The 285,932-nt window shown below is 48.5% G+C and overlaps 4 protein-coding genes and 2 long non-coding RNA genes across 6 annotated transcripts; 4 read left to right on the forward strand and 2 right to left on the reverse strand.

Moving 5' to 3' along the window:
• Positions 1-4,227: 4,227 nt before the first annotated feature.
• On the reverse strand, positions 4,228-13,912 carry CRYBB1 (crystallin beta B1). The gene is made up of 6 exons (XM_081175345.1): positions 13,717-13,912; positions 12,597-12,750; positions 10,585-10,703; positions 7,247-7,379; positions 6,932-7,074; positions 4,228-4,604 (listed from the first exon to the last, which is right to left on the reverse strand). The coding sequence occupies exons 1-6, from the start codon at positions 13,785-13,787 to the stop codon at positions 4,421-4,423; spliced, it is 804 nt and encodes a 267-aa protein (XP_081031471.1). The 5' UTR covers positions 13,788-13,912; the 3' UTR covers positions 4,228-4,420.
• A 529-nt stretch (positions 13,913-14,441) lies between these two features.
• CRYBA4 (crystallin beta A4) lies at positions 14,442-20,925 on the forward strand. The gene is made up of 6 exons (XM_081175348.1): positions 14,442-15,036; positions 15,905-15,959; positions 16,806-16,924; positions 17,597-17,738; positions 19,103-19,245; positions 20,240-20,925. Exons 1-6 carry the CDS (start codon positions 14,969-14,971, stop codon positions 20,385-20,387), a joined length of 675 nt encoding a protein of 224 aa, XP_081031474.1. The 5' UTR covers positions 14,442-14,968; the 3' UTR covers positions 20,388-20,925.
• A 4,335-nt stretch (positions 20,926-25,260) lies between these two features.
• LOC308576205 lies at positions 25,261-28,040 on the forward strand. The gene is made up of 3 exons (XR_014003141.1): positions 25,261-25,899; positions 26,662-26,838; positions 27,509-28,040. It is a non-coding gene; the product is annotated as an uncharacterized lncRNA (long non-coding RNA).
• Positions 26,935-175,460, reverse strand: LOC308576209. Its single transcript, XR_014003149.1, has 2 exons — positions 175,189-175,460; positions 26,935-27,251 (listed from the first exon to the last, which is right to left on the reverse strand). It is a non-coding gene; the product is annotated as an uncharacterized lncRNA (long non-coding RNA).
• Positions 32,345-59,013, forward strand: PITPNB (phosphatidylinositol transfer protein beta). Its single transcript, XM_081175350.1, is given in 13 exon segments — positions 32,345-32,407; positions 32,409-32,434; positions 33,909-33,939; positions 35,453-35,598; positions 36,019-36,110; positions 37,846-37,853; positions 38,875-38,949; positions 39,849-39,932; positions 52,426-52,503; positions 53,947-54,057; positions 54,293-54,415; positions 56,236-56,321; positions 57,442-59,013. Coding segments are annotated over 12 exon segments (870 nt in total). The 5' UTR covers positions 32,345-32,359; the 3' UTR covers positions 56,284-56,321; positions 57,442-59,013.
• Positions 119,412-159,050, forward strand: MN1 (MN1 proto-oncogene, transcriptional regulator). Its single transcript, XM_081175329.1, has 2 exons — positions 119,412-123,033; positions 158,700-159,050. Exons 1-2 carry the CDS (start codon positions 119,697-119,699, stop codon positions 158,882-158,884), a joined length of 3,522 nt encoding a protein of 1,173 aa, XP_081031455.1. The 5' UTR covers positions 119,412-119,696; the 3' UTR covers positions 158,885-159,050.
• Positions 175,461-285,932: the final 110,472 nt, after the last annotated feature.

The raw sequence follows: 285,932 nt of genomic DNA on the forward strand, positions 1-285,932 counted from the left end.
TTGAACTTGGAGGCCTTGATTCTGTGTGTGAGAGAGAAAAGAGACTCACTGGGTTGTTCACTGAGACACAAGTTTGTGGATTAAGGGCCCAAAAACACTTCTGCTAGTCTTGGAAAGCAGCTGCACGAGTGGTTTTTAGCTTGCCTGGTGCTTCCTAGGCACGAATCAGAGCAGTTTCCCCCTTGCCCCATGCCTTTCTCAGCGGAAACCTACTCTTTAGCTCTGAACTGGAACAAATAGCAATCTGCAGAAAACCAATATTGCTGTTTGCTTCACTTGAGCTTTAAAAAGCAGGTTTTCACAGGGAAAGCTCTGGAGCAAGAGAAAAAGAGGGAGCAGGGTGCTTGGAAACAGAGCTTTAAGACACAGACTTGTGGCTGGAAAGAGCAGAGCAAAAAGTCAGTGTAGATGAGCCCTGAGTTGTAGCATCACAATCTGACCTGAAGGGTAAATACGTACGTAAGTAAGTAAGTAAGTAAGTAAGTAAGTAAATAAATAAATGGTTTGCATCTCAGGCTGATCACCAAGGACTTTAAATGATCAGGTACTGTACTCTCTTTTCCTTGAAGGAGGGTGAAAGGCCGTTGACCTCAATGCTGGACAAAGAAGAAAAGTGGTCTTCAGAGGGGCCCCCCAAGGCAACTGGTATTCAGGGTCTGACTGCCTCCTGTACTGCGAAGAGTGCACAGCCTTGTGGCGATTGCCATTCACCAGCGTCTATTCCATGGATTGGTCTATTTCTCTTGTGAACCCATTTACGCTGGTGGGCATCACCACAGCTTGCCTGAACCTGACCCTATCTTTGCAGGGGGTGAAGATGAGGGGAGGTTTCAGGTAATCCCTGCCCTGCATAACCGACCACATGATGCGGTGTGCACACAGCACTCAAATGGCAATGCCCATCAAGGGGGGGCCTCAAATATTTTATTATGGGGGCCAAAGACCCCTCAGCCCCCAGGAGTTGACTCCATTGGGCAGTTGACAGCCCTATCAGTTATGGTCCCCGGGCTTTTCAAGAGGCCCCTGCAATGAACAAGAGCCAGAGGAGAGCAGGCGCTGGCAACACCCACAGATGCAAGAACTCTTGAGAGTGCTTAAAAGTCAAAAAGGCCTCATTCCAGGTAAAGAAACAGCTTGAAAAAGCAGAAGAAGAACAACAACAACGAAGAAATATTTCTCCACATCTATGTGGAACATCTGCAAAGAATAACTGAGGGCATACTACTAATCTTTCAAGCTCCTAGAGATGGAGGCTTTTTCACCCCAAAACATGCCAGAGCCTGTTCTCCTTGTCTTCTTCCCAGTCTCCTGGGTGAGGTTTGCCAGGGTTTCACTGGTTTCACTCTGTTTTCCACTTTTTCCTGTGCTCCCTCTTGCTTTCCTTTGCACACAAACAAAGGGACAGGGATAAAGCAAACAAGTTGTAGGCATCTTTCCACTCTGTGCTTTTCTGTATTGAGAAATTGCATGGGAAGAAGAAGAAGAAGAAGAAGAAGAAGAAGAAGAAGAAGAAGAAGAAATAATAAATAAACTTCCTTTTAGCTCCTGAGCCAAATTCAAGCTTTGTTTGTGGACATTTAAATCCCTAAACAACTGGAGACCCAGATCTCTGCCATGGCTCAGCCGCGGAATCATCATCAGAGGCTCATCCCTCTGAGGGCGTAGAGCCAGCACCTTGCGAGGAACCCAAGGAGGAGCCACTTTGCACCCAGGGTGAATTGGGAGGTGAGAGTGATCTGGCTGTGACATCTGTCACCCCATAGATTGCCAGGGTTGATTGGGCTGGGCTGGTTGGCTAGGCGGGTGTCCCCTCCCTCCCTGCTCCATGTGCATCCCTCCTGAAACTGTGTGTTGTTCGATGGAAGAGGACAACCATTCCAGACAGAAGGAGAGTCTTTAGTCAAGGCCAGTGGCGTAGCGTGGGTTGTCAGCACCCGGGGCAATGCAAGTAATTTGCGCCCCCTAACCCGTGGATTTGCGCCCCCTAACCTGTGGATTTGCGCCCCCTAACCCTAACCCCCAGATGTTGCGCCCGGTGCGGCCGGCCCCCCCTGCACCCCCCACGCTACGCCACTGGTCAAGGCTTTACGATCACTGCACTCCCCTGCTAAAAGTTCCCAGGGTTTCTGACACTGAGGTTGGGCAGGCAGCACCTTAAACACCTGATGCAAACCTGGCCCACATAGAGAAATGCTTGACTCCTCAAGCAAGGACTCCTCAGGAATCAAGGTCTTCTTGGGCTCCAGCTCAGGCACCTGCAGTTCTGGCCTGGAAAAGCTGCTTAGCCTAGCGGTTACTTCGACTTTACATTTGCAGAATCACTAATTGCTTAACAGCAGTTCGATACTCTGCGGGCGCTGTCTGGCTTTTTTTTAAAAAAGGGGGGAAGGAGAGAAAAAAAGAAAAGCTGCTGGAACAAGGTCTCTGTTGCAGCTCTGCACTCTGCATGCCTTGGCCATGCCTGACCAGGGACTCCTCTAATCCTGCCTCTCACCTGGCCCTTTGCTTGGACTCCAGTGCCTGCAGGTGAGAGCAGGGCAATGCCCAGCAGACCACCTCCCCTGGTGTAGAGACCCCACCAGATATTCCAAAGAGACCCGGGAGACTTAGCTGGGCCTTCCACAATTGTCACGAAAGCAGGCCTTCTCCAAGACAGCACACACACACACCCCACTGGGATGCCCTCCTCCCTCTGGCCATTCACAAGGAGGAGACAGACACGGCTCTTAAGAACTTATGTGCTCCTAGATTACCGACACTTTGATTTTTAATTTTAATTCTGTAGACTCCCCACGTCACAACAGTTTCATTTGTGATATACAGTTGTGTTTTTATCTTCTTGTAACTCATTTGTTAGGTATTGGTTATTGAATTTGTTTGCAATTTTAATTGCTATTGTATTTTTATTGCAAGCCACACACGCACACAAAGTAAGTGCACAGATAAAGTTATGGTATTTCTCAATCAAAAAAACCTACCTGTCTCCACGCACCCCAATAAACACCCACCCACAGGAATCTCATGGAACCAGTGGTGGACCTACATGGTGGAGGCCCTGAAGCTTGAACTGTCATGGGAGCCCCTTCACAACCAGCAATGGTCTGGGTAACCCCTGTCATCATCTTCATCTGTTCTACGACAGACCAGCCCTTTTTAATACGGTATATATTGTCATGAACACATCTGCCCCAAGTAGAGAGGCACAGCTTGAGTTAGGAAGCAGCCAGCAACAGGAAAGCTTGCCTTCCTCTCAGACACCTGGGAGCAGTCGGCTGTCTACTCCCCCTGACACTGAAAGGAATGCAGATAAGAGGCTAGCAGAGGGCGGGATGGAGAGAAGCCAACTCGCTGAAGAAGCACAGGCAGGCTTAGAAAGGCGGGGGACCATTTCCTCACCGGAAGAGGAGGCAATTAATCCTATGAGCCCAAGGAGTAGACATATGGGAAAGGTATTTGGCAGGAAACAAACCCAGAAACGTAAGAGCCATAGGTTCAGGATATTCTGTAGAAGCAGGAAGAACTCCTCAGAAGGGTCAACTGAATTGTAGGGTACGGAAGCTCCGATAGAGCATCTGAGGCTGTTTGTTTGTTTTGCAATAAATATTCAAGCTAATTATGACTTGTGTGCTGTGTTACCAAGACGGCAACCTGGGCTCCTGACATCACACACACACACACACAAACACGCGCTACTACTGCATTACAGATTTTGATTAAAATGGTATGGTATATAAATTAATTAATTAAATAATATGGGGGTGAAAATCAGGGAAATGTTATATATAGTGGTACCTCTGGTTACGTACTTAATTTGTTCCGGAGGTCCGTTCTTAACCTGAAACTGTTCTTAACCTGAAGCACCACTTTAGCTAATGGGGCCTCCTGCTGCTGCCGTGCTGCCACCGCGTGATTTCTGTTCTGAAGCAAAGTTCTTAACCCGAGGTACTATTTCTGGGTTAGCGGAGTCTGTAACCTGAAGCGTATATAACCTGAAGCATGTGTAACTTGAGGTACCATTGTACATGCGTGATGCACTTTTTAAAGCAATTTTTAAAGCAAAGTGAACTCCAGTCTTTTGGGTCCCCTCCAGGATGGGTGCTCTGAAGCTAAAGCTTCATTCGTTTCATAGAAGATTCGCCCCCGTGGGGAACCATCACAATCCCAGAGCTAAATCCCAATGGGACATGGTAGAAAAACACACACACAATTTTTAATCCTCTTCTTGACTATATTTTAGTTTGGATAACTACACAAATTTTGTCCACCAAAGTGCAATGTACAAGTGGAAGGTTCAGTGAACACAAAAGGGGAGCGCTGCTCTTGCTTGTAGCAGGTCCCTCGGGGGGGGGGGGGAGGCAGCGTCTTCTCCTCCACCTGCTCCACCAAACTTCTCAGGTTCTCTGCCGGCTGCCCGAGGGGCTCACTCAGTTTGAGGGGCTCCTGGCTGGAAGGAAGCAGCCTTGGGGGCCCACAGCATGTCACGGATGCGCCGGATGGACTGGATCTGCGGCTGGGAGGCGGCCCACTCATTCCAGTGTGCAAAGTCTCCTCTCTCAAAGAGATACTGGTAACCCCGATAGCCAGGGTACTGGTAGCCCACCCAGCTGTGGGGGGAACAAAGAGAAGGCTGGCATCAGTAAACACAGGGAGGAGAAGGTGCCGAGCTATCTCTCGCCCAGGGCTCAGCTGCCCAAAGCCAAAGCCACAGGGCAGCCAAGGTAGGGCGGCCTGGCTTTCATAAAAGCCAGTGGTTAAAAAATCATCCCAAAGCAACACGGATCATAGGGATCCAGTGCAGTTATGGGAGGCTGCAGTCTTCAGGAAGAACTTTCTGAGGGTAAGAACTGTCCGACTGCAGAACAGAGAGCTTTGGAAGGCTGTGGACTCTCCTTCCTTGGGAGTTTTTAATCAGAGGTTGGAGGGTCGTCTGCCATGGATGCTTTAGATGAGATTCCTGCCTTGCAGGGGGTTGGACTAGAGGACCCTTGGGGTCCCTTCCAACTCTACCATTCTATGATTCTGTGATTCAGACTTTTCAAAACAGAGAACCACCTTCAGCCCAAACATGCATTTGGGAGGATCCACTTAGTTTTGTGCTGCCTATTTGTGTGGTGGTGGGGATGCTAGTGCTGCTGTTTCACCCACAAGGAAAGCCCTGCAAGAGAATCAGGCCAAAAGGCAACATCCTGCTTCCTGCAACTGCCAGCCAGATGCCCCTGGGAAGCCCAGAAGCCAAAGCTCTCCCCTGCTTGTACCCAGGAACTCATATTCAGAAATAAACTACCTCTGCACATGGAGGCTCCATCTCACCATCATGATGACTAAGACTAACTGACATAAGGACTCCCCCTTCTCTTTTCCCAAGTCCCCATTATATAGCTACTTCAGCTATTGACAATCCCTCTTATCTTGCAGTTCCAAAAATTAATGTTGCGTGGGAAGGATTTCCATGGTCTCGCCCAAATCTCCTGCCCATCAATTTCACTGGATGATCCCAAAGTCCTAGCATGATGAGAGAGGGAGGAAACATCCCACTTTGTGGGAGCAACAGAGGCAGATTCCTCTCCTTAGGGAAATACGCCACCCAAAGCTCATTTGAACACCAGTAATGTAGGATAGGGATGCGGGTGGCGCTGTGGGTAAAACCTCAGCGCCTAGGACTTGCCGATCGCATGGTCGGCAGTTCGAATCCCCTCGGCAGGGTGAGCTCCTGTCGTTCGGTCCCAGCTTCTGCCCACCTAGCAGTTCGAAAGCACTCTTAAGTGCAAGTAGATAAATAGGTACCGCTTTATAGCGGGAAGATAAATGGCGTTTCCGTGTGCTGCGCTGGTGCCGGCTCGCCAGAGCAGCTTCGTCACGCTGGCCACGTGACCCGGAAGTGTCTCCGGACAGCGCTGGCCCCCGGCCTCTTAAATGAGATTGGCGCACAACCCTAGAGTTGGACACGACTGGCCCGTACGGGCAGGGGTACCTTTACCTTTTTACCTTTACCTTTACCTATGTAGGATAACCAGCTTCATATAACAAACATGCTTATCCTAATTAATGCATGAAGGGGTTAATGCCATAGAGTAAGCTGTCTTGCCAGGCTTAGCTAGGTCACTCCCCCTCACCTTGGGGAAAAGGTAATCAAGCCTATTGTTCACCCTCAGTCTACCTGAGACGCTCAGCATGTAAAGAGATCTGAGCGGCTTGCTCCAAGCTCAGACCTCATGGCTCTTACAAACCACTCTTCAATTTCTATACCGATAATTATTTAGGAACTTCACCACTGTAACTAAACCAAGTTTTACTGCCTCTGCAACTTTTCCTGAATGCTATATGGAAAAGCACATAAATCTGACCATTGGAGAGTTGGTAAGTAAACTGTTTTTACTTACAAACTGTTTTAAACTTACCAAGCATGTGGTCTTTTTCTATGTTGGGGTAAGAGGGGGCTATTTGGGAACTCGCAAGGTATTTTTTAAAGGTCGAACAGCCTATATTTGCACTGCATATATTGTGATTTTAAATCTCTGCTGGGTTCTCTCACCAAAGAGTACTTGCCCCAATCCTGGATCTTGGCACCCAGGAAATTCTTTTTATATCTGTTTTTTCCTTGCCACTAAGAAGTGGAGTGCTTAGCATTCGGAACTCACCATTCCCTGACAGGATCTGCGGTTCATGCCAGGGGCTGCAGCCCAAACCCTTTCTTCTCCAGGAGGAATATACGAAGCTACCTTAGACCAAGTCAGAGCATTGGTCCATTGAGCTCAGTATGGCCTACACTGACTGGCAGAGGCCCCCCACAGAGGAAGTCTCTGCCAGCCCTGCCTGGAGATGCTGCCAGGAATTGAACCTGGGGTCTTCTGCACGAGATACGGAGCTTTCCCAAAGAGAAATGGCACCCATTGATTCAGAGGGAAGCGGTCAGATCCAGGCTCTGACTTACATTCCACTGGGCACCTTCACGCTGCCCAGACGCCCACAGAAACCGTGGGCCCAGAGGGTTGGCACGTCGTCTTCCTGGATCTCCATCTTGTTTCCCCTGAAGTTGGCACTTTCAAAGAGGAGGATCTTCTGCTCTTGGGCCTCCTGCTGCGAGAGAGAGGGGGGGCATCAACTGCTCCTCTTCCTCACCCCCACCGGTTCCCAGGCCACAGCAAGAGGTGGCAGAATGAGATTGCGAGGGAGGAAGAGGTCTGGGAGGGAGTGGGGGCCCTCAGCAGATGCCCAAAGGCACTACCCTGGCTAGGCCTGGACTCACCATTCTCACGGGGCGCAGGGAGCGGAAGCAGTCGCTGCGGCAGCTGCTGGACCAGGTGTCCCATCGCGGGTACTCGCCCTTCTCGAGGATGAACATTTCGCCACGCAGGTTGCACTGCTCAAAGGCCACCCAGCTGAGGGCAGCGTGCAAAGGAAGGTGTGTCCAGAGGACGGGGGACATTGGCAGCCACAAGACAGAAAGATGGAGGGTGACTGGATGCAGCAGAGCCCCTGTGACTTGGCAGTCAGCATTTCAAGACAGCAAGGTCCTGGGCGGGGGGGGGGGCGGCCCTCCTCCCCTCCCACCTGTAGAACCCAGCTGGAGGGGCAACTAAATCTTCCTTCAGCACTCCAGAGGGCAAGGGCTCTGCTTGGGAGGCAGAGGGCAGCACTGTCTTCCAAGGCTTTAGATCACCCCCCCCCCCCGATTTGTGACCTGATGGCGAAGATTATCAACTTTGGGTGGGCCTAGCCCCCTCAGATATTTTATGGGGGGGCAAAGACCCCTTGGCCCCTGGGAGTTGATTCCTGTGGGGGAGAGTACTGCTGCTATTGCCCTTGTGTCCTGCTTGTGGGTTTCCCAGAAGAGGGTTCTGGCTGGGTACTGTAAGAGCAAGATGGTGGGCTAGATCCCCTCCCCCGGCCTCATCCAGCTAGAGGGCTCTTCTTAGGTGCTTGAGTTGAGATCCCTGCATTGCAGGGGGTTGGACTAGATGACTCTTGGGGTCCCTTCCAACTGCATTTCTATGATTAGATGCTGATGGGGACCACAAGTGGGTGGTGGGACAACTTTGTGGCATGTGCCACACCAGCAGGAATACCACCGTCTGTCCCTCCTATTAGCGGATTTAACTTCCAATTCAGTTGACCCTCTCCAGATTTAAAGGTCCATTTCTTCTGCTCTTGAGTCCATCTTCCTGATGTTACATTTGCTGTGACTCATCTTAGCTTTGCTGGGATTCCTTAAGCATTACCGGCAAAAGTAATAATAATTTGTAATAATAATACAGTAGTACCTCGGGTTAAGTACTTAATTCGTTCTGGAGGTCTGTACTTAACCTGAAACTGTTCTTAACCTGAAGCACCACTTTAGCTAATGGGGCCTCCTGCTGCTGCCGCGCCACCGGAGCACGATTTCTGTTCTCATCCTGAAGCAAAGTTCTTAACCTGAAGCACTATTTCTGGGTTAGCGGAGTGTGTAACCTGAAGCGTCTGTAACCTGAAGCGTATGTAACCCGAGGTACCACTGTAATTTATTACTTATACCCCACCCATCTGGGCAGGCCTCCCCAGCCACTCTGGACGACTAGTAAACAGTTGAAAGTCAAGGCTGCTGGCTGAAAGCAAAGCATTTTTGCAAATCAGCTCAGCTCCAAACGTGACTAGATTTACTGCAAGCAGAACTACTTGTCAGGTCATAGCTCCCATTCCTTGAACTGTGATATGCCTAAGGAAGCAGAGTAGCCTAGATTAGAATGAGAATGTGTTCTTATAGTTACAGGTAGGTAGCCGTGTTGGTCTGCCGTAGTCGTAACAAAATTTAAAAATTCCTTCCAGTAGCACCTTAGAGACCAACTAAGTTTGTTATTGGTATGAGCTTTTGTGTATCTGAAGAAGTGTGCATGCACACAAAAGCTCATACCAATAACAAACTTAGTTGGTCTCTAAGGTGCTACTGGAAGGAATTTTTTTAAATTTTGTTTCATATATTATGTTAGAAGCTTCCCAGTGTGGCTGGGGCAACCCAGTCAGATGGTCAGGGTATAAGATAATAATAATAATAATAATAATAATAATAATAATAATAATAATAACAACAACAACAACAACAACAACAACAACAAAAAAACAACAACAACAACAACAACAACAACAACAACAACAACAACAACAACAATAATAATAATAATAATAATAATGCCTTTAAAGCATGGCGAAGTGGAGCATCCTCACTCCCACCAGAGGAAGCGATGGCCAGCAACTCTGATGTCTTGGAAAGAGTACTGGAGAGATGGATGGAGGAGAGAGCTGTCAAGGGCTTCTGGGCCCCAGGGCTCGGTCTGTTGGAGGCAGTAACACTTCTGAATATCACCACTCACTGGAAACTGTTGGAAGGAGCCTGGTCTTGCACTTGGGCTCTGCTTGTGGGCTTCCCATAATAAGCATCTGGCTTGCTACTATGAAAACAGGATGTTGGACCAGATGGGCCATGGGCCTGATCCAGCAGGCTCTTCTTCTGGGCTTATGTTTGGAGCTATAAAATGGCTGTAAAAGGGGATTTAGTGCTTGCTTTGGGGGCATCAATTTTTGCTTGCTTTAACCAACGGCATTCATTTTGTTCTCCCTTTCACTCCCACCTGTATATTAGCATGCCTCCAAGGCTTCATCCAATTTTGCATGATTACTGTGTATTTAGATGCATAATTCCCAATTGCATTCAAGTGAGTTTACTTCGAGGTTAGTGTGCACAATGGACCCTCTCACCATGAGCTCTTCTCTGCCGCTTCCTCACAAAAAAAGCCTAGGTTGCTGCAATCTGGCACCCACTTACCTGGGAGTAAGCCCTATACTGTAAACCACAAAGAGACTTACTTTTGAGCAAACATGTCTACTGAGTAGTAGAATCTGCAGGAAATAGCTTACATGGAGTACTTTATCTCAAGCTGAGATTTCAAGGAGACCCTAACAAGAAAGGGAAGGGGGGTGTATCCAAAGAGCTCATTTGTCAACGCCAACTCTGATTTCATTCATTGTTTAGCCTGGAGAAGAGGAGGTTAAGGGGTGATATGATAGCCATGTTCAAATATATAAAAGGATGTCATATAGAGGAGGGAGAAAGGTTGTTTTCTGCTGCTCCAGAGAAGCGGACACAGAGCAATGGATCCAAACTACAAGAAAGAAGATCCCACCTAAACATTAGGAAGAACTTCCTGACAGTAAGAGCTGTTCGACAGTGGAATTTGCTGCCAAGGAGTGTGGTGGAGTCTCCTTCTTTGGAGGTCTTTAAGCAGAGGCTTGACAACCATATGTCAGGAGTGCTCTGATGTGTTTCCTGCTTGGCAGGGGGTTGGACTCGATGGCCCTTGTGGTCTCTTCCAACTCTATGATTCTATGATTCTAGAAACACGAAAACATAGCAGCCTGCCTGGCTCATCTCACATAAAATAGGGGAGAGGTCTTATGTTGCTTCCTTGTTTTCTTTCTAGGAGGGTAGAGATTTACTTTTTTAAAAAGAAGGAAGAAAGCGAATCACCTGGGACTCCTATTGGCTATGAAGCCTAGCACATCCCATCTCCAGCACCTGCCTCTCGATAACCCTGTTTGGCTGAGATCACTTACGGTCCAGAGGTTGCTAGGACACTGCGCACCCGGTCAAATCCATGGTCCCCCAGGTTCAGGCATGCACTGGTGAACTCCATCTGCTTGCCCTGAAAGTTCTCCTGGTCAAACACAATGATCTGAAAGAAGCAATATGAAATGTCTCCTGGGGGCGTTGGGGGAGAAGCACAAGCAGCAGTTATTAGAGGATTTGTTTCTTTATTTGCTATGGACATTTATAGTCTCTCATTCCCTGAAAGGTCCCAGGGCAGGCAGCACATATAGATTAAAGTCCCAGTTTGGCAATGTAACACCAGAACAAAATGCATCAACAGCACAGATGCGATTACAAGAAGATCCAGCCAGAATAGGTCATTTTGCTGCCCCAAATCAAAATATGAACCCTGAGAAGTCTGTGCCACGTCAGACGGGGCCAGCTGCCAGAGGGCTACTTACTGCTCCATTGACACCTTAAGGAATGAGCGCTCAGGGAGGGTGGCTTGAATGTCCAGGGATGCAGCAGAGGTGAGCTCTGGAGCCACATGTACCAGATTCAAATCCTTCAGCAGGGATTAAGGAACAGCATAAATCCAATTTTCATACTTTGTAGCTCACAAACTCCCTGCTGGGTTAATACAAGAACACATGCGTGTTTGCACACATGCATGCACACCCAAACACATATATCCCTGGTGTGCTTGGGGAGGAAATGGCCATGTAGTGAACTTTCTCTGCCACCCTCTGTTCTTCCTGTGTTTCCGCCACCCAGCTGCCTTATCTTCTTTTATTCCTGTCAGTTGCCAGAGCGCCCTTTCAATTTCCCATTTAATTCAGATTCTGGTAAGATGTTTCAGGGCGCCGTGTCCAGGGTTGGTGCCTTTGCCTTACAGAGGAAAGACTAGTATGGTGAAGCTATTTTGTAAGGTTTCTATACAGAAAAAGCAAGCAGAGCATACGGGGAGGTGAATGCCAACCCCTCTGATAAGACAGCAGACCCTGGAGAAAGATGCAGCTCTTTATGATTTTTTGCTTTTCTTTACATCCCACTTTTTCTCCACAGACCTCAAGATAACTTGCATTCCCCCCATATACACCTTGATCCTCACAAGAACCTAGTGGGCCAGGCTAGGCTGAGAGCCAAACCCCCTCCTGGCAGGCATTGGGTAGGGGGAAGACGTTCTGGGCACAGAAGCAGAGCCTTAGCAGTGGGTTGATTCTGCCCTGGTTTGTTCTGTGATGCCAGCCCACTATTTCTGTCTGAGGGGGGATAAAAGATGACAAGAGCGAGGCGAAGCCAACCAGAATCTTTGTGGTACAAGAAGTTACAGTATTTCAGCAGGAATTGTGGGCTAGGCACTGACTGAAAGTGAAGCAGTGTGACCAGCCCAAATCTTGTGAGGGTGCAAACAGTATTGGAAATGGGATTGCCCATGGCTCCCCCTGAGCATTGTGAATACAAATCACCCTGCATGCCCCATAGGAAGGATATCTAGAGGGGTCCCCAGGGGTGGAACCTGGGTCCCCCGTGGCCTCCCCAGTCCAAGGGGGGCATGTCATGGGCTCTTTCCCACGGCTGCCTGCTGTTTCTTTCAGGAGGTCAGGGGTGTTTGTCTGGGTGGAGAGAGTGAGCAGTCCTGCATAGGGAAGCTTTTTAAGGTTTCATGTTTCACTATGTTTTGATATATGCTGGAAGCTGCCCGGAGTGGCTGGGGCAGCCCAGTCGGATGGGAGGGAGTACAAATCAATGGTTGTTGTTGTTATCACTTTCCTGAAGCTCTGGTGGCCATTCCATTGCAGCAGAGAGAAAGAGCTGCAAGTGTCTCCTCACCATTCTTTCCAGTTCTGGTCTACCAGCCACTGATCTAACCAAAGGATAGGGACTGGGCTTCCAACAGGGCTCTCTTCCCTTCCCCTCCCAAGACAGGCCCAGACTGGATGCAGCACCGAAGGGACAGCCATGCGCTCTAAGGGATCAGGGCCTCCTCCCCATGTCCTGCCTCTCTGCTCAGAACTGGCACCTTCTCCCAACTCACCCGGAAAGATTCTGAAGAGGACTCTTCACCCTGACTGCTGGAATCGGGGGATGAGTTGGTGGATGGAGTGGGACTGTCTTTTTCCTTCCTGTCCATGTCATGGCTGGGAGGGGTGGTTCTTGTGTTTTCGGACATGGCCGTGTCTGGGTAAGACCTGAAATTGTAACACTTGTTCAGTTAGAAAGCACCTTTTCTGGTGCCTACCCTACATATCTGGAGCAGTCTCATGCCACCTCCTGCCCTTTCCTGCTGACTCCCTCTGGTTTCTCAAAAGAAAAGCACTTTTTGCATACTTTTCCACACAACTAATCATAAGCTGCAAATTAAAATACAACTGCTATCGTCCTGGGACACACTTCCTTACTGCAGGAGCATTCTGGTGAAATATGCTGTTACTTCTCCTTCCAATGTCTAACTTGTGGGACAGAGTTTGTCGCTTCCCAAAATTCATCTTGCCCTTTTGGTACTATTCTGTTTTCCACCCCTGCCTTTTGCTGCCAGTTCCTTTCTGCCCTTTCTTCAGGGCAGTGTGTGCTTTTCATCAATGCTCAGAGGAAAGAACCCAGGAAGGGCCTGCTGGATCAGGGCAATGGGGGACCACCTCACGCAGCCTCCTGTTCTCGCAGTGGCCAACCAGAGGCGTCATTGGGAAACCCACAAGCAATGGAGTCCCAGAGCCCTCTGCCCTCCTGTGGTTTCTAGCAACTGGCATTCTGAAGCACAGCTGTCTGCAGCTGGGGACACAGCCATGATGGGTGCAGCCATTGATAGCCTTCCCCGCCTCCATGAATCTGCCCGGCACTCTTTCAAAGCCATCGAGGTTGGTGGCCATCACTGCCTCCTGCGGGAAGAACGACTTTCTGCTCCCTGTCCTGATAACATTTCTTTGATCTGGTCCATCTTCCTGCTGCTCAGATCCTGAGCCATCTTTCCCGCTGCTTGAGGGACTGACGAGAAGGTTTCCATGGTGAAGGAAGTGAGCAAGAAAAGGGCTCTCCCCGGGAAATGAAGGCAGATCTCATGCCTTGATGGGGTGGGACACACACACACACACACACACACACACACACACACGGTAGCCAGAAGCCCCCAGATGTCTCCAGGATGCAGGGCACCTTACCTCCACCTCTTACCTGGGTTGCTGGTGCTTTGTGGTGGAGTGATTGGGCTGGTGTCGTGACTCCCCTGCATTTTATACACTCTCGTTTTATGCCCTAGCCAGGGCAAAGCCCAGGAGGACACAATGGAGATGCTTGGTCATCGGAGTCCTCCTCAAAGGCCACAGTCATCACATCTTGCAATGAGGGCACTCAGCTGGAAAACCACCAGATATCCACCCCAGCCCTGCCCTCTGCTCCACAATACCCGCCACCCCCACCCCGCCGCCACCACCAGACTGGTCCTCCCTCCCAAGCAGAGCAGTTGCTGATGAAGCAGCTTCCATTGTGGAGCTTGTGAAAAGGCCTTCCTGGGCTGAGGAATATTTTGCAACTCAGTCTGTATGTCAGGCTATAAATAGCATCCCAAGCAGGACACGCAGCCCCAAGACCACCTACCCAACCTCCAGGCCTCCTGGACCAGCCAAGAGAGCCACGCAGTGAGGGAGACCCAGGTTCAAACCTTCATTGGCACCCTGGGTGGTTCTGAGCAGATCCCCATCCCAGTCTCCCCTTTGTCCCACTCCACAGGGTGTTGTGGCTTGTCAGTGCCATGAGGCCACAGAAGAAAATTGGAAGAGTCCTGCTGGATCAGGCCAAAGGCCCATCTAGTCCACAATGCGCTCCTGCCTACGGTCAGTCAGACACCCACAAGGCGGGGGCTGATGGCAACTGGCATTGGAAAAGGTGCCCTGCCGCTAACAGTGGAGGCAGGACAAGCCATCGTGGCTGGTAGCCATTGATAGCCATTTCCTCCATGAATTTGTCTTGCCTCCTTCATAAGAGCTGGTGGCCGTTGCTACTTCCTGTGGGAAGGAGACCCAAAGTTTAACCAGGCGCTACTCCGTCTTGTACCTTCCAACATTCAGCTTCACCAGACCGCCCTGCTGGCTTCTAGCATGATATAGGTGGCTTTCTCTCTATCCTCTTCCTCCACCTCGCACACCATTTCGTAGGCATTCTGCTTATGCTCTGAGGCACTCCTCATCCCCTTGTTTCTGGGCCAAGCTTAGCATCAGGGAAATAGTAGTTCTGCACACAGGGGCTGCTCTGAACCCCACCATGTGCCCAGTGACTTTTTCCCTGTCTCCAGTTCCTGCGCTGAGAGGAAGAGAGGGAGAGTGACTGTGAGGGGTCGGGCTCTGGATGAGGCCAGCTTGATCCTCTGGGAGACAGACTTTTGTTCCGGCCTGTGCTGAGTCAGGGCATTTGGGGATGCACAGCGGATATAAAAATCCCTCTGGAGAAGAGCTGATGGGGAGAGTCTGGCTGGAGCTCACCAGGTAAGTGCCGTTGGAAGTCCCATGGGGAGGCATGCCCCAGGCAGGCATGGCTCCGTTCGCTTCAACCCTAGAACAGGTTCAGGCAGACTTGGGTACAATCCTGGAACTAGCAACCCCAGGCAATGGGTGTAAACTATTGACTCAAGGAAGGATTGGATGTCATTTTCCGAGGGCAACGTGCCCTGATAGGTGTCTTAGTGGCAAGAAAGGGGAACCATACTCTGCACATGCTCTGTGGCAAACTCATCCGTAAGTGCTGTGTAGTGGTGAAAGAATCTGTCAATGTCGGTTCTCTCAGTTCCTCATTTTTTCCAACCTTAAATTTGGTTCTTCACATTTCTATAACAATTTGAAGGTTGTCCTTTTTTAAATCTTTATGTGTATTCTTAAGCAATTTAGTGCAAATTTCTTCTGCTAAAGATATTTATGTGAACAATTTTGACCAACGTACACATTTTGCAAGTAGTTTGCTCTAATAGAATACAACTGTGTATGCTATTTTCACAAATACATCCATTTTTAATGCACATTTCACCCTAATATTTGAATGTTTGAAAACTTTGGTTGGTTGGAAAACTTCATTGCAAAAATTCATATATGTGCAATTTCAAAGGGTAGGTCTGTGTTTGGTTCTCATCTTGTTAAGGAAAGTGTAAATGTGATGAAATGTGGTTTAAATGCGTCCTGAATTGAGTGTCTTCCCTGCCCTAGTCCTGGCTGAAGGCAGGTCCTTTGAGTAATCACTACTCTTGCCCTTTCCACATGTTTCGGCTGAGTGGTGTGGCCTGGAAAAGAGGTTTCCAGTGCTAACCTTAGCTCCCCAAGACGTCCTGGAACACCTTTGGCCCTGCGCTTTTCTCCCCCACAGGGAAGCAGAGTCTACCATGAGTCATCACAGCGGAAAAGTCTCTGGACTTTGGAAGGTATGGAGCAATGAGCCATGTGTATAGCAGGGTTGTAGAGGAGTCCCAGGGAACAAACTTTTTTGCAAGGGGGGGGCGGTATCAAGAAACCGTGAAGGCAGAGAACAGAAATTTGGGGCAGGTTGCTTGAAACCAATTAACAGAAGCAAATCATGTTATTTATCTTACACTTCCGATCTGCCAGGTGCTTCACTGCATTCATTGTGCTCTCCCCCCAAGTACCCTGTCAGTTAGGTTTGCAGCCGTCCCATTTTGCAGATGGAGAGCTGGGGCTTAGAGTGAGTGAATTCTTCAAGGCTAAACAAGGAGTCCAGGACAGGGAAGGACTTGAGCTCAGATGTTTCTGCACTAAGGAGGGATCATATGGTGTAGTGATTTGGGAGCACTTGGCTCAGGCCTGTGTTCAAATCCCCTCAAAATCTCCCTTCCCCTCCCTCCTACTTCACTGGCTCTTCTGGGGATAAGATGAGGTCATTTGCATTCATGTGCTTCCTCGTGTTTGCTCACGCAGGCAGCTGCTTCTCCCCAGAGGTGCTGCTTGTGGGGTTGAATGCGGACGCATGCCTTCATATACAACTGTGGCGGGCATTGAGTGTGTGGCTTCTTCCACTCACCCCTGCACTCTGGAAAAGGGGGTCAGGGTCACTTCTGGCTGCTCCTGACCCTTCTCTCGACCAAGCCTTCAACCCTCCAGTGAGGAATGAGAGACCCTCACCCACCAGTGCCCCTTCAATCCTGCCAGTCTGAGGGCAGATCTCTGAGCAGCAACAGCAGGTTCTCTGGTGGGCTTTCCTCCCTGCTCCCCCCTCCCCAGGACCCTGAGCCCCCACCCTCGTCTCTTCTCAGATTGTGGCCTGGGACGAGCCCGCCTTCCAGGGCCGGAAGCATGAGTTCACCTCTGAGTGCTACGACATCACATTGTGTGGCTTCGACAATGTCTGCTCAGCCCACGTTGAGAGCGGCACGTGAGTTGGCTCCCTACTGCTTCCCAGAACTCTTGCCCACTTTCTTGCTTTTCCTGGGACCCCTTCACCCCACTGCCCCTGCCTCGTCCTCACCTTCGCTCTGGTGGTGAATGCCTCGCTCACGTCATGAGTGGACCTTGCTGAGCTTCAGAGCCTGATTCCTTTCCTCAGAGTTCCTAGCAGGTAAACCCCTAGACCTGCTCAGATGGGGAGTGTTGTGCAGTGGTTAGTGCTGAGCTGGGACGTTGGGAGACCAGGGTTCAAGTCTCTGCTCAGCCACAAGGCTCCGCTGGGTGACCATGGGTCCATCACAGTATCTCGGCCTAACCTACCTCACAGGGTTGTTGTGAGGATGGTGTGGGGAGCGCTTTGGAGGAAAGAAGGAGGGATATAAATGTAGTGAATCAATAAAATAGCTCCAGCTGCCTTGGAGAGTGAATGTGCACAGGACTATGCTGTGTGCAGCGGGGAGAGAGTGCGCCTGGCCTGTCTTGTGCATTCACGCCAATGTCTGCACACAAACATTCCGGCACCACGCAGGGCACAGCCGGATGATGCTTTTCTAGCCTGCTGGGGCCGAGCTTTGTTTGCAGAATGTTCCTTCCCCCCTCATCCCCCAAGCTAAGCCTGCACCTTCCTGGCTACAGAGGCCCACCTCCTTTCTCCCCACAGGTGGGTCGGCTTTGAGCACCCCGGTTTCCAGGGGCAGCAGTTTGTGCTGGAGCAAGGCGACTACCCCTGCTGGGAAGCCTGGAGCGGAAGCAACGCCTACCATGCCCACCGGCTGAGCTCCTTCCGGCCCGTCTCCTGTGCGGTGAGCAACTGGGGTGGGCCAGCAGGAGGCTGCCTGGAGGGAGTTGTAGCCCAGGCTGCCTGAGGGTGGCAGGGTGCCGGCCTTGCATGCAGACGGTCCCAGGCTCAGTCCCTGGCAGCATCTCTAGGGAGGGCCAGCGAAAGACCCTGCCTGAAACCTGCAGAGCCTCTGCCTGCCTGCGCATGCAATACTGAGCAGGCGGACCAAGGTTTAGACTCCAAATTATGTTCCTCGGTGAGAGTAGGGTTGCTCTGCTGAGGAATCATAGAAATGTAGAGTTGGAAGGGGCCCCAAGGGCCATCTAGTCCAACCCCCTAGAAAGCAGGAATCTCAGCTAAAGCCTCCATGACAGGTGGCTATACATCCTTTGCTTAGAAACCGCAAAGAAAGGAGAGTCCACCACCTTCCCAGGGAGACTGTTCCACTGTCAACCAGCTCTTACAGTCAAACAGTTATTCCTGGTGTTTAGTCAGAATCTCCTTTCTTGGAACCTGAAGCCAGGGGTCCAAGTCCTCCCCTCTGACTTGCTAAGCTCAGCTTTTTTATTTTGCTAACAAACTTAAGATGAGCCAGGCAGAATCAGACTCAGGTGGGTCCATCTAGCTGAGCATCCTACATCCCGCAGTGGCTGAGCCAAGGAGCCTACCCAGCAGCCCTGAAGGTAGCATCCTCCTCATCTTGTTTAGTCCCAGCAGCTGTTACTCAGAGACAGACTGCTTCTAAACCTGGGGGTTAAGAATGTTGCTTCTCCATGAATTTCCCTCATTCCCTTTGAAAGCCTTCTGGGCCAGCAGGCATCACCAGGTCTCAGGCAGGAGCTAATGGTTGAAGTAAATCACTGAGAAGTCCCTCCTGTGGTCTGCCCTGGGTCTACTGCCAAAGAACTTCATAGCTTTGTGCCAGCAAGCCCACTGGAACCCCGCTGTCAGCCATACTGCCTTAGAGGTCACAGGGAAAGTCAAAACCGACCAACCAAGCCCTGCACTACTGACATCTGGAGAGGCAGGGGGCAGCTCAGCCAAGCCTCTCATCCCTCCAGGAGAAGCGTCAGTAGGAGGAAGCAGCCAGCATCTCCTTGACACAGGAACGCAGCCCTTGGGGTGTCAGTGGGCTGCCGGGCTTTCGTCATTCCTGACTAAGGGCCACACTGGCCTGGCGGGAATTGTTCACATCCAGCATCTGAAGGACTGTAGGTTGCTCACCTGCGCCGTAACAGATTTGGCTCCTTGGCTGTAGAGGTCCAAGAGCTGCAGGACAGACATGGTGGCTGGTATCATTATTGATATTGATATTGTTGTTATTTGCATTTATTAACAATGAGGAGTCCAGGCCAGTGCCTAAGATGATGTTTTTGCCCTGCACAGAATCACCGGGAGAGCAAGATGACCATATTTGAGCAGGAAAATTTTATGGGACGCAAAGGGGAGCTGAGTGATGACTACCCATCTCTCAAGGCGATGGGCTGGGGCAGCAATGAGGTGGGGTCCCTCCGTGCGAGTTCTGGAGCGTAAGTACTTTTTTTGGGCCCTGCCAAGTACTCCTCTTCCATTTGTTTCTCGGGGCTGGAACTGAGGGTCACATTTCTCAGGGCGAGTTTCAAAGGAGAGCTGATGTCAGGGAACTGACATCGGAGCAGAGTGGAGAGGCTAGGCTCCCAGATTCTGCAGGAGAGGAAACGAGTAAGGGAAGAGAGAGGACGTCCTCTGGGGAAAGAAGTCCAGGTGACACCAGGAAGAAGGGAGAGGTAGAGAGCACTTCGGAGGGGAGGCTCCGAGACTCTTCCAGTGAAGTCAGTGAGGAGGGTGGAGGACCACCGCTTGGCACGCCCACTCTGCGCAGAAGGCTTCCGCGCAGAGAGGCGAGGCGAAGGTTGTCCGTTAAGGAATTCTTATGCTGGAGGAAATTTAGGAGACACCCACTGACGGATTCTGCCAGCGATTGAGCAGCAGCGCATAAGGGCTGCTCAGCCGGGGAAAGACACAACCACCCCAAGCAGTTGGGAACGGCTGGAGGTTTACACACAAGCAACCCCAATTCCCATGATAGCTGAGCTAGCATATTGCAACGTTTTCATGTCCCTGGACTTGTCTTTGGTAGAGAAAGGGCTTCCTCCTCCTTTCTGCAAGGGATTGATTGATAGCAATAGGATGGAGCCAATACGACTTTGCACAACAAGGCCTGGTGGCCTGGCCTGTGACATTACCTTCTGGTGTTTCTGTGGGCCCTCTGGTCTGAAGAATGTAGCTCCCTGAACCCAGCAGAGCGGAGGCCTTGCCATTCTTAGGGGCCTCTGCTCCCTAAGAATAAACAGCAGCAGGGAATTCTATGTGGATGAGGATGGTGTGTGGCCTTGCAAAATCAGAGTTTTCTCGCAGCCTCCAAACACCCCCTGCCCTCTGAGCACTTTGAGGGAGTCCTAAGCCCCTGGCTGCCCTGCTCTGTGCTGGCTTGATCTCCCCACATCTCAGCTGATTTCTCCCCCCTCCTTTCTGTCTCCTCAGATGGGTATGCTTCCAGTTCCCTGGGTACCGGGGCTTCCAGTACGTCGTGGAGAGCGATTGCCATGGGGGCGAATACAAGCATGTCCGGGAACTGGGATCTCATGCTCAGACCTCCCAGGTGCAATCCATTCGCCGAGTGCAGCATTGAGCAAGCCCCATGCAGCGTCTGCCACCTGCCTGGCCCCTGGGTGGGTCTGCCAAGCCGAGGGTTACTTCATCCTGTGCTCCCCTTGCCATGCGCTGGCACAGTGGAATAATTAACTGCCAGGCCACAGCAAGGATTTCCTCCGATGGTGTGTTGTCAAGTGCATTTGTTTAAACTCTTCTGAATATATGGCTGTCACAGGCAGAGAGAAAAAGCCAAGGATCTCTACCCATCTAATGTTGTAACCCAAGGCATCTGGAAGGCTCTCAGAAGGCATTGCCTACTCCCACCTCCCCCCAAACCCATGAACACCACAACTCTCAGGAGGCTGCAGTCTCCCTTTCATGCCAGTGGTGTGGCATCTTCTCCCTCCCTTCCCACCCCTATTCCATCACCAGGCCAAGGAAAGTTTCACATATAAGCCAGAGAGATGCCAGCCAGCAATGGCTCTGAAGCAATTATAGGGCTGCTCCCTCAACTCAGACAACTGTCAAATATTCGCAAAGGGGTGGTAGAAGCATTGTGCTGATAAGAGTTTCACTCTTTGGGGTGGCGTGGGGGGTAGGAAAGGGGTGTGTGGGAGAGAAATTTTGCACAGTGAAATTGCTTGGTTTGTGCATGAACTTCACTGCTTTAAGGTCGGATTCCACTGCAGTAATCAAGAGACATTTCCTTACAAGGGAGATTGGGGTGGGAGTTGGAGATGATCCCTGGGGAATGGCTGAGGGAACTCCATCAGGAAATGAGTGTTGGCTGAAACTGCTAATAAAGTCACCATATTAACGACTGTCTCAATACATTGACCTCAGACTTATTGCTGCCACAAGCATGGATGGATCGGAATGGGGTGCTTGTACAAGAGAAGGGGGGGTCCTGAGCGTGAGGCCTGAATGTGTTCAGAGGCAGTCTACCTGTGAAGAACAGCATGGGCATACTATACACCATACCTGCTTGGGAGGGGACACAGCAGGAAATAGGATCTCCCATTGTCTTGATCCAGCTGCGGGACTTTTTTTATTATAACATTTTTATTAAATTTTCAAGAAAAACAAAAAACACACAATAACAAATACAACAACAACCAAAATATATACAAAACAATATCAAATCGATAAAATGGGATTCTCCGAATCCCGTGACTCCCTTCTCCCCCCCACCCACTGCATATCATTTCTACTCCAAATTATTATTATTTACCTCAGATTTTCTGTACTATTTCTAAAATTACAAGTGTTTTTAAAATCCTGCCAATGTATTAACCTGTTTACAATACTTTTGCAAAAGCATAATAAACATTTCCCATTCTTTTTAAAATTTGTCATCTTGATTTCTGAGCTTTCCAGTTAGTTTCTAGTCCAGTAACTTGGTTTGCCAATCTTCTTTGGTTGGGACTGATTCCTCTTTCCATCTTTGGGCTAACAGTATCCGGGCAGCCGTCGTAGCATACAGAAACTTTTTTTTTCTGGTCTTTTGGAATCTCTGCTCCTACAATACCTAATAAAAAGACTTCTGTTTTTTTTTAACAAAGGTTACTCTAAACATTTATTTCATTTCATTATAAATCATTTCCCAAAAGTTTTTAACCTTCCTACATTCCCACCACATATATAACGTACCCTCTGTTTCTTTACATTAACAACACTTATTAGATCTTTTTGCTAATTTAACCGGGGTTAGATACCACCGATACATAATTTTCATATAATTCTCTTTCAGCAGAGTACATGCAGTAAATTTCATATCTGTCTTCCAAAGCCTTTCCCAATCCGCCATTAATATATTATGTCCCACATCTTTCGCCCATTTTATCATAACACATTTGACCTGTTCCTCTTTGGTGTCCAACTCCTAAGAGCAGATTGTAGATTTTTGACAGCACTTTTGTACTACCTTCTACTATTTCTCTTTGAAGTCGACACTTCATAACTAAATTCTTTCTTTTTATCATTTTAAAGTGTTTCATTTAATTTAAAATATTGTAACCTTCTGTTACTTTTTCTCTAACATCTTCAAAACCTTTTAATTTTAATTGGTTGTCCTCATATTCACTTTTTTCATAGATATTACTTCTAATGGGGAAAGCCACCATGGCGTTTTCTGTTCTAATAGATCTTTGTATTTCTCCCAGACTTAAAGAATCAAGTTTATTATTATATGATTATAAAAACTTTTGTGGCCTTATGATACCATAGATACGCATGACAACCAAATCTATTATCATGACCTTCCAAATCTAAGAAATCAGCATTTGTTAAATTTATCCAACCCAGGATCCAGCAAATGCAAGATGCTTCATAATATAATCTTAAATCCAGTAGAGAGAAACCTCCTCTATCTTTAACATCTATTAATAATTTGTGTTTAATTCTTGGTTTTCCCTCTCTCCAGATAACTCTTGATATGTCTTTTTGCCATTCTTTGAAGCAGCTCACACTGCTTACCACCAGGATTGATTGAAACAAAAACAATGTTTTTGGCAATATGTTCCTCTTTATCACTGAAATTCTACAAACTCAGCTGTGGAACTCTTCTTAGGATTCCCATTGGGAAGGCCTTTTGTGTCCACTGATATAAACAAAACAAAACAACAAAACAAAACAAAACAACAAACAATCCAAATCCCACCTCTCCTCCTCTTTCATAGCCCCACCTCTATGCCTATCCTTCTCCTCCACTAAGATCTCCTCCTTATGACCTATACTGATCAACGGCAGTTGGTGCCTTTTAAGCCAGCAGCAAGAGATTTCACAAAGGCTGCTGGGGAGTTCTGTTGCCACCCATCTTGAGTCTGGGCCCCTCCAGCCACTCCTGAGTTGAGGTGCTTCTTCAGACCTTGGAGGCACCTGATCTTCCACCTGCCAGCTTGCAGAGTGTGGGCAGCCAAGTCAGAAAACAGGTCCATTTAACTTAGTGTTGCCGACACTGGCCGGCAACAATGGCTCTCCAGGGTTTCAGGGAAGAGTCTCTCCTTGTTCTACCTGGAGCTGCTGCTGGGGACCAACCTTAGGAACTTTGCTTTCTTCCCAGGTGGCAAACGCTTCCATCTGCTAGCCTTTGTGGGCTGTCGAGCTTCCCAATGATATAGCTGCTGGTCCCCTCTGATAAGGGCGAGGCCAACATGCCCACCCCCATCCCATAACCACACCGGCCGATTTCCAGCTGGACTGTGACTATACTTGGCCATGATGAGGCCAGAGGGGGCTGAAGACTTGGAGTCTGCTGCCGACAGCTCCCTGCACAGTGCAAGTTGCTAGTCACCCTGACCTCTGGTGGGAGTGGATTCCACGCTTCATTGATGCCGTGTGTGAAGAAGTCCTTCTTCTTGCCTGTCCTGAATTGTCCAAGATTCTGCTCCATTGGATGACTCCTTGGGGTTCTAGCATTACAAGTAAGTGGAGAAAGGTTTTTCTCTGCTCACATTCTCCACTCTGTGCATCATTTTACATCACTGTCATGCCCACAATTTACTTTTTCTAAACTAAAAGGGCCAAATGTTGTAACCTTGCCATACAAGGGATCTGCTCTAGTTCCTCGAGCATATCAGCTACCCTTTTCTGAACCTTTTCCAGCTCTACAATACATTTTTGAGGGTAACACACCCATGTGCTATTATACATTTTAAAGCACTGTCCCTCCAGTAAGCCTGACATTTGGTTTCTTTTTAAATCATCAAGCTTTATGCCCTCAAGTGCACATGTGTGGTCCAGTGCTGGAGGGCTTTGATGTTCCAAGGTTCTCTGTCATCCTTTTCTCTTTGGGGGTGTTGGGTAAGGTTTAAAGGGAGGGCGGATGGATGGAGAGCTCTTACCAACAGTGTGCTGCTCACTTCTAGCTTGGCTCAACGCTTGTGATGCAGACATCAGCTACAGGCACAGAAACTATGATGGCGACTTCAGAACTATGGTTTCTGCCCATACATACAAATTTGATTGATTGCTTGATTAGTCCAGCTCATGGGATTAATCAGCTTAGGATTCTTTCATCATGCAATTGCCTTACTTCTAGCTTTCCACAAGTGATTTGGGGGACAGAAGTTGTGGGAGGCAAAAGAGTTGCAGGGTGGGGAGAGAATGGTGGAAGAATCTCTACAGATGCAAAAGGCCAGTCATGTAGGGGAAGGACCAGTTGAGGTTAAAAGCCAAGCTGTGAGCCAGGAAGCTCCCAGTTCCAATCTTGCAATGGTCTTCCTTCCTTGGAAGTTTTTAAGCAGAGGTTGGGCGGCCATCTGTCACAGATGCTTTAGCTGAGATTCCTGCATTGCAGGTGACTGGATGACTCTTGTGGTCCCTTCCAGCTCTACAATTCTCTGATTCTATGCTGTTTCCCCAACAATCCCACAAACATTTCAGGACAATTCCTCCTCTTCATCACTGCTGCAATGCAACCTGCCACCTTGGCATTCTGTTGGTTTCACAGTCTGTTTACTCACCCCTGATAAATTTGTCTTCAGCACTCATGGGGGGGGGGGAGTGAGGGGGTGTGTATCTTCCCTGGGCTGAATGACATGATTTTGACCCAACCCATTAATTAATAGCTCATTAGGAGCCCAAATTTGTGATAGATCAGCAGTGGACTTGGCACACTGGCTTAATTTAATGATTTCTTGCATTACTTTGCTAATCATCTTTAGTCTGATTCAATTCATCTCAATGTGACTATGCTAATTTCTAATTAGGGCTGAAATGCCAATGCTGCATATGAACTGCAGGCAACTGTCTTAAGGCAACGGCCGAGGATCCTCTTTTGCCGGCCAAGTTCCTCTCTGATAAGGTGCATTTGCGTGCTGATGGTGCAAGCAGCTCCCTCTGGCCGCTTCCTTCCTTTCGCTCCTTGCTTGCCGCTTGTCTTGGGGGGGTGGAATGTGCAAATGGGTCTCAGCTGCTGAGCTTCTCAGGGAAGGCAGGAAACTTTGCGAGAAAAGTACTCCTGCTAATTCAAAACATTTATGTTAGCCGATATAAATTTATTTAGTGCCATAAATTACATAATTGAATTTTTATTTCCTTCATATATTTGAGTGAAATAACTAATATTTTGAGTCGGCTTGGCCTGCAGATGTCTTTCACAGGAACATATTTCCTGTAATATTATGCCTGTATAAAGCTGACATTTAAACGGTTTAATAAATGAGCAGTTGTTTGACTTGTTTCAGATTCAATACATTCTGGAATATTAATAAAATATATTTCATAAGGCAGCTCAATAGACCATCGCCATACAAAGACCATGATTTATTAGTGATACCTTTGCTATTAGGGAGGGACAGATACTCAAAATGTCATTAAGGTTAAAATAATAATCAATCACACTAATTAGACCCTATTTTTCATATGCAAATATAATTAAGCATACACTTCCCAATAACTTTAAAGAGAATTATTGGAGCGGCGGAAAGGGTGCTAGAGAGAGGGAAGGAGAGAGGGGTCCCCTTTTGCACTAATGGAGCAACCGTTTCCCCACTTGAACATGCAAACAAAACCACTTTGTGTTTTCCCCATAACTCAAAAAAATTCAGGCAGTGTCAGGGGTTCAGGAGCAGAGGCGAGGGCAAGGGAGGAAACAGAGAGCGAGGGGGAGGAGACAGAGGAAAAGATGAGTGATGACGACGACCCGAGATCTCCGAGTCTTTCCAGTGAATCAGAAGATTCACAGAAAGGAGCGCCAGTGGCCAGAACAAGGGGGGAACCTAGGGGGACACCCCAGGAAGAAGGGTCCAGAGGGGGCTCAGAGGGGAGCAGTTGGAAATCAGGACCAGCGTCACCAACAGAGAGCAGGGGAGAAGAAGGGCGCCAGGTATCAAGCGCTGGCAGCTCGCAACAGGAGGGAGGGCACGAGTCAGGAGTGGCCACACCTCCATCGGGGAGCGAAGAAACGGTCAGGCGGAAAGTGGAAGGTTGGGCGCGCGCGCCAAGTTCAAATGCACAGGAAGATGGCGCAGTAAGCAGCCCGGAAAGGGAGCCAGGTCCTAAGGCCCGGCGCAAGGAGACAGGAGGGTCCGGGGGGTCCGCGTCAGAAGAATCCCGGAAGGAAGAGACCACGGGGGGCAGAGGGACCCAGAGAAGAACAGTCAGGCGGAAAAGGTGGAGTAAGACTAGGTTAGTAAGCTGGTGCACAGGGGGCGGAGACTCAGACGGAGCTTCGCCGGTCTAACCCTTAAGACGTAGAGCTGCACGCAGCAGCTTGAGAATGGAAACTGTAACTCAATAAAGACTTTTATAAAGTGAACGCTGGCTAGCGTGATCCTCTGTGAGCTAGGATCTGGAAGCAGCTCTGACAGGCAGCATCAGGGAATAACGAGGCCTTCAGGGGGAAGCTGCTTTGGGGAAGCAGAGGTAAATTCTGAAGTGCAGGAGCCACAATGAGGGACCCCCACAGCAGCCACAGAACCATGGAGAATGCAAAAATTCAGCCAGCTGCTCCGATCATGTGTATAACACCCACACACCCTATTATGGTAAAATCTGGGTGCGGGGCTACTCTGCCACCCAGCTCGTCGGACTAAGTCCGCGGGTCCCTGTGGAAGAAAATGAGCTCAGCCGGAGACGGAGCAAACTGCAGAAGATCCAAGTTTATTGCGCAACAGGTTCAAGATGAGATTGAACAGCGAGAAAGGGGTGACATGAACTTTTGAAACTTCCCTCCATGTCCCAGAATACAGTGCAAAATACATCCCAGTTACATCATGAATACATTAAGAAGAGGTTGGGTTACACAGATTACATCATGAATACATTAAGAGGTTAGGTCACACAGGATTAACATATGGAGGAGGGAGGGGGGAATATGCAGAGCTGGAGATATGTGCAGATAAGCACATCCTGAGTACCTGATGAGAAGACAATGGTCCATGTATGCATGGTCTGCCACCTGGCATTGCCCGGAGGAAAGGCTTGGCAGAGTGATTTGACAGGATTGGGTCTTGACACCTTGCTTGAGGGATTATGGAGGACAGGGGAGGTGTCATGGAGTCCTAGAGAAATTGAGCAAATTGGCACGTTGATTTTCTATGGATTTTATAGATTTTAGTCCCTTTTGACATTGACAATTGGAAATAAATGGATATATTGTAGCGAAGAAGGAGGTGAAGAAGACATGCCCCCCCTTCCGTATCACACCCTAAACAGCAGCAACGCCATAACATCCCAAGATCACAACCCTACACATTGTTTCCGGGGAGGAAGCTCAACAGACCTCGGATACATTGACTTCTGACTGCTAAAGTGCAGCTTGTAAAGCACATTGAGCTTTAGCAAAAGATCTTCAGCTAGCTGAAATGTAACCTTTAGCTTTTAATTAGAAGTGCAAACAACCCAGCGAACATGTGTTAATCATTAAAACTGCAAGCATGAAGTAGGAATCCCTTCAAAGAAAAGAGGGGTCCAGCCTCTATCTGATTGTCTTCCTCATCCTCCTTCCATGCTAATCAGTCATAAACAATAGTAAAGCTTAAAAGCCTCATCAGGATCCTGATTCACAGAGCCAGGAGGGTCTGCGAGGAAGCATGGCACTCCAGCAGATGACACTATTACCCCCGCGCTGAAAAATATCGCAGACCTGCTCTCCTGCTCTGCACAACAACATGACAGAGGTGGCTAAAAATCAACAGGGAGAGATAGAGGACCGCAGAGGAGGAAGCTGCAAGTGATTTATTTGCCCTAACAAATAAACCAATCCACGTTACTGTTCTTCAGGGGCAAAATGGTTTATTTGCCAGTTATTTAAAAAAATGCTGTTTTAATGGAGGTCCTGCCTCTGAGGACTGCTAAAGGCAGGAGAGCAACTCTCTGCCACTGTTGTGAGCTTGGGTAGTTGGAATGTAGGACAACTGATGAGAGCCCTCCTTGTATTGTTTTGAAATACATTCATATGTTAGCAACATAACTACCCTTCTACCTCTTCTGTGCTGTCCAAAACTGTCTCACTGCCACATGCGCCAGAGCAGCCTGTGCTACTTTGGACCGTGTCCCTATTTGAATTCCCCTGCGAGGAAGGAGTGGTCCTCATAGTCAACAAAAGAGTGGCAAAAGCTGTACTGGGATGCAATCTTAAAAATGATAGAATGATCTCGATACGAATCCAAGGCAGACCTTTTAACATCACAGTAATCCAAGTTTATGCACCAACTACTGGTGCTGAAGAAAATGAAATTGACCAATTATATGAAGACTTACAACACCTTATAGAAATGACACCAAAGAAGGATGTTCTTCTTATTATAGGGGATTGGAATGCTAAAGTAGGGAATCAAGAGATAAAAGGAACAACTGGCAAGTTTGGAGTTCAAAACGAAGCAGGGCAAAGGCTAATTGAGTTCTGCCAAGAGAACAAGCTGGTCATCACAAACACTCTTTTCCAACAACGCAAGAGGCGACTCTACACATGGACATCACCAGATGGACAGCATCAAAATCAGATTGATTATATTCTCTGCAGCCAAAAATGGAGAAGCTCTATACAGCCAGCAAAAACAAGACTTGGAGATGACTGTGGCTCAGATCATCAGCTTCTTACAGCAAAATTCAAGCTTAAACTGAAGAAAGTAGGAAAAATCACTGTGCCGGTAAGATACAATCTAAATCAAATCCCTTATGAATACACAGTGGAAGTGAGGAACAGGTTTAAGGATTTAGATTTGCTGGACAGAGTGCCTGAAGAACTATGGATGGAGGCTCGCAACATTATACAGGAGGCAGCAACTAAAACCATCCCAATGAAAAGGAAATGCAAGAAGGCAAAGTGGCTGTCCATCGAGGCCTTACAAATAGCAGGGGAGAGAAGGCAAGCAAAATGCGAGGGAGATAGTGAAAGATACAGGAAATTGAATGCAGATTTCCAAAAAATAGCAAGGAGAGACAAGAAGGCCTTCTTAAACGAGCAATGCAAAGAAAGAGAGGAAAACAATAGAATGGGAAGAACCAGAGATCTGTTCAAGAAATTTGGAAATATGAAAGGAACATTTCGTACAAAGATTACCATAATAAAGGACAAAAGTGGTAAGGACCTAACAGAAGCAGAAGACATCAAGAAGAGGTGGCAAGAATACAAAGAGGAATTATACCAGAAAGATATGGATGGCTCATACACCCCAGGTAGTGTGGTTGCTGACCTTGAGCCCGACATCCTGGAGAGTGAAATCAAATGGGCCTTAGAAAGCACTGCTAATAACAAGGCCAGTGGAAGTGATGGTATTCCAGCTGAACTATTTAAAATTTTAAAAGATGATGCTGTTAAGGTGCTACACTCAATATGCCAGCAAGTTTGGAAAACTCAGCAGTGGCCAGAGGATTGGAGAAGATCAGTCTACATCCCAATCCCAAAGGGCAGTTCCAAATAATGCACCAACTACCGCACAATTGCACTCATTTCACACACTAGCAAGGTTATGCTTATAATTCTACAAGGCAGGCTTAAGAAGTATGTGGACCAAGAACTCCCAGAAGTGCAAGCTGGATTTCGAAGGGGCAGAGGAACCAGAAACCAAATTGCAAACATACGCTGGAATATGGAGAAAGCTACAGAGTTCCAGAAAGACGTCTACTTCTGTTTCATTGTCTATGCAAAAGCCTTTGACTGCGTCGAACACAGCAAACTATGACAAGTTCTTAAAGAAATGGGAGTGCCTGATCACCTCATCTGTCTCCTGAGAAATCTCTATGTGGGACAAGAAGCTACAGTTAGATCTGGATATGGAACAACTGATTGATTCAAAATTGGGAAAGGACAAGGCTGTATATTGTCTCCCTGCTTATTTAACTTATATGCAGAATTCATCATGCAAAAGGCTGGGCTGGATGAATCCCTAGCCGGAATTAAAATTGCCGACGGCGGAAGAAGAGTGGAAGAAGTTCAAAATTTACCTTAAGGACTACTATAAACTGCATGAATGTTAGAATGTCGAGGTTTTGAGAAAGAAAGGGTTACAGCGATATAAGATTAGAATGAAGGAAAGATTAAGAGGACAGAGGTTTGACAGAACTATTTAGAAGTTGCTGAAAAACTTTGGACATTGGGATGCAGAAAGGGGAGGTATGGGGGAGTCCGAGAAACAAGGTTTATGAAAAAAAGGATACGAAACTATACATGTTTGTATGTCTTTTTATATGTTTGTATTGTTTTAAAAAACGTTTTGTAAAACCAATAAAAATCTTTTTTTTTAAAAAAAATAAAATTGCCGAAAGAAATATCAACAACCTCAGATATGCTGATGACACAATCATGATGGCAGAAAGTGAGGAGGAGTTAAAGAAGCTCTTAATGAGGGTGAAAGAGGAGAGCGCAAAATATGGTCTGAAGCTCAACATCAAAAAAATGAAGATCATGGCCACTGGGCCCATCACCTACTGGCAAATAGAAGGGGAAGAAATGGAGGCAGTGAGAGATTTTACTTTCTTGGGCTCCATGATCACGGCAGATGGTGCCAGCAGCCACAAAATTAAAAGACGCCTGCTTCTGGGGAGAAAAGCAATGACAAACCTAGCCAGCATCTTAAAACGCAGAGACATCACCTTGCCAACAAAGGTCCGTATAGTAAAAGCTATGGTTTTCCCAGTAGTGATGTATGGAAGTGAGAGCTGGACCATAAAGAAGGCTGATCGCCAAAGAATTGATGCTTTTGAATTATGGTGCTGGAGGAGACTCTTGAGAGTCCCATGGACTGCAAGAAGATCAAACCTCTCTATTCTTCAGGAAATCAGCCCTGAGTGCTCACTGGAAGGGCAGATTGTGAAGCTGAGGCTCCAATACTTTGGCCACCTCATGAGAAAAGAAGGCTCCCTGGAAAAGACCCTGATGTTGGGAAAGATGAAGGGCGCAAGGAGAAGGGGACGACAGAGGACGAGATGGTTGGATAGTGTCTTCGAAGCTATGAACATGAGTCTGACCAAACTGCGGGAGGCAGTGGAAGACAGGAGTGCCTGGCGTGCTCTGGTCCAGGGGGTCACGAAGAGTTGGACACGACTAAACAGCAACAAGCGAGGAAGGAGGACTCTGCATTTCTCAGTCCTACTCCCACAGATCAGTATTCTGCGGGTAATCAGAGAGCCCTGTTTAGTTATGCTATAAAAATGTGGGGTTGTTCTTTGGACCTATATATTCTCCGTGGGTGTATATATTCCATATATTCTCCGTGAGTGGCCTATATATTCCCAGTGTGTCTCGCTTGTTTGTGGGGCGATGCTCAGCGCCCTTTGGCTTGGCAAAGGTTTTTATGAAGCGTCTCTGAAGGGACTCGCGGCATAGAAGCAAAGAACGGTAGAGCTGGAGGGGAGCCCAAGGATCTCTAGTCCAACCTCCTGCAGTGCAGGAATAGGCAGCCGTCCCAGGCGGGGAGTCGACCGACACCCGGCGTGTTCTCAGCTTTAGCCAGCGGAGGTGTCCAGGCAGGAGGCCAAGGCAGCAAAGACTCGGAAGCGCCAAAACTGCTTCGTGTAAATCACAGAAACCATTACGACTACTACTAATTATTATTATTATCATTATTATTATGATTTCCATCCGCGGTCCCGTTCTCCGCCCACCGCCGGAGGGCTCTGCCCGGTGGGAGGAAGCGAGGGCGGCCCGGGCCTCCAGCCGCCTCCTCCCAGGCGCCCCGTCAGGGCTGGCCCGGACGCGCCAGAAGCGGGCTCCGCAGACGGGCCCGGAAGCCGCTCCCTTGGGCGGCCGGATGTCCGCCTCGGCTTGCTGCGAGTCACTTCCGGCCCCGCTCCGCTCCCCGCCCGGCCTCCGGGCGCCGGGTGGCGCTGGTTGGCTAGAACCGGGGCGCCCTTGTCATTGGCTGGAGACTACGGCCTTCCGCTCGCGCGCTCCGCCAATGAGCGAATGCGTCGGGACGCTGTGGGGCGGGCGGACACTCCCGGCCGTCGTGCCTTCCCAAGTCCCGCTCCTATTGGTGGGTCAGCTCGGCAAGGTCACGACGGCGATTGGCTGCTCTCTTCGTTCGGGGCGGGGAGCAGCTCCCGGAAGGTGCGCGGTGCGCTATGGGCAGGAGGCGCCGGTCGCGCCTGCGCGTTGGCCTCCTGTCTGCGGGGGAAGATGGTGCTCATCAAGGAATTGTGAGTGGCCGGAGCGGGGAGGGGGAGGGGAGGGGTCCTTCCTCCGGCCTCGCACCCCCCAGCGCCCCCCCGCCCGACGAGGCCCCGAGGCGCTCAGGGGAGCCAGGCGGAGGGAGGCGGCGGCGGCCGGCCCTGGGGCGCCTCCTGCGCTTCTCGGTGGCTTCTGCGCGGTTGGGGGGGGGGGAGCGCTTGTCTCGAAGTCCAGGCCGGGCCGGCTTGTATTTTGCTAGCTGGCCGGGTTTCGTATGGGCTTCTCCGTGAGAGAGAAACTCGGTCGAGCAGAAGGGGAAGTCGCCTCCACTCCTGGCGGGGACGGGTTGATGCCAGTTCCCCTAAGAAAAGCAACAGCTTCAATTCCAGACAATGGCAGATGGTATTTAACTAGAAGAAACGCGAACTTTCTGTCTGGAGGCAGGAATATTATTTTCCTATCCATGTGGAGCTTTGCTCACTCATAAGGAATTGGGGAGGGCGTTTAAGACCCATTTTGAAACGTATGTTGAGTGGGATACATAAAGTTAAGCAGAATTTAGATCCTTCTGAGTCTTGCTGGACACATTATCCTGTAGAATGAGCTGCTTTGGGTTGTTCCTATTTTATTTCAGGAAATACGGGATCCAGTGAGCATCTTGTGCTATTGACTGGGCAGCACTTGCGTTATAGAATTCCTGTAATGTACCTGAATGTTTTGTATTGGAGCCAAACTTCATTACAGGGTTGCAGTCACAAACACTTTTTTGGAAAGGTTTATCCACAGGGATGATAGTTGATTCCAAACCCCAGTGGTGAAATGTGAAGTTATCATCTAGGTTTAATCAGTGATACTGAAGAAATGAGCCCTTAGGCATGCTTCACTAAGTTCATTGATGCAATCCAGTGTCTGGATCTGTGCAGGAGAGAGCTTTGCGTCCTGCTGAACCTATTACTTTAGCTAGGAGTTGTCTTTTTTAGTCTCTGCTGTTCAATGTTGCGTGGGGGAAGGGGGAAAGAGGTGGAGGGGGAATGGGGACAAACGCCGGCTCCCTCGGCCAGCAAAGCGAGATGAGCGCTGCAACCCCAGAGTCCGCGACTGGACCTAACAGTCATGGGTCCCTTTACCTTTAATTAACTATATTAATAGTATATATTAAATATATTGAACACTTCAATTTACAGTATGAAAATTTAATTCAGTATATGGCCCACAGGTTCTGTGTCAAAGTCCTCTTGCAGCCTGCTTGGTATGAAAAGTTGGATAGCCCTTTTCTAGAACAAAAAACACTGCAAAGCTTATTAGCCAATTCTTGTTTGTTTTCAGGGCAGGATTTGAGCTTTCTTGTAGTTGAGTGAAACTGTTCCACCCCTTGCACCAAGAAACTGTTTTATCTGCAAACATAAATCCTTAGCCAGCCTTGTACTGTTGTGGACTCTTCCTCTTGCCAGCCCTCTTTCGAAGTTGTCTTACATGCATGGTGTCTTCTCTTTTGTCTTTCAGCCGCGTGGTCCTGCCCTGCTCTGTCCAAGAGGTACGTGTGTCCCTGCCCCGTTCCCCTGGTGATCAAATTTTCAAGTTAGAAGCTGCCTGCTGCTTTTCCTGGCAATGGTTGCCCCATCCTTCCGAAAATGGATCGGCTGTCACCGCCCAGAGAAGTGTCACCAATCCTTTGCTGCTCACAAGGGCCTGGCAGCTGCTTCCTTGTTATTTGGGATTATGTGACTCTGGTTACTGGTGAAGATATGAGTTTCCAGCCAGCTCTCGACTCCCCTTCAGCCCAGGAAGATGAGGGTGTGAAAAGGGGCTGGGGTTCCTCCTGGCCCTGTGCTTGGATGGGCAAGGCAGTTCGGCAGACAAACATTTATCTGCCTTTGAAGACGGTTCAGCTGCCTGGATGTTTGTGTTCAGAGGACGTGAAACTGGTTCTGTGTCAGATACTTTGGCTACCTGCTTTCTTCTGTGATAAATTGACCCTTAAAGCTGCAAGCCAGGAGTTCCAGTCCTGCAACCTGTGGGCCAGATTTAGCCAACCATATCATAGGAAGTGGCTGGCAAATGCCAGCTTTATACTCAGAGTAGAAATAGTCCTCTGTCTGCTTGTTAACAGTGAAATGCAGTATTGCTAGCCACCTCATCTCTTAAGTGGGTGTGTGGAGAAAGGCTTCTTTTTAATTTGCACAGAATGATTTACAAAACAAAAGGCAGTGTTTCCAGACATACCCAAGTGCTGGATTGGGGTGGGCTAGAAATTCTCGGTGGGGTTGGGAGTGGGTGCTTTGCTCCTGCATGACTGGTGAGTTTATATATTTGTGTGTGTATATGCATTTATATTGGCTGTGTCTGCCACTGGGGTGTGGCCCTTTAAAAAATGACTGGCTGTCAGTGCCACCCTTGGGCCCCCATTCCTCCCTGAATGCCTTGGGGCCAGAGTGCTTAAGGCTCACCTGCCCAGGTGCCAAGCACCATCACAGAGGCTCTGCTACTAGGTCAGTTACCATTGGTGGATACAAAAGACAGAGTCCTTTTCAGTGGAGGCTACAGATCTGTGCATGTTCCTCCCTCCCAGAAGGAGGTCTGTCTCTGACTTCTTCCCAGACTGCTTCTAAGTGGGCTTTAAGCATGATATTTTAACCTGCCTTTACCTGAAGCTTTAAACTAACATGTTCATTGATCTTTATTGGGAATTGTTTTGCTTTTTTAAAAATTAGACATGTTGTAAAATGTTCTTAAGAACGAGTGTAAGCCATCTTGGGAAACAGTTTTCTCTTGCACCTTAGCAGAGATCTCTTGGTGAATGGCAGTCCTGTATGTGGGGTGCCAGGAGAACCTCTGGCCGCATTGGAGCATGGGGTTTTATTGGCCAAAGAACAGAGCATTGTGGGGACAACAGCAAGGGGAACTCTTGTGGGGTTTCCCTTATGCTGGGCTTTCCCAGCCGTTCCATAAATATCACAGTTATGTGTGGTGGGCTGCTGAAAGATACGAGGCACTTTACAAAAAAAGAATCTTAACATTCCTTTCTCCTCCTCCCCCCCCCCCCTTAGTATCAAGTTGGACAACTTTATTCTGTGGCTGAAGCCAGTAAAAATGAAACTGGTGGTGGTGAAGGGATCCAAGTCTTAACCAACGAGCCTTATGAGAAGGATGGCGAAAAAGGACAGTATACACACAAGATTTACCACCTGAAGAGGTAAGAGAAGGGGTGCTTGCAGAGAGGTGTGCCTGAAAGAGTGGGGTGACTCAGCCTTAATCCCTGATAGGCAGCCTGGGGGCTACAGGAGCTTCCCTTTCTGAGTGCCCCCCTCAGCTTTCACTCTTGAGGGCACGACAGATATCAGCAGCTGGGGTGGGCTGGAGAGACATCCTCCTTCGGACTTGATGACCTTTCCTTGTCCACCATACCTCCCTCCCTCCGACCTTGTTGGCAATGCGACACTCTTGGAAAGAGGCAGAGCTGAGCCCCTGACTTTAGTACAACTGTATTTGCCATTGCTGAGGCTTTGTATGCCATAGAATGTGTTTGTGTAAGGGATGCCTCTTGGAGCAGGTGCCTGGACCATACTTCACTTGGCAAGGCTCACATCTGACATCCCACTTTGGTTTGTTGCAGCAAAGTTCCTGGGTTTGTGCGGATGTTTGCTCCAGAAGGTTCGTTGGTATTCCATGAAAAGGCCTGGAATGCCTATCCTTACTGCAGGACGAGTGAGTCTCCTTTCCCCATTCTTTGGCTATGTGGTTTCAAAGGTATTCAAGCAAAACACCACTGTGGGGCCGGGCCGGACAGGAAAATAATCTGCCACTTCAGTCCCCCACCTCCACCCTCTGACTTCCAGGGATTTTGACTGGGCTTGTCACTAATGCCAGGTCCTCATAAGGGGAAGCACCAAAGGCCTGAACCCTTCATAGAACTGCAAGGATATGGGCGATCTCAAACTCTTCAGAGTTGTCTGCAACTGGGATTGCTTTCATTGGAGTTGTGGCTCAGTTCTGACCAGTCTGAAGTTATAAAGAGCTGCTTTCTCAGGTGGGGGGCGGGGGGCGGGTTGCTTGTGACCGTGGCTCATGCAGTGTGTGCCTTAGCCTGGACCTGATGCTGCAGGAGCCACATGTGTCTGTGAGAGAGCGCACCAAGCACCAATCAAACAAGGGGTTCTTAAGCTGTGATGTCCAGAGGGGCTTTTTTGCAGTTTGCAGTGCTTTGTTTTATTTGTTTTTAGCTCATATCTTTTCATGATGCCTGCTTTGATGCTGTTTGTATTTTAGTATTTCACAAGTAACCTTGAATACGGTTTTTTAGAGTGGCCAACCTGCCTTTTCACAATGCAGCCACCAGAATTGAACACAGTATTCTAAGTTCACCATACGTTTGGATAACAGCATTATGATGTGGTGGTGGTTGTTTTTTAAGTTAAATCACTCTCATTTATTAAGTTAAAAAGCACCAACATTTCATTGAGGCCTAAGCTCTTCCTCCATCACAAACTCAAATCTGGCTGCAATTTTTGAAAAGGATCTTGACTTCTAAAAAAGGATTCAGCATTTAGGGAATTCCAAGATGCAGGATAGAGACACGTTCAGAGCAGGCTAACAACCTCAAGGGATCCCTCTCTGACGTTTGGGAGATCTCTCCTCTCCAAGGGTTCTGTTCTTGCAAGCCTAAGAGGGGGAATGAGCAGCAGGGCTGGCTGCCCCAGCGATGGGAGAGAGGGTGCACGTGGGGATGGACTGGGGGTGTCAAGGGCCATGGCAATCCAGCTGAGGATGAGGAGGCAACCACCATAAGGTGCTGCCTTGGTCAGGACCAGGTCCCCTGTCACTGTGTAGTAATACAGGGCGCTGGAGAACATGCCCAGGGATAGGGGGCTGCCAGCCACCAAGGGATAGCGGCTGTGGGGCACAGCCAGGAGACCAGGCTGTGGAGGAAGTGATATTTGTTGGCTGTCTCATAGAGCTCTTTTAAGTAGACATCCTGGTCACTCTGAGGGAAACCATGAGCCCTGTAGGTGGCTGCCCTGACTGCTGCAGTCCCACTCAGTGCTCCAAGCCATCGGGGAAAAACCCCAGCGCCTGCAACCATTCTTATCCCCAAGTGAAAATGTATCCACAGCATTATGATGTTGACGTTATTTTAGATCTCTATCACATCAAGTTTTATTTATTTAGGTTGTATACTGCCCTATACCCGTAGAGCGCAGGGTGGTTCACAACATAAAATTGCAATACAAAAAAAAATACATAATAAAAACAAAGACAACCTAATAACCCCCATAGTACTTTCTAGCCCTCAGGTACAGAAGCTGTTCTTAGGCAAAAGTTACTTATATTTGTTGTGAGACCAGCAATTTCACCCTTGAGTTCTGTAAATAAGAATGTTGAGATACATTCATACCTGTTTGTCTCCCTTTTCTTTTTCTTTCCATGTCTTGGTGGGCTTCAGTTGTAACGGTGAGTACTATGTTTCTCTTGGCTTGTGAATAGGCTGAACTGTTGGCGCCTTGGAAGCTTTTTAGCTCTTCTTGGTTGAATGTAGGCACCTGGGTCCTCAGTGTGAGGTCCCTCTATGAGGGGTTCAATCTTTCAGGTGCAGTCCTGCTTCTATGATAGTACTCAACAGTAGAGTACCACCCCTCCCCATGACAGCCATTTTGTGCTGGTGCCCATAATGCTTTTATCAAGGTATAAGTACAGGCACCTCATTTTAAAAAAAAACAACAACAACAACACAGCACTCTTACCTTTCTCTGAAAATGGTTTCCCTCCTTCACAGCCTTCAATCAGCAACACATGCCACATTCAGCTCTGTGAGAGCTAAACTGGGGGTGGTGGGTCAGACAAAAGTTTTAGTCTGTGGTGTGTTTAACACTTCCCCACTTGCCATTACAATACAGCTAAAATAATAAAGTGGGGTGACGTTCTGGAGCTTGCCTGTTTGGGCATTGCTGCAATGTCCCCTCCCCAACATGGATGTGGTAGCTGTGGCCAGGATCCTACAAGGATGGGCTGGAGGGGAGTCTTGTCTAGTTCATGTGGGTTGCTTAGTGGAGGGTAAGTCTGTAAGGCAGGGTGCAGAGACTGCTGCTTGGGGCGGGGGGGGGGGGAGTCATTCATGATGGAGTTCCGTGTTTATTTTGTGTAGGTATTGCCCAATAGTTAGGCAGCTTACAGTAACAATAATATAAAATGATAAACAATAAAATAAAAAGCAGGGAATTTAATTAGGCCAACCTCAAAACAAAACACTCCATTGGTGGTCTGCCTACAAATGTTTGCCTGCCCTGTTATGCAGGAGGGTTAGGGAGGGTGGAGAAAGGTGCTTGCCTTTGAGTTGGGGGTGGGAATCAGGTTTGCCTCCCCCCATCCCTGATTGCCTCTCTAAAGACCAGATGGATATATTGCAAAAGACTGGAAGAAGATTTACAAATGAACCACATTAGTTACTGCCTTATTTATCTTTTATCCTTGATAGAATGAATATATGAAAGACGACTTCTTCATCAAAATTGAGACTTGGCATAAATCAGATTTGGGAACATCTAACAATGTAAGTTGGAGAGCCACATTTTGCCACCACCTTGTTTCGGCAAGGCCTTTACTGCTGCTGCTTCTTTGCCAGACAGCAGACTCCAGAGCTTGACAGCCACTAAGCAACGCTAGGGGTGGGGGGCACGGGGGTTCATACCAAAGCAAATGTTTCTCCCCTACCCTGAGTGCTCAGACTGTACTTCAGCCTCTGGCTCCATCCAACTCTGGTACAGTGGTACCTCGGGTTAAATACTTAATTCGTTCCAGAGGTCCGTACTTAACCTGAAACTGTTCTTAACCTGAAGCACCACTTTAGCTAATGGGGCCTCCTGCTGCCGCCGCGCCACCGGAGCACGATTTCTGTTCTCATCCTGAAGCAAAGTTCTTAACCTGAACCACTATTTCTGGGTTAGCGGAGTCTGTAACCTGAAGCGTATGTAACCTGAGGCCCCACTGTATTTTAAACATGTATGTATACTGACGTTTAGCAATTAGTTCAAGGTAGTTAAGAAATTTCTAAAACAAGCACATCAACAATAAATACATGCAAAAAACCCAGCAGATAAATGCTCATTCAGTTTAAAATACTAAAGTTAATTTTTAAAATGTTTTTAAATGCTCAGGTGAAAGAAAGTTACATTAAATGTGAAACTAACTCTCTTTAAAATGAGACATGCATGTTCCTCTCAAAATGGTCTCACGCCCTCCTTTTGCCTTGTTGTGTTTGCAGCCGGTGGTCCATATTGGGTGGGTGAGCTGCAGCCTGACAGTGGCCCCAGTCAGAGGGAAATGGATTCACATTGACTCTACCCTCAAGGCCACATTGTAGGATCTCTTCCTCCTTTGAGCCAGGAGGGCATTATTGGGGAAACTCTTAGTTGCTGCCCAGGTTAACCCCATTTCCTCTCCTCCCTGCAGGTGCACGACTTAGATCCAAATACGTGGAAGAACGTGGAAGTTGTCCACATTGACATTGCTGACAGGAGCCAAGTCGAGCCTGGAGTAAGTGGTCTCATGCAGCTGCGGATCACACAACTCAGGGTGCTGCAGACACTTCTGGTGGGGTTAATCACATGGGCCTGTGGAAGGCCTTTTTTTCCTGGATCAGTGCCTTAATTGAAACTTTTTGCTGTTTTTGTGCTAGTCCACCTGCCCTGCTTGGCATCTGCTGTATCTGAAGGGCAGAAGCACCTCTAGCCTTGTTTCTGCCCCTTCCTCCCCCAGGCCTCACAGAGACCAGCAGTGGGGTGGGGGTGGAGATTCTCCAGCATTTTCCCTCCACGTCCTTGCACTGTGTTGGGGGGGAGGAATGCATTCAGGTGCCTTCCTAGCTTGCAAATGTGCCTCTCCCCCCCCCCCATGCCCATTGTAATATGGGCTGAGGGAAGGGGAAGGAGTGTTCCTTTCTGAGTGCCAAGGACAATGTCACCACAGCAGACGAATCATAGAATCATAGAGTTGGAAGTGACCACAAGGGCCATCGAGTCCAACCCCCTGCCAAGCAGGAAACACCATCAGAGCACTCCTGACATATGGTTGTCAAGCCTCTGCTTAAAGACCTCCAAAGAAGGAGACTCCACCACACTCCTTGGCAGCAAATTCCACTGTCGAACAGCTCTTACATTGTTTCCAGGCCTTTGACCATTTTGGTTGCCCTCCTCTGGACACGTTCCAGTTTGTCAGTGTCCTTCTTGAACTGTGGTGCCCAGAACTGGACACAGTACTCCAGGTGAGGTCTGACCAGAGCAGAATACAGTGGCACTATTACTTCCCTTGATCTAGATGCTATACACCTATTGATGCAGCCCAGAATTGCATTGGCTTTTTTAGCTGCCGCGTCACACTGTTGGCTCATGTCAAGTTTGTGGTCAACCAAGACTCCTAGATCCTTTTCACATGTACTGCTCTCAAGCCAGGTGTCCCCCATCTTGTATTTGTGCCTCTCATTTTTTTGCCCAAGTGCAATACTTTACATTTCTCCCTGTTAAAGTTCATCTTGTTTGTTTTGGCCCAGTTCTCTAATCTGTCAAGGTCGTTTTGAAGTGTGATCCTGTCCTCTGGGGTGTTAGCCACCCCTCCCAGTTTGGTGTCATCTGCAAATTTGATCAGGATGCCCTTGAGTCCATCATCCAAGTCGTTGATAAAGATGTTGAATAAGACCGGGCCCAAGACAGAACCCTGTGGCACCCCACTAGTCACTAGTCACGAAGAAGAGAGGCCATTAAAGGCGAGGTAAATGGAGGCAGAAGCAGCCAGGGTTTTTTTTTTGGGGGGGGGGCTGCTGGGACACCCACAGCACCAAAGGTGGGAACACGTCTGCAGAACAGATTTTTTTAAAAAAATTAATTGTTGAAATGTTGGAAGTGCACAAGAGCTCTCCGGCGAGGGGATCCAGGCTGCAGGTTAGCTGCTTCAGCTGTAGAGTGAGTGAATGATCCATGTGCAGAACAACGTAGTACAGTTGTACCTTGGTTTTTGAACAGCTTAGTTCACAAACCACTTGGAATTCAAACACCGCAAACCTGGAAGTAGGTGTTCCAGTTTGCAAACTTTGCCTTGGAAGCTGAATGTCCAGCGCGGCTTCCAATTGGCTGCAGGACGTTCCTGCACCCAATCGGAAGCCGCACTTTGGTTTCCGAACATTTCGGAAGTCAAACGGACTTCAGGAATGCATTCTTTTTGAAAACCAAGGTTCAACTGTACTGTAATCCTGAACAGCTCTCCCCACTCTCCTCCTCCTCACTCTGTGTTGCATTTAACACAGTTAACTCCTTTCTGAACGCTCCAAATGATTTATAGGAACCGCTCGCAAAAGTGATGAATGATGACAGCCCCCATTTTCCCTCTGCAATTTGTCCCTACTTGGTAGTTGGAGGACTCGTGCATCCCAGTTGTGCTGTCCTAGCTCTACTTCAAGGTCTGGAAGCGTTTGACCTTGGAAGGGCTTGCAGTTCCTGCACAGAATTGGGCCATCACACCCCACTGCTCAGACCTCCCTTTGCTGGGCTTCTCTCTCCTCTTTTCATCAGGCTTAACCTTTGAAGCGACTTTTTTGTTCCTTTTGTTTCAGCACGGTCCGTGGAATGTTTTGCAACACTTGTCATATTTTGCCTTTCAAGTTCCTATGTTGGTTTGGAAAGGGGATCTCTCAGCAGTAAAGGCCCTTCCTGTTGCTTCCCCCCATCCCCAGCCCCGGAGTGTTTTTGTAGTAGAAAGAGCTCTTTGCTATCCTCTCGGAATCAGGCCGCAGCCTGGCTATTCTTGGTGCTGCAGACTTGGCTGAAAAATGAGCAGATAACCCTGTGAGGGGAGCACAGGAATTTTTTTTGCTCTCCAGCTGCTCATGTGCTGCTCATGTTATGCTTAGCATTCGGCCTTCGACTTGAGTGAACCTTGGCCAAACCATCTTTGCAAGGCGGTGCCTTTTGTTCCAAGGCTCTAATCAATGAGCAGCTGGCCCCAAGCTCTGTGTGCTCTTGAAGGTCCTAATGAAACTCAGATGCCAGCTCTTTGCCTCTCCAAATGTATACAAATGGTTCATTTGACATCTGCTGCTTTCTTAAGGTATAAATGGAAAGCTGGCCCCTTCTAATCATCTCCAGAGGTTTGTCTAAGCAGTTTTACGTGATTTGTATACAAAAGTCACTTCCCAAGAGAGGAGGAATCTTTTAAAGTGTAAGCAGAAGGAGACACACAATTAACTACAGAAAGGCCTCTGCTTTTGGGAGTGATTTGGAAGAAAATGAGCAGAGTGAAAACCCAGAAATTGAAATCAGCTTCTTGCCTTTCCTCTGTGCCCAGGGGCTGGGGGTTCTCTTGCTTGCCCCCTCTTCTGCCCAGGCCCAGGCCAGCTTCCCGGCACCATCTCCTTGGCTTTCTGTCTGGCAAGGGACCTGGGCCACAAGTTCAGGCCCATCCATGATGGTTCAGTCTCTTCCATCACCTCCCTGTCAGTTGTCTTGGCTTCCCTCGCCATCCTAGGGCTGCCATCCTGATTGGATGGAGGAGGACCTCCGAGGAAGCTCTGCCCTCAGGGCACTGTCATCTTAGCTAGCCTTTTTATCGGGACCACCCCTTTGGGTCTTCATTCAGCAAGCCAGCCACCCCACAGTGGTGTTTGCGTCTTGCATGTGAACCATGAGCTACTGCTGCAACTTCCAGGGTGTGGGGGTTGAAATGCACAAAGTGGGGAGCGTCTTCCAACAGTTTCCTTCCCTTGGCAACAGGCTTGTGGAGAGGAAGAAGGAGCAGCAGCAGCAGCAGCAGCAGCACCCCCAGACACCAGAGCACGAACCACTGCCTGCCTTTCCTGAACTCCCTCCTGGGCAGTTGGCTAAAGGGCTAGCAAGGATCACCTTGATCCCTGCAGGGGTCCTTCCTTGGTGGTCTCTACAGCTCCTGGGAACCCCCTTGGCAGGACGGTCAAGAGCCCTGGCTGTTGTTCCACCTCCACGTGCTGCCCCTGCTGTCTTCCCCACGCAGACACACGCTGTGACAGGATCCTCCATCTGCCTCCCTCCACGCTGACTTGCATATTGAGTGAATCTTTTGAATGTGCTTCCTCTTGTTTTAACATTCCTGCTAATTTAGTTTTAATACATGAAATTAGGTTAAGAGAAGTGAGGAGCTGCAATCTTGCTGGAGGCGCCTGCTGTGGTTTGACATAAAGCCACGGCTGACTCTGGTTCCAGCACTTTTTAATGCTGTTCTTGAAAGGGCTCATTAGCATATATATATATATATATATATATATATATATATATATATATATATATAATGCAGCGGTTGTTGTGGAAAGTGTTTCTGAGTGAATTGACAGTCTCTCTAACAATATGGAGAGCAGGATTTTTCACATTAAATGAAAACACATTGGAGAGAACAAGCCATTCCCATAACCTTGAAATATCACTGGGGCTCACCAGAGTTGCTCAGTATGCTTTTGGTTGTAAAAATGTTTTGCCAGCAGTTGGGAATCACCATCCTAGAGAAAAGGTGAATCCAACTGTGACAGCCTTCCAAAGGATCTGTAAAACTGCAGTAAGTCAAGCCCACTCCCCTTTCTAGGGAGCAGAAGCAAAGGGCAGTCGATTGACTCACGTTCCTGCCTGTCACGCCACAAAGGGGTTAGTGTCCCCATTCTGCCCACCTGCCTACACACCAACACCCCCACAAAGCTGCCTGTGGGTGTGGTTTCCCCTTTCTTCCTTGCTCCCCTTCTCCTTGTGCCCTCAATCTTTCCCAACATCGGGGTCTTTTCCAGGGAGTCTTCTCTTCTCATGAGGTGGCCAAAGTATTGGAGCCTCAGCTTCACGATCTGTCCTTCCAGTGAGCACTCAGGGCTGATTTCCTTAAGAATGGAGAGGTTTGATCTTCTTGCAGTCCGTGGGACTCTCAAGAGTCTCCTCCAGCACCATAATTCAAAAGCATCAATTTTTCGGCGATCAGCCTTCTTTATGGTCCAGCTCTCACTTCCATACATCACTACTGGGAAAACCATGGCTTTAACTATACGGACCTTTGTTGGCAAGGTGATGTCTCTGCTTTTTAAGATACTGTCTAAGTTTGTCATCGCCTTTCTCCCAAGGAGCAGGCGTCTTTTAATTTCGTGACTGCTGGCACCATCTGCCGTGATCATGGAGCCCAAGAAAGTAAAATCTCTCACTACCTCCATTTCTTCCCCTTCTATTTGCCAGGAGGTGATGGGACCAGTGGCCATGATCTTCGTTTTTTTGATGTTGAGCTTCAAACCATATTTTGTGCTCTCCTCTTTCACCCTCAATAAAAGGTTCTTTAATTCCTCCTCACTTTCTGCCATCATGATTGTGTCATCAGCATATCTGAGGTTGTTGATATTTCTTCCGGCAATCTTAATTCCAGCTTGGGATTCATCCAGCCCAGCCATTCACATGATGAATTCTGCATATACGTTAAATAAGCAGGGAGACAATATACAGCCTTGCTGTACTCCTTTCCCAATTTTGAACCAGTCAGTTGTTCCATATCCAGTTCTAACTGTAGCTTCTTGTCCCACATAGAGATTTCTCAGGAGACAGATGAGGTGATCAGGCACTCCCATTTCTTTAAGAACTTCCCATAGTTTCATAGAATCATAGAGTTGGAAGAGACCACAAGGGCCATCGAGTCCAACCCCCTGCCAAGCAGGAAACACCATCAGAGTTTGCTGTGGTCGACACAGCCAAAGGCTTTTGCATAGTCAATGAAGCAGAAGTAGATGTCTTTCTGGAACTCTCTAGCTTTCTCCATAATCCAGCGCATGTTTGCAATTTGGTCTCTGGTTCCTCTGCCCCTTCAAAATCCAGCTTGCACTTCTGGGAGTTCTCGGTCCACATACTGCTTGAGCCTGCCTTGTAGAATTTTAAGCGTAACCTTTCTAGCGTGTGAAATGAGTGCAATTGTGCGGTAGTTGGTGCATTCTTTGGCATTGCCCTTCTTTGGGATTGGGATGTAGACTGATCTTCTCCAATCCTCTGGCCACTGCTGAGTTTTCCAAACTTGCTGGCATATTGAGTGTAGCACCTTAACAGCATCATCATTTAAAATTTTAAATAGTTCAGCTGGAATACCATTACTTCCACTGGCTTTATTATTAGCAGTGCTTTCTAAGGCCCATTTGACTTCACTCTCCAGGATGTCGGGCTCAAGGTCAGCAACCACACTACCTGGGGTGTACGAACCATCCATTTTTTTCCCCTGGTATAATTCCTCTTTGTATTCTTGCCACCTCTTCTTGATGTCTTCTGCTTCTGTTAGGTCCTTTCCACTTTTGTCTTTTATTATGGTAATCTTTGTACGAAATGTTCCTTTCATATTTCCAATTTTCTTGAACAGATCTCTGGTTTTTCCCTTTCTATTGTTTTCCTCTATTTCTTTGCATTGCTCGTTTAAGAAGGTCTTCTTGTCTCTCCTTGCTATTTTTTGGAAATCTGCATTCAATTTCCTGTATCTTTCACTATCTCCCTCGCACTTTGCTTGCCTTCTCTCTCCCGCTATTTGTAAGGCCTCATTGGACAGCCACTTTGCTTTCTTGCATTTCCTTTTCGTTGGGATGGTTTTAGTTGCTGCCTCCTGTATAATGTTACGAGCCTCCATCCATAGTTCTTCAGGCACTCTGTCCACCAAATCTAAATTCTTAAACCTGTTCCTCACTTCTACTGTGTATTCATAAGGGATTTGACTTAGATTGTATTTTACTGGCCCAGTGGTTTTTCCTACTTTCTTCAGTTTAAGCTTGAATTTTGCTGTAAGGGACTTCCGGGTTGGCGCAATCAGCTAATGGCGGATTCCCTCCGAGCTCCGGAGGGAATCGGCTTGGTGGAAGAGGGATCCTGCCGCGGCGATGACGCGGGGACCCTCAGAAACCACAGGCGCGGATGCCTGTGGACCTGGTGACTCGGTGGGCACCATTTGCGCCCCCTCCTACTTGCAAAGAAGCCTCTTTAAAGGCTTTGGAGCGGGTGGCGGAGAGCGGCGTGGTGCTGTGAGTAGACCGCTTCTTCCACGGAGTGAAGCCGCAAGCCATGGCTGGAGAGCGCTGACTTCTTTCCTTGATCTTTTGGACTACAAAAAGTAACAACCCGTGAGTAATACGGAAATTGGAATTAAAAATCTTTTTTAATTGAATTCGGTACGACCGGGGGAGGTGCCAAAAGGAAGTCCGCCTCCCCCCCCCCTTTGCAGACAATTTAAAGCAAGAATCAGATAACTAAGGTTGAGAGACTGTTTTCCTCTCTTTGAGATAAAAATCTTTAATTTCACGACTTGTATATACAATTTATTACTGGAGGATTAGAACTGAACGACAGAGTTGAAGTGTAAACCCCCCCCCCCGGAACCGGGAGCGATCCGCGAGAGAGCCTGCAGAAGATATTTACAGAGTTTGACAGCTGTCAAATGAGCTGTCAAAGTCAGGAAATTCTATTTGTTGCTACTTTGGCCGGTTATTTTTGTTACATTGGACTGTGAGCTTTTGCAAAAGGAGAGAAAATAAGAACAAAATAACCTGATTGTTGGAGAAAGAATACTTAGTAACCAGAATCTCTCTAGAGGGGGTTCTGAGATATTACAATGGCTACAGATGGAAAATTACAGGCAGAACTGGATAGGGTGTTTGATTTCCTGGATAAGCTGCAAGAGCAGAGTGATGTTATGGCGGCAAATCTTATAACCTTGAATCTTAAAGTAAACAATTCTGTTGAAAAGGACTTGACGCAAGAAAAATCTGCAGCTGGAAAGGAAAATACATGTGCTGTTTTGGAAGAATGCGAAGGAGGAGCTGAAACGCCACAAGTGGAAAAGAACAACCAGAGGCCTGTTGAATTGGAATGTAAGGAAAGCAAGGTTTGGATGAAGAAAATTTGGTTTGAAATGGAGAATGAGGACTGGGGATTTTTCCCTATAGGGAGTCCGGAAGATCTATGGATTACAAATTTGATCAAGGTGAAAACTGGAATGTTTGGGACATTTGGGACACTTGGACTTAGAAAGAATAAGAAGCAGGACCTGGACTCTTTCTTCGAATATGGTGGGCTGGTTGGAAAAAATATAGACCCTAGTGGGTCAAAGATGCTCCGAGACCTGATGTTCAACACAAAGGACTGTCAACAAAACCGGCTGAAAGGGACTGAGAGAGTTTTAAGAGCCTTGGACGTGGTAGATCCAGGCTGAGAGCTGATAGACTAATGGACAATTTTTGGGGATCGAAACCGGGGGAGGGGGGGAAAGCTGTGGAATCCAAAGGGGTATAATTATATGTTTTACTTGATAGGTTGTCTTGTAATTATTTTAATAATTGGGAACCTCGTGAAAGGGAATTTGGGTTGACCTTAGAAAAAGGGCTAAGATGAATTAAGTAAAATATTAATAAGGGATAATTGGGGTACAAAGAACTTGCTGAGCTAAATTTTGAAATTGGGATGCAAGAAGGGGAGGTGGGGGAAGTCCGGGACAGTGTTTAAGAAAAATAAGGTTTCAAAAATTATATGTGTTATTTGTATGTCTATGTTTTTGTGTTTGTCTAAAAAAAATTGAGAAAATCCTAATAAAAATTTTATTTAAAAAAAAATGAATTTTGCTGTAAGAAGCTGATGATCTGAGCCACATTCAGCTCCAGGTCTTGTTTTTGCTTCTCCATCTTTGGCTGCAGAGAATATAATCAATCTGATTTCGATGCTGCCCATCTGGTGATGTCCATGTGTAGAGTCTTCTCTTGTGTTGTTGGAAAAGAGTGTTTGTGATGACCAGCTTGTTCTCTTGGCAGAACTCTCTTAGCCTTTGCCCTGCTTCGTTTTGAACTCCAAGGCCAAACTTGCCAGTTGTTCCTTTTATCTCTTGACTCCCTGCTTTAACATTCCAATTCCCTATAATGAGCAGAACATCCTCCTTTGGTGTCATTTCTATAAGGTGTTGTAAGTCTTCATAGAATTGGCCAATTTCAGTTTCTTCAGCATCAGTGGTTGGTGCATAAACTTGGATTACTGTGATGTTAAAAGGTCTGCCTTGGATTCATATTGAGATCATTCTATCATTTTTGAGATTGCATCCCAGTACAGCTTTTGTCACTCTTTTGTTGACTACGAAGGCCACTCCATTTCTTTTATGGGATTCTTGCCCACAGTAGTAGATATGATGGTCATCCAAGCTGAATTCACCCATTCCTGTCCATTTTAGTTCACTGATGCCCAGGATGTCAATATTTATTCTTGCCATCTCATTTTTGACCACATCCAACTTACCAAGGTTCATGGTTCTTACATTCCAGGTTCCTATGCAATATTTTTATTTACAGCATTGGACTTTCCTTTCGCTTCCAGGCATATCCGCAACTGAGCGTCCTTTCGGCTTTGGCCCAGCCGCTTCATCAGCTCTGAATCTACTTGTACTTGTCCTCTGCTCTTCCTCAGTAGCATGTTGGACGCCTTCTGACCTGAGGGGCTCATCTTCCAGCGTCATAACTTTTTGGTGCCTGTTGCCTTTGTCCATGGAGTTTTCTTGGCAGGGATACTGGAGTGGCTTGCCGGTTCCTGCTCAAGGTGGATCATGTTTGGTCAAAACTCTCCACTATGACCTGTCCATCTTGGGTGGCCCTGCACGGCATAGCTCATAGCTTCTCTGAGTTATTCAAGCCCCTTCGCCACGACAAGGCAGTGATCCATGAAGGGGACAACAACAGTTAAAGGCCTTTTTTGCCACAAAAATGGCCTTCAAAATAGCTGCAATACAAATCAGAATTGTAGAGTTGGAGGGGTCCCCAACGGTCATCTAGTCCAACCCCCTGCAATGCAGGAATCTCAACTAAAGCATCCATGACAGACGACCCTCCAACCTTTGATTAAAAACTTCCAAGGAATGAGAGTCCACCACCTCTTGTGGACGTCCGTTCCATTGTCAAAGAGATCTTAGTTTCAGAAAGTTTTTCCTGATGTTTAGTGAGAATCTCCTTTCTTGTACCTTGAAGGCATTGGTTCGAGTCCTCCCCTCTAGAGCAGGAGAAAACAAGCTTGCTCCCCCTTCCATGTGACAGCCCTTGACATATTTGAAGATGACTATCATGTTTCCTCAGTTTCCTCTTTACCAGGCTAAATATACCAAATTCCCTCAAGTGTTCCTCATAAAACTTGGTTTCCAGACCCTTGATCATCTTGGTCACCCTCCTCTGCACACCTTCCGGCTTTTTAAATTGTGGTGCCCAGAACTGGACACAATCCTCCAGGTATGGTCTGACTAAGGTAGAATAGAGTCAAACTATTAGTTTTCTTCATTTGGACACTATACTTCTGCTGATACACCAAAGAATGACATTAGTTTTTTCCACTGTTGCATCACACTGTTGGCTCATGTTAATCTTGTGGTCCACCAAAACCCCTAGATTCTTTCCACATATACTATTGACAATCCAGGTGTTCCCCATCTTATATTTGTGCAGATAGTTCTTCCCGCCTCAGTGTAAAACCTTACATTTGTTTCTACTGGAATTAATTTTGTTAGTTTGGGCCCAGTTCTCCAATCTGTTAAAGTCATATTGAATCCAGATTCTGCTTTCTGTGACATTAGCTAACCCTCCCAACTTAGTGTCATCTGCACATTTGATGTGCATTCCCTGAATTCCTTTCTCCAAGTTGTTGAACAACAAAGGGCCCAGAATTGAACCCTGTGTCACCCCACCTGTCCCTTTTTTCCAGGATGATGAGGAACCATTAGTGAACACTCCTTAGGTTTGGTCAGCCAACCAGATACAAATTGAGGTATCATGGGGGACTTGTCAGAAGCTTTACTAAAATCAAGATGCATTAGGTCCTCAGCATTCCCCTGATCCACCAAGCTTCTAACTCATCAAAAGAAGAAATGAGATTCGCCTGGCATGATTTGTTCTTGAGAAACCCATGCTGGGTCTTAGTAATCACAGGGCTCACAGATCAACTGTTGAATTATCGGTTCTAGAACCTTTCCTGGTATCTGCATCAAGCTGACTGGTTGGTACTTACCTGTGTCTTCCTCCACCACCACCCCCTTTTGAAGATGGGGACAACATTTACTCGTTTCCAGTCTACAGGGACCTCACCTGTTCTCCAAGAATTCTAAATAATTATAGACAGAAGCTCTGAGATTACATCTGCAAGCTCTTTTAGTACCTGTGGGTGCGCCTCATCAGGCCCTGGAGATTTGAGTTCATTTAAAGAAGCCTAGTGTTTCCTTAGCACCTCTTTTCCTATCTTGGGCTGCAGCTCCCTCCTGGCATTGTTTACTCTGTTATCTCCAGGCATAGGTGCCAACTCCTAGGGGCCATTGGAAGTGGCTTAAGTGCTGCTCTGCTGCCCAGGAGGGAGGCCTGCCCACAAGATGGTGCTCTCGTTGCCGGGCAAAGGAGGAGGAATCTGAAGCAACCAGCCATTGAAGATTTGCCTGGGCTGCACTGGTTTGATAATGAGATGAAGAGTCTGTAGTTGGTGGCAAGGAGAAGGCAACTGCTCAGCCACATCTCTCTCCCATTCCCCAATAGCCTCCGAGTTGGCTCTGCTGGTCAGTTGCTTCTCTGTAACTCAGAATTAGAGCTGAGGTGATGTTTGCTCTGTGCTGTAGTTGTTGGATGCAGAAGGAAAAAATACATACCAAGAGTGATTTTGGCAATTGCACAGGAATCCCTTGGCTTCAACTGACTTATGGCCAAGGTCCCAACTTGCACCTGGCCAGAGCCTGGCGTGTGCACCTAGAGCTGGGAGCAAATGCCGAGGGATGGCAGCAGAACTCCCATCTTCCAAAACTGCTAATGGAGCATTTTGCTTTCTCTGGTATCCATGGGATTGATTCTTGCATACCTGTTCATCATCCTGATGGGGGCAGGGCGGTGGGGGGTCCCAGAGGCTGGACAGTCTTCCATTCTGTTGGTCATATGTCTGGACACGGATTTTTAAAGCCTGCTCACCCACTGGCATAAACAAGTCCAAAATGCTCTCCCTCAACAACAGATGTGACCATCTGTGATTCTGCAGTGTCGGGGGTGGGGGGACAAGACTTTTTTTGGAATGTGTTCACTTGCTGCCATTCTTGCTATCCTTCAGGCATCAAGTGAAGTCCAAACTTTTAAATGGACTTAGGATTCCTTAATGAGGCTTCCTAAATAAATAAATAACACCTGTGTGTAGAGATATTGATGGAAGACGCATTGGGAAGTCAGCTTAAGGGCGAGTCTTCTGGAAAAGTGGCCAGTATTGTGTTAAATTCCCCTTTTTAGGGGAATTAGCTGCTGCTAAATCAGGGGTCAGCAACCTTTTTCAGCTGTGGACTGAAATGTAGCTAAAGCAGGCCTCTGGAATTGGCCCATTCTGGGGTGGCATCACAGTTATACCGGGAAGGTGTTGATTCCCAGCAGTGTGCGAGGCTTTCTTCTTCTCTTCCCCTTGCAAGTTCAACACAATTTCCCCAGCTGTATTTTTTTATTGGTAGGCAGAGCTAATGTTCTAACGAGATTTCACACCTTGGCTGGTAAAGTGGCCAATTAGATGTTGGGGTTGCATGCTTAACCCTACGCCCCAACCAAGTGGGCTCAGTTTTGAAATCATCTTCATGATGTTGTCCAGGGGTCAGCAAACTTTTTCAGCAAGTGGCCGATCCGCTGTCCCTCAGACCTTGTGGGGGGCTGGACTATTTTTTTTTGGGGGGGGGAGAATGAATTCCTATGCCCCACAAATAACCCAGAGATGCATTTTAAGTAAAAGGACACATTCTACTCATGTAAAAACACCCTGCTTCCCCGGACCCGTCTGCGGGCTGGATTTAGAAGGCAGTTGGGCCACATCTGGTCCCCGGACCTTAGGTTGCCCACCCCTGTACTAAATGAACAGAACACAGCTATACTCTCCTTTATTCTACAGCTTCTGTGACTCCTACTTGATTGTTTTTTGGCAATGAAAAATGCTGCCTGAGTGCCCCCCCCCAAAAAAACCCATCCTAATTCCTCATTGGGCTTTTGATTTCACAGGACTACAAAGCTGATGAGGACCCAGCCTTGTTCCAGTCAGTCAAGACCAAGAGAGGCCCTTTGGGACCTAACTGGAAGGTAATACTATTTGACTTTTCTGTCCTAATCAACAGAAAAAGTCAACACGGAATAGCTCTTGAGCAGGGATTGCCAACCCAGCACCCACAAGCGCTGTGGTCCTTTGGTGCCCCCAGAATGAACCATAATTCGTAAATTCCCAGCTTTTGTTCTAAAAAAGTTTCTAGCCTTTTTTAGAACCAGATATATGAAATAAAACATATAGACTATTACTGTTTTGGGGGGTTGAGAATCTAGCCTGCTGTACCTTTTCAGTGTTTTGCTTTGTGCCCCTCCCTCTGAGTCACCCCCTTTGGCCACGAGAGGGAGAGAGGGAGAGGTGTGCATCTGTTTGGTGTGTTTGTGAGAGAAGGACAAGAGCAAGTGTCTGGGTAGTTTGGGGGGGGAGTGGGGGGAGGTATGTCTGAATAGGTGGACTGTGAGAGTGAGGCACAGGTGTACAGGTGAAGCATATGCCCTTGAGTGAGAGGCATGTTTGCCTGTGGTCTGTGTCTGGGCGAGGGAGGGAGGGAGGGAGGGAGGGTTTTTCTCCTGGCTGTGGCTTGAGGCCTGAATTGGGGGGTGGTAGGCATAGATCTCTTAAAGCTCCCTTCTCCTGTGAATGGGTGAGAGTCAAGGCAAAACTGGCATGTTAGTTTTCTATCATGGTGCCGGATTTTTGAAGCATTCAGCATCCTAATTAATCCTAACTGCTTCCTATTAATCTGCAACCACAGCAGGTAAACATGCTGGTTGCCTTTAAACTATTTAAACCTTTAATCTTCTTTGCATGTGGAATGTCTGAAGTTTGATGCCCAGGGGCATCTCAAGGCGGGCGGGGGAGAGACTCCCTCCTCGGAAACCCTGGAGAACCATGGCTGCCGTTCCGTGGAGGCAATACTGAGCTAGAAGGGTCTGACTTGGCACAAGGCAGCTTCCTGTGTTCCTATGAGAACAGGGGTACTGTGAATATTAAATCTCTTTTGAGCCTTCTTTTGATATGAAATGGCACACCTGCTCTTGAACTGAATGTAGCATTGATAAAATATCGCTTCATTTATTCTGGCTCTTTGCTGCCCTCGCCTCTTCCGGGGCACCAGCATTTCTTGCTGTGTGGTAGGATATTGCCCAGCCTCCCTATCAGCCCTTTTCTCTGAGGAGGGTGACTGGCCTGTGTGTGAAAATGTACACCAGCTAGAACTGCATTGCACAGCCATGTTGGAAGGAAGACTGCCCACTGGGCCAGAGGCCTCCTGGGTGCATCTTAATCAGCCATCGAAAAGCACTGACAGTGAGGGCCCAAGCAGCCTTGGAGAGGAAGTCCTGTTCCATAGAATTGTGGCTTGATTTTTTAGTAGGGATGACTTCAAGGTAAGACACTTCAATTCAGTTCCCAGAGTCTGCCTGATGCTTGTCAAACAGAAACGCCCCACTCACCTTCTTCTTTTGCTTCTCTGCAAACAGAAGGAGTTGTCTGCTGATGGAGACTGTCCGAAAATGTGTGCTTACAAGCTGGTGACAATCAAGTTTAAGTGGTGGGGACTGCAGAACAAAATAGAGAACTTTATTCAGAAGGTGAGAAGCTGGGAATGTTTGTCAGAGCTTGGAGGAGACAAGCTTCTCGCGTGTTGATTTGAATTGCTTGGTTTGACTTTGGAAGAATTGCCTTCTTGGGGGTAGATCTGCTTCTGGACTGTTCCCTTAGTCCTGTGAGAGAGGCAGCTATGAAGGCTGCAGGAGAAATAGAACAGCAGTTGCTTAGTGGACCTGAGGGACTGTGGCCTCAGCCTGCTTTTTTTTCTCTCTAAAGCAAGAAAAAAGGATATTTACCAACTTCCATCGCCAGCTCTTCTGCTGGATTGACCGGTGGATTGACCTCACAATGGAGGACATCCGGCGGATGGAGGATGAAACGCAGAGAGAGCTGGAAGCGGTAAGAGTGCTCTTGCAGAGGTTTCTGACTTGGCGCAGCTGCCATGTTCTGCTGCATTCAGGCCTTCTGGGAAATGCAGGACTGCACTTTGTTGGAGCATTACTGTGGTGGGAGAGACTGCTCAGCCCTCTGGAGGCTCACTCTTGAAGCAAAAAAGACAAGAGTGGCAAACAGAGCTTGTAGGCAGGCTGCTCACTTGAGCCAGCCCCCCCTTTTAAAAGGGCAAACCACAGATTGATGGGCTAGCTGCCTCTTTGACCAGGACATCCTGGCCAGTCTGCAGGGCTTTCCTTTCCCCTGTATGAAGTTTGGCTATTAAAACTTCCCTTGGCTTTTTGCTGGATATGTGTGCTTGTTCTGTACGCTTCTGAATTACTGCTACTAACGCTACAAGGGACATCTCCCCATAGAGCAGAGTGGCTGAGAAACCTGAGGAAAGAGTCAGAGCAGGAAGGAAGATCCCCAAGAGAGCAAGGGGCTACTTGTTTCATGCCCCCTGGTGTCTGCCACATTCTTCTTCTGCTGCTCATTTGTTCAATCCTCCAGCGAACAAGGATTTTACAGTACATGTACATCATGGAGACTGTCCTGTGTTTCCTTTCTGTCCTTCCCTGTCATGTTGTTGCTGCCTGTCTCCTCTTGTGTGTTGCTTTGTGGGGCTCCCTCCATGGAGGTAAATGCAGGTTGCTCTTGGGCTCTGCACCGGGACCTCCAGCAGCCCATCCAGCCCTTGCTGCGGTGCTCCTTGAAGCTGCTGCCCTCTTCACAAGCATCTCTGTGTCTCTGGGCAGCCCAGTTGCACAGATGCTTCCTCATGTGATCAGAGGCACGGGGTGCTGAGGGGTGCCAAGACTGCCTATCCTGGAGGGAGGGGGAATGGGCTTTACGGACCTCTTGCCCCCTCAGGACCCGGTTTCTTGCCTTGAGCTCTTCTGGCCTTCCTCCTTCCTTGAAGGTCTCTGGCTGCCTGGCTCATCTCTTCTTCAGCCAGCTTTTCTGTTTCTTCTTGACATCTTGTTGTGTGTGCTCCTTCTCTGATTCATCTCACCTCCTGAATAATAATAATAATAATAATAATAATAATAATAATAATAATAATAATATCTTTATTGTCATTGCCCCCTCTCGGGGACAACGAAATTACTTGGCTGCCCCATCCACCAAGGTAGGGCACTCCACACAAAATCAAATCAACTATAAAAACACTAATTAAAACAATAATTTGTGCAGCACTCACTCCTTAGCCGAATAGATAACATGTCCTGCCGACTATAAACAAGTCTATTTTGGCAGGACAAAAAAGCCAAATTCTGAGTTGAGGAGCAACCAGCCGCTGCATCTACACGCGCCGCCATCTTATCTCTGATGATGTTGTATATTTTCTTCTTCATCCCACCTTCTTTCTGTCCGTTGTGACTAACATCTTGCATCTGGTGGTGGTTTGCCCTTCATAGGAGGCCCCAGCAGGGGAGAGATGCTGCAGGACAGGTGTTTTCAACTGTTTTAGACCCAGGGACCACTTTTAACCCTAACATACATTTGGGGATTCATTTCTTAACCTTTTAATATATATTTGCTTGGTGGTAGTTCCTCCTCTTCTTTTTCCATTTCTCCTCCCCTGGGCAACTCGGAGTTTGCCGTTTGCTTGAACTGTGTGCTGTTGGTTGCAAATGGGGCGCTCTTCCTTCCTCTCACTGCTTCAGGGCACAAGGCTATTTGATACTGGCTACCAGAGGCTTTTCTCTGACCAGTGTACTCCTTTCCAACTAAATCCTCCTCTGTCAACTGCCTAGTGGCTGAGAGTTTTATTTTGCATCTAGATGCGTGAGAAGGGTTCCGTCCGAGGGACGTTGGCTGCCGATGTCTAGAGGGATCTTCTGTAGGGTCAGAGGCCAAATGAAGCTGCGTAAGTGACTTGGGTGCTGAGGATCGCAGGCCCCTCATGCCCCTCAGGACATTTCCTGCCAAGGGGAGTTACTGTATCACTCAAACGATGCCTCAGTGCTCCTCTAGCCTCCTTCCCCACCTTTCCCAGCTCAGGCGCTGGCACCTCAATGCAGGCATTTCATTTGTTATTTACTTTACTTAAAAGAGTTATAGCCCGCCTTTCATGATGATGAGGTACAGCATAATATAAATGATAAAGAACTGATCGGTAAAACAAAAAAATAATTCTTTAAGATGCCAGCAAACAAAAGGTGATGAAAACAGTTGCAGAAAAGAAGAAGCTAAAAACCTAAAAATCCTTGGTAAGGAGGCGCATTTTCACTTGGGGATCTGGTGTGCCCGTCAGGGGAGGGCATTTTGCCAGCCAACATGGCGACACACTCCAGGGCAAAGGCATCTCCTCAGAGCGACACACTCTGGGTCCTTGCTTCACCCCAACAGTGAGTGGCTTTTCTTGTGAACGTGGCAGTTGTGGTTTTATATCAGAATGTTAAAAAACAAACAACCCCCACCCTCACCCCAGTAGCAGAACCTCATACTTTCCTGCCACACCCTAGATATACCCTAGACAGAGCTATCTGGGTCACTCAGGACTTTGCTCTGAAGTAGGAGAGGCACTAAAAACTTGGTGGTTAAACTGGAAAAGAAGTAACAGGCTGCAGGCCTTTCTTCATTTTGCAAGGTGTATCCGAGCCATAGTCACACTCTAGGCTGTTTCTCTCAAGTTAGCATGTTTGGGCTCCCGAGGAATTCCAGGAAGGCCAGATCTTCCTACTGAATGAACTACAGCCTCTTGAGCCCCAAAGTTTGGCCTTCATACCTAAATGCACAACATCAGGATCTCTTATTCTGAGTGGGACACCCAGCAAATCGCTGAATGCTGCTTCAATTGTAAACTGACATTCACATCAGCTTCACAACATTCCTTTATCTTGGTGGTTTAGCTGTACGATGTAAAGATGGCTTCCCTGGAAAAATGTTCAAGAGCATTTGTCTGTCTGTCTGTCTGTCTATCTGTCTATCAGTGAAAACTGGTCACTGACTGACGGACTCTTCCCCCCCCCTCTCCCCCCATACAGTTGCGTAACCAAGGTGAAGTGAGAGGGACAAGTGCTGCCAATGACGAATGAAGACCGATCTGTGCTCAAGTCGCATACATGGCGTGTTGATACAACTGTGTGTGTGTGCATGTGGGTGCATGATTTTTGCATGTGCAATCATGCATGCACACGCTCTCTCTCACACACACACACATATGGTGTGCATTTGTACAGAGAGACCGCTGCAGTTTCTCCAAGGTACTGAATCTCTTCCAAAAAAGACAGAAGCTGCTTTCATTATGTATACCCAAAGCAAATAAAGCCACCTAGTGTCATTTAAGAGAGGAAGAGATTGTTGAATTATGCTAATTGGTATGTTTCAAGACTGTTGATGCTGGACCAATTCTTTCCCTCTTGTTTTATGCCTGTCTTGAGTGTCTCTTCCTGCTAGGACATGCCTTGTCTTTTATGCTTGGGTTTGGATCAGAAGTTAATTCCCCATTTTGTGTTTCCTTCATGATTTTGTAATAGGAACTCTGAATGTATTTATAGCTATTTATTTCTAGATTGTCACTATCTTGGAATCAAATCAGAACTGTTTATTGGCAGTAAGGATCATTTTCCCATCTATTGAGTGAAACATACAAACACAACTTTTATCTGTCTGCTGCAAAAGGATCTGTCTTATTGGAGTTTTCTACATTGGAAAATCAAGTGTTTCTTCATTATAATTGGCAAAATAAGAAAATGCTTATAAGTCATAAGCATCAGGAGTAAAGGCATTACTGAAACCTTGTCAGTTCTGTCCTTAAGCATAAATTACCATAAAAGCAAAGCGCCCCAAAAGAGCCAAAGTGGCTGCTTTCTGGAAAGGTTGCCTTTTCCAACAGTTTCGTTCGGAAGCTATGCAGAAGTTCAGGAGTTTTGCACCAAGCACATGATCACATAAAGCTGGCACTCCATAGAAATTTCTTAAAGCTGTTTTCAGTTGAGGAAGGTGAATTGTATCTTGGATATAACTATCACAGTGCTTAGTAGCTCAGCAGCAAATATTCCAGGACCCCAAGCAAGCTTAGAGTTTGGGTTTGGCTTTCTGTTTCGAGAGCTAATGGACTTTTGTTTGTTTGGTCGAAAGGCGCTGAGGTCTGATGAGCTCACCCTCTTTTTGAATGAGGCAAGCATGCCACTGGCTTGTGCGGGGGGCGGGGGGGGGGAGGCACTTAAAGTGCAATAGAAGCTTGCTGCATTTTCATCTGGAGCCTGACCTTTCCAGGATTATGGTGCTTCTTCATCACCCCACCAGATGATTAGCTTTGTAAATATATAAATACTGTTTTTAAGAGACTTCCTCCTCTAGGCTTGTTGCTCATAAAATAATCCAAGGGCTGGCTTTTCCCATGCAAGAGTCTGCTCCCACCAATACAAAGGAGAGCCCCAATACCTGCCCCAAACAGCAAGTTACACAATGCATCAGTTGTGTGGGTTTGGTTGGGGGGGGAGCGGTTCATAATAAACGAAGAGGGGGAACTTTGTAGCGAATGTAAAACTTAGTTTACTTCTGCAGTTTCTAAACTGTATTAAGAAAATTTAAATAAATTTGCTCAGAAAATACTCCTTGTCTGTTGTGTTTGGCTCTGGTGAAGAAGGGCAGAATTAGAAGCAGTGGAGGGCGTAGAACTGGTTCAGAGGGAGGGGCAGGCAGAGCCTTCAGTCTGGAAGGTCGCTTTGCCTGAAGCCTCACAGAATGGCCATTTTATCAGCCAAAGAGCAGCCGATAGTCCTTTAGGAATTGCCCTCATCTGATGCTCAAAGAAGGCAATATCCACACAGGCTAAGAAAAAGCAACGGTTTGGTTAGAGTCCCTCCCACCCCACCCCAATTATGCCACCAAGGCCCTGGGACAGGCAAAACTGAGTATGCAGCTGCTCGATTATAGGAAGATATTCCTGTGATCATGAAATTTGGCCATCTTAACTTTGCTATCCATTAGTGTTTATGGCCAGGGCTGGGGGGTTATGTCACTTTATCATATATGAATACATTTTTTGACCTCTTTCTGAGATTTGGTTCCCCTCTCCCTTCTTCTCTGATTCTTTTCATCCTCTATTGTAGTGAGTGTGGCTCAGTAGTCAGTCTGCGTTGCCTCTTATTTGGGATCAAAAGAGACAGAGGCCACTTAGCAGGTGAAGGGAGTAGGAAAGAGACTGTGCACCAAAGAAGGCAAAGATTGCAAGCCTGCAAGACTTTATTGTATGTGAGCTGCTCTGGGAGCTTTTTGCCTGAATAATAGGTACAAATGCTCTAAATAAATTAATAATGGTGGTGATGAAATAATAGAAGAAGCTGCCTTGGCATGAGCACCAGATCCACAATGGCATCCTGATCTTAGTTGGTTGTGCATCCTTTGATAGAGTCCCTTCAGGAAAGGGCTTGTGTGCCATTTTGAGCCGGATTCCCTGTCATATGGGGGATCCATGAAGGTGCCATTTTGGTGCTCAGTTCTAGAGAACGCCCTGCCAGGCAGCGCATCCCAGTGGATCTGCAGCCTCTCTGGTGATTGAGCTCAAGCAGCCCAGTCGTCCCAAAGGCATCCTGGCTGCCTGCTGGGCCGAGGGTGAGGAAAGCAATGCTTGCCGTCTCGAGCAATGCAGCTTTGTCCTTTTTAATATGTCCAAGTGACAAAGTTGAAAGGTGGGCCTGGGGCGCTAATGAGTTTGAAGTTATGATCTGCCTATTAAGTGTTAGCCTTCACCATCATGTTCATTGTCCCCACAAAGTGAGAGTGTAGGAAGTGCTCTGCAGTGTCTCCTTCCTGGGCCTGGAGGTGATTTAACACTCTTATTTATTGATTCTCTTGATTAAACTCTAATTTTATCTCCTATAAGTGTGGAAGATTTACATGAAGTATGTTCCATGAAGCCTGTGGCACATTAGAATAATTGAGTTCATTCTCTCTAGAGTCCTCATCTGCACTTGGAATGCATTATTTTTATTTTATGTATCCTACTTAGTTTTTTCAGGCTTTGGTTTGCTAGGCCACGATTATTTCTAAAGTATCTTGTGTTCCAGATATCATTCATCCGTATTGCTTTCTGCTTAACAACAACAACAAAAATCCACTCCAGAACAGACATCACCCCACCCCTAAAGAAGAGTCAAGCAATAGAGGAACTTCAAATTACTGCAACCTATTAACTGCAAATTCTAAAGATACTAAATTCTGTCAGCTGCGACTTGAACCAGGACAAAGGACAAGTGTTAAATGGCTTACCAATGCCAATATATTTGTCAAAATAAAAAAATTCCTTCCAGTAGCACCTTAAAGACCAACTAAGGTGCTACTGGAAGGATTTTTTTTATTTTGACTATGGCAGACCAACACGGCTACCTATCTGTAACTGGAACCAATATATTTGTGTTATTGCCAGCTCTGTTGCCAACTGCCACTGTTAATAGCATGTTTGTCACTGTCCATGCCAGTTGGTTGGGGATCACCATCTGATGAAGGCTATGGACCTTCTTCCTAGAAAAGGACATACACGCACACACAAAGATTTGCATACAACTGATTTTATCACACTGGAAAAATAAATGTTTGTGCCAAATTAATGGACCCTTGGTTAAGAACCCTTGCTCACTACATTTCATTTCCCTTTGACCTTAGTATTTATAATTCTATCTGCATCCCAAAAACAACTTATGTGTACTCACATATACCAGCAACTCACAGCAACACTTTATGCATTTGGTGACATAGGCTAGTGTCCATAAAAGCTTATGCTATAATAAATGTGTTAATACTTAAGGTGTCATCAGATGCTAAGTTGCTTCAGACACATGAGTGGCCTTTTCAGTAAGATGCCCAGAGACCAAGAACTGATAATTGCCTAGCTATTCTCATACTTGATTTAAGTGGCTGGATTTCAAGTTCTCGTGTGAAGGAAAAAAAATCACCTTTCTGTACAACATTCAGAATCATACAAGCCTCCACTATGCCCCCTCTTTCTTAGATGTTGATTTGGGGTTGTGTCTAATGTTATTTACTCAGTGTAAACAAACTTAATGGGCACGATCAACACCATGGGTTAAAGCATTTTTATTTTCCTGATGATCCCTAACATGGAATTGGCCATTCACCTGGTATATAGAGAGTGGCTTGGGCTGAGGGGCCCCACTGTCTTTGGGCTCTCAGCATTCTGCTGAATCTCCACAGCCTTGGCCGCTTCTCGGGACGTGCCTAACTCCAGATCATTTTTATATTAAATAACACCAGTTGCGTTACAGCTGTGTGGAACTCCACTGCTAACATCCCTTGACTGTAAGGACCATATGTTGCTAATCCTCGCCGCCTTCTTCCTAATTACCAATACATCAGAGGACTTTGCATTGGCTCCAGGTTTTGGGGGGCCTCTGGGCCCCCTTGCTTCAGGTCTAGCCAACAGAACCTCAGCAGATGCCTGGCTGTGCAAAGGACTGTGTCAGAAGATTTTTAGAATTAAAATGATGCCTGCAGTCTTGCCCCCACGCTCAGGGGTTGGCAAGGGTGGCACAAGTTTTCAGGAGGCCCTAAGTGCCCTCACAGCCCAGCGAAAGGATTACCAGGTAACAATGAGTAGCCTTCAGTCTGCAGCAGTGACCGTGAATGGCCAGGATTGAGCAGCTGAACTTGCCATGGTCTGCCCCATTTTAATTTCCTCATGATGCTGTTCCACTGGGCCTGGTATTCTTAAAGCACCAGACGCCTCTCAGTTTTTCTATAGGGGACTCAGATGGCCAGGCATCAACAATAGTGGGCTCTGCTGGGACCCTAGCAATTACACAAGGATGCTGGTGCCATACAATGAGGCAGGATTTTCCTTTGTAGAGAGAATACTGATTTGGTGTGTGTGTATGATTCTTCTGTAGCTTTCAATAATTTAATCCCTCAGTGTGTCCTTGTTTCACATGACACTCCATGCTTTCCAAAGACACCAGACTACTGGATGACACAAGCCCACCTGGGCACAGGAGCAAAGCACTCTTTATAGAACCATAGAATCGTAGATTTGCAAGGAACCACTAGTCCAACCCCCTGCAAAGCAGGAATCCTTTGCCCAGTGTGGGACTCAAACCCACCACCCTGAGAGTAAGCATCTCAGGCTTTCCCGACGGAGCTAGATAACCAACACCTCACAACCAGTTAAGAATTCATTGCATGATGTCATCCATCTATCAAGCAGGCTAAGGGTTAGCGGCTATCTCAGACATAGGAAGCTGCCTGGTCATTGGTCCAAGCAGCTCAGGATTGTGGGCAATGTGAATGTCTTTCCCAGCCCTATCTAGAGGTGTTGTCAGGGCAGGACCCTACTGCTGAACTATGCAAGGTAAGTAATAGTTAAAGTGTGGAAGGGGACGTGGGTTTTGGGGGCATCTCTCTTTGCTCCTGTCACCTTCCCAGAGTCATTCCTTGGATGGTCTTTCCTCTATCTGTGTGAGAGTCGTGTGTATTTGAGTCCAATGACCAGTAGGTGGTGGTGAAGGATGTGAGAATAGGCCTGACTTCCTCTGATGGTTGTTTTTTTTACCACTGTGCAAGATCACCACTCCTTGTAGGACGGAGGGGCAAGGAAGACTGCAGCTGCTGCTTTTACACAAACTACTCAAGCCAGCTACACATATTGAAGGACTTTAACCAAAAGCAGCTGTTCATGGAGTGAAAATGCAGATTGCATGTTTATAAAATGGAAAGCAATTAGATTGTATATAATATCCTAGGACTCTGTTTGCAGAGAGTTGGATGCATGTAGTGCACAGGGAATTGTGATTGCTTCCTCTCCTCACCCCCTTCCTGTACTGAATGATCAGGATTTAAAAGAGACAGGCGGCAATCTCAGAACTATATGCATGGAAGCAGCTGTTTTTGAAAGCTACATTGTCTGTGTTGGCTGTTTGAATCCTTAGTTGTGGTTATATTGAATGTCTGGGAGTCCCCAGTGCCTGGAAGAGCTACCAAGCTTGGGGTGTGTTTTTGTGTGTGTTGGGGGAAGAGCAGTTTCCCCCAAGGGATCCCAGTGACATTGTCCAATTCCCTGCACTACTGGAGTTAACATTTTCTGGATGGCCTCCTGGTTGTTCCCCAGCCTCCTTCCTTTCACATTCTGCTCTAGGAACACTCCCCTCAGCTCAAGAGAATTCAGAAGCTGTGGGTGACCAGTTGGAAGAAAGTTAATCAGTTTCTGAGAGCTCTCTCCTGGCTTTTGCCATTGACACATCATGTGTGCTGAGGGGGCTATGTACTTCTGGCTAACTCTGTCTTGCCCCTCATCAGAGCACACCCAAGAACAAAAGTAAGGAGGGTGATTAGCTCTGCACAGGGAATAATCACCACCTAAAATGTTTGCAAAGCACAATCAAGAGGACTGAGTGAAATGGACTTCCGGGTTAGCGCCAACGGCAAATGGCGGATTCTCTCCGAGCTCCGGAGAGAATCGGCTCCGTGGGAGACAGGTCCCGTCGCAACGGCGACGCGGGGACCCTTAAAAACCACAGGCGCTGAAGCCTGTGGATGTGGTGGCTCAGTGGGCACCACTTGCGCCCCCCAACCCGCGAAGAAGCCTTTTTAAAGGCTTTGGAGTGGGGGAAGGTGAGCGGCGCGGTGCTGGAGCAGATCGCTACTTCTACGGAGCGAAGCCGCAAGCCATAGCCGGAGAGCGCTGACTTTTTTCCTTGAATTTGGGACTGCAAAAACAAAAACCCGTGAGTAATAAGAAATCCGGATCTAAAACTCTTTTCAATTTCTTGAAATTCGGTACGATCGGGGGAGGTGTCAAAAGGAAGTCCGCCCCCCCATACATGTAGACAATTTGAAGCAAGAATTTAAACAACTAAGGTCGAAAGGACTTTTTGTTTCCTTGTGAAATTAACATTATTAATCCCACGATTTTGAATGAATTAAGAACAACCCTTCTTTTTTAAAGAAAAAGAAGAGAAACGGACTGGTAATCCCCCCCCTGAAACCCGGGAGGGACCCGTGAAAGAGCCGGCTCTGGAGACACAAGAAACTTGACAGCTGTCAAAAGAGCTGTCAAATAAGGAAAAGTTGCTTATTGATATTTGTGCTGGTTATTTGTATCAAATTTGGCTCTGGGTTACTGGAAATAAAGAAGAAACAAAACTAAACAAAGTAATTGGACTGTTGGAGGAAAATACAAAGTAACTAAATCCCTCTAGAGGGGAAGTAAAGACATTACAATGGCAGCAGATGGAAAAATACACAAAGAGCTCGAGAGAATGTTTCTTCTCGTGGGAAATTTACAAGATCAACAAAGAGGTTTTGCAACAGATGTTATGACCTTGAGTCTTAAAGCAGATAAACTTGCTGACCATACAAAGGAACTGATTCAAAATACTTGGGCAGTCGAACAAGAAGATAATGTTGTTGTTTTAGAGGAGGAAGAAGGAGGTGTTGGAAAATCGACGGAGAAAGAGAATAACCAGAAGCCTTTAAAAATATACTATAAGGGAAATAAGTATTGGATGACAGGAACCTGGTTGGCAATTGAGAAGGAGGATCGCAGAGACTTTTTTATGGGAAGTTTGGAGGACCTTGGGATTATAAAATTGTACAAGGTGAATGATGGAGCCTTTGGACTTCTTTTTTTTTATAAAATTTTTATTGGTTTTACAAAGTTTTAAACAACGAACAAACACTTAAAAGAACAAACATACATGTATAGTTTCATCACCTATTTTCATAAACCTCTTTTCTCGGACTTCCCCATACCCCCCCTTTCTGCATCCCAGTGTCCATAATTTTATAGCAACTCCCTATTGTTACTCTCCATCTCTGTCATCGTAGTCCTCTCTATATTCTGACCTTGTATCACTGTATCCCTTTATTTCTGAAAAACCAGAACACTTTAACATTCATTAAGTTTATAGTAGTCCTTAAGATAGCTTTTAAATTTTCTCCATTCTTCTTCCACCGTCTCTATTCGTTGATCGCGGATTCTGCCTGTCATCTCGGCCAATGTCATATAGTCCATCACTTTCATCTGCCATTCTTCCAGAGTGGGTAGATCTTGTGTCTTCCAATACTTCGCGATAAGTATTCTTGCTGCTGTTGTAGCGTACATAAAGAAAGTTCTATCCCTCTTTGACACCAATTGGCCGACAATGCCCAGGAGAAAGGCCTCTGGTTTTTTAGGAAAGGTACATTTAAGTACCTTTTTCATTTCATTATAGATCATTTCCCAGAAAGCCTTAATCTTCGGGCATGTCCACCAAAGGTGGTAGAAGGTACCTTCAGTCTCTTTACATTTCCAACATTTGTTATCGGGCAAATGATAAATTTTTGCCAGCTTGACTGGGGTCATGTACCACCTGTATACCATTTTCATAATATTTTCCTTTAAGGCATTACATGCCGTAAATTTAATACCGGTGTTCCATAACCATTCCCAGTCAGCTGACATAATGTTATGACCAACATCCTGTGCCCACTTAATCATAGCTGATTTGACTGTTTCATCCTGTGTATTCCATTTCAGCAACAAGTTATACATTCTAGATAAATTCTTAGTACTGGGTTCTAACAATTCAGTTTCTAGTTTTGATTTTTCCATCTGGAAGCCAATTTTCCTATCCTGTTTGAAAAATTCCATTATTTGATGATATTGAAACCAATTTTGTACCTTATGTTTCAATTTCTCATGACTTTGTAATTTGAACTTATCTCCATCCTGTTCCAAAATTTCCCAATACTTCGGCCATCCGACCTCCATATTGAGTTTCTTCACTGCCTTGGCCTCCACTGGTGACACCCATCTAGGGGTTTTGTTTTCCAACAGATCTTTATATCTTATCCAAACATTAAACAATGCTTTTCTAACAATATGATTTTTAAAGGCACTATTGATTTTGTCATACCATAGATATGCATGCCAACCAAAAGCATTGTTGAAGCCTTCCAGATCTAAGATGTCTGTGTTTTCGAGGAGCATCCATTCTTTCAGCCAGCAAAATGCTGCTGCCTCATAGTACAATTTCAAGTCCGGCAGGGCAAAACCCCCTCTTTCTTTAGCATCTGTCAATATTTTAAATTTGATTCTGGGCTTTTTGCCCTGCCAGACAAATTTCGAAATGTCTTTCTGCCACCTCTTGAAACATTCCATCTTATCCAGAATCTGCAAGGTCTGGAACAAAAATAACATTCTAGGCAATACATTCATTTTAATCACTGCAATTCGGCCTAACATTGACAATTTCAAATTTGACCATATTTCTAGATCTTTTTTAATCTCTGACCAACATTTTTCATAGTTATCCTTGTACAAATTCACATTTTTGGATGTCAAATAAACCCCTAGGTATTTAACCTTCTTGACCACCATCAACCCTGTCTCCTCTTGGAATTCCTCTTTTTCCATATCTGTTAAGTTTTTTCCTAGAACTTTGGTTTTTTGTTTATTCAACTTAAATCCAGCCACCTGGCCAAACAGTTGGATTATTTCTAAGACCCTTTTCGTACTAGTGTTTGGCTCTTGCAAAGTCAATACTAGGTCATCTGCAAATGCTCTTAACTTATACTGTTTAGCTCCGACCTGCACTCCCTTAACCTGCTGGTCATTTCTAATCATGTTCAGCAACACCTCCAGAACTGAAATGAAGAGTAATGGGGAAATTGGGCACCCCTGTCGTGTTCCTTTTTCTATCTTAAGTTCCTCAGTTATTACATTATTTACAATCAACTTAGCTTTTTGTTCAGAGTATATTGCCGCCATACCATTCTCAAAACCTTGGCCTACCCCCATCCCATGAAGATTCTTTATCATAAAACTCCAAGAAATATTGTCAAAGGCTTTCTCCGCGTCCACAAAAATCAATACTGCTTTAGTGTTTATATTCACCTCTAGCTTTTCCAAAATATCTATTATATTCCTTACATTGTCTGCTAGGTGTCTTTTTGGGAGAAAGCCTGCTTGGTCCTTGTGAATCTTCTCCATCAGCACTTTTTTAAATCTTTTTGCCAGAATGTCTGCAAAAATTTTGTAATCCACATTAAGTAGTGATATTGGGCGGTAGTTCTTCAATTGGGTCTTTTCAGTCTCTGTCTTTGGTATGAGTGAAATATATGCTTCTTTCCACGATTCAGGTGCCTTTTTTCCCTCAAGGATCTCATTGCAAACTTCTTTTAGTGGTTGAATCAACCATTCCTTCAGCGATTTGTAGTATCTGGAAGTCAGTCCATCTGGTCCTGGAGATTTGCCCAGTTGCATATTCTGAATGGCAGCCTCTATCTCTTGTTCTGTTATTCTCTGGTTCAGATCCATCTTACTTTGATGAGAGATTTTTTGTAATCCATATTTATCAAGGAATTTATCTATATCTTCTTCATTTCGCGGGCCTTGAGTATAAAGTTTTTTGAAATAACTCAAAAAGCAATTTCTGATTTCATTGGGTTTAGATATATTTTTCCCATCCACTTCTAGGCTTGTAACTGTATTTAATTTCTGCCTTTTCTTCAGTTGCCATGCCAGAAGTTTGCCACATTTATTTGCTGATTCGAATGTCTTTTGTTTCATTCGCTTTATCTTCCATTCAATCTCTTGGTTCATCAATTCCATATATTGTGTTTGATATAACTTAATCTCTCTTAAAATCTCCTGGGACTTTGGTTTTGTTCTTAATTTTTTCTCTCCTTCCTTTATCTTTTCCAAAATCTTTTCTTTTTTCTCATTTTGTTTTTTCCTCTTTATTGAGTTTTGTTGAATCAAGAAACCTCTCATCACCGCTTTACTTGCGTCCCAGATCACTCTTTTCTCCACATCGGCCCTCAAATTTATTTCAAAATAGTCTTTTAAAGTTTTTTGGGCCTTCATAAGGATCTCATTATCTCGAAAGAGGGTGTCATTCATTCTCCATCTAAATTGACCAGTTGTTGTAAGTTTCATCTCCATCTTCACGGCGTTATGGTCGGAGCAAGTTTTTGGGCAGATTTCCACCTTCTTAATCAATGGAGCCATACCACTAGTAATCCAAATTTGGTCGATTCTGGTCCAGGTCATCATTGCTTGGGAGAAAAAGGTTCCCTCTCTCTCCAGAGGGTTCCTTGTTCTCCATATGTCTATCAAGTCCATGTTTTCCGTCATTTCAAAAAAGGTCCTAGGAAGTCTCCCTTCCTTAGTAACTGTTAGTCTTTGTGCCTTGTCCATGTTAGTGGAGACCACACCATTCATGTCTCCCATGATTATCATATTATAATCCAAATAGTCCGTCAGGGTTTCATGAAGTCTCTTAAAGAAGTCAGATTTGCCTTCATTTGGTGCATAGATTCCAACAACTAAAAGTTTTTCTCCTTGTACTTGTATCTCTACTGCCAGATATCTCCCTTGTTCATCTTTAAACATCATTTTTGGAGTCCATTTCTCTTTCACATATATCACAACTCCTCTTTTTTTTACTTTATCTGATGAGATAAATTCTTGTCCTAGTCTTTTATTTGTAAGTAATCTCCTGTGAGCTCTGGTTATGTGGGTTTCTTGTAGACATATCAAATCCAGTTGTTCTCTGTTCAAAATGTGAAATACTTGTCTTCTCCTCAAGGGCCCATTGAGCCCATTACAATTCCAGCTAAGGAATTGCAGCGCCATCTTGTTATTTTTCTGAGACTCCTCCAACAGCTCCAAGTTGTTGCTCTTCTTCTGATGGTGGTGGTTTTTGTCCAAGCGAAAGATTCAAAATATCTAATACTCTCCTTTGTTCTGCAATTGGGTTTACAGTCCCCTTCTGCAGGTCCTCCTGGTATCTTCCCAAAAATTTGTCTTTGTCTTGAATTGTCTTTATTTTGACCTTCTTTCCGTTGTAATCAAAAGACAGCCCTTGTGGGAATTCCCACCTGAAGCGGATGGAGTTTTTCTTTAACAGAAGAGCTAAGTCCTTATAGAAGTTTCTTAAATCCAAAATATATTTTGGGATGTCTTTGAAGATCTGTACGGCTGAGTTTCCAATTTGCAAGGCCTTTTCAAAATGTAGTCCTAATATTTTGTCTCTTTCCTCCTTAGATCTAAATGTAATCAGGCAGTCTCTCGGGGTCTTTCTGTCCTGCTTTTTACCCAGTCTAAAAGCTGTTGTAATTTTAAATTCGTCTTCCTCCAGATCCCAGCAGTCAACAAACTCCCGTGTCAGGTATTCCACAAGGTTGTCTCTTTCATTCTCTGGGATCAGTCTTAATTTCAAATTTCTCTCTTTTCTCTGTAATTCCCACAAGGCCAGAGTTGCGTCATGCTCATAAACCTTCTTAGCAATCGGCTCTAAATTCTCTTGTGTCTCTCCAGCAATAGCTTTCGCTTCTTCGGCAATTTTACGCGTGGTAGAGTTTTCCTCTACCAATTTATTTATAGATTCTGTATTCTGGTTTAGTCTTACTGATATTTCTGTTAATTTTTGTGTATTTTCTGAAGTCTGTTTTGTCAGAGACTCCAGAGATTGGTTTATTTTAAGCAGGGCTTCTGTCACAGCTTCCATAGAAACAGCTGTCCCTTTTTCTTGTCCTGCTGTTCCTGCAAATCCGGCAGTTACGCCTGAGATTGAGCCTCTTTTCTTTGTCTGTTGCTGCTGCAGCTGTTGTTGTTGTTGTTGCTTGGTCTTGGCTCTTGTGACTATCTCTTCTTGTGAGCCACTCATGTCAAGGTCGTTTCCCACGGGAGCTGTTCCCCGTTGGAAAATTCCACTGTCTTAGGCCGTGCCAACCTTTACCTTACCCTCTAGGGGGAGCAAATCAAAATGGCCAAAATTGAGATGTCCAAATACAGAGACAAAGGAGAATATCCAAAGATGTAGAGAAATTGACACAGTTAAAACAAATATAACTGGGAGCTTATAGCTACAGATTGCCACTGTGGACTTCTTGGGACTTTTGGACTTAAAAGGAATATGAAATATCACCTGGGCTCTGCTTTCGAGTTTCGAGGTTTGGCTGGAAGAAATGCAGATCCTACTGAGATAGAGAGTCTCCGAGACATGAAGTTCAAGATAAAGGACTGTCAACAAAACCGGCTGAGAGGGTCCGAGAGAGAATTAAGAGCCTCGGATGTGAGGGATCCGGGCTGAGAACTGATAGGACAATGGACATTCTTTGGGGACCAAACCGGGAATGGGGGGAGGAAAGCTGGGATGGTAAAGGGGGTATAATTAGAATTTAATGTCTTTGTTATTTAGTTTTTTTTGGGGGGGAAGCTGGGAAATTGTGGGAAGGGATCTAAGATCGACCTTAGAAAAGGATGTATTGATGGGTGTTGAAATTAATCATATAGGTTAAACACATAAGGTTAAAAACTAAGTATATATATTTCTGAAAGTTAAGTATATAAGTTAATTTAATAAGAACTTGCTGAACTAAATATTGGAATTGGGATACAGGAATGGGAGGGGGGGAAGTCTACAGAAAGGGTTAAGAAGTTAAGGATTTGAAATTATACATGTTGGTGTTTGTGTTTGTTTGTCTTTGTTATGTATTGTATGTCTTTAAATTGTGTAAAACTCAATAAAAATTTATTAAAAAAATAAAATAAAAAAAAGAGGACTGAGTGAAATGGGGAGAAGAGGGCAAAGGGAAGGCTGCCTGCTCCTAGAGTTCTTAGTGATGAAGGAGAGTGGATAAGGAAGGACTTCCTCCCTCAGAGAGCTTCTGCATCTGGATTGTGCAGTTTTGTGCCCATTCCTAGCGATCCGTTAAGGCTTCAGTGCAAAGAAAGAGCTGCTCATGTTAAAGGACTTTTGTGTGTACTTCAACAGAGAAGCCTGGAGGCCAACTGAGCAAGTGGAGAATCTTTTTCTGAGCTGGTCAAGAATTTCCAGGGGAACGTGGACTCCATTTATACTACATGGAGAGAGTCTGTGAATGGAGCATATTCCGAACCACTTCACTAAGAGGAACTTTGGTATCCACTCTAACAACTACCCCCCATTCCACTTCAGCAATATTAACCCCTCGCCTTCCCCAATCACGACTTGGGCTTCACAGGCAGAGGTGACACATCAAAGGAGATGGTCAGAGAAGGTGGGCACAGGCTTCTTGTGTGACTGGTCAACAAAACATCCCATCCATTAATTGAGAGAGAGAGGCAAAAACTCCACACTTACGGATAGGAGAGGCTGTGCCATTTACAGCATATACCAGGTAACTTTGAAAGGGTTGTCAGGTGGGGGGGGGGGTCCATGTTCTCCACTGACCAACCTCAGTATTATCTATTAGGTCAGGGAAAGGAAGCATGTGGTGCCTATAGATTGTTGGACTGCAGTTCCCATCATCCCTGGCTGTCGCCCACACTGACTGGAGCTGGTGGGATCCAATGGCATCTGAAAGCCCACAGGGTCCCCATCCCTTCATTTGAGGACACCTTGGTTGCTCCTCGGATAGATTTTTTGTTGGCACTAGAAGCCAAAGCTGGCCAGGATTCTCATTTGTGCAAGTGGGGTGGAGTCTCCTTCTTTGGAGGTCTTTAAGCAGAGGCTTGACAACCATATGTCAGGAGTGCTCTGATGGTGTTTCCTGCTTGGCAGGGGGTTGGACTCGATGGCCCTTGTGGTCTATTCCAACTCTATGATTTTATGATTCTATAAAATCACCCTTTTGCTTTCTTTTCTGTATTCTGTATTAAAAGGCAAGTCGTCTGAATAAAGAAGTTTTAATCTCACAAGAACTGAAATGCTTGTATAAAAAAGTCTTCCTGAGCCAGGAAGTCCGTGGCTCTAACTGAGCCTTCTCAGGGTGCCCTTAGGGAAGCCTCCTGGCCTGCATTACACGGTTGCTGCAAGGATCACTGGGATGGTGCATTTGAACACTCAAGTGAAAACTAAAGATGATAGCAAGGCTGCAACACTGAACCAATTAGATTGCTTGAGGGAAAGGTGCTTCTGACTAATTGGGTGGAACATTTTTAAAAGAGCCTTCTTACTTATAAAACACATAGATGGCATTCTTCCCACCTGGGGGGCTGAAGTGGGGGGGGGGTTAGTGCTACAGAAAAGGTGGCTGTTGTGCTCAGGTCCTGCGAGTGAGCTTCCTCCCATGGGGCATCTGTGAAAACAGGATGATGGACAAGATGAGCCCCTTTGGCCTCATCCAGCTGCTGCAAGGCGCTCCTGCTACAAGAGGGAATCCCTTATCCAGGATGGTGTCTCCTGGGACATTGCCTGAGAACAAGGTATGTTGCTGTTTCCCCTTCAAACCTGTATTTAATGAAATAATTGGTTCAACAATGTGATCATATATGTGTACTGAGAAGTAATCCCATTGAATTCACTGAATTCCCAAAATCAGTCAGTTTAGGATAGCCTTAACTTTTTAGGATTACAGTGTTTATTTTTAATTAGATGACAGCTGTAATAAAAATATGCAAAATATGTTCTAGAAATGCTAAGTATTAACAGAGGAATCGCCTCAACCCTTGCACTCCAGCTCAGTCATTGAGATCATCTGCAGGAGCATTGCTGGTCATTCCCTGAGCTGGCAAGGCTGAGCTGGAAAAGAAACCGAGGGAGAGAGAGCCCATCGCAACACCCCCTCCCCCTTGGGGGGATTAAATGGGGGGGGGGCTGGGGGAAGATGGAGCCCTAAAGGCAGGAGTCAGTTCACCAGAGCAGGCCAAGGCCAAGGCCTGGAGAGGGATCTAAGAGAAGGGGTGCAGGGAGAGGGTCTGCTCAGCCCCTCCTTTGGCTGTCCTTTGCAGCACCCTGAATCTTGCAGGGGGTGGTGGGAGGGGGAGTTCTGCCAGAATGATGCTGTGCAAGGGGGAGAAGGGCTCCATCCTGGCTGAGGGGGGAGGGGCTCCTCCAAATCTGTCTCATTTCCCCTTGTTGTTATGGTGTATATTACAAAATGAAGGAAGTGTTGCGCCATCTTCCCCCAGCCTTACAGGCCCTCTGTGAAAGCATATTTGTGGAACTTTTGTTTCTCAAGGCTTCTCAGGTCAATGTGTCAAAAGAAGTCCTCTCACTCATTGGGTTTCTATTTTCTTCTGCATAAGTTTTCAGGGCCAGCCCTGCAGTTAGGCAGAGGGAGGCAGCTGCCTTAGGCAGCTCATTTTGAGTGTTATGAAAGGGCAGCAGATTGTTAACGATTTGATCTGTTCCTTCATGCATTTTTACTGCTAGGAAGGGAGAGAAGCACTTGTGAGTTCCCCCCACCCCTCCAAAATACTACGGCTGGGCTTGGATACTCTGCATCTTGATCTGACACCATTTGTTGCTCTGCCAACACTCGGCCAAGTGTCATGTGCCTACGCTGGTGATGCTCCAGCCCTCTTTTATGGGAAGAAGCAAGCCCTTTCCCTCAGCAGCTTTCCTACAAAGGTAAATGGGCCAATTCTCTCACTAGGTGAGCTAAATTATGGAAACCCCCTGTGAATATGTGTAGAATCATTCTTTTAGTGTGGCAGCACTATCATTCCGTGCCTATTGTCACCTGGTAGGTGCCTTTGGTGTGTTCTCTTTAGGGACTTCTTGAAACATTTTGTTTAGACAAGCCTATCCAGACACAAAAATGCTGATGTATTTTAATTTCTTTTTAGTTTACTGCTAATTTTAATGGTTTTTTATTCCTTGCTTTTAACTATTTTTACTGATAATTTTCATATTTCTTAAAAAAAACACTTAAATGTTTTGTTACTATCTAGCGCTAAAATGTTGTTAAATAAATAAATGAGATGTTTTAACTTCTTCCACCATTGATATCAGCTGCTGAGCCCCAAAATTCTGCACAATGCATTTAAAAATGGGCCAACCATTTTATGTTTGAGATCTGTACAATTGTTAATTATATGGAGACTGCAAACAGTCTGAAATAATTTTCTCTGTGTGTGTCAGAAACACTAGAATTTAGAACCTCTCAATGAATTTAATTTGTTCAAATCAAAATGAAATACTTTTTTCATGCAGTACAGAAGTAGCCTGTGGAATTCATTGCTACAAGATGTTAAGATGGCCATTGATACAGAAGAATTAAAAAATACATTAAACTGTGCACCCATTCACCTTTATTAGGGCTGCTCCTCATTACAGTTTCATGCATGCTGTTTTATAGTGTGTGAGAAACAATCCTCTGGCTTTTAAGCATGATGGCTACAAATAGTATTTCATTCTCTGTGTAGAGGGAGAAGTCCTGTAACTACCAAAATCTGGGGGCAGCCACCACAAGTCCCTGCTTATGAGTTTCCTAGAAACGTCTTGCTGGTGACTGTTGGAATGAACAACAGTGCTGGATTACATGGACAATAGGTGGGCACTCAGATTGTCAATTTACACAGGCCCTTTTTGAAGCTCCATGCTCAGTGACAAAAACTAATTCTATTTGCCACAGGAATACGCTAATCAATCCCCCCCGCCCCCCCCCCCCATTTTAGACAGGAGGAAGCACAAATCAAATTTTGGAGTGGAACCTTTGCTTCTCAAAGGCTATATATGCAGCTCTGACTTGCATTTTACTGAAATGGCTTCTTTATAGCAAGCAAAGGTAAGATACATTTTTGCTGGATGAAGTAATTTAAAAGAGTCTGTCTTGCTGCTGACTGACTGAGCTCAAGTTTCTCCCACGTACGTGCTTGTTTTGTGCAGTTTACATGTCAGTATTTCTAGTTAGATTCTCAGTGGTAATGAGCCCACAAAGTTGATTGCTGCAGGGGAGAGAGTATCATTCTCAATAGCTTTGCTGAATAATTATGGACTAAGCTAAACTCTTGCATTTCCTTGCTAATTGTGTGTGGTTGGTGATGTTTTATGTATGGTGCATTCATTTTGTTTTAAAGGACATGTATTTTGCTGTGCAGCAACTTTTCTCAGCAAGTTGAATTGGCCTTCGTTTGTACAGTGCCTGTATAACATCCAATCATGTGGCTCAGCCTTGGCATGTTTGAAACAGCAGCCGGACCTCACATGTCAGAAGTCCCCCACCCTTCCCGGTTCCACATGGATACGGCAGCAATAACTCTGTTGTATTCTTTTTTGCACTATAAAATTGAGTTTGAGAATTTTCAGTTTGGATGCCACTGAATGGTCCTGGCACTGGTGGTCTCAAAGTGAGGTGCAAGTCTCATGAATTCCAGTGGAATTTATTTCCAAACCTGGCACTGTGATCTGAAACATTCTTGTTTGAGCAGTTGCTATTTCCAGTGACAGGATAATATTGAATAGTATTTCTGGATCTGTGAATAGCAAGTTTGGGTTAGGCTTGGCAAGTAACATGGATTTATTGTACGGCCTTGAACAAATCTATATAAGAGCAGCCTGTATGGAATGAGGTCAGATCCAGCACCCTGTTTCTAACGGTAGGTTACCAGAGGTTTTTAGGAAGGCCACAAGCATAGCATGAAAACAATGGCTCTCTCTAGCAATTGGTATTCATAGGTATACTACCGCTGAACATGGAAGCTTGTTTAGTTATCATGGCCCACAGCAGTTGATGTTACGTATCTACTAACATACCTGTTACATTGCCTCCCAGCTGCAACCCTTTACTGCAACCTGGGAGTAAGTAAATTGCACATACTAAACCTAACTTCCAAGTAAATGTATGGGATTGCACTATAAGCATCTTTAATATCCATTTGAGCTATTGATCATCATCACATCTTGTTGCAACCAGTTCCATAAAATAGTTATGTGATTTGTTTAGAAGCTCATTGTTTTGTCTGCCCTTAGTCTACTGGCATTTGGTTTCATTAGAAGACCTTGAGTTTTGCTGTTTTCCAAGAGGAAAGGAGGCAGGGGACCCATAGATCTACTTAAAAAGATACTTTCAATTTCCTAATCCTCTGTGGTGCCTTTTTCATTCATTGCACTACACAGGGAGCTGACATTGTCACTGAGCCACCCACACAAGCTCAATATTCCTTTTTAACTAGGCCTTTGGTTGACCTGATTAACATCCCATACCCTTTTAAAATGTGGCTCTTTTTGGGGGGGGATATTACTGGGTTATTGCTTTTATTTTTATTTTATATACTGTGATCCTTTTCATAGAATCATAGAATCATAGAGTTGGAAGAGACCACAAGGGCCATCGAGTCCAACCCCCTGCCAAGCAGGAAACACCATCAGAGCACTCCTGACATATGGTTGTCAAGCCTCTGCTTAAAGACCTCCAAAGTAGGAGACTCCACCACACTCCTTGGCAGCAAATTCCACTGTCGAACAGCTCTTACTGTCAGGAAGTTCTTCCTAATGTTTAGGTGGAATCTTCTTTCTTGTAGTTTGGATCCATTGCTCCGTGTCCGCTTCTCTGGAGCAGCAGAAAACAACCTTTCTCCCTCCTCTATGTGACATCCTTTTATATATTTGAACATGGCTATCATATCACACCTTAACCTCCTCTTCTCCAGGCTAAACATGCCCAGCTCCCTTAGCCGTTCCTCATAAGGCATGGTTTCCAGGCCTTTGACCATTTTGGTTGCCCTCCTCTGGACACGTTCCAGTTTGTCAGTGTCCTTCTTGAGCTGTGGTGCCCAGAACTGGACACAGTACTCCAGATGAGGTCTGACCAGAGCAGAATACAGTGGCACTATTACTTCCCTTGATCTAGATGCTATACTCCTATTGATGCGGCCCAGAATTGCATTGGCTTTTTTAGCTGCCGTGTCACACTGTTGGCTCATGTCAAGTTTGTGGTCAACCAAGACTCCTAGATCCTTTTCACATGTACTGCTCTCAAGCCAGGTGTCACCCATCTTGTATTTGTGCCTCTCATTTTTTTTGCCCAAGTGCAATACTTTACATTTCTCCCTGTTAAAATTCATCTTGTTTGTTTTTGCCCAGTTCTCTAATCTGTCAAGGTCGTTTTGAAGTGTGATCCTGTCCTCTGGGGTGTTAGCCACCCCTCCCAGTTTGGTGTCATCTGCAAATTTGATCAGGATGCCCTTTAGTCCATCATCGAAGTCGTTGATAAAGATGTTGAATAAGACCGGGCCCAAGACAGAACCCTGTGGCACCCCACTAGTCACTCTTCTCCAGGATGAAGAGGAACCATTGATGAGCACCCTTTGGGTTCGGTCAGTCAGCCAGTTACAAATCCACTGAGTGGTGGTGTTATGTAGTGTAGTTTTCACCCTGGGCCAACAGGGGGATACTGTATATAGTTTTCACTCAGGTCTGTAGATAGTTTTCACTCAGGTCCGCGGCAGTTAGTTTAGGCGGGAACTCTGGGCTGTTGTGGTTACAATGTTGACAGCCGGCTGCCTATAAATACAGGCCGGCTGAGCTGTTCGCAGTCAGTTCTATTCCAGCTTGTCTTAATAAAGAGCTACTTGAAGAAATCGCTGTGCCGGCTGCTATGTCAACCCACTACTTAACACTGGCAACGAAGTGGGACGAGGATGGGATGGATGGACATCAGAGCACAGCCAGATGCGGCCAGCCTCTGAACTGAGCTGAATCACAGAGCGAAATCACTGAGCGAAATCACTGAGCGAAATCACTGGGCAGAACCAATTCAGAGCTGACTGTTCTGGCTAGAGCACTGTGTTCCATCCATCGCCCTTCACGCCGGCATTGGAATCATGGCTTCACTTGTGCCTCTACCGCCGTTTGCGCCAGCCTTTGAGTCATGGGACTCCTACCTCGCTCGGTTCGACTGCTACCTCCAAGCCAACGAGCTGACAGCAGTATCATTGGATCGGAAGCGGGGCCTATTCCTCAGCCTCTGTGGGCCTGAGGTGTTTGAGACGGCCCGAGCATTGGTTGCGCCTGAAGCAGTCCAGGCAACACCATGGGACACGATCCAAGAGAAGCTCCGCAACCACTACGCACCAAAGCCGTCCAAGATTGCTGCCCGCCATGCGTTCTACCACCGGAACCAGGCAGAGGGGGAGTCAATCAACAACTACGCCACCGCCCTGCGACAGGCTGCAATGCACTGTGAGTTCCGAGACTTAGACGATGCCCTGATGGATCGAATCGTCTGCGGGGTCCGGGACATCCATCTGCAACGGCGTCTCCTAGCCAAGCCAGACCTCACGCTACAGAAAGCCATTGAGGAGGCTGTGGCCTCAGAAGCTGCTGAACGCTCCGCCCAGGAGATCCGCAAGTCCAGCAGCCCGCGTCTTGCTAGGGGGCCAGTTCCGGTGCATCATGAAGAGGCCAGCAGTGATGAGGCATCCTCCAGTGAAGACGATGACGTGCACCAGACAAAGCGGGAGCGCAGGAAGCTCCAACAGAAGTCCAAGGGCCAACCGGAATGTGCTGGCTGCGGAGGCGACCATTCCTGTGCCAAGTGTCGATTCAGAGACGCCATCTGTAGGAGGTGTTCCAGAAGGGGCCACATCGCTAAGGTCTGCCGATCGGCTCCGTCTGACACCCCCCCTTCATCGACTTGCAAGTTCAAGTCTTCACTCCAGTCTGCCAAGGAAAGTTGTTTCGCTCTCACCAACTGCCGCTGCCCGTCTGGAACCACGATTGGCCAAACCGACTCGTCTACGCGACGCAAGCTGAACGTCACGGTGCTCATTGAAGGAGCTCCATGTGACATGGAGATCGACACCGGGTCTGCCCTGTCCGTCGTGTCATGGAGCACCATCAAAAGACGTACCCAGAGTATCCAAAAGGCAACTCGACTCTCACCGCGTACACCTGAGAGACTACCAGGGAAACGACATTCCCGTGGTAGGTGTTGGCCGGTTCCGGATCGCCTTCAAGGATTTTTCGGGTCTGCTCCGGTTGGTGGTGGTTGAAGGTCAGCGGCCAAGCCTCCTAGGGCTAGACTGGTTTGATGCCCTCGGCCTGGAAGTCACCGGCATCAACTGCATCTCTAACGCAGAGACTGAGGGTCTGGTCAAAGACTTTGCCGAGGTTTTTGACGGCACCTTGGGACAATATACTGGTACGCCCATCTCCTTTAGCCTTGATCCACAAGTCGCCCCCATCAAGCTTAAGCCACGCCGGGTTCCCTTTGCTCTCAAGGCTAAGGTGGACGAACAACTGGACAAACTGATCGCCCAAGGAGTTTTGGAGCCCGTTGACCACGCAAAGTGGGAAACCCCCATCGTCACGCCTGTCAAGCCAGATGGGTCGGTGAGAATCTGCGCTGACTACAAGTGCACAATCAACAAGGCACTTCAGCAGCACGCTTATCCGGTTCCTGTTGTCCAACACCTGCTGCATTCCCTAGGTGAGGGTAAGGTCTTCGCTAAGCTGGACCTTGCCCAAGCCTATCAACAACTGCCAGTCGATGATGCCACTGCTGAAGCCCAGACGATCGTCACCCACCGGGGGGCATTCCGTTGCCGCCGGTTGCAGTTCGGGGTGAGTGTGGCTCCTGGCATCTTCCAAAGCCTTATGGAGCGTCTCCTGCAAGGGCTTCCGGGCGTGGTACCATATTTTGATGACGTCTTGGTGTCTGCAGACTCACACCAGCAGCTGTTCGAGCGCCTCCGTGCCGTGCTGACCAGGTTCCAGGAGGCCGGGCTCAAGGTAAAGAGGGAGAAGTGCCTGATTGCCGTTCCACAGGTAGAGTTCCTGGGCTATCTTATCGATGCCTCCGGCCTTCATCCAACCACATCCAAGATCCGCGCTATCCAGCAGGCCCCCACCCCAAAGGACAAATCGGAGTTGCAGGCATTCCTGGGGCTGCTGAACTTTTATAACATGTTCCTGCCCCACAAAGCCACAGTGGCTGAGCCTCTTCACCGACTCCTTAGCACTAAGACGCCTTGGGCCTGGGGTCATCGAGAGACGGCGGCCTTCAACGCGGTCAAGGCTCTCCTTTCTTCAGACAGTGTGCTGGTACAGTACAGTGAATCCAGACCGCTGGTCCTTGCCTGCGACGCCTCACCTTTTGGCATCGGTGCTGTCCTTAGTCACCGTTTTCCAGATGGAAGAGAAGCACCGCTCGCCTACTTTTCCAGGACACTATCTCCGGCGGAACGGAATTACAGCCAGCTCGACAAGGAGGCATTGGCACTTGTGGCTGGAGTGAAGAGGTTCCATGAATACCTCTACGGCAGGACTTTTGACCTCATCACTGACCACAAGCCACTCCTGGGCCTCCTCGCCGGTGATCGTCCAACTCCACCGGTCCTCTCACCACGCATGCTGCGATGGACTGTTTTCCTGGCTGCCTACCACTACCGGCTCATCCATCGCCCGGGGAAATCGATGGGCCATGCCGACGCCCTCAGCCGTTGCCCTCTTCCAGCATTTGTGGAAGACCCGGTGTCAGGGAACTGCCATCGGAGCATCAGGTGGTGGAGGGGCTCAGGGAGGAAGAAAGAGACTCAACAGCTGAAGCAGGAACCAGCAGGGGGAGGAGTGGATCTCTGAGGGAATGCGAGCAGGAGGGAGGGCTCAGAGACGCTTCCAGCGAGAACAGTGGGGAGGTATCTGAGTCTCCCATAGGGAGACCCACACCTCGCCGGAAACTGTCACGCCGTGAGTCCAGGAGACGCGTTTCCGTTAAGGAGCTTCTTTGCTGGAAGCGCTTCCGCAGACAGCCACTGTCAGACTCTACGAGTGACTGAGAGCAGACATGTTTGAGGAGCTCTGTCACACACAGAGGTTTGTGGAGCCGCACAAACTCTGAGGGAGCACGATTTTACGCACAAGCAGCTAATCATCCCATTACAGCAGTCTGACAGTCTCTGTACGCTGCCTGTGCAGGAGAAAGCATCATGAGCGACCCAGCCGGAACTGGAGGAGCAGGGGTTGGAGCTGGTCCAAGCTTGGAAGAAAGATACCGAGCGTTGGAAGTCCAACTTGCGCTGCAGACGGCGAGGCTTGAGGAGAGAAGGGCTCAGGATGCAGACCAGAAGGGGAGAGCCACTCAATTCCCCAGAAAGGTACCAGGATTGGTGCAGAAGTTTGGGGGGGACCCCAAGGATTACCATGCCTTTAGGACAGAGATGCAATATGCCATTAATGTGCAGTTTGATGAGTTCCCTGATGAGGAATCGCGAGTTGCTTTCGTAATTGGGCATCTTGAGAAAGGGGCGCGGGACTGGGTTCGACCCCTAATGGCAACGCACAATGACGTCCTAAAGGACACGATGAAGTTCTTTCGTGCAATGGATATCATGTTTTCCAGCGATATTGAGGAAGGGGTGGTGCGCAGACAGCTAATGGCTTGCAAGCAGGGAAGCCGATCTGTCCGTGAGTACTGGACTGAGTTTACCATGCTGGTTCACAGATTGGGTTGGGATTTATCGGCGGCACCCATTCAGATGCTATTTGAAGAAGGTCTTTCTTCGGCTGTGAAAGACGAGCTGTCCCGGAGCCCCAGGGCGGTGTCTATGGATCAGCTGACCAAATCTGCGCTGACCATAGGAGCGCGTCAGGAGGCAAGAGCCTTGGAAAGGCGGGAAGGGAGAGGGGAACGTTGGAAGGAGTTCCGCATTCCAGACATTCCTGAGCCAGCTTTCCCGCCGGCAGAGCCGATGGAAATCGGAACAGCGCGCGCGCGCGCATTTTCAAAACCCAGTGAGGGGGCTAAGAAGGAGGGAAAGGGCGCCCGGAAATGCTATCTCTGCCAACAGCCAGGCCACTTTGCCAGAGTCTGCCCCCAGAGGAAGGAATGGCAAGGGATGGTGGGAGCTGTTGAGGGAGGAGAGCAGGGAGAAACAGAGCAGGTAAAAGCCAACGCCTGGTTGCCACAGTCGGGGCACTGCAGCCAGGCCAAAGAGCAGTGAAAGTGCCCGTGCCAGACGATCCTCAACCTGCTCTAGTGATTGAAGTGTTGCTAGAGCTGCAAAATGGACACCCCCTAAAAATAAAGGCGCTGTTGGACTCAGGCAGCTCCTGCAATTTTATGAGCAAGGAGTTTGCTGCTGAACACCAGATACAGACGATCCCTTTAAGCAACCCCCTGCAGGTGACCACGATCGATGGCAGGGAGTTGTTGGGAGGAGGAGTCAGCTTGCAGACCGTCCCAATGATAATGAGGGTGGCAAGGCACACAGAACTGATAGCGTTTAATGTGGCCACCTTGGGAGGCGCTCCCATTATTTTGGGAATGAGCTGGCTAGCGCTACATGATCCGCTGGTGGGCTGGCATCAAAGAGTGGTTTCCTTTGGTTCAGCACATTGCTTAGAACACTGCAAAGGGGAAAAGGGTTCAGCAGGGGCCCACGCCACCCTAGCAGGGACGGAAGTAATGGAGAAGGTGAAGGTACCACCACAGTATGCAGATCTCAGCGACGTGTTCAGCGAGAAGGAAGCTGACCAACTACCCCCGCATAGGCCCTTTGATTGCCAGATCAATTTACTCCCTGGAGCACAGCTTCCTGTAGGCAAGTTGTATGCCATGTCAGACAGAGAAATGCAGGAGTTGCGAGAGTTCATTGACAAGAACCTGAAGAGAGGCTTCATCAGAGAGTCCAAAGCAGCGGGGGGTAGCCCAGTGTTTTTTGTGGATAAAAAGCACACGGACAAGCCGAGACTTGTATGTGATTTCAGGCGGTTAAATGCAGTGACAGAACCAGTGGCTTTCCCTATGCCCAGGATTGATGATATTTTGACCAGGGTGCGGAAGGGAAAGATTTTTACAAAGCTGGATCTAAGGGGGGCGTACAACTTGATACGTATAAGGAAAGGGGATGAATGGAAAACCACCATGTTTACCCCTTTGGGGGCATTTGAATATCTCGTTATGCCTTTTGGATTACAAGCAGGCTCAGCGTGCTTTCAATCTTTTATGAACCACGTACTGGGTCCTTTGCTCTACAAGAATTGCGTGGCCTTCCTAGATGATGTATTGGTGTATTCGGAGAATGAGGAGCAACATGTGAGAGACGTCAGAGAAGTGTTGAGCAGGCTGCAAGCCAACAGGCTGTGGGTGAAACTGGAGAAGTGTCAGTTTCATACCAAGGAGGTGGAATTCCTGGGGTACCGCCTGTCAGACAAGGGATTGGCCATGGATCCCGGCAAGGTGCAGGCAGTGCTGGAATGGAAAACACCCAAAACCAAGAAGGATGTGCAGAGGTTCCTAGGGTTTGGAAACTTTTATCGTAAGTTCATCCGAAACTTCGCCCACCTGACGGCGCCCATTACGGACTGTCTCAGCAGTAAAAAGAAGTTTGTATGGACGGCGGAGGCGGAGCGAGCGTTTGAGGAACTGAAAAGGGCCTTCGCCTCAGAAGAACAACTTCTGCATGTGGATTTACAAAGGAAGCTGAGGGTCGAAACAGACGCATCTGACAGAGCCATAGGGGCGGTGCTTCTTCTGCAGCCGGGGAAGGAGGAGTCAGAGTGGCGACCGTGTGCCTTCTTTTCGCGAAAGCTGAACAAATCCGAGAGGAACTACACGGTGTACGACCGGGAACTTCTTGCTATTCATGAGGCTTTCCGGAAATGGAGGCACCTGCTAATTGGTGCACAACATAAGGTGCAAGTGTGCACGGACCATAAGAATCTAGAGTATTGGAGAACTGCGCGAGTGCTCAACCAACGGCAGTTGAGATGGGCCCAGGAGTTCTCCAAGTTTAACTTTGAGATTTGTTACGTGCCAGGCCCAGAGAACGTTAGGGCGGACGCTCTCTCACGCAAACCTGAATATTTGGAGGGGGAGGGAGCACCCGAAGAGACCCATGTCATTCCAGAGGACCGCTGGGTGTGTGGGGCGGCATTGGTGGGGCAAAGGGAATTGGTAGAGGGAACGGTGCATGATGAATACGCCCAGGACAAACTCAGGGGTCTCAGGAGGGAGGGAGACAAACCCGGGGGTTTTGAGGAGAGAAACGGGGCATTGTACTACAAGGGAGCGTTATATATACCCGAAGGGGAATTGAGGGAGAAGGTACTCAAGCAACTGCACGATAGCCCCACAGCAGGGCATTTTGGGCAACACAAAACCATGTGGCTGGTTACCAGGGAATTTTGGTGGCCCAAGGTCAGGGAAGATGTGCGGGAGTATGTGAGAGGGTGTGACCAATGCCAACGAGCCAAGGGGGAGAGGCGGGCACCGGCAGGTTTATTAGAACCACTACCCACACCTGAAAGACCATGGGAAGCAGTGGCAATAGATTTCATGACTGATCTGCCAAGGTCTAGAGGGAAAACAGCCATCATGGTTGTGGTAGACCTGTTAACTAAAATGGCCCACTTTATAGCCTGCTCACATGCGGTCACAGCAGAAGAAACAGCTAAATTGTTTGTAGAAAATGTGTTTAGGTTGCATGGCGCCCCCTTGAGGGTGGTTTCAGACCGAGGGAAACAATTTACTTCCAGGTTCTGGAGGAAGCTCATGAGCTTACTGCATGTAGAGGTTAATTTCTCAACGGCCCGTCATCCAGAAACCAACGGGCAGGCGGAAAGAGCTAATGGTGTTCTCCAGCAATATTTGAGGTGTTATGTGAATGACAGAGAGAATGATTGGGTGGAGAAGCTGGCGTTGGCAGAATTTGCCTACAACAATGCAGAGAACGTGTCCACGGGAATGAGCCCCTTTTTGGCTAATCACGGGTGCCATCCCAGAGCCTTCCCAGGGGGGGAAGGGGAGAACTGGAGCGTTCCAGCTGCAGAACAGTTCGTTGAAGAAATGGAAGCGATCCATCGCCAGCTCCAACTCAACTTAAACAGGGCTAAGGAGGAATATAAGAGGCAGGCAGACAAAAACAGAAGGGAAGGTGAAAGCATTAGGGTGGGGGACCAGGTGTGGCTGTCAACCCAAGGGTTGCCATTCAAAGGGGGTTGTAAGAAGTTAAGACCCAAAAGGCTGGGCCCATTTGAAGTCATGCAGCAGGTCAACCCAGTGGCTTTCAGACTCCGGTTACCGAACCACATGAAGCTGCACCCAGTTTTCCACAGGTCGTTGCTGTCACCGTATAAAGGGGACAGAGAAGGGAGGGTCACTAGGGGGCCAGCAATGGAGGAGAAGGAACACAGCTACCATGTAGCGGAGATCCTCGATTCCAGGTGGAAGGGAGATCAAGTAGAGTATTTGGTAATGTGGGAAGGGGAACCGGAGTCGGAAAACACCTGGGTTAGGGCAGAGGATGTCAATGACGAAGTTTTAATAGAAACTTTTCATCAGAGGTTCCCACGTAAACCTCAGCCTGTAGCGAGGTTCCGGAGGGAATACTTTGCCACCACCGACGAAGAAGAGGAGTTGGAGGGGTTCACAGATTCCGAAGAGGAGGAGGATTCAGCGAGCCAGGACGGCGATCGATGGAGGGAATTGTTTGAGACGTCTGAAGATGAAGAAGATTCTTTTCGGGGTTTTAACCCTTCACCTCCCAGAGGAGAGGAAATGGGAGGGGTGAGGGGGGCCCTGGAGGGGAGGTGGATGTCAGGGAACTGCCATCGGAGCATCAGGTGGTGGAGGGGCTCAGGGAGGAAGAAAGAGACTCAACAGCTGAAGCAGGAACCAGCAGGGGGAGGAGTGGATCTCTGAGGGAATGCGAGCAGGAGGGAGGGCTCAGAGACGCTTCCAGCGAGAACAGTGGGGAGGTATCTGAGTCTCCCATAGGGAGACCCACACCTCGCCGGAAACTGTCACGCCGTGAGTCCAGGAGACGCGTTTCCGTTAAGGAGCTTCTTTGCTGGAAGCGCTTCCGCAGACAGCCACTGTCAGACTCTACGAGTGACTGAGAGCAGACATGTTTGAGGAGCTCTGTCACACACAGAGGTTTGTGGAGCCGCACAAACTCTGAGGGAGCACGATTTTACGCACAAGCAGCTAATCATCCCATTACACCCGGCTCCAGCTTCATCGCTCCTTCTGATTGAGGATCTTCCGGCAGCGCCTGTATCGGCTGCCACTGTGGCCTCCGCGTCTGCCCAGGATCGCACCATCAGCCGGGTGCTCAACTGGGTGTGGAGGGGGTGGCCACAAGGGCCTTTTGCATCGGAGTTCCAGCCCTTCGCAACCAGACAACATGAACTCTCAGCTCATCGCGGCTGTCTGCTGTGGGGAGACCGCGTCGTGATTCCCCAGGGACTCCGTCAGCGCGTCCTGGAGGCTCTGCACGTTGGCCACCCGGGAATTGTCAAAAGGAAGGCGTTGGCTCGATGTTACGTCTGGTGGCCTAATATGGACGATGCCATCACTGCCTGGGTGTCCGCCTGTCAAGCGTGCCAAGAGTCGAGGCCTGCACCACCGGCAGCTAAGGGACACCTGGGAGACGCCAAAGACACCCTGGTCGAGGGTGCACATCGATCTGGCTGGCCCCTTTCACGGCCGGACCTTTATGGTAGTGGTGGACGCCTATTCCAAATGGCTGGAGGTCGCCCTGATGCCCTCCACCACTACCGAAGCTGTCATCCGGGTGCTGCGAGGCCTGTTTGCAACGCATGGGTGTCCTGATGTCCTTGTCTCTGACAACGGACCGCAGTTCACGTCAGGCACGTTTGAGCGGTATCTTTTGGGACTGGGCATCCGCCATGCCCTAACGGCACCCTTTCATCCATCCAGCAACGGGCAAGCGGAAAGAATGGTGCGCTCGACAAAAGAGGCACTGGCGCGCCTGGACCGGGGAGACTGGCATGAGCGGGTCGCCGAATACTTGTTCGTGCAACACATCACTCCTCATGCGGCCACAGGGAGGAGTCCTGCTGAACTGCTTATGGGCCGCCGCCTCAGGTCACCGCTCGACCGGCTACACCCAGACTTTGCCGTGGCTGAACCCCCAGGCTGTGCCAACGCGCCACGGTCATTTGTCCCAGGAAACCAGGTCTTTGCCCGGAACTATGTGGGGGACATCCCTTGGGTGCCAGCCACAGTAGTGGGAGTCACTGGACCTCGCTCGTACCAGGTGGCACTCGAAGACGGACGTTTGTGGCGACGGCACATAGACCAGCTTAGGCGCAGGGTTGGCGACTTGGACACTACCGAGGTGCCCCCAACTGCGCTTGCGGCTTCAGAAGAGACACGTACAGATGGCGAGGCCCCACCTACACCTCCCTCGCAAACTGCCAGCGTGGAGCCGAACCAAGCCGTCTCAGAACAGACTCAGACCACTCCATTTGCGGAGGCTCCACCCACAGCAGCGGATCCAGGGGAGTTGGTTCCAACGCCACCTAGGGTCGCACCACAGCCTCAGCGAGAACTGTGTGGCCCTCCGGACTTGGCTACCAGTCCCCGGCGGTCTGGCAGAGTTTCCAAGCGCCCAACTCATTTAAAGGACTACGTTGTTGGACAGGTATCACTGTTGGTCTAAGTATGGGAATGTAACCGTTATGCTTTTGTGCCTAATTGAACCATTACGCGTAGTGCTGTATATAAGGAAACCATTACGATTGTACCTAACGCCTTATCTCGGTGGGGAGGGGTGTTATGTAGTGTAGTTTTCACCCTGGGCCAACAGGGGGATACTGTATATAGTTTTCACTCAGGTCTGTAGATAGTTTTCACTCAGGTCCGCGGCAGTTAGTTTAGGCGGGAACTCTGGGCTGTTGTGGTTACAATGTTGACAGCCGGCTGCCTATAAATACAGGCCGGCTGAGCTGTTCGCAGTCAGTTCTATTCCAGCTTGTCTTAATAAAGAGCTACTTGAAGAAATCGCTGTGCCGGCTGCTATGTCAACCCACTACTTAACAGGTAGCATAGTCAAGACCACATTTTACCAGCTTCTTTACAAGAATATCATGGGGCACCTTGTCAAATGCCTTGCTGAAATCAAGGTAGGCTACATCCACTGCGTTCCCTTCATCTACCAGGCTTGTAATTCTGTCAAAAAACGAGATCAGGTTAGTCTGACATGACTTATTTTTCAGAAATCCATGCTGACTATTGGTGATCACAGCATTCCTTTCTAGGTGCTCACAGACTGTTTGCTTAATGATCTGCTCCAGAATCTTCCCTGGTATTGATGTCAGACTGACTGGGCGGTAATTATTTGGGTCTGCTCTTTCCCCCTTTTTGAAAATAGGGACAACATTTGCCCTCCTCTAGTCTGCCGGGACTTCGCCTGTTCTCCAGGAATTCTCAAAGATGACTGCCAGTGGTTCTGAGATCACATCTGCCTGTTTTAATACTCTTGGATGCAGTTCGTCTGGCCCTGGAGACTTGAATACATCTAAACTAGCCAAGTATTCTTGTACTATCTCCTTAGTTATTCTGGGCTGTGTTTCCTTTGCTGAATCATTTGCTCCAAATTCTTCAGGTCGGGCATTGTTTTCTTTATCGGAGAAGACTGAGGCAAAGAAGGCATTGAGGAGTTCAGCCCTTTCTGTGTCCCCTGTTTGCATTTCACCATCTTCTCCTCTGAGTGACCCCACTGTTTCTTTGTTCTTCCTTTTGCTACGAACATACCCATAAAAGCCTTTTTTGTTGCTTTTAACCTCTCTAGCAAGCCTGAGTTCATTCTGTGCTTTAGCTTTTCTGACTTTGTGTCTACACGTGCTGGCTATTTGTTTGAATTCCTCTTTGGTGGTTTTCCCCCTTTTTCATTTTTTGTACACATTCTTTTTAAATCTTAACTCAGTTAAAAGTTCTTTAGATAGCCACCCTGGCTTCTTTAGGCACCTTCCATGTTTCCGTCTCATTGGTATTGCCTGACATTGTGCTTTTACTATCTCCCTCTTAACAAACTCCAAGCCATCATGAACTCCCTTTCCTTTTAGTATTGCTGTCCATGGGATCTCACCCAGCACTTCCCTAAGTTTTATGAAGTCGGCTTTCTTAAAGTCAAGAAATTGAGTCCTAGTATGCTTGGCTGCTCCTTTCCGCTGTATAGTAAACTTCAGAAGAGCATGATCACTCGCGCCTAATGATCCTTCCACTTCTACCCCACTAACCAGGTCATCAACATTGGTTAGGACCAGATCTAAAATGGCTGTTCCTCTTGTTGCTTCTCCCACTTTCTGGACAATGAAGTTGTCTGCAAGGCCAGTGAGGAATCTGTTTGACCTTATGCTCTTGGCTGAGTTTGACATCCAACAAATATCCGGGTAATTGAAGTCCCCCATTACTACTATCTCCCTTCCTTTTGCATGCTTGGCCATCTGTTCCAGGAAGGCATCATCTATGTCCTCCGTTTGGCTTGGGGATCTATAGTAAACTCCCACAATGAGGTCTCTGTTATTCTTCTCTCCCTTAATTTTGACCCAAATGCTCTCACTTTGGCTTTGAGGTTCTAAATCTTGGATCTCTTCACAGTTATACACATCCCTGACATATAACGCCACTCCTCCTCCTTTCTTGTCTGGTCTGTTTCTCTGAAATAGATTGTATCCCCCCATTATTACATTCCAATCGTGGGACTTATCCCACCAGGTTTCAGTGATGCCTATTATGTCATATTTAGTTTGCTGTACCAAGAGCTCAAGCTCATCTTGTTTATTTCCCATGCTTTGCGCATTAGTGTACAGACATTGAAGTCCATTAATCATTCCCCCGTGTCTCTTATTTAAGGATTTTTTCCTCCCACCACTAGGTCTGCGTGCTGTTTGCTCCATTTGGGCTATGACATTTGGATGATCATCTTCATCAATTGATAAACTCCTACCTTCAGGAGCACTGTCTCCCTCCCCCACATTAGTCAGTTTAAAGCCCACCTGATGAGGTTTCTGAGATTTCTGGCAAAAACATTTCTCCCAACCGTTGTGAGGTGCAGCCCATCGCTTGCCAGAAGTCCATCTTCAAGAAACTGCAGTCCGTGATCTAAGAATCCAAACCGTTCCTGTTTACACCATTTGCGAAGCCAGCTGTTCATCTCCACTATTTCTCTCTCTCTCCCTGGGCCACGTCGTGAAACTGGGAGAACAGATGAGATGACAATTTGTGCATTTAGTTGCTTCAATTTCCTGCCGAGAGCCTCGTAGTCTCTTTTGATCTTCTGGAGGCTATTGCTTGCAGTGTCATTGGTTCAAACATGAACCAAGAGGAAGGGGTATTTGTCAGTGGGTTTTATGATTCCTTGCAGTCGTTCAGTTACATCTTGTATCTTAGCCCCGGGGAGACAGCACACTTCCCGAGACATCTTGTCAGGCCCACAGATCACTGCTTCTGTTCCCCTCAGTAGGGAATCCCCTATCACCACTACACGCCTCCTCTTAGGTTTGGTCGGGGTTCTTCCGTGAGCTGTCCGTTCCAAGGTCGCCTGCACATTCCCTGAGGACTGACTTTGCTGCTCGTCTTCATATACCTGATCAACTGTAATGCGGGAGAGATCCTCAAATGGAGTCTGCTCGTCGTCTTCCATGCTAGGGGAGAGGACCTCAAAGCGATTGTGTATTTCTAAACAATCAGAGCGAACCCTGGGCCTCCTACTTCTTTGAGTCACGTTTCTCCATATATCTGGCTCCTGTGTTGGTGAACTGGCCTCCTTCTCAGGGGAGTCCCCTGTCTCCTCCTTGTGTGATGGCCTGGGATTCCGAGTCTGAGAGCGATCCGGAGGAATCCCAGCCGGCACAGGAGTCCCCGCCTCCAGGGCCGGTTGAACTGGGGCAAGGCCTAGATGCTGAGGAAACTCAAGAGCAGGCACCAGGTGAAGCCATTCTGGCCCCAGAGGTGCTGGAAGACTCAGTGGCCACAGGTGAGCCTCCTCCAGGGCCCAGTAACCCTTCGGCCTCTCCTGATCTGCAGAGGCTTAGGGCAGAGAGGCGAAGGGAACTGGTTGCCCCCAGGAGGAGTGCTCGCCTTAAGGCCAGAGTAGGCGGGGCTCCTGGGGGTCGGGACCGCCCCTGACCTTAGAAGAGGATAAAAGCCCACTCATCCCGGCCCCAGGTTGCGGGAGCAACGTCGTTGTTGGCTTCGGACCTTCCTGTGATCCTGATCCCTGCTCGGCCTCCTGTTCCTGACTATCCAGTACTCCTGTTCCCTGCTCGGCCTCCTGTTCCCGACCATCCGGTGTTCCTGTTACCTGCTCAGCCTTCTGTTCCAGCGTTCCTGTTCCCCGCCCGTCTCTCTGCATCGGACCTCGCCCCGCTTCGTGTGGACTCTGCTACACTCACGGTACCTTACCCCGGGACCAGCACAGTTTGCTCCCGCCACACCCGCACTCCCCCTTCGTAGGGGTGCGTTCGGGAAGAGCCAGAGGCCATGGAGGACCAGGCGGCTGCACTAGTGACTTTGGCCCAGGAGAACCAGGCCTTGACCCACACCATGCAGCAGCTCAGTGACGCGGTCGTGGCACTTCAGCAACGCTTAGAAGCCCTACCGGCTCCTGGGGCCGACGCCCCGGCTCCTGGCAAGTACCCGGTGGCTTTGCCTGAGAAATTTGATGGAGCCCCGGCCAGCTTTCCTATGTTCCTGGCCCAGGCCAAGTTATATATCCAGGGGCGAGCCCGGAACTTTCCTGACGACCGCACCAAGGTGCACTTTTTGATTAGTTTGTTAAAGGACCAGGCGGCCAAGTGGGCGTTGCCGCTACTCAGGCAAGACTCCCCCTTGCTAGCAGACTATACGGGATTTTGCAATCGTTTGGAGGCCGCGTTCGGCAACCCCCAGAAAGGGAGTCAAGCCAACCGGGCGATTCGGCGTTTGAAACAGGGCAAGTCCACGGTGGCCGCATATACCACGGAGTTTCGGCTGTTGGCACAGGACTTGACCTGGAATGATTCGGCACTGCGGGACCAGTATCTCGAAGGGCTTTCGGACGAGGTACTGGACCAGTTGGCCACAATGGAACGCCCCACCACGCTAGACACTCTCATTCAACGGAGTCTACAAATAGACGACCGGTTGGAGGATCGTCGTCAGGCTCGGGACCGCCGGCACCTCCAGTTCTTGGCCCCAGTGTCGACCAGCAGCCCCACGGGCCCAGCTAAGTCATTGGAGGAACCTATGCAGCTTGGGGCAGTGCGGCCACGCCTCTCCCCCGCAGAGAAGTCGCGGCGTCGGGAGGGGAATCTTTGTCTCTATTGTGGCGGAAGCGGACACTATGCAAGGTCCTGTCCTGAGAAACGCCAGCCGCAGGGAAACCACCAAACCCCAGTAGCTGATGGCCCTGGCTACCGGGGGTCCCAAACAGCACAGAATGGGGCCGCACCAATTGAATTACAACACCTTATGGTTCCGGTACATCTATACCCTCCAGGAGGGCCATGGATTCTTACCCATGCGCTGGTGGATTCGGGCGCAACCCGCTCTTATATGGACGCTGCTTTTGCTGCCCAGCATCGGGTGCCACTGCGGAACAAGCCAGAACCGGTGCAGGTGGAGGCAATCGACGGACGGCCCCTGCGTTCGGGTGCCGTCACTCAGGAGACCCAGCCCCTGGTCCTGTGCCTCCAGCAGCACCGTGAGATGCGAACTCTGGATATTGCCTCCATGCCCCGGTTCCCCCTGGTGCTTGGGATGGACTGGCTGGAGGCTCACAATGTGCGGATTGACTGGGTCAAACGGACTGTACACTTCCCAGACCCCATTCTCCGGCTGAGACTGAGATGCTAGCGGCTGCGCCCACTGAGGAGGTTGCTGCAACGCTCCCCGCTGAATACCGGGACTATCACGACGTGTTTGAGGAACGGGGGGCAGACCAGCTGCCACCGCATCGGTCCTTTGACTGTGGCATAGACCTCCAGCCCGGAGCGCCTCTACCGGTGAGTCGCTTATACTCGTTAACCGAGCCAGAGCGCGAGGCTTTACAGGACTTCTTGCGCAAGAACCTGGAGCGTGGGTTCATTAGGCCTTCTACCTCGCCCACTGCTGCGCCAGTGCTCTTTGTTAAAAAGAAATGTGGGGAGCTCCGCCTTTGCCATGATTACCGGGCCCTGAACAAAATCACCATCCCGGACCGGTACCCTTTGCCCCTTATTTCGGAGTTACTGGAGCGGGTGCAAGGGGCGCAGGTGTTCACCAAGCTAGACCTCCGGGGTGCCTACAATTTGATTCGGATCCGCGCCGGGGATGAGTGGAAGACCGCATTTGGGACCCGGTACGGTCAGTTCGAATACCTGGTTATGCCCTTTGGTTTGTGCAACGCGCCTGCTGTGTTCCAACGGTACATCAACCACGTGTTCCAGGACTTGCTAGACAAGTATGTGGTGGTGTACTTGGATGACATTCTGGTTTACTCCCGTGACCCGGCGTGCCACGAAGGCCATGTCCGGACCGTGCTGCAGCGCTTGCGCGAGCATCGTCTGTATGCAAAGCTCAGCAAGTGCGAGTTTCATCAGCGGTCAGTGGACTTCCTGGGTCACCGACTCTCACCAGGTGGGGTGCAGATGGATCCTGGGAAGGTGGCAGCGGTTCGAGAATGGGCGGCACCTCGGAACCGCAAGGACCTACAGCGTTTCCTGGGGTTCGCCAACTATTACCGAACCTTCATTGCGGACTATGCTTACCGCACCACCCCGTTGACCCGACTACTGTGCCCCAAGACGCCGTTTTCCTGGGACAAGGAGGCGGAGGAGGCGTTTCAAGGGTTGAAGGCCTGTTTCCAGAGAGCGCCAATCTTGCAACATCCGGATCCTTCTCGACCCTTTGTGGTAGAGACTGACGCCTCCAGTACGGCTCTCGGTGCCGTCTTGTCTCAGCAGCACGGACCGGAAGCGCCACTTTTACCCTGCGCCTTTTATTCCCGCCAGCTCCTCCCAGCGGAGCGTAACTATACTGTGTGGGAGCGGGAACTACTGGCCATCAAGGTAGCCTTTGAGGTCTGGCGCCACCATCTTGAGGGGGCACGACATCCGGTGGAGGTGAGAACCGACCACCGGAACCTGGAGTACCTCCAGACCACCCGCAAGCTGAACCAGAGACAGATCCGGTGGGCGTTGTTCTTTTCCCGGTTCCAGTTTCGGATCCGCTACATCCCTAGCTCTCAGAATCAGAAGGCGGATGCTCTGTCCCGGAAACCTGAAGACAACGCAGACACGGTACAGCAAGCAGAACCCACCACGATTCTACCTTCGGCTGCATTCCTGGCCACCCAGGAGGCGCAGCCACTGCAGGTTCGGGTGCGGGAACAGCAGCGGGTCGACGCTTGGGCCCAGGATCGTCTCCGGGAGCTGGCTGAAGGGTCCAGTCCACAATATCCGGGGCTGGTCCTGCATCAGGGCCTGCTGCTGCACCACGGTCGTCTGTACGTCCCGCCAGGGCCACTACGGCTGGAGGTTCTCCGGATGGCCCATGATGCCCCAGCAGCGGGGCACTTTGGACGGTATCGGACCACCCATTTGGTCAGTCGGGAGTTTTGGTGGCCCCGCCTGAAGGCTGACGTGGCTCGTTACGTTGCTGGTTGTGATGTCTGCCGTCGCGCCAAGGGTCCTACCGGGCGACCCCCCCGGCCTACTTCAGCCATTGCCAGTTCCACCGCGCCCTTGGCACACGGTTTCGTTGGACTTTATAGTGGAATTACCCTCGTCTCGTGGCTGTACCTGCCTTCTGGTTTTCTCTGACCATTTCACCAAGATGGTACACTGCGCTCCCTGTCCATCTGTACCCACAGCCAAGGAAACTGCGCAGCTGTACCTTCAGCATGTCTTCCGCCTGCATGGACTACCTGAGCGCGTGGTGTCCGACCGGGGCGTTCAGTTCACATCCCGGTTCTGGCGAGCATTACACCAGACCCTCGGGACAGAGGTCTGTCTCTCGTCAGCCTACCACCCACAGACCGATGGCCAGACGGAACGGGCGAACGCGGTGCTAGAGCAGTACCTCCGGTGTTACTGCAGCTACCAGCAGGATGACTGGGTCGACCACCTGGCATTGGCGGAGTTCGCCTATAACAACGCGGTGAATGCGTCCACCCAGCAGACCCCGTTCCAGGCCAGCTATGGTTATCATCCACGGCTGTTTCCAGAGGTGCTGCCGGCATCCGCGGTCCCGGCAGTGACGGAGTGGCTTCAAGAGCTCCAGTCCCAGCAACAGCTTTTGGTGGAGCAACTGCACCAGGCCAAGGAAGCGTACAAAGCCCAGGCCGACCGCCACCGCCAGGTGGGGCCAGAACTTCGCGTCGGTGATCTGGTTTGGCTCTCCACTCGCCATCTCCACCCTTCTCGACCTTCGCGGAAGCTGGACGCCCGGTTCACCGGCCCGTTCCCTATCGTGAACCAGGTCTCGCCTGTGGCATTCCGTCTCCGGTTGCCAGCACACCTGAAGGTTCACCCGGTATTCCACAGGTCCCTTCTGAGTCCGGTGGCCCCACCCGACGAGTTCCACCCAAACCGTCCCCGACCGCAGCCAGTTTTGGTGCAGGGAGAGCCTGAGTACGAGGTGGAACGCATTCTGGACTCCCGATACCGCAGGGGAAGGCTGCAGTATCTCATTGACTGGAAGGGATATGGGCCAGAGGACCGTTCCTGGGAACCAGCGGCCAACGTCCACGCGCCTGCCTGCATCCGAGAGTTTCATGCGGCGTACCCCAGCAAGCCGGGTCCGGACCCTCAAGTGAGGGGGGGGGCCTGGGAGGGGGGATGGTGTGATGGCCTGGGATTCCGAGTCTGAGAGCGATCCGGAGGAATCCCAGCCGGCACAGGAGTCCCCGCCTCCAGGGCCGGCTGAACTGGGGCAAGGCCTAGATGCTGAGGAAACTCAAGAGCAGGCACCAGGTGAAGCCATTCTGGCCCCAGAGGTGCTGGAAGACTCAGTGGCCACAGGTGAGCCTCCTCCAGGGCCCAGTAACCCTTCGGCCTCTCCTGATCTGCAGAGGCTTAGGGCAGAGAGGCGAAGGGAACTGGTTGCCCCCAGGAGGAGTGCTCGCCTTAAGGCCAGAGTAGGCGGGGCTCCTGGGGGTCGGGACCGCCCCTGACCTTAGAAGAGGATAAAAGCCCACTCATCCCGGCCCCAGGTTGCGGGAGCAACGTCGTTGTTGGCTTCGGACCTTCCTGTGATCCTGATCCCTGCTCGGCCTCCTGTTCCTGACTAACCGGTACTCCTGTTCCCTGCTCGGCTTCCTGTTCCTGACTATCCAGTACTCCTGTTCCCTGCTCGGCCTCCTGTTCCCGACCATCCGGTGTTCCTGTTACCTGCTCAGCCTTCTGTTCCAGCGTTCCTGTTCCCCGCCCGTCTCTCTGCATCGGACCTCGCCCCGCTTCGTGTGGACTCTGCTACACTCACGGTACCTTACCCCGGGACCAGCACAGTTTGCTCCCGCCACACCCGCACTCCCCCTTCGTAGGGGTGCGTTCGGGAAGAGCCAGAGGCCATGGAGGACCAGGCGGCTGCACTAGTGACTTTGGCCCAGGAGAACCAGGCCTTGACCCACACCATGCAGCAGCTCAGTGACGCGGTCGTGGCACTTCAGCAACGCTTAGAAGCCCTACCGGCTCCTGGGGCCGACGCCCCGGCTCCTGGCAAGTACCCGGTGGCTTTGCCTGAGAAATTTGATGGAGCCCCGGCCAGCTTTCCTATGTTCCTGGCCCAGGCCAAGTTATATATCCAGGGGCGAGCCCGGAACTTTCCTGACGACCGCACCAAGGTGCACTTTTTGATTAGTTTGTTAAAGGACCAGGCGGCCAAGTGGGCGTTGCCGCTACTCAGGCAAGACTCCCCCTTGCTAGCAGACTATACGGGATTTTGCAATCGTTTGGAGGCCGCGTTCGGCAACCCCCAGAAAGGGAGTCAAGCCAACCGGGCGATTCGGCGTTTGAAACAGGGCAAGTCCACGGTGGCCGCATATACCACGGAGTTTCGGCTGTTGGCACAGGACTTGACCTGGAATGATTCGGCACTGCGGGACCAGTATCTCGAAGGGCTTTCGGACGAGGTACTGGACCAGTTGGCCACAATGGAACGCCCCACCACGCTAGACACTCTCATTCAACGGAGTCTACAAATAGACGACCGGTTGGAGGATCGTCGTCAGGCTCGGGACCGCCGGCACCTCCAGTTCTTGGCCCCAGTGTCGACCAGCAGCCCCACGGGCCCAGCTAAGTCATTGGAGGAACCTATGCAGCTTGGGGCAGTGCGGCCACGCCTCTCCCCCGCAGAGAAGTCGCGGCGTCGGGAGGGGAATCTTTGTCTCTATTGTGGCGGAAGCGGACACTATGCAAGGTCCTGTCCTGAGAAACGCCAGCCGCAGGGAAACCACCAAACCCCAGTAGCTGATGGCCCTGGCTACCGGGGGTCCCAAACAGCACAGAATGGGGCCGCACCAATTGAATTACAACACCTTATGGTTCCGGTACATCTATACCCTCCAGGAGGGCCATGGATTCTTACCCATGCGCTGGTGGATTCGGGCGCAACCCGCTCTTATATGGACGCTGCTTTTGCTGCCCAGCATCGGGTGCCACTGCGGAACAAGCCAGAACCGGTGCAGGTGGAGGCAATCGACGGACGGCCCCTGCGTTCGGGTGCCGTCACTCAGGAGACCCAGCCCCTGGTCCTGTGCCTCCAGCAGCACCGTGAGATGCGAACTCTGGATATTGCCTCCATGCCCCGGTTCCCCCTGGTGCTTGGGATGGACTGGCTGGAGGCTCACAATGTGCGGATTGACTGGGTCAAACGGACTGTACACTTCCCAGACCCCATTCTCCGGCTGAGACTGAGATGCTAGCGGCTGCGCCCACTGAGGAGGTTGCTGCAACGCTCCCCGCTGAATACCGGGACTATCACGACGTGTTTGAGGAACGGGGGGCAGACCAGCTGCCACCGCATCGGTCCTTTGACTGTGGCATAGACCTCCAGCCCAGAGCGCCTCTACCGGTGAGTCGCTTATACTCGTTAACCGAGCCAGAGCGCGAGGCTTTACAGGACTTCTTGCGCAAGAACCTGGAGCGTGGGTTCATTAGGCCTTCTACCTCGCCCACTGCTGCGCCAGTGCTCTTTGTTAAAAAGAAATGTGGGGAGCTCCGCCTTTGCCATGATTACCGGGCCCTGAACAAAATCACCATCCCGGACCGGTACCCTTTGCCCCTTATTTCGGAGTTACTGGAGCGGGTGCAAGGGGCGCAGGTGTTCACCAAGCTAGACCTCCGGGGTGCCTACAATTTGATTCGGATCCGCGCCGGGGATGAGTGGAAGACTGCATTTGGGACCCGGTACGGTCAGTTCGAATACCTGGTTATGCCCTTTGGTTTGTGCAACGCGCCTGCTGTGTTCCAACGGTACATCAACCACGTGTTCCAGGACTTGCTAGACAAGTATGTGGTGGTGTACTTGGATGACATTCTGGTTTACTCCCGTGACCCGGCGTGCCACGAAGGCCATGTCCGGACCGTGCTGCAGCGCTTGCGCGAGCATCGTCTGTATGCAAAGCTCAGCAAGTGCGAGTTTCATCAGCGGTCAGTGGACTTCCTGGGTCACCGACTCTCACCAGGTGGGGTGCAGATGGATCCTGGGAAGGTGGCAGCGGTTCGAGAATGGGCGGCACCTCGGAACCGCAAGGACCTACAGCGTTTCCTGGGGTTCGCCAACTATTACCGAACCTTCATTGCGGACTATGCTTACCGCACCACCCCGTTGACCCGACTACTGCGCCCCAAGACGCCGTTTTCCTGGGACAAGGAGGCGGAGGAGGCGTTTCAAGGGTTGAAGGCCTGTTTCCAGAGAGCGCCAATCTTGCAACATCCGGATCCTTCTCGACCCTTTGTGGTAGAGACTGACGCCTCCAGTACGGCTCTCGGTGCCGTCTTGTCTCAGCAGCACGGACCGGAAGCGCCACTTTTACCCTGCGCCTTTTATTCCCGCCAGCTCCTCCCAGCGGAGCGTAACTATACTGTGTGGGAGCGGGAACTACTGGCCATCAAGGTAGCCTTTGAGGTCTGGCGCCACCATCTTGAGGGGGCACGACATCCGGTGGAGGTGAGAACCGACCACCGGAACCTGGAGTACCTCCAGACCACCCGCAAGCTGAACCAGAGACAGATCCGGTGGGCGTTGTTCTTTTCCCGGTTCCAGTTTCGGATCCGCTACATCCCTAGCTCTCAGAATCAGAAGGCGGATGCTCTGTCCCGGAAACCTGAAGACAACGCAGACACGGTACAGCAAGCAGAACCCACCACGATTCTACCTTCGGCTGCATTCCTGGCCACCCAGGAGGCGCAGCCACTGCAGGTTCGGGTGCGGGAACAGCAGCGGGTCGACGCTTGGGCCCAGGATCGTCTCCGGGAGCTGGCTGAAGGGTCCAGTCCACAATATCCGGGGCTGGTCCTGCATCAGGGCCTGCTGCTGCACCACGGTCGTCTGTACGTCCCGCCAGGGCCACTACGGCTGGAGGTTCTCCGGATGGCCCATGATGCCCCAGCAGCGGGGCACTTTGGACGGTATCGGACCACCCATTTGGTCAGTCGGGAGTTTTGGTGGCCCCGCCTGAAGGCTGACGTGGCTCGTTACGTTGCTGGTTGTGATGTCTGCCGTCGCGCCAAGGGTCCTACCGGGCGACCCCCCGGCCTACTTCAGCCATTGCCAGTTCCACCGCGCCCTTGGCACACGGTTTCGTTGGACTTTATAGTGGAATTACCCTCGTCTCGTGGCTGTACCTGCCTTCTGGTTTTCTCTGACCATTTCACCAAGATGGTACACTGCGCTCCCTGTCCATCTGTACCCACAGCCAAGGAAACTGCGCAGCTGTACCTTCAGCATGTCTTCCGCCTGCATGGACTACCTGAGCGCGTGGTGTCCGACCGGGGCGTTCAGTTCACATCCCGGTTCTGGCGAGCATTACACCAGACCCTCGGGACAGAGGTCTGTCTCTCGTCAGCCTACCACCCACAGACCGATGGCCAGACGGAACGGGCGAACGCGGTGCTAGAGCAGTACCTCCGGTGTTACTGCAGCTACCAGCAGGATGACTGGGTCGACCACCTGGCATTGGCAGAGTTCGCCTATAACAACGCGGTGAATGCGTCCACCCAGCAGACCCCGTTCCAGGCCAGCTATGGTTATCATCCACGGCTGTTTCCAGAGGTGCTGCCGGCATCCGCGGTCCCGGCAGTGACGGAGTGGCTTCAAGAGCTCCAGTCCCAGCAACAGCTTTTGGTGGAGCAACTGCACCAGGCCAAGGAAGCGTACAAAGCCCAGGCCGACCGCCACCGCCAGGTGGGGCCAGAACTTCGCGTCGGTGATCTGGTTTGGCTCTCCACTCGCCATCTCCACCCTTCTCGACCTTCGCGGAAGCTGGACGCCCGGTTCACCGGCCCGTTCCCTATCGTGAACCAGGTCTCGCCTGTGGCATTCCGTCTCCGGTTGCCAGCACACCTGAAGGTTCACCCGGTATTCCACAGGTCCCTTCTGAGTCCGGTGGCCCCACCCGACGAGTTCCACCCAAACCGTCCCCGACCGCAGCCAGTTTTGGTGCAGGGAGAGCCTGAGTACGAGGTGGAACGCATTCTGGACTCCCGATACCGCAGGGGAAGGCTGCAGTATCTCATTGACTGGAAGGGATATGGGCCAGAGGACCGTTCCTGGGAACCAGCGGCCAACGTCCACGCGCCTGCCTGCATCCGAGAGTTTCATGCGGCGTACCCCAGCAAGCCGGGTCCGGACCCTCAAGTGAGGGGGGGGCCTGGGAGGGGGGATGGTGTGATGGCCTGGGATTCCGAGTCTGAGAGCGATCCGGAGGAATCCCAGCCGGCACAGGAGTCCCCGCCTCCAGGGCCGGCTGAACTGGGGCAAGGCCTAGATGCTGAGGAAACTCAAGAGCAGGCACCAGGTGAAGCCATTCTGGCCCCAGAGGTGCTGGAAGACTCAGTGGCCACAGGTGAGCCTCCTCCAGGGCCCAGTAACCCTTCGGCCTCTCCTGATCTGCAGAGGCTTAGGGCAGAGAGGCGAAGGGAACTGGTTGCCCCCAGGAGGAGTGCTCGCCTTAAGGCCAGAGTAGGCGGGGCTCCTGGGGGTCGGGACCGCCCCTGACCTTAGAAGAGGATAAAAGCCCACTCATCCCGGCCCCAGGTTGCGGGAGCAACGTCGTTGTTGGCTTCGGACCTTCCTGTGATCCTGATCCCTGCTCGGCCTCCTGTTCCTGACTAACCGGTACTCCTGTTCCCTGCTCGGCTTCCTGTTCCTGACTATCCAGTACTCCTGTTCCCTGCTCGGCCTCCTGTTCCCGACCATCCGGTGTTCCTGTTACCTGCTCAGCCTTCTGTTCCAGCGTTCCTGTTCCCCGCCCGTCTCTCTGCATCGGACCTCGCCCCGCTTCGTGTGGACTCTGCTACACTCACGGTACCTTACCCCGGGACCAGCACACCTTGGTGGAGACGGTGTGCTCTGTTGCTTCCAAGAAGAGCTCCAGCTCTCTAATTCTTTGGAGTGTAGCTACACGTTCCTCCAGTTGCTGGACTTTGTCTTTTAAGAGGGCAATCAACATGCAATTGCTGCAGGTAAAGCTGCCTGCAACCTTTGGCAAGATGGCAAACATTGCGCAGGAACCGCAGGCGACTGCAGCTGTTCCCTCCCCCTCCATCTTGAGAACGTGTCGTTGGGGGTGGCTACAGTGGTCCTGCATCATAAAAAGCGTTAAGACAGGACAAATAACTCCCCCCACAAAAAAACCTAGGTCTCCCCCAACAGCGTTTGAGACTAGCTCCCCTAAATCTAAAAGATGGATCAAACTGCGCGCTCCGCTAGGAGCGTGCCATAGCCCTGCAAGCTCTGATAAGCTCCTCCCACAGCTAATCACCTGCCTCAACAGAAACCCTGCCCCCTCTGACCTTTGCACAGGGAGAACAGCTAATCTCCATCCAACGACTTGGATGATGGACTCAAGGGCATCCTGATCAAATTTGCAGATGACACCAAACTGGGAGGGGTGGCTAACACCCCAGAGGACAGGATCACACTTCAAAACGACCTTGACAAATTAGAGAACTGGGCAAAAACAAACAAGATGAATTTTAACAGGGAGAAATGTAAAGTAAATGTAAAGTATTGCACTTGGGCAAAAAAAATGAGAGGCACAAATACAAGATGGGGGACACCTGGCTTGAGAGCAGTACATGTGAAAAGGATCTAGGAGTCTTGGTTGACCACAAACTTGACATGAGCCAACAGTGTGACGCGGCAGCTAAAAAAGCCAATGCAATTCTGGGCTGCATCAATAGGAGTATAGCATCTAGATCAAGGGAAGTAATAGTGCCACTGTATTCTGCTCTGGTCAGACCTCACCTGGAGTACTGTGTCCAGTTCTGGGCACCACAGTTTAAGAAGGACACTGACAAACTGGAATGTGTCCAGAGGAGGGCAACCAAAATGGTCAAAGGCCTGGAAACGATGCCTTATGAGGAACGGCTAAGGGAGCTGGGCATGTTTAGCCTGGAGAAGAGGAGGTTAAGGGGTGATATGATAGCCATGTTCAAATATATAAAAGGATGTCACATAGAGGAGGGAGAAAGGTTGTTTTCTGCTGCTCCAGAGAAGCGGACACGGAGCAATGGATCCAAACTACAAGAAAGAAGATTCCACCTAAACATTAGGAAGAACTTCCTGACAGTTAGAGCTGTTCGACAGTGGAATTTGCTGCCAAGGAGTGTGGTGGAGTCTCCTACTTTGGAGGTTTTTAAGCAGAGGCTTGACAACCATATGTCAGGAGTGCTCTGATGGTGTTTCCTGCTTGGCAGGGGGTTGGACTCGATGGCCCTTGTGGTCTATTCCAACTCTATGATTCTATGATTCTATGATTCTATGATTCTATGATTTTATAATCAGCCACAAAGAAACACACACACACAAGAAAACCCCTTTTGCTCCTTCTTCAACTGCTGCCCTGCTTTTATGTGAACCGCCCTGAGACCTCTGGGTATACAGTGGTTCCTTGGGTGACATACACTTCAGGTTACATATGCTTCAGGTTACAGACTCTGCTAACCCAGAAATATTACCTTCGGTTAAGAACTTTGCTTCAGGATGAGAACAGAAATCGTGCGGTGGCGGCACGGCAGCAGTGGGAGGCCCCTTAGCTAAAGTGGTGCTTCAGGTTAAGAACAGTTTCAGGTTAAGAACAGACCTCCAGAACAAATTAAGTTCTTAACCAGAGGTACCACTGTATATAAATAAAACAAAACAAAAAACAAAACAAAACCAAACTAAAGTTATCTTCTTCCTGATTAGTCTTCTCACTACCAGTTCATGCCTCATCAGTATATATGTGAAGTTGGGTGGGGGGAGGTTGAATAATTTTACACTAACTGAAAATCTAATTGGTTATTTTCTTGCCCATTCATCCAGTTTGAAGACAGCTGTGGGAAGCACTTATTAGCTTGCTTGGATTTTCAGAGTCCTGTAGTTGCTAGCTCTCAGATTTCATTGCATATCTGGAAAACAGGAATAACAATTATTGACTTCACTGGGCTCTTCTGGCAGACAGCACAGAACAATTGCAGAGATGTTGTACTGGTGTAGCACTTGGGAAATGTTATCCTAAGTACTTTTGTGCTAGTAACAGTTCTTCTGAGTTTTGCAGACTTCATACCACCATCCTAAACATAATTACTTAAAAAGAAGTGAGTCTTCTAGACAACATTGGTCTCTGATACCAATGCCCGTAGAAGGAACAAGACAGGGCACTTTTTAATGGTCCCCTGCATAACAATCCTACAAATAGAAAAATAGCACAAGGAGAGAGTGCTTAAGCTACTCCTTCCATGTTTGTGATCTCGTCTTAAACTAGGGAGACACATGTCATAGCTGTGTATTTCTGGGTTCACATGCTGGTCCTTAATTAATTAACAGACTCTTAACTGTTACAGGGTCTAATCATTACAAACCACAAGCCTTTTAAAGTGTCCACGTTGCACTTAAATTGTTTTCAAACCCATCAACTTCAGCAGCTCCAAGCCAGTTTAAGTGGCTTGTGGGAAGCAGCCAATTTTTCCATGTATAGGACTGTTTGGTCCTGTGATGCAATTAATTGCACCCTTCCAGGATGCAATTTTGTGATGTTGCAGGTGCTGAAAGGGAGAGAGATAGCAAATTATCTCAGCTTTTGTTTTTCAAATTGCTGCTTTCTTCCATGTATAACCTCACACTTCTTGAAGTCTCTCAGCCCCACTCACCTCACAGAGTGTTTGTTGTGGGGGAGGAAGGGAAAAGGAGATTGTTAGCCGCTTTGAGACTCCTGTAGGGGAGTGAAAAGCGGGATATCAAATCCAAACTCTTCTTCTTCTTCTCTTCTTGATGCACTGGAGCACTGAGCTGCAAACAGCAAAATTAAACAATTTAAAGGACTCCACACAGAGATGTAAACAAATTCAGAATGGTGGAAACTGCCAAGAACTGCACATCTGGGAAGAGTAGGGGGCTGCAGTAGATCATGGAGAGCTTCAACAGCAGTTTGGCATATGGTGTAAGAGGGGCATTTACTTAAAAAGGACAAAGTTCCTTCTGGTTACATGCTCTTACTAAAGGAGCTCTCTGGATCATGGCCAGAATGATTCTACTTCATGATGGAGTTCAGCTGGCATAAGCACGTGAAAAGAGAATTATAAATGGTGGGTTCAGGCTGTCTAGTTATTTTTCCCCTTAGGGACCTTGATATTTAACCACTTTTAAAATTTTAAGGGGGCAGGGGGAGAAATATTTAGAATAATATTTTTCAGGTTTCTAAATTTTACCTTTAATAAAAAGATACTTGCACATGCATTTCTTGCATACTGCTTACTCCAGCTCCAGTGTGCTCCCACCACTGTTGTTTAAAGCTTGAATACACATGACGTTAGCCACAATCCATCTGCATCCTGTAGTTTCTTGAGAAACACTGCTGTTTGCTGCGTTTTCCCTGAAACCATTTCCCATCTGATTTGAAGACTTAAGACTCAGTTAAGCTGAGGTGCCTACATCTGCGGCAGCCGCTGTATATGTGCAGATGATGGCTCCGTGGAATAGGAGTTCTGGGGGCTGGGGAAAAAACAAGCCAGGCAATGTGCATTGGGTGAAGACATCTCCACCCCTCTTTAGCACGCACAGCAATGTGAAACTGTGACTTGAAATGCAGCAGGGGAAAACGAGCCTGCTGTCTTTCAAGCTGCTAATGTCTACATAGCCCCACACCAGTCCATTCCTACCCCGGAATGCCTCTTTGTCATAGGTTGGTCAGATCACTTCCTGGTGCAACTGGACTTCTCCGTGACCCTTCCCCTCTGCAGGGAGGTGGGACCAATTCGGATGGTTCACCCCCACCACTTAATGGATCCAAATGGTTTCCAGAGAGTGGTAGGGGATTCTTTATCCCATGTTGATGGCCTTTCAGCTGATTCCCTGGTGGCCCGCTGGAATGCGGAGCTAACCAGGGCTATCGACTGTCTGGCTCCGAAGCGCCCTCTCCGATTGCATGGAGCCCAGACAGCCCCATAGTTTTCTTCGGAGCTGAGGGTGAGGAAACAATCGCTGAAACAGCTAGAGCGTCAGTGGCAGAAAACTCTTTCTGAATCGGACGGGACACGGGTTAGAGCTCAACGTCAAACCTACCAAGTGGCGATAGCGACGGTGAAGAAGACTTTTCTTCACTGCCTCTATTGCATCTGCAGAAAATAGTAGCAGGAGACTCTTTCAGGTGGTTCGCAATTTAACAGAACCACCTTTACCACTGGGGCCTTGTAAAGACCCCAAGATCTCCTGCAACGAATTTGCAAAGTTTTTTGCAGATAAAGTCGCTCATATTCGGAAGGAGCTAGACACCACCGTGGGAGCATTGCCGGGGCGGGATAGTGCTAGAGCCCTGTCTAGTCAAATTGCGTGGGATCAGTTCCAATCTGTTACCTCCAAGGATGTGGACAGGCTGCTTTGGACGCATGAAACCAACCACCTGTCTCCTTGATCCTTGCCCATCCTGGCTAATAAAAGCAAGCTGGGAAGGGATGGGCGATGGGCTCTGCAGGGTGGTGAATGCTTCCCTCTGTGAGGGAACATTCCCAGATCTGCTGAAAGAGGCGGTCATTAAACCGCTTCTTAAAAAAACATTTTTAGACCCGGCCAGTATGGCCAACTATCGCCCAGTCTCAAATCTTCCATTCTTGGGCAAGGTGATTGAGCGAGTGGTTGCTGAACAACTCCAGGCATGCCTGGAGGATGCAGACCATTTGGATCACTTCCAATTGGGATTCAGGCCTCATCATGGGACTGAAACTGCCTTGGTTGCGCTGGCTGATGATCTCTGGCAGGCTAGGGACAAAGGTGAGAGCTGTTTCCTAGTTTTGCTGAATCTGTCAGTGGTGTTTGATGCAATCGACCATAACATCCTTCTGGACCATCTAGAGTGGCTGGGAGCTGGGGGCACTGTTATACAGTGGTTCATCTCCTTCCTCCTGGGCCGTGTTCAGAATGTGGTGGTGGGGGATGAGTGTTCAGACCCGTGGGCCCTCACTTGTGGGGTGTCTCAGGGTTCCATCCTCTCCCCCATGCTTTTTAACATCTACATGAAGCTGCTGGGAGAGATCATCGGGGGGGGGGTTGGGCTGGGTGTACACTGGGCTTAGTGTATTTTTGGTTTCTATGGAAGCCGCCCAGAGTGGCTGGGGAAACCCAGCCAGATGGGCGGGGTACAAATAATAAATTATTATTATTATTATTATTATTATTATTATTATTATTATTATTATTATTATTATTATTATTATTAGTGACCTGGGGGCTTAAATTACAACTTGCAAGAGCCCAGTTTAACACATGTACCCTTTTCCTGAGTTCGCCTTCTACCTGACTGAGCCTAGTTAGTCTTCCATGTTATTTGAGACTCAAAAGGAAAACACAGCTGCAAACCAATTGGTGATCACAGTTGCATGATGGAAACTCACAAATGGAAGCACACCTTTCCCCTCAAAGCACTGGTTTTCAACCAGTGTGCTGTGGCACCTGGGGTGACTGTGATAGGAATTTTATAGTCTTAGATATATAGTAATGTTCATAACTGCACATACATAGATCAGCACAGGAAAGCCAACCTGGAACCATTTTGATTCCTAAACTGACCAAATCCTTTCTCTGCAAGGTTAAAAATGGAAAAGCCTCCCCATTGTCTCTTCCTTCACAAATCCTGTCTTAATCTGTGTTTGAATAAGGTGTGAGCCTGTGACCTGGCCCAGGAAATAAGTATTTTACCACTACAAAAGAATGGCCAGGCTCCCCAGACAATCCAATCAAGTAACCTGCTAGACAGGAGATAAACAAGGACAAGAGAAAAACAACATTTAAATTTCTGTGATGTAGGTGGGATGTATCTGAGGGGTGGTCTTAGGTTACACCCCTTCTGTGATGTATGCATAATGTTTCTGGGGGTGGTCTTGATCTAGAGAATGGGAATTTCAAAAGTCTTTATAAGGCCTTGCATGCCATTGTTCTGGGTCCTCTTCCTCTCCTGCGTGTGAGGGGAGCACCCTGTTGCAACAGATCAATAAAGATCAAGCTTACTAGCTGCTTTGCTTCTCAATATTCTCTGGTTGGCCTCTGTTATTTTCTCCTACCAATAGGGTGAAGGGAGAGGGAAGGGTTGCTTTTTATATATTTTGTACCTTTGCTTTCTATATTTTGTACCTTTGCTTTCTATATTTTGTACCTTTGCTTTCTATATTTTGTACCTTGTACCTAAGAAGGATCTTCATATGTACCTAAGAAGGATCTTCATAAGTTAATTTCTGAGCTAGAAATAACTTCACTTGCAAAAAGGCCCCCGAAGGAATGTAAGATAAGACAGAGGCTGTAAGACCTGCAGAATAGCCTCGCTTTCTTACCTTAGGAATGCAAGATAAAAAAAGACACATACGGAGGAGACGGGAGGAAGGGATGCAAGACGCCTGTATAGGGAACAATAGGAGAGCTGTTTAGAGGGCTATAGAAGGCTAAAAATAAGTTGAAAACTTTCCAGTTGATTGGGAAAGTTTCTGGAGGGCGTGGGAAGGAGGGAGAGAGCCCACTTAAGGTATAAGAAAGTCTGCAGAGGGGTATTTTCTGGGCAGTCAGTCTTCCAGAAATTATTCTGCTGGCTGTCTCCTGTGCACAGAGAATAAAACTGCTTTCCTCCAAAGAAGGATCTTTCCTGGTGTTTTCTTTTACTCTCTCTCTGGATCTGAGGACGCGGGCCAACGATTCCCTGGCATGGACTAGGCTCAGCCTACATGGGAACCTATGTAAGGACTCTATATGGGCTGTTACGGAAGGGGGGGGGCATGTCTTCTTCACTACAATATATTTGCTCAATTTCTCTAGGACTCCATCACCCCTCCCCTGTCCTCCATAATCTCTCAAGTAATCCAGTCACAATCACTCTGCCAAACCCTTCCTCCAGGCGATGCCAGGTGACAGACTATGCAAACATGGACCATTGCCTTCTCAGGATGTGCTTATCTGCGCATATCTCCAGCTCTCTGCATATTCACCCCTCCCTCCTCCATATGTTAATCTGTGTAACCCAACCTCTTCTTAATGTATTCATGATGTAACTGGGATGTATTTTGCACTGTATTCTGGGATATGGAGGGAAATTTCAAAAGTTCATGTCACCCCTTTCTCTGGGTTCAATCTCGCCTTGAACCTGTTGCGCAATAAACTTGGACCTTCTGCCGTTTGCTCCTGTGTCTGGCTGAGCTCATTTTCTTCCGCAGGGACCCACGGACTTAGTCTGATGAGCTGGGTGGCAGAGTAACCCCGCACCCAGATTTTAGCCGTAACAGTTGGCTGCCCAACGTGGGGCTTGCGGTTCTCCCGAGCTGCTGACTGGGGGCCCCGAAATCTTCAGCCGGCTCCAGGCCATTTTGCCTGGGAAGATCCTTTTGGACCCCCAGCCATCTTCTGGGCGGTAATCGAAAGCCCTAGGAGTTCAGCCGGGGAGCAAAAGAGGGATCCAGCCGGCTTATTCATCGATCCCGGGATCATCATAGAAGACGCGTGAGTATAAGGAAAAAGGAAAATCCAGTGCACTGGTGGGAAGGGGGTGGAAGTCTCCTGGCAACTGAATTCTCTGCCCTCCTCTCTATCGCTCCTTCTTGCCTTTCTCTTGGTCCGGTTAGTGAGAGAGACCGTGGACCGCTGCTCAACCCGAAAGGGGGGTTCTGAGCTCTATCCCTTTTCCTTAAAATCTCCAGCCAGCCGCACCAATTGGGAGCCCGAAAGTAAGACGGAGAGACCCGACTTGAAAGATAGCCGACTCTCTGCAACGGGCATCCCAGTTGAAAGCAAGGGGTTGGAGCTCTCTTTCCGAACTTCCCGAGCGTCCTTGCTAGGGGGCAGGAAGTGGTCTTGCTTTCTATCCTAATCCCAGCCGCACCGGTCGAGCTACATACCACGTGTACTGTAAGCTCGCTTCCGAAAGCAAGGGGGATTTTCGACCCGAAATTCTATCCAGGGACCACCCGATCTGGCACCGCATGGCGCGGGCGTCCAGTAGGGCCCCTTTTCCTGAGATGTGACGATAGGTAGGAGGTTGCCAGGAGGGATAGCCCATGAGGAATTGGGCAGGACCGGCAGAGTGGAAAGAGACCCCAGGTTATAGGAAATAAGGAAATAAGGAAATAAGGAAATAGGAAATAGGAAAGGGAACGCAAGGAACCGGATAGCTAGAGCTCTCTAAAACCCACTAAGGAAGTTGCCAGGCAACTAGAAGCCCCTTCTCCTCTTTACTATACGTCCCTGTACTAAGCATACCAAACCCCTAGACATACCAATCCTAATCAGCCCCTCTCTTTCCCCCTTCTCTATCCCAGACACCCCCCCAAAATAGGAAAAAGCAAAAAAAAAAAAGCAACAACAGCAACGCATGCATCTATAAAGGGGTACCCAGTCAACCAAGCGTTGTGAGCCCTACCAGTTTGATTAACTGGTGGTGTGTTTGAAGAGGCAAGGAGGCTCATAAAACCATATGGGACCTTCCTACTAATTTCACTTAATGAAGCCAAAGGTAGTGGCCCAACTCCTTGCAATAACCAACTAAAGGATGAGAATATATATGTTTACATGTTTACATGTTGTCTGTTATGTGTGTTGTCTGTTAATACATATATGAGAATATGTATGTTTACATGTTGTCTGTTATGTGTGTTGTCTGTTCCTTCTGTCTCTGGCAGACTGCCTTTCTTAAGTGTGCATAGTTTAAACTGCAAGCTTGCTTCAAAATTTAAATCTAAGGAAGCCATGCTGGATCTTAGCAGTCCTAAATAAGAGAAGATGAGAATGAAGTGTGCAAATGTTTACCCCACCTCTTGCTTTGCCCCAACTTTTGAGATCGTGAGTCTACAGTCTTATTTTGGAAGGTGCTTTTAACCTAATGTTTCTGCTGCAAAAGCCTAGTTGAGCACAACTGCTCTCTCAAGCTAAAATGCAGTGTATGCATTTCATTAAGCGTATGCCTATAAAAGTATGGTGTTCATTCTAAGAAAAATATTTGAGTCCAGTTTTAACTTTGATTTGGTTGGACAGAAGAGTTATTGTAAGGCTCCTGATATCAGTCTCTATAAGACTTCATGGCCTCTTTTATTAGAAAATGCCCCCCCTCCCCCTTGTTTCACTCTGCCTCTTTCAGTTGTTTTCTCCCTTCTTACTTCTGTGCCAGGTAAATTTACTCCCGAGTAAGCTTCCTTTAAAGGAAACTGCAAAGAGGGGAGGGGGCAACACTTGTGTATTCCCTTTAAAAAATCAAATCTAGGGCTGCTTTAACTGTGCTTTATAAGAGATCCTCTCCCTATCTTACGAAAACTGTTCACTTCTTCCTTAAATATCATTTCAAACTCACTCAAACTATCTCAAGATCTGCAAAAAGGTTTCTGTGTAAAGTTATGTACTTTTATTTTCCTCTTCCTTAGTACATGATATGAGCATAGATGTTTACTTTCCCAGCTGTAAATCTGTACTTAAATGTGTATGCCTCTCTAGTAGTACAAATCTTGCTATGAACCCTGTATTTTAGGGTTGGACTAGATGACCCCAGGGTCCCTTTCAACTCTCCCAATTTGTGGCTGTGAGGTGATGTGTTGTAATTCAGCCCAGATTTGCTCTTTGTTTTTTAAAGGTATGAGGTGAAGCCATGATGTTCGAAGCAGAACTGGTGATATCAGGCATTTAAGTGATTACAGTGTTTATCTTTTTGTCTATTATTTACAAAAATCAGACTTAAAAGTCTACTCAAAGTTTAAGCACATAGAAATTCATATAATCAAGTAGAATTAGCCTTGACCAATGACTGGCCATTTTTACTCATAAATAAGAGAGCGGTTGATTGTTCCGCGAATGACCAGATAAAATGACCAATAATGATAGCCCTTTCCTGTACATAAAGGAAGGTGAATACTGTACTTGAATTACTGAGTTTCTCTTTTTTGTGTTTTAAAATCTAACTCTACTTTTAAAATCTACCCCTTACCTTTCCCTTCCTTATTCAAATTGAGCCAAAAGATGCAACATTTTCAATGGTATAAAAGGTTTCTGAGACATGAACTCTGCACATGCACAGAGGCTAGATCAGCTTAAAAGAGAGAGAGAGAGAGAGAAGGTTTGGAGAGCAGTGTGCTGCAGGGAGAAACCTTTCCAAATTTCCTTATGTAAAACGTGGAACCATTGAGGGAAATCATCCTTAATGTGTTTTGCTCCAAGGGCTACTTAAGACAAGAGTTAAGTACTGGACATGCCAAATCTTTTTCACAGGTAAATTTCAAAGCACTCCCACTGTGAGTTCCTCTCTTGAGTAGTTTCTCCCCCTCCCATTGGGATTTAAATTTTATAACAGTTTTTTTGTGTGTATATGCCTATACATTGCCTATACATTTAGGAACAGCATTTCCTGACAGACCTCTCACAAGAAATAATTTTCCTTTTTAACAGAGTGTCCTTTCTTTTCTCCCACAGCACAAATGATAATGAGGGGATGCAAACAGTGATTTAAATACTCTATAAAAAGTAATTGCATTTGTATTTCTTTTCTTCCTTCTTCCCTTAAAGCCAAACAGCAACTTTCTTTCTGTTCTGTGAAACAAGTCTGAATCCCCGCTGTATTAGTGACCTCTATCTCTTTGTGCCTTTGACATTTTTTTAAGTTACAAATAATCTGTTTTCATTTATTTAATCAGTTTCTCCATGATGTCTATGAAGTTAATCGAAGCACAACCAAACATTGTTTGTGGAATGGTACTTGTTTACCTTTGGCCTGAGCATTTCTTACTAATTCTGTCATTTTGGCTAGTGCAAGGTACCTGCACAACTTTAAATTGCCATTCATTTTTATTGGTATTAACTCATTTCCCAGTATTCCGCTATTAACATTACAGCTGATGTCACATCAAGAAACACCTTTATTTTCATTTGGGATGTTAGAATGCCAAAACAGATTACTTCAGGTTACTTATTAATTGTGTGTCTTAGCATTTATTTATTTTTGGTTCCTCATAGCTCATTTTGTGTGTTTGTGTTTTACTTTGGGGGACATGTTCATCACATGTTGAAAGTCAGTCTCATGAAGTTCTTTTATTGGATAGCACATGGTGAATTTTAAGTTTTCCCCATTGTTTTTCCATATTTTTTTTTCAGTCCAGTAGTAATATGTGTGGTTTTGATAATATCTTTGTACTATTTAATAATAGTTATTTTCTGAATCTGATGTCTTTGTGTCAAGTCCATTTTCATCTAACTGGTAATCTAATTTTTTGCTTTCTTTTTATTTTTAACCTTTGTATTTTTTACAGTTCTCTTTCTATACATGTGGAGTAATTTTTTATTTTATAATATGAAAAGAACAACAACAACAAAAATTAAGTGAAGGAAAGCAAACAAACTTAGCAGATAATAACAGTAATTATATGGAAATGTGATAATGAATAAAATGTTTAATCCACTAAGATTGTTATTATTTGCAGCTTCCCATGGAAACTGGAGGACATCCTTTTTGCCTTTTGCCCCTTTCTTGTGTAACTGTGTTTTTAAGTCGCCCCAAAACCCTGCCCCTTACAGGATATCACTTCTACAGATGTGCAATGATGAAAAGCAGCAACAACCCCTCAACTCAGTCAACCCATCACAAGACCAGCAACAACAGAGTTTTCAAAGTGCCCACAGCTATCTCTTTCAAAGGATATAGACTGCCGGGGGGGGGGGAGTGGACCTGACAAAGGGGGGAGGAGTTGAATTGCAAGGACATTTTCCCACTTTTGAACCTCAAGCCTCTGCTCCAGGATTCAAAAGATACATACGTAAAAGATCACAATTGTGTCAAGATATGCAACAGATATTTAATTATTTTGTTTTGTATTATGTGTTATTATGTAAGAATGTTGAAATGTGTCTGACAGTGTGATTTCCACAATGGGGGGCAATTTATTGTGTGTAACTGTTTTTATGTTTAATGTCTTATTGCTTACACACCAATGGAGAATTCTCATGCATTTTATACTTTCTAATAGCTCACACTATTGTGTAGTCCAATGTTTAGATCAATTTATAACCACATTGTTCCACCTGGCACTCTGCCAACTTTCCCTATCCATTTTAATATGTGTTAAACCTCGTTTTGCCAATGACAAACTTCTGGATCCATAAAACACCAGGTACATGAAGGTGGATATGCTTTGGTTTAGGAGGAATGATCCCTTATAGAGTTAAATTGACTTATTTGGACAAAGTGCCCTTTTTAAGAATGGTTTTCTTTTAACAGATTGGTTTGAAAAGTTGAGAACCATGGGCACATAAATTCAAATTGGACCCAGTTTGAATTGGGCAAGTGTATCCAGGCTGCAATTAGCTTTTTGGTCCTTAAAGTGCAAGTGAGCAACTTCCCAGGACTACAAGACCAGAGCCTGTAATAATAATAAGAAATCCCATGGCTTTTGGCCAAGGCAAAGACATTTCTCTCAGGACGTGTCCGAAACCTGTGCCAGCTGTGGTGGGTGCCAGGCTACATGATAAATATGAAAGCCCTAAGTGGATTCACCAGGGATTGCCACTACTGCGACACCATGCCGATGTGAGACCACAGAAGAGCTGCCTTGACACCTGAGAACACACAAATGGCGGGGGGGGGGGAGCAAACTGCACTTTGCAGTCATTAGTGGACCTTCCTGCCTAAATGTAAAGCATAGATCACTATTGAGAAAATATTTCTTCCAAGGTGCTAGAATACCACAAGTAACTGAGCAACAAAATATTAATTTACGTGATATCCTATGCCTAACTATGTGCACTGTTACACCATTATATTTCTGTGCAAATATCCTTAAAGCAGCATGATATCTAAGTCCCTTTCAGGTTTGCATAAAGCCACACATCCCATTCACCGAGATTTAGGGTGCGGAGAAAAGATTTGCAAGTTCTTACAGAACTTTAATGCAAATCTATCTCCGAATGGGGGACTGTTACGGAAGGGGGGGGCATGTCTTCTTCACTACAATATATTTGCTCAATTTCTCTAGGACTCCATCACCCCTCCCCTGTCCTCCATAATCTCTCAAGTAATCCAGTCACAATCACTCTGCCAAACCCTTCCTCCAGGCGATGCCAGGTGACAGACTATGCAAACATGGACCATTGCCTTCTCAGGATGTGCTTATCTGCGCATATCTCCAGCTCTCTGCATATTCACCCCTCCCTCCTCCATATGTTAATCTGTGTAACCCAACCTCTTCTTAATGTATTCATGATGTAACTGGGATGTATTTTGCACTGTATTCTGGGATATGGAGGGAAATTTCAAAAGTTCATGTCACCCCTTTCTCTGGGTTCAATCTCGCCTTGAACCTGTTGCGCAATAAACTTGGACCTTCTGCCGTTTGCTCCTGTGTCCGGCTGAGCTCATTTTCTTCCGCAGGGACCCACGGACTTAGTCTGATGAGCTGGGTGGCAGAGTAACCCCGCACCCAGATTTTAGCCGTAACAGGGCTCTTGGATACCCCATAAGGGAAAAGGGCATATTTTTATTTACAACAGTGACCGTTCCTCAAAATGTTCAGGAGAGCCCTGGGGGGGCATCCTTTCATTAACTTGCGGCCCATATCTTCCTGCATTCTCTCTCTCTCTCTCTGAGGAACATTCAAGGGAGCTGGCAGCTATAACTTGCAGCTCATTATCTTCCCGAAATAAAATACTGGGAAGAAAAGTGGGAAAACCCTTTTGCACAACTGCTTACTGTATCTTCTTAAAATCTTTTCTCCCCCTCCCACAAACAAAAATCCTCCCCAGCTTCAGTAACTAACAGTTCCTCAGTTTTACACAGAGGGCTTGAGAAATGCAAGAAAATAGTAAACTAGCTTGAGGGTGTGTGTGTTCTCTATAAGGAGGGATTTAAAAACAAGCCTGAATGTTTCTCTTCTACCCCCAACACCCCTCCCCCTGCAGGCAGCCCCCTCCTCCTTAATGGTCACCCAGCTTTGTGGAGACAGGGAGAATGTTGTAAGGAAGGACCACGTCTGCCTGTGTGTCTTGTGCTGTGTCTTGCGCTTTCCTTCCCCACAGTAACAAAATATGTCTGCTTCTGATCTTCATCTTGTTTTGCTCGCTCCACCCCCCACCCATGTGCACACTAATTTTGGGAAAGGCAGGCTGGGGCTGCCATGTGGAGTGTGTCAGCTCAGCCCTGTAAAGCAGTGGTGTTGCTTGGGATCCCATCAACACATGCACTTCCACTTATACACGCGTCAAAAAGGGTGGAATGGGGTGGGGTGGGGGCAGTAGAGGGAAATTCCTGTAACGGAACCCCAGGGTAAGTGGCTCCCACAGGGGAGCCGCAGAAAGAAGGAGGTTGGTCAAGGGAGCCATGGACTCAGAAAGGCTGAAAACCTCTGCCTCAGAAATTGTAGGTACTGTAGCTTACTCCTCACAGTTACAGTTCCCTACAAATGACAGTGTGCAGAACTCTTTTTTTGGCGGTGTGTGTGTCTGTGTGCTTTTTAGGGTAGTGTGTGTCCACAGCCTGAGTGAGGAAAGCTTTGGAGCACATTTTATGTAGGGAAAACGAAAAGGGATTGTGCTGCTTTAGCTTGCATGAAAAAAGTGCTAGGAGACAGCACAGAGGAAAGAGAGAGGACCACTGAGAGGAGGAGGACACAGAGAAGAAGCAGGTACACATTTCAGCCAAGGTGTTTCCTGCATGTTTCTTTGGGAGCTGTCTGGTATACAAATGTGTCCATACCGCATTGTTCCGCCAACAGGCTTGGTGACTAGTATGGAGTGCAAGACAGCTGCGCAGTCTCTGGAGGTGACTACCTCTTATCACCTCTTAAAACTTTACACAGATCTTTATTTGAATGCTTCTTGGTCATTTCCCTTCCTCCCTGCAATCAATTGAACTCATCTGGTAGGGCAGTGAACAAATGTTAATCTCACCTTTCTATAAAATCCAAGTGTCTTCTGAAATGTTTTTTGGGGGGTGGGGGGCTGAGGTTACAAATGGCTGTCTTCACATTTACAGCAGCCACCTCTGGAATCAGTGCTAGATGTTAAAGGTGTGGTAGCGGAAGAGGAAACTGTATTCCTGTATGTGAGGAACGGCATCCTGGAGAGTCTCCTCCTGGGCTAGAGCTGGGTGCCCAATTCACTTTGGTATGTAACCGGTCTCCTGATACAGTGCTGCTGGCTTCTGCTTCACGGGCGGCCCACTGGGAGGCTGGGTGAACAGACTGGAACTGCCTTGGTCGCGCTGGTCGATGATCTCCAGCGAGCTAGGGACAAAGGTGAGAGCTGTTTCCTAGTTCTGCTGGATCTCTCAGCGGCCTTTGATACAATCGACCATAACGTCCTTCTGGACCGTCTAGAGGGGCTGGGAGCTGGGGGCACTGTTATACAGTGGTTTCGCTCCTTCCTCCTGGGCCGTGTTCAGAAAGTGGTGGTGGGGGATGAGTGTTCAGACCCCTGGGCCCTCACTTGTGGGGTGCCTCAGGGTTCCGTCCTCTCCCCCATGCTTTTTAACATCTACATGAAGCCGCTGGGAGAGATCATCAGGGGGTTTGGGCTGGGTGTCCATCAATATGCGGATGATACCCAGCTCTACCTCTCTTTCAAATCAGAACTAGTGAAGGGGGTGAAGGTCCTGTGTGAGTGTCTGGAGGCAGTTGGAGGATAGATAGCAGCTAACGGACTGAAGTTGAATCCTGACAAGACAGAAGTACTGATTTGAGGGACAGGGGGTGGGCGGGGGATTCCCTGGTCCTGAATGAGGGTAACTGTGCCCCTGAAGGACCAGGTGCGCAGCCTGGGAGTCATTTTGGACTCACAGCTGTCCATGGAGGTATCCAATGCAGCTGTCTACCAACTCCACCTGGTACGCAGGCTGAGACCCTACCTGTCCGCAGACTGTCTCGCCAGAGTGGTGCATGCTCTAGTTATCTCCCGCTTGGACTACTGCAATGCGCTCTACGTGGGGCTACCTTTGAAGGTGACTCGGAAACTGCAGTTAATCCAGAATGCGGCAGCTAGACTGGTGACTGGGGGCGGCCGCCGAGACCATATAACACCGGTCTTGAAAGACCTACATTGGCTCCCAGTACGTTTCCGAGCACAATTCAAAGTGCTGGTGTTGACCTTTAAAGCCCTAAACGGCCTCGGCCCAGTATACCTGAAGGAGCGTCTCCACCCCCATCGTTCTGCCCGGACGCCGAGGTCCAGCGCTGAGGGCCTTCTGGCAGTTCCCTCATTGTGAGAAGCAAAGCTACAGGGAACCACGCAGAGGGCCTTCTCGGTAGTGGCGCCTGCCCTGTGGAACACCCTCCCATCAGATGTCAAAGCGATAAATAACTACCTGACATTCAGAAGACATCTTAAGGCAGCCCTGTTCAGGGAAGTTTTTAATCTGTGATATTTTAGTTTATTTTTGGTTTCTATGGAAGCCGCCCAGAGTGGCTGGGGAAACCCAGCCAGATGGGCGGGGTACAAATAATAAATTGTTGTTGTGGTTGTGGTTGTGGTTGTTGTTGTTGTTGTTATCCCCAAGCCCCAGTCAAGGGGAAAGAGATACTACTCAGAATGATATTTGAAATGGAGAGACGGCACAGTCTTTTGAGAAGCAATGACTTCCAAGAATGGTTTGACCAAACAAAACAAAAAGAAGAGGCAAATAAAGAGTCAATCAGTTCCTTTTGGAAAACCGTTATAAGGACATGCAATGAAATTCAACCAAGGGGAAGCGAGGAAGTCACTTAACAATGTGAACAAGTGTAATTTTCAATAAGGCTATTATTTATGTTTGTTTGTCTTATGTGTTTGTTTGTTTGTTTATAATGTTGTGAAAACATTATAACATTGGCACTGACTTGGCTTCCAAGGTACGGCTTTGGAAAGAGAGCGTGTGCAGAGCGCCTAACTTACACGCGCCGGCGCACGTACAGAGGGCGGAGAAAGCCTCGGCGGGGTTCGCCAGAGCGCCCTCGGGCGGGCGAGAGGAGGCGGCGCGCCGCCGGCTCGAGAGGGGAGCGGAGCCAGGCAGGGTGGGCTCGGACCCGGAGCCCGGCGGGGGCGACCGGCGAGCTGCTGCAGGAGCCCCTCCCGTTGCTGCCGCTCTCTCCAGCGCCCGTCACTTGCTAAGTAATCATTTCCCTGTCCAATTCCATTCCTTTTCTAGTTCTGAAATCTCGAAGCCATCAGCAAGGAGGATAGTTCACATGAAAACTAATTACACAAAATCAATATTTAATCACAGCCCAGCATCCTGATCCTGCAGAAAAATCCTTTAAAAACTCTCCTGCCATATACAAAGACTTCTTCGGGGCCGCTTCTTTATAGATCTCCTGGGGGAGGCGGGGGGAGCGCCTGCGGTGCACTGGAAGGGCGGGGAGGCGCCCCCTTCTTCCCGGGGGCCCCGAAGCAGCAGGCCGCGCGCTGGTCTCTGCTGGGGGGGGGGGGCGCGCGTAAGCAAGTTGCTTGCTCGGGGCTCCGGCGCGGGAGAGAAATCTGTGCTGGGCGGGTGGAGTCCAGCCCCCGCGGAGGTCAGCGGGCGAGGCGCGCTCGCACCCAGGCGACGGGGATAAATATTTCAGAAAGAGCCGCGCGGCTATTAAATGACACCCGATTGATTCGGGGCTGCCGCCCCTTCGCCCCCCGCCGGCCCACTAATTGCTCTCTTAAGGAGGCGCCGCTGGGGCGCAGCCCGGCCGCCAAGCCCGCCGGCAGCAGGCGCTGGAGATACTCGGCGGCGGCGGCGGCTCCCTTTGGCGGGGGGGGCGACGCCGTGCGAGCGCGCGGCCGGAGAGCCACCTTAAGGGGGAGCCCCGCCCCGCCGGGCGCTCATTGGCGCAGCCCGGATGGCTGGACGCGGCTGCTGAAATGCAAAACTTGTTGCTGTTTCTTGGGCGCGGGCGGAGAGCGAGCGAGCGAGCGAGCGCAAAAGAGGCAGGCGGGCGGGCGCCTGGCAGCGGCAAGGCGACGAGGACGACGAGCCCGCCCGGCTCAGCCTCCGCGGGCCATGAGGCGGAGCGCGCCTCCCGGCCAGCCCAGTCCGTGAGCTCCGGCGCCGGGCAGCAACTTTCCCGCAAGATGTGAGCCGGGCGCGCGGGGCGTCCTCCCTCCTCGCGCGCGTCGCTGCAGCAGCAGCAGCACCGGCTCCGGCTGGCTGGCCGGCCGCCCGTCATGGCCCCCCAGTGACGGACCGACCCGGCCGGCCAGGGACCGAGGCAGCAGCGGCGGGATGTTCGGGCTGGAGCAGTTCGAGCCGCAGGGCAGCGGGCGGAGCGGCGAGCGCGGTGGGGGCTTCGGGCCGGGCATGGGCTCGCACTTCAAGCCGCCCCCCTTCCACGGCGGGACCCCCGGAGGCGAGACGGGGACCCTGGGCGCCCTGAGCGAGCCCGCCTCGGCCATGCTGGCCATGAACTTGAACTTGCCCGGGGAGGCGTACGGTTTCCACGCCTCCCGCGGGGGCCACGCGGACCTGCAGCAGACCCAGCCGGTGCACGGCTTCTTCGGCGGCCAGCAGCCTTCGCACGGCGCCCACCAGCCGCCGCCGCCGTCGCACTTCGGAAGCGGCGGCTTCGGGGCCGAGCCCAGCGCCTCCTGCCTTCACGGGGGCCGGCTCCTCAGCTACCCAGGCGGCCAGCAAAGCTTCGCTGCCGACGGCTACGAGCAGCATCTGGCGGAGGGCCAGGCAGGCGCGGACGGCTTCGGGCAGCAGAGGGCAGGGCCCCTCCAGGACTTCCAGCCGCCTCAGCAGCACCACAACCCCGGCGTGCCGGCGCCCTGCCTGCCGCTGGATCAGTCGCCCAACCGCGCGGCCTCCTTCCACGGCCTGCCAGGAGCCGCCACCTCGGAGCCGCACGGCCTCGACTCGCAGAGGCGCCTCCCCAGCCAAGCAGCGGCCGCCGTGGAGTCCCTGGAGTACAGTTACCCGAGCGGCGAGAGTCATTTCGACCTGCCCGTCTTCTCGCCGTCGGAGGCCGACGGGCAGCTGCCCCACTACGGGGCCAGCAGGCAGCAAGTGCCGCCCGGCGGAGGGAACTTCCCCGGGCCCTCCTCGGCCTTGCCCCGAGGGCCCGGCGGCCTCGGCAAGGTGCACCCCCAGCAGCAGCAGCAGCAGCACGGCGGCGGCGTGTTTTTCGAGAGATTTGGGGGCGCTCGCAAGATGTCGGTGGGCCTGGAGCCGAGCCTGGGCGCAGGCAGGCACCCTTTAATGCAGCAGCCCCCGCCGCCGGGGGCCCTGCTGGCCAGACAGAACTCGTGCCCGCCGGCGCTGCCCCGGCAGCAGCCGTGCCCCGAGGGCAACGCGGCCAACCCCGGCCTTCAGGACGGCGGCCCCCTCCTGCAAGGCCAGCACGCGCAGTTCGAGTACCCCATCCACCGGCTGGAGAACAGGAGCCTGCAGCATCCTTACGGGCCGGGCGAGCCGGTCTTCAGCGTTCACCACCACCCGCCGGCTCAGCAGCCTCCCAGCCAGCGGCTGCAACACTTCGACGCCCCCCCCTACATGAACGCGGCCAAGCGGCCCCGCTTCGACTCCTGGAGCGGCGGCGGCGGCAGCGGCGCGGGCATGCATAGCGCCAGCCTGGACAGCCACCTCTCGCCCTCGGCCGCCTACCCGGGTCTGCCGGGAGACTTCACGCCGCCCGGGCCCGAGAGCTTCCCGCCGCCGGGCGCCGACCACCAGGCGGCTCTCCAGCAGCAGCAGCAGCGCCAGAACGCCGCCCTGATGATCAAGCAGATGGCGGCCTCTCGCAGCCAGCAGCAGCAGCAGCAGCGCCTCCGCCAGCCCAGCCTGCAGCAGCTGAGCCACCACCACGCGGGCCACCACCACCACCACGCGGGCCACCACCACGGCGAGCCCGCCTTCGAGGCGCAGGAGGGCGCCTGGTTCCCGGCGCCGCATCCTCCCTCGGCGGCGCCGGGCGCAGGGGACTTGCTCTTCCGGCCAGGCGTGGGCGGCATGCCGGGCTTGCAGGAGCCGCCGCCGCCGCTGCGGATTCCGTCGGGGGGCGAAGGACACGTGCCCTCGCCGGGCAGCCTGCACGGCCAGTTCGGCCTGAGCCCGCCCTCGGAGCGCAGCAGGCCGGGCCCGCCGGACTTCGCGGCCCAGCAGGGCTTCCCCTTCGGCGCCTCCAGCCGCCAGGCCACCCCGCACAGCGCCTCGCCCGCCTCCTACGGGCCCCCGACGGACTTCCAGCCCTCTGGGCCGCCGCCGCCGCCGCCCCGGCCGCCGCAGTCCAGCAGCAAGCTGGGCGCGCTGTCTCTCGGCTCCTTCTCGAAAGGAAGCGTGGCGGGCGGGGTGGCGGGGCCTCCCGGCGGCGGCGGCGGCGGGGCCCCGGGCCCCAAGGAGAGCAGCGGCCTCTTCGGGCAGAGCTGCCTGGCGGCCCTCTCGACGGCGTGCCAGAACATGATCGCCAGCCTGGGCGCGCCCAACCTCAACGTCACCTTCGGCAAGAAGGGCGCTCCGGCCGCGGGGAGCGGAGGCGTCGGGGCGGGGAGCGAAGGCCCCAAGCGGAGCAAGCTCGGCCCGGCCGAGCCTCCCGAGCCGGGCAGCGGCGGACCTCAGCCGCCCGCGCCGGCCCCGCCGGCCCCGGGCGAGAGCGGCCTGTCCCCCAATTACTCGCCCGGCCCGGGCCCCGACGCCAAGGCAGGAGGCGGGCGCGGTCGGGGGCGCAGGAAACGGGACAGCGGGCACGTCAGCCCGGCCGCCGGAGGGGGCGGCGGCAGCAGCTTCTTTGACAAGTACGGCCCCACGGCCGGGGTGGAAGGCGGGAGTCCCGGGCAGGGGGCAGAAAGAGGGGGCGGCACTCCGCATCTCCACGAGCCCCACAAGGCGCTGAGTTCGCCCCCGTCGGCTTGGGCCAAGGGAGGCGGCGGCGGCGGCGACCTCCTCCTGCCTCCGCCGCCTCTTTCCGAGCAGCCCGAGCTGCTGCCTTCCCTGGAGAAGGCGGACTCCTGCTCGCCCCGCGGCGCAGGCGACTTCCCCGACGAGGCCGGCAACGAGGACGAGGTGTCGTCGAGTTCCGACAACCAGCTGGCCAAGGGCTGCCCGGCGGGGCGCAGCCCGGTGCAGCCCCGTCCGGGGGACCACGCACTACTGAACGGACAGAAGGCCTCCCTGGCCCAGCTCAGCCTCCACGGCGGCGCAGGCAGCAACTCTACCTCCAGCCCCGACAGCTACGGCGGCGGCCCCCCCGCCGGCGCCCCGGTGCAGGACGAGATCCACCCGCTGGAGATCCTGCAGGCGCAGATCCAGCTGCAGCGGCAGCAGTTCAGCATCTCCGAGGACCAGCCGCTGGGCCTCAAGAGCGCCAAGAAGCCCCCCGACGGCCCCGCCGGAGCCGCAGGCGGCGGCAGCCAGAGCGGCGACAGCGCCGAGCTGAGCAGCTGCTGCGCCGCCGTCGAGAGCGGCAAGGGCGCCATGAGCACCATCGACCTGGACTCGCTGATGGCCGAGCACTCGGCCGCCTGGTACCTGCCCAGCGACAAGGCCCTCCTGGAGGGGCAGGACGACGACGACAAGGCCCTGGCGCCCTGGGAGAAGGCCAAGCCGCCCAACCCCAGCAAAGAAGGTACGGGGCGCGCGGAGGTGGGGGGGGGGGCTTCTGGGGCGCCCCTACCAGGCAGATGCTGTGCAGAAAGGGGGCGGCAGGAACCCCCTTGCAAGGCTAGGCCAGCACAACCCGAAGGCAGGAGGGAAGTGGACTCCAGCCCCTTGGCGGCCGTGGCCTTCCTGGGTCCCGGGCAGGTGGAGGAGGAAGCAGGCTGCGGGAGGATCAGCCGCAAAAACCTGCGCCAACTAATGTCGGCCCCGTTCCCTCCGAGCCCCCCCCCCCCCGCATGCCCTTCTTTGTGCTTGAGAAATGGGGGAGGAGCGGCAGAAGGCCGAGCTAGTATTTTTGTGTCTCTGCCGCACTGCCTGTGTGATGTGCAGGGTAAGTTTCCAACAATGGGATGTATGTTCTTGCCAGGATAGCTGCTTTAGGAAAAGCCAGCTTCTTGGAGGCTCATGTGTGAATGATCCCTTTGAGGTGTCCCACATGTGCCCTTTGCTGTGCTGGGGTTTTGCTCCCTCCGCCCCTGCAGAATTATCAAAAGGTACTCATGGCGACCTCACGTAGAGCAGGCTCTTCCAGCATATTTTCCTGACTCTTTCAAATAAGCGCAGTGCCTTGCATACACAAATGCACTTCAGTAGCATTTAAGTAAGAGAGGAAGGGAACTGTGTGCCTGGTTAAATTTCTTCATTCATCTTAGGAATCTCTGGATTTCTTCTTGTTCCTAAGGTGCATTTGATTTATTCCAATTCAGGTGTTGCGTTGAAGTAATTAAATATAGTAATAAATAAAAAGGTTAGAGGAGCAGACATTGCTTAGTTTTTCATTTTTAGGTCAGACTTAAAATGTGTTGAGGGCTAAAGCTAGGCAGTTGCAGTGCTCTTCTTCATTTGGTGGAACTCTCGGTTAGTGAGTGGAAAGGCAGGGCAGCAGGACCTGGTGAACGTGGCCAGGCACTTCTTCATTCGCTCATTGGTATGTGGAATTCAGTAGATGGGTAGGATCCCTGTGAAACATGATAAGGAGCTGACTACTGGGGAATACTAGCCATCGGTCTTCCTTTTTGTGGTTGTTTTTCCAGCATCTGCTCAGACAAAGTTTTTGTTTTGCTTTGTTTTGAGCCTTGTGTTTTTAGGGTATGTGGAAAGGTTTCTAGGAGGCTGTTTGAGAAACTCCCCGCTCCGCTGGCTTTCATGTCTTTGGCTTTGTCGAATCTGAATGCTGCCTTTGCTGTTTGTGTCTTTGTTCCCTGGCAATGCCAGTGGCAGGGAGCTTCTTTTTCTGAGGCAGAGAGTGCTTAGCATGCGCGGCAGATGCCGGGAAGCCCATCAGCATTCTTCAGGCTTCATCCAGGCAAGGACATAAATTGGTTTGTTTGGGGGGCTGCCTTTTCCATTTTTAAATGGAGTTTCACACAGCATCCTTCCTGGCTCCTTCTTTTATTGTTTCTTGTACACAACATCTAGATCTGACTGGATCAATAGCTAGTTAGCACAAATCACAGCTCCCGTCACCTCTACCTTGCCAGACGCACACCTAAGTGCAGACATGCACACACTTGTTCCCTATAAGTACAATCGGATTGGAAAGGAGAGAAATAACTTGACCATCTTAATTTGTTTCTAAGAAACACACAGGTGAAAAACTTCTGAGCTCTGCTTTGCTTCATATCAGTGATGTTTTGAGGTCACACATTGGCCACAATCCAGCAAAAGATTTAGGCGGGTTTAAGCCTGATATTTGCATGATTTTCATTTCCAATGATTCCTGCCATTGTTATGCGATTTATAACAACTTTAAAGGCAGCAGCCCTTATTGTTCATACCATGCTAAAAAAAGGCACTGTCACTTAATCTGCCAGCTTTCTGAGCAGAAAGCTACCATTGTATTACTGGGTCTAAAGTTAAACGTAAGATACTGACCTAACTTTGCCAATGGTATGAGTAGAAAAACGTAGCCAATTTCTGAAAATTTGTCCTTAAGAAGGCTAACAGAGGTATGTAGAGAATTACAGTAGGTGTTCTTGCCAAAGGTTACCAAATATTTCAGGATTTATGCATCTGAACAAATGAACCATCTACAGGAGGAATAGGGGCACTCTTTACATCTTTTTTTTAAAAAAATCTGCCAAATATAATATATTTATTTTGGTCCAAAGACCCACAAAAACATTTTCAAAAGCAAAATAAAACAGAAAATCAGAAAAAGGATTCCGAGGCGGTCACTCTGCTTTATCCAGAGCATGTAGGTTTCTATTTCTTATTACTTCCGAGAGGACAAATATATATTAGAAGTCAACCAGGACCTTTAAAACAGAGCCTATTCACACTTTGCTGCTGCATCATTTTTTAAAAAAATGATACATAAAATGAAACAAAGCTAAACATTTATTTTGAAGTGTTCATGCAGTGCAGTGCTGCTATTCTGTGAGTTTGTGAGTGAAGAATAATGGGATTGGAAGCTACTGGACTTTGGAAGTTCGGCTGTGCCTTGTTCCTGAGGATTTCTTGGAAACACTTGGTCATTAAGAACTTCAGACATAAGCATCTTCCTTTTTTCCAAGCTTAGCTGCAGTTTAACATCGACTGCAGTGTAAGAATTCATCCCCACCCCCCCTCTCTCTCTGTGCCTGTCATCTATCCCATAGCTATTCTAATTATAGCAGTTAACAATCTGTGAAGACCTTTTCTTACTGGAGAAATGCGCTGTTGAAATCAACTACCATATCTCATTTTTGTTTATTTTATTTGTATAGATGTGTTTTTAGGTTTCTATTGGTTTTGTTATAACTGGCTTTAATGTTTATGCTCTTTATGTAAGTAGTTTTGGGTCAGTTTTGTGAGAAAAGTGCTTAGTAAATATAAATAATGTTATATATCTGAAGGCAGCCCTGTTCAGGGAAGTTTTTAATATTTAATGCTGTACTGTTTTTAACACTTGATTGGGAGCCGCCCAGAGTGGCTGGGGAAACTCAGCCTCATGGGCGGGGTATAAATAAATTATTATTATTATTATTATTATTATTATTATTATTATTATTATTATTATAGTTTAAAATTAGTTTGTGTAGATATAACACATGGATCTATATTTATGAATAACCTTGTTGAATTTGTGTATGTCAGAAATTTAATACAGATCTGATACAGGTTTAAAACTCTAGGAAGCCAAAATAAGCAAAACCCACACCTTTTTTTTAAAGACTGGACTAGAATCTTCCATAGTGACTCCTAGCAGCAAAGGATGACATTTCAGTAGCAAACATCTGATAGGGCCATTTACAGTTAAAACAAACTTGGAAAGGCAGTATCAGTTTATCTATCTGTCCTTTGCTCTGGAACAGTTCCACAAAACTCAATGGGAGTGTTTCTGAGATGAATGGAGTGAGGAGGTATTCTGGGTTACAGTCTCAGGGCTGTTTCCCATGTGGCAGCAGGGAGAATTCTGTATATTTTGCTCCTACTACTCACATTTAGAAAGTATCGTAGAGCTTTCTCTGCGGCTTTCACCGCATGGCGGTGTACACATTTTATTTCTAAGTGGAATTTATCTTTGAGTATAAAAATACCAGTATGGAGTGATGCTAGATTCTGTCTAGAAATAAGCTCCCCTGCATTCGGATCCTAGACACCTTCCTGAGAAGGAAGTTTCCTCTTATTTACTTTATTGCCAACTTAAATCAAGGTGACATTTTCCTTGTTTGGGTATATAGAGTCACGTTTGTTGCACACGCTATTTCTTTCATGAATAAGCAAGAAAAGTGCTACAAAGCCCATTCTTTCTGTTCAATTTCTTCTGTCCTCGATTTCTTCATTATAACTTCTTAAGTTCCATCTCAGTTGGACACACACCCCTGACGCCGTCCCATAGGAACAGGCAACCTTAAACAACTTAGGTGGCTGTCAGGCAAAATGTAAATAGATGTGGTTACGCTCTGCAGCCCTTGCATTTTTATTCACAGGCCTTTGCGGTGCATTTAGCTCCTGTTTGTTGGTCTGGAAGCATGTCATACCTCTCATAAACCTGTCCTTGTAACTAGCCAGCACATGGAGCAGACAGAACTCTGAACGGGACAAGCTGCTTAGCATGAAACGTTCATTTGTGCCCTGAATGATGGGCTGGATGAGTCTGTTGGGCCAAAGCTGTGGCCTCTTTCATCTCCTAGTGTAGTCTTGGGTAGTCTTTATTTTTAAAGTTTCTGATCTGCATGACGGAATAGCTTCGCTTGTTGAGACTTGTTTATAACTTGCAGAAAATTCCAAGCACCCTCAAAAAACAGTACCGTATTTAGGTTGAAATTGATTTACGACGTAAGAGCTATTATAAACAGGTAACCTGACTAAATACTGCCATTGTCATAAAACTGTGAATCCCAATTATTTGGTTTCAAAGCAGTATTTAAACTTATGTGAGGTATTTTAATAGTATTGACAATGTAGCTTCCATCACCAAGTTGTTACATGATACAGTCCATTGATATGAAATATGCATCATTAATAAATGATCCGGTTTAGTAGTGTGATTTATGATAAAAACTCGCCTGTGGAAAGAGATTAAGATAGTCATGTAGTTCGAGTTTCACATTTAACAAGCTTTAAAAAAAAATATTTGTGTATTTTTTTTTAAAAAAATGAAATAAACCAAACTTCTTTTACGTGATTTGATTTAATTCATTTGTTAGCCAGCATCATACTTTTGTCTCTCAACAGTGAAGTATTTCACAGGCATTTGATGGGGAAAATACTTCTGGTCAGTCTTTTCATTTGTCTTTCCTGTCTTCTGTTTTCTGCATTTCTGGACGCTTCTCAGGAGAAAATGTGCATAGTTTTATAAAACAGCTGGTGCTGAAGAATTGGGGCTGTAAGTATAGAACGGTTAAAACCTTTCTCCATGTTTATCTGTGAGAATAACTGGAGGTAGCTTACATCTGCTGACTGACATAAGCACAAATACCTTTGCATTGAGTTTAGCCCCCCCCCCCCATTTTTTTAAAAAACCTTAAATCTCAGTTTGTGGCACATTTGTGGTGCTACATGTAAACTGGAATTTTAATTTGCACGGCAAATTGGAGCGAGCAGGAGAATTTCCCCCGTGTTCTCAACATGCTGTGTGAAAGTATGTTCTGTTGCCTTGAATTGTTGGGCGTTAAATTTGAGTAGCATATTCCAGATTAACACAGGGAATGTGTTGCATAGTGAAATCAGGTTTAGGAGAAATGGTTTATGTTTAGAATTGAGTTTTTCTGAAATGTAAATACTAGGTGTCATTTAAATGTACTGATTTACTATTTACTTATACAGTACGATTTTGTAAGAATCTTACAATAAAAATGGTTTGCATGAACTGCAGAGGAGGAGGAGGATAATGAGGATGTGGGTAACGTTTTAATACAACCCAATGACACTTCTCCCGTACGTACAGAAGTATTCGTAGACATATAAATTTACACACTAATAATAATACAATTATTTCTACCCCACCTACCCAGCTGGGTCTCCCCAGCCACTCTGGGCTGCTTCCAACAGGTTAAAAATATATTAAAGGTACAAATACTGAGCAACCACTATCTTACTGGAGTGCAGCCTGTGTTTCCACATAACCCAAATCATTGGACATTTAGAATATCTTATGTGGGAAACTTGGCTTTCTTGCACCCTTTGTAGTGCTCCTCCTGTAGCTCATCTTAAAGCAGGAAAGCACTATTTGCCTAACGGTGTAAATGTGTGTTGACTATGACAATCTATAGTTTATTTTGGTGAGCAGGAGCAAGCCTTCCACTAGCCTTCTCTAGTTATTTTTGCACATTACAGGAATCTTTGGAAGAGTGTTAACTTAAAAAAAAATCCTGCTTAAAATTGGAAGGTGGGCAAAAGCTTCTTCAGTGATATTCTAAGAATATTTTTCTTTGATTAGCAATACATTTGGAACCTGACTTGCTTACCTGCTATTTATAGTCTGTATTTTAAAATTAAGTAGTAATTGGGGCACAGGCAGTTTAGAAATGTGATGTAATTATACTGCCTAATAAAGTTCTAGGCATTGGTCTATTGTTGTATTACGACCTCTAGTTTTCATTAAAAATGGGTGGACAACCTCAGTTGTTTTTAGTGGTGTAAAGCATGTGGGAGAAAAGGCCGTTGCAATATCCAGTTTGCGCATGAATGGGACAACTGGGATGAGGTGCTCCCTTCCGCTGGTCCCTCTCTCCCCCTCCGGCCCTTTCTGCTCCAATGTGGCAGTCACATTTCTTTCAGCACAACATTTCAAGATTAAGTGGCAGAGATCGTCAGATTCCTCTTAAATCTTGGGCTGTGTGAATTTTACTAGCTGGAGGGATAATCCATTAATTTTAACTAGCTGATTTTCTTAATGCTTCAAAGGGAGCAACTTAGATGATACTGCACTGCAAAAATTATTAGCCAAAAGCCTCTAATTGTTAGCTCCTTGGCTTTCAAATGATGGAAGTGATGTTTAGTTTTTATGCGGAACTGAGTCGCCTGGACCTCCTCAGTGGAATTTACTATGTGGAGGCGCCAGTTGGATGTTACAAGGGATTGTGTAAGTTAATGCTCAGAGTTTGATGCTGAGAAGGATTTGTTCCCTACATTTTCTTTTTAGAGCTTTTGGGTCTGTGTGGGTTCTAGAGGTCCTGTGTGGCTGGTGGGTGTGTATCTTGTGTTGATTTGGGAGCCTTTTAAACCTGTTTGTAGCCGGCAATAATTGCACCTAAGATAAATTTGCAATGTGGGTTCTCTCAGCTTTGTTTAGGGACTAATCTGTAGATTTATTGGTTTTTAATAAATAAATTATAACAACTTCCATTAGGTATTGGACTAACCTGAGATATTAAGTGCTGAAGACTTTTGCACAAAGAAGACTTTGTCTGAATAATTTATTTTTATGTGGGACCATTGTTTGTCTCAAAAAGCTGAGAACACTTCTTAAATAGCATCAAATGTTGCCGACATTGAGACCCTAATATTTTAACTGGTTGAGTATAGTTCCAATAGGTTGAAGATGTAGTGGTTAGAGTAATTATTGCTCAAGGAGAGCTCATACGCTGTTTTAGCTTGGTGTTTGTTTTTTTAATGTAAATAGCTTCTTTGTGCCTTGGACACATTAAGTTTTGCAAGAGTAGAAATTTTAAGGGTATCTTCCCACTAGAAATCCATTTAAAAACATAGCTTAAAAACACAGTAATCAGATTTATTTGGTATTGTGGCTTTTTTTAAATTAAAAAAATAAAATCCAGTTCAGCACAGAAAATTGCTCCTGCTCTGAGTGTCACAACGCTTTCCCCTCTCAAAGTGTAACAGTTCATTTGAGGTTATATGCAAAAGCAGCAAACCTCAAGGCTCTGGATCACTGCAGAGGATCTCACCAGAAGATCACTTTCATTCAGAACGTAGCTCTTCTGCGTTGCGCTCCTTGTGCTGGATTTGTGGCCCTTGTGTGGGATTCTCGGTAGCCCTTGAGCCCCAGTGCACAACATCAGAGCTCCAGACCTCACAGGGCCCAACTAGATGTGACATGATGGGATGTTTATTAAGTGATTTCCTGACCTCTTTTTCTTTGGCAGATGCAGTCACGTTGACCCCAATTTGGATTGGGGTCCACAGCAAGGGGCTTTTAAATCCTTTCCTTGCCTCAGTTTTCAAATTCCACCCCTTCCTAGAGTTGCTAGTAGCAGTGGAGGGGGATATATGCAGGCACAGATCTCTTGGCACCTGTTTCTTCTACTTGCCTCGGCTCAATTGCCTGAAAAGAGAGCTGTTGGGAAACTGATGCAAAATCTGGTTTTTCTTTTAAAAGAATGGGGATTTGATAATTGAAATGCTTTCTTGCACTCCAGTCAATGGCAAAGCATCTTTAGAAATTTCAGGCCAATTTTAGGTAAATTTTAATTGCTGAAGAAAAATGGCTTGGAGTAAAACGTCAACCAGCTACCTTTCTAAAAAATAATAATAATAAAAATCTTGTAACTGCTTCATCTAAGGCTAAGCAAACAAAAAATGGAGATATACCTTCGATTTGGGAGAATTTGTTGTCATTTAATGTTTAAATAAAAGATGGGGGTGGTGTCAGCCCCTTTGCTAATGTGAATATATTGAAAGGAACATGAACTATTAACACATGTAGAGGAGAACTAAATTACGTTTTGGAGTGCCTGAGGCTCTGGCGATTCTCCCCTCTCCATTTTTCCCAGTGTGTTCTATGATATGACCCCCCCCCCCCCCCGCCCCAATGCAATTTACATTTTCACACTGGAATGAAGAGGAGAACAGATAATCTCCTTCATCGCACAGAATCCGGAGCATGCGGTGGGCGGGTGGGGGGCAGAATGGCTACCTAGAGCCTCTTGACATGTTAGTCTTTAACATTTCTTTGTGACTTTAAAGATGACCCACAGCTCAGTTAAAGCAGCCTCCTTTTTTAATTTATTCTCTGGCACTTTTGACCTCCAGGGTTATATCGCAAGGCAGAGGACTGGGCTGTAAGCTGTTTAGGTCCCATAACAGTGATATCTGTGTTGAATTTTATGGACAAGGTGGCTCAAGAGAGATTGTTTTAGCCCAAGTCAGTCCCTCAGCCGCCCCGTGTATTTTCCCAGTGATCAGTCAGTCTTTTAACACCAACTAGTTGTTCTGCAGCTGATGTTGGCATTGTGAGGTGAACTGCAAATCAGAGAGAGATGCAATTATGCCCCAACAGGAAAGAGAGAGACTGTTGGGCACCAGAGCAATCTGCATACTTTTGGTATTGATGTTCACACCATGCAGTGCTTCAGACTGAAGCACTGCCCTGCCTCTACTTTGACAGTTGCAGATTGATCATGCCACCATGAAAGGCAGTTGAGTAAGTTTTCATGGGGTGACATTTCCCTCTTGGAGGTGCCATCCCATTTTTCTCCCTCTGTGTAAAAGAGAAAAGTGTACTAGACCAGCAATCTGAACCTAAGCAAGGGAGCGGGGAACAGAATCAGCTAGGCAATGTTTTGAACTCAGAATTCTGGTTGCAAAAATGGATCCAAAATGGACTCTTTCACTTTCTGGAGTAGCTGAAATGCAAAGTTCAAATTCCCAATATCTCCTTCAGACAGGTTCTCACTCCTTTATTTCTGAAACTAGCAATTCTTTGTTTGCTTGATCACAGCTAACGCACAGTTGTACGTATTGGTGATACGGTATGCTGGAAGTGTAAATAATGCAGAAGTGTAACAGCGGGTATCTAAACTGGGCAGTTCCAATTTACATTAACTGGTTCTTAGTGAAGATTTCTGTATGTGTGCTTGGGGAAGGCAGGGAGTTAGGCTATTTCCATCCAACTAAGACAAATATATAAGCCAGAGAATGGCTTTGAAAACGCTGGGAGCTCCATGACTCTCACTTCATGAAAGCAGCAGAGGGAATCTAATTACTGCTAGTCGCCAACTCTTGAATGCTGGCCTCATGTTTGATCAGTGAAAGAAAACCCAATCCATTACCCGCACTTCCCCATAGATGTGCTCCGTCTGACTGTTCTTTCAGATTCCAGCCACAGCCACTGAACCAGTGCTGCTTATGTCATAACTTTTCCAAACGGTGGAATTTCAGGAAATATGAGACATTCTGATATTCCATGCATGGGGTGGTGTGCCAGCAAGAATGGTAACTCATTCAACCCAAGTTTGATCATAGCTGTTCTGAAAAGGTGATGCTTGAAAACTCAAATATATGCCACTGTGCTCCTTCATTCTTTTCTTCCAGCCTGCCTTCAGTTCTGGCGGTGGGGGCAATATTTAATTCATTTCAGCTGTTTGCAGAATGAACAGCGTCGGGCCAGATTATGAGATGATGGCAGTTGGCATTTCTAAAGTTTGGAAATGAAGCTTTCTTGACCCACCCACCTTCACGCATATGCACTTTAGGGTTGCAACCGATATATCTAGATGAATTGTCTGAAGGATGCTTCTTTGCTTTTCTATCTCTATTTATTTATTTTATCTATCTATCTATCATCTATCTATCTATCTATCTATCTATCTATCTATCTATCTATCTATCTATCATCTCTATCTATCTATCTATCTATCTATCTATCATCTATCTATCTATCTATCATCTATCTATCTATCTATTTCTGGGTATTTCTAGCCCTTTACTAACTGGTCCTAAGGCAGAAATAAAACAATAAAGCAAGAACAAATGAATAAACAATAACTTTGTGCACATCATAATTAAAATATCCTTATTTGGATATAATCTGGAGCGGCAGCCTTCTTCAGGAAGAGTCTCTTGGTTGAAGGTTGTCTGTACACACGTAAATATATCTGAGTTTTGCCAAGTCTAAATTTATCCTGACCTGTCGTCCTTTGATTGTTTCTTTGAAATCCATTTGTGTAAATGACTCAAATTTTTTGGTTGCAAATTGGCAGAACTCGGAAGAGAGTGGCCGGCGAGGGTGGGGAGTGTCACTTGAGGTTGGTTTGGATGGATCCTGCAGTTTAATTTTTATGTTTGCCTGTGCGGAAGGGTTTGGCGGCTGAAGGGCCTTAAACTTCAAAGGGCTTCCAAGTGGAAGTTGCTGCTTTGTCTCACCCTGGGATTGTACACAATAGCCCAGCTAGGGAACGGCAAATAGAAGATGGCTGCCTGTCTGATGCAGCAGTGGTGCGAGACTGGTACTTGCGGTTACAGAGCTTATTACCATGCTTTAGTTACAGGTTTCCTCCACCACCACCAGGACTCTTCTATGGTGGCACCTGGTTGGGGTGGGCTCCTAACCAGCGCTGTTTTTCTAGAAGGAGATGCTGGAACTCACCAAGAACGCCTCCCTTGTTCTCTCATAACGGCAGTGGCGCCTGCCTGAGAGGTGGCGGAACTGAGTTTTGGTGAGTTCCAGCTGAAAAAAAGTCCTGTTCCTCACCATTTCTTAGTGTGCCTGGGGACTGTGCTGGTGTCTTTCTCGTGCCAGGGTTAGGGGAATGCATATCTGTTCACCGGGGCTTTTAACTTTGTATTTACAGTGCTGTTGTTTTCTTAGTGGGGCTTTTGCGCTCTGTGTTCTGCTGTTGTGTTCTCTATTTCTGAATCTGATTTATTTGGTTTTAATGTTTTACAAGGCTCCAGAGACATTTTTATGGAGCTGTGAGGTGTGCATTTAGGAAATGAGAGAGAGAGAGCGAGAGAGAGAGAGAGAGAGAGAGCGAGAGAGAGAGAATTTGAAAGACGGTTGAATTTAAAAATCTGGACAATATCATTATTGATTTTAAATGATATGGAAAAGGCTGTAGTCCTTAATTCAGCTCTGGGATGATAGTGTTATTTCAGAAAGATTAATTGCCACAGTTAGGTAAAGGTAAAGGGACCCCTGACCATTAGGTCCAGTTGTGGCCGACTCTGGTGTTGCGGCACTCACCTTGCTTTATTGGCCGAGGGAGCCGGCGTACGGCTTCCGGGTCATGTGGCCAGCATGACTAAGCCGCTTCTGGCGAACCAGAGGAGCGCACGGAAACGCCGTTTACCTTCCTGCCGGAGCAGTACCTATTTATCTACTTGCACTTTAACGTGCTTTCGAACTGCTAGGTGGGCAGGAGCAGGGACAGAGCTATGACGGCTCACCCCGTTGCAGGGATTCGAACCGTCGACCTTCTAATCGGCAAGCCCTAGGCTCTGTGGTTTAACCCACAGTTCTGGGATGATAGTGTTATTTCAGAAATATTAATTGCTACAGTTACTTTCAGCTAAATACGACATGTGGAATACCCAAACTGTGATTATGATGGGTCATGGGGAGGAGAGCATTATTCATTTATTTAAAATCTTTAATACTCTGCCCTTCAGTTTGACAACTTGCACAGCAATTTGCAGCTGGCATTTAAAAGCAAATACCCCCCCCCCCCCCCCGCAAAACACACATTTGATTTAAAAAATAAATAAAATGCAGTGAATACAGTGAAAGAGCAGAACACCGGAGCAAAAGCAGCAAGGACAATCCCATACAAATAATAGAAGTGTTGGATAATTAAACTAAAAACCAAAGTCTTCAGCAGGAGGGCCTAATATACTGCAGCACCTGCCAGTCCCCCTGCTCAGAGCCTTCCACCAAGGAGGTCTCCTCAGCCTGGAAAAGGACCTTTCTCTGTCTGCTACCCACCTAACCTCTGATGGTGGAGGCGCCCAGGCCAAGCCCTCAGAAGGTAGCATTCCTGTTCGGGCATTTTTGCATGGGAGCCTGTAGTCCTGCTTCTCCAAGGGAAGGAAGAAGGAAAAAAGAGCCTTGTTGCCATTCTTATTATTGCGGGCTTGTTTTTTGTTGGTATGGTGAAATGAGAAATGAGAAGGCCTCACAGGAGGACTGTGGTGAGGGAGAGGAAAGCTGCAAAGACTCCCTGCTTCTCCCCAGTGTCTCTTGAACTACATATCTTCCAAATTTCAGACTGGCTCCTGAAATGCTATGGCCCTGATTACATGGGTGTGTTTTTAAATCTTTGTAAGGGAGCTTAGTCTCAGGAGTCCGTTATTTCCAAGAGTGGGAGGTAGAAACAGGGGAGAAATTTGAACCACTTCACATTTCAAGGTGCTTCTATGTAATTTGCACTTTCCCAAACAAGACACAAACAGAAACATTAGCCACCCTTCAAAATTCCACACTTCTTCAAATTTTGTGGTGCAGTACTCCAAGTGATGTGTACAAAAATGCATATGCTAGGGTAAAGTGGGCATAAAATGCCTATATTAGTGAAAATAACATACAAAAATGAATTAGAAAAAAATTGCACTATATGCTGATGAGTTTGACTCAACCCAACAGGGACTCCTTGTGACATTTGCCCAACCACCCATAGTCAATGCAGCTTTTCAGATTGCAAGATTCCCCTCTTATGTGGGGAAAGGCCGGAGCCAGCTGCAGATCCACTCACCAGCATCTTTGAAAAGGACCAGGAGGCCTCTTAGCCTGAGACCCTGCAGAGCTGCTGCCAGTCAGAATCTATAGGGTGCTGCAATAGAATGGACTCTGGTCCATTTCAGTATAAGACCGTTTTGTAGGTGTTCAAAGAGCTGCATTTTCCCTGCAGCAGTTATATTGCAGTTTTGAACCCTGGAAATCTTTATATCCTCCAGACAGAAGCGTTTCCTGAATCTTGGAAATGCATATTTGGAACCTGAGTAGCAAATGTATGATCACTGTCTATAAACAGATTGTTGTGGAAAGCCTTTCTTTTGTGTGAGGTGGTTATGGGCAAACACTGTGTTATGTGCAGTAGTATGAGCCTTTGTTTCTGTGGGCTTGCTATTTCTTATTTTGTAAGTGACTGCGGGGAGTGGGGGAGTGCATGGCTATTGGCTTTCCTGCCATTTACTTGTTCCTAAACAGTCTTTGGGGGAAAGTTCTTTTGCAAAGTTCAAAATGCCCATTTTCCTACTTCCTTAATGTGAGTCGTGGCTGAAATGCAACATATAGTTGGCCTTTGATTTGTCCTCATCTCCCTTTGCACCAGCTTCCAATGCTTTGCTTATATACACTTTATGTGATGCTTCTGCTGAAATAGATGTCATGGGCTATTTTCCCAAATATTTAACACTGTTTCTGCTGTCAGGCGTGGTCCACAAACCACCTGTTACAGCCTTTTTTTTTAGAAGTATAAATAGGGGGAACGTAACTCTTGCTTCCTGGCTCTAGGAACTAATTTCACATTCTTCCTAAATAAATATGCTTTCATGCTGGCCTCGGTCCAGTATACCTGAAGGAGCGTCTCCACCCCCATCATTCTGCCCGGACGCTGAGGTCCAGCGCCGAGGGCCTTCTGGTGGTTCCCTCATTGCGAGAAGCAAAGCTACAGGGAACCAGGCAGAGGGCCTTCTCGGTAGTGGCGCCTGCCCTGTGGAACACCCTCCCAGCAGATGTCAAAGCGATAAACAACTACCTGACATTCAGGAGACATCTTAAGGCAGCCCTGTTCAGGGAAGTTTTTAACGTGTGATATTTTATTGTATTTTTGGTTTTTATGGAAGCCGCCCAGAGTGGCTGGGGAGGCCCAGCCAGATGGGCGGGGTATAAATAATAAATTATTATTATTATTATTATTATTATTATTATTATTATTATTATTATTATTAGTTGTATTATTGCTATCTCTAGTCACATTTGGAGAGCAGGCAGGTCTGAAGTGGGATGCAGTCACTTGTGTGAGAATTAGTAGAAAAGGTTATCAGTGAGTTGACTGTTTTATGTTCTCTCCTAACCTGCTCAGCAAAATGTGGGGAATAGCCCAACATCTGGTTAATCTAGAGCAGTGTTTCCCAACCTTTTTTGGGCAAAGGCACACTTGTTTGATGAAAAAAATCTCGAGGCACACCACCATTACAGCCCCGTGACGTCAGCGCGCAGCGTCACGCCGGGAGGGACGCACGAAAGTGTAAGTTTCAATTTTTTTCCCTCCCCCTTGCCGGGGAACCTCCAAGCTTTGGGGGTGGGGGGGGAGGAGGCAGCAAAGCGAGGGACTGAGGGACTCCTCCAACGACAAGGGTTGGGGAAGAAGAGAAAGGGCTATTCCGCTCCAGTCACGGGAGGGGAATATGTACTGGCCCAACTGGTGTGCGGTCTTCGGAAAGCGGGGTGCGGGAAGGAAGCCTAGGCTCGGGGTCCACCGACCTCGGCGGAGAAAGGCAACAACCGGAGCCGATGACGAGCCGGCGTGTGCGTGCAGCGGCTGGCCTCGAGCTCGGGAAGCTGCGCGTGGCGATGTTGACGCGGGGCGCGCGAGAGCTTGGGGGCGGGGGGGGGCGGGAGAGAGAGAGAAAGAGTTGGCAGCACCAGGCGCTGTTACTTATTGCGCTGCGGACGCTGCCAGCAACTGCGGTGGTTGTGCGGCGGCCGCCGCCGCAGAACGTCCTCGTCAGTCAGCTGAGCTGCCTGGCGGCGTAGGGAGCCGAGGGGCGGGGCTTCCTTTCTGAAGGAGCTGAGGGTGGGGGTCCTCCGGTGCCTTCGGCGAAACGGCGCCGGCCCAGAGCGCTTCTAGGAGGCTGCCTTTGTGCGCGGCGTAAAGCCCTCTTTCCCTCCCTCCAGCCCCGTGTCACATGTGGAAAAGGGGGCTGGATCCAGTGACGCAACTCGGAAAACTGTTAGGGAAGCCAGAGCAGGAAAGTGAGTGGGAGGCGGCGGCGCCGCTTTAGCCTACGTTTCCTTTTTGAAAGAGAAACTTAAGAAACTTACATGGTGTGTAAGTATGCAAGGACAGTCCAGTATTGGATGCTGAGAACCGGCTCGCGCCAGCCCTGCGCTACGACCCTTCTGTTAATCTCGCAGCAGGTTGCACGCGGGATCGTGGAGTGGTTTGGATCCCCCAAACTCAGAATCCGGAGTTGCAAAACGCCACACCGGTTGCAGGAATGAAAGTCGCTTCGGTAGCGTTGTGCCCTCCCGCACCAGGGCAGAGTTTGCGCCCACAGAAAACGGCGCATTTTTAACGTCTTAACAAATAAATCTCACTCGAAATTAAAAGACTCAAATTAGAAAGATACATCTGCTTCGGGGATGGTTGCGCCTGATGCTCAGTAACAGGCAGGGTAAAATCCTGGGATTTCTCCATTGCTTTCTATGGGCTGTGCGCGCGAGGGCGTTTTTATAGGTTCCTGGGCACCGTCCATTTCCTCCTCGTGTCATTCTACCACATTTCCTATCTCTACTAACGGGCCCGGCAGATGGTAAGAAGATACCCTGCATTCCCACCTTGCCGCCTCTCTTGACTGACAGGAGCGCCGGGCGAATGGCCTCTCCGTTCCCCGCCCACTTCCCTCTGATCGACAGGAGCTCTCAGCCAACTCCCGTCGCCGTTTCCTGGGACAAGAAATGGGTGCCGGTGGAGTTGAGGCGGGGGGGGGGGGAGAGAGAGAAAGAGAGATTAATCCTACCCCCGAGCCCCGCCTCTTGCCCGTGTGAGTGACAAGCCGACGAGTCAATGATTGCCCCTCACAGCTGAAAGGACCCGGCTCACCTATTGGCTGTGGCTGTGGGCGGGCTCGCAGCCGGAGCGGCTCCTCCCCTTTATGGTGGTTCTTTAACAGCAGGTAGGGAGGGAGGTGGTTTTCGGTGCCCTGGAGCGAGTGGGGGAGGGGGAGGCGAGTTCGTCCACCCTCCGGCGGCGGGAAGGGAGGCCGCCTGAGGTGATTCCTGCCTCGGGGAATGGCGGCGGCGAGGGGCGGCGCTAGGGCTGGGGGTGAAGGGGGCTCCTTGGCCTTAGCGGGCTCCTTCCCTGCCTAGGGCAGTGTTTCCCAACCTTTTCTGGACTCGCCCGCCTCCCTCCAGGCAACATCTCGCGGCACACTAGTGTGCCGCGGAACACCGGTTGGGAAACACTGATCTAGAGTACTGTACTTGAGCATCCCACCTCTTGGGGGATTCACAGCAAATCTCTTATACCAACCAAGTTAAAGCTATAGCTGAATACAAGAGATTTTGTAAGTACATGATGAAGATGACACTTTATTGATTGCACAGTATAGATAAATTGGCCCAGATTCACAGCTCTTTGCTTGAGTTGATATATTGTTGTTTTTAAACATACATATGAGAGTGCCATAAACACCAGGCCCCTTTTGCTGGGAGCATGTCTGTATAACATTGAATTTAAAATTCACTTTTGAATTTGCCATTGCTGAATGAATAAATTAATCTATGCCTGGAGCTTTTTACTCTACAAATCCTGCCAAATATCATAAGGAGACTCTTCTACTGCTGGGTCCTTTTGCCAAGAGGCTTATCTGACCCTGGAGAAGTGCTTTTGTTGTGTCATGTTCCTCAGGCTGAAAAGATTTGTTTTGTCTCAAGGCTTTTAGTGCAGAATATGGACACAGTATTTCTGCAAGGAGGCTCAGCCCTAAAAATCTGCTTAGCAGGTGAGCATTGGCTGGTGGATGCTGGTGGTAGCTGGTTTATGTAGAATTTTTACACGGAGTGCTTTATGTTGCCTGTTCCTGTGCTTAACTACAAGACATCCATTCAAAAGACTGAATGTTCCAGGTGCAGAGGCCGAGAGTGCTTGACTCACTTGAGATAGGTCAGGCAGCCAGTAGGTGGCTGAGGTTTGAAAACATCAGGTCCATGTCCCAAGTTCTTCTCCCCTAAATCCCCCTGGTGTTTGGTTATGGCTCACTCTCACCAGTGAGTCTGGGTGTGGGTATTTTCGGACACCTCAGCATAGTGCACCAGTGTTGTTGACTCTAGTGTCATGCCATCTTGGGTTATTAGCTGGCTTTTGTAGAGATGAATATAGATTCTTCTGTTCCGTAGCTTTCCTGTAAGATTGGAAGGAACAGTTCTCTGCTTTGTGTAATGGCCCTTCTTCTACTGACGTCCGTGTTTGTAAGATAAAGAAACCTTTTTGGCTTACAGTAAGCAAATGCAAAGGACTCAAACAAGCACCTCCTGGCACAAAAAAAATATCAAATTTTGACTTTAATGTGTCTGTGAACAAAAATCAGATCAGTTCCCTGCAACATAAGTATGTGCATAGTGGGGTTGAGGGCTACTTCATTAAGCTTTAAATTATTTCAATGGACAACAGTTTATCCGTAAAGTCCCCGATTTTGCTTGGTTTAGAGAACAAAAGATGTTGCCCTGACGACAGAGGAGCCATTTACAAAAATAATTGACAAAAGTTGGCCAAACAGTAGATGAGCAGCTGAACCTGGGAAGTAGGGATATAATTTAATTAATTAATACTTTCCCCAGTGTCTTCTGTTTGCTTTTATGCCCAGTGGCAAATGCTTTTTGACATAGACTAACTCAGAAACTAGCCCTTTTCCAGCTACAGAGCTTGTCAGAGTGGAGGAACATTCTTAAGTCTTGTCTTGTAGCCAGTGAAATGTATTTTTGTTCCACACCCAATAAGGACTTGTTTTTATTAATTGAAAACTGCAGATCAGGTAATCTTAAAAATAAAAATAAAATTTACATATGAAAGTATTAATAATGAAAGCAGGAATTTTGGTTCTGCAGTTTTGCTTATTTTATTTGTGATTTTAATGATTTATAATGAATATCTTCATCGCATAACTGAATATGCTTCATTTATTTATTGCATATCCACATAATTTGCATACCTAGCCAACTCAGTTTTTAACCTTCCTGTTTTCTGGATAGAGTTCATACTGTTGACGTCTTACACAAGGCATCCCAGTAATAAGGTGCAAAAATAAAATAAAATAATCTTTCTTGCAACTTATATAATATAGACTGACGTACACACTGTGGCTGGGATCCAAAAGAGCAACTTTAGGCATGCCTATTGATGGATGTGCATGCCTGAAGAGGGAGGTTTCCACCGGCAATGGTACGTCCAGCCACAAACCGTTCTCAAAACTCTCGTGGCATTAATAATTTTATATAAACTGTTCTCTGAAGTCTGGCTGGAAAGTGGAATATGAACACCTTATCAATAAATATTGCCTATTTCTCACCAGTCACCAGTTCTCTTCCCAGGTTGCGCTGAGGGTACCTTTTTTCTAAGAATCCTCCTTCCTGTTACAGTAGTTCCAGATCCTACGGCACCTTATGCACCTTATATTGTTGAAGTCTAGCTTCTTTCTTTTAGCTTTCTTAGTTTAGATACGTCCTTGATTTCATTGTGCGATGGCATAGTAACAAACAAGGGCTTCCAAGGATTCGAGCTGACTGGTGAGAAATAGGCAATATTTATTGATAAGGTGTTCATATTCCACTTTCCAGCCAGACCTCAGAGAACAGTTTATATAAAATTATTAAAACAATAAGCATCAGAGTACAAAGCAATAAAACAGAGAAGACGAGCAACTCTTTGTCATTGGAGTAGCTCCCCTCTGTGGCACGATGTTCTTTAGAAGCTGCTCTGGTGGCAGCTGCAGGAAGAGGGGGGGTCAGTGCTGGGCACTGGGTGGTGGCACCTCACAAACAGTTTCTATTCTATTCCATTCCCCACACATCCTTCTGCTCTACATTGATCTGGAATAGGTACCACTCCCTCAATCTGTATTTGCACAAATTGAATTTTCATTCCACCCATGCATATGCATTGAAAGAACCATTAAAATCCAGGGACAACTTCTCCTCTTTTTCAGCCGTTGATATTGTGAATTGTGGCAGGATAGTTAAGAAGTAGCCGGCCCACTAGTGCTGGATGCAGGTGTAGTTGATGTTGGCACAAAAGGTTCCTCACAGACACTGATTTGTTCAGTGTTGTGTCTCTTCTCTCAGGCCCCTCCTTTTGGATTGGCTTCTTACAATTTGCTTCTGACTGAAGCTGTAGACACACCATAATTTTAAAATGGATAAAAAGCACACCGCTCCCAGAGAATCCTGGAAACTGTAGTTTCCTCTCACAGATCTTCACTTCCCAGCATCCTTAATAAACTACTGTTCCTGGGATTCTTTGAGGAAAGCCAAGTGCATTAGATGTGTTTTATTTAAATGTATCTTGTGTATGCAGCCAGCAGCAGCTCAACTCATTTGCTGCTACGCAATTTGTGCCGCTCCACAGCCCAGTTTCATCTCTGTGTTGCTTAGCTAATAGAGGAGCAGGGGCCACAGTTCAGGTGCCTGGGACATTCAGTGGCACACACCTGTTTCTGCCCCGTTAGGCTCTCAAAAGAGGATGTTCTTGTGACACAGCAACCTCCTGGTCTTTTTAAGGCCTTTGTGAAAAGTCTAAGGACGTGTTTAGTGACGGCCTCCAAACCTTTGAGCCCCCTCTGCTTGCTTCTTCCTGGTATATCACATTGACCCACGTGCATCTGTCTTCGTCTAGCTATTTTTGGCAGGCTCCTCTGCATAGAGGGCAAGGAGTGAGCTGCTGGGAAGGGATGAAGCGTTCAGGCCACACACCTGTTTGTGACTTGGTTGATCTGTCTTAAATGTCCTCTGGCCGTGGGAAGGAAGACAGGCCCGAGCTTTGCTTTAGAGCCACAGAGAATGGGTCCTTGGGAAAGCGGCAGGAGCACCGTGGATGGAGAGACTGCTGGGTAACGTATGCAAGATAGTAAAAGTAAATAAGGGGGGGTCTATCCCTAGCCCTGACCAAACTGCGAGAGGCAGTGGAAGACAGGAGTGCCTGGCGTGCTCTGGTCCATGGGGTCACGAAGAGTCGGACACGACTAAACAACAATCCCTAGCCCTTAAGACCATGGGTCCAGTCCAGGGCTTCAGCCAGCCTGGAACAGGAACCTTGGAGCCGTGTTTGGGGCATTTCTGTTTCAAAATAGCAAAATGTGACTGAGGAAGGATAATGCCAGTTCTGCATATTTTTCTGAGGGGACTGCGTCTTAATGTTGCTGTGTAGATTTACGTCATTAAATCAGAAAATAATTTGAGCGTTTGGTATCTCTTTGTAAATTTGTCTGTCGCCTATAGAGACATTTCTGAGCAGATCTTTTCCCACTGATAATTGTGCAGAGGAAGATGTGGTTGGCCTTCCAAGAGTGTGGAAATTTGGGCCTCCAGTTACAGGTTTTGCGGTTAACAGATAGACCTCGCCCAGCTGCAGCAGCCAGACCCTGATGATATTGCTTTTGCATCTGAGCTGTTGGGAAATGGAGCCCTGGCTGTGCCTGCCTCCTCCTGTCTGCCCAGCCTGTTTGCGTGGCCTTGGGCAGCTTGTGTGTGCCAATGAGAGACGAGTGGAAATGTCAGGGGTCAAGCTGCAGACAGGCAGGTCAGCTTCAGCCACAGCCTTGCATAGTGCAGAAACAGGGAGTTCTCTCTGGGGAAGATTAACTCTTTCCAGCACTGCTGCTTACTAAAGAACGGCAAGCTGCTGAGCACGAGTGAAGGACAGGCTTCGCCTTGCGCTGCACTCTCTTGGTTTGCACAGTAACTGGGATCAAAGTTTTGCTGCATCTCCACATTGGACTTGAAAGACCCCAGGGTGTGACCATCTAGGGAGCCTTGTAGCTTTGGGCTTATGCACCTTTCCTATGCACTTTAAAGCTCAGTCGGAGCAAACAGCATTCTGTGGAAAACCGAAATGGACGTTTGCTCTAACTGAGCGCTAAGAGCAGGTTTTCATGGGGAAAGCTCCAGAGTGAAAAAAGCCCACCACTTGGACATGGAGCTTTAAAGCACGGACCTGTGCCTGGAAAGAGCAGAGCAAAAGTGTAAGTGTGGACAAGCCCTTAGTGGATCCCGAGACACAGGAGCTGATGTTGCACCTTTGTCCCAGGGGTGTTAGCAGATGCTGGGATAAATCTCCATTGACCCTCTTTGTACAGCCCATTTAGAGGAATTTATTTGGAGGCCTGGATGCAAGTCCTGCCTTTGCTATGTCCTTGCAAAGTTGCCTCCTTCCAGTTTTTCTAAGAGTTGTCACAGCAGTTGCAATAAAGATTCTAAAGCATGTTGCAAATGCTAATGGCAAATAATCTATAGGAGTCCTTTGGCCCTCACGTTGAATGCACTTTTGGAGGAGAGGAGAAAAGTGGGGACAGCTCTCTCTCTTCATATGGTTTTTTACCTTGCTGTTTGGGGGATCTTAAAGCATGCTATGAGACCATGTATCTTTCACAAGATGGGCAAAGCCTCACTTGAACCATCCTGACTGACTTAGGGATTTTAAAGATGCTTTCTGTAGGAAATGCACAATGGTCTTGTGTAACTGGAAACACAAATACCTTACTCAGAAAATAATAATACTTTGGCTGAATCCGTATTGCCTGTTTCTTTTTAAAGCCCTCATGCAGCAGCAGTCCCTTGTGCTGCAGTTGCATTTGAAAGGTGCATGAGTGTCATGGGCATCTACTGGATAGTACCCCTGATACCTCTGTCCACCTACCCAGAAAATGCTGGTAAATAATACATTTTGTAATAAAATGAAGCCTTTTATAAATCAACTGTATTTAGAAGCTGCACCACTGGAAGTGGGGAGTGTTCCTTTTCCTTCGCCCTCTTCATCCCACCCCCCTTGATCCCTGTTCCAGGTTCTTAGGGTATGATTGGGGCATGGAGGGTAGTCTCACAGGCTGATACCTTGCAACTCTAAACCTCTTCTTAGCAAAGATTCCCTGCCTGGATGGCGCCAGCCAGAGTGGAGGGCTGATTCTTACGTGTTGCTTGAGGAAATTGACGTTTCCTACATAGTTGTAGTTTTTCTTGTTCATTTGTTTCAATCTAGGCATCTCTTCCCATAAACGTCTCAAAGCGACTAAACAAAAAATTGGAAGTAGAGTACAAAATACAGCGTTAAAATCTGACATGCTGTTTGTCCTCTGATGGGCTTCACTTCCGAGGGCTGATCCGCAATGAATGCGAGTCCTGAGCCTCGAAAGCATGGAGTCCGAGAGGTTTCCCACTTGTCTCATGCTTTCTAGGCACAGGTCTGAGCAGTTTTGCCTTTGCCCTGCCACTTTCCCCAGGAAAACCTGCTCTTCAGTGATAAACTGGAACAAACAGCAATCTGCAGAAAACCTCATTGCTATTTGCTCAGATTCAGGGCTAAACTGCAGGTTTTTCCAGGGGAAAATGACGAGACAGACAGTGTGGATGAGCCCTGATATCATACAGACAGTTGAGAAGGTTTTCAAAATCATAAAACAAATCCCTCTAAACCCCCATAAACTCAGTCACCAAACAAATGCCCCCCCAATACCTTCAACTGCTTCAGAAGGGTGAGGGGGAGAGTCTCCATCAGGCAAGGCCTCCTTCCACCTGCCTTGCCTTACCCTCTAGTCTCTGCTTCTCAATTTGTATTGTATCATTTTATGCACTGTGGCTTGCCGTTGTTTTATTGATTATATTTTAGAAATTATTTATTGTAACTGTGGAGTGGATTTCTGTTTAACTTTTATATGTTATTATTATTTAATACTTTTCTAATGATTGTTGAATGTTACTTTTTTGATGTAGGTTGCCTTTTTTAAAGTTTTATTATCACATTTTTGTATTGCATTAGATTGTCATAAGTTGTACGTTTTTTGTTTCTTCAGCTTGTAAACCGCCTTGAGTATTGTAAGATAGGAAGGCGGTATACAAATTAAAAGATGATGATGATGAAAATGAACACTCCTATGTCTGGGAGAAAGGTCTTTTGCTTGGTGCCAAAAAGATGTCTGTGTGGGCACCACTTCATCAGGATTCCTACAGAAGGCATTTCATAGGTGGAGGACAATGCCTGTCCTCTTGTAGCCAGCCTCTGAATTACTACCAAAATGAAGGGCTTCTGAAAATGACAATTTAGTCAACTTAGTCACTTTACACAGAGGATGACCTCAGATGTTCCACAAGATGTTGGTCCTTAGCTATACAAATCAGAAGTTTGAGTTGGACCCACAAATGAATTGGCAGCTGATTCAATTGAACTAGAATCAGATGTTATGTACTCCAATCATGTGGCCTGTTAGGAATCTTGTCACTGAATTCTGCACCAGCTGCAGTCCCTGAATAGTCTTCAGAGGCAGCCCCTCATACAACGCATTGTTGTAATCCATCCTAAAGGTTGCCAAGGCACAGGCAACGGAGGTCACTTGTTCAGAGTGCTTCCTAATGGCTGCCATTACCTGGCTTTCTCCCCATGTATTCAGTTTTCTGGACTTTCATTTTCCCTCCAAGGTCCATGATATTCTGCTTCTCAGTGTGAGAGGCTGTCAGGAGCAGTCGGTGATATACTTGAGTAGTGTACCCTATTCACTATTTAGGTAAGGGGAAGCATTGGAAAGAGTAAATAGGACAGAAACATGACAGGGAAAATGTTGCCCTATGGCAGTGCACTTCAGAGGCTCTGGCTTTGTTTTGGAATGCGGTGGTTATGGTTAAAATATTTTTAAATTGGCGGAATACAATTTCAAACTGATATAAGTTGGTGAGATATGAAACCATCTTTAATTAGGAGGAGATACTGATAGCAAAGGAGTAGGGTGGCTCCAACATCCTCACACTTCCCAGGTTGCACCGCATAGCCTCTTGTTAAGTTGGCATGTGCTAATCTCACTGGCTAAGTACACTGGGAGCCCTTGGAGGAGTCTGTGTCCATTCTGCTCTTCTTGAGCATGTGGCTGTCTCTTTGCTTTAGGCAAGCCAGGTTGGCAAGCTTCACTCTCTGTTTAGGAAAGGAGTCCCATGTGAGGAGCCTTTTCATGTTTGAATTGAAAGCTGCCTTTGAACTCCACGTTACTCTGCAGGGAATTGTCTCTTTCACCTAAAAGGCACCACGGCAGAGCTTTCTGTGAGAAAACGTCTTTGGGGTGTTGTGGTGACCAGACGTTAGCCACACCCTGCTTGTCATGCAACATCCAGCCTCTTCTTTTGCAGTACACGAATCTGTGGCTAGGGCAATGTCCCACCTGCAAGATGATGTTCTTAAAAGTTGCTGAAGGTTTTCAATGACTAGCTCTCCAGTGGCTGGGATGGGGGGATGTTGGGGCAGCAAAAAGTCAAGCATGAGAATGGAGGTTGCTGCTGTCCATCCTCTTTGATGGGCTTCCCTTCTTATGGCTCACACACACTTCTGCCTGTCCCCTGCCTAGAAAGTACAGGGCCATGTGTGCTTTTTGTTTGGCCTGCCACTTTCCCTGGGAAAACCCGCTGTTTACTGCTAAATCTGAACAAACCTCAATCTGCAGAAAAATCAATGGGCGTTTGTTCCGATTCAGCAGTAAACAGCAGGTTCCCCTGAGGGAAAGTGGCGGAAGAAGCAGAAATGTGGACAAGACTTCAATGTCAAGATGATGGCAGCTTATTTCAGGTGGGCTGGATAAATATCCAGCCCACACTCCCAGAAACAGGCGTAAATGCTGTCCCAAACCAGTAGATACAAAGTTGAGAATTGGAGGTTGTTTAGGTAACCAGTGCTGAATAGTTTTTGGTTTAGACAAAATACTTGCAGGCCTCCTTTCAATTTCTGCTATGGGGTGTGAGAGTAGCTGATTGGCCAGAATGTGAGGAAACGGGTGTGGTCTGGGTGGTGCACTCTGGGTGGTGGCTGCTTCTGAAATGCTGAACGTGGCCACAGAGCCTGAAAGACAAATGTTGCCCCATCACAATAGAGGCTCCAGGCACCTTTCCATGGCGCTGATTCATGAGCCTTGGGTTGCTGGTGTGTATGCTCTGACCAAGAAACCGTGGGGGGGGGGGGAGGTCCTGAGCCAGATTGCGAGGGAGGCTGGGTGGTTGTGTTCATCTTTTGCCCTCTTGGTCATCCTATTCAGAACTGCTTTCGCTGCACCTTCTATTTGCACTGGGTAGAAAGCTTCTCTGGGGGGACATTTCTGATGGGAGCAAAGGACTAAAACTCCCTTCCTGCATGGCCACGGCCCCAAGACAGCTACCACATACAATGTGACGAATCATCACACAGCTTTTCCTTTAGCTTTGCCTGTTGAGCACGAAAGAACTGTTGCCTCCTTTTGTGTGTGCAGATGTTGGCCTTTGCCTGGAGGGACAGCCTGTGCTTTTCCACTGCTGCCTGAAGGTGGATGTGCGAGAGCCAGTAAAGAGCTCCTTCCTCTGTGCCCTTCTCTGCCTTGTAAGCCTGTGGGAAGTATCGGGCTTTCTTCTTTTTCCTTTTGGCTGGTAAATGGAAGAGCAGCAGCTGTGCTTTTTTGGCCCTGGGTGCCTGTATGTGTGATGGGGAGGAGGTCAGCCACTGCTGGTTTGGGTGCAAATGCAGCCTGTCTTCATGGCACCCTCCCTTTCTTAAGTGTCACAGGCTCTTCCTTTCCAGACCTTGTCAGTCCTCCTCGGTGGAGTCAGTGAGGTTGCCTCCCAGCTTTGCTCCTTCCTTTGCCTCCTCCATGCAGAGTCTCCAGCAGCAGTGCCAGCAGGAGAAATTCGCTGTTCGCCCTCCCACCGCTGTTAGGCCAGCCTTCCACTCTGGGTGGAAATACAAACCAAAACGACTTAGTAGGAACATACTCCCAAGGTGTCTTCGTTTCCAGCAGGTCCCTGCTATCTGCTGGTATCTGGTTTTCTCGGCAAAAGCCAAGGGTCAGCAGCTCCTTTCCAGCTTTTGGAGCCTGAGAAGCAAAACAAACATCCTTGCAACATGGCCTGATACATGCTCTCTTTAGAATCTCAGGCAGCACCTCCATTAATCATCCTGTCGGTGAAGGAAGAGCCTTTGAAGATTAGAGGACACTTGCCAGGGCTGACAAGAGCTGCTGCAGGAAGGGCCAGGCACAGAGGAGGCGGCATTAAGGATAAATGGGCTCCTTCCCAATGCAAGTGTGTGCATTCATGTGGAGGGGGGGGTCCCACCCAGGTGTCCCACCCAGGTGTCCCACCCAGGTGTCCCACCCAGGTTTCCCTCCCTCTCCCGTCTCCATAGTGAGTGATGATGACTGCTAATACCTCAATGACTGGAGCAGGGGAGAATGTCCCACTATGCATCACCACAGCGTCTGCTAAAGAGCCTTTTGCTTTCTCTAGAAAAAGTGGTTTTTGCAGAGTGAGTGGCATGGCTATAAAAATGCTTCTTCCTGGCCTTTGGAGTGCAGCCAGTTCCTAGGCAAGCCAAGTGTCTCATGGCGTGATGCTGCTGTTTCAGATGTGTCTCTCGTTGTGGGCTTAAGACATGCTGAGCATACGGGAGGATCAGAAACCCAGATTTGAAGCATGCACTTACTTAGGAGGAGCTGTGTGTGCCTCCTTGAGCACTGGCCAGAGGTGCAGCAAAAGCATCTCCATCCGGCAGCGGGAGCCTGAACAACTGGAGGGGGAAATGACCATGCAAAATGGTTTTGAATGGCTACAAGTCACGCTGACTGTATGCCACCTCCAAGAGTCATGGTCTGCCTCTGTGATGGACTACATGGAATTGGCGGAAATGACTGGCAGAATCCGAGACCAGGGAGAAGAGTCGGTGGAAGAAGATTGGAGGAAATTTAAAGACTATTTACAGAAATATTGCAAAATTAAGGAATGTTAGAATGATGTTGGATTGAAGTTAAGTGGTTTCTAGCTGTAATGGTTTAAAAGAATATGGAAAAATTGGATTTTTAATAGGTAAAAATTTAATGTTATAATATATTAAGATTAAAGATCAGGATAATAAGGAGGGAAAGGAATTGCTGAACTAATAAATTGAACTGGAATACAAAATAGGGAGGTATGAGGAGGTCCAGGAAACAAGTAAATGAAAGATAAGTGATGTAAAGATGGAATTATTTTTAACTGTTTTTCCCCCCCTACTTTTTCTTTTTTCTTTTTCATTATGTAATATTGTGAAAACTTTAATAAATATTTATAAAACAAACAAACAAGAGTCATGGTCTGCCTCTGATGACCAGTCGCTGAGGAACATGCGGGGTGGGGGTGGGGGTGGGCTGTTGCACTGCTGTCCTGCTTGTGGGCTTCTCAGAGGCCTCTGGGGTGGCTGCTGTAGGAGCAGAAGGCTGGGCTCCTGGGGCCGTGAGTCCATTCCTTCAGGGAGGGAGCGAGGAGAGCCTCTTGGAAGGAGCTTGTGGGAAGGAATGTAGTTTCTGCTGCTGTTGTAAATGGAGAGGAGTGTAAGCTTCTGCTTCCAGTTTTAAAAATGGTGTGGTCATTTCAGAAAGTGCTGTGTGGGACAGTGGTGGGTGCGCATGGCGCATCTCCTTTGCCTGGCGTTGACCGTGACCCCTTTGCGGATGAGCCTATCTGTTCAGTTGCAAGAGCAGATTGCTCCGTTGGTGTGAAAGGCAGCGTGTAGCTTGTGTCGGTGTTCTGTCCTCTGAGTATTCTGTGGTGTGCACAGATGCACAGTTAGGTGTCCAAACCAATATGTCAAACTGTCACGGGGGAGACTTAGTGAAAAAGATCTTGTCCTAAGGCAGTAATTTTAATAGCGAGATGCAGCAGCAGCAGCAGCAGCCCTGGAAGCCACTCCCACTGGGGAGCGCTTGGCCTTGTGCACCAAAGCGCATGACGGGGGGAGGAGGAGGAGGGAGTCTCCCAGAAGATGGGGCTTGAGCCTTCAGCCTTAACCTTAATCAAGGAGCTTCACGGTTGGCTGGCCACAGAGGGCCGAGTGCCATCGGCCAGCCCCACGCTGGGCTGGGAGGATGCAACTCTGGCTCAGCCGACGACTGCCTGTAGCTGCAGGGCTTTGTCAGAGCCTTCTGAGAGGTGCAAGGGATGAGCCTTGAAGCAGGTCTCTTTCTCCTGCGAGAGCAAGTTGACAGCGCTGGATGGCCAGACCTTGACCAGGCTCACAGTTGCTCCTTGGTTGTGTGTGTGTGCATGCGCCTGTGCTTCTGCCGCCTCCCCCCCCCCCATCGCTTCGGAAGAAAGAGACGGCTTCTGGCCTTCCTGCCATGTCTCCTGTTGCCTTCATTAAGCTGCCGGTAGGCTCATAATTCAACATTCCTTGCAGGTGGTGATGTGTGAGGTGCCTTCTTTGCTGGCAGGTGATATTTCTGAGGACTCGTGGCCTTGTGTGCTGCTTCTTCCTGCTCCTTGCAGAAGCGGAAGGATGCGTGTGCCCGAGGCTCCTTCTGAGGGCAGGTGCTCTGAAGAGAGAGGCAAGGCCTGGCTCTCTCCTGCACCCTGTCCAGTTTCCCTCCTGGTAGCGGCAGCACTGCCTCTTGACTGCTGCCACAAAGAGTGCTAAAGCAGAGCCCCCGTCCCCCTCCCCACTGAGCATCCTGGCCCAGGGTGTGCCTGGACTCTTTGTCCCCACGTCCCCACCCTGAGAAGAAAGGGTTTGTGGGCTTGTCTTTGGCCTCACGTTCTCCTTTGCAGCCCCGTGGCCCCTGCATTTCCTTGGCTCCTTGCTTCCCCGCCCCCTGCCTCATTGTTCCGCTTCCTTTGGTCTCCCTGATCCTCAGCCAGCGTTCTGGCCCCTCCCTGGAGCTCCCCCTTGCTCCCCCTCTGTGGCTGCCTTCTGGCTTCCTGGAACGTCTTCTCACCTCCCTTTCAGCCTCCTCTGCTGATGCTGCTTGTCTTCACCTGCCTAAGCCTCTGTGAGAGTTTTCTCCAGCCCAGCTGACCTTTCATTCTCTTACAGAAGCTGGCTGTTGGCAGTCTCATGTTTTTAGAAATCTTCACTGAGCATGTCAAAATATCCCTAAGAACGTAGGAAGAATCCTGTTTGGATCAGGCCAAAGGGGGCCCATGTATTCCAATGTCCTGCTTCCCACTCAGCCCCCCGATGTCTCTTGGGGGGGGACCCCTGCCCCGCCTACAAGCAGGATATGAGTGCAGTAGGCATCTCCCAGGTTCAGTCCCCAGCAGCTAATATTCAGGGCCTGTGGGAAGGTAATACGCAGCCATCGTGACTGGTCGTCTTTGCCTCTGATATACCTTGTGTGGTATCACAGCTGCTCAGCTCCTTGCTGCTACAGGCATTCCTGCCACAGAACCTTCAGTGCACTAAGAGAGGTGGCAGGGAAAGGAGAGCGCAGCCACAGAGCTGCTTGCTGTGGTGGAGAAGAAGGCAGAGAGGATACTGAGAAGGCCGACAGATGGACCTCCTTCCCCTTTGCCATTGATGTGGCCAGACTTTCATGAGGCCACATTTGTGGTGGGATCTTTGGCTTGAGCGGCACAGTCAGCGTGGATCCTGTCACTATAGTCTGCCAGCACTGATGGAGGGAGTTTTGTGTTTATGTGGGACCAAAAGCTCCATGGGAGGATCAGATGGGAGGTTTGCACAATCCCCAGTGAGATCAGGGCATAAGGTTTTTTAATAGCAAAACTTGCTGCCGCCGCCGTTTTCAGCCATCTGGTTAGTGAGTCTGAATAGGCACCCCTAGTTTATGGATTTCTCTATCAAGGAGGGGAGAGGCCTAGATTTGGTGGAGTGCAGCCATGATAAAATGGGCTCAGGACATTGGGTACAACATTATGTTCGAAGACTGGGAGAGGTTATGGACCACCGGTATGAAATTTACGGCATGTAATGCCTTGAAAGAAAATATTATGAAAATGATATATAGGTGGTACATGACCCCAGTCAAGCTGGCCAAGATATATCACTTGTCTGATAATAAATGTTGGAAATGTAAGGAGGCTGAAGGGACATTAGAATCATAGAATCATAGAATCATAGAGTTGGAAGAGACCACAAGGGCCATCGAGTCCAACCCCCTGCCAAGCAGGAAACACCATCAGAGCACTCCTGACATATGGTTGTCAAGCCTCTGCTTAAAGACCTCCAAAGTAGGAGACTCCACCACACTCCTTGGCAGCAAATTCCACTGTCGAACAGCTCTTACTGTCAGGAAGTTCTTCCTAATGTTTAGGTGGAATCTTCTTTCTTGTAGTTTGGATCCATTGCTCCGTGTCCGCTTCTCTGGAGCAGCAGAAAACAACCTTTCTCCCTCCTCTATGTGACATCCTTTTATATATTTGAACATGGCTATCATATCACCCCTTAACCTCCTCTTCTCCAGGCTAAACATGCCCAGCTCCCTTAGCCGTTCCTCATTCTTTCACCTTTGGTGGACTTGTCCAAAAGTGAAGGCCTTCTGGGAAATGATTTACAATGAGTTAAAAAAGTTGTTTAAGTACACCTTCCCTAAGAAACCTTCCCTAAGAATGCACGGTGAGGGAGATGTGGGGAAGTCCGGTAGAAGACTGAAAAAAAGTTTTGAAATGATTTATCTTTCTTTCTTTTCTTTTCTTGATGTTCTTATGTCTTTGTATATCTGACTGTGTATCTTTATCTGGAAAAAATGCAATAAAAATGTTATAAAAAAAAAGATTTGGTGGAGTGGTGGGATGGAAATATTACAGTGGTGCCTCGCAAGACGAAATTAATTCGTTCCGCAAATCTCTTCGTCTTGCGGTTTTTTCGTCTTGCGATGCATGGTTTCCCATAGGAATGCATTGAAAATCAATTAATGCGTTCCTAGGGAAACCGCCTTCAGACCAGGTCCAGGGACAGTCTGTCCCCGGACCTCTTCTGAAGGCTGGGGGGGGGGGACAAGGGCTTTTCTTCCCACCCCCAGCATTTTAAAAAACCCCGGGACAGCGGAGGACTTCTCCGCTGTCCGGGCGATCTTAAAATGCTGGCGGGCGGCATTTTAAAATCGCCCCGGACAGCGGAGGACTTCTCCGCTGTCCGGGGCGATTTAAAAGCCCCTGGGAAGGCAGGCAGGGGGGACAAAGACTTTTGCCCCCCGCCAGCCTTCAGAAGAGGTCCTGGACCTTTCTCCTGGCCTTTCTCCTGGGGCATTGTCGGCCAAAGAGGTCCTGGCCTTTCTCCTGGGCATTGTCGGCCAAAAGGTGTTAAAGAAGGACAGAACGTTTTTTATGTATGCAACTACAGCAGCAAGAATTCTTATTGCAAAATATTGGAAGACTCAAGATTTACCCACACTGGAAGAGTGGCAAACGCAATTGATGGATTACATGGAATTGGCTGAGATGACTGCCAGGATCCGATATTTGGGAGAAGAAGCAATGGAGGAGGACTGGAAAAAATTTAAGGACTATCTGCAAAAATTCTATTAAGTTATATGAATCATAAGAATTCGCATGATTTGGAAAGGTTAGCTCTTGCAATGAGAGTGGATGATATATGAAACTAAGCAATATTAATGAAAGGTCTAATGTTTAAATGTTTAAAATAACATTATATTGGTTTTTGGAGTAAATTAATTAAGTAATTTAAACTTAAAAAGCAATTAGCTGAAAGTACAAAAGAAACGCATGAAACAAGGTTATAATTTGCTGATACTTTTATTGTTAAGAATGCACGGTGAGGGAGATGTGGGGAAGTCCGGTAGAAGACTGAAAAAAAGTTTTGAAATGATTTATCTTTCTTTCTTTTCTTTTCTTGATGTTCTTATGTCTTTGTATATCTGACTGTGTATCTTTATCTGGAAAAAATGCAATAAAAATGTTATAAAAAAAAAAGATTTGGTGGAGTGGTGGGATGGAAATATTACAGTGGTGCCTCGCAAGACGAAATTAATTCGTTCCGCAAATCTCTTCGTCTTGCGGTTTTTTCGTCTTGCGATGCATGGTTTCCCATAGGAATGCATTGAAAATCAATTAATGCGTTCCTAGGGAAACCGCCTTCAGACCAGGTCCGGGGACAGTCTGTCCCCGGACCTCTTCTGAAGGCTGGGGGGGGGGGGACAAGGGCTTTTCTTCCCACCCCCAGCATTTTAAAAAACCCCGGGACAGCGGAGGACTTCTCCGCTGTCCGGGCGATCTTAAAATGCTGGCGGGCGGCATTTTAAAATCGCCCCGGACAGCGGAGGACTTCTCCGCTGTCCGGGGCGATTTAAAAGCCCCTGGGAAGGCAGGCAGGGGGGACAAAGACTTTTGCCCCCCGCCAGCCTTCAGAAGAGGTCCTGGACCTCTTCTGAAGGCGGGCGGGGGGGCGAAAGTCTTTGCTCCCCCCCCGCCTGCCTTCAAAAGGTGTCCCCGCGGCGGCGGGAGGTGTCCCCTGCCCCCCGCCCAGCTTCGGAGCACCGGGAGAAGCGATCTCCTCGCAGCCCCTTGCTGCAAAAGACGTCCGGGGGAAGCGGGGAAGAAGCGCTTCGCTTCCCGCTGCCCCCGGACCTCTTTTGAAGCAAGGGGCTGCGGGGAGATCGCTATCTCCCCCCAGCCCCTTGCTTCAAAAGAGAAGACCCGCTGTCCCCGGGGCAAGCTTCGTTTTGCGAAGCAAGCCCATAGGGAAATTCGTCTTGCGAGGCAACTCGAAAATGAAAAAAACCTTTCGTTTTGCGAGTTTTTCGTCTCGCGAGGCGTTCGTCTTGCGGGGTACCACTGTAAAAGAAAATAGTAAATAATAGCTGCCAGTGTTGAGCAGACTCCAAGGCTTAACCTCCCTATCTCCCGTTCTCTGGGAAACCCTCATACAAATATCCACCAAGCCAATTCACTTAAAACCCAAGACAGGATTGTGCCGTCAAATTTGGCACAGTCTGATGTTCTTGTGATCTCCTGAGCTCCAATTAGGACCATGAAGGAAAGGAAGAATGGACTAGATCAGTTGGGGCCCACGTGTGTTCTTGGCTGTACAACTTGTGCTGATTTGAACTCATCTCTCACTCATGAGACTCGGGCAGGGTGGTATGGTATTTTAAAAGGTACAATATATAATAATGAAAAATGACCTGTTTTTATTTAACTTTGTCACCAAGACAGAAGTGTCTGCTTAGAAAACTCTTGCATTGTGCTCTGGCTAATCTCTTCAAGGCTGTAGGGAGCTCTGGAACTGCAAAGCGGCCTTCAAGGGGGGCTTTCCTGCTTTTTAAATCTGATGACAGTGTGAACTGCTGTGTGTGTGTGTGTGTGTGTGTGTGTGTGTGTGTGTGCAAAAGAGTCTGCATTTCTAGGCCTGGGTCCAGGCTTTCCAGGTCTGGGTCCAGGAACTTTTATTTTTGCCTTAGTGCTTTCCCTGCAAAAGCCCACTCTTTAGTGGTGAAAACAATTCCACGGAAAACCTGAATTGATGTTTGCTCTGATTCAGCAATAAATATTGGGTTTTCCTGGGGAAACCAGTGGGGCAAAAAAAAAAAAGTGGACAAAGAAGGTGTGTGGATGCGCCCTTAGTTTTGATAAAGGGAGGCAGTTCCTAAGCTCCACAGGAACCAGGTTTGTTATTTTAGAGGCTGGATTCTGGGGGAAAACAGCAATAGAAAAAATAGCTTCTTGGGAACCTCAACTTTTCCTTTCCAAGTTTCTATCCCTTATGGCTAAAAATGTATGCTTGAAATTGTGTGCACAGTCCTTGGGGGAATTCTAGAAGCCAGAAGCCCAAACTTGATGTTACCTATAATGTGCAACTGTCACCATTCACATCCGTTCGCCATCTCCCCTGGGAATGTCTAGTTGAAGCTGACATGCAGTGTGATGCCATTGTGTTCAGCTTTTCCCTGCCCTTGCACCACTTAATTGGCTACTGCTGCCTATGTATTTGGATGGGGGGGGGGTGCTGAATGCTGAACTCTGCGACCTCATGTCATGAGTCTGATTCAGCTGTTGGAAGTTCCCAGGAGAGGTAGGGGAGAAATGCAGAGTGGCCATCTGCACCAGGGAACGTCCCATTTGGCCCAAGGTGGCAGCTGCATAAGATTTCCAGTAGTTTGGGGATAGAGGCAAAGACACACACACACACACACACACACACCCCGCCGCCGCAAGAGAATAAAGCAAGAATAAATTATGTAGAGAGAAAACAAAATAAGTTATGCAAAGTAAGAGAAATTTACTCTTTCCTTGGCACAGAGTTTGGTTTTTCTGGGTGTGGCAGTTGCCATTGTTTGTGTGGTGAGTGTTCAGCCTGTGGCTTAGCGTGACATTCATTATTTGGAACCCCAAGAGACTTTGGATTTCCCATCTTGAGGGGAGAATAGAGGCAGGGCAGGACCTGCAGTTGCTTTCAAAGGCAACCTGAGATGCAGGCAGCTTCTTTCTGGTGACCATGTGCTCCAGGTAGGGATAAGGGAGAAATCTGATTGGTTTGCATTTAAAGTTTGATCTGTGGAACTGCTACTGTTACAGATGCAACATAATGCTCATTCTGCACTTGCAATAAATCAATCTTTTACTGTGGCAGCACCTACACCTTAGAACTCCCTGCCTGCTGAAAGGCATGTGTCTTTGCTGCATTCTTTCAGACCCTGCTTAAAACCTTTTTGTTTAGTCAAGCCTATCCAGACATGTAGTTAAATGCATTTTGTCTTTCTTTACCTATTGCAGATTTTAAACGCTTTCATATATGCTTGTTTAAAACTTCTCTTTTTACTGAGAATTTTAATATTTTATTTATATTATAATAAACTGCTTAAAGGGGTTTTCCCTGCACAATCAAGCGGCATATAAATTATGTTGTTAAAATAAAGGTGAACCTACCAAACTCACATGAAACAGCCATCCTTTTACATCCATACTTCTCCAAATTTTGCAATGCAGTTCTCTGGTCAAGTAATGTGAACAAAAATGAGTAATGCTAGCCTGCATAGGAATGCATGTATTAGTGAAAATGGCTTTGCAGAAATGTACATATGGTAAAATTCCATACAAACATTAGCAGAAATCCACTGATGAATTTTCATGAGGACTTTTTTTAAAAAAGCAAACTAATGAGAAAATATGGAGAAATGGACAAATTAGAAAGTGAAATTGGCAGATTTGCCCATCCCTCATTTCCAGTACCGTCTGAGTTTGGTCTTCAGGGCAGGGGTGGTGGTGGATTAGGCTGGGTGGGGAGCGGATGGGCACCCGTGTTTCTGCTTCTCTCTCACCCAGAAAGTGCTGTAATTCATCACTGCTAGCATAGCCTTTTGCATAATAATGCCAGGTTGTGAAATGTTTGCTTTTTACTTTGATACCTTCAGGGTTTGCTGCCTTGAGATATGGGTATTATTGTCAAGTGTGTAACTTCCTTTAATAAAGAGATTAAAGATACAGTGCAAGTGATTCAGATTTCTTTAGTTTTAGGGACAAAAGGCTAAGCAGAACCTTGCTGCATAAATGCAGCTTCTGATTTATTTGATTTCTATAAATTTCTATAGCACTGTACCAAATGATGCACAGCTTGGGGCAACAGAACAACTCCTGTGGACCCTTTGGCTCCCTCCCTCCCACTCCTGCCACACTCCCCTTCCACCCTTCCTTCCTGACAGATGTCATTGATTCCCCTCCTCCTCCTCTTCCCACATTCCTTTCCCTTCTTCTTCCAAGAATATCCCAACTGCTTGAGGCTGCCATCAGAAGCCTGAGAACATTGTGCATTGAGTTATTTCTGTTGTTGCTGCTGCTGCTGCTGAGCTGACCATAACCTCTCTGTCTACCCTCTGCAGCCCACGACCTCCCCTCAAGCAAGTCCTCGGCCGCGGCACAGAGTGGCAGCCATTTGCAGTGCCTTTCTGTCCACTGCACGGACGACATGGGCGAAGCCAAGGGCCGGACTGCGGTGCCAACGTGGAGATCCCTGCACTCGGACATCTCTAACAGATTTGGGACTTTTGTGGCTGCCCTGACTTGAAGAAGAAGTGGGGGGGGGAGGATCTTTTCTTTTCTTTTCTTTCTTTTTTTGTTTAAAGGGCCACTCCTGCGAGTCGGACTCTTTTTCTAGGTTGGTACCTGCTTAGCGGCATAGAGACTGGAAAGGGTTAATTTAAAATAAAGCTCACCTTGTTTTTTTAAAAAAACATCTCTCACCATGGTATGTTCCTACTGCTAACCCATCTGTAAGATGCGTCTGCCTGAAAGATGGGTGCCCACCCACAGGAGGACTGATCTCTGCTGCCTGGCTAGCTGAGGCCTTCCTTGTCTCTCGGTATGTTGTGATGAGGCAAGATGGTTTTACTTTGTACACATTCCCCCGCCATGCTTTGTTCTGTCCTGATTAAAATGCTCCTCAAAGTGAAATTGCCACCCTAAAGCCACCGAATGGATGATGAGCTTTTGTGCATCTCCTGCAAGCCAAACCTCTAATGCTCAGTCCAGGATTCAGCCTGGGCTGTTTCTTTCCAGAGAGCGAAACTAGGAGGAGAGGGGGAAGGGGGGGGGGATGCAAGCTGCTCTCCCCCCCCCCCATTCCTGCTGCCTGTCTGCTTTTCTGTCGCAGAGTCTCATCCCCATTCTTCTTGGAGCAGCCAGAGGGCCAGGCAGAGCCACTTGCCCACGCAGGGGACAGAGCCGTGTGTCTCCGTGGCAGCTTCCCTCCAAGGGCACCGATTCTCACCCAAGGCCTGTGAGCTTTTCCTTCTTCCTCGCTCCTGATGCTGCCGGCCACCTTGGGAGTGGGACAGAGTTTGTCTCGGCTGAGCTCAGTGTTGTTCCTGGTTGTGTGACAAGTGTATGCTTCCTTACAGGCTTGCATTGCTAAAGCAATTGAAACAGGGATTTATTAAATTTCATTTAAAAAACCTATTATCCTGTGGAACTGGGCTGAGGCAGCTGAGGGCAGGAGTGGCTGCTGAATCCTTTGGGCTCTTCTAGGGCAGGGCTAAGCTGTGACCCTGTGGCAGAGCCGAAAAGCTGGGCAGGCCCCACTCTCTACCGTGCTGCTGGAAAGTGCTAGTTTCATTGGTGGTTTCCCCCCCCCCCATGTCTCTGTCCAATGAAACTAGCATTTGCTGGAATCCACTGGCCAACCAACCATTGGCTGGAGTCTAATGGAGCCCCCGGTTTTTCGAGGAGTGTTTCAGAGGAGCGCATCCTGTGCCATTAACCCAGGGAACCCTAAAAAGAGATGTCACGCAAGTTGTGTCCCTCCCATCACTTTTAAGTAGCATTGGCACTACTGAGTGGCTTTTTCCAGTCCCTCTGCCTCTAGGGTTTGAGCAAGGCCAGCGCAAGACATTTTGCCCCCTGAGGCAAAGGGGCTTTTGAAAGAAGCAGGTGGTCTGAGGTTCTGCAGAACCTCCCGGCTGACCATGCCTTGCTCTGGTGAAGAATCCTGGGGAACCTAGGTAATTTGGCAGACTGGGGCATTTGGGACCAGGGGATCCAAATATTTTCTGTGCCTCTGCCATTTTCCAGTGTCCAAAAATAGCTCTTAAATTTTAAGAGTAGCACAAGCGCTCTCTGGGGCCACCTCACTAGAATATGTCACTGCAGAAGGACCTTGCTCAGAGCAAGTCCTGGGTGGTCCAGTGCCACCAGCAAGACCTGTGGGAGCACTGATGGTCCATCTGCTCCTGGGGCACTAGATGGTGGGCATGTGCAGGGCAGACTGGCATAGGGTGTGCACATTTGCCACCCCTCCCAGTCCACTGCCTGAGGCAACAGTTGCTGGGTGGTTAACAAATGGACTGGCCTTATTTGGGCAAGTGTGTGTGAGAGAGAATTTGGAAAGGCCCTTAGAAAATGCCAAAAATGTGTTGGTAAGGCCACATAAGATTTAGAAAGCTGCTTGAGTGATGTGGGTGTCTGCCACAGTCTGCAGTTCCTTTTGTGATCCAGTTCCTGCTGCTTCCGTCTGTGCACTTCAAGGGCTCTCCTGTCTGCCTGTGCCTCCCACCCTCCTTTCTCTCTCATGCCCACATGAGACCCCTTCTCCCCTCCCATGGCGCTAATACCGCATGGGCCAGAAGAGGCATGATTCGCAGGCTGAACACATTTTGGATTCAGAAGGGTGAGTTCCATAGCCAGCTTTAGAGCAGGGTGCCTGTCGTTTTAGCTACTTGAAGCTGTATGGGCAAGTGGTCACTGGCTGGCATTGCCTTGATTCTCTGAAGGGAGGATCACAGCAAAGGGAAACCCTAAGGTGTCAAGGATTTGTTGGTCTTCAGATCAGCCGTCCCCAGAAAGAGCCTGTTAGCTTCCACCTGTATGGGCCATTGCTTTTCAGGCACAGGCTGTTGCTGCAGCTTGATCTCCTCCCAAGCCCTTGGCGGCCCCCCAACCATAATACTGCAAAGCCGTGTAAATGGTGAGGTAATGGGAATGGAAAGTTGTGGAGTGGGAAGGCACCTCCTCTGCCTGCTTTTGGGCAGGGTGTATTGCAGCTAGGAAGCAGCAGTCCCCAGCAAGTCTATGTTCTTTGCTGTTGGCCTTTCCTGGGATGAAGGAAAGGCCCTTTTGGGCTCTGGGCAAGGCAGTTCTTTCAACCTTTGCCTCACTGACTGCATTTTCCTAACTTTCTGTTCTTCTTCTGGTTAGTTTCCTTTAATTGGAGGAGGCTGCCTCCTCTTTCTTAAACCCAAGAAATTCAAATGAAGGCATTTTAAATGTCTACTCAGATTTGTGTGAAATTATTTTCATGTAGCTAAAGCTAGATTTTACATTTTCTTCTTTTCTCCCTGCAAGATTTGCAACTCCAGGCCAGCCGGAGAGTCTTTGGTCCCTTCCACATGACCTGTTCACTGAGCATTCGTTCTGACTTGTGTCCAGGATGGGTAATGGACATGGTGTCATCCAGCAATCATCCCATGCTCTCCTGTGTCTTTGGCCATCATGCTCCTTCTCCTGAAAAGTCTGGTTTTAAGGGCAGTGGGAATTTGGTTTGTGACTGAATCCCCCTCCCCCTCTGTTGCAGGAGGCAGATCAAAACACTGCCTTACAGGAATGAACTTGTCCCTCCTTGCTGCAGGCACATTGAAGAGAAGGAAGCAAGGCCTGCTGGGCAGGAGATCTGCTACTCAGAAGGGCTTGGGTTTCCACCCTCTGGGCGATGGGCCTGGGGAGCAGAGCTGGAGGAGCCGCCCCCTTGAGACCATGCAGATGAGCTGCTGCCTGGAGTCCCAGTCTAGGAGCACTGTTGGCCTGGGGACATTCCCATCAAACCACAAAAGATTATTTTAAACAACATTAATTTGTTTTCTTTTTAAAATTATGCTTTCTTGAACAATCAACACAACTGAAATTTTAAGTGTTTAAAGAATACAAAAATTATTAAAGAATAAGAAATTAATAATGATAACAAAACAGGAACTTTAAAAACCATCCAGTATATTAAACTCTCATTCAGACAATTTGGTGGGGGGGGGGGAGAAAGTTTCCAAATTGAAATCTTTTTCATTGCCAGAAAGTACTTTTGCAGCTAAGTAAATGGATCTCAGCAAACACCTGCTGACAGCTTCCTGTTTGGTACCCACCCCATGCAAGTTGGAAATCACAAGAAACTGGCTGTAGACCCTCGTATTGGGGAGAGATGGCTGGTAGGTTGCTTGCCCTAATTGGCACTTGGGCAGGGAGGATAGTCTGCTTTCATGGCAGCCAGAAAATCCTCTCCAAAGCTGGATGCTCCACCGACCAGCCTGGCTGTTCCTTCTGAAAAGCAGGGCTTCTGTCAGAACTGTAATCAGGTTAATTTGCTCTGACATTGGTCTGAGTCTCTGCACACGCAGAACCCTCTTTCCTTGAATTCTTAGATTTCGCCTCACTTCAATAGGAAGTCCGGAACTGTTCAGCAGAATTCTTTCTCTTACGATGAAAACTGACCTACAATAAACCAGAAACATTGGACAACTCATTTCTGCAGAGAGATTCTAAGATGAAATTTCAGGGGACTCCCACTTTGCTGCTTTGTCTGTGTTCACCACCCCTAAAACAACTGCAGCTTTAAAAACGGTTTTTAAAGACAAAATGATGCTATTACTTTGTATTGAATCTAATTCCTTAAAAAGAAATCCCTTCCCCAATCCCTGACAAATCCTTACTGCATAGCAAATTCAGCCTGACAAACATTATTGCACATGTAAGATATGAATGTGGAGGGCAATCTGTAATCTACCCTTTCCCCTCCCTCCTCTCGCCCCCCTCCCCTTTCTGGAATTTTTGTTTAAATTCATTTCTCAATGCTTGGTTGGAAGACTGTGACAAAAGCTCATGAAAAGTGAGTGTTATTTTTTCTTTTTTAAAATATGTAAAGTGCAGTCTTCTGTATTCATGCATATTGTATATATCTGTATATGTTTTACTGAGCAACTAAATAACAATAAATATGATGTTAATGGTGACTATTGGATATTTTTGCCTTAAATTGTGTATATCTTCTCCTCCTCCGATGTTTTGGAGTGCTGCAGGGAGCGTGTTTCTTTGTCCTCTTCTCTGCTTGTTGGCTAGCTTTGCCAAAAGAGAGGGGCAAGGGCAACATGCACTCGCTTATCTAGAAGGGCTGGGTGGGTCTGGCCAAAGCTCATCTCTGCCTCTTGTGGCCCACAAGGGGGGTGGGGCCCTCCTCCCTCCCAGCTGTAACATGTCAACACCCTTTCATAATGTGCTTGTTTGAGACCAAATGTTTCCAGCTTCTCCTCTCTAAATGGGGCACCCCCCTCTCTTTTTCACTGCCACCCACATCTGTGCCAATCAAGGAATGCCATTTTGATGATTTTAACCTTTTCTTTCTGCAGATCTCCAAGAGTTATAGCGATGCCATTGCTGTTAGCATAGCAGGCGGGCCAAATAAAGTAAAATCTGCAGGGCAGGTGTTTGCAGATACTGGGATCCATTGAGATCAAAGTGGTGAGGCAGAGTGGGAGCAGGAAAGTAGAGATAAGACGTGTCTCCGATAGTTTATCTTGCAGCAGCACCTGCATCGTCCTAGATCAGACTAAAGGCGTGTCCAGCCCCCACTTCCCTACAGTGGCCAAGCACATGCTGTCAGCAAACCTACAGACAAGACATGAGCACTATCGCCCCCTTGGGCCTGATCCAGCAAGCCTGTCTTCCGTTCTGGAAGTAGCGCACAGCAGTCACAACTGTAGCCTTGGAGAGGCTTATTGCCCATGAAGTTGTCTAATTGCCCTTTGAAAAGCCAGCTTAAGTTGGTAGCCACCATTACAAAGCAAGCAGGTTCCATCATACTTCCTCTCAGTCTTGAATATCCCTCCCCATACTTTCATGGGATGACCTCAGCTTCTAGTATTGGGATGAAGAAACCCAAAATGTCTCCATGCACCTTCTCCACACTATGCATTGCTTTATGGACCTCTATCATGTGCCCCCTTCGTTGCCTTTGAGGAAAGAAACAAAAAACTAAAAAATGTTGTTGCTTTTGCTGCTGTCTTGGACCAGGAGGATCTCCAAAATGCCTGATTCAGTTGGACAGGCCCCTCTCTGGAGGAGAGGAGGACAAAAGAGGCCCTTTTGTCTGGGCTATTCGGCCTCTTTAGCCTTTATTAGAAGACCTAGAACCTCTTTAGTATAGTGTGTTTGATAAAGGGTGGAACTCCTTTTAATATGCAGTAACTAGCAAAATGCAGACATTGTGTAAATTTGGGGGCTAAGGGCTAAAACTTTTGTTTTCCTCCTGAAAAACCTGTGGGATTTCCGCGGATTGACATTTGTGCCAATTTAGCACTAGAGAGCAGGTTTTCCATGGACAGCGGCACGGCAAAGGGGAAACTGCTCAGATAGGTGCTTTCAAGCAATGGGACAAGCAGAAGTGTGGCTGAGCCCTGAGTCTGTCTACAATTTCCCTCACATCCCTCCAAGTCCCAACCAGTTTTGGAAGCAATCCAGGCAGGCATGTCAGTGGGATGGAGCGGGCCCAGCGGCTTGATAGGCCTGCAGGTCATGATCTGCACGGATCAGCGGAGGAGAAGGCCCTCTGTCTCTGTGTGAACACCTGCCAGCGAGTGAGCCAGCTGGTGTGAGGGGGCCTGGATTGAAACATTTTAAAAAGAAATGCCCCATGGAAATCTCCCCCTAATAGTTGTGAAGAGCAGGTTTGCTCTGTGCCTGTTTGGTCCCCTGTTTCACGTGCTGCTAACTCAGGATGGGCATCTAGTCTCCTTCCTCCCAGGGGCATAGGTAAAGGGACCCCTGACCATTAGGTTCAGTCGTGGCCGACTCTGGGGTTGCGGCGCTCATCTTGCTTTATTGGCCGAGGGAGCCGGCGTACAGCTTCCGGGTCATGTGGCCAGCATGCCTAAGCATGGCAAACCAGAGCAGCGCACGGAAACGCCGTTTACCTTCCCGCCGGAGCGGTACCTATTTATCTACTTGCACTTTGACGTGCTTTCGAACTGCTAGGTTGGCAGGAGCAGGGACTGAGCAACAGGAGCTCACCCCGTCGTGGGGTTTTGAACCGCTGACCTTCTGATCGGCAAGTCCTAGGCTCTGTGGCTTAACCCACAGCGCCACCAGGATTTATTTTAGGGGGCAGGCTTTGTGTTGGAGGGGGCAGAACTGAGTTATCTACAATGCAATTGGATAGTTAAGTGTTTTTATTTATTTAGGGGGGCAGCTGCCCCACCCCCCTGCTACACCCACGCCTCCTCCCTACCAACTATCTCTTCTTTGAGTGGGACTGCCTTCCTTCTGCAGAGCGGGGGTCGGGGCAGGCAGCTGGCCTTCACACCACCATTGGTCTATTGGGCGGCTGGTGCCTCCATGTTGTTTATGCACAGTCAGGTACATATTGGTGTGTGTCTAATGTGGGTCTCCTGAGGGTCCGTTAAAGGCCCTGATGTAATTGTGCCTCCTGTTTGCTGATGGGATGATAATTTCACTGCCTGCCTTTTTGCAAACAACCCCGGTTTCCCAGTGCACGACCCCTGCCACGGAATCCTACCTTCTGAACAAAAAGTCCCCTATTCCCAGAGAGGCTGTGCTTTGGTGAGGAGCCTGTGGGGATTTAATAGGCTGAGGTTAACTGACACAGAATCTTCTGCTCTGAGGTTGGGGGGGGGGCAGCTGCTCTCCATGCCCTTTTATCCTCTGCAAAATGCACCCCCACCCCACCCCCACTTTTCCCATTATAATGCTGGGATTCTTCTAGCCTGCAAGAAAACTTTGCTGTGTAAATTTGCTCTTTGTGAAGAGCTCTTTGTTTAACCGCATTGTGAGAATTTTTTGGGGGACAGAGAGGAGCTCTAGCCCCTGCCCCCCCCCTGAATAAAATCCAGCACATTACCACATTCTTCAATAAGTGCAAGGCTGCAGGGAGTTGGACGGCCCTACCCTGCAGCCCTCCTCCTTCTTGGTGGGGCTTTTTTCATTAACCCCCTGCTGCCTAACCCAAACACACAGCAATGTTTTGTTAGCCCCCAGGACACGCAGAGGCCTTTTGTGGCTGGAGGAGGCAGCAGCTACAAAATGCGACCCTGCGTTTTTGAACAAACTGCTTTTGGTGGGCCTGATGAGAATACAAGAGAGGGGCAAAGACTAGAACTGAGGGGCTCACCAAAGCCAAGTCACAGCTTCTGAATCGCAGCAAAGGGAGGCCCAGGGGTGCAACTTAGGGAGCAAAATGGCTTTCTGCAGAGGTGAACCCAGTGGTCCCATAGGTGGTTGGACCTTGCATTTTTACACTGCTGTACACGCCAGAGAGCGGGCAGGGATGCATTTGCTTAATGTGCACTCCCTGATTCCTCATTCTGTGCCTGAAACCTCCCCCTCACAATGCTTATTCTGTGAAGGTGTCATTTGCACATGCGCTTTTCCCTCCTCAAATGTCCCCAGCGCAGCTTCACCGCAGGATGGAAGCTGCTTTGAGGGAAAACTCATCAAATAGCAGTATTTCTCAAGGATGTACACAATTTGTGTGGATGGGGCTACCTTTATGCATACACCGAGTTTGGCGTGGTGGAGCCGCAGTACAGTGGTACCTCGGGTTACGTACTCAATTCGTTCCGGAGATCCGTTCTTAACCTGAAACTGTTCTTAACCTGAAGCACCACTTTAGCTAATGGGGCCTCCCACTGCCGGCATGCGATTTCTGTTCTCATCCTGAAGCAAAGTTCTTAACCCGAGGTACTATTTCTGGGTTAACGGAGTCTGTAACCTGAAGTGTACGTAACCCGAGGTGCCACTGTAAATGTTTGTGTATACACAGCCTACAAGTATCCATTGGCAGCTGAGGGCTGACTGGGTGAAGACCTGCAGAAGATGGGCAAATTCCCCCTCGGACCATGGCTTGGTCAAGGCAAAATGCCCTTCTCCCTGGTTCAGTCTGCTTTAGGACAAGAAGGATAAAAGGCCCAAGCAGCTTTGCTTCTCATAGGAGGGGGGCACCCTGGGAAGCTGTCAACCAATGAGGAGCCTTATAGCATCACCTGCCTTTCAAGTGCTCACATGTGCACATGTGCTCACAAGGTGCCTTTTTGAGGCAGTGGAAGTGGGAGATCCCTCATCCGCCTTATGGATGAAAGCTTGCCTGTTCCCCATTAGGAGGAGAGGCTGGCTCTCTTTCAGGGACTTAAGAGGAGAGCATTGGGTGGAGTTGTCAGGTGGGCCGAGGGTCCTCTTCCTATGAGCAATGCATGGCTTCTTTACTTGAGCCACCTGCTCCCTGCCATAAGGGGCTCCAGGCACCAGAATATCCTGGCCTGTGGAGGGTGCATGCCTGGGGTGCACCATTGAGGAAACAGGGTTGCCTGTGCTTGGGGTATGTGCAGAGCACCAGGCGAAGGAATGTTCCCTAAATTGAGGTCCCCATGGAAGACGCATCTGCTCCATCAGATGTGCTCTTGCTTCTTAAGGGGGAGGAAGAGGTATGTGAGGCAAGGCTTCTTCCAGGATAGGTGGGGAGCTTGACCACTCTGTGTCCTCCTGTATGAAGCCCCCTTTTTGCATCTATAGGAGAAGCAAGCAGTGGCCCTTCAGGGTTCCTGATCCCACAGTAGCCCTTTTGCTCTGGCCCAGCTTGGTGCGGAGTCAACTGGGCTCAGCCGCAAGGCTAAACTGGGAACAAGGAACCCTTCTACGGGGGGGGGGGGCAGAGAGGCCCTTCCTGGGAGGTGAGGTGGACAGTTTGACCTCTCTCATGTATCCTGGTTCCTTGTGAGGTTCACCTTCAGGACTTGAAATATGCAAATATGGGATTCGTTTGAAGTGGAAAGCTACCTGGCCATTTTCATCAGAGAAGGGGGATCTAAGAGAGGAGTTTAGAAACTCCGTTGTGCTGTGATCCCTGTTCACTTGGTCTGAGACCCCATTTGTAGGTCTCTGGTGTCCTGTCTGCTTCTCGAGAATGGCTTACCTCCAGACTGCAAAACTTGGAATGTGACGCATAAAAGAAAGACAGTGAGTAGTTAAGCTATGGAACTCACCTCCACAAGCGGCAGCAGTGATGGCCCCCAACTTGGATAGCTTTTGAAGAGGATTAGGCAAATTCATGGAGGAGAGGGCTTTTGAAAGCTACTAGCCGCAATGGCTATTCTCTGCCTCCATGGTCAGAGGCAGTGATGCTTCTGAAGACCAGTTCCTGGGAACCTCATGTGCTGGGATCCTGCTTGTGGGCATCTGGTTGGCCACTGGGAGAACAGGATGCTGGACTAGAGGGGCCGTTGACTGATGAAGTGTGAGGGGCTGGTGCTTAGCATTTACCACCCTCCCTCTATCTGTGGTCCTTTTTCCAAGGAGCAAAATGGGTGGCTTGTTTTTTGAGCCAGGGATTGCTGGTCTACTCCAGAGAAATGATTTCAGTACAGCACCTGCTGCATCTTAGATGATTTAGGTGAGGGTAGGGGTGGGATATGTTGTCCATCTATCCCAAAGATCTTCAGTTGTGTCCAGAATAGCAAAGGAAGATGATACTCCAGTGCCCCCCCTCCTCCAGCCTCTTTGACCTTCTAGTATCAAAAAATCATGACAATAATTGGCCTATTGACTTTAGTGTTATTTATTTTGTCATAAAGAATTCTAGGTCACTTTTCATTTTAAAAAGCAGGGGAGCTCCCAAAATGGTTTACTACAATAAAATGATATCATAGTAATAAGAAACCATAAAACAATAAAAAGCTATCATTACAGTACTGTACTGGAATCAAAAGCTGGAATTACTGGTCAGGGGCACAGGCCCTTGTAACAACTTTCCTCAGGGTCATCTCTACTGGAAATAGCCTACCCCCACTGTGATGCTCAGCCCCACCCAACTCTGCCTCCTGACAGCTCTTGCAGCAGGTGTTGCAGATCAAGGTAAGGACCAGTGGGAGGCAAGGTGGACAGCCATTTCTGAGATCCTCATGCCTGCTCTCCTGGTGGGCCCAAGTCCCTGTGCTGGCATCCTTAAGTAATGTCCATGGCCAAACTGTGGTGGCTGTTCCCTGATATACATGGCTGATCTCCAAGCAGGCGGGTGGACAGACATGCCCCCCCATCCCAAGCCCCCTCTCAGCTGCTTGGGCTGCCTCATTGAAGCTGGGCCTGGAAGCAACCCAACAGTGCCAGGTACCTGTTGTACTGATAACCCAGGCATTTTTGTCTTTTCAGTAGTTAAGGAGCTTCCCTTGCTCAGTGACATTGGGCTCCAAACCTGGCCAAAGGTCTTCTCTAAGGTCACACACTCCTAGCCCAGAATGCCTGTGTGAAGACCCTCAGGGGCTGATTCCATGTGCAATAGTGAGCTGGCGAAAGCACCCAGCACTTGGAAGCCACTTTTGCATTTCACATGCCCCAGGCAGTGCAGGGTCACACCCACCCTGCTGCTTCCCACCAGACCCCGTGCAAGGCAGTCCTTCCCCTGAACTTGCAAATACAAATGTTTCCTGGCCACACAGAGCCTCTTGCTGTTAGGCTCCCGCACTCCTTAGCCCTCCTGGAAGGAGCAAGAGAGCAGGGCTGGGGAAGTGGGCTACATCAGCAGCAGCAGCAGCAGCTGCTGGGCAGACAGGGCTCCACCCACCATGGCATCACCAGGAATTGGCCCCTCAGTCTTCCAGGGCATGAGCCCCAGCAACAGGGGAGAGGAAGGGCCGTTGTAGCTCAGCAGGAGAGCCACTGGGCTTTGCAGGCCCAGACAGCATCTCCAAGCAGACCTGGAAAAGGCTTCTGCCCCAGAAAGTCCTGGCTGCCCATCTGTGTGGACAAAGTGAACCTCGCTTGATGGGCCAAAGGTCTGGCTTGGGAGAAGGCAGCTCCTACGTTCTTACAGAGATCTGAAGAAGTGTGCATGCACACGAAAGCTCATACCAATAACTAACTTAGTTGGCCTCTAAAGTGCTACTGGAAGGAATTTTTACATTTTTTTTCTTACAGAGAATGTCATCTTGGAGAGCCGCATGATCTCCCTCCCTGGCTGGGCACTTTCCACTCATTCCAGTGGGGTGTATTATTACTAGAGCAGTCGAGTACAACATTTTCGTGTTGCCTAGAACGGACACAGAGGGGAATGTGGCTCCAGACAGGGAGGACTTCCTGTCCTACCTGCTCTGGAGCTTCCTCCCCCTGCGTGTGACCAGGTAGATGGACATGACCCTAGCTGACCACATCAAGGGCTGGCCACGCAACCATCTCTCTCTTGGTCTCTTGCTCTCCTGGCTCTTAGCCAGCGCATGCCTCAACCTTCGCATAGGATGGAGCCACAGGCAGAAAGTCTGAGATGTAGCCCAGGCTTCTTTTCACTGTAGCCACAAGGTAGAGGCTGCCTTCAGAGTTACTGCTGTGAACTGAATGTGAGTAAAACTTGATTCTTTCTTTTAAAGAAGACTGTGTTGTGTTATTATTATTTTAAGAGGGAAATAAAGGGGAAACTTACCAGGAACAAGCCAGATGGGATTGCTTAATTAAAGGATTCTAACAAATCATCATGGGGTCATGAAGAGTTGGACACAACTAAACAACACAACGAATCATCAACTTGCTTCCAGTAAGTTGCAAAGGGAATGTGCTCTGCTGTTTACTCACTAGCGTGAGTGAGGAGGGATAATATCGAAACAATATATCCTCTCCTACCTTCCTTAACATTCCCACAATTCCTGGGCTTAAGCACACACTGAGGTATTTATAGAGGCTTCAAGCTCAGCTCTTTCAGTGAAACAGTTGGACAAGATCCAGTGCCAAAGTCACCATATTAATAAGTCCCCTGAGCAGATGGCTCCTAATTGGGAAGACTTGGGAGAAGGACCCTGGAAGGTATTTTGGGCTCCAGCCTGGCTTGGCCTCTCTGCCCCTCTGGAACAGGAGGAGATGAGGCAGGTGGATCCAAAGGCAACTTGCCCCAACCCTGGATCACCTTCCGTTTCCCAAGCTTTGTTGGGTGGCTTCCATGGGTCACGTTACAAGAGAAGAGCCCTGGCAGGTCAGCACGAAGAAGAAGCTGCAACTGGCAGGACAGGAGTGTGGCTCTCTCGGCTTGTGGGTCCAGGGGTGGGGGTGGGAGGGAGGGAGGGCATGTTGCCTCCTCTGAACCTCACAGCTCACCACGTGATGTGACTCACCACCCTGTGGTGACGAGCTCATGGAAGCATCCTTTCCTGGCTCCTTCAGTGACGGAGACATATATATATGTAAAGAGAGGGACTAAGGTGCTGAACCGCAACCAAAGTTTATGAGGCAGACATGCAAGAATGGCTTAAAGTTAAGGAAAATGTATTTATTACAACACTTTTCATGAGCAAGTTATCATTTTGTCAAACTTTATTAGGGAAAGTAATTAATGGGCTGTAAAAGGTGCCAGTGCGTAGCCAGGGAAAGAGCAAGCCCCGTGCAAATTGACACTTGCAAGATTTATGGCCCCCTGTCCCCCATTTATTAATATGGAGAATGCGCATGAAGTTGGCTATAGCCAAGAGGTGGCCTCAGGAAGAGCCACTTGCAGTGCCTTCATGCGAGGGATGCCCCAAAGCCTCCTCCTCTTCCTCCTTGGGGCCTCTCTGCACACACTCTCTGGCCCAGAGTCCTTCCTCAGGCAGGCCAAAGCGCCAAAATCGACACTGTGTTGCTCCCTGCACTGTCCTGTCCCTGCCTCGCAACCAGTGGGTCTGTTGCTGTTGTGATAGCAAACATGGCCATGTGAGCATCACTGCAGAGAACATGAGCAATGTTGTGCATTGCTCAAACATGCCACACTTTGCCCTTCTGGCAATCTTTCGAAACGTTTGGGGTCCTGAGCTCCCTCCTTCACCACCACCATGCATGGAAGGAAGTGGGCCCACCTCATCAAGGGGTTTGAAACAGTTTCTGAAATACATTTTGGCACTTTTCTGGAAGCGGCATGTTTCCCTGCTGCACAGGTAGCTGGACTTAAAAAGAAATGCACAGTGAAGATGAGATGCAAGAGTGAAGCCACTCCCAAATGCTCCTGCTTGCCTTTTGTGTCACCTGTGCAGACCAGGCAGAGACTGAGCACTGAAAGGGGCCACCATATAAACAGCTCCTGGGCAAAGGTAAAGGACCCATGGACGGTTAAGTCCAGTGAAAGGCGACAATGGGGTGTGGCGCTCATATCGCTTTTCAGGCTGAGGGAGCCGGCGTTTGTCCACAGACAGCTTTCTGGGTCGTGGCCAGCAGGACTAAACTGCTTCTGGCGCAATGGAACACCATGACAGAAACCAGAGCGCACAGAAACACTGTTTACCTTCCCGCCGCAGTGGTATCTATTTAATAATAATAATAATAATAATAATAATAACAATAATAATAATAAAATTTATTTATATCCCGCCCTCCCCAGCCGAAGCCGGGCTCAGGGCGGCTTGCGCTGGTGTACTTTCAAACTGCTAGTTTGGCAGGAGCTGAGACACAGCAACAGGAGCTCACCCCATTGCAAGGATTTGAGTCACCAACCTTCCAATCGGCAAGCCTGAGGCTCGGTGGTTTTAGAGCACCCCTTTAGTCTCTCATGAGGACTGATGGGACAAGAAGCTGAATCTGCTTCTGCAACACTGACTGGGCTGCATTTGGAAAATCCTCTCCCAGGCATCCAGCAAAGGATCCTCGGCATTAGCCATTGCTGGATTCCTGGTGAATCACAGAGCACAAAAGCAAGCCCTGCAGCCTGGCTTCTTTATTCTTCAATTATGTAACAGAATGCATATACCATTTGGTTGCAGCAAAACATAAGCACTTTACAAGAAATGTTAAAATGATGAATGAAAAAGGTTTCAAACAATAATTAAAAACATTTTAAAAACAATTAAATCAGCAATAAACTAAAAAGAGATTAAAACGCACCAGCATCTATGTGTCCAAATGTCACAAGCCAGCACTGAAAAGAAAACAGTGACGTCAAGAGGCAGGGAGTTCCAAAGTATAAGTGCTGCCACACCAAAAGATCAGTTTTTTAACGGGTGGAATGGAGATCACGTGGCGCTTGTAACAGTACCAGTTCTGCAGATGAAAGTGGTACCGCAATACTGCAAACAAACTGGTCCCAAACTGGTCCCTCCAAGCAACACCATGAACTTAGCCTGGTGGGAAGCAGCACGGGGCTCTGGAAAAAGGCATCATAAACGGGCAGCATCTCGCTTTGCTGTGGTGAGTGCAAAATGCTGCAGTTCAAGTGCAAGGGAAGCCCCACAGAGAGGGCATTGCAACAATTCAAGTTTGGTTTGGGGAGGAGAGGGGAGTGGGGCCACATGAATGGCTGATGAAATTATAGGCTCGGGGCCAGAGGCTGGCTAGACACAACCAGTGCTACAGAATGACAGAGAGGAAGAAGGCAAGAACTCCTTGCTTCTCATCTGGCACCACCATGACACAAGAGGCCATCCCTTGCCTCTGGTGTGTTGACTGGGATGGTGCAAAACCTTCGCCTCCCTGTCCAGCTGTCTGGCCGTGTCTCTCCCCGGTGTTGGTGCTGCCTTGTGGGGCTTGATTGCCCAGGCTGACAGGAAGGCTTCTGCCTCCACCGCTGGTGGATGAGAGGCTGAGCTCTCTGGGTTAAATGAAGAGGGGTCCTCTCCTCCTGCTCCTGTTCCTCTTCTCCCACAGCTGCTAGCAGGACTTGGTTTGCTGTGCTGATAGGATTTTTCAAATGGTGCTTCTGCAAAATAGGAAAATAAAAAAATAAATCAATGCACTGCTGTTTGTGCCTGGAATGGCAGTTGAATAGGGAGGAAGCAGGAGCAGCTCTGGGGCTGGTGGGGGAGATGGACCATTGATTTTGCTGTCCTCCAGGGATTGGCCTGAACTCCTCTGGAGTGATGAGTGGCAGGGATATGGGGAGATCTTTCCCTGACAGGCCCCAAGAGGGAAAAGCCCATTTCAGGGAATTGCTTGAAGATGTTCCATTGTCTTCCCACTTCTGACTTGCAGGTGGTGGGCATTTGGTCAGCCAGCCAGGCCACCATGCAGCCAGTGTTCTCTCCAGACTCCCAAGTGGCCAAGGAAGCCTCCTCCTCCTTCTGCTCCTCCTCTCCCATTCCATAAGAGCTCTGTGAACCATCTTGTGATCTTTGGTATACAAATTTAATAATAATAATAATAATAATAATAATAATAATAATAATAATAATAATAATAATAATAATACAGTGGTACCTCGGGTTAAGAACTTACTGTAATTCGTTCTGGAGGTCCGTTCTTAACCTGAAACTGTTCTTAACCTGAGGTACCACTTTAGCTGATGGGGCCTCCTGCTGCCACTGTGCTGCCGGAGCACGATTTCTGTTCTCATCCTGAAGCAAAGTTCTTAACCCGAGGGGCTATTTCAGGGTTAGCGGAGTCTGTAACCTGAAGCATATGTAACCTGAAGCGCCTGTAACCCGAGGTACCACTGTAGTAGTTGTAGTAGTAGTAATAATAATAATAATGATGATGATGATGATGTTACGGTAAAATCTGGGTGCGAGGCTGCTCTGCTACCCAGCTCGTCGGACTAAGTCCGCGGGTCCCTGCGGAGGAAAATGAGCTCAGCCGGAGACAGGAGCAAGATGCAGAAGATCCAAGTTTATTGCGCAACAGGTTCAAGACGAGAAAGGGGTGACATGAACTTTTAAAACTTCCCTCCATGTCCCAGGATACTGTGCAAAATACATCACGGTTATATCATGAATACATTAAGAAGAGGTTGGGTTACATAGGTTACATCATGAATACATTAATAAGAGGTTGGGTTACACAGGATTAACAGATGGAGGAGGGAGGGGGGAATATGCAGAGCTGGAGATATGCGCAGATAAGCACATCCTGAGTGATGAGAGGACAATAGTCCAGGTATGCAAAGTCTGTCACCTGGCACTGCCCGGAGGAAGGGCTCGGCAGAGTGATTTGACGGGATTAGGGTCTTCCTGTGTGTACGTGACACCTCGCTTGAGGGATTATGGAGGACAGAGGAGGTGTCATGGAGTCCTAGAGAAATGGAGTAAATTGGCACCGAAAGCAAGAAAATCGGTGCTTGTGTAACAGTGTGGGGGCTGAGGGGTCCATGTAGGGCCGGGTGCCCTTTAGGTCTTTGCCTCGGACCCCCTGGTGACCGGCGGAAGGGGTGAAGAAGACATGCCCCCCCTTCCGTATCATAATAATATGTAAGCAATGGCAATTTGGCTTCCCATGAGAATCATCCCCAAATGTCTGCACATGCCCAGTCAGGATGGTGAGCTGAACATGGGCTTGGGGACTTCCCAAAGGCTGAGGATGGAGGGGCCAGAGAGAAGGTCACCCTTGCAAGAGGGGCACACCATTGACACAGGAAGTCACTGCCTTTCTTTCCTTCTTCTTGGCCATTTCAGCTACTTGCTTGATGGTGAAAGGGGTGTTGCCTCGTGCAGACTCCTCCCTCTCAGCTGCATGAAACAAAAATTGCCAGAGTCACCTGCCAGGAATTCTCCTTCTCTGTCTCACTACCAGTACCCCTACCCCCCAAGCAGGAAGGTTGGCTGCTTCTCCCAAGCATTTTGGCCATTGAATGCATGGCCATAAGCCCCATGGTCAGCCAGCTACTCTTCCTGTGTGATTGACAGCATTGCCGAGGAAGGGCAGGATGTGGCCGGCCTCTCCCCTGGCAGAGGCTTGTTCCCTAGTAAGCCCATTGCTGGGCAGGCATTGCCAGAGGAGAAGCTAAGCATGTGTTGGCTGAACTGGTTGCCTTGGCAAGTGCTGGGTCAGCTGCCAGATTGCAGAAGCTGCCATCAGCTGAACCCAACCGGCCGGCTGAGTTGCCTGCAGGCCGACTGGCAAGAGGCATCTTGGCCAGGTCCTGGAGGCCACTTGGGCTCAGCATCCCCAGGACATGACCGCTGTCGCCTGGCTTCTTCAAACCAAAGGCCCAGCAGCTCCAGTGTTCTCTTTCTATCCTCTCAACCTAGGGACACTTGCCTTGGAAGGTGGAGGCTCCAGTCAAGGCTTATCTTCACTGGTGGCCCCAAGCAGTTCCTCATGCAGAGGAGAGATCATATTTTCCCTCTGAATTTCCTTCTCTCCATTCATATGCTTATAAATTTCTATCTTGCTTCCATCAGTTTACTTGAAGAATTTCCTTGCCCCCCGCCCCGCCATACGCCCCCTCAACTGCTTCAATCTATGGGGCTTGCACTCTTGCAAGAACCTCCTGACCTTTGTTCCATGGCTGGGGGGAGGAGGAGCTTTGTTCTCTCCAGACCAGGCACCCTGCAGGGCTGGCACGCTTTGAGGTACCCATTAAAAATGTGTTTGTTTTGGGAAGCCCCCCTATCGGCACAGAAACAAGATATGTTTTGCTGTTTTCAATTTTTACTGACTTTTTGTGTATAGTGATAAATTGTTTTAAATCGTTCTGTGTGCACAGCTTAGGGATTCCTTGATTAAACAGTCTATGAATTCTTACCCGTCAATGGATCACAAATGTTCTCCTTCCCTCACTTATTGTGCCTTTTCTCCTCGTGGTGATGACCTCTGCCTCTTTCCATTGCCCGCAATTTCTCTGCTGGGTCCTTAGACTTATCTGGAATGGGGGTGGCGGATGGGGTGTACCCCAGTTTGCATTTCCACATTGAACATCCCCTGAAGTTATTTTGTTCCTGGTGGGGGCTTCTGTGAGTCTCTTTGATCTCCCCAGTGATGAATGGGTGTCATGTACAAAGACAGCCGCCACACTGCTCACCCCCAACACCAAATGCTTCACGGATACAGTCAACAGTTCTGGTCCCAATTAAGGTATTTTGGTAGAGCTCCTTGCTCATACAGTTTCCCCCCAATGTTGCATCTCTTGGCTCTTTAGAGGGGCCTTATCCCACAACTAGCAGGGCAGGGGCTTCCACTCCAGGAAGGCTCTTCTGAGTTGAGCAGCCCCCCCTGAAATCCTACTCAGAGGACCTGGTCCAGCCATTCCTTATTTCCCCCTTGCCTTCAGACAGCTCAAAGCTTCTGCTTTGCTGACTCTAATCCTAGCTGACAGATCTGGGGTTCACAGATCGCCATGTTTGCCTCGGGCCCAATTTAGGCTGGAGATCAGAAATGATCAGGAGCATCCGCACTCCACAGTGCCCTGAAAGGACATCTGCACAGACACCAGCAAAAGTCCTGGCTAGCTGGGGAGGCTCCTCAGCATATTTCTCCAGGGGGCTTTGCTTAGCTGCGAGTGGCCTGGCTGGCGAGGAGCGAAAGAGCTCCACCCCAGGTGGAAAGGGTTCCATCCAAGAGGAGGAGGGGCTGGGCATCTGGCAGCCCACCCGAGAAACTTGAGGTGTTCATGTGCAGCAGAGCCGCAGAGGTGCTGAGCACGTTATTGGGCTGGGTTTTGCCCAGGACATGAATCAGAAAGGCAAGGGTGTCACCCCAGGGGGTTCCCCACACTTCCCCCTGCTCTATGGAGGCGCAGTCTGCACTTGAGTCCTCAGACAGAGAGCTGTGCCAGGAATAAGCAGGGCAAAAGGTAAGTGTTGCTAATCCCATGCAGTTAGCACAAAGGCAGCCCAGCCTGCCTGCTTCCTGGTGGGTGTGGGATTTGCAGCGTGGGGCAATGACATGACTACCGTGTGGAGGCAACTCTGTCCTACCTAATCCCACGTCCCTGGAGGGCTCAACCCTCTCTTGCCCTGAGGGGGCATATCGAAAAGGGCTCCAGCAGTGGTGGACCTTCCAGTGCTCTACACGACACCAAAATTTGGTGCCCCCCTCCTGCTTCTCGTGCTCCATTCAAAGTCACTGTTGCGGCGCCCCTGAGGCTCAGTGTGACCCAAACAGTCCTGCTCCCCTACATCTGCATCTGGTTCCAGCCCCCATGCTCACAGCTTGACTGTGGTGAAATGGGACCAAGCATTGGTCTGAGTCTCTCCAGGAGCCTTCCAAGCTCCAGGAAGGGTGAGCAGTTTGGCTCTGTGTCCAAAAGAGTTGGAGGCAGTGAGAAGCCACCAGCAGCAGCCATGCTGAAGTCACTGCCATCAGCAGCCTGGCTGACTGAGTTTCTCTCCTGGCAGCATTGCCTCATCAGCCATCAGGCAGAGGGAAGGAAGCTTCCATCCCACTTGCTGTGGGGCAGGGGCAGCCACAGCCACAGCCTGCTCTGTGGACTCATTGCAGTGACCAAATGATACCCTAAGTGATGATGATGATGATGATGATAATAATAATAAAGTATTATTTATTTATTTATACATTTACACACACACACACACACACACACACACACACACACACACACACACATACCCCACCCATCTGTCTGGGTTTCTCCAGCCACTCTGGGCGGCTTCCAACAAAATATTAAAATACAATAGTCTGTCAAAAATTAAAAGCTTCCCTAAAGAGGGCTGCCTTCAGAGGCAGCCTCTCTGCTTGGAGCCCCTCCATTGGGGAGGCACACAAAGGCCCTGTACTGTGGCCTCGTAATGGACACTTTTTGGGTGGCTGAGCTCACTCAGCGCTGGCTGTGAGAGAGGCTGGCACTCTGCGGCAGCTGCTCAAGGCATGTCTTCATGAGGCTCGGCCAGCCTTCATGGTGGCAGGCATCTTGCTGGGGCTCTGGGTTCTCTCTGTGCCCCTGCTGCCACCCAGCAGGACCCAGACTAGGGAAGCCACCTGGAGGGGCATCGTGCCACCAGGAAAGGCTGGGGAGGGCAAGGTCGGGTTTTGGAGAGAGCTGCAGGGAGCACCTCAAAGGTGAGCAGGTAGGTGGGCAGGCGCAGCCATCGGAGAGCTCTCTGCAGCTTGGGTGGCACTAGAGTGGCATGGGCAGGCAGAGAAAGGTGGGCATTGCCAGCAGAGCCATACAGTCCTCACCCATAAGGCGAGATGGGGCAATGCACCTCAGGGTGGCAGGTCCGAGGCAGCTGGGAGGAGCGGCGGATGCAGCCCCCCAGGAGCGCTCTGCTCCTCGCCTCTTGCTCTTCTTGGCTGCCGCCTCCTTCTCCTTTTAACTCCTGCGGGTGGTCATCCCACTGCCCCTCCTTGCTGCTTCCCGCACAGATCTTCAAAGGAGCCCAACTCTCCCGCTTCCTGCTAGAGGCAGAGCTCCTTCCTTCGCAGCGAGAGGCAGCAGAGTGAGGGGTCCACCTGGGAAAGCCCTTTTCCTTGGCCTGCTTGGCCCAGAGGGCGGGAGACTTCCGCAGCAGCCCTTCAACAGCTCCAAGGTACTCAATGCAAGGCTCAGTCTTGACTGATGACCTCTTCCTCTCCAGCGTCCTAAAAATGCCCCGCAAACTCTTTCTTCCCACCCCGCCCTCCCTGCCTCCCCACCTGGCACGGAAGAACCACTTTGCAAGGATCCATGAAGTGGAGGCTTCTCGCAAAAGAGCACAAGTCCAGCTCCAGGGAGCAAACTGAAGAGAGCCGGTGGGCCACTTTCACCGGGGTGACTCTGGCCAGCTTGCAGGTGGTGATGGGTGGAGAGCCCTCTCGCCTGTCTCACAGGGAGTGCAGGGGTGGGCAGAAGTCCCCCCGCTTGAAATCCTGCATCTGAAATGGAAAGACGCCCCCCTCCTGCCACCACAGCAGCACCTCTCTCCGCCTCCTGCCTCCTGTGTCACTCCGGGGTTCCCTCTTGTTCTCCCTCCCTCCGAGATGCCTGGAAGGTGCCGCAGGGAAGCAGCTGGCTGCTCCAGAGGGAGGACGGAGGTGCTGAGCATGACATGCTGAGCCTCCTGTTCAGACATGCACGGCAGCCGCCCGGCTTAACAGTATGTTTATTCCAGGTGGGGCCACTCCCTGCCCGGTTATGTAAGTTGCCAACAGCCTGGCTGCAAAGCGCCTGCGAGAGCGGAGCACCTTGGTGGCAGGACAGCTCCAGCCCAGCCCACCTCTGCCTTCTTCTCCTTCGACTGGAGGTGCCAAAGCCGCCACCTCCTGCTTCCCTCCCCAACCCTGCAGAGCACAACCTCGTTGCAGAAGGGGCCCTTCCTGGCGGTGGGCGGGGATGCATCTTGCGTGGGGTGGCACCTCCCGGGCACCTGCCATGCCTTGGAGGACGCAGCAGAGCTGGGTGGCTGGGCAGCTGCAGAGGACCCAAAGGAATGCATGTGGGTGATCCCTGCCCACCTGTCCACGGGCCTTGGGAAGGGCACTGAATGCTCAGCTTCCCTGCTGATTCCGTTCAGGTTGTGGCCTGAGGGCTGGGATGGGAGCAGGCCTGAGCTCTTCTCGCCCCCGCCCTGTAGGAAATGACTCAACAGTGACGGCAGCCAGGGCCTGGCACATTCCCCCGCCTGACTTCTGATCCTGGGACTGCCTTGCCTTTCCTGCCTGGGCTTATCAGAGGCCCCAGCCTGGGGGGTGCCATGGCACCCACCACAGCCTCTGCCCTCCTGGGTAGGGGCAGCAGAGCTGGCCAAGAGCGGCCTCTGTGCCACTGGAGGAGGCTGGCTGTAGCAGGCAGGGAACCATTGTGGAAACCCCTCATGCCCATGCCCAACGCCAGAGCCCCTCAGCCCCTTTCTTAGCCACGTTCTCTTGCAAAGGGCTGGCAAGGGCCAAACATATCTTTCTGCTTATTTGCTCTAAGCTGGTGTGTGATAGTGACCATGAACTGCTGGTGGGGTTGGAAGGAGGCTACTGGCTGCCTGAGAAATCCTACTGGGTTCAGAGGAAGAGGCTGCCTCCCTCTTAGTGAACAGGAGGGCTCTGTCAGGCCACCCAGCACCTTGCCTCGTGGGGGTACGTGTGGGGACACGTCTTTGTAGCAAATGGCTTCCTCCCCACCTGCAAGATGGCAAAGGTGCAGGTCAGATTCCCAAGTGCTGCTGCTTCTGCCCTTTGTGAAAATGCATCTAGCAGAGGAAGATTGTCAAGACTCATTTGCTTCTGCAGTATCTCTGCTGGATGATCCTCTTGTTAAAAGTGACAGGGAGGGAGCAGGACGGTCAGCCTTTGGCCAGGAATAAGGACACTGCCTTTCTTGATGTTGGTGAACAGAAGGCCTTGGGTGGGGGGGGTGGAAGAGGCACCACAGCCAGTTTTTCTGGAGTATCATCAGATCCTCCCTGCCCACCAGTGCCCTTTACAGGCTACAGAGACACAGCTCTTGTGCAGCTCCTCTCCTAAAGCCAGGAATGCCCCAGCCTGTCTCTGAAACATTTCTAGCTCCTGGCAGGTTCACTCCCTGGACCTGGCAGGAATCCTCTTCCCTTTGAAAAACGGTGAGGGAGGGAGGACACAGCATCAGGGAGAATGTGGGAAGGGCCCCAGCTCCTTGGTAGGGCACATCCTTTGAATGCAGAAGATCCCAGGTTCTGTCTGCAGGTTGGGCTGAGAAAGACTGCTTGCTTGAAACCCTAGAAAGCTGCTGATAGACAATACAAAGCTAGATGGATGGTTGTTCTGACTTGGTATAAGACAGCTCCCTTGCTATGTTCCTTGCTATTAGAGGGGCATAGAATTTAGCAGGGTGTGGAGAAATTAGGAGTTTCTCTCCCTCTCGCTCCCCCCCCCCAGGTCATTGCAGATTGTTATCTTTAAACTGGACTTGACTCAGAGAGTCCTTCAGATGGAGGACTGAACTCTCTAAAACCAGCCACTTAGCCGCTGTACTTCCTTCCCCTTTGGGAATTCCAAGGATCCAGACAATCTTTCTTCTGGGTTCATTTACTGCCTTTCTCACCTCAGCCCTGTTAATCCCAGGACCAGGAATTCAATTAGGTTGGCACAACTCTTATGGGCCACCAGCCCCCCTCTCCTGCTGGTGCCAGAAGGAGGGGGCTTGGTAGGGCCGCATCCTGCCAATGGACAGTATTGTCTTTCCAAGCATGCAGGATTATCATTTTTCAAGGGCAGGTATTGCCACACATTTCACACGAACACCCTTCCCTGTGCAGCTCCTGTCGATGGGGGTTGCAAAGCAGGGAGTAATAAATTGGCCTTTGAGCCAAGCAAAGGCATCTCCCTTCTTCCTGGATGGATCAGGTGCATCCCAGAGTGCCCCCCCGAAAACGGCATCCAGGCCAACAACTCAAGCAGCAGCGTGGAAGGCAGTGCCAGGAGCACCAGAGCGGAGTCTGACTCTGCCATCCGTCATCTGCTCAGCCCCAAAAGAGGGAGTCGGGATGAGATGTGGCAACTTCTTCCTCCCTGTCGCCACCATTAATCGACATGCCAAGAAGCAGACTTTGCAGAGGGCCTGGGCATCCCAGAGAGGCCTTGCCTCTAATTCCAGATGGCAGGACCAGACCCCCCCAGGTAGCATTTAGCAGACACCCTGCACCGTCTTGCAGCCTGCAGGTGGAAGCAGCCAGCCAGGCTCTTTATGCAGGCGGGTATCAGGGCCATATTGTGGGACTGCATCATTGGCCAGCCTCGGGAGACAAGGCAGAGCTGGAGTGGGAGGGGGCAGCAGTGGCAGGGCAGGGGGGGCAACTGTTGGAATGAGGGAAGGGGTCAGCTAAGGTTCTGCATTTTGCTGAGATGAGTTGGGCTCTTGCCGTGTTATGCAAAAAGAGATCCAGCTGGTGGTCTGACTACACTCCTGAGCTCTGAAGACATGGGGCACCATCTGCCATCCTTTCTGCCTCTGTGCATCTGGCCAGGCAGGTGTGGCCACTTCCGGGGTGGGGGACGGGGGAGGGGGAAAGATACAGGCCTTGTGTGCGCCAGAGAGCGGGTGACAGCTGCATGCAGGGGCAGAGGGCAGCTTTTATCTGCCCCTCTGTAGAAAAAAAGCAGGATAGGAGTCATGGCTGACCAGAGATCCTTGGGTGATCTGCCAGCCAAAGACAAAACCTGCAGAAAAAGAAAGAATTATGCAGAGGCAGCAGCAGAAGAACACCTGGATTAAACTGGAAGGCAAAGGCTGAAAGTAAGGACTTCTCCACACTTACCTTTCGTTGCTCTTCCCAGGCACGGTCTGTGCTTTGATGAGCCATGTCCAAGCACCTCCCCCCTTTTTGGTCAAGAGCCCCAGGCTCTCTTTAAAGCTCAATCAAGATAAACATCAGTCTGTGGAAATCCGAACTGATGTTTGCTCCGATTCAGGTTTAAAGAGAGGGTTTTTGTGGGGAAAGAAGAAGAAGGGAAACACAAGAACGCTCAGACACAGACCATTAAAACACGGACCTCTGCCTGGAAAGGTTAAGTATGGATAAGCCCTAAGTGAGGAGCATTAGGAGCTGCCCAGATCATGAGAGGAATAATAGAATTATAGAGTTGGAAGGGACCTCCAAGCACACCTGGACGATGTGGACCACTTGGATCCCTTCATCATGGGACTTCATCATGGGACTGAAACTGCCTTGGTCGTGCTGGTTGATGATCTCCGGTGGGCTAGGGACAAAGGTGAGAGCTGTTTCCTAGTTCTGCTGGATATCTCAGCGGCCTTTGATGCTATTGACCATAACATCCTTCTGGACCGTCTAGAGGGGCTGGGAGCTGGGGGCACTGTTATACAGTGGTTCCACTCCTTCCTCCTTCAGAAAGTGGTGGTGGGGGATGAGTGTTCAGATTCCTGGGCCCTCACTTGTGGGGTCCTCTCCCCCATGCATTTTAACATCTACATGAAGCCGCTGGGAGAGATCATCAGGGGGTTTGGGCTGGGTGTCCATCAATATGCGGATGATACCCAGCTCTACCTCTCTTTCAAATCAGAACTAGTGAAGGCGGTGAAGGTCCTGTGTGAGTGTCTGGAGGCAGTTGGAGGATGGATGGCGGCTAACAGACTGAAGTTGAATCCTGACAAGACAGAAGTACTGATTTGAGGGACAGGGGGCGGGCGGGGGCGGGGGATTCCCTGGTCCTGAATGGGGTAACTGTGCCCCTGAAGGACCAGGTGTGCAACCTGGGAGTCATTTTGGACTCAAAGCTGTCCATGGATGTACAGGTTAATTCTGTGTCCAGGGTGGTTGTCTACCAGCTCCACCTGGTATGCAGGCTAAGACCCTACCTGTCCACAGACTGTCTCGCCAGAGTGGTGCATGCTCTAGTTATCTCCCGCTTGGACTACTGCAATGCGTTCTCTGTAGGGCTACCTTTGAAGGTGATCCGGAAACTGCAATTAATCCAGAATGCGCCAAGCTAGACTGGTGACTGGCGGTGGCCGCCGGGACCACATAACACCTGTCTTGAAAGATCTACATTGGTTCCCAGTACATTTCCGAGCACAATTCAAAGTGTTGGTGCTGACCTTTAAAGCCCTAAACGGCCTTGGTCCTGTATACCTGAAGGAGCGTCTCCACCCCCATCATTCAGCCCGGACACTGAGATCCAGTGCCGAGGACCTTCTGGCGGTTCCCTAATTGCCAGAAGTGAGGTTACAGGGAACCAGGCAGAGGGCCTTTTTGGTAGTGGCGCCCGCCCTGTGGAACTCACTCCCATCAGATGTCAAGGAAATAAGCAGCTATCCTATTTTTAAAAGACATCTGAAGGCAGCCCTGTTGAGGGAAGTTTTTAATATTTAATGCTGTATTGTTTTTAACACTTGATTGGGAGCCACTCAGAGTGGCTGGGGAAACTCAGCCAGATGGGTGGGGTATAAATAAAAAAATAATATTATTATTATTACCTCAAGGATCATCTAGTCCAACCCTTTGCGATACAGGAATCTCAGCTAAAGCATCCATCACTGAGCTCTGGTTAGAAAAGCCAGACAATGGCTTTCCACCTCTGTTCCACATGCCTCTCTCTGACACTTGCTAGGAATCATGTCTGAGGGCCTGTCCACACTTTCATTGCTCTGTGCGTCATCTCTGGGTTCACACTTGCACTTTTTGCTTTGCATTTTGCCCCAGTCCCTTCATCCTGCTCCTCCTCTGCCCACTCTTCAGTTGGACTTATTGTCTGATTGTATCTGCTGACAACTACACTCAGCTTGCTAGTCTGGGCTGAGCATGTGCAGCCAAATTGTGTCTGTGTGTGCCACCATTTTTAATTCCATAAGGAAGTATTTAATATTGGGAGAAGTTCCATAATTTTGCAAGCCCACACTTTGCAGATTTGTGATTATGCAGATTACCCTCTATAACACACACCCAACCATAACACGCACGTAGCTTTTAGAGGAGGAAAATCCGGAGGCATGTCACCCGTAGGCATTCCCTCCATAACACGCACAGACATTTCCCCTTACTTTCTAGGAGGAAAAAAGTGAGTGTTATGGTGCAAAAAATACGGTATATAAAAATTGTATTACGGTCCCAGACCAGTTTTACATACCATACTAAATGAGCATAAAACACAATAGAATTAAATTTGGATTAATAATCAAATATAACAAAAAACAATATGAATATGGCAGCAATTGGAAATGTGGTTTATGCAGATTTGCGATTGAATCTCATCATCAGAATGGGAAAATGAGTGAAAAGTATTTTTTTTAAAAAAGTGGGGGTGGGGAGAAGCAAAACACAACCATTCAACCTCCAGAATTTAATTCCCATCCAAGACACAGCAGAGTTTGTGTGTGTGTGTGTGTGTGTGTGTGTGTGTGTATGAGAGAGAGAGAGAGAGAGAGAGAGAGAGAGAGAGAGAGAGAGAGAGAAGAACTGGGTTAACTGGGTTCTTTGGGAAATGGAAGGAAATCCCCATAGCCCACCTGGGGAGCCCCAGAAGCTTGTTCAGCAACAGGAAACTCAGATGAGACACTAGTCCAGGGGTCAGCCAACTTTTTCAGCAGGGGGCTGGTCCACTGTCCCTCAGACCTTGTGGGGGGGGGGGCAGGACTATATTTTGAAAAAAATAATACAGTGGTACCTTGGGTTACATACGCTAACCCTGAAATAGTACCTCAGGTTAAGAACTTTGCTTCAGGATGAGAACAGAAATCGTGCTTTGGCGGCGCAGCGGCAGCGGGAGGCCCCATTAGCTAAAGTGGTGCTTCAGGTTAAGAACTGTTTCAGGTTAAGAACTGACCTCCAGAATGAATTAAGTATGTAACCTGAGGTACCACTGTAATGAATTCTTATGCCCCACAAATAACCCAGTGATGCATTTTAAATAAAAGCACACATTCTACTCATGTAAAAACACTCTGATTCCCGGACCGTCCGTGGGTCAGATTTAGAAGGTGATTGGGCCTGATCCGGCCCCCAGGCCTTAGTTTGCACTAGTCTTTGGCAGGAGGCGTGGAAAGACAGAGGGGAGGTGGGAGGGATCGCCCATGTCTGCAAATGCATTGAAAATCCAAAGATAATTGCAGGATTATTCCAAAAGTGGTACATGAAGCAGAGCAAATCTGCCATTGGATTTTCCTTGCACCAAGCAGGCCTGGATTTTTGCCTTTTTTCATCTTATTTTTTAATATGCCAAACAAAACAAGTTTTCTTGGATTTGCTGGAAACCATTCCAGCAAATCCAGTAAGAAAACTTTAGGAGAAAATGCCGGAAACTATGAGAAGCTTCCAGAACCAAGTTACAGTGGTACCTCGCAAGACGAAAAGAATCCGTTCTGTGATTCTCTTCGTCTAGTGGTTTTTTTCGTCTTGCGAAGCAATCCCATTGAAGGATTAGCGGATTAGCGCTATTAGAGGCTTTTAGAGGCTTTTAGCGGCTTATCTGCTGATCGGATCAGCTGATAAGCGGCTTAGCGGCTTAGAAAAAGGGGGGGGGAAGGAAAAAAAAACCCAGCAGGAACTCGCAAGACATTGTCGTCTTGCGAAGCAAGCCCATAGGAGATTTGTTTTGTGAAGCACCTCCAAAACGGAAAACTCTTTCGTCTAGCGAGTTTTCTGTCTTGCGAGGCATTCGTCTTGCGGGGCACCACTGTACCTGCAATGTGACTGTCAGTTCGAGGAAGCCACTCCTCTCTCTCGATGGGGTTGCCAGCTGCGTCGTGAGGATGCACCACAACATCGTCCAAGTGACCTCAGCGAGTATTTCCATTTCAAATATTCTGATAATTTCTACTTTTAGTTAAGTATTTTTATTTATATGCCCATGCTCCTGACCACTTCATCTCATGCGACTGGATGGTGGTGGCATGGAGGGAGAGTGGCTCCTTGTCCTGGTGGCTGTGCTCCACCTTCCCTGCCAAAGACCTTCATGCCTCTGAATAATGCCAGTTGCAGGGATCCCAAGTGAGGAGGGTGTTGCTGTTGCCCCCCTGCCTGTGGGCTTCCCTTGTGGGTCTCTGGTTGGCCACTGGGGTGGGACGGGGTGGGCTCTTGACCTAATTCAGGGAAGAGGGGCAGCATTAGGTTCTGATGAGATATTTAGCAGGAGCAGGAAAGAGAAAGAGAAATGTCAGCCATCTGATGTGGTGACATGAGGGGTCTGACTCATCTTTCCAAGGCACAGGGAATAATGTATAGACAGGAGGCTCCTCCCATGACCGAATCATTGAGCATCCATCCAGGCTTCAACCGAGGAGAAGACGGTGCCATACATTTGATGCACATTGTTTCTCTCTCCCCCCCCCCCAATTCACAGAGCTACAGTTCCCAACACTCTTAACAAACTACAGGTCCCAGGATTCTTTGATGGTAATAATGTATGGTGCAGATATGACCAAAGTTTATCCCACACTTTTTAGTGAATTTTTGTGTCACTTTCCTAACCTGAAAAGGTTTGGCATTTTTAAAAAGTGGACTTCTTGTGACGGAGGTTGCCTCCAGACTCTCCATCTTTTGTTGGTGGGATTCAACCACTTATCAGAAATTCAGTTTTGCACAATTATAATAGATTAAAGCACTCAGTTGCAACAAATTAACTTTTCAAAAATGGACTTTTTGCGGTTAGGAAAGTAACGGGAAATGCACTAAAAAGTGTGGGGTAAATGATTGATTGAGGGAAAGAGGGAGAGCCTCCACAGAAGCAAGTCAGGATGAAAGCCCAGGGAAGAGGTTTCCTGGAGAAGCCAAGACAAAGGGCCACTATAATCCCCCATAGCTGTGCAAACCTGAATTCCCAGGATGCAGTTGAATCTCTCCTGAAAAGCACTCTGCTATTGAGGTGACCCAGCACTGTCATTCCTCAGTGATTTACCTTGAGTTTTCATGACTCAAAATAACCTTTGGAAACAGTTTGCGTTTACTGGAGGCGACGAGGCTGCTGTTAGATATCCCCCCCCCCCCCGCAGAATATGCAGCCACGCTCCTTCCTGTAGCTCTTTTGAAACGTTCATGACTGGGGAAATGAGATGCCTGCATCTCTCCAGTCTCCCCCGCTACCATGAGGGGAGCAGGCGTAACACCCTTTGCATGACGTGCAGCTCAGACTACAGGTATACATTGTCCTGTGGGGGGAAGTGAGCTAAAGGAGGTCAGATTTGCTGAGAAGGAGAAGAGCTGTAGCTCGCAGTGGATGTAGACTGCAGAAATTAGATCTTGAATGGGGTTCAGTTTGCTTTTCTTTTTCTGTTTTTTAAACTTTTTTAAATTCAAAATTAAAACAAGACATATTATCCAGAAACATATCATCCTTATTCCCCCCATTTTTCCTCCCTCCCCCCACCCTCCCACACAACCCCCCCCCCGCTTCCCTCAGTTCCAGTCTTTGATTTCTCTGAGAATGCTGTTTTCTGCATGTTACACAGTTGTATAGATCCTCAAACTATTTAGCTGATTATTATCAATAAAAGGTTTGTGAATGTTTATTCAAAGCCAGCCAAGGAGTCCAGTTCACTTTGTTGCGTCTTCAGATACTTTGTAAAGGGTTCCCATTCATTTTTAAAGTCACAGTTATCCTTGTCCCGTAGCTTATATGTCAATTTTGCCAGTTCTGCATAGTCCATCATTTTTTCTTGCCATGATTCTTTAGTTGGAGTTTCTTTAGTCTTCCATCCTTGTGCTATTAGGACCCTCGCGGTCGTTGTCGCATACATAAAGATGTTTTTCAGCTTTTTTGGCAGATTTTCCCCTACAATCCCTAACAAAAATGCTTCAGGTTTTTAAACAAATGTTAAATGGAACATTTTCTTCAATTCATTATATATCATTTCCCAATTTTTTAAAATTACATTACAATCCCACCACATATGATAAAATGTCTCTTCCTTTTCCTTACACTTCCAACATATATTTGAACTAGTTTTGTACATTTTCCCTAACTGCACTGGTGTACATCATCTTCATGTAATTCTCCTTCAGTAGGGAACAATCTGTAAATTTTAAATCAGTTTTCCATAATTTTCCCCAATCTTCCATCACAATGTTATGACCTACATCTTGTGCCCATTTAATACTAACTGATTTTATCTCTTCATCTTTTGTCTCCCATTCTAATAATATGCTGCCTTCAGTAATTTCACTTTCCCTTCAATCACTTCCGTTTGAAACCTAGATCTTGTGTAACTGAATTCTTTCTTGGTGTCTTCTTCATGTGTTTCATAAAGTTGTCAATAATGCAACCAACTCTGAAAGTGGCCTTTGATCTCATCGTAATCTCTTAATTTCCATTTTCCATCACGGTCCTTTAATAAATCAACATATGTGAGCCATTTTCCTTTCTTTCCAAGTGGTTTGAGCAGTAATGCTTCATGTGGTGAAAGCCACCACAGGGTCTTCTGTTCCAATAAGTCTTCGTATCTCTCCCATACTCTCATTAGTGATTTCCTAATTACTGTATATGCTTGTAGAAACTTCTATGAACCTTCCCTTTCCCGTACCATAAGCTTGCGTGCCAGCCGAATCTGTTGTCATGTCCTTCTAGTTCTAATGCCTCTTGCTTGTCCAATCTCATCCAGTCCCTGATCCATACCAAACAAGCAAATTCATAATACAATTTAAGGTCTGGGAGGGCAAACCTGCCTCTGTCTTTTACGTCTGTAAGTACCATATTTTGAAATCTCTTTCTGCCATTTTTTAAAACATTCATCTTTCAGGATGACTGGCATTGCTTGAAAAAGAAATAGCATTTTTGGCAACACATTCATTTTAATCGCCGATATTTTTCCTGACAATGAGAGATTCATTGTACTTCATATTTCTAAATTTCTTTTTACCTCAAGCCAAATTTTTTCATAGTTATTTTTAAATAGGTTTATATTTCTTGATGTTAACCAAATCCCTAAATATTTAACCTTTTTATGGACTTCAGTCTCAATGTTTTGTTCTAACTCAGTTCTTTCTTCTTCCTTCATGTTTTTAACTAATAATTTAGTTTTATTCCTATTTAGCTTAAATCCTGCCACTTCCCCAAATTTCTGATTTTTTTTATTACTTTAGGGAGTGAGGTTTTAGGTTCTTCCACTGTTATCACTAAGTCATCTGCATACGCTTTTAACTTAGAATCATAGAATCATAGAATCATAGAATCATAGAGTTGGAAGAGACCACAAGGGCCATCGAGTCCAACCCCCTGCCAAGCAGGAAACACCATCAGAGCACTCCTGACATATGGTTGTCAAGCCTCTGCTTAAAGACCTCCAAAGAAGGAGACTCCACCACACTCCTTTTGAATTCACTTGAATTCACTTTTCCCAGTTTTTACACTTGTGATCTCTTTATTTGCTCTTATGTTTTTGGCAAGTACTTCCAAGACCAGGATAAACAATAATGGTGATAGTGGGCATCCTTGTCTCGTTCCTTTTTGGAACTTACAATCATCCGTTATCACCTGATTTATAATTAGTTTGGCTTTTTGTTCTGAATAGATTGCTGCTATTCCTTTTAAAAACTTAGAACTACTTCTGATTTGTTCTAACAGCTTTATCATGAACTTCCAAGAATGGGGATCATTTTTCAAGGCCAGAGGAGATAAACTGGATGCCTGCATGGAGAGGTGCTTGAAGCAGGTTTGGTCTGGACTAAGCAAAAGAAGTGCAGCTCCTATTTAGGGGCTCCCGTTTCAGAATGGCCCCCCTGGCACCACAAGGAAAGGGCTGCAGGTATCAGGAAAACACTGTCCGGAGCCCACGGGAAGCAGCTTATTTACCTGGGACTGCATGTTGGGATCTGCAGTCCTTGCCCCATGGTCCCTCCCCAGAAAGGATGTTCTGAGACATAATCCCACCAGGCCAAGGGTGGGGGGCAGATTACACTTGGTGAAGCACAGTCCTTGGGAAGCAAGGCAGCAAACTACAATCTTCCAGCCCCCTCAGTGCAGACTTGTGGGTCACTCTTAGTACTGAGAAAGAGTTACTCTGCTTGTGCTCAGAGGCACACTTTCCTTATTCTTTATGTCACATGTTCCAGTCCTTGGCACTGGAACCAGTTTCCAGCACTGAGGCCTGGTGAGTTCTGGCTCCAGTGACAGGTTTGTTCTTTGGACAGGACTCTTTCTGCCCACTTTGATTGCTGCTGCTGCTGCTGCTGCCTGGTGACTTGGCTAAAGGAGCCACTTGCCCTATGGCCCTCATGCGCCCCCTGCCTAGTGATTGTGCACCTTGCCATGTACCCGGGAGCAGCAGCAGCCGCTGCAGATCAGCTTGACCTTGGGGCCCCCTAGACTTTGCCCTCAGCTTTCTTCCGCTCTGACCTTTCCCAGCCTGAAATAGTACTCACCCATGCCAACCATTTCTAAGCCTCCTGTGACTTCTGTAGGGGTTTGTGTGGACTCATGTAGCCCCCAAGCCCCACCAGCCTTGGTGAGGAGGGCAGCCCATGGTGGGGGGGGGGCTGCTGCCCGCACGTGTCTGCTGCAGCCTCCTTGGAAACGTGTCCAAGAGAGGGAGTAGAAATTCTCATTTTTGTAGTGCTCCCCTCCATTAATTTTCCAGTTGTAGTACATTACTCATGGATAATTAAGAGTGAGCTATTAATACAACGCTTAATATTCAAGTGCAGCCAAGAGGAGAGGCCAATAAGTCAAGCAGTCGCATCCTACAAGACATTTGGGCTCTCTGATGAGATTTCTCCCCCCGGTTTTGGCTACTGGAGCATAGTGTGCCTCTTCCATTTACGGGTGGCCCTGAGAACTTCATTTATTGATAGAATACAAATAGGTCATTAAATCAGGGGAAGGGAATGGGAATTGCCAGCCATCGAGGGAGCCGGCACCATTCATAATTGTAGCTATCTAGTGGGAGAGAATTATTTGAGATTCTGCCAGGGCGAGTCTCTTAAAATTAATGAGTCCAAAGTCCATCTTGGAATGAAATGCAGGCTGAGGAGGACCAAGCGGCAAGCAAGAAGAAGCAAGACTTTGGATCAGGCTGCAGGACTGGGAGGGAGGCCAGGAGGCTGCCTCGCTCTCTCGCTTGGCTGCCTGGCTGCTCCTTCAGACGGGGGCTGGTGGAGACGCAGGTTGGTGCGCTTGGGCTGTCTCTGTGGCTCACATTTCCATCTGGCTGGACACTTTGTGGCTGGGAGTCCTCACGCCCCTTGCTGGCTCTTGCCTCCCCCTGAGTAAATTCCAGCAATGTCAGATTCCCAAGAGGTGGCTACCTGGCAGCGAAGGAGGGACTCATCCAGCCCAAGATACAGGAGAGAGAGGTCCGCCTCCACCACAACATGGGAGGCTTGCAGCCTCTGCTGTGAGGAGCCCAGATTCCCAGGGCTGTGCCTGGTATGCGCTGGGCAGGAGACCTCCAGCGAGGAGGGGGAGGGGGAGGAAACTGGCTCACTGTGTTCCCCATCTCAGACAGCCACCTCAGCAGCCAGCATCCTGGCCGAGCTGTGCTAGTATGAGGGCACCATAGGCATCATTGCTGAAGATGCATCTTTCTAGGAGCTGCATTGGCAAGGGTTAGTGTGTCCTCCGTGGGGCAACTGGCCATCTCTGCCCAAACTGTGCTCCACTCCTTCTGCCCCAGACCAGAGGCTGGCTGGGTTCTCCTTTGCATGTGCAAGAGCAGCGGCCGGCCTTTCTGCTTGTGTCCTGTGGGGAAGGCTGGTGGTTTCGCTTGTGGCCAGCCTGCTTTGCAGAGAGATGCCTCCAGAGAAGCGGAAAGACAATGGAACGGTCTCCCTTGGGAGGCTGTGGACTCTCCTTCCTTGGAGGTTTTTAAGCAGAGGTTGGATGGCCCTCTGTCATGGATGCTTTAGCTGAGTTTCCTGCATTGCAGGGAGTTGGACTAGATGACCCTTGGGGTCCCTTCCAAGTATAAAATTCCATGATTCTATTTTTCCTCTACTCACAATTGCTAAGCCGGCAGTTTTCCACCAAGGCAGACCTCAGCATGGAAAGGATTCCCCACTCAGGGTCACAACTGGGTAGGATTCTTGGTAATAAGAACCATAGAACACGCTGAACACTGAAGAGAGAAAAGATGGGGGGGGGGCACACAAAGGGTGGCCTATTAATAGCTCTCTTCCTCCACCTGGTCTGCCTCCACGCCCCTTGTTGCTGGGGAGGGACATTTTCTCCCTTCCAGGTGAGCTGAAGGCAGGTGGCAGGGGCGGCCAGCCAGCTCCCTCACAAGGGCACCAAGGAGTAGGGAGCCATGCGAAGACTCTCCTCTTGCCCAGTCTCTCTTCTTGTCCTCCCTTGAACCAAAGCTTGCTTTCCTCCCCCTCCTCCTCCCCCTCCTCCTCCTCCTTGCCAAAGTACCGTATTTTTTGCTCTATAAGATGCACCAGACCATAAGACGCACCTAGTTTATGGAGGAGGAAAACAAGAAAAAAAATTAGTCTGACTCCCAGAAGCAAGAACAGCAAGAGAGATCTGGCTTCTGGGATAGCCTCTTGCTGTTCTGGCTTGTGGGATAGCCGGGCAAAGCCTCTTCAGGGCAGAGGGATGAAGGCTCCCCCAAGAGCAGCCCTCCCTTTAAAGAGCGCGCGGAGCTTTTCCCCAAGGAGGGAGAAGGGCAGCACACACGCTCCGCGCGCTCTTTAAAGGGAGTGCTGAGCAGAGCCTCCTGCCTGCATTCGCTCCATAAGACGCACACACATTTCCCCTTACTTTTTAGGAGGGGAAAAAAAAGTGCGTCTTATAGAGCGAAAAACACGATGCCACTTTTTTAAGCAAATGGAAATATTCTCTGCCTTATTGTGAATCTCAGTCAAATCTCTGCTTTTCATCTCGGTCCTGGAGGTTTTGCTAAACATGATTAGAAGGGACCATTTGATTCAAGGTATTCAGGTCGGAGTTAAACAATACAAACTTAAAGCTTTTGCAGATGATCTTGTTATGACATTACAGGAGCCGATATCCAGCACTAAGAGGGCCCTAGAAGTAATCCAGGATTTTGGTCAAGTGGCAGGCTTTAAATTGAACAAATTGAAAACTAAGGTTTTGGAGAAAAAATTGACGCCGATAGAGAAAGAGAGGTTTCAGAAAGAGACAGACTTAACATTAGTAAAGAAGGTAAAATACCTGGGGGTGAATATGACATCTAAGAAGGTGAACCTATTTAAAGACAACTATGAGAAATGCTGGTCAGAGGTGAAAAAAGATCTAGAAATTTGGACGAATTTGAATCTTTCCTTGCTGGGTCGAATTGCTGTTATTAAGATGCATGTATTGCCGAGAATGTTATTTTTATTTCAATCATTGCAAATTATTGATAAGATGGACTGTTTCAAGAAGTGGCAAAGAGATATATCTAGATTTGTCTGGCAGGGCAAAAAGCCCAGAATAAAATTTAAGATTCTTACCGATGCTAAAGACAGAGGGGGGTTTGCCCTGCCAGACCTTAAGCTTTATTATGAGTCAGCAGCTTTTTGCTGGCTGAAGGAATGGCTACTTCTTGAGAATACAGATGTTTTGGATCTTGAAGGGTATGATAACATATTTGGGTGGCATGCATATCTATGGTATAGCAAGGTAAAAGCACATAAGGCATTTAAAAACCATATTGTCAGGAAAGTATTGTTTAATGTCTGGACAAGGTACAAAGATTTTCTGGAGAGTAAAACCCCAAGGTGGCTATCACCTATGGAAGCGAAAGCTTTGAAAAAACTCAACATGGAGGCTAAATGGCCAAAATATTGGGAAATTTTAGAACAGGAAGGTGACAAACTGAAATTGCAGAGTTATGACAAACTTAAAGAGAAGGTGCGAGACTGGTTACATTATTTTCAAATAAGAGAGGTTTATAACTTGGATAAAAAAATTGGTTTCCAGGTGGAAAAATCAAAGTTAGGAACAGAATTGTTAGAACCCAATGCTAAGATACTTTCAAGAATGTATAATCTGCTGTTGAAATGGAATACTGAGGAAGAAACAGTAAAATCTGCAATGATAAAATGGGCACAAGATATAGGATATAATATTATGTTTGCTGACTGGGAGAAGTTGTGGACCACCGGGATTAAATTTACGGCATGTAATGCCCTAAGAGAGAATATTATGAAAATGATGTACAGGTGGTACATGACTCCAGTCAAGCTTGCAAAAATATATCACTTGCCCGATAACAAATGTTGGAAATGTAAAGAAATCGAAGGTACATTTTTTCACCTTTGGTGGACGTGCCCAAGGATTAAGGCTTTCTGGGAAATGATATATAATGAACTGAAAAAGGTATTTAAATATACTTTCCCAAAGAAACCAGAGGCCTTTCTCCTGGCCATAGTTGGCCAATTGGTGTTAAAGAAGGATAGAACTTTTTTTATGTATGCTACAGCAGCAGCAAGAATTCTCATAGCAAAGCATTGGAAGACACAAGATCTACCCACCTTGGAAGAATGGCAGATGCAACTAATAGACTATATGGAAATGGCGGAAATGACTGGCAGAATCCGAGACCAGGGAGAAGAGTTGGTGGAAGAAGATTGGAGGAAATTTAAAACTTATTTACAGAAATATTGTAAAATTTTTTGAATGCTGATGACATTGAAATGAATTGAGGGGGTTCTAGCAACAAGGTAAAATGTAAGATGGGATTGATAATAGATAAACTAATAGGACATGAATTTGCGGAACCAATTTTTAAAAAGGGATACAAAAAAGGGAGACGTGAGGAAGTCAGGAAAATAAGTTAACTAAAGATGAGAAATTAAGAAAGAGGGAGTTTTTGGTTTCTTTTATGTGTGTTTTTTCTTCTTCTTTTTTGTGTTTAATGTTTGTATTTTTGTATTTTGTAATTTTGTATTTTTCTGAACTTTTCTATTGATAAAACCTAATAAAATATTATATTAAAAAACCCCACAAATCTCTGGACAGTCACAAGCCTGACTAGCATATTGATGAATTTGCAATAAAGTGTTTGCACACACGCACATCTGCATGGGGTGTGTCTCCAGTTAGAAATCCAGGCTGGTCTCCCCCACCTGGCATTTCTTTCTTGTTCAACATCTGGCTATTTCCACACAAGCAACATGGAGCATTGGGAGACAAAGGTTTTCCAGGGCATGCGCTGCGTGCCTAAGGACTGCCTCTGCCCAGCCAGAGTCCTCCTAGTCCCGTGAGTGATTGACGACTAAGGTCATCCTCCTTCCAGAGCCGCCACTCACGTTGGGAGAAAAAAAGGCAAGTCAAACCCAGCCAGCCCCAGCCCAGCATCTGCCCCAACTGAAGCTGAGGGCTGGTCAGCTGTCCACAGATCACAGCAGGGGGCTTCCAGTCACCTGTCATCAACACATGATGGATGGATTGGAGTGGACACTTCCCCCTTGCCCCCTGTGGCCGACTGCAGCCTCAAGGCTCCTGGTGGTGGGCTAGATCTCTCCTTTGAACTGAAACGCCTTTGTTGTTGGCAAAGGCAGCAGAAGAGGAAGGGGGATTCTCACATCAGGTACCAAAGGCAGCGGCAGGGTCTCCTGGGACCTGTTTTCATGGGATGGCAGAGGAGGCGGTGGCAGCCAGGACCCCTCAAACCTGGAGTCATCAGTGCCACAGAGGGGGGTTTGCAAAGGCCATGCGTGTGGCTGCAGCAGTGGCAGTGGGGGCCTCTTTGGTGATGGAAGGAGTTTCTGGCAGATGCTCCTGTGCTAAACCAGGTTTAGATGTTCCAAGGCCCCAAAGCAAAGGACAAAGCCACCCTGTGGGCCTCAGGCTCCGAGGTTGGGGATGAGGAGAAAGCAGGATTGGGGTGGGGGTCGGGGCGGAGCAAGGCCCTCTCTAAATATAGGCCCCAGTAGGAAGAAACCTGCCTCTCGCCCCCCCCCCAGTCTAACGCCTCCATATTCCCTCCGCCTGGCAACAGGCTGGCCCTCAAAATACCCTTGCAAATCCCAGCCATAAAAATTCCCCGTAGTAGAGCATGCCAGAGGAGCAGCAGGCTAAATTGAGAGGCATGAGCTCAGAGCCCTCTTCTGAAAAGGCACCATAAAGGGGGCAGAAATGTGCTGGGGGGGGGGGGAGGACCTCTGTATGGGACCAAAGTTGTTTATTTATAGAAATACTTATATATTGCTATATCATAAAAATATATCATAGCCATGAGCAGTTTACAGTGATATAAAAACATGAAACCAGACAACAAAATCCATAGACCTCTGTGGAATGAAGTCTTCTTAATTGCCCGCATAGGCCTGGTGGAATAAAGTTGTCTTCAGCAGGTATTTAAAAGTTGGCACAGAAGGCACCACAAGCTTTTGCCTTTGGCCGTTGCCTGAGGTTGTTTACCCTCGCAACAAATGAGCCCCATCTCTGAGGCTCCATGCAGCGGGAGGGGGGGGTGGCAGCAGACCCTCCCGCAAAGGCAGCGCCACCAGATGCGGGCACACCCATCCATGCCAGGCTCTCTCCGCCCTGTTCCCGTTTCTCCACAGCATCTTCTGCAGCGTGCAGGACCCATCTGCTCCTTCTGAGGCAGACTAGCCTACAAGACGTCCCTGCTTCCTGTTGCCTTCTGCGCATGCTTTGAACATCTCTCTCACACATGCAGACACGCTCATGGATTCACCCTTTCCTTTGTAAGTGGAAGGCAGGTCCACCCTCAAAGGGCCGGGCAACATGGGGCACATTGTCAGCTTCTAGGCCAGGAGAGAGCCTCGCTGGCAGGTGGGGAGGAGGGGGGCTGGAGAAGGAAGGCACCCGGCCTTGCCCTCCCTTGCCCTCAAAGCCCAGCCTCCCACCGACAAGCGGGCTGCTGCATCAGCAAGCCCCCCCTGCACCTGCCCCTCTTCCCCACAAAGCCCCCTTTGTCCAGGTAACCTGACACCCTGAGAGATGGGATAGAGGCAGGGGGGTCCCCAGCAGAGGAGCTCAGGCAGGGAATTTGGCTCTTGGGCATAACAAAGGCCGGGAAGGGGGAGGGGGCTGCCAGGCCTTTGCTGTCTGGCCCATTGAAATGCACGCAGACCCCTTCCTCCCACGCAGAACCCCCTCCCCCTCCTGCCATTGTGGCATCTCCAGGCATGCTCACAAGCACCTTCCTTCCCTTCCTGGGAGGGGGGAGGGAAGCGGAGGTCTCTGATATAGTCACAGAGCCCAAGGGGTAGCCATGGCAACCTGTGGGGGGGGGGGAGGGAGAGAAGCAGCACCCCCCACAAGGCGCATTGTGCAGAACAAGGCTATGGAGAGACCAGAACAATGTGGGCCTTGTGGGGTTGCAAAGGCAGGGAGTGGGGCAGGGGCGCAAGGGGGTGGGAACGGGAGCAGCCCCACTCACACAGGTTGCAGCTCAGGGGTCCCCATTCCAAGAGTCTCTCAGAGAGAGCTGAATGAGCAGTGCTGGCCAAGGTCTGGAGTGGGACCTTCTGCACTCAAAGCAGGTGCTCAGTCACAGCGCATTGTGATTCTCCCTTCCCAAAAGCGACACATCAGCAGAAGGCTGAGCCCGCCTCTCCCCAAATGGTGTGCCTGAGCCCCTTGCCAGGAGTTCCCCAGCATATAGACTGCAGAAGCCCTTAAACATGCCAACCTAAGGAGGAAATCAGGAAGGAGCTGAGGCAAACTGGAGGCTGGGGGTGCCACTGATGCCAGCCCCGTGTCCCCTTGCCCTCCTGGGATGCAGCTGCTGGAATCGTTCTGGGTGCCCGCTTGGACTTGGGCTTCACCTCCATGCAGCACTCAGGCGGGAGCAGCTGCTGACTCTGCTACAAGTCTCTCTTCTTCTTCTTCTTCTTCTTCTTCTTCTTCTTCTTCTTCTTCTTCTTCTTCTTCTTCTATCCATTGTAGCCAAGTAAGATTGTCTTCCATGAACACGGTCTTAAGAGTGAGTCTGTAAGTGACTGTGGAGGCAAATTCTGGATCCACAGGTCCTTCCACGGTGGGGACATTGCTTTCTGGGCAGGAGTTGATCACGGTGAGGATTTGCCAAGCATGCCTTCCACTTAGCACATTTCTCCCTTGGTTCCTAAGTTCGAGTGTCTTCAAAGTCCATGACACCTTTGGTAAAGGCTGTTCTCCAGCTGGAGTGCTCCCAGTTTATACTACATTTTTTTAGATTTGTCTTGAGACAGTCTTTAAACCTTTTTTGTTGACCACTGGCATTACACTTTCCATTTTTAAGTTCAGAATAGAGTAGTTGCTTTGGAAGACGTTAATCAGGCATCCGCACAACATGACCAGTCCAACGAAGTTGATGTTGAAGAATCATTGCTTCTTTGCTTCTTCCAGTACACTGATATTAGTTTGCCTGTCTTCCCAAGTGATGTGTAAAATTATTCGGAGATACTGTTGATGGAATCTTTCGAGGAGTTGGAGATGGCGTTTATAAGTGGTCCATGTTTCACAAGCATATCCTGCCTTTGTTCTTGGACCAGGGAAGGCGCTTCTCTTCCACCAAGGCCAGGTGGGGAAGGGGACCCCAGCAGACCCCAAACCACCAGAAAAGCCTCTGCACAGCCATCACAACAGATTCAGCCTTGGGATAAAATGGCAGGAATGCCACTTGCCTGCCACCCCCACTAGCCATATGCCTCCCCCCACCCAACAGCCTGTCTCTCTCCCTGCCTGAGGCTTAGTTGGCATCTGCTCCCCCGGGGAGGGGGTTCAATGCCTTGCCCCAGGCTGATCCTTGGGGTGTGGGGGGGGGGAAGGATCAACTGGAGGAGAGTACCTTTGAGGATGGGCAAGGGATGCATCCTCCCCCCCAGCTCTCTCACAGCTTCAGTTGGGGGGTGTTCTGGGCCAGAGGCTGCAATGGCAGCTCTTTCCATCATGAGCAGCCTTGCCTGACAGACCAAAGCAAAGCAAAGGGATTCATTCACCTTGGAAATGCACCAGGCTGGGAGGGTCTTGTGATGCACCAATGCCGCAGGGATTCAGGTCAAGCTGGAGCAGCCCCCCAGCCCCCATGCCACGCAGAGCAAATATTATCTGTCCTGGAGCTGGTGGGGCAAAGGGTGGCCACAGCTTGGCTGGGCCAGGCCTGCCCTGCCTTTCCACTCCCCCCAGCTGCTCCCAGGCGGTGACAGGCTCTTGCTAAGTGAGGTAATAGGCAATTGATTTTGTTCCGTTTTGCAGTGGGCAGTAATAAATCACACGCCCTGTCAGAGGGTGTTTCGCACATTCAGAGAGAGTGTGCCAGCAATTAACCAGCAGAGAGCTCAGAGAGGGAGAGGCGGCCTTGGATGCAGGAGACCAAGGCTTGGCTGCGGCTTGTGGCAGGCCATTCCCATGGGCCTTGAAGGAGCCAGAGGGCGCTGACAGGGCACAGGAAGCAGTGCCGGTTTCCTTGAAAGAGAGGGGGCCACGAGAAGCGAGGCTGGCAGCGTGCCCCTGTCCTCCTCACACACAGCTGGGCCTGCTTTGAGCCCTTGGCCATCCCCGGGGGGGGGGGGGAGCAAGGGCCACCACTGCCTTTGGCTCACAGTGTGTGGGCGGAGCAGACTGTTTGCCAGCTTCTGCTCTGGAGCTTCTGTGACTCTTATGGGGATTGTGCGGTTGAGATTCCTGAATTGCAGGGGGTTGGATTAGATGACCTCTGGGCATCGCTTCCAACTCTACAATTCGATGGTTCTCTGATGGCCCACTCAGTTGCATTTCCGGGCGCAGCCCTGCCTACCCTCCCTGCTTGGGCTTCTCAGTAGCTTGGCATGGCATGCTGTGTCAACGGAGCCCTGCGGCTGGATCAGGCCAAAGTGGGGCCATCCCGGTCAGCATCGTCTTCTGATAGGGACCACGCAGATGTCCAAGGAAAGCCTGGAAGCTGGACCTGAGCACAGCAACAGCATGCTCCTCGCTTGGCATCCCCAGCAAGGGGCCTTCAGAAGCACAGCTGCCTCCCACGGTGAAGGCAGTGAATGGCAGAGCATGACCATTTATGCTTTATGAATTTGTCCAATCCTCTCTTTCGCCATCCCTGCTTCCTGTGGGAGGGAGTTCCACAGTTTAACTGCATGACCAGGTACTTTCTTTTGTCTGCTCTGAATCTTTCACTGTACAGCTTCATTGAATGCCCCATGTTGAGTATTATGAAAGTGGAAGGAAAGCTTTTCTCTCTCTTCTTTCATCTGACCTCTGACTCCCCTTGTCTTCAAACAAAGAAGCCTCGTGTTGTCACCTCATGCAGGAGTTTCTTCAGCCCCTGGATCCTTCCGGTCTATCTTTTCTGAACCTTTTCTAGCACCACAATATCCCCTTTGAGGTGAGGCAACCGGAACCATGCACGACATTCCAAGAGTTGTCACTCTGTGGCTTTTATTTGGGGCAGAGTCTCTGTGGATGCTCAGCTTTGGCGTTACTGAAAGAGCAGCTTTATGGAGATGGTTAAAAGTGCCCCCATTCCTAGAGAGCACCTGGAACATGTGATGCAAAAATACAGAAAAGGGTGCTCTTGAACATGTGCAGAGTGCACTCCCCTCACCCCACTGAATGTAGTCCCCATGCATTAGGCAACCCTGCCCCTCCCTCTATGGGACTTGGGCTCTGGCTGCTCCCCCTCCTCTAGGCAAGGGGTTCCCCTCACAGACAGCAGTCAGCATCAGGGGCAGAGTATGGGAGAGCGCCAACGCCTCTGAGCCGGCTCTTCTGTCGCGTGTTAGGCAGGAAGAGGCTTGCATCGCCCCACCTGGCAGCACCTTCCTTCCCCCCACCTCATCTGCCAATGTGGGTCCTCTAGACAACTCTCCTGTGCCTTTGCTCTGAGAAGAGAGTCACCCGCCTGAACTAGCAGCTAAGCGGGGTCCTTGTGGCACAGGCCCCCATCCTGGCTATGACAGGCGCGTCACTTTGAGTTAAATCAGCCCAGCAGCGGCCTGAGAGCGCTTCCACTCCCTGCGGTCACAAGATTTTCTGTGCTCCAGAGATGACATGTTCAACCCCCAAGTGCCCTTCGGAAGTGAAGATGGGAGAAATTGGTGGAACATCTTGACTCCTTGGGAATGGCTGTAGAGTGGGTTGGGGGAGAACACCACCCTTGTGTAATTCAGAAAGCAAAGCAGGATCGATAGGGATGGCAGCCATTCAAGGGAGATTGGCAGCAAAGTTCTGCTTTCAACTCTCAGGCTCATCACGATTAATAATAATAATAATAATAATAATAATAATAATACTGCATTTTACACATATCTAGTGTTGCTCAGGAGCTCAGGAGCTGAAGCAGAGACGCCATAACTTCATGGAAGAGTGAAGGGCTGCAAGCCGGGGCCAGGGCAGCCCCCAGGAAGAAATGCTTTTGCAGGCCCCTGCAGGCCCATGACCCTCCTTAGAACACAGCAGTCTTGGGAGAGAGCCAGAGAAGCCCCCATGCCCTTCCTTCTCCCTTCTGCACTGCACTGGGCAGCCCCAGGTTGTCTCCTGTTGCCATCGCTGCCCCTCCAGAACCTTCAGCTCACAGTCTTTGGGGGAAAGTATTCTGCCACAGTGCGCCTGGGGTAACCATTTGCTAAGCCTGTAACATTGTGGTTACAGGCAGGTAGCCATGTTGGTCTGCCATAGTTGAAACAAAATAAAATAAAAAATAAAAAGGTGCTACTGGAAGGATTTTTTTATTATTTTGTAACATTGTTCTGAGAGATGAATGCAGTTTTACCACACTTCTACATCTGATCATAAATCTTGCACAGCAGGAAGATGGATGGGAATTTCCTCTCAACTTGGCAGGACTTTATGGGCAATTGACTTGACAGGTATCCATCCACATGTGCCAAGTAGTTGCATTGGAGAGCTTGCTGCATAGTTAACTGAACACCATCAAATGCATTCAAGTGCATGGAATCAGCACTTTCTGTTCATGGCCAGCAGAGGGAGTTATTGCTTCAGGAAAGCCAACAGCACCTTAGTTTGGGCTCTTCAAATGGATCTGACTGGCCTGGTTCACACAACCTAGTAAGCTGCCTTTCCTGGTAATCCATGAGCTGCTGCTAAGGCTTGCTGATGTCTACAGCTGTTGCTTAGCAGAGAGAACTCCTCACCACCAGCCTGGGTTCTCCAGACCTTGGCTTAGCTCAGGGCAGCTCAGGAGGAAAGACCGGGAAGGAGCAAGGCATTTGGGGGCTCTTGGGAGACCACCTTCTGTACAGTCCCAGTGAGACATTGCTTAGCTTCTGGTCATGCCAGCTGGGGCAGCGTGTGTGCAAAAGGCTCCGTCCTCTCCTGATTCTGGGAGTGACCCTAGGGCAGGGGGGCTCCTCACCTCTCTAGAGACCCCTCTGACATCCTCCCCACCACCACCGGCAGGTCCACAGGCAACCACAGGGCTCCCTTTCTGCTGTATTTCAATTCCTGGGTGTCTGCTGCATCCTGCCAGCTGCTGGCAGCAGGCAGGAGCTGTGTGCCTAGTCTCTAAAGGAGACTGTTTGGAAGGGGATATTGCAAGTTAAGTCACCTTGATCTTGCCTTTGATTTCCTGGGCTGCTACAGCATTGCTCTGTGTTCTCCAGCTGTGCTACTTAAGTGTAATTATTACTTGGAGAGATCTCAAAGCTCCTATTGGGAGTCAGGGTTAATAATTAATTACCACTTTCTTTTAACTAACCAGACAGTGGGTTTTCTTCCGAAAGATGATAATAAATCTGTTTATATTAGTGGCTTTGACGTCCCATTGACATTCCCTGCTGCAGCAAATAGTGTGACCATGTCCTGCAGCTTAGGTGGGGAGCTGCCCCCCCCCATTTCATTGGGACTTTGCAAGCCCCAGGACAACATCGCCTGCAGAGACCTGATTCCTTTACCTTATGATGCCCAGGGCTGCACCTGGGTTGGGGGGGGGGTTGGATGAAAGTAGGTGCTCCACTCTTGAGCTGTGGGTCTTGAGTCAATGCTGCCATGCCCACCTCTGCCCCTGTGTGTGTCTGTAACAGAAGACCCTCCTCCAGCACAGGCTGCTTAACAGAAACACCACCCAAAGGTCCCTCAAACTGGACAGGGAGCGGATGGGTTCTAGTCTTCACCCCACTCTGCATTCTTGCTCCATGAATCCTCTGCTCCTGTTGACTAAAGGGAGAAGCAGCCCATGGACTTAGGGAACGGCACCTGCTGACCTTGCCCCCGAGAACCCAGGGAACCAGGCCAGGCCCTCCTGGCAGAGCCCCACCCAAGTGCCCTTCCTTGGTCACACCAGATTGTGACAGAAGGCTGAGGGAACTGGATAGAAGGTTGAGAAAGAGGAAGGGAAACAGGTTTGTGGGCAGTGGAGGGGGGTCAGACTGCATGATTCCCCGAGTCCCTTTGAGTTCTTGAAGTTCTATACCCAGTGTGGGTTAGAATCTAATAGAGGAGGTTGCTGAACTGGTCACACAAGTTTCTTGGGAAGACAATGAGCTTAGCTGGCCACTGAAGTGTCCTCATCCGCATCTCAAAAGAATGATCTAGGTTGCAAGATGGGACCTCAACTCATGGGCTGGCCTTTCCTCCACCCCCCTCACCTAAATGCTAGAGAGCCAGATAGATGCTTGCTCTTTTGCTGGATCCAAAGCAAGATCTGTTGGGTGTTGATGCTGTGAGCCCCTCCATCTTATGCTCAGGTTATATTTGTGTGTAAATAAAACCACATATCCAAAAGACAGCAGAGTCTCTGTTGACCTTCATTTCAAGGAAACAGAACCCTGAGTGAATGCTGCAACCCTTGGAGTCTCTCACGTGACTCGGAGGTCAGGGTGGCCTGTAACAATATCATAGGTATAAGGAAGAGTGAGGAGGAGCAGAGTGAAGCAGCCCCAGACATTTCTGTGCATGAATGAAGAGAAAGGGACCCCATCATCACTTTGGCCTAGGACCCTCGTACCTATGGGACCACCTCTCATGGTATGCCCCACGGAGGACCTCACGGTCTACAAATAATAACAGCTTGGAGATCCTGGGTCTCAGAAATTAGGCTGGCCTTGACTAGGCCAAGGCCTTTTTGGCCGTGGCCCCAGCCTGGTAGAACGCTCTGCCACAAGAGGCCAGGGCCCCGTGGGATCTGACATCTTTCTGCAGGGTCTTTGGTCAGGGCTCAACCTGACTCCCCTTCTCTCTTTGTATAAGAACTAGTATGAAAGAGGCCTCCCAGCATTCTCACAGGCCCATATAAGAACAGCATAAACAGTTGGGCCTGATGAGCATTTACTGTTCCCAACCCTAATCCTGAGGAAAGCCACCTAATTAGATTTTAATTTGATCCTGACTTGTTTTTAGGAGGTAATTTAATTATTGTTTGATTTTATACCAATGTTATATATTTGATGTTAGCTGCCCTGAGCCCAGTCTCAGCTGGGGAGGGCAGGATACAAATAAAAGTTATCATCATCATCATCATCATCATCATCATCATCATCATCATCATCACCCCTGCCTTCCCCAAGAGACAGAAACTAACAGGAGCAAAATGGCCAGCTTCTTTGGGGCAACCCAGCCAGGTATGAAGAGGTTGGGGAGGGTGTTTTGCACTGGGACTGCTTCACCTCCCTTCAGGGTCAGGTTTCTTCTTGCAAGCAAATTTTAAGTGGTTGTTTAGCTGCTTCACTCCATTCCAAGGCTGGTGTGCTACCTGGGCGCTCTGGGGAGGCCTGGTACCCCCCTCGAAACCAGCCAAGGCTTTGCCTCTGGGATGCCAGTGGGGCAGGGAGAAGAGAACCACTTGCTATTTTGGGATCCCCAGAGTGGTGCTGCTCTCTGCTGCCATCCATGCTGCCTCTTTGCAGTGGGAAGGAGGTCTTCGTTTGTCTGCCTGGTCTGTGGCTCTGAGATTGGGAGGCGGTGGTGGTTGCTACAGAGAGGAGGGCTGGCTCAGGGCCCAAAGTTCTGTTGTTTCCAGAAACATCTAATTGATGAGGCCATAAAGCAACATTATGTTTCCCTGACACAACAGTGATGCTCCTTCCCATGGTATTAATTGTCAATAAAAGTTAAATGAGGATGCCAGCTGAGACTGAGTGGCACTCGGGCACTTACGAGGCTTGTGCCATGCCGTGCCCCGGCTCTTGAGCCCACCCAGCTCATGGTGGTTCGTGGCGGCTGTGATAATGCACCACTTTAATTCAAGACGTCCCAGCTGACTGTGGAGGGCAAGCAAAGAGTCAGTCAAGAGCCGGAAGGGCCTCCCAGCCCAGGACACCCTGGGGATCCAAGGCTCCTGAATGTTGGAAGGGCAGAAGCAAGATGCAAGAAGGCAGGTGGGCAGGTGGAGAAGACTCCTTGGCTTCTGTTTTCCTACGCCTTGAGTTATACTAATATATATATATATTTGATGATATTTTATTAAGTTTTGACAATACAAGCTTTAGAAAGATAGAAAAAGCAAAAAGGCATAAAAAATACAAAGTTATAAAATACAAAAATACAGACATTAAACACACAAAAAGAAAAAACACATATGAAAAAAAGACAAAAATGCCCTCTTTCTTGATTTCTCCTCTTTAGTTAACTTATTTTCCTGACTTCCTCGCGTCTCCCACTTTTGTATCCCATTTAGAAGTTGGTTCAGCAAATTCATGTCCTATTAATCTGTCTATTATTAATCCAATCTTACATTTTACCTTGCTGCTAGAACCCCTGCAATTCATTTCAATGTCCTCAACATTCAAAAAATTTACAATATTTCTGCAAATAAATTTTAAATTTCCTCCAGTCTTCTTCCACCAACTCTTCTCCCTGGTCTCGGATTCTGCCAGTCATTTCTGCCATCTCCATATAGTCTATTAGTTTCATCTGCCATTCTTCCAAGGTGGGTAGGTCTTGTGTCTTCCAATGCTTTGCGATGAGAATTCTTGCTGCTGCTGTAGCATACATAAAGAAAGTTATATCCTTCTTTGACACCGATTGGCCAACTATGGCCAGGAGAAAGGCCTCTGGTTTCTTCGGGAAAGTATATTTAAATACATTTTTCAGTTCATTATATATCATTTCCCAGAAGGCCTTAATCCTTGGGCACATCCACCAAAGGTGAAAGAATGTACCTTCAGTTTCTTTACATTTCCAACATTTGTTATCGGGCAAATGATATATTTTTGCAAGCTTGACTGGAGTCATGTACCACCTGTACATCATTTTCATAATATTCTCTCTTAGGGCATTACATGCCGTAAATTTAATCCCGGTGGTCCACAACTTCTCCCAGTCAGCAAACATAATATTATGTCCTATATCTTGTGCCCATTTTATCATTGCAGATTTTACCGTTTCTTCCTCAGTATTCCATTTCAACAGCAGATTATACATTCTTGAAAGTATCTTAGCATTGGGTTCTAACAATTCTGTTTCTAACTTTGATTTTTCCACCTGGAAACCATTTTTTTTGTCCAAGTTATAGACCTCTCTTATTTGAAAATAATGTAACCAGTCTCGCACCTTCTCTTTAAGTTTGTCATAACTCTGCAAATTCAATTTGTCACCTTCCTGTTCTAAAATTTCCCAATATTTTGGCCATTTAGCCTCCATGTTGAGTTTTTTCAAAGCTTTCGCTTCCATAGGTGATAGCCACCTTGGGGTTTTACTCTCCAGAAAGTCTTTGTACCTTGTCCAGACATTAAACAGTGCTTTCCTGACAATATGGTTTTTAAATGCCTTATGTGCTTTTACCTTGCCATACCATAAATATGCATGCCACCCAAATATGTTGTCATACCCTTCAAGATCCAAAACATCTGTATTCTCAAGAAGTAGCCATTCCTTCAGCCAGCAAAAAGCTGCTGACTCATAATAAAGTTTTAAGTCTGGCAGGGCAAACCCCCCCTCTGTCTTTAGCATCGGTAAGAATCTTAAATTTTATTCTGGGCTTTTTGCCCTGCCAGACAAATCTAGATATATCTCTTTGCCACTTCTTGAAGCAGTCCATCTTATCAATGATTTGCAACGATTGGAATAAAAATAACATTCTCGGCAATATATTCATCTTAATGACAGCAATTCGACCCAGCAAGGAAAGCTTCAGATTCGTCCAGATTTCTAGATCTTTTTTCACCTCTGACCAGCATTTCTCATAATTATCTTTAAATAAGTTCACATTCTTGGATGTCATATTCACCCCCAAGTATTTTACCTTCTTTACTAATGTTAAATCTGTCTCTTTCTGAAACCTCTCTTTCTCTATCGGCGTCAAATTTTTCTCCAAAACCTTAGTTTTCAATTTATTCAATTTAAAGCCTGCCACTTGACCAAAATCCTGGATTACTTCTAGGGCCCTCTTAGTGCTGGATATCGGCTCCTGTAATGTCATAACGAGATCATCTGCAAAAGCTTTAAGTTTGTATTGTTTAACTCCGACCTGAATACCTTGTATCAAATGGTCCCTTCTGATCATATTTAGCAAAACCTCCAGGACCAAAGTAAAAAGTAATTAACTAATTTTTTTTTGGGGGGGGGTAGATGCACCTTCTTAGATTTAGCAAAAGTCAGGAATAACTCAATAGTTGAGGTTTTAAGGGAAGCTGCCATAGAAGCAGGGACAGAATTCTATGTGAGCTGGGGATGACAGGCTGGAACAGAGAGTCGCCAAGGATGACTTTTTGCTGTGCTTGGAATCCAGTGTTGCTCTCCTGCAGGAAGCAAGCCGCTCTGGATAGGCGAGTGCTCTGAACTCTCACCACCTAGACACTGGTTGTAAATACATGTAAAGAAACTGTATCTCTTAAAGAAACCGCAGTCTCCAAATGGCTAATTTGTGAAAGACACACAACCCTGGCTGAGTGCCAAGTGGAGATTTTGCCTGGCTTCAGGGTGCCATGGTAGGCACAGCAAGGAGGGTCAGCGAATGCTGGAGTCTGCAGGCAGATACCTCCCTCTCTATCCTGCCTCTCCCCATCAATTCTGGGGGCCACTGCAGTTAAGCCATGCAGTTCCCACGAAAGGTGTGTGTGTCACCATGTTTAACAGCACACGTGCTGGTCAGGCAAAAGAGAGAGAGAAGTGGGGCTGCAGCCCTCACCTCCCCAGACTTCAATGTGCAAATCTTCGCCCTGTGGCCAGATGGTGGGCCTGCTGGTGCTGATTCTAGTAACTCCCAAATGGGAGCAAAGAAATGCTCTCTGCATTAGCTCAGAGGCACTTTATTCTAGGCTTGAGCCCTGGCATCTGAAGCAGGCTGTGGAGCCCATTTGTGACTCAGATTAAGCACCAGGATGCTATGTAGGGCAAAAGTTCCCGGTCATCCCAGAGGTGTCCGTGTGGAACTGTGCAGCAAATGCCCTCCCCTACCTGCTTGTGTTTCTTTGAGGGAATTCCCCCTCCCTCTTTCTCTTGGTCCTTCCTGGAAAGCTGTGCTGGGACAGCACCAGTTGATCACCAGCCAAGAGCCTCTCCACAGATTCACCAGGAGGCATCAACATCTTCCCATTAGGAAGAGGTGACAAAACAGCCCATTTGGGGGTGATTAATTGGCAAGTTAAATTAATCATGAGCCTCAGTCTGTCTACATCTGTGACATGAGATATTAACTGTTCCAACAGCCGCATGAAGAAGACCAGAGACCATTACAAAGTGCATTTGTCAAAAAGTCTCTTCCTTGCCTATTGTGGTGGCTGCTGAAAGGTCAAGTGACTTTGTTATTCTTAAGTAGAGAGCAGAGCAAAAACTCTAATGCCTGCAATGCATTTAATGTGCCAGTTAAGAGGTGGTAACCATCATCAGCTGGCTGGGTCCCCACCAGTCGGCTGCTTCACTGCAATGGCAGCCCCCCAATGTACCCCATCCAAAGCAGCAGCATTGCAGGGGAAGGAGGGGCAAAAGCATTCCATGTGGATTTTATGGAGCACTGACCACTGGGGGTGGGGGGAAGAGGAAGCGAGACAAGACCAAGGGGGCTTCTGTGCCTTAGTTGGCTTCCCCTGACCTGTGGATGTGACTGACAAGGTGCGTCATGTGGGTGTCCCAGTCAAGGAGGAGGAATCTGCTGCTTTCCCGTCCATTTCTTTGAAGCCCCACCTGGAAATGGGGCCGCTCTCCTGCTGCCTGCAGGGCTGGCAGTGCATTATGCCAAAGCCAACCTCCCCCCTTGGCCCACCAGGCCAGCCGTCACGTCTCTCCACAGAGCCTGCTTCTTCCTCCGGGCTTCTCCTGCTTCAGCCGTGGGACACCATAGAGGAGCTCTGCACCCCACTGCAAAGCATCTTTGAACCAGGTATTGAATCCCATAATCCAGTTCCCTTTTTAAAACAGTTTTTATTAGCTTTTCAAATTTTACAAATTCTTTTAAACAACCAGCAGTTGCTATATTACTTGTATTTTGCCAATTATGTACGTTAATAATTATAAATTATTAAGCTGCAATTCTTATCTGCTGCTATACTTCAAATCCTGCATATGTTTTAACATAACCATGATATTTTTTTAAATATTCCACAAAATATTTCCATTCTTCAAGAAATTTTTCTTCATTCAGTTCTCCAGTTCTCACAGATGGTCTCGCCACCTCAGCATATTCCATCATCTTCATGAGCAATTCTTCTTTGGCTGGGCATTCTTCTTTCCATTTTTGCATGTAGACTATTCCTGCCACTAACATAGTATACATAAACAAAGCTCTGGTCCAGTTATACCTAGCAGAAAGGCCTCAGGTTTCTGGGGAATCATCACTTTAAACTTCTTTTTTAACCATTATAAATCATTTCCCAATAACCTTTTGCCTTTCTGCAGGTCCACCACCCCCATAACCTCTTTTCAGAGCCCGGGTTCAGGCACTTTGCTGCCAACCACGCGCTGGCCCTGGCAAATCCAAAACTTTCACCCTTGCCCACAAAGCCTGCCAGCCAAACCCCACCCCCGTTACAACCCCAGCACTTTGACCAGTCCTCCAGGCCAAAGGCCACTTTGTTCGGCCTCCAGGGTGTCTCTGCTTCCGCAAAAGGAGAAAAGGTTAAAGCTGGCCACCTTGTTCCACCCTGTTGGTACCTCTGCTGCATCCAGAAACAAACTTGGACATGCTATTTACCATGTTAATCTCCAATGGAGTTGTTTTAATTTCTTTAAATTACTGCTGGCAAAATTGGATTGGTCAACAATCCATCAGTCTGCTTCCCCACCCCTTGGCCACCCAGTGCCAGGTGCAGTCTGCCACTGCTGCTGCTGCTGCGGTGAAAGCAGTGAGATCTTGAGGAACTTTCAGAGGCCCACAAATTAACTGCAAATGCACATGTGCAGCAGCCCGGGAAGCAGAACGCAGCAGCAGCTGCTGCTGCTCCCGCTGCTGCCAGGGAGCCCCCCAGTGCAAAATGCCCCTCTCTTTTCTCCAGGCAGGAGTGGGCCTCAGAAAGACCCCACTTGGAATCTGCATAAGATGGATCTTCTTTGCTAAAGGGTTGCTGAGATGCTGCTTCTGCACTTCACACTGGGTGGGTCAGCTTGATGCTGCTTGGCAAACAGCTGTATTCACCCCCCCCCCCACCGAAAAATCACTTTACTGCAATAGCCATATTAGAAGTTACTACATTTTACACGACCCAGGCTTTAAGCTTCCAGACTTGGGGTGTGTGTGTGTGTGTGGTGCCACCCTTGTGGACTGGGCAGGGTATTGAATCAACTGTGGGATGCTGAGGATGCACACAAATGATTCTGGATTAAGAAAACGTTCATTTTTGAACTACAAACAGGCTAGCGTACACCCAGCCCACATTGTGTTTTGGACTGACTGGGACGGGGCTTCTTCTCTGCTGGAAGCAGCAAGAGGCCACTGGGCAGCTGCAGAGGCCCTTTGGAGACTGGGCTGCCTTGGCAGGGGCTGCTTGGTGCTGCTGGCCTGGCCCCATCCTGCCTCAAGGTGGTGCAGGATTTGGCTGGAGATCCTGGCTGAGACGTGGTCAGAAGGGCCACCATGGAAACCCCAGCCCGGAGTATGACTCTTGCTCTTTGCCATCCCTGAGTTATGGAGCTCCGGCACTCATAAAAGATAATCACCCTTCACGGGTGAAGTAGCCTTCATTTATACCACCCTGGCGGAAGGATTGATGGAGTGTGCAATTAAAAGCACAAGATCTGTGGCTGTCTTGGGGGCTTGGCAAGATTTATCATCAAAGGACATTTTCGCAGCACTTGAAATCCTGGAGCATGGCCAGTGGGAGTTTCCGTCCGCCTTGGTCAGGGCTGGATCCTCTTGGAATCTGCTCATCTAGGACAGCGGGGGGGGGGCAGAGGTGGAGAAGCTGCCCCATGTTCTGGGGAACGATTGCCAGGAGCCGAGATGCTGGGGAAGGTTTGGCTGGAAGGCACCCAAGAGACCTCAGGGAAGTTGGCCAGAAATGCCCCCCCTTCTCATCTGAACTGTTGCCACACATGGGAAGCACACACACACCGTGAGACGGAGCTTGCTTCTGCTCCAACGAAAGAGCTGAGATTGGGTCACGGATGGCTTCACCGAGTCCTATAGCATCCAGCAGCGCCATTCCTTGCTCTGTGTGTTTCCCACGTCCCCTCCAAATGGGCTCTCAGGGGTCAGGAGAACCCCAGAACCGCAACACCAGAGAAGAGAGGATTCTGCTGAGCAAAACAGTGGAGGGTAATGATTTGGTAAGGGCAGCATCTAGATTCTCCTCAAAGAAAGAGTGAGCAAAGGATTCCATTGAAGAGGTCCGGTGTGGAAACAGCCTCTCTGGTGGGGCCTTCTTGGCTGCGGGCTTCCCTTCCACCGCATGGGGCAGGCCTTTAAAGGTATGTACTGGTCTGGATGGGGCAAGGCGCTCTTTATGGGAAGCATCCCCACTGTGTGTTGCCCCCTCTCCTGGATTAGTACTTCCCAACCCATCAGAAGCATGCAAGCATGTGTTTATTTGTGTGAAAGCAGCTTTAAATCCCTGGCCCCCCCGTTTCAAATACAGTGGTGCCTCGCAAGATGAAATTAATTCGTTCCGCGAGTTTTGTCGTCTTGCGATGTTTTTTGTCTTGTGTAGCACGGTGTCGGGAAAGTTTTGGAAAAGCTTCAAAAATCACCAAAGTCTTTAAAAACCTTTAAAAAGGCTACCACACCGCGTTCTATGAGTTGCTCCTCGAAGTCAAGTCGCAACTGTATTAACGGTGTCAAGAAAAAGGAAACAAACTTGCAAGACATTTCCGTCTTGCGAAGCAAGCCCATAGGGAAAATCGTCTTGCGAAGCAACTCAAAAAACCAAAAACCCTTTTGTCTTGCGAGGCATTCGTCTTGCGAGGTACCACTGTATATATTTTCCAATGTTCCAGATTTGCACAAAACAGCAATAAAAAATATTGTATGAGATGTGTGTGTCCTTCAAAGCCAGCCAAGGATTTGGAGTTGCTCACGTGAACGGCCGCCCCTTCCTTCCCCTTTGCCCTCCCTGCCTCCTGTATCTGCCAGGACAGTTTATTTTTAATACAACTGTTTTGTGTAAGACCTGTTCATTGCAAAAGAAGAGTTTCATTTCATTCAAAAATAAAATAAAATAAAATACCAGGGACCTGCTGACGGAAGAAAAGTGGAAGGAAGGAGTGTGGTGGTGACAATGGATTGTGTCCCCAGAACCTGCCCCCCACAAAACGCTCCAGGGCTGCCCCCACTGCCAGATAACTGGCGGTTTTCTTTCTTCAGATTTGGTTTGGGAGCAAGATGGACACGGTTGTGCCAACTGATAATTGTGAAGCAGCTCAAGCTGGAGAAAAAGCCCCCCCCCCCGCTATGTTGGGGTGGGCAGGCAGGGGATTTGGAAAGTCATGCCAGGCACTTCCGCCCAGGCCTCCTGCCGTATGTGTCCTGGCCCTGAGTGTTTGGCCCCCACCTCACCGGGGAATAATGCACTGCATCCAGGGATTGCAGGGTGGGGCCGTTTGCAGAGACCTCCTGTCTCCCCAAGGAAGTTGTCAGATTGATGGGCACTTTCTATCAGTATTTTGTTTCTGAAAGGAAGGGCTTGTGAGAACTCAAGCTTGTGAGAAGGGCTGAGAACTCATGCTAGTCCGGAAGTCAGTCACACCCTCTGACATAAAAGCCAACTCCCACCAGCCTGCAGGGCTGTGGTGATGGGAAAGGAACTCTGCACATGTTCAGAGCACTTTGGTGTTTTATTCCACAAGTCATGCAGCTGAGCTCTAACACCAAAAAGGAATTTTGTAAGTCTGATTTCAAATGAAGCCAGGGCTTAGTTGGTCACCTTCATGTTCCCAAAGTGAGAAGGCCATCGAGGGTGACCCTGAATGGGTGCCCTGAACTGAGGAGCGCAGGAGCCAGGCCTCTGGGAAGAAACATCCCTTGCTGCCTTGCTTCCTGCCAGCATCTTGCCCTGCCTCGCCCCCTTCCCCCTCTTTCAGCTGACAGGCTGGTGACCGGCCTTCTGAGCTGCTCCTGCCTCCGCTGCCAATGCTGCCTTCACCTTCCCAGCACAGCTCAAAACATGGGATCCAGGTCACTGTGTGCGCCCCATACTGCTTCCCAACTGCTCTCTCAACCTTCGCCCAGGGGGACACATGGGGAGGAGGGATGCCCTCCTGGCCTGCCCTGGCTCTGGGCAGATCAAGTGCCCAGGGAGGACCCCCCTTGTGTGATGGGAAGGATGGGGGGGGGGGGCTTCACAATGAGGCTTCCAGCTCAGCTAAGTGTCCTATCGCCCCCCTGGAAAGGAGCATCCATTAGGCAATTGCTTACATGCTAGGCCTTGGTCAGTAAGTGGAGAGACAGATTTTATGGCCCCATAAATCATAGAGTGTTCAATTAAACAAGTGCTTTAATTACCTCCGCTGCTCGCCACCCCCTGCCCCACCCTGCCCTGCTGCTAATGGCAGCCACCCACTGGGGAGGGGGCTCCTGGCCATTAGCAGCACGTGCGCCAGGGCAGTTTGTGGAGTGGGGCTTCTGGGGTCCCACAAGCAGGAGTTGAGCCCAAGAGCCCTCTCCTGTCCTGTGGTTTCCATTGCTGACTTGGCTAGTGGCCATTAATAGCCCCTTAAAGGAAAATATTATGAAAATGATTTATAGGTGGTACATGACTCCAGTCAAGCTTGCAAAAATTTACCACTTGTCTGATAATAAATGTTGGAAATGTAAAGAAACTGAAGGTACTTTTTTTCACCTTTGGTGGACATGCCCAACGATTAAGGCTTTCTGGGAAATGATATATAATGAAATGAAAAAGGTATTTAAATATACCTTCCTTAAGAAACCAGAGGCCTTTCTCCTGGGCATTGTCAGCCAATTGGTGCCAAAGAAAGACAGAACATTCTTTATGTATGCTACAACAGCAGCAAGAATACTTATTGCAAAGTATTGGAAGACACAAGACCTACCCACCTTGGAAGAATGGCAGATGAAGGTGATAGACTATATGGAATTGGCAGAAATGACTGGCAGAATCCGAGACCAGGGAAAAGAGACGGCGGAAGAAGATTGGAAGAAATTTAATAACTATCTTAAGAAACATTGTAAAATTAATGAGTGTTAAAATGATGCGGCTTTAGTAAGTAAGTGGATTACAACTGTAAAGATTAAGTTAAAAGAAAAGAAAGGTTAACAATTAGACAAAATTAAGGGTGAGGATTTGCTGAACTAAATATTTGAAATTGGAATGCAGAAAGGGGAGGTATGAGGAGGTCGGTGAAGTAAGTTTTAAGAAAATAAGGATTTGAAATTATACTTGTTTTCTCTTGTTTGTTTTTGTTTGTATTGTTGTGTTTGATTATATAATTTGTGAAACTTTAATAAATATCTTATAAAAAAAAATAGCCCCCCATGAATTTGTCTAATCCGTTTTTAAAGCCTTCCAGGTTGGTAGCCCCCCCCGCCTCCCATGTGAGCAGGTCCATAGTTTAACTCTGTGCTGTGCAAGTAAGTCCTTCCTTTTCTTTGTCCTGACTCTTCACATTCAGCTTCTCTGGGTGTGTGATGGGAAGGCAGAACAGCCTTTCTCTCTCCACCTTCTCCAGGCCACGTAACAAGCAAGTGAGCAAGCGAGAGGGTCCTTCAGGGCTGTTCACCATGGGAGCCCAGAAAGGGCCTGGGCCAAGGAAGAGCCCCACAGGCAAGGGCTGGTCTTTGCTCTCCCGCCTGGGGCTCCTCTCCTGCCTGTGTTGTGCAGAGAGGACTCTGTTCCTTTTCTTTTTGGAAGGATTTAGCTGATGATTCACTGGGGCCTCATTTCTGGCTGCCTCAGACTTGGCCCCTTCTCCTCTCCAGAGAGCAGCTGTAGAGGAAAGGGCGGGGAGCGGGGCTAAGGATTCCACCTCCTCTCTGGCCTTCTCAGCTCCCTGCTGCAGTTCTCAATGATGCTGGGCTGCTTGGGTCAGAAAAGCGTCTGCTGGGGAGCCTCTGCATCCATGCCATCATCTCTCCAAAAGGACTCCACTGGCCAAGGCCGCGAGTGGCCAGCCAGCCAGCCTCTGGAGGCTGCAGTCCTTGTGGGCTTGGGGGCTTCCTTTGTGTGGACCCCAAGTGGGCTCCACTATTTGTCCCATTGTGCCCACATCCCATTCAAGGGGTAGGAACCCACAATGAACCCCAGCACTGTTGAGGACCCAGAAGAACCTGCTGTAGTCCTAAGGGAGCCTGAAGTACCTGGTGGCCCTGCCACACCCTAAGCCCAGCCTTGAGCCCCCCCCACCTCAAGAGCAAGGGAGACAGCAGGACTATGGGAAGCCCAGAATCCATCTAGGACAGCTCAAGAAGGAAAGGGTCTACTTGGGAGAAGGGAAAAGCCAGCAAAGATACTCATTGCCTCTCTCCCCACCCCCACCCCTCCCTCCCTCTATTATAGGGAAGGGATCCAAATTGCTTTGGCTCCCCGGCTAGTGCTCAGGCTGGAGAGTTTCTTCCACAAGATAACTCTGAACTGGTGCATGGATTTTCCACTTCTGTGCAAAGTTCTGTTACAAATCTGGGGTAAGAGAGTTTGAGGCTGCAAAGGCAGCCATAACTGCTAGAGCTGGTGAATGTTAGAAATCAATAAATGGTAGAATTGAGATAATATTTGGAGTAAGGAAGGGAGGATGCAGGCCAGTGAAAATACAGGCTGAACCAGTTCTGTTCAGGAGATCCCTGATAGTGATGCCATTAAGAACCAAGGAGAACTAAGTGCTGGGCCACTAAAGAACAATTGACCCTTTGCCTGAGTTGGGAGGGGGAGGTTACAAGAGGTGTGATGTCACACAGGAAAAACATGCCATTTTGAAATTTAGAGGTTGGGGAAGAAGGGGGAGGACTCCACAAGCTGTTGTGAAGGCCAAAGCCATCTTGGCAGGCTGGCCGAAGGCAGCTGGAAGAAAGACTCAGTGATGTCTGGGAATGCAATGCTGGGTTCTGTGAAGAGCGGGCTCCTCCTGAGATGTGAATGCTGTGAAATCTCTCTCCGTTGAAAGCTTCTGGTGTAAATATGTGCAAATAAATCATATTTCAAAGAGTCCACCACACCTCATTTTCCCCAGAGGAACACAGACCCTGGTGCCAAGACCCCCTGGGATCTTGTGCTCCGCTCGGCAGAGACTGGGGTAGCAGGAGCAGTTCCCAGACTGACATCCCCAGCAAGAGCCAGAAGGGGCTGCACAAAGCCTCCCTTGGAGATTCAGGCTGCTGCCACACTTTACTCTTCACCAGAAATGCCCCCTTTGTGCCACACTCATTGTTCTGGAGCATCCAGACAGCATCCTCTTCTGTTCCAGTGTTTTCTACATGGCCTTTCTGTTGTTTTTCAAATGTGATTTGGGACAAATAAAGCACAGTAGTAGCATCAGACTGTCCAGTAGGATCTGACAAAATGCTGTGCTTCAGAGCTAAAACACTTCCTGTTCACTGCAGCTGACTCTTTTATAACTTGCTGTTGGCCGCTGCTAGGAGGGGGTGGTTATGAATTGCCCCCTGAATAGGCTATTTTTAATGCACCAGTGTCAGTTTCTGTTCCCACAGGGGAGGCTTTAATTATTGCATTTCTTCCATTTTTCTCTCCTTCCCTCACCCCATTTTTTTGTAGCAAGCTTGTTGAAGAGCAGTAACACTTGTTGGTGGATTGAGCAGCTCTCTCTGACTCCTGCAAGTGAGGGGAAAGCAGACAGGCTCAGTGATGATTTATTAGTATTATTTATTATATTTGTATACTGCACTTCATCCAAAGATTGCAGGGCTGTTCACAAATCTGTTCCGCAAATGGCAGACTCGAGCTGGGATTTCTTTTTAGTGACCAGCCGGGCGCTTGCAGACTCCAGCCCCCTCTGGACAGCAGAGGGTCCCTCCCGTCCCTCCTGTCTGCTGACGCTTCTCCTCTTGAAGGTTTTAGCAACTGACATGTGATGGGATCAGAATGTTCCATCTTGAGTTAAAACAATACCTTTTGAAGGCCGAGGCTTTCCTGTTTGTTCAGCTGCGCGCCAGGAGGATCCCAGCTGCCCCAGCAAAGGAGACAACTGCCTGGCTGCGGCTCCAGGTTGGGGGGTGTACCAGCTCTCCAAAGCACCTGGCTCCCTGAGAGGCTCAGTGGCACATCCCAGCTGCACCGTTCCACTGCCCCCTTGAAGGATCTAGGGCTGGTGGAGCCCAGGGAGGGGGCAGGATGGTGCTGGGAGGAAAACCTATGGACCTCTTGGGCCAAGGGCAAAGGAACTCCCTCTCCACTCACATCCCCTTGGCTCTCCCCCAGGCAGGTCCACCCGCTCGTTCATGGTATAGATATCATTTTGGAGATGGGCTGTCTGAGGAAAGGAAACGGCAAAGAATGAATGGGCTGCCCCACAGGGAATTCTGTAAAGCAGGATATTCTCAGCTGGCAGAAGGACCTGAGATGAGGCTGGAGGAAGCTGCCTGCACCCTGGCTCCCATCTCTAGACCAGACATCTGAGACATTGTGGGCTCCCCCTGTGTGCTTGTCTGAACTCTGGCTGAGCCTAAAATACATGACAGGAGACAGCATGTAGAAGATCCTCCCCAGAGGAAGAAAAATGTGTCCTGATCTCCTTCCATCTTCGTGGTCCACAAACACTCCCCAAAGAGGCAGACCTGAAGATTTAGGGCCAACCAAAAAGGCCAGGCGATCTCAGATGGGCTCCAGTTTCTCTTGCAAGAAGCCAGAAAATCCTGTCCTTTGGAGCATTTTTTGTTTTGTTTCTCTTTTGCCTCCCCACTCCACTAAAAAAAATTAGGTTTAGTTCCAGCTCTTAGTGGGTGGATTGGCTGAGGAGAGAGAGAGAGAGAGAGAGAGAGAGAGAGAGAGAGAGAGGTCTCTGCTCTGCCATTCACTTTCCAGGCCAAGCAGAGTCCCTCCCCCCATTACTGGCTTAAGGCCTCCTGGGGCAATTTGGGGAGCATCAAAGCCACACAGCTGTTTGGACCCCCCTGAAATATACAGTCAAAACATTCTTTTATCACTATCATATGTAGTGGAGGGGGCACTCCCCATTTGAGGCTATTTTAGCATTCAGTTCAATTTTTATCATTTTAAGGTTCACGCGTTTCTAATTGTTATGAATACCATGGTAAAATTAATAGTTCTATGGTTGATTTATTACATTTCGTAAAATTATGGGCATGTAATGTTTGCCAAGAAAAGACACTGCACAGACTTTAATCATGTAAAGATGATAATTTAGTTGTTACACTTGTTGAAATGATGGGATTAATTTTTTAAAAGTTTGCAAACTAAGGGAGGAAGAGGGGGAAATGTTAATTTAGCGAGACAAGCAAAATGAGGAGGGGAGGAGAGGCAACTGGCCACCAGCTCTTCCCCAGGGAAGCAGCAGCAGCAGAGGCTCAGCAGGCTCCCCTCCCTCTGGAAGTGGTTGGGGCAGCTCTGGAAGCAGAGGTTTTGTGCCAAGCGCATGCTCTGTTGCTGAGCTATGGCTGTTGGGCAGGGCTTCCCATATTGCTTGCTGCATTGACGGGATCACCTGGTTTGTGGTGCTGCGCTGCCTGTCTCCCTGGCCCTATGGGGATGTGCCTCCCCACAGAGAGAGGGCAAGAAACCAGGGAGGAGCCCCCTTTTTTGCAAAACATGAAATTTGGCATTTTGCTGGCATCAGATGCTGAGGCCGTGCCTCTCTTCTGGGCTGGGGTAAGGAAGGGGGTTGGGACTGTTTGGAAGCAGGCTTCTCAGGAATTAAAAGGACAGACATCTCCTGCCCCAGTTGCTGACAATAAGGCAAGCGATTGCACTGGTTGCTGAGATACCCCCTGCCCCAATGAAGGCAGGCCTGCCCTCCATTCTGGCTGCTTCTCCATAAGGCAACTTCTGGAGGGTGAGGGTGGCTGATGGCTGGATGGCCAGCTGGCCATCATTTCTACAAAAAGGCTCAAAGGGATGTGTTGGTGCTGAGGCTGGTGTACTTTTCTGTAGAAAAGGATCAAACTCTTAACCAAAACGAATGTTGAGGAGCTCTGTGCTCTATTGGATGCTCTCAAGACAGGGCTTGAGGATGGATCCTGTCACCTGCAGCACAGGTTGTCCAGGTGCGGTTGCGCAATGCAGGGATGGATTGCTTTGCTCTGTGCGCCAAGAACACTTGTGCTAGTTTAGCATGGACATGATTGATTAATCACCCTTTAACGTTTAAAGTCTGGTTCCCTCTAACTTGTTTTCCTTTCCTTTTTCAATAGCAGAATAAAATTGTTCCATAATAAAAATGAAAATAATAATAATAATGAGGAACCGGGTAATTAAAGCCCACCTGCTCCACAGGGAGCAGGAATGGAAGAATCAGTTCCTATCCAGGTATCCATCCCATACATGTTTACTTAGAAATCATTCCTATTCCGTTCAATGGGATAGCCTCTCAGGTAAGTTTGCATAGGGTTGCAGTCTAAGGGGCAACTAAGATGCAATTCTTTCATGCTGTGTTCCCCACTGAGAAAAGATGAGTAAAAGGGGATTTATGGAACGGAGAAAGTGGAGAGAGAAAAGTTTCCCTGCCTCTCTCATGACACTAGAACTTGTGGACAACCAATGAAGCCGAATGTTGGAAGATTCAGGACAGAGAAAGGAAGTCAGTGCAGAGTTAAACTAGGGAACTCAGTCAGCCACACAGGAGGCTGTGAGGACCTTTAAAAGAGGCTGAGACAAACTCAGGGAGGAGAAGGCTTTGCAAGGCAGTAACTGGCCAGGATGGCTCTGCTCTGCCTCCGTGGTGGAGACAGCAAGACTTCTGAAGACTAGTGCTGCAAACCACAGGAGGCGGACCCCAGCTCTTGTGCTTGGCTCTGGCATCAGGGTTTTGCACAGCAAAATCCAAACCACTCCTGGCACAGGATCCTTGCGAAGCAGCCATAGGCTTTGTTTGGCCACTGCAAATACCGATGGGCAGTGCATAATTCTCTGGAGGGCACAGGCAGCCTTTGGATTTAGTCCCAATATCATTTTTGGTCAAAGGAGGCTTTGCAGGTTTTTGAAGCACTACAGAAACCTGCAAAAATTCCTCCCCTTAGATATTGTGGTGGGGGTGACTATGTGCCCTGCAAACAACCACCAAGCAGGAAGTGGAGTCTTGGTTGACCACAAACTTGACATGAGCCAACAGTGTGACGCGGCAGCTAAAAAAGCCAATGCAATTCTGGGCCTCATCAATAGGAGTATAGCATCTAGATCAAGGGAAGTAATAGTGCCACTGTATTCTGCTCTGGTCAGACCTCACCTGGAGTACTGTGTCCAGTTCTGGGCACCACAGTTCAAGAAGGACACTGACAAACTGGAACGTGTCCAGAGGAGGGCAACCAAAATGGTCAAAGGCCTGGAAACGATGCCTTATGAGGAACGGCTAAGGGAGCTGGGCATGTTTAGCCTGGAGAAGAGGAGGTTAAGGGGTGATATGATAGCCATGTTCAAATATATAAAAGGATGTCACATAGAGGAGGGAGAAAGGTTGTTTTCTGCTGCTCCAGAGAAGCGGACACGGAGCAATGGATTCAAACTACAAGAAAGAAGATTCCACCTAAACATTAGGGAGAACTTCCTGACAGTAAGAGCTGTTTGACAGTGGAATTTGCTGCCAAGGAGTGTGGTGGAGTCTCCTACTTTGGAGGTCTTTAAGCAGAGGCTTGACAACCATATGTCAGGAGTGCTCTGATGGTGTTTCCTGCTTGGCAGGGGGTTGGACTCGATGGCCCTTGTGGTCTCTTCCAACTCTATGATTCTATGATTCTAAGTGAAAGCCCCTCCCAGACTGGACTGGAGCTTATTTTTAGATGAGGCAGAGATGGGGTAGAGGAAACAGTCCCCTTCTGGAGCCGGGCCCTCGCAGCTGCAGACCTGGCTGCCTCTGTGGCACAGGGCTTGTGAGAGCCAGCTTGTCAAAACCATTTAGCCACCATGCCAGAGCACGTCCTCCACAGGCCTCTTTCCCAAGGCGGGCTAAGCAGTGGCTTCTGCTCCCAGCCTCTGCGGGGGTGCTAATTCCAGGCACCCAGGAAGCAGGGGGCACATCTTGGGCGCTTATCCTTTCCTGCTGCTCCTGGAAAATGCTCTGGAGTAGGTCTCTCTCTCTCTCTCTCTCTCTCTCCACTGCCCCCTCTCTCTGCTTGCTCTCCAGCCCTTGCTGGAGCAGAGGCGCTCGATTTCCCGGCACGCTGCTGGAAACACTTAGCCGATGCATCCCTCTCCGTCAAACGTGCGCCGGCAGGCCCATTTCTCGCTTGCCTGCCACTGTCACCGGGGCCGAGCTGCAGGCCTAACGTCTTCCGACAGAGCAATTCTCAGTGCTGGCAGCTCTTGCATTCAATTCTTCTCCTTTCAGGGGAAAGTTTATTTACTCTGGAGCTGAACTGACAAGCCAGAGCTTTACAAATCATTGCTGGCCCAAATGTTTGTGCAGGGGCAAGGGGGAGCCAGAAGTAACATTGGGAGTTGGCCCCCCTGCAGAGAAGTGGTCAGAGTGGTGACCCTGGCCGGAGGGAGGCTGGGACCTCTCCTAGCTCAGCCCAGAACAGGGTCACCATCTCTTAAAACGTCTGCCGCTTCTGTACCTCTTGCAACAACTGGACAAACCAAGGAGGTGACCATCTCCCCCACCATGGACTCTCATGATAGGAAGAGCATCACCGGCTCCATTATGCATCTGCCAGGCTTTGGCTAAAGGCAAGAAGGGGGCACTGAAGACCCCCTTCTCTGCCCTGAAAGCTCTGATACATAGAGGCCAATGATGGCTGCAGGAATCCGGGAAAGATTCTTCCCACATATTGTCTGAGACAATGCCTTGTCTGTAAGGCCCTTCTGACCATGGGGCTGTCTTGATATATGTGAGCATACTGCCTCCACCCTCTCTGGACATGTCTCTTCCCCAGTGTTTGGGTCTCCTGGCCTGCAGTGGTGGAACCTAGGGACTGTCTCCAGCTATGGTTAGACTCCAGCTCCCAGTGGCCCCAGCATGGCCAATGGTCAGGGATGGAGGGGGAGTCCAGCCACATCTGGAAGGCCCCCTGGGGTTCACCACCCTGCTCCAGGTTGTGTTGTTGTGGAGCAAAGGCTACTATTCTGCTCGGACTGTCCCGTGTGTGCCTGGTCTCAGGAGAAGCTGCCTGACCCAAGTTTGCGTAACTCCTGAACCCACGAGACAGTTGTGTGGTGTCAGAAATGGGATAGAACCATAGAATCGTTCTGTGCCCAAGGAACCTCGGGGGTTCTGGAAGGCTGCACCCACATTTATGGGCCTATCACCTTCCCATTTCCTTCTGTCCTGCACATGTCACCCCCTGTTAAACTGAAGAGGGCAATGGATGCTGATCGGATGCAGCAAGGAACACGAAGACACACATCCCTGTGTGCCAAGCTCCCTGGGAGGGAAACCATGGACTATGAGGGGTGGAGGAGGCTAGTGCCCTTGGCCTGGACATCTGGGATCTGACTTTGGGACTTGGGGGGCACGGGCTGAGCTGCTGCCGTTGCAGGATCCAGCCCTTCCTGTCCACCGGCCGCCACAGCCTTCTCAGCCTGCAGATTACTACAAAAACACTGACCGTCTCCAAGGCCTTCTCCTCAAGGAAAACGATCCTGCGCAGCCAGCCTAGACCTTCCCATAACTCGAGAGAATCCTTCCACACATGTTGGGGGCTAAGTGAGGCCTGCCATTGCCCACAGGCCCAAGGCTGATCCTCAGACCAAGGGTGGGGGCTGCTTCTGGAGAGGAGGAGGGACCCTGCCCTCCTTGGCTCGCAACTGCGCTCCAGTGCAACTAGGCCAGCAGAAGACGAGGCCTCTCCATTTTCTCCTTGGCAACCGATGGTAATTTGGCTCTGGACAGGCGCAGGGGCACGTTTAGAGCACAGAGCTGTAAACAGCGAGGATTCGCATCCGCCAGCTCTTTTCTGACATCTGAATTGGTCAAAAGACAATTGCCTGTGACAAGGCTGCTTATTTCCCACCCAGCAGACCAGTTCGCGAATCGACGGCACCAAGGCAAGGATCTTGCCGCTTTCAAATCTCATTAAAGTAGGTTCCCTCTTGTTTCCTGCTGCAGGGTCAGGGGGGGGGGGCTGATCCCACAGACGGGACATCTGCCTCCAAGGGGACGCATTTCTGCTCTGCCAACAGTGAATCCGTGAAGGCCCCTTGTTGAGTTTAGCGTGCACACACACACACACACACACACACACACACACACACAATGGTGCATGAATGGTGTGACCCGAAGCCCTGTTCCTCACTGGATGCAACAGCCTGTGGACAGGTTGCTGGCATAGAAGTATACAATCATAGAACTGTAGAGCTGGAAGGGACCCTGAGGGTCATCTAGTCCAGCCCCTGCAGTGCATGAGCAGCTTGGCTAACTCTTAGCATTAGCTCTAGCCTCCCAGACACTCACTTGTGGAAGGCACATTTCAGTGCACAATGCCAGTTCCATTGCATAAAAAAAGCCTGGGTGCTCAATCAGGCCAATGGGCACCTGGGGCAGCATCCTGTTCTCATCGTGGCCAAGCAGATGCCAAGGAGAAGCCAGCAAGCTGGATATGAACGCAGCAGCACTCTGGCCCATGTCAGGAGCCCCATAGTGAGGTTGGGATCAAGCTTGGGCCAGCACCCTGGCAAGGGAGGGGGCAGAAATAGGGGTGGGCCTGAAGGTTGGGGATCTGAGTTGGAGGAGGGAGGTCTCTCCTTTCCACCCTGACTTCCATCACTTGGGAAGAGGGAGCAGGGATGCCAGTCCCACCACAGGGAGGACTTGGAGCTGCTGAGCACAGGGAGGCGGAACTGGAGGAGGCAATGGTAGAACACAGAGGTAGAATCATAGAATCATAGAGTTGGAAGAGACCACAAGGGCCATCGAGTCCAACCCCCTGCCAAGCAGGAAACACCATCAGAGCACTCCTGACATATGGTTGTCAAGCCTCTGCTTAAAGACCTCCAAAGAAGGAGACTCCACCACACTCCTTGGCAGCAAATTCCACTGTCAAACAGCTCTTACTGTCAGGTGCTGTCTTGTCACCTAGAACCAGGCAACATCTCTACAGATGGGAGCAGCCACCCCCCACTCCAATGCTGTGTGCCTTTACAATTCTGACATTACTGCAAGGTGCACCACCATTGCTCATCTGTCTGAATTTCTCGTACTGCACTTTAAGTCCTGAACCGTGACTCCTGATCCTTGTGGCTACTGCTGAGCCTGTATCATCATTTCCTGGAATAAAGATCTATTTCTTATTTCCAAGAAAGTGCCCCTGCTTGTTTCTTTTTTTGAGGCATGGGCATGAGGGAGAGCCAGGACAGTCCAGTGCACAGTATGTGGATTGGGCTCTTCAACCTGCACACAATAAATGACACAATTTGCACACAAAAAATGCATATGCTTTGTGTCAGATGCAAATTTGTGTCCTTTTTGCAAGCAGAGTGGAGTGGTGCAAAAATAAATCAGTGGTCACACATGAGGAATAAGATGACTGGCAGACCAAAGGTGAACAGGGGAAGCCAGTTTTTGCTCCTGACCTCTCCCCCAAAGCATGTGCCAGGGTGATGGAGCAGACGAAGCCAAGTCCAGCGTCTCTTGCAGAGGCCTCAGCTTGGTTTCTGCAACTGAAGTGAGGGGGAAGGAAAGTTTGCTGCTCCAGAGAAAGTGGTCCCAGCTGCCACCATGAGCGGGGGGAGGGGGGCAGAGCCAGAGTGGTGAGAGCAAGAGTGGAAGTGGAGCTGGAGGTAGAGAGGGAGAGGAGGACCTGTCCTCATCAACCGGGCCCTGCTGGCTGCTCAGGGAGGGTCGGGGAGCTTGACAACCGCTCTGCTTCGGTCTGGCGAGGCTCCATTTTCTGGAAGCTGTAAAAGGGCTTTTTTGCAGTGAGGTGGATGGAAAGAGTTGCCTCATCGCCTCAGCCTCCTTGGCAAGAGAGATGCATGCAGCCTTGTTCACCAGCAGGCTGAGAGGGGAGAAGGAGGAATTCAAGGAGTGAAAGCAGGATTTGTTTCAACTGTGTGAAACCCCAAATAATTCTTCTCTGGTGGGAAGGAGCCCCCTCCAAGCCACGCAGGCAGCTGGGTGTGTGTGTGTGTGTGTGTGGAAGGAGGGAGGGAGGGAGGGGGGGGAGCGAAGTTCTCTTCCTCGTCCTCCTCCAAGACCCGCTTGGCTGGGCTGCTTGAGAGAGCCTCCTTTGGAAGTGGCCTTCCGGGACATCTCTGCACGGCTGTTGTTTCCAGTGATAAGGGCTTGTTGTAGCAACTTTATTTCCTGGCCAAATCCCCAAACATCTCTAAACAACCGCCTGGCTCCCTTGCAAGCAGTTTCAAAGTGCATCTGACTGCGACTGGTGCTTCTCGTCTCCCTCTCTCCCTCTCAGGGAGCATTTCTGCAGCTGAGCACTAGGACTGTTTGCTGCTTTTAGGGGCCCTGAGCAGAAGGCCAGCCGGGCAGTGAACTTCACAAGACTAGCCAGATTCCCAGCAGATGTCATTGGAGAGCCTCAGGCAGCATGGATGGCTCCCCCTGGGCCGAAGGAAGGATGGCCTGGCAGGGGGGCACCATGGTCAACCCACCCCTCACCCGGCACAACTCATGGTCAACCGTACCCCACTGGGGGCACAGCGAGGAGTTGAGAACCGCTCCAGGCCTCACCCCATGCAATTCCCCATAGCATACCCTCTACCATTCCCCCCCATGAAAATGGGGATGTCTTCCACAGGGAGAAATTGAAATACTTTATTGTCACTTGTACAACTTGTATACAGTGAGATTACACGAGCCCCCCCCCCCAGCTCTCTTAGTCTTAATTCCCCTCGTTTGGGGGAAGAAAACAGAAAGGCGAGAGGGCTGCACCACCCCTCCCCCGTTCTATATGTAAAGAAACAAATGGAGCCTCCCCCACCCTCAGCCAGTTGGGCATCAGGATGGATGTTTGGGCTTAACCCTCACGGAGCCCCTTTGGGGGAGATGCAGGTCCCCCCTGGCTCTCCCCCCCCAGCAAACTCTGGGTGGCCCTCCTCCCTCAGGGGACCTGGGGGGCACAGGAGTCTTTGTGCCACAGCTCTGTGGGAAAGGCCCAGAGTGGCAGGGAATTTTAATGAGCCCCAGAACAAGTTGACACTGTTCACCCTGGGAGATACGGGATATTTATTTCTGCCATTTCTATCCCACCCGTCTGCCGGAACACTCTGGGTGGTAAATACGTTCAAACCAACAACAGGCAGCCCCAGTGCAGAAGTAAACATTAAATGGAAAACAATAAAGCGACCCCATAATTGAGACCATTAAGCCACAGCAAGTGCCCCCCCCCCCCGGTCTGGGCCCTATTCTGTCACATACTGTACAGTACTTAGCATCACAGTTCTTCTTGCCTTGGGGAATCCTTTGGAAATCCATAGAACATGGTTCTCAGCCTGGCCTCTTGTGACCAGGATCTGGCCATTGCTGCCATGCTCAGAGCTGGCATGGGGCACAGCCTCCCCTTCCCCAGTGGGTCTCCTTGAGGGGTGGCGGCCCTGGGGGGGGAAACAGGGGGCCGAGAGGAGGAGCCAAAAGGGTGTGAGGGAGACAGGGCTCGTGAGTGCTATTTGCACGGCTGCCACGCGGGATATCAATTTTTAAGAATAATTGTTCCTGGAGAGCTCTCTGCAGGGAGCGCAAGTGTGTGTGAGAGAGAACGCATGGCTGTGTGCTGAGCGGACCCATTCTTTATTTCCTGACGGGGCAGGCGCCCTTTCTCTGCCCCCCACCTTCTGAGACGTGGGCTCCCGCACCTCTTTGCCCAGCCCGTGCAGCCGCATTCCTCTGACCCCCTTTTCATGAAGAAATGAGCGGTGTCACTTGCCTTTGAGTCAATAGCCTCTAATTAGTTTGCTATTAATTAAGGGTGTTAGTTCTATACAAATTAGTTGGCAATAGTCCGGCTGCTGCCCCCATCCCGGGAACTGGAGATTTAAATCTTGTTGATTTCTGAACTAACCTGGAAGGATGTCAGCTTGGGGACTGCCTCTGGTTGGGGCTGGGGGGCATGTGCCGAATTCTGGCAGATGCCATTTGCAGCAGGGCTAATTGACAGCAATTAAGCCATTATCTCCTCTTGCCTGAAGTGTCTGAAGTAGGAGATGGGGCTGGCAAGAACAAAGCAGAGGCCTGGATGCCAGGCATGAGCAGAGAGCCAGAAGAGGGGCACCGGAAGGCACAGACCCACAGACCAGGTCAGAAAGAAGACTTGGCACCCTCTGGGCACCCCACGTTCTCATACCCTCCCGCATTTCTCAGAGGAAAATAGAGGCACCCTATTCTATATCAGGACGCTTCTCCCGCGTTTGATCTCCCCCCACATAGGCGTCATCTGCACATTGACATTGGTCATCTTGAGCCAAGTGCAACCTCTCAGCCGAACCTACCTCACAGGATCATTGTGAAGAAAAAGTGTTTGAGGGAAGGGATAATGTGCAACACTTTCAACAGATAAATGGAACGAAATAAATTTTAGCTGTAAGCTGCCCTGAGTCCGTGTCAGGGGAAAAGGCAGGATATAAATAATAATAATAATAATAATAATAATAATAATAATAATAATAATAATAATAATAATAATAATAATAGAAACTGTGAGAATGATCAGGAACATATTACATATCAGAGAGAAAATTCTGTTGAACTCAGTGGGACTTAGTTTTGAGTAAAAATGCTTAGGTTTGGAGTGTAAGGCTGCACAGGCTTTACCCTCGGGCTTGCCGATCAGAAGGTTGGCGGTTCGAATCCCCGCAACTGGATGAGCTTCTGTTGCTCGGTCCCGGCTCCTGCCAACCTAGCAGTTCGAAAGCACATGAAAGTGCGAGTAGATAAATAGGTACCGCTCTGGTGGGAAGGTTAGCAGCATTTCCGTGCACTGCTCTGGTTCGCCAGAAGCGGCTTAGTCATGCTGGCCACATGACCTGGAAGCTGTACGTCGGCTCCCTCGGCCAGTAAAGCGAGATGAGTGCCGCAACCCCAGAGTTGTCTGCGACTGGACCTAATGGTCAGGGGTCCCTTTACCCTTTAAGCTCCATTGAATACAGTGGGACTTACTTCTGAGTAAACAGTGTAAGACTCCACTTACAATAAAGGAATCTATACTCCATGTGTTTCCTACAAAACGGCTGGCTGCTGAAGCAATGCAATGACAGTATTTAAATTGGATTGGTGACATTTTCTTTCAAAATTATAGGAAGGGCTTTGTATGCCAGCTTCACCGTTTCCTTCAATTGGTATTTTATTTTCAGGATAAACAGAACTCCATTTTTGCACCTACCCACCCACCCACAGGCATTGCCTTGGGCAGAGTATTTGGGTGGGGGAGCATCATGGCGCCCTAACCCGTCATGAGTTCTTGCATCCTTCTCAGCGCCCTCCAGCTGGAGGGCATCATGAGAAGGATGCAAGAGGGGTGTGTCCTGGCCCCTGCAAACCCAGTGCTGCTTTTGCAAGTGGCACTACTTGCAGGGAGGGCGCCACGGGCTGTTGCATCCTTCTCATGGTGCCCTCCAGCTGGGGGGCGGCTGAGAAGGAGGCAAGAGGCACACACCTTGGCTGGGCTCTACCAAACCCCACAGGATTCCTCCTTGCCCACCTGCTCACCCCAGACACAGCTGCCCTTGCTTGTCAGTCTCACCAGTGCCTTCACACACATTTGCCAGGGGCCCCTGGAAGGCCTGGCCAGGATCCCTTCCTTAAACCCCTGTGAGATCCAGATGTGCTTGGGCCAGGTACAGCTTGATGCTGTGCTGGGATGATGCCTGGAGCCAGAGACGGGTCACCAGAACCTTGCCTGCGATTGCTGGGCTCAACGTTTTAATTTTAATTCCTCCTCCGCAGCAAACAGCTTTGGGGAACTCAGCTGGGGAGATTGATAGAGACCATGAATGATTTATAAAGCCTTGGTGGTGGTAATCAATACTGCTTCTTATTACAGCCCTGCACTCCCAAAGCCTCTCTTTACAGCTCATTTCTCCAGCCCTTCTAATTTGACCCAAAGTTAATTGATGAGGCAACTGGGGAGAGACTGCCCTCAGTCCCTCCCCCCCCCCCCCGCAGTGATCACACCCTGCCCATTTTGGTCCTCCTCTCCACCTCTTCCTAGGGCTGCAATTCTGTTCTGGGCAAGTCTGCTCAGCACCGGTCAGGATGGTGTTCCCTGCTGTTGCTGCTGCTCCATCTTGGCAGCACAACCCTCCAGAGGTTGAGCACCCAGCTGCCTTGCAAAGCTCCCAGCATCTGCATCCAAAAGCCACTGGAGTTGGGGCCATATAGCAGGCTTTGCGACAGGGTGAATTCCTTCTCCAGGTGGGGCAGTAAAGAGTCTCCTCCACGCCTGCCTTCCTGGAACGTTGCCATGTCTCCTGAAATGCATGAAGAGCTAGCAAGAGTCCCCCTCTCTCTTACTTTTGGAAATTCTGGGGGTCAACCTTGGGGTGACACAGATATCTTCTTCAGGTTTGGGTCTTAGGGGGGGGGGAGGGAGAGCTGCCTATCTTGGCCAGTTTGTGCTTTTCAGAAGAAAGAAGCCAAAGTCTTGGGGTGAGTACAATAAAAATAGCAGGCTTTCCTCTCTGGGCATGGGGAAGCCAGAAGTCTCCACTCATTTCTGTCTCTCTCTGGCAGGTTGCCTCATTTCCCACCAGCCAAAGGGCAACATGTTGTTGCTTTGAAAACACCCTCCCCCCTTCTTATTTGCCACTTTGCTTCTTGAAAAGCAACACCCCCATTAAGGCTGGTTTGCCGCATGATTCATGCAGAGCCTTTCCAGGTAACCAACACCCCCCCCCCTTAGAGACTGAATTATGCTAAGCCCAATTGAGCACCAAGCAGTAGAATCACAGGATCGTGACCCTGGCGCGTAACCAACGGGCACAACGGGAGCCTTGCTCATGGACAGGCACCTACCCAGGTGTTTGCCTGAAAACAAGCAGAACAACTACAAGGATCAGATTCGGGGTCAAAATCCAAAGTCCATTTGGAACAAGAGGGAGATAGACTGAAACTGCAGAGTTTTGAAAAACTAAAAAACAAAGTGCGTGATTGGCTTCATTATTATCAGATAATGGAGGCATACAATTTGGACAAGAAAATTGGCTTCCAGGTGGAAAAATAAAAATTAGAAACAGAAGTGTTAGAACCCAAAACTAAGATTTTGTCAAAGATGTATAACTTGCTGTTGAAATGGAATACTCAAGATGAAACGGTGAAATCTGCTATGATTAAATGGGCACAAGATGTTGGACATAATATTATGTTTGCTGACTGGGAACAGTTATGGACCACAGGTATGAAGTTTACGGCATGTAATGCCTTAAGAGAGAATATTATGAAAATGATATACAGGTGGTACATGACCCCTGCCAAGCTTGCAAAAATCTATCATTTGCCCAATAATAAATGTTGGAAATGCAAAGAAACTGAAGGTACATTCTTTCACTTTTGGTGGACGTGCCCAAAGATTAAGGCTTTCTGGGAGATGATCTATAATGAAATGAAAAAGGTATTTAAATATACCTTCTTGAAGAAACCAGAGGCCTTTCTCCTGGGCATTGTCGGCCAATTGGTGCCAAAGAAGGATAGAATTTTCTTTATGTATGCCACAACAGCAGCAAGAATTCTCATTGCAAAGTATTGCAAGACACAGGATCTACCCACCCTGGAAGACTGGCAGATGAAGGTGATGGACTACATGGAACTGGCGGAAACGACTGGCAGAATCCGAGACCAGGGAGAAGAGTCGGTGGAAGAAGATTGGAAGAAATTTAAAGACTATTTACAGAAATATTGTAAAATTAATGAATGTTAGAATGATGTTAGAATGAAATTAAGTGGTTCTAGCAGCAATGTCATAAAGGTGTATGAAAAAATGGCCGGTTAATAGGTGAGAATCTAAAGCTATAAAATATTAAGTTAAAGGACTAAGACAAAAACAAAGAGGGAAAGGAATTGCTGAATTAACCAATTGAACTGGAATACAAAAAAGGGAGGTGTGAGGAGGTCAGGGAAGCAAGGAAATGAAATGTAAGATACGGAAGGATTAATCTGTTTTTAAGTGTTTTTTCTAACTTTTTTTTCTATATTTTGTATTTTGTATGTTCTTTTTTCTATATTTTACCTTGTCTGTTTTATTTTTAACTATGTAATTTTTTGTTTCTGAAATTTTAATAAATATCATTCAAAAAAACAAAAAACAAAATCCAAACTCCACTCCAAATTCCTTCCGCGCTGTGAGGCTGACCTCTGGCCTGAGAAGGAAGACCTGGGAGGAATGGGGAGGGCTGTGCATTCTCATCACTGCCCCCTCCCACCAGAATCCTGCGACTGGAGAGGACAAAAGGGGCAGGGCTCCCCCCCCCCCACCCCAGACTGGTTTTTGCCCTTTGGGGCAGCTGGATGCGGCCCTGTCACCCGGCTCACTCCGGCAAGAGGAGGAGGCCTCTTTCTTCCCATTCATGTATTTCATATTATAAAATGACTGTTGTTGCCATGGAAACATAAAGGGAGCAGATCTCATTACCGAGGCCGGCCACAAGATTTTCTCCAAGGAATTTCTTCTTTTCATTATTTTTCTCCAAAGGTCAGTTATCCTCTGAGGCAGGGCGGGAGACTCTGCAAAAGGTGAAGTGTATTCATGGTGAAATTCCCCAGGTGGAATTTACAACCATCCTCGCCCCCCCCCTTTTCATACTTGTTGAAAGCTCTTTTAGGCTAATGCTTTTTAACCCTTTCAGCCAGCAGTGCAAGCCAAGTGGGGAGGCAGCTTTTGCTCTCAAGGCTTGTGGGAGAGGAGGAAGAGTGCCAGGGGTTCAAGGGCCCCCTGCTCTGGATTTCCAAGGCCAAAGTGGTCACTCTTGGCCAGGGGTCAGCAATCTAAGGGCCGGATCAGGCCCAATTGCCTTCAGGATCCAGCCTGCAGACTGTCCATGGATCGGCGTGGGGATTCTGTTCATTCAGGCTGCACCATTTTTTGATGCACCATTCCATTTCCCCCCTCTCCCTCCCACACACCTCAGTGGCACCTCCTCCCTCCCTCCTCCAGGCTTCTCCCTGCCCTGCCTAGAGGAGGAAGGGGGCTGGGCTGAGCTGGCTGAGCGCCATTTTAAGCAGCCCCTCTCCGGAGGCATCCCTTTCGTGCCACTCATCTTCCCGCTGACGCCACCACCCTGGTGCTCCTGTGGGCCAGAGAGTGGAGCAGACAAGCTCGCTCTGCCCTCCCGCCTCTTTTCCCAGCTCCCCCCCCCATGCCACTTCTCCGGCCCGCCACAAGGTCTGAGGGACAGTGGACCAGCCTGCTGCTAAAAAAATTTGCCGACCCCTGCTCTTGGCCCTTCTCATGTGGCACAAACAATTGTACCCAAAGACAAAACAAAATGTGGAGTCTCTAGTTTTGCAAAGAGAGAGAGAGAGAAGTCTCAAAGCCATTTCCCCTTCTTCTCACGAGGTGCTTGTGAGAGAGAACCTAGATGAACAGAGCAAGGGGAAAAGGAGGCTTGGAGATACCAAAGGTGGCTCATAGAATTGAAGAGGGTCGTCTAGTCTAACCCTCTGCAGTGCAGCAATCGTGGCTAGATAATCCCTGACTGGTGGCCATCCAACCTCTGCTGCAAAACCTCGAAGGAAGGAGAGTCCAGCACCTTCCAAGGAAGATCGTTCCACTATTGAGCAGCCCTTACTGTCAATAAGTTCTTCCTGATGATCAGTCAGAATCTCCGTTCTTGACATGTGGATCCACTGATTCAGGTCCTACCCTCAAGCTTGTTTGTGAGAGCCCTTCAGATACCTGAATGTGTTTTCTGGGTTTAAACAGGCTTCCTGTAAGAGGTGAGGAACCCCAGGCCTGGGGGCTGGATGTGGCTGGACTGACTCTGCCTCCTCTTTGCCTGCAGGATGAGACACGGTTCTGGGTGTAAAACCTCTAACTCCCCCCCCCCATTGGCTCAAATGTGGCTCATGTGTTAGTGTAGGGTTGCCATGTTTCAAACAGTGAAAATCCAGACAGAAAAGTTGTTGAGCTTTTTGGGCAAAATCACAAAAAGTAGTTTTTGAGGTATTTTTTATGGGAAATGGCGCTGCTGACGTGGGCTGCCATATGTCTGGATTTCCCCGGACATTCATACCCTGCTGCCAACTGCAGTGTTCCTTATGTGTCCAGGAAAATCCAGACATGTGGCAACCCTATTAGGAGAGCAGGCTTAATGTTGGGGGGGGGGGCAGAACTTCAGTTAAGCACTTTTATTGATTTACTTGATTTGAGAAGCAGATGCCCTCCTGCTCCCCTTGGCTCTGCCCCTGCCCACCCCAGGGTCGTCTTCTGACTGATAAAGCTCAAGCCGTGCGCTTCTGCTGCATTTCTGAGAAGAGACCCTGAGCAGGACATGGCGCTGGCAAGCGCCACAGACTCAGTGACCATTGTTCTAAGCAGGGAAATGGGCCTAGGCGCTAGGTACGCATGACAAAGCTAGGCATATCTTTGCTGGAAAGAGAAGAAGGCAGCAACCAAACTCATCTGTTTTTATTTCTCACTTTTAAGATCTTGGCACCCCTGCCCTGCTCTGCCTCTGTCTGCCCTCAAGGGAGCTTTCGGCAATTAAAAGAATCCAATGAAGAAGCTGTTGCAGATGCTAAAATGAGCACAAATGATCAAACTGCTGCCTACAAAGGCATAACTAGAAAAATAACCTTACACAATATGCTTGTCAAAAGGCCTGGAGGGACTTGCTTTTTTGCAAGCAAAACTTGGGTATCCATTTGAGTGTGTCCACTTCAATGCCCCCTTGCTAGTTGTGCGGGTGGGATGGCAGCCTTTTCCCTGTGGCAGCCCCTAAATTGTGCAACACCCTTCCTCCCCACAGGGGTCCCTGAGCCCCCTGGCCTTTGAGTGTTGGGGCATCTTGGCTTGTTGAATTTATATTCTTTTGGGTTTGGTTGGAAGGTTTTCGCTGGTTTTGTGGATACAATTGCTGAAGCCCATCTTGGGACCACCTTTTAAATAAATGAATACATGGCTTTTTGTGTGTGTTTTGTGTTGAAATAGATATCTCAAAATGATCATTTCTGGTTTTGTTTTATTGTTAGCTGCCTGGTTGAAAGGGGGGCAGAGAATGTTTTAAACCAGGGGTCAGCAAACTTTTTCAGCAGGGGGCCGGTTCACTGTCCCTCAGACCTTGTGGGAGGCCAGACTATATGGGGGGGGGGGACGAATTCCTATGCCCCACAAATAACCCAGAGATGCATTTTAAATAAACACACACATTCTACTCATGTAAAAACACCAGGGAGGCCACACAAATAAGCCAGAGATGCAGTTTAAATAAAAGGACACATTCTACTCATCCACGGGCCAGACTGAGAAGGCGATTGGGCTGGATCTGGCCCATGGGCCTTAGTTTGCCTACCCATGTTTTAAACAAATAACTACATAAATAAGAGTCCCAAAGACAACTGTCTGTTAAATTTTTCCCTGCACTCACCTTGTGTCCTCCTGAGAAGGAATGGAAGGATCTGTCAGTTTCCATTTTCTCATTTTTCCTCTCTTAAATTCAGTTTGGCAGTAATTTACAATTAAAAAAAAAATCATCATGAAAATTCACCAGCCTTTTAGTGCAAATTTCTCTGAGTAAACACATTTTTGTATGCAGTTCTGATTAATCTACACATTTCTTCAAAGCAATCCCCTCCCTTTTTGTTCCCATATCCCACTAATATCTTGGTTTTTATGCATACTTCACAATATATGCATTTCTGTAAGCATAGTTTGGTGGGAAAACCACATTGCAAGATTTGGTCAAATATGAATTTCCATTTCAGTTCACATTTTGTTTCAGAAAGTCCACATTGATAGGTTCAGCTTTAAAAGTGTCCCGAATTGCATTTCCTGCCCCCCTAGTTCTGAGCCTTGCCCTCCCCTCCTCCTTCTGGGCCCACTCAGGGGCTATGCATGTTTTTCTAGAACAATTCACTTTTCATACTCCCTTTTGTCCACTTTTCCACACCTGGCAGAGTCAGGAGCTATTTAGGCTATTTGTTTTAAGAATTTCCATGTTTCCGATGCCTGCAGGTCAGTTTCCACAGATGGGGACAGGGCGGGGGGAGCACACCACACCCTTTGACTGGAATTGCACCCAAATGAAAATCCCCTCCATGCAAGGAGAAGGAGAGGTCTGGGTCAGGAGCAGCCCTTCTCCTCCAGGCCTCAGTCCTAGGCTGCTTTACACCAGGGCTGGACTGAATCTGAGGAAAGGAAGCTGGGGCAGGAGAAAGATGGCTTTTAAAGGTGCAAATTAGGAAGAAAGGGAACAACAGGAAAGAAACAAGTTGTGTCATAGAATCATAGAGTTGGAAGAGACCACAAGGGCCATCGAGTCCAACCCCCTGCCAAGCAGGAAACACCATCAGAGCACTCCTGACGTATGGTTGTCAAGCCTCTGCTTAAAGACCTCCAAAGTAGGAGACTCCACCACACTCCTTGGCAGCAAATTCCACTGTCAAACAGCTCTTACTGTCAGGAAGTTCTTCCTAATGTTTAGGTGGAATCTTCTTTCTTGTAGTTTGGATCCATTGCTCTGTGTCCGCTTCTCTGGAGCAGCAGAAAACAACCTTTCTCCCTCCTCTATGTGACATCCTTTGATATATTTGAACATGGCTATCATATCACCCCTTAACCTCCTCTTCTCCAGGCTAAACATGCCCAGCTCCCTTAGCCGTTCCTCATAAGGCATCGTTTCCAGGCCTTTGACCATTTTGGTTGCCCTCCTCTGGACACGTTCCAGTTTGTCAGTGTCCTTCTTAAACTGTGGTGCCCAGAACTGGACACAGTACTCCAGGTGAGGTCTGACCAGAGCAGAATACAGTGGCACTATTACTTCCCTTGATCTAGATGCTATACTCCTATTGATGCAGCCCAGAATTGCATTGGCTTTTTTAGCTGCCGCGTCACACTGTTGGCTCATGTCAAGTTTGTGGTCAACCAAGACTCCTAGATCCTTTTCACATGTACTGCTCTCAAGCCAGGTGTCACCCATCTTGTATTTGTGCCTCTCATGAGAAAAGGCAAAGGCACAGGCAGGAAAGAAGTTGCATGTTTCTATTGACAGTCCTACAGCCCAGTCCAAAGGCGCTGAATGATTTTGGGGGGAAACCCTGGGGGGGGGGTGTCCTGTCTGGCCACACCTGGGAGGCAGCCCTGACCTGTCACCACATGTGTCTTGTGGCTGCAGCACCGCCCCTGTGGACTTGCCATTTGAGGAGGGCTGAGAGGGGACCCCCTTGGCAACAGCGGCCAGGATTCCTATTGCTGGCTCCCCCCAGCCCCCACTTGAAAGGCTGCTTTTTATATTGGGTCAATTCCAGACCATTTGTTATTGATATATGAAGATCCTGGGGAATTATAGTAATGTATTTTCCATCCTACTGTGATAGAATCATATAAGGAAAATGGGTCTGACTGTTAAGTACAAATTGAAAGAGACATGGTCATTTAAGATAAGGAGTTATCTGTATACAAGGAAATGCTATCAGGGAAATAGACCACTGCTTGACAGAAATAAATTTTGCTTTGTGCCCCCACCCCCATCTGGGCTGCTTTCCATGATTCAGCTCCAGCCCCACCTTGGCAGGGTCTCCCCTCCGTGTGTGGTGGAATCTGGGGGCAAATCTGGGGGTTGCTTCCCCAGAGCTTCTTAAAGCACAGGATTATCGACTGAGCTGCTGCTGATGCACGACCCGGCGGGATCCAGTCCCAGTTCCACGCTGGCATCTTCATGCACACTGGTGAGACTTTGAATCATGCCCCCTGGAGGTTTCTGGCAATTCCCAAGACTGCGGTGCTGAGTCCTGACCTGGAGGTAGGAGGCCCAAGGCAGCAGTGGGTGTGAGAGACAGGGAGCTTTTACAAGGTGAATTTCCTCAAGGCCGATTTCTTTTTTGCACGTGGTCCACAATTCTTGATCTGTGCACATGGCAGGTGTGTATTTTTAGCTGTTGCTGGCCTCTTTGAAATGACATGATCAGGAGACAAGCGCCCTTGCACCAGGAAAGACAGACGTCAGGCCCTAAGTTGGGGGGAGGGGAAGGCATGGGAAAGTCCTTAACAGGATTCACCCAAAGCATTTAAATTGGTGAGGAGGGCCCTCCTCTGCATTCAGCGCAAAGGGCTTTGTTTTTGTTTGTACATGTTGCTGCTCCCCTGCCTGCAAAGTGACACAACACAGTTCACACCAAATGCTGCTTCTGTGTGGCTGAATCAGTGCTGTGATTAGCAAGACTATGGAGCCCCCTGCCACTAGAGAGCTGTCTGTGTGCGAGAGAGAGATGGCCTGGTGATGGGACCTGCTTACCCAGGTGAGCTCTAGCAACAGAACATGTGCAGGTGGCAGATCCAAAGAGAAGAATTATGGTATCTTCTGTGGCACAAGAGGGAACTGCTTGTCAGACCTCAGGCCGCCACCTGTGTCAACATGGCAACCTCTAGAAACCCAGATGACATCCTTCTGCCTCCCTTTCCTTGCCTGAGTGCCCCACAGAGGGGCCTGCAGGTAGGAACAGAGGCGCTGACTTGGGAGTGTGATTGGGGGGCTGGTGTTGTGTGTATGATGTCCTGCCTGTGACGACATCTGGATGTGGCACCATGCAGCTCCTCTTCCTCCTCCTCCGGCCGCTGCCACCAGCTGGGGCCTATTTCCTGCTCTAGCAAGAGGAGGAGGAGGAGGAGGAGGATGCACACGGCTGCTGCTGCATTCCAGGCTCCACCAACCTGACACGAGATTTTTTTTAACATTGGCGGGGGTGTGTGTGAATGTTAAGAGGGCCCAAAAGTGTTTGGCCCCTAGGAGTCAATACCCCTGGGTAGGACAACACCACTTGGTCTTGGAAACTGAGCATGGCAGAAAGCTTCTATCCTGGATTACACAGAACTCTTTCTCAGGAAGAAACGGGGAACAGTAACGTGACTTCCAGTAGTGGCTTCTCTGCATCCTTTGTCACAGGCCCAGCAGCTCCCCTCTCCTTACAAGTGGGGGGGGGGGCTTGGCTTGGCAAGCAAATTCCTGAGTGTTTCCAGGGAGCCATTCAGACAAATCCTTTTCCTGGGACACCTATGTTCTCTCCTGGGAGGAAGCCCAGAAGTTCCCACTGCAACCACTACCGAAAGCAGAGGCTGCCCTCCTCTCCTGCTTCTGCCTGGTTTCACAGCCCCCTCTCTCTCTCTCTTTCTCCAGTCCTCTGAGGGGCCATCAGCAAGGACTCTCCCTGCCATTTGAGCGACAAGGTCAAATGCCCAGATTTTCCATGGAGGAGCAATTCAGGCTCTGAATTCCAGCAAGTGCAGCAATTTTTCTATTTCTGCCCCGGACATCCATTCCGCCTTTACAATCCCAGTAATGTCTGGGAAAATCCAGGCGTATGGCAGCCCTAGGTAAGGAGCTCTGCTCGCCTCCCCCAGCTCAAGGGGGTGGGACTGCTTGGAACTTTACTCCAGCGAACTGCCCGTCTGGATGGCTTCTGCTGTTGGGAGGGTGCCTCGGGGAGGTAGGGACGTCCCACCCCTGCAACTGTATCGGGAAATCAAGACATGCATCTTGTTCATCCAAAGCAGAAGGAAGGGTGGGGCAGCGGCTGCTGAAGGCGGAAGCACCCTGTCTCTCAACTTTACAACTCTCTCGACAACTTCCAGGCCCCCAGGAATAGGGCAGAGTGACCCCCCCTTTCTGTGGTTTTATCAAGGTTGGCTTGTGTGGGTTCCTACTCCACAGAAGGGAGGGTCAAAGCTGTGCCATTCCCCTTCCTTCCTTTCCTCCCTCCCCAGCAACAGCTGCAGAAGGAGCGAGTGACAATCCCAAAATAATACTCAGCCTATAATTAGAGTGTGCCAGTTTCTCTGGAGCCCCCTGGGCTTTAGCTGGAATTCTGTGTTGGTAGGTAAGGAGAATGCCAGCCTGGCAGGACACTACCCCCTGACTTTGGGATGAGCACATCATGTGCTCCCAATTCAGCAGCCCTCTCCAAAGGGAGAGATGCCATCCAGGCCCTCTGGAAGTCCTGGGTGGGCGATGGCAGGAAGCAGCCGCACCTCTGAGCCACATGGTCAGAGCATTGTGGGAAGGAAGGAAGAGGAAGGCAGGGGCGAGGGGGTGGGGGACCATCCGTGCAGAGGGGCCATCCTGGGCAGGATGCAGATCCCGGCATTCCCCCTGCAAGGCTCAAGCCTTTGGGACATGGACCCCTTCACCATGACATTTCACATGCACATCAACATCCAGCAAATGTTCTGAAGCATCAAGTCTGGGAATGAGGGTCAGGTTTTAAAATTCGTAACAACACGTTATGCTAGTCGTGATGAATATATATTTTCTCTCTTCCCCGGCAGGAAACCGATCAGCTCAACGCCTGAGGAGTGTCAGCATCTCTCTCAGACCTTCCCCCAGGACCTCCACACTTACCCCAAACACACCTCTCAGAGGCTTTTAACATGCTCTTTCCACAGAGAGGAGCTCCAGACATAACTCCACTGATTCCACCACTCCCCCCCCATCGCCCCACATGCTCAAAAAAGAAGCAGCCAGCTACAAAATAGGAGAGGGACCACATGCAAAAGGGCTTCAGTCCCGTGGAGGGAGAGAAGCCCCCTCGGAAGGCTTCTATTGACAGTGAGATGGAATAGGCCTTATTTAGTTGGGCAGGACTGCCCCTCCCCCATTTTTAATTATATCATGCTGGGCTCTTTTTTACAATCCCATTTCACCCACAGCACTATTGAGGCCTGGGAGACTTAAAAATGGACCCCGAGAGAATTCAGAGCATTTGGGGTGTGCTGAAAACCCTGTCCTGAAAGATGCACTCCCAAAAGAAAGAAACAGACTCCACCATCCTAGATTTTTTTTGCGGGGGGGGGGGGGGAAATCTGTGCTGCTGAGTATTCCTGCCCCAATGTGAGGCTCTTCTGTGGGGCTCCCTTCCTCCTCTGTGGTCCCAGCAGAGGGGCTGAGTCTGCCCCCTTTCGGCCTCTGACTGCCAGGGGGGCTTTTTCTTCTCTAGGACAAACCACGGTTTCTAAAGCAGGGTCCCTCTGGCAAATGAAAAGGATCACCTCATCTTATGTGAATAGCGCCTGCAAAGACACAACGTGGTTTGGGGGGGGGTTGATGGAGAGGAGAGAGAGAAAAAAGAAAGGCCGGTAATAAAATGCTATTCAGGGAAGCACAATCTCTGCGAAACAGGGGCCCATTGAGATGACAGCCTGAAACCCATTTGCTAAGCACTGCAATGGGCCCTTTTGTAACCTCTTTCCTTCTGTTGACAGTTACCTTTCAATCTGACAATTGTGCACTAAGTACTGATCTTTATTCAATGTTCTATTCACCCTGCGTATTAATGAAGGGGGGGGGGAGAGAAGAACTTGTAAGAATAGCCTTTAATGGGCTGATAGACAAGGCACCCTTCTTCTCCCTCCGAAGCTCCCCTTATCAGCCTCTCCCAGTCCTGCCGCTCCCCTGACCACCTTCCTTCAGCTCCCCTCCGCCAGCTCTTCCCGGGTTCAGATGGCAAAGCTTTCCTTTCCAGGCTCTCACTGACCTTTCCTAGTGCTGGAGGGGGCAGGGGGGGCAAAAAGGGAGCCCACAAAAAGGATGAGGAGGGTGCCCCACCATGATGGAGGCCTCGGAGCTTTGGGCAGAGAGAGGCGCTCCTTGGGTCCTGCTCTGCATCCCTGCCCAGGACTGCCATGTGGGACTGTGCTTCTGCTGCAGGGAGAGAGGGTGAGATCCTGCCTCTGACCCCACAGGGGCCTTCTGTGCTCTGAAAAGGTCTGCAGGTAGCTTCCCACCTCAGGGGGCCTGGCAGCATGCCTTCCCCTGCACCTGCTGCAGGCACCTCTGGCTCCTAGGTTTCGGGGGCAACAGCCAAGGCCCCTCCCTCGTCCCTCCACAGCCAATAACATCTGGGGATGGGGCATGAAATCCACCCACCCCCTTAGTGCAAAGCAGCCCAGGAGGAGGGCGAGTGCTTTTCATGGGTAGCAGGGAGTCAGGCTGGGGCTCACTGGGCTCTGTCTCCTTCGTCATGCAGGCTTTGGACAGCAGATGAACCAGAGGCAGAGGAGTCTGGCCACAATGGCACTCTCTGCTCCCCACTTCTGGACATCAGAGGCAGCCCCCCGTCTTCCAACTTTCTCTCTTGCACTCACGCCCATGGGCAGACCGGTCTTCTTCCTCCATGCATTTATCCTTTTAAACCCTACATATCCTGTGGCCATCAGTTCCACCAGCTGATCATGCATGGTGAGAAGAAATATCTTTGGTTTATCCAAAACCTGCCACCTTTCCAATCAATGGATGATGCTGGATTTTGGGGCACCATTACTCAGGATTTTATGTCCTTCTGTGATGCTGTTCTCCAGCTGAATTGAACCCCACTCCCCTCAGCTCTATGGTCTTTCTTCACTGAAGGAAGATGTTAGGACACTTCCATCTTCTGGACACCTTCAGCTGCTTTGGCTGGATGTGCTCCTGTCCATCCCCCTCCCAGGGAAAACTTGAATTTCTTGCCTCCTTAATTGGATCCCCCTCCTACACACACACACACACACACACACACACACACACACACACACGTGTGTGTGTGATGGGCCAGGAAGGTACCCCCAAGCCCAGTTTGAGCCTCCCTTCTTCCTAGAGCTTGGGGGGAGGGAGCGCCTAACTCATAATTGCATCTTGACGCAAATGCGCCTGCCAGTGTGAATACATTAAAAGGCGCTGCGTCAGCAATTGCGGTGGTGGCGAAATGGCATGTAAATGAGGCTCCAGCTTATTGCTCCATTTGGAGGCTGTGAAATGGCACCTTATTGTGTTGTTATAAGATTTCTTGCTTAGTTAACAGAAAATCCTCACAATTAAGACTGAACTCAGATTAATTCCCATTAGAGGAAGGGAGGTGACCTCAGCCCCCAGTTCTCTCCCTCCTGCTTCAGGCTCCCGGGGGGGGGTAGAGTCACAAAGGCCAGGAGGGTGTGTGGCTGGCCGTACCAGGGAGCAGAACCCTGGAAGCGGGTGCCCTCTGTGACCTCCCTACAGGGAGGCAGTGTGGCACAGTGGCTAGAGCGTGGATTTGAGCAGAGAGGGCATTTGCGGCTCTTGGGTGAGTGACTTTAGGGAGACCAGAAGTTGCCTTGTGCCCTGGTCAGTCCCCTGTCTATCCCAGGCAGTTCTGAGTGTCAGGCAGCCCTACCTGGAGATGCCATCTGGGGATTGAAGTCGGGACCTTTGCTGGCAAGGTAGGCGCTGTGCCATTGAGCCATGAGCCTTTGTGTCAGCCTCAGTTGCCTATCAACAAAGGGGGGGGGGAGAGAAACTATAGGAGCAGAGACCCATCAAGAGTACATCTGAAACAGCAGCAACAATGACAATCTTTTTCACCACCTTCAGCTCCTTGGAAGATAAAGGTGGTATATAAATGTAATAAATGAAATAATAGAATAAATACTACCACAGGGTATTGCTTCAAGAGAAAAAAGAAAAATACCTCAAATAAGCAAATAAATAAATTCAGGTAGAGTCTGTATTGGAGTTTGCTCACATGAAAGGCCTCTTGGGGGGGGGGGAGCGGTGATTCAGCATGGACTCCTGTGAAACACAACTGGCTGAAGCCCCACCAGGTGTTTGGGGTTGGCTTGAGTCCTTTGAGCAAGCTGGGAGTCCCCTGCAAGGCAAGAGAGGAGACCTATAACCTCAAGGGCTGGTGACCTTCCGAAGGACTGGAAGCTCAATTTTAAACAACATCAACATCATGAAGAGGGAGAGGTGACACAACCATCAAAGCTTTCTCAACCACAATACATTTGTCCCTCTTTAAGGACCCCCTCCCTGCCGATTCTTCTGTGAACTATGGAGTTCAGCCAAGGAGCTCTCCTCAAGCCTTCTGCCAGGAGAAGGTGCCCGTCCCACCAAAGCGCTCTGCTCCTCAGCTGGTGGGGCTCAGCAGGCAGCCCAAAGCTCCACCCCCTGCAGGCACCTCTTCCATCCCTTCCATGGGCTTTTCCTGTTCTGGAGGCATCAGTGAGGGTCTTGGATCCTTGCCCAGGTAGCTTCAGTGAGTACCCTGTGTCTGACTGCGGAAGGATAAACACTTTCCTTGTACAAACAGTAATTGTAGAAAGAGGCCTGTGGATAAATTATTATCATGACCCTCATTCCAGTGTGAAAAATTCTCCCGCACCACAGAGGGAAAAAGTCAAAATTTGCATTTAAATGGAAAGCATTTGGTGATGTGCAAGACTTGGGGATGCTCTGGCAAGATGGTGGGCTGGCCAGTTCAGCACTTCAGGGAGCCATGCGCTACAAGGGCCACCCAGTGGACATCTAGCCTGGTCTTGGAGCCCAAGCAAGAGGTGTGTGGGGGGAGCTTCAGGTCCTCCCCTCAGGCCAGATCATGCAATGAGGACTGGAAGCCCCGTGAAGTCCTCCTGCTCCTCACCCCATGGCCATTAAGCAGCCTGTTTTCATAGTGGCCATCCAGATGCCCCATGAGAAGCGCACAAGCAGGACCTGAGGGCACCAGCAGCACTGCTCTCCTCACTTGTGATTCCCAGCAACTGGCATTAGAATCATAGAACTGTAGCGTTGGAAGGGACCCTTGGGGTCATCTAGTCCAACCCTCTTCAATGCAGGAACTGCAGCTAAAGAATCCTTCACAGATGGCCATCCAACCTGTGTTTAAAGTCCTTCAGGGAAGGAGAGTCCACCACCTCCTGACAGGGGAGGGGGAAAACAGCCCTTGTGTGTTGTGTGCCATTGGGCACCTTCTCCCTGATTCTGCTTTAAAGGTGTTCCTAGATCTTGTGGGAGCAGCACCGTGTCAAGTGGTCCCTCCCTCCCACCCATCTGTCCTGTATCTTCTAACATTTGGCTGCATGGATGGCCCTATGGTTTCATATAAAACATCTCCACAGCCCCTTTCTCCACAAGGTGCATGATTTTATACACCTGCTTGTCTTTTCCCTCTGAACTAAGAAGTCCCAAATTTTGCAACCTCTCCTCAGAAGGGAGCAGCTCCAGCCTGGATGAAGACTCCTGGCTCCGTGATGAAGGCTGGGAGATCTTCCAGGCAAAAACTCCGCCCCCAGGAGCTAACGAGGAACAAGGGGCGGAGCTCCACAAGGTACCACTAGCATGCCTCACTCCTCTTCTCAAAGGGGGTGGGGCTTGGGAATCTTTCCACTGCCCCTCCATTCCCTGCACATGTCACCTGACTAGTCCCCCACCTCCTGTTCTTTCCTGGCACCAGGCTCTCCCAGCGTCCCCTCTGCACACATTGGTGAAATTGGACATACCTTTGCACAGCTATTTCCCCAACTGCTTTCACCCTCTACCTGCAAAGCCTGATTTGGAAAAGGTGCCCAGTCCAGCTCTCTGCAACCTGTTAACCTCCTCCCCCATGCTTACCCTGAGGTGAGGAAAGAGGACTCTGCACATCCTCAGAGGCACTGTGGCTTCCTCCATGCTAGCACTAAGGGCCAACAGGCAAAACAAGTTCTGGGGGTGAGCCCTGCCTATGCCATTTGGAGAGTGGATAAAAATACCCTTTGAAAGGTTAGCTGGTCCCTCCTGCCCACAGTTAATGGAACTGCATGCATTTAAAATGTAGCAGTGGAAGCAATTAGCAGTATAAAAATGTTGCTGAAACTTGCTTTGCTTGGACAGAGGATAAAAAGTGGAAATCTGTGGCCTGGGAGGCAGTTCTGTCAACCCCACCAGCCACTGTGTTCACTGCCAGGGGTGCTGAACCCCGGCTCTCTTCCGGCCCTTGGCATGAGTCTGCAAGCAAGGGCTCTCCCTTGGTGCCTTGGCTCAGCCAGTCCCAGCCAGGAGATTTTATTGAAACATGGGGCAAGGGACTGTTTTTGACACAGCAACCCAGCTTTAACAGTCAGTCACCTGACATCATGATGACAGCGGAGAATGGAAAGGTGGGTTGTCCCACTGGCCCAAAGTCCTTTGCCCTGGGCTTTGCAAGTGCCTGGCAGCCGACTGGGGGTCAGGCCCTTGGGAGCCACAGCAGGTGGGGCTAGCTGTGCACTTGGGCTCCCAAGTCACCCTGCCAATCCAGCAGCGTTGAGCTGGTGGGCAGTAACTTCAGCCCTGCTTGTCACAAGGATCAGCAGCACCATTGAGTTTCCCCACAGGTAATTCAGCCAGGCAGGTGACCCAGCTGCATCTCTCCCTTCCCCACACCTGGATAGTGGGGGTGTGCAGTTTGGAGGAAATGGCCTCATGGACCAAATTTGGCTCACAGGCAGGAGGCTCCCCACATGCCTCTTGTAATGCTTTCATAAGCCCTACGCCAGCTGGGTCAGGCCAAAGGAGGCAGGTCTAGCCCAGTGGCCAGCCAAATGCTCCAGGAGGAAGTCCACAGGCAGGAGCTGAGCTGAGCTGAGTTGCAGAGGGATGAGAGGAAGTGTGGCTAAGCCCTTTGTATTTCTGGATCAGACCAAAACAGTGATCTGGCTTAGCTTCTAGCCCAGCCCAAAACTAGCTAGGGAGGCAGTTTGAGTCTTGGATGACAAGGGTGTCAAAGGGGTGCTAAAGGAGTAAAAGGAGATTGCAGAGAAGCTGAGCGAATTTTTTGCATCTGTCTTCGCAATGGAGAATATAGGGGAGATCCCAGAGCCTGAACTGTCAACTTTCACAGGAAGGGAGTCTGGGGAACTGAGGCTAATATAGATGACAAGTTCTAGTGCTTATTGATAAATTAAAAGTGGGCAAATCACTGGGTCCAACCGGCATCCACCAAAGAGTTCTTAAAGTCAAATGTGAAATTGCTGATATCGTAACAAAAATGTGCAGCTGATCCCTAAGACCAGCCTGTGTGCCAAAGTACTGGAAAGGAGCCAGTGTGGCCCCCATCTGTGCAAAAGGAAATTGCAGGCCTGTTAGCCTAATGCCTGCCCTGGGTTGGGGTCTGCCATAAGTGAGCTTAACAGTCATGGGATCAGAGGAGAGGTCCTCCTTGGAGTCCGTAACTGCTTAAAGAACAGGAGACAGAGAGATGGAATAAATGGAGGCATGGAAGATCCCACAAGGCTTGGCATGGCGACCTGTGCCTTTTATCTGGTTCATAAATGATCTGGAGTTTGGAGTGAATGGTGAAGTAGCCAGGTTTGCTGATGATGCCCAATTGTTCAAAGAAAAAGGATCTCTGCAAAGTGGGTGAATGGGCAGTAAATTTACTAGTGTGGTTCAGAGCAAATATAAAGTGATGCCCCTCAGGGCAGCCCCCCTTCACACCTTTGCTTTGGGGTCAGACTGGCAGTGACTGGCTAGGAAGGAGCTATTTAGGTCATGTCACGGTCGTGGTCCAGGGGGCCAGCTGCCCCCCCAGTCAAGAAAATCAATAAAGATAACTAACTGATATTCTGCCCCCCTTGACATAAATCCTGCTACACATATGGGTGGAGAGACCTTGGCCTGATGTGTGGCTGCTTTGAAAATGGCAGAGTTCATGCTGGGATCCTTAAGAAAGGGGCTAATGCTCTGATTATGACTGGCCAGAAAAGAGGTCTTGGGGTCAAGGTGAAGAGCCTGATAATGTTGACTCAGGCTGCAGCTCTGGTGGCTAAAGCGGATATAAAATGCCAGCTCTGGATTCCTGCACATCTTGCCCCTCTAATGAGCCCCAGCTGCAGGAGGGATGCTTGTGGAATTGCAGGGTGGGGCCAGAGAGCCTCTGCAAAGGCACCAATTGAGGGAGGATTGAAATGGGACCTGATTAAGGAAATTGCCCACACCTGTTGACTTTTTATAAAAAACTGCAGACATAAACATGACCATTTCCAGACACTTGTGGGGTTAAATGTGCCCCATACTTTCAAAAGAAAAGCCCAGGGAGGGGGGTCTGCCAAAGCATCACTCAGACTCAGAGGAAAGGAATGGGTGAAGCAAAGAAAAGGGCCTGGGCTTCAGCCTACCTGGGAGTTATGCCCCCTGACCTAGAACTCTTAACACTCACTCCAGGTTGGGGGAAGCAGCATTGGACACCCGGGCAAGGCACTCTGCACATTCTCCTATGTGTATCACTTTCAGTGGGCAGCTAAGACTCGTGTTTAGCTTGAGGCTAACTACTACCCCAGATCCTCTTCCCAACAGTTCCCCCAGGTTCTCTCCCATATGGGGCAAACCTGTTTGTACATGTTTGTAACTTTCAGCCTAAAGCCTGCAGCCTGCCTTCAGGGATCACACTGTGCTCTGCCTGATCGTGAGTAAAACTTTGTTACTTATGAATAAGACTGTGGTGTCTTTATTCTTTTAGGAGGGATCAAAGGGGTCTTAGCAGGAATAATAGAATATATCTCAATCTGGGCAAGCCAAATTGAATTGTTTGTTGTCTTAAGAGACACGAGTTTGCAACCAGTTTTCTGCTGCGTAAGAAGGGGAATGTAACTCTGCTATATAAAGAAACTTGCTAGCGTGGGTTAGGAATTAATAATCGGCTGGTGAGGACCCATCAATGAGAATCCTTTGGGTACAGCCCATCAGTTTGCTACTGATGCCCAGTCCGCCTCCCAGTAGCAGAAGCAGAGGGAGGCAGTGGGCTCGGGTGCCAGGTGCTAAGTTGTGCCCTTACACTGGAGGACAGAGCAGTGGGGCTGTTGCTGGGTGCCTGTAGCACCCAGCTATGGGTGGGCTTCGTAGGACTGCCGTTTCATTGTATTGTGTTTTAAGATGCCGTCACACATCCTGGGACCTCATGCAGAAGGGCAGGTAAGAAATATAACCAGCCAACAGCTGGGGCACTTGCCTTAGGGGCAGAAGGGGCTGCTGCCCCATTGCCAGGCCTGGGATAAAATCCAGCCCCATCCACTGCCATGGAAGGAATGGCAGGCAATCAAGATGGCTTTGGCCTACGCGGCACACACAGCACAAGGCTGTCTTGGGGGGACTGGGACTTGGTTGACCGCCTTGCTGAAACTGAGGTGTGCAGTGCCCAAAGCGTCCCCTGGCTCTACCAGGCTAGAAGCACTTCCCAAAAGGGCAAGAAGTCTCATCTGGCTTGACTTGTTTGTGATCCGTTCTAGAAGCTTTTCTGGTACCAACATCAAACTGGCTGCCTGGTGAGTTGTCTGGATCCCTAACCCACCCCACATTTTTGAAGATGGAAACAGCAGTGCTTCACCTTTTCAAAGATGAGACTCTGATATTACAGTTATTTATTTATTTTTTAAAATAGGTCTATCTATACCACAAAGGTAATGCCAAAACTGTTCACACCATGAAAATGCAACAATACTTGGTGAAAACCAACAGTCATCAGTAAATATGTCCCAGTCCGTGTACACACCATACATGTGAAGAACTTTGCTTCCCCAAAGAATACTGGGAACTATAATTTGTAAAGGTGCTGGGCACTGTAGCTCTGTAAGGGGTAAACTACAGTTCCCAGGGGTTTGGGGTTGGAGACAAAAAGATATGTCTTCCACTGATGGTCAGAATGCGCCATAGTTGGTGTTTGCCTGATCTCAACTGGGAGAGCATTCCCCCTTGTGTGCTTGTGTCATGGGGGAGAAGCTCCCAACCCCCCCCCATGCCTGGCGTCCCAGCAGATGGGTTGCTGTAGGTTGTGGCACAGTCTAAAGGACCCAATTTGCAGACCATAGTGACCTGCCTGTGCCTGGTCTTTCTGCAAGCTCTTTTTGCTACCCCAGGACGCCAGGCATCAGGCCCTGAAGACCTTGAGAGTGGCCAGGTGTTCTCAAGCCACCTCCTCGCCTGCCTTGGGCTGCACCTCCCTCTCTGCATCCTTTGAGCTGCTTTTGCCTGGTTGAGCAGTTTCCTCTGTGGCAGAGAAGAGTAAGGCCAGAGTCAGCATCTAGCTTGCTCTGCCTTCACTCTGCCTCTGCTAACATTTCTCCATCTTCTCCTCATAGTAGGTCAGCCACTTCATTGTTCTACCTCTTGCTCTGGGCAAAACCAAAGAAGAACCCCTCTTGTTGTTATTGACTTCTGTTGCAAACCTCAGCTCATTCTGGTCTCTAGCCCTCCTGAGTGGATCTCCCTGCAAGCCTGACAGCTTGCTCCTCCTTCCATTTCCCATCCATCTCTCTTTGAAATCATTTGAAATCAGAGCTCACCCAAGAGTTGTTCATGCAGCCCCCCCCCCCAGGTCTCCCATGTTAGTTGTTGCTCACTAGGATGGCTGGCCTCTGTGCTTTCAGTAACATTTCACTTTGAAGAAACTCCTGTCCATCTTAATCTCCTTTTTTGCATGTGCATTGTCTTGTAAACCACTTAGAGGTATTTTGCTCTAGCAAGTGGTATGCACATTTTGTGAAATGAAATAAAATGCACCCTGTGCTCCTTTTAACCTGTTGAACAAAAGACTGGATGTGACATGGGGATGTTTCTGAGTAAGGAGCACTTCCTTACATGGTCTCCAGGAGAGGAGTTGTCAAGGAAATGGCAGAGCAACTTGCTCAAGGGTGCGGCTGAAAGGCCCTTTGCCAAGCTCTCTGCAGCATGGGATGGAAGTTTAGCCTTGATACCAAACTATACTCAGAAAAGAACACCATGCACTACATCCATACCATACACTTAAAGCATTTGTGTGCCACTTTTGCAGTCATAACTTCCCCCAAAGAATCCTGGGAAATGTAGTTTGTGAAGGTCCTGTTTTCCCTTAGGAGGTCCCAAAATAAACATGCCACAAATTTTGGGGGGGGGGTGTTCCCCAAAAGAAGGGGATGTTACAGAGCTGGAGAGGCCCAGATGCTGTTGAAGAACTAAATGTCAGGAATCTGTCCCTTGGACCACCTTCGTGGTTGCTGGCCTCTGGCTGGCATGTGCTGAGCATAGCTGTCAACTTTTCCCTTTTTTAAAGGGAAATTCCCTTATTCCGAATAGGATTCCTCACAAGAAAAGGGAAAAGTTGACAGCTATGGTGCTGAGTGAAATTTTCTCTGCATAGGCAGAGGCTGGATCCTGAGCAATTATTATCCCACAACGCTGGTGCCTGCCCGAGCTCTCCTGTGGGGATGCTGTGGTGGGTTTAGGAGCATCTTCTCTCTAAGAAGGTTTCCAGGAATTGGGAACTGAACTGCTTCACGAGAACTTCTTGGAACACGCTGCCCTCTGGCTCTGTCCTTGGGTCAGATCTGTCCGACCCAAATGGCTCAGTTTAAGTACCAGAAGTCTGTGGGAGAATCTGCAGCCAAATCACAAATACATGATCACAAGTAGGGAACTCTATGATATCATATCCTCTAAACTTTTGTGGTGGGAAGAGGAATAGTAGAAATGTAATATTTACCGTACTTCTTCCTGTCACTACACACTTTTCTTCTTACCTGCAATGGGCTAGGATGTCTATGAGCTCTCCTCCAGGGAGCTCACTCCATTTTGGACTATGGACTTTTGTAACTTTAAAGGATTATTACCTGCCTGATTTTTGTAGCTGTACTATTGAATCCTGGCAAGACTTTTCATGTGAGTAAACCTTATATTTTTCTTGTTTACTTAAACAGTCTGAGAGTGCTTTCTTTGTTAAGAAGGAAACATAAAAAGGGAGAAGATAATCCAATTCTGCCCAAGCAGTTTGGCTAATTGTGCTGCATTGAGAGGTCTTGCAAAGTGCTTGTGTCTCTTCTCTTTCTTCTCCATCATCTTCAGGAGGCAGCTGGACCAGGAGGGGCTCAGTCCCTGAAATGCTGAGGTTCTGTGGGCGGGTATTGAGCTATCTAGGCAGGGGACAGGACTCTGGCGTTCATGATGCTGCCAAAGGTGCCTGTCTGCCCACAGGAGCTGGTGTGCCTGCCTCTTGATGCTTTGCCAAAGGATGTCCAAATGCCAAACTGGCTTGAAGCTGGTCCCCAAGCAGAGCTCAGGAACGCTCTGTGATGGGAGGGAGGACAGCTGAGGCTAATTTGGAGCGCTGCCTCTCCTGAGCCAGGCTGCCTGCCTGCCAAGTGTGGGGCCGGTGTTCTCGGCTGGTCCAGGAGACCTCATGAGATGTTGTGGAAACCAGATGTGGGGGGCAGGAAGGAGGGGGCAGCAGCAGTGGCTGTCTGTTCACAATTATGCCTGATTTTGCGTGATGACATTGAGATGGTAGGCAAACATGAAAGAACCTTTGTGGGGACAGCAGCAGGACCCTCATGCAGCTGACCAGCATTTAATAAGCCATGACGGCTGTGCTTGGAGCTCCTAGGGACACCACATGGAAGTGTTTGAACTGGGTGGGGACTGCCTGATGCTCCCCAGGCCCACAGAGAGAGGTGTCTCTTGGGTTGCAGTTGCAACCTCACCTTCCTGGTCCACAGAGAGCAATTTAAATGTTGCCCCAACCCAGGCAGCCACCATTTGTAGCTGTCTTGAGAATTTCAGAAGGCAGCAGGGGCTGGGGGTTGCCAAAAGGGGCCACGCTTCAGATATGCACCGGCTGGGATGAGGTGCCTGGAGGAGTCGAAAGTGGGAAGAAAGGCTGCACGTAGTGCCAGGAGGCCCATGGAGGGGACTGAGGACTGCATCATCTGGGTCGTGTTTCACCCAATACATGGCAAAGTTGTGGTTTCGAAGAAAGGAAGATGAGAGCAATCTGGAAACACAGCAGAGCAGCATAAAAAAAGACCTTGCAGGGCTCCTTAGGGCCTGCTTGTACTCTTCCCCCCTCTCTCCTCCATGCCTTCGAGGTCTCTGGCTTTCATCTTTCCTTCCACCATAGTGGCTACTCCTGGGCCTCTTCTTCAGGCCTCAGCCTGAAATTGGTCTCTCCTCCAATTTCCTGCCATTTGCACAAATCCCTTCTGGTTCCTGCCAGGCCTTGGGTGGGAGGTTCTCTCCCAGCCAAACTCACCTTCTCCTTCCCTCACAGAAGCTGCCTGTTCAGTGTGTCACTTGAGTGCCTCCTAGCAGGTAGAGGCAGGGAGAAAGAAAACCAGGATTGGAAGGATGGAAAGGACTATAGCTGAGGAGGGAAGGAAGGAGCTTGACCTCCCCTCAACTCCTAGAGCTCCTGGGAATGGGGAGTCCGTTCTTTGCTTTGCATTGTGGTGCCTGAAGTGGGTAGTATGTCTAAGGCACCAAAACCGTGGGGGGATGGACCTGTTTTGCCTGCAGTCCCATATCAAGATGTACTTCGGATTGGGAAACATCAGCTCTGTCTCTGTGCAAGAGTGCAAAAGATCAAAGGGAATCCCTAGGACAAGGCTCCCCCCCCAAACAAACCCCACAGTAATCCATTGACTCAAGTCTATTTCAGATTCCACTTTCACAGAGCTCCATATGCTCAGATTTAATTAGAGCAATTAACAAGTAATCAGATTAGCAAAGTGCTGTCTTTGAGATAAAAGGATTTCTCCTCTAGTAATTGCCCTCTAGCAGGGAGCTCAACTAGAGGAAGCAAGCAGAGAGGTTGGGGGGAGGGGAGCAGGGAGTCAGCGCAAAGGGGGGCTGCCTCTTTGGGGGCCCCCTGCACAGCAGCAGTCCATTCTGTTCGCTTTGCACCCACAACTGCCTAGCCTCCAGAGCTAGGTTCTCCTCCTGCATAGATGTGAGCCTTCCAAGTCCCCTTAGAGCTCTGAAACCAACCTGGGCAGAATCTTCTCCTTATTCACTTTTTAAGGATTTCTTCTCTGCTGCAAGCCCAGAAAAGGAAACATGAAGCCAAAAGACTAGAAGGAGGAGCAGCCTCTGAGCAGTTGCTTCCATGGCCCCGTTGTGGCTCTTCCTCCATACTGGGGTCAGGAGACAAAAATATCTTGCTCCCCCCCCATAAATGGTACAAAAGGGTGTCAGGATCCCACCAGAGCAGGACTCCAGGGAGAAGCCAGAACCTAGGGCCCTGGAAGAGGCTGCTGCTGTCTTAAGGAGGCTTGAAGTACCTGGTCAAAGGTGGCAGCAGGTCCAGTGGGAAGCCCAGGGTCTGCACTGACTTGGAGGGAGGAGGAGGTGGAGTAAGAAGAATATTTGTAAATAAATAAATAAATAAATAAATAAATAAATAAATAAACAATCTGCTAATTTTAGAGCATTTGTGCCCTGCTCTCCAGTCAAAAAGGGCCAACTAAATGGAGACGGCTCCTGCCTGCAGGATTGCAATCCCAAAAAAGGAAACATCACACGAGGGAAAAGAGAAAGGGAGGGAAAAGGAAAAGACATACACTTATGCATAGACATTTTGTTCCTGCCAATTCTTCAGAGTGCTCAGGGCAGCATCTTGTTCCCACCTAAAAGAAACTGGCAGTGCCATTTGGATGAAAACCATGAGAAGCTGCTCCACTTTCCTGCTCCAAATGCAGAAGCTCATGGGCCTGGGGTGGAAAGCCCCTGGAATTCCAGCCCCATGGAGCTCTGTGGAACTCTGGAACTCCCTCCTACAGGAGGTCTGATGGCCGCCAACCTAGGTGGCTTTAGAAGAGGACTGGGCAAATTCATGGGCTCCCGGCCACAATGGCTCTGTTCAGCCTCCACTGTCAGAGGCTGTAGTGCTTCTGAATGCCAGTTTTTGGAAAGCGCAGGAGGGAAGAGTTGTTCTTGTGGGTCCTGCTGGTGGGCTTCCCTTTGGCCATCTGGCTGGCCACTGAGAGAACAGGATGCTGGACTAAATGGGCCCCTTGGCCTGATCCAGCAGGCTCTTGTCATGTTCTTATGTGCTGCGTTAACTGCGACATCAGCTAGAGCTGAGCTGTATCAGAGATTTCCTGAAGGAGTCAGAGCAGACTCTGTTTGGCAGGTGGCTTGTGGTATTCAGGGATAGCAAAAGGAAGGCCTTTTGACACATCTGTGGATGGACCAGGCTGAGCACTGCCTGCTGGCAGGGCCTGAGCACCAGCTGAAGGCGGACTTGTTGCCAAGCTTGGATTATCATCCTGATCTGGTTAGCCACCACTTGGCTCTTCCAGCAAGGGGGGGGGGGAGGGCTCAGCCTTGCAGCGGAGCTTCCAAGCCAGCATGAGTCCCCCATCTTCCTCCCCCTCTCCTTCTCCCTCAAAGAGGATTCACTGCTGTTATTGGCACAGACAGAAAGAGCAGTAAATACTTCACCAATTGACTTTCAGAGGGTTCTTATTTAAAGCACACCATGCAGAAAAATATTAGCAAAATAAACTCTTTTGCTCATAAAAGGCTAAAGAGTTTGGAGTGTCAATGTTTGTAAAAGTCTTTTCTAAAGACACTGTATTTTGAATTGCACAGGCATGGGGGGGGGCAAGGTGGCAAAACCGCATTCTGCAGTGTACAGTGGTACCTCAGGTTACATGCGCTTCAGGTTACACACTCCGCTAACCCAGAAATAGTGCTTCAGGTTAAGAACTTTGCTTCAGGATAAGAAGAGAAATCGGGTTCTGGCGGTGTGGCGGCAGCAGGAGGCCCCATTAGCTAAAGTGGTGCTTCAGGTTAAGAACAGTTTCAGGTTAAGAACGGACCTCCGGAACGAATTAAGTACTTAACCCGAGGTACCACTTATATCCTTCGGCAGAAAACAGCATAAAACTCCTGCAGTGGTGAGGTGGTGGGGGTAGCAGAATCTGCTTAGAAGACCCCCTGCCATAATGCTGCAAAATGCAGGGCTGGGTGAGTGCAGTCCCTTTGTAAAGGAGGGCCCACCAAAAGGAGCTCTTCTTACATGTCCCATCCATTATTTAGAGAAAACGTGCCAGCAGGATCATTCCCCCCCCCCCGCAACACTTGGTAAGGGAAGAAACCTACAGCTGGTGAAGGGCATTGTTCTCCCTGTAATGAGTCTGAGCTCTGTGTTGGGGTGGGGACACACACACAATGGCTTCACAATGACATTACGGCACAGTAAGAAGGCATTAGTTAATGGAGATGACCTCCAGGGTAGAATGTCCCCCTCTCCAACTAATTGATTCAAGATAATTACATTAAGTTTCTGCCTCAAACTGGTTCTAAGAGGGGACCTTCTGGTGCCACACAGACCTCTCAGCTTCCAGAGGTTGAGGACATCCCTCGAGAGTCAAGGAGGCAGAAGGCAAATCCCAGGCAGGGGAGCAAGCTGGACCAGGCCAAAGGGGGCCCACCTGGCCTCTCCTCTCATTTGATGCAGGGCCTCGGGGAATCGGGCAGGAGAGCAGCAGCCCTTCCCTTCCCACAGTCCTTGGCCTTCATTCCAAGGCAAACATACCCACGGATCCTAGCAGGATCAAATATGCAGCCACCTTTCTCACAACTGTTCCCACTGGGTCCACATCTTCACTGAGCTGCCCACTTGGACCCCAAGGTCTTGTTTCTGCTCACTAGTTCACACTCCATTTCTGCATATGTCAGGGATGGCTAATGTGGCCTCTCCAAAGGTTGCCATGGGAGACTGTGACTCCCATCTGTGGGAATGTTCAGGGAGACAGGAGAGGATATATTGTTTAATTATATTCTTCCCAACTTGTGTTAACAAGTTCTATAATTTAGCAGAGTAACATTCCCTTGTTAAACTTACACAGCGGATAACGTTTTTGCCAGGCTTGCTTAAGCCTCTAAAATAAGTTTCCTGGTAATTCCCCTTTATTCCCTCCTAAAAAGAATAGACACAACACAGTCTGTATAAAAAGTATAAAATAGTTTACTCACTCATTCTGTTCACAGAAGGATCCCAGAAGGCAAACCTAAGTTACAAAATATATACACTTGGAATGTATCCCACAAGGAGATAGTTCCTTTGTCCTCTCTTGGCTGGAGGCTGATGCTTCTTCTATGAGAAGAGAGAGATGTGGTGGCCAGTCCTGTCCTTTTGTTACCTGCACAGGTAAAGTCACGCCCACCTCTGGTCACATGTAGAGAAAGTTCTTTTCCAGCACAGGAGGAAACAGGAAGTTTATCTACTGGCTGGACAAACATCCCTCTTCATGTCTAAACATGTCCACTCTAGGAATGTTGTATTTGACTGCTCTGTGTTTCACACCCCACACCATCATCTCTGACCACTGGTCATGTTGGCTGTGGCTGAGGAGAATTATAGTCCAACAATGTCTGGAGGGCATCCCGCTGGCTTACCTGAAATGTGTGTGGGGGGGGGGGAGGGTCCCAACAGACATCACTTTACACTTGCTTACATTGAACTGCATTTGCCATTTTATTGCCCATTCAATAGAGATCCTTTTGGAGCACCTCACAAACCCTGTTTGTTTTTACTGTTCTGCTCCATTGCCTCACAGCTCAACCCCAATTCCTGGTCATTTATGAACAGGTTTAAAAGGACAGGTTCCCATACAGATCCTTGAGGGACCTTCTATATTCTTCTATATTCTTGGTAATTCTATCTTTAACAATGCTTTCCACCAGTTCCCCCAGAACAGATATTAATTGCCATGTAATTTTCTGGATCCTTCTGGCTCTCTTGTTTAAATTTGGTGTTATAAACACAAGGCCCACTTTCTGAACACAATATGTTTCCAGGAAATTGTTTTTTAGGCGAGTGTTCACATAATGAGCTGACAGTTTCCACTATTTCCTATGGGAACATTTCTAATCTGTGACTTGTCTGATCTGCCAGGCTGTCCACTCCCCTACTCAAATACATACACAAGCAGAAGCTCTTACTTGGAAGTCAGACAGAAAACATTGTTCTGGGAAATAATGGTACAGGCTCAGCAGGAGGCACAGTGCTGAGAAGGCACAATTCAAGAGTTCCAGAGCAGGAAGAAAGAAACGAGGAGGTCCCAACAAGTTTACACACCCCGTCTGCCAAGCTTTAAAGACGAGGCATGATGTACCCCTTGCATGGCTTGCTTGCCTTTTGGGAATGCTGGGATCACACACATGTGCTCCTATGGGGTGGGTGGGTCTGCTCCCACTTCTGCAGGTGGTGCCTGGTTCTCGATGCCAAGGCTGCCCCCTCCTGTTCAGGCTCATGTCAGTCACTGCCTCCTCTGGTTCAGCCTGCCTCCCTTGGCTGCTCCAAGCCCTCCTGAACCTTCCCACACGAAAGCTGTGTGGAGGAGGGGAGAGCTGGCATCCCTCATCGGAAGCAGCTGAAGTTATGATGGAGAGGAGAGAGACTCCTCCTCTTTCTCCAACGCAGGTCCCCACCGTTCAGCCTCCCCTTCTGTTGCTTCCTACTGCTCCTTCTCCTCCAACACAATAGGAACAGCACTGGAGAGTGAGTGTGCGGTCCTGATTACTCAGGCCTCCGTCCAGGGCCAGGAGCTCCTGGGAAGAACAAACTTGATAAAGTGTGAAGTCCAGAAATAAAGCTAAACAAGGCATGGGGGATGGAGTTGTTCAGCCTTATTGCCTTGTAAATTGTCCCTGTGATGAGATTCATAAAAAGACTGATGTGGCCTTTTTGGCAGCTGGATGGTCTTTAAAGCTCGTCAGGGCTACCACCTGAAAAGGCTCTTTTGTCAAGCTAGCCAGTAGCCATCCCGTTCCACCAGCAGTCTGTGGGGGTGGGAGCCATGTGCTGGGCTAGCGAGAGAGACTTTGGCAGGGCTCAGATCTGGCCTCCGGGTCACGTCTTCTCCAAGGACAGTTGACACCTTCTTGCTGACTATGACCCTCCTGCCCCAGAGTCCAAAACATGGGGATCCAAATACCCCTTCCCCCTGGGATGGGGCAGCAGGGTCTGGTGGGCTCGACCACAGCTGAGGTGGAAGTAGACTTTTCTAGCATGGGGGGAGTCCGTCATGTGCAGGATGCTCCAAGACACAAGAGAACTCACATTTATGGCAGGACTCCAGCCTCCCAGGGACATTTGCCCTGAGTCTCTTCAGAGCCAGCAGAAAAACCCCTTTGATTTGCCTAGGGACTTTATCTCTTGCTGCTGGGTTTTTCCGTTTTTGAACTGTTTTGCTGTAGTTTGCTTGGTATATTGATATTTCTGGTTATTTGCTATCAGCTACTCTAAGAGCTATTGCTGATTTTTTTTGGGAAAAGGTTAAATTAATAAAATAATAAAAATAAACAAACACACAACAGCTAGGGAATGTAATGGCATTTCTGGCAACCCCTGTTGATTTGAACAGGTGAAGGTTTTGGGGCAACCATAACTGACTGGATGCTATGAAGGGCACTTCAAGCAAACCTTCCATTGGATCCACCTTTGTTTGTTTGTTTGTTTACTTACTTATTTCATTTATACCCCAGTTTTCACCCCCCGGAGCTCCAGGTGGTGCATATGGTTCTCCCCCTCATTAAATCCCCACAGCAACCCTGTAAGGTAGGTCAGGCTGAGAGGCAGTGAAAGGCCACCTGGTTAGCTTCATGGCTGGTTGGGAATTTGAACCCTGGTCTCCCAGGTCCTAGTAGCCCAACACACAAACCACTATACCACACTGGCTCTCAGCTGGAAGAGGAATGGACTATCCAGCTGAGAATTGGACAGCAGGAAAGGGTTTGCACAGGTTGTCTCTTCATGCAGTTTCTGCTTGAAACATGAGCTTCTTCATACAAAGTTCTCTTGGCTGTCAAGCAAAACCATTACAATGCTGGTCGTACTCATAGAGTAGATTCTCAAAGGGCCAAGCCTCCGCCATGTGCGAATGTGATAAGGAGACGCCGGAGTCGCTTCAGCACATGATGTTCACTTGCCCCTTATTCAACGTGCCACGGGCAAATTTGTTGGGATCAATCATACAGAAACTAGAGGGTACCCCACCAAAATTCCACCTTGCCCAAATCTTGCAGGATAAGGATACCCATACAACCCTGAAAGTGGCTAGGTTCCTGGTCGCTGTCCTTACCCAAAAGCGTTGCCAAGGAGCACCACAAGCTAATTAAGGCGTAGTATGCCATTCCATCTCAAAGTATTTTATTGTTATAGTAGTGTTTTAGCGGCTGTTTTTTCCCACGTGCACAAGCTGTTATTTACGTCTTGTTTTTTATCTGTATGGGCCTACGGCCGTAATAAAATTATTATTATTATTATTATTATTATTATTATTATTATTATTATTATTATTTGAACATGGCTATCATATCACCCCTTAACCTCCTCTTCTCCAGGCTAAACATGCCCAGCTCCCTTAGCCGTTCCTCATAAGGCATCGTTTCCAGACCTTTGACCATTTTGGTTGCCCTCCTCTGGACACGTTCCAGTTTGTCAGTGTCCTTCTTGAATTGTGGTGCCCAGAACTGGACACAGTACTCCAGGTGAGGTCTGACCAGAGCAGAATACAGTGGCACTATTACTTCCCTTGATCTAGATGCTATATTCCTATTGATGCAGCCCAGAATTGCATTGGCTTTTTTAGCTGCCGCGTCACACTGTTGGCTCATGTCAAGTTTGTGGTCAACCAAGACTCCTAGATCCTTTTCACATGTACTGCTCTCAAGCCAGGTGTCACCCATCTTGTATTTGTGCCTCTCATTTTTTTTTTGCAAAAGTGCAATACTTTACATTTCTCCCTATTAAAGTTCATCTTGTCTGTTTTGGCCCAGTTCTCTAATCTGTCAAGGTCGTTTTGAAGTGTGATCCTGTCCTCTGGGGTGTTAGCCACCCCTCCCAGTTTGGTGTCATCTGCAAATTTGATCAGGATGCCCTTGAGTCCATCATCCAAGTCGTTGATAAAGATGTTGAATAAGACCGGGCCCAAGACAGAACCCTGTGGCACCCCACTAGTCACTCTTCTCCAGGATGAAGAGGAACCATTGATGAGCACCCTTTGGGTTTGGTCAGTCAGCCAGTTACAAATCCACTGAGTGGTAGCATAGTCAAGACCACATTTTACCAGCTTCTTTACAAGAATATCATGGGGCACCTTGTAAAATGCCTTGCTGAAATCAAGGTAGGCTACATCCACTCCGTTCCCTTCATCTACCAGGCTTGTAATTCTGTCAAAAAACGAGATCAGGTTAGTCTGACATGACTTATTTTTCAGAAATCCATGCTGACTATTGGTGATCACAGCATTCCTTTCTAGGTGCTCACAGACTGTTTGCTTAATGATCTGCTCCAGAATCTTCCCTGGTATTGATGTCAGACTGACTGGGCGGCAATTATTTGGGTCCTCTCTTTCCCCCTTTTTGAAAATAGGGACAACATTTGCCCTCCTCCAGTCTGCCGGGACTTCGCCTGTTCTCCAGGAATTCTCAAAGATGACTGCCAGTGGTTCTGAGATCACATCTGCCAGTTCTTTTAATACTCTTGGATGCAGTTCATCTGGCCCTGGAGACTTGAATACATCTAGACTAGCCAAATATTCTTGTACTATCTTCTTAGTTATTCTGGGCTGTGTTTCCTTTGCTGAATCATTTGCTCCAAATTCTTCAGGTCGGGCATTGTTTTCTTTATTGGAGAAGACTGAGGCAAAGAAGGCATTGAGGAGTTCAGCCCTTTCTGTGTCCCCTGTTTGCATTTCACCATCTTCTCCTCTGAGTGACCCCACTGTTTCTTTGTTCTTCCTTTTGCTACGAACATACCCATAAAAGCCTTTTTTGTTGCTTTTAACCTCTCTAGCAAGCCTGAGTTCATTCTGTGCTTTAGCTTTTCTGACTTTGTGTCTACACATGCTGGCTATTTGTTGGAATTCCTCTTTGGTGGTTTCCCCCCTTTTCCATTTTTTGTACACATCCTTTTTTAATCTTAATTCAGTTAAAAGTTCTTTAGATAGCCACCCTGGCTTCTTTAGGCACCTTCCATGTTTCCGTCTCATTGGTATTGCCTGACATTGTGCTTTTACTATCTCCCTCTTAACAAACTCCCAGCCATCATGAACTCCCTTTCCTTTTAGTATTGCTGTCCATGGGATCTCACCCAGCACTTCCCTAAGTTTTATGAAGTCGGCTTTCTTAAAGTCAAGAAATTGAGTCCTAGTATGCTTGGCTGCTCCTTTCCGCTGTATAGTAAACTTCAGAAGAGCATGATCACTCGCGCCTAATGATCCATCCACATCTACCCCACTAACCAGGTCATCAACATTGGTTAGGACCAGATCTAAAATGGCTGTTCCTCTTGTTGCTTCTCCCACTTTCTGGACAATGAAGTTGTCTGCAAGGCCAGTGAGGAATCTGTTTGACCTTATGCTCTTGGCTGAGTTTGACATCCAACAAATATCCGGGTAATTGAAGTCCCCCATTACTACTATCTCCCTTCCTTTTGCATGCTTGGCCATCTGTTCCAGGAAGGCATCATCTATGTCCTCCGTTTGGCTTGGGGATCTATAGTAAACTCCCACAATGAGGTCTCTGTTATTCTTCTCTCCCTTAATTTTGACCCAAATGCTCTCACTTTGGCTTTGAGATTCTAAATCTTGGATCTCTTCACAGGTATACACATCCCTGACATATAACGCCACTCCTCCTCCTTTCTTGTCTGGTCTGTTTCTCTGAAATAGATTGTATCCCCCCATTATTACATTCCAATCGTGGGACTTATCCCACCAGGTTTCAGTGATGCCTATTATGTCATATTTAGTTTGCTGTACCAAGAGTTCAAGCTCATCTTGTTTATTTCCCATGCTTTGCGCATTAGTGTACAGACATTGAAGTCCATTAATCATTCCCCCGTGTCTCTTATTTAAGGATTTTTTCCTCCCACCACTATCAAAAATTTTTCTCCTTGTATTTGAATTTCAATTGCCACAAATCTTCCTTGGTCATCTTTAAAAATAAATTTCGGCAATAATCTGTCCTTTGCATATATCACAACCCCTCTTTTTTAAACCTTGTCCGATGAAATGAACTCCTGACCAAGTCGTTTATTAATCAATAGTTTCCTGTGTAACCTTGTTATATGTGTTTCTTGTAAACAAATCAAGTCCAATTGTTCCTTTTTAAATAAATGAAACACAGATCTTCTTTTCTGAGGGGAGTTCAAACCATTACAATTCTAGCTTAATAGTTGCAGAGCCATGATGTAGTTACTTTATTTCTCCTCCAACTACACCCAGTGCCTGTTCCTGTTCTGTTGGTGGTATCACCTTCTTCAGGCGGTCTTTTAGTTCCGGCGGTAAATCTGGTATGTCTAAAGTTTCACTTACAAGTGCTCTTAGCTCTCCTGTAGCTTTCTTCTGCAGGTCTTCTCCGTGGTCTCTCCAAAATTTATCTTTGTCGTCTTCTGTTGTGTTTTTTATAAAATTTTTATTGGTTTTTCACAGTTTTTATAAACACAAACAATACACAATACAAACAAACAAACAAACACACAAACAAACATGTATTATTTCATATCCTTTTTTCTTAAACCTTACTTCACCGACTTCCCCATACCTCCCCTTTCTACATCCCAATTTCCAAATTTGTTTCAGCAAATCCTAGCCCTTGGTTTTATCAAAATTTTTCCCTTATTCTTTTCTTTTACTTAATCTTTTACGGCTGTAATCCCCTTTTTTTCCTAAAACCTCAACATTTTAGCATTCATTAATTTTACAATATTTCTTAAGATAAATTTTGAATTTCTTCCAATCTTCATCCGCCGTCTCTTTCCCCTGGTCACAGATTCTGCCGGTCATTTCAGCCAGTCCCATATAGTCTATCACCTTCATCTGCCATTCTTCCAGAGTGGGTAGATCTTGAGTCTTCCAATCCTTTGCGATGAGTACTCTTGCTGCTGTGGTAGCGTACATAAAAAAAGTTCTGTCTTTCTTTGGCACCAATTGTCCGACAATGCCCAAGAGAAAGGCCTCTGGTTTCTTAGTGAAAGTACATTTAGGTACCTTTTTCATTTCATTATATATCATTTCCCAGAAAGCCTTAATCTTCGGGCACGTCCACCAAAGGTGATAGAAAGTACCTTCAATTTCTTTACATTTCCAACACTTATTGTCAGGCAAATGGTAGATTTTTGCTAGCTTGACTGGGGTCATGTACCACCTATAGATCATTTTCATAATATTTTCCTTTAAGGCATTACATGCCGTAAATTTCAAACCGGTGGTCCACAACTGTTCCCAGTCAGCAAACATGATGTTATGACCAATGTCCTGTGCCCACTTAATCATAGCTGATTTAACTGTTTCATCTTGTGTATTCCATTTCAGCAACAAGTTATACATTCTTGACAAATTCTTAGCCTTGGGTTCTAACAGTTCTGCTTCTAATTTTGATTTCTCCACCTGGAAGCCAATTTTCCTGTCTTGTTTATAAACCTCCATTATTTGATAATAGTGGAGCCAGTCTCGTACTTTAGCCTTCAATTTCTCATAACTCTGTAATTTCAATTTATCACCCTCTTGTTCCAAAATTTCCCAATATCTTGGCCATTTAGCCTCCATATTGAGTTTTTTCACAGCTTTAGCCTCCATTGGCGACAACCACCTTGGGGTTTTATTTTCCAACAAATCTTTATATCTAATCCAGACATTGTATAATGCTTTCCTAACGATGTGATTTTTAAAAGCTTTGTGCGCTTTAACCTTATCATACCATAGATATGCATGCCATCCAAATACATTATTAAAACCTTCCAAGTCCAAGATATCTGTGTTCTCGAGGAGCAACCACTCTTTCATCCAGCAAAAAGCTGCTGATTCATAGTACAGTTTTAAGTCCGGCAGGGCAAATCCCCCTCTTTCCTTTGCATCCGTTAAGATCTTAAATTTTATTCTGGGTTTTTTGCCCTGCCAGACAAATTTCGAAATGTCCTTCTGCCACCTCTTGAAACAGTCCATCTTGTCAAGAATTTGCAATGCTTGAAACAAAAATAACATTCTAGGCAATACATTCATCTTAATAACTGCAATTCGGCCTAACAAGGAAAGCTTCAAATTTGACCATATTTCTAGATCCTTTTTGACTTCTGACCAACATTTCTCATAATTACCTTTAAACAAATTCACATTCTTAGATGTCATATTGACCCCTAAATATTTCACCTTCTTAACCACTGTCAAACCTGTTTCATTCTGGAACCTCTCCCTTTCCATGACTGTTAAGTTTTTCTCCAAAACTTTAGTTTTTTGTTTATTCAGTTTAAATCCGGCAACTTGACCAAATTCTTGAATTAGCTCTAAAACCCTTTTCGTACTAGTGTCTGGCTCTTGTAAAGTAAGTACCAAGTCATCTGCGAAGGCCCTTAACTTATACTGTTTGGCTCTGACCTGAACCCCTTTAACCAGCTGGTCACTTCTAATCATGTTTAGCAAAACCTCCAGGACTGATATAAAAAGTAATGGGGAAATTGGGCACCCCTGTCGTGTCCCTTTTTCTATTTTGAATTCTTCCGTTACCACATTATTTACAATTAACTTAGCCTTCTGTTCAGAATATATTGCACCCATACCATTCTCAAATTCTTGCCCTACCCCCATCCCATGTAGATTCTTCTTCATAAAACTCCAAGAAATATTGTCAAAGGCTTTCTCCGCGTCCACAAATATCAGAACTGCTTTAGTGTTTATATTCACCTCTAATAATTCCAAAATGTCTATTATGTTCCTCACATTGTCTGACAAATGTCTTCTTGGGAGAAAGCCTGCTTGGTCCTTATGAATCTCTTCCACCAATACTTTTTTCAATCTTTTTGCCAAAATGTCTGCAAAAATTTTATAATCCACATTAAGTAATGATATAGGGCGGTAGTTCTTAAGCTGAGTCTTTTCAGTCTCTGTTTTCGGTATGAGTGTGATATACGCTTCTTTCCACGATTCTGGTGCCCTTTTCCCCTCCAAAATTTCCCCCTGCATCAATAGGAGTATAGCATCTAGATCAAGGGAAGTAATAGTGCCACTGTATTCTGCTCTGGTCAGACCACACCTGGAGTACTGTGTCCAGTTCTGGGCACCACAATTCAAGAAGGACACTGACAAACTGGAACGTGTCCAGAGGAGGGCAACCAAAATGGTCAAAGGCCTGGAAACGATGCCTTATGAGGAACGGCTAAGGGAGCTGGGCATGTTTAGCCTGGAGAAGAGAAGGTTAAGGGGTGATATGATAGCCATATAGGCACATATAGGGCACATAGATCAACCCTAGACCAAGGATTGGTACTGCAACATCTAGTGGAGAAATACACCTCAAAGAAAGGAGGCTCTCTCTATGTAGCCTTTATAGATTTCAAATCAGCCTTCGACTCGATACCCCGGCACAGACTTTGGGAAAAACTAAATGTCACAAACATCGATAGACGTCTTTTGCTTCTTATCCATAGACTACATGAAAATACTCGGATCCGTGTTAGATGCGACCGTTATGGGAACCTATCAAAGGAAATCCAAAGTTCCCATGGTGTCAAGCAAGGCTGTGTTCTTGCCCCTATTCTTTTTAACTTCTATATAAACTCCTTAGTTGGAAAGATGGAGGAAGCAAGCACTCATTCCCCAAATCTAAATAATACACCAATCCCGGTCCTTTTGTACGCGGATGATGCGGCACTTATTTCCTTCTCTTGTGTGGGTCTAAGAAAACTTTTACGAGCTCTTACAGAGTATTGCGAAGCTGAACACCTAATAATAAATTACACTAAATCAAAAATTATGGTGTTCTCCAAGAGAAAACTCCGACATAAATGGAAAATCAATAACCAACCTATTGAGCAAGTAACATCCTTTAGATATCTTGGAATAATTTTTGATGAGAAGGGATCTTGGTGCCATCAGATTAAGAATTCCATCGTAAATGCGCAAAGATCTTCCAGAACTATCATAAGATTCTTTTACAGAAAAGGAGGTCAATATGTCCCTGCTGCCTCCCAGGTCTTTGTTGCAAAAATACTTCCACAATTGACGTATGGCACCCAGATATTTAACTGTCAAAAACTCAAGTCCCTGGAATCTGTACAAACTAAATTTTATCGTTCCCTACTAGGGTTACCTACCTGTGTCTCTAACACTGCCATTAGGCTGGAGGTTGGCCAACTCCCTATTAATGCCAGGATATGGATCTTGAAGATTCACTTCTGGCTAAAACTCATATTTTTCCCAGTGGGAGTGGCTCCATTGACTCTACTAGACCCGTTCCAGTCTAAATGGAGATTGTCGCTTTATGAAAAATTGAGGGACCTGGGGCTTTCCTCACAAGAACTCATAGCCTCAGGCTTTGAAAAGGCTAAAATGATGGTGAGCCAGCGAATAGGAGATGTAGAGCTTCAGGACCATATGAGCAAGATAGATAAATATCCAGCTATCCAAGATTATGGAAAAGGGTTTAATTTAACCCCATATTTGCTGGACCTACAAATCGCAAAATATAGGCGGGCGTTTACCCTTACCAGATTTGATGTATTGCCATCTGCCTTACTAAAGGGCAGATACGAGGGCACACCCTATGCTGAACGAGTTTGCCCATGTGGTCTGAAGGAGGTGGAAACGGCTTCACATGTGCTGTTACACTGCGACCTTTACGGGGATATCAGGTTACTGTTTATCTCCCCTATCGTTCAGAAATTTCCAGGCCGTTCTGAATCTCAGCGGCTGAAAATCCTACTAGGAGATAAAAACCCAGAAGTAACACTGAAAGTGGCCAAGTTTTCTGCGGCCGCGATCAAGCGGAGGGCATTAGCTGTAAAAAAGTAAAAGATCTGACCCCTGGATAAGCCCCCCCTTTTTAAGCCCATACATATACTGTAGTGCATATATGAGTATGTATATGTGTGTGTGTGTATATGTGTATTGTTTTTATGTATAATTTTACAACTTTTAATTGACACCATCATTCCCTTGTAAACTATTGCTGCCTTCATGTTTTTTCTTTTCTTCTGGTCTATGACCGTAATAAATTTATTCATTCATTCATTCATTCGATAGCCATGTTCAAATATATAAAAGGATGTCACATAGAGGAGGGAGAAAGGTTGTTTTCTGCTGCTCCAGAGAAGCGGACACGGAGCAATGGATCCAAACTACAAGAAAGAAGATTCCACCTAAACATTAGGAAGAACTTCCTGACAGTAAGAGCTGTTCGACAGTGGAATTTGCTGCCAAGGAGTGTGGTGGAGTCTCCTACTTTGGAGGTCTTTAAGCAGAGGCTTGACAACCATATGTCAGGAGTGCTCTGATGGTGTTTCCTGCTTGGCAGGGGGTTGGACTCGATGGCCCTTGTGGTCTCTTCCAACTCTATGATTCTATGATTCTATGATTCTATGAAAATTTCATTACAGACTTCCTTCAAAGGTTGTAACAGCCACTCCTTCAAAGTTTTATAGTATTTGGAAGTCAATCCATCTGGTCCTGGAGATTTGCCCAATTGCATGTTTTGAATGGCACCTTCTATCTCTTGTTCAGTTATTTTCTGATTCAGGTCCCTTTTACTTTGATGAGAGATTTTTTGTAGTCCAAATTTCTTAAGAAACTCATCTATGTTCTGCGGCCCTTGTGAATATAATTTTTTTAAGTAACTCTGGAAACAGTTTCTAATCTCATTTGGCTTATAAATATTCTTTCCTTCCACCTCTAGGCTTGTAACCGTATTTAATTTTTGCCTTTTCTTCAATTGCCAAGCCAGAGGTTTACCACATTTGTCCGCAGATTCAAATGTCTTTTGTCTCATTTGCTTAATCTTCCATTCTATTTCTTGATTCATCAGTTCCATATATTGTGTCTGGTATAGCTTAATTTCTCTCAAGATCTCCTGGGACTTTGGTTTAGATCTCAGTTTCTTTTCTCCTTCCTTTATCTTTTCCAGGATCTTGTCCCTCTTCTCATTTTAGTTTCTCTTCTTTATTGAGTTTTGTTGTATTAAAAATCCTCGCATAACAGCTTTACTTGCATCCCAGATTACTCTTTTTTCTACGTCTGTTTTTAAATTTATTTCGAAATAGTCTCTCAAAGTTATTTGTGCCTTTTTACAGACCTCTTCATCTCTAAATAAGGTGTCATTCATCCTCCATCTAAAAGATCCAGCTGTTGTTAACTTCATCTCCATCTTTATGGCATTATGGCCGGAGCAGGTTTTTGGGCAGATTTCCACTTTCTTAATCTTTGGAGCCATCCCACTAGTGATCCATATTTGGTCAATTCTAGTCCATGTCATCATGGCTTCAGAAAAGAAGGTTCCCTCTCTCTCGAGAGGGTTCTTTGTTCTCCAAATGTCAATCAGGTCCATATTTTCAGTCATTTCAAAGAAAGTCTTTGGTAGTCTCCCATCTTTGGAGACTACCTGTCTTTGTGATTTGTCCATATTTGTAGATACGACTCCATTCATGTCTCCCATCATGATTAAATTATAGTCCAAATAGAATCATAGAATCATAGAATCATAGAATCATAGAATCATAGAGTTGGAAGAGACCACAAGGGCCATCGAGTCCAACCCCCTGCCAAGCAGGAAACACCATCAGAGCACTCCTGATATATGGTTGTCAAGCCTCTGCTTAAAGACCTCCAAAGTAGGAGACTCCACCACACTCCTTGGCAGCAAATTCCACTGTCGAACAGCTCTTACTGTCAGGAAGTTCTTCCTAATGTTTAGGTGGAATCTTCTTTCTTGTAGTTTGGATCCATTGCTCCGTGTCCGCTTCTCTGGAGCAGCAGAAAACAACCTTTCTCCCTCCTCTATGTGACATCCTTTTATATATTTGAACATGGCTATCATATCACCCCTTAACCTCCTCTTCTCCAGGCTAAACATGCCCAGCTCCCTTAGCCGTTCCTCATAAGGCATCGTTTCCAGGCCTTTGACCATTTTGGTTGCCCTCCTCTGGACACGTTCCAGTTTGTCAGTGTCCTTCTTGAATTGTGGTGCCCAGAACTGGACACAGTACTCCAGGTGTGGTCTGACCAGAGCAGAATACAGTGGCACTATTACTTCCCTTGATCTAGATGCTATACTCCTATTGATGCAGCCCAGAATTGCATTGGCTTTTTTAGCTGCCGCGTCACACTGTTGGCTCATGTCAAGTTTGTGGTCAACCAAGACTCCTAGATCCTTTTCACATGTACTGCTCTCAAGCCAGGTGTCACCCATCTTGTATTTGTTCCTCTCATTTTTTTTGCCCAAGTGCAATACTTTACATTTCTCCCTGTTAAAATTCATCTTGTTTGTTTTGGCCCAGTTCTCTAATCTGTCAAGGTCGTTTTGAAGTGTGATCCTGTCCTCTGGGGTGTTAGCCACCCCTCCCAGTTTGGTGTCATCTGCAAATTTGATCAGGATGCCCTTGAGTCCATCATCCAAGTCGTTGATAAAGATGTTGAATAAGACCGGGCCCAAGACAGAACCCTGTGGCACCCCACTAGTCACTCTTCTCCAGGATGAAGAGGAACCATTGATGAGCACCCTTTGGGTTCGGTCAGTCAGCCAGTTACAAATCCACTGAGTGGTAGCATAGTCAAGACCGCATTTTACCAGCTTCTTTACAAGAATATCATGGGGCACCTTGTCAAATGCCTTGCTGAAATCAAGGTAGGCTACATCCACTGCATTCCCTTCATCTACCAGGCTTGTAATTCTGTCAAAAAACGAGATCAGGTTAGTCTGACATGACTTATTTTTCAGAAATCCATGCTGACTATTGGTGATCACAGCATTCCTTTCTAGGTGCTCACAGACTGTTTGCTTAATGATCTGCTCCAGAATCTTCCCTGCTATTGATGTCAGACTGACTGGGCGGTAATTATTTGGGTCCTCTCTTTTCCCCTTTTTGAAAATAGGGACAACATTTGCCCTCCTCCAGTCTGCCGGGACTTCGCCTGTTCTCCAGGAATTCTCAAAGATGACTGCCAGTGGTTCTGAGATCACATCTGCCAGTTCTTTTAATACTCTTGGATGCAGTTCATCTGGCCCTGGAGACTTGAATACATCTAGACTAGCCAAATATTCTTGTACTATCTCCTTAGTTATTCTGGGCTGTGTTTGCTTTGCTGAATCATTTGCTCCAAATTCTTCAGGTCGGGCATTGTTTTCTTTATTGGAGAAGACTGAGGCAAAGAAGGCATTGAGGAGTTCAGCCCTTTCTGTGTCCCCTGTTTGCATTTCACCATCTTCTCCTCAATAGTCCAGTAATATCTCATGCAGCTTCTAAAAGAATTCCGACTTCCCTTCATTTGGTGCATATATCCCTAATATCAAAAAAATTTCACCTTGAGCTTGAATTTCAATTGCCAAAAATCTTCCTTGTTCATCTTTAAACATCAATTTCAGAGAAAGTTTTTCCTTTGCATAGATTACTACTCTTCTTTTCTTGACTTTATCAGATGAAATAAATTCTTGTCCTAATCTCTTGTTGATGAGTAGTTTTCTATGTAGTCTTGTCACATGAGTTTCTTGTAAACAAATCAAGTCCAAATGTTCTTTTTTCAGTAAATGAAACACATTACTCCTCTTTCGAGGAAGGTTCAGACCATTGCAGTTCCAGCTTAGAAGTTGCAGAGCCATCCTGTTACTATTCACTTTTACCTCCTGTCGCTCCAAGTAGTTGTTCGTCTTCTGTTGGTGATTTCAGTCCAAATGTTAGATTCAAAATATCTGTTGCTTCCTTTGCCACTAGGGTTGGTTCCACTTCCACCACCCCTTTCAGAAGGTCTTCCCCGTTGTCTCGTAAAAATTGCTCTTTGTCTTGGGCAGATCTTATTCTAATTTTCCTTCCCTTGTATTTAAAGGATAGGCCTTGGGGGAATTCCCACCTGAATGGTATTCCGTTCTTTCTCAGTAGCTCGACCAGCTCTTTATATTGTGCTCTTGCGTCCAAAATATGTTTTGGTATATCTTTGAAAATCTCCACAAAAGAATCTTCAATCTCCAGAGTTCTTTGAAAATGCAGATTCAATATTTTATCTCTTTCCTCTTTTGATCTTAAAGTTATCAAACAGTCCCTTGGCTTCTTTCTGCCTTGTCTTCTGCCCAATCTGAACGCAGACACTATCTTAATTTCTTCCTTCTCCAACTCCTGTTGCCAAAAATCCAAAAACTCCTTAGAAAGGAAGTCCACCAGGTTATCCTTCTCACTTTCAGGCACTGCTCTCAATCTTAAGTTCCTCTCCTTCCTTTGCATTTCGAGCATGGACAAAGCCAGCTCATGATCTTCTAACTTTTTACAGACTGGTATTATCTTTTCCTGAGTGGCATCTGCAGAAACCTTAGCTTCTTCTGCAATCTTACGAATAGTAGCAGAGTCCTCTAGAAGTTTATTAATAGACTCTGTATTAGAAGTCACCGTCTTCCCTAATTCATTAACACTTTGCGTATTCAAGTCAAGCTTTGTAGAGATCTCTGTCAATTTTTTACTATTTTCCGCACTTTGCTTTGTCAGAGATTCCAAAGACTCATTTATATTAACTAGAGCTTGTGTCACAGGGTCTGTTGACATTGTTGTTTTTATCTGCCCAGTTGCAGCTGCTGCCACTGGAGTGCCTGAGACCGAAACTCTTCGCTGTTGTAAAATTTTGGCCTTGTATGTTTTGCCAGATCTAGTTGTTGTCTCTTCTGGTGCACCACTCATGTCCCAGTCAAGGTCGTTCCCACGCCTGTAAATTGTTTTTAAATGGAAAGTTCCACTAACTTAGATATTATAGTCCACTTTGCAGCTGGTCTCTCCAAAATTTATCTTTGTCGTCTTCTGATCTTATTTTTATCTTCTTCCCTTTATAACTGAAGGATAGGCCTTGGGGAAATTCCCACCTAAAAATGATTCCGTTGCTTCTCAACAGGGCGACCAAATCTCTATAATTGGACCTAAGGTCCAAAAGATATTTCGGAATATCCTTAAATATTTCCACTTTTGACTGATGTATTTCCAAGGTCTTCTGGAAATGCAGACTCAAGATTTTGTCTCTCTCCTTTTTTGTTCGGAGGGTGATCAAACAGTCTCTCACCCTGTTCTTCCTCCCTCCTTTTCCAAGCCTGAAAGCTCTCACTATCTTGAAACTATCCTTCCCCAAATCTGGGTTCCAAAAGTCTGCAAATTCCTGCGTCAGAAATTCAATCAAATTGTCTTTCTCCAATTAAGGTACGGCCCTGACCCTTAAATTCACTTGTTTCTCTTTTAACTCAGTCATAGACAGTGTTGACTTATGGTCTTCAAGTTGTTTATGCAACGGTGGTATCTTCTCTTCTACAACAGTGGCCATAGCAGTTGCAATTTCCTTAGCCTCCTCGGCTGTCTTTCGTGTTGAGGTAGATTCCTGCAGTAACTTCTGAATAGTTTCTGTATTATTATTTACCTTCTGTCCCAAATTATTAATACTTGCAGTGTTTTGATCAATTTTGCCCGATGCCTCGGCTACTTGTTTACTTATTCTTTCCAAAGATTCATTAATTTTAGCTAGTGCCTGAGCCAGGGCATCGTCAGCTGCCATACCTTTAGGTTTAGGTTGCGCAGATGTGGTTGCTATTGGTAAACCAGCAGGACCAGATGTCGATGCTCTTCTTTGCAGCCCACTGTCTGTGCGAAATACTCTGCCAGACCTCGTTGTTTGTGACAAGTCTATCTTCTCTTTCCCATCTGCCATAACTCTCAAGATATAGCCCAAGGTCAATCTCACACTCAAAGCCAAAGTTGTTTTGAAATGGAAAATTCCCTTTGGCCCAGCTGGTGTTGTAACAATTTCAAACTTCCTCTAGGGGGACACAGTAGCAGTCAAAAATGTCTTTAGGTAATTAACTTTCCCCTTTCGTCCCCCAATTCACAGAAAAGACAACAGTTTCTATCTCGGTTGTTGCCTGTTACTTTAAAACCAGGAGAAGCCAATCAGAAATATTGTATCCTACTTGTATCTCAGCTGCAGAGTTACCGTATTTTGCGCCCCATAAGACGCTCCGGCCCATAGGACGCACCTAGTTTTTTGGGGGGGAAATAAAGAAAAAAAAAATTTCCCCCCAGGTGCGGGGCTGGAAGAACCAGCTCGGGGAACAGTGGGAAGGCACGCTCTGCCTCCCCGCTGTCCCCCGAGCTTGTGGGGCTGGTGATGGGGAGAAGTGAGCTGATCCCGCGACTGCAGGCAGCTCTGCGCCGCCATCCCGAGCGGGGCGGGACTTAGCGCGATTCTCAGTACTGCTTTCTTACTGTCACTGGGAACCCGTTCCAGGGTTTTAAGCGGTGGATTTTAGCTCCTCTTCCTCTCTTTTTTAGCAGGGAAATAAGATTCAAACCTTTACCCCCTCCTCCCCTGCAATCAAGGGGGGAAATCACTGTTTTGATGCTCGAATTATAATCCTTTTCCAACGTCTTTTAAAGCTTCCGCTTTCAAGTTCATTGCTTTACTCCATTTACAAGAACGGAAGGCAGACTTCCTGTTTATGCCTCTCCGCTTCGGTGCCAAATTATTCATACAATTTGTAAAGTTCCTTTAATTCCGAAGTTAGCCTACTCATGGATCGTTGTTTTACAGCCAAATTGTCCCAGGAAAAAGGCAGCGCTCTCCGGTAACGGCTACGCAGCTTCGCTCCACGGAAGAAGCAATCAACTCACAGCACCGCGCCACTTCCCCGCTCCGCTCCAGAGCCCGTTGCCGGGTTCCTTTGCCAATTGGGGGGCGCAAACGGTGCCCGCCGAGTCCCACGGTCACAGGCTTCCCCCGCCTGTTATTTTTGAAGGGTCCCCGCTGCGCCGTAGCGGTACAGACCCGATTTCCAAGTCAGAGGGAATCCGCTTATACCGATGGCGCCACCCCTGAAGTCCAAATCTCTCTTAACATCATTCCACACTTTTTCATAATTATACAGATTTATGCCAAACTCCCAAATATTTTACCTTTCTTAGCTATATCGTCATTCCTGTTTTCTGTTGCAGTTCTCCTATTTCATTACTGTCCATATTCTTAGTTAATAATTTCGTTTTGAATATGCTAAGTATGTCGCAGGAAACTCCCCCCCCACACCATTCAGTTTGTACAAACTTGACACACACACACTCACACATGACATACCCTACGCTTCTGTTATAAATTCATAGAAAATCAACCATACATCGGATCTGCACCGTTCCACTTTTATTTTACTCCATGAAGGAAGGACTACAAAATGGGGAAGGTTTGATACAGGCCAGCCATAATCCCTTGAGCATACCAGCACATACACAGGAGCCTTGCCCAGTTGCTATGCCAACCCTGATGGTTCGAGACAGAAGACCATCAAGGTCACAAAGAACTTGCATATAGGAGTGGATTCAGTATGGACTGGAACAAAGGACAAAGATCAGCTCTTCCCTCTGGGGGCAGGAAACTGCAAGCTCCCCTTTGTCACCTAGAAAGTATTTATGGGGAGGGGGAAAGGGGGAACCAGCCAGGTGACAGGACACTCAGATTACCCCCACAACTCCTCCCTCAACCCCTCCTTTTTGTGATGTATCAATGATGTAGTTGTGATGTAGTTTTAGGGGTGTAGTTTGGGGGATTAGTAACTAAAAAAAGTTGGGGTCTTCTTTTGTCCTGGTCTTCCATCTTGCTTCATCTTGTTGTGGGTGGCAGTCCTGTTGCTCCAGAGAAGCGGACACGGAGCAATGGATCCAAACTACAAGAAAGAAGATTCCACCTAAACATTAGGAAGAACTTCCTGACAGTAAGAGCTGTTTGACAGTGGAATTTGCTGCCAAGGAGTGTGGTGGAGTCTCCTACTTTGGAGGTCTTTAAGCAGAGGCTTGACAACCATATGTCAGGAGTGCTCTGATGGTGTTTCCTGCTTGGCAGGGGGTTGGACTCGATGGCCCTTGTGGTCTCTTCCAACTCTATGATTCTATGATTCTATGATTCTATGATTCTATGACAGTTTCCAATAAAGGCCAAGCCTACAGGCTGCTGTTTTGCTCCAAATTGTCCTGGTTGGTGTCTTTGTCTTTTTGTCCAAGGGAGCCCTCGGATTCCTCTGTTAACAAGTACCATCTCATTTTCTTATGTTCAGTTTTCTCCATTGCACATGCTGCTCCCTGCCCCCCCCCCAACAAAACAAGAACACGCAAAACAAAACAAAAAACTGCTGCCTGAAATTTCAAATGTGTACTCATGACTGTGGATTTTGGGGGGTGGGCAGGACTTTTGTTGGGGGAGGCAGAACCAATGTGATTGGTCAGTTAGTTAAGTATTTCTATTGTTTTGCTTGATCCAGGGGGGGCAGCGTCCCCCCTCCCTTGGCTACACCCATGCTCATGCCGTTTTCTCTTGGTACACAATTTTGCCCAGTTTAAACATTTTTGCTCTTAACTGGTTGCACTTTCAGATGTTATTTTCACTGATGTACTGTACATGTTTTCCCATTCATTCTTTTAAGAAATGCATTGCAAAATTCAGGTAAGTGCAATGCTTTAGATTGCAGTTTAGTTCAGGAAATGCAGATCTGGGAAACTCATTTCTCCTCCCTGCCTCCCAGGCCCTCCCCGCCACTTTCTGTGCTGCTCTGGCAATTCCCAGCACCTTCTTTGGGGCTTTGTTGGTGTGAGGAAAGCTGATCTTCTTCTTGGTCCTCCTTGGAGGTCAGCTGAGCACAGCTGGAATGGTTTTAAAGGCAGAATTCCACTGCTCAGATTCCTGGAAAGGAATTCCTGAGCTGTTTCCACTGATTACCTTGATGGTGGCCCCTCCCCCCCCTTCTGGGCTGGTGAAGCTGCACAGGCAGGTCTGCACAAAGAGGGATCCCACAGAGGTGGCGCTTTTGTACCCGACTGAGTCAAGGGCAAGCTCCCTCTGTGCAGCCAGAGGACTCCCACCGCTCCTGGCCCAGACTCACCCACCTCCTTCCAAATCTCCCCGCTCAGATATTTAAACTGCTTACAAAATTCTCTGTCTGTGTTTGTGCTTCATGGCCCATCAACTTTTGGGGGCCCCAGCCCCCTCAAATATTTTATTGGGGAGGGCTGAAGGGCCCTTGGGCCCTAGGAGTTGGCTCCTATGCTGGGCCTCCACTGTTAATGTGCAAAACATAGACCTTGGGCTGATGCACCCAGCCAAGGCAGCCCAGCCTAAGGGAGGAGTCATCCTAGAACCCAATGGGGTCACCCAGTGAACCTGATTGTTGGGAGCTTCAGGACCGACAAAACGAAGGACTTATTCACACTGGGAATGATGCAAGTGTGGAATTTGCTGCCCTAAGGGGTGGTGACCGTCACCAGCAGGAATGGCATCAGAAGGCGATTAGACAAAATTCCTGCAGGACAAGGCTATTGGTGGCTAATGCCAGCCTCAGCTATGGGGGGAAGGTAATCCCCTGTGGGAAGAGGAGTGCTGCTGGTGTGCTGAGCAGGGTTGCCATATTCTGAAAAGTGACAATCTGGATACAGCAAAATCTAAAAAATAAAGAAAGGGATTTTTGAGCTGTTTTTAATGACATTCACCAAAATCTACGCTTCCAACATGGGCTGCCATACGTCTGGATATTCCCAGACATTTCTGCCCAGACACTGCTAACAAGGGCTGAATCCCGGCTATGTCTGGGAAATTCCAGACGTACGACAACTCTAGTGTTGAGGTCCTCTTTGGGGGCGTCCCTTTGGGGCGCCTGGCTGACCACTCCACCAGATAGGGATTGGTCTCATCCAGTGACATGGCTCTCCTGATGTTCTTAGGGGTGGACAGGGCATCTCCCAAGCTCATCAAACGTATAAATGTACAAATTAACAATGCTGTGCATAACCTCACATCTGGCTTGGCCAAAAGCTGCTGCTCACCAGCATAGCTTAGGGCCATGAAATCCAGATGCTAATCAGGAGGGGGGGCTGAAGCAATGGGCAGGGGCAATCATGAAAGGAGGAGTTAACACTAGGATCATGCAGAACCCATCATGGCAGTTGCAGGAGAATAAAAACTCCTTGTGAGAAACCACAAATCTGGAGAGCTTCTTCTGCAGGTCTCCCACCCCCTTTCCCTTTGTTTTCACAATGCATGGGGAGACAACAGAGCTCTGAATTATTTAAGGTGTTGTGGTTATTTATTTATTTATTTGCAGTGGGGGTTTTTTTTTGGAGGGGAAACCCCTCCCGCCCCTTCAGGGAGGGCCCTGTGGTAGCTGATCTGCCATGTTCTGGCCAGTAGTTTGCATTCACCCATCCTTGGAAAACTTGTTCTACAAAACCAATGCAGAGAATGCAGCCAGGGGCTCTACCTTACCTCCCCCCCCCCCGGACACAGAGCCTGCAGCACATACATGCTTCTCAGAGCTGCCCAAAATGGGTTGGGGGGTAGAGGGAAGACCAGGGGTCAGCAAACTTTTTCAGAAGGGGGCCAGTCCACTGTCCCTAAGACCTTATAGTGGGCCGGGCTATATTTTGGGGAAAAAATAAATGAATGAATTCCTATGCCCCACAAATAACCCAGAGATGCATTTGAAATAAAAGCACACATGCTACTTGTGTAAAAACATGCTGATTCCCGGACCGTCCGTGGGCTGAATTGAGAAGGCGATTGGGCCAGATCCGGCCCCTGGGCCTTAGGTTGCCTACCCCTGGGTAAGATCACCACCAGTTGGGTAAAGTGCTGGGTGTCTGGCAAAGCAGGTCCCACCTGCGGCTCCCTCTGGGCATGCAGAGCTCTGTAGATATCCAGCCAATCCTTATTCCTATCATGCCAATTTGGTTGTGTGAATCTGGAAATCTTGGGCAGGGGGAGGGATTTCATAGCACATTTCAACTGCAGGCGTGTACATGCACATGAATTTGGGCTCCCTCTCCTGCCCAGACACATTTTTTTCCTTTCCTTTGGGGTTCAGCCTTTCCCAGCCTGGTGGAGCTCTCCAGTTGTTCTGGACTATCACAGACTGCAACTCCCATGAGCCTCAGTTTGCATGGCCAAGGATCAGGGGATCAGGAATGTATAAAAATGTATTAGAAAGCATTTTTCAAATGTGCATTCTGAGAGGAAATACCTTTAGAAATGGCAAGAACCAACTTAGTTGGTCTTTAAGGTGCTACTGGAAGGAATTTTTTTATTTTGATTATGGCAGACCAACACGGCTACCTATCTGTAACTTTAGAAATGCATATACTGAGAGCTAATGTGTTCTTTTATTTTTTATGCATTTTTAAATTGATATTCAACAAAAATTAAAATGATACATGTTAGTACAAACTATATAAAAATGAAAACAAAATCTAGCTGCAACAAATGCAGTTTAAATTAATGTAACTTTCTGGGCAGGCAAGGCACATAATCAACTTCCTCATTAAGGAATAGTACCTAGGTAAGTACATCAAGAAAACATCTGAACCAATTTCTAAAATGAGTCAAACCCATTGCCCTGAAATGGAAAAATAGGAAACCAAACTGGAAAGACTATAAACAAGGTGTGAACATTGACAGTACTCAAGTCATCCAAATCTGCTTTAAGGTTGGTGAAGGAGGCCATCCATGTTCCTGAACATTAACATACATCATAAAATCTGACTATACCAAAATAAAGTTATCATTTTTAAAATATATTTTTACTTTGGCCTCTAAGAATTCTTAACTTGAATGGCTCAAACCTTTGCATACCAGTAATCCAGATTAGCTGCTGCCAAGTCCCTGCCACAATTTCCAATTGTGCATCCTGCTGCAGTAGGAAAGTGTACAACTAACTCCTTGCTGTGCACGACAGTGTCATCCACGGCAACCCCACAGATGCCCGCTTGGTAGGGGGCTCCCTTGTGCTTGGTGAGGGGACTTTCTCCTGGGTGTGTGTTTAGGGGCTGCCCCCTAACCTCCCAGGTTCAGTTCCAGCAGGCCTCTAGTTACAGGATCCTGGGGGCCAGAGGCTGGGGGCCCACCTGAGGTCCCAGAGAGGCACTGCAGGAGGGGACAGTGCTGGGTTTATGGGCCAAGGAGGCGCACAGATGGTGCCCTCTGAGGACCACGTGAAATGCCTCCTTTAGCCCTATGGTGTGTTTTTTCAAAAAAAAAAAAAAAAGCCCCAATGGAAGTGACTTGGTGAGGCAGCCCAGCAGGAGGGCCACATCTCCCACTGGTCCTGTAAGTCCTCTGGGCAGAGATGTGAATGGCCTTTTTGCCCCCCCTCCCCTGGCAAGGCAAACTTGGGGGGGGGGAGCTGGGGCTGCTTTTCCTGTAATGTGAATCAGGCACACACATGCAGTCATGTCCTCCTGGGGCTTCTGCCATGCGCTGGAGGGGCTCAGCATTTGAGAGGGGATTGTGGGGCGGCTTCCTTGCAGGGCCAGCCAAAGGATTTGGACTGCCCAAGCTCCGCTGAAATGTTTATTTATAACTTTGTCTGGCAGAAATCTGGCCAAGGGAAACACATGGAGGGGTCTCCAACCAGCCCAGTGCAGTTGGGGCCAAGAGCTGTTGGAGGGGTGTGTGTGTGTGTAAGATTCAACAGGAGCAAAACTATCAAGTTGCTCTAAGAGCTGTAAGTTGCCTTTTCTGGGCAGTGTGGCTGGCTCACCCTGAAGAAGCAGTCATCCTTGGGCAACTAGGTTTGTGAGTGAGATAGGTGCTGATAGAGGGTGGCCCTGGGCTGTGTGTGTCTTTGCCCAGATCCTCTGTCCCTTTCCTCTCCCCTCTTGCTTATAGGGCAGCCCTCCAAAGTGGTGCTGTCCCAGAGAAACCCCACCATCCAGCCCCCCCCCCCGTTGCCCAAAGGCACTCTCTACAGGCCTGTCGATGGGTTGTGTGGATTTGTGTCTGGAGCACTTTAAGGGTCCAGCTGTGTCCCTGGGGCTTTTTGGGGGGTATGCGTGTTGTGGGGGGGGGGTTTCTTAGTAGGTACTTAGTTATCCACTGACTTGATACACGGAATTAAACTGAATTTGTGGAATTTATACCCCACCTTTATCTGAATGGAGCTCAAGATAGCATACTTGCCTCTCTCTCCTCTCATTTAATCCCCACAGCAACCCTGCAAGGTAGGCTGGGCTGAGAGGCAGGGACTGGTCTAAGGGTCACCCAGGGAGCTTCATGACCGAGTGTGGGACTCAAACCCTGGTTTCCCATGTCCTAGTCCAGCACTCTGACCACTACAGCACCACCAGCTCTCTCCTACCTTACACCTTGGGGGCCATGTCAGTGTTTTAGGCACTGGGGGGGGGGAATTATCCACCTGTTCAGCAAAAAAGGCACCTCTGAGTGTCTTCCAGGGAGCCAAGGGAGGCCAGCCTGGAAAGGTCTGAGCAGCTGGAAGTTCTGCCCCCTCCACTGCTGCCTGTCCATTTGCAGCCATGCTACCGGCACCCCTTCCCACTTGGCTCAGAGAACGGGTGCTCTTTGTTTCCCCGCTTAACTGTGGTGGAGGGGCAGGCGCCCGTTTTTGAGGATGAGTAAATGACACCTTCAGAGCCTCCTGTTTATCTATGATTCCCCCTACCAGTGCGATTTTCACAGCAGAGCCATCAATGAGTTTAATTTACATAATGGTTTATCATAGACTCCAATACTCCACACACGCTTCATTAAGCGCCAGTGGCTACTTCCTTCTCCTTGCATGCCTGTTCTCTGGCATCGCTTCTCCTTCTGTTAATAACGACAGAGGAAACAGCAGGGCAAAACTACCAAGCTCCTTGCATGTTGCACAACTGCAGCAGCCCGAACCCTGCTATCTTGGCTTGACGCAAAGGGCTGATTGCCTCCTCCTCACTAGCCAGTGGGCTAGTCGAGATTGCACTGGCATGCAAAGAGTTCACAATTTGCTCATTATGATATTATGCATGGCCTGGAGCTGGGCTGAAATTCTTCCAAAGCCATTTCCCCCTCCCCCCCCCCTTAGGAAAAGGCTACTTGCTGGAGGAAAGGGCTCACGGTGGCTCCGCTCTGCCTCCAGTCAGAGGCCAGCCATGTTTCTGAATCCTAGTTGCTGGAAACTTCAGGGGGGAGAGTTGCTCTTCGTGTCTGCAGGCTGCCTACTAAGGCATCTGGCTGGCCCCAACGGGAACAGGATGCTGGGCCTTTGACTCTTCTTATGTTCTTACTTTGCAGAATTTTCTCCAAATTTTCCACACCATTTTGATCTTGTAGCTTGGAAATCACTCTTTGGCCTGGGAGCCGGGCAGAAAGGTGTCAATGGTGGCCAACACAGTTGTTGTTGCTGCTGCTGCTGCCAGCCTGGGAAGGACAGAAGCCTTAGGAAAAAAGAAATATGCTGTTGGGAAAATAAATTCCCCTTCCTGGAGAAAGTTGGGGACCCCCACCCCAATTTATTGCTCACAAATGGAGTGGAGCGTTTTGGGGGGAAACTGCCCTGCCCTGCTCTTGGATAGACAGTTTGCTGAGCACTTGAGAGGTCGTCAGAGGGTCACTCCCAGCATCTCCAGCCAAACATAGGGATTTCATTAGTTGTGGGGAAAGACCTCTAGGAAGGTTGACATGCTCCTATATGTTTGCCAATTCAGGCTTGTGGTGCCTCTGGGAGCGTTGTATTGTCTGCCCAGGCTGGCAGCCTTTCCCAGCCTACTGCCACCCCAGGAGGGTTTTGCATACCTGAGTTTTCTCCCATTTCAAAACAAAACAACATCCTAAGGAATCTGCAGAGTTCTAGGAATGTAAAAACTATGTTCTCATGAGGGGTCCAGAGGGCTGCCCTTTTGTTTTCTTTTAAAAAATGTTTTATAGCTGCTTGGAGCAGCTAGTAAGTTCACTGCTGTTTGGGTGAAAAGCCTTTATAAATGTTCCCAAGGAAGCAACTGTACATCACAAGCATGGAGCCCCTCCTGGGGGACTTGGCCAGGCTGTGGGTGCCCCCCCCCCTTTTCTGCAGTTTCCCAGGAAGGCTCCACTTTCCGGGAGTCACTTTCCGGGAACATTATAAAAGACTTAAAGGAACTTAAAAAATATTTATTCTTATGTATTAAAAAATGTATACCATCAAAAAGTAATGAAAGACAATTAAATCAATAAAATGGCATTTTTAGCCCAGTAGTTCTTGGGCATGCATGAGACAACAAAACATGATAATCTTGCTCATTTTAAAAGACTTGGAACACAGGAGCTGCTCCCAGGAATTGTGAAAGGCTTTGAAAGAGAGAAGGCAGAATGCAACCCGTGAGCCAGCCCCTAAGTCCTGCTGTCAGATCCATGCACGTATCAGTGCATAGATAGGTGGACTCATCCAGGTATCTACATTCTGATTTGTGCATGGGTGAAGGCTAATACAGCTCCTTGGCTTTGTTGAATTGAATCAAGGGAGGGATTCAGAGTAAACCTGCTAAAATAATGGCCCTAACTTAAATCGTATTCACTCCTTTCGGTTGGGTTTACTCTAAAGAAAACTTAGTTGAATGCCACCTAACACCAGGGCCCTCCTGCACAGCTCTTCCTCCTCCCTAAGGTGGGGCAGAGGTGTGCCTTCAGGGTGATGCTCTTCATTTGAGGGTGTGGGATGGTGCCTGGGCTTATCTGCCCCTTGAGCCTTTGCTGGGAACATCACAGTGACTCTCCCTGCTCCATCCCTCAAAATAGCCAAGCAGCTCCCAGCCTGGGCTTTGGTGGGGTCTCCCCCTAATCCAGCAAGCTCAGTGGAATGTCAGACCGACTGATTTGTTTTTCTAGAGGAAGAGGCACCCCACAGCCCCGAGGGCCAGAGGTCTTTGTGCCTCTCTCACTTTGGCACATGGAGCATGAAGAGTGTGTGTGGCGGGGGGGGGGGGGAATCTCATGGAGCCAGAGACATCCACTTGAGGATGAGACACTTTCCGGCAACGGAGCCGTAGCAGGAAGCGGACAGAGCTTCACGGCATCTCAAACAAAGTGGGAAGGGATTTGCTGAATTAACCATGTGAACTGGAATACAAAAAAGGGAGGTGTGAGGAGGTCAGGAAACAAGTAAATGAAATATAAGACATGAAAATATTGATTTCTTTTTAACTGTTTTTTTACTTTTTATGTATTTTGTCTTTGTATTTTTGTATCCTTTTTTCTTTTATTATTGTTATTCTTTTATTTTTCTATTTTTTCTTTTTAATTCTGTAACTTTTTATTGTCTGTAAAATTTCAATAAATATCATTAAAAAAAAAGAGCTTCACAGCATCTCCTGCTCTTGCTCACAAAAGCCACACACCAGTTGGGTGGAGCATCAAACACCAGTCTTTGGAATCCTCGCCATGGCCCAGAGGCCCCACTGGGCTAAGATGCTCAGAGTGACAGACACAAAAGTGGCTCTGGTGGAGTCAACAGGGTGTCCCTGGATTTGGCCCACCCTGAGATAAGCCACCCTGAGCATGTACAGAGGGCCTTCCCCTCATCATGGAGCAATTGGAGAGGACCCATTCAACTGGCTCACTCTTTCCCCACTGTCCCAAGGCAGCAGGAACAGCTCCAGTCATCTTTCTGTGCCCCCACCGCCAGAGAGCCACAGATGCCATCATGGTGAGACATGATGAACTTGGGGTGGGGGGAAGGAGGCCTGATTTGGGGAAAGAAGCCCCACAGGTAGGGAAGGGGATCTGCAGTTTGGCCACTCCAGCCATGAACAGGGTCCTTCTGAAGAGTGGGAAGCCAGCCAGCCTGTGTGAGGTAACACACACCTAACACTAACCAACATCACAGAGTTGTTGTGAGGATGAAATGGAGAGGAGGAGGAGAACCATGTACTGTACACCACTTCGAGCTCCTTGGAAGGAAAAGTGGTATAGAAATGTAACAAACAACTAACAGGGCAGACATGTGAGTCCATAAACAGGCCTGTCAGAGACTGGTGCTGCAGGGGGGGGGGCATCTGGGATTAAAAGGGTCATTCACGGGGGAAGGGCTGGAACTCAGGGTCTACCCTCTCTGGCATCCTCTGCCATGGGGTGGAAATTTGGCAGGTCTGAGCAGAAGCCCTCTAGGGGAGGTTGCGGGAGGAGAGAGAGAAAGTGCTGGCACTGCTGGATGGGAGATGAGTTGCTTTTCACTCTCATGCAAATGAAACTGTAACACTTTTTCCTTAGATCTCCAGAGCAGCTGCACGTCTTTTCAACATGGAGTTTTTCTCAGAATTCTACATCCCAAAAAATTCAGAGGGGAGATGTGGAGACTCACTTGCCCCCAGAATATAGTCCAAGGTGGGACTTGCTTGTTTGTACAGTGCTATTTGACGGTGGGGGGGGGGGGGAGCCTGCCAGTCTCATCACCCACATTTGAAAAACAGATTAATTACTTACACAAATATTGTCTCATGTAGCCTATAAATGCACTCACAGGGAGGCATCCCCCTTTAGTTGGGGTGAGCACAATGAGGTAGCTTAATTGACTGCCTTGGAATAACTTCCTTTGTGGAAGCTTCAGTCAAGGAGTGCTGGCAAGACCCATTGGTGTTCCCTCCCTCTCCCCTGTGGCGAAGAGGGTGATGTGCCATTGGCAGAGGCCCTTTTCTATCAAGGGGGTCTCTGCAAAACCTTCCATCCTTGGCCAGTCCCGTCCCAAGGTTTCAGGAAGAGCTGGGAAAGAGTGGCATCTCCCCAGTGGCAACTGGGAGGCCGAGTGAAGGTGGATTTGGATCAAGCTCCCCAGGCAAATGCAGAGGGCAAGGAAACCAGAGCATTGCAGTGGCTCAGGATGACATTTTGGCCAGTCAGCAGCAGCAAGGTGAGTCGGAGCAACAGGTATACAAGCAGCCCGCTTCTGTCAGGTTTCCTTGCCTCAGGCTTCCCCCAC

Source organism: Podarcis bocagei (assembly GCF_964188305.1).
Source record: "Podarcis bocagei genome assembly, chromosome: 16".
NCBI classification, from domain to species: Eukaryota; Metazoa; Chordata; class Lepidosauria; order Squamata; family Lacertidae; genus Podarcis; species Podarcis bocagei.

Excerpts from the sequence above, each read along its gene's own strand:
- MN1 (XM_081175329.1), top strand. The coding sequence starts at position 119,697 with ATGTTCGGGCTGGAGCAGTTCGAGCCGCAGGGCAGCGGGCGGAGCGGC. Across the intron at positions 123,034-158,699 it reads GCCCAACCCCAGCAAAGAAG|CCCACGACCTCCCCTCAAGC; the intron begins GTACGGGGCGCG and ends TACCCTCTGCAG.
- CRYBB1 (XM_081175345.1), bottom strand. The coding sequence starts at position 13,787 with ATGCAGGGGAGTCACGACACCAGCCCAATCACTCCACCACAAAGCACC. Across the intron at positions 7,380-10,584 it reads GTCCTAGCAACCTCTGGACC|CTGGGTGGCCTTTGAGCAGT; the intron begins GTAAGTGATCTC and ends CGCTGCCCTCAG. Across the intron at positions 4,605-6,931 it reads GTGAAGGTGCCCAGTGGAAT|CTGGGTGGGCTACCAGTACC; the intron begins GTAAGTCAGAGC and ends TTCCCCCCACAG.
- CRYBA4 (XM_081175348.1), top strand. The coding sequence starts at position 14,969 with ATGCACAGCGGATATAAAAATCCCTCTGGAGAAGAGCTGATGGGGAGA. Across the intron at positions 15,960-16,805 it reads AAGTCTCTGGACTTTGGAAG|ATTGTGGCCTGGGACGAGCC; the intron begins GTATGGAGCAAT and ends GTCTCTTCTCAG. Across the intron at positions 16,925-17,596 it reads GCCCACGTTGAGAGCGGCAC|GTGGGTCGGCTTTGAGCACC; the intron begins GTGAGTTGGCTC and ends TTCTCCCCACAG.